Source organism: Medicago truncatula, chromosome 1 (genome assembly GCF_003473485.1).
Source record: "Medicago truncatula cultivar Jemalong A17 chromosome 1, MtrunA17r5.0-ANR, whole genome shotgun sequence".
NCBI lineage: Eukaryota > Viridiplantae > Streptophyta > Magnoliopsida > Fabales > Fabaceae > Medicago > Medicago truncatula.
Window position 1 is genome coordinate 41,245,542 of NC_053042.1, and position 287,163 is coordinate 41,532,704.

Consider the following 287,163-nt stretch of genomic DNA (forward strand, 5'->3'; position numbering starts at 1 on the left):
CACTTTTTTGCTGACATGGGATGGCTTTGGCCACGTGGCAGTCCACGTTAATTTTTTTAAAAATTTGAAAATAAATTAAAAAATCATAAAAAAATTCCAATTTTTTTTTTTTTTGAAATATGAAGAAAAAAATTGGAAATTAGTGTTTAAGAAAAATAAAATTGAAAATTATATAATCTCAAAATTTATAACTTTTGAAAATATAATTTAATTTTCAGAATTAAAAAAAAATGAATTTTCAGTAATTTGAAAAAAATATTTTTTTAATTAAAAATCGAAAATTCAATTTTCTGATTTTTTTTAATTTAAAAAAATGAATTTTCAGAATTTTGAAGAAAAAAAATTAATTAAAAATCAAAAAAATTTAATTTTCAGTTTTTTTTCCCGATTTTTTAATTTTTTATATTTATTTTCCGATTTTTCAATTTAAAAAATGAATTTTTAGAATTTTGAAAAAAAATAAACAAAAATTAATTATGTGGCATGCCACGTTAGCGCCACGTGCCATGTGGTGGTGCCCGTCCCTTATCGCCTTGCATAGACAGGGGCAGATGTACGAAATATTATCCGAAGGATTATAAAGGAACTACGACGATTGACGAGGGTTATCCGAGGTACAAACGTATAGCGGCTCTTCTATTACCAGGTGGAAGAATCGCGCACTCCACGCCGACAGTCCCTATTGAGATTAATGAGGTGTCATCGCTTACAATGGAAAAGGATAGTCCCAGGGCAGACCTGGTGCGTGCTGCAAAGTTGATAATTTGGGATGAGACTCCAATGATACAATGATGGTGTTTTGAGGCAGTTGACCAATCATTGCGTGATATCATGGCCAAGAATGATCCCTTAAACGCACTTAAACCTTTTGGTGGAATGACAATAGTTTTAGGTGGTGATTTTAGGCAGATATTGCCTGTTGTCCGAGGAGGAACGAGGCTGGATATTGTTGATGCCTCGGTCAATTCGTCAAAGATATGGGCTTATTGTAATGTGTTGAGGCTTACTATTAATATGAGATTGGGTGCATCTTCGGTACCTGCAGAGCAGGAAGAAATTGCTAATTTTTGCAAGTGGATATTCTCAATTGGAGACGGCAAAGATGCTTCGGGTGACAATGGTGAAATGAAGGTAGAAATTCCTGAAGATTTGCTGATATCAGACACAACAAATCCGTTGATGTCACTTATAGACTTTGTGTATCCCGATCTGAATGATAACCTTGGTGACCAACTATTTTTCCAAGAAAGGGGAATACTCGCACCAACGCTTGATTCAGTTGAGCATGTTAACGAATTTATGATGTCGCTGATTCCAGGTGAAGAGAAAGAGTATTTAACCTCTGATTCTATTTTTAGATCGGGTGAAAATTCTGATGTGAGTGGTTCACACCAGAATTTCTTAATGGTATTAAGAGCTCTGGAATTCCAAATCACAGGTTGAAACTAAAGGTGGGATGTCCAGTTATGCTGATGAGAAATATCGATCAGGCCAATGGACTGTGTAATGGTACTAGACTGACAGTCACACATCTAGGGAAGAGCACGATAGCTGCTACCGTAATTACAATAAAAAGGGCAGGTACTAGGGTATTCATTCCCAGGATGAATCTTATTCCGAGTGATCCAGGACTACCCTTCAAATTCAGGCACAGGCAATTTCCATTGACGCTTTGTTTTGCAATGACAATAAATAAAAGCCAGGGTCAATCTTTATCTCGAGTGGGGGTTTATCTTCCTAAGCCTGTGTTCACGCATGGACAACTTTATGTAGCTGTCTCTCGAGTAACTTCAAGAAAAGGTCTGAAGCTGCTCATCCTGGATGAAGATAATAATGTTTGTAAGAAGACCACAAATGTTTTGTATCGTGAAGTTTTTCAAAAAGTATGATCATTGGTTATGTTTTAGAATTGTTGTTGCTATAATTTATAAAACTAAAGTTGTCTATTGTTTGGAAGTCGTTTTATTTTTAATTTCTTTGTAAGGCGTACTGGTCATTATAGACATGCAATTTCTATATAAGCATATCTTCATGTCATTAACTATTAATTCATGCACTTTTCAGGTTTAACAATCCGTGAAACCTTTTTGTATTTTACATCGTTGTTACCCTAAAATACAATATTTACATTAGACTATTTGTTTTGTAAAAATTAAAAACAAATAACAATCGGCGTTTCTGTAGCCAAAACTATATTTATACACATCCGTAAAAAATTAAACGTTTGCATTTACCGACTACGTGTATGCATGTGACAATGACTATTATATAAAAAAAATACATATTTTTTAGTTTTTATGATTAATAAAATACATTTTGTCAACAAATATTATTACACAGTACGTCGGCGTATTTTTGCAAAAAAATTACATATGCTAAGTTTAACAATGAATGCATCTTATACTACAAATAATTAGTACAAGTATAATAATCCAAATATTTTTATCGTTATATGCAATGTTTAGATATTTCAAAATATATAAAAATTAAGATGATATTTTTTTCATATCGAATTTAAAATCTAAAAAGTTTTTTATTTTCCCGTGCTGGCACGGGTCACTATACTAGTTCAAAATAATTATAACACAAAGAGACAAGTTTTAGCCGATATGAATTTTAAGATAATTATTAACCATGTGACATGTCATCACTGATATATATATATATATATATATATTATAAAATATTTATTATACATGAAACAAGTTGTTATTGTTAACTTTAAAAAAAACTTTAATAATTATTATTATGGCGAAATTATCACTGATACAAATCTACTAACATCTACTTCTTCTAACAATATCTAAAAAACGAAGTCCAGTAAAATAAATAAATTAGTCTACAGTTATGAGTGGAAATTAGTTATACATGACCATTATCTGTAATTAATTTTTTTAAAAAAAATTAGAACATAATAAACAAGTTGTCGCTCATATAAATTTCAAAATAATTATTAACCATGTGACATGTCATCACTTATATATATTTTTTTTTTTTGAAGAAAATCACTTATATATATTATAAAATATTTTTTTGAGGGATTATATTGTAAAATATTTATTATACATGAAATAAGTTGTCATTGTTAACTTTAAAAATTATTATTATACATGGGCGAAGTCGTCACTAATATCTACTTTTTTTTAGGGGGACCGATACAAATTTACCAACATCTACTTCTACTAACAATATATATATAATCGAAGTCCTTCAAAATTTCATAACCGTCCTTATTAAAATTCACTATCTTCTTAATTTCATGTGTTAACTTCAAAAGATTTATTATACACGAAACAAGTTGTCACTGTTAACTTTAAAAATTATTATTATACACGGGCCAAGTCGTTACTGATACAAATCTACTAACATCTACTTCTACTAATAATTATTTTTATACACAGACGAAGTAATCAGTGATACAAATCTACTAACATCTACTTCTTCTAACAACAATAACAATATATAAAAATCAAAGTCTACCAAAATTTCATAATAATCCTTATTAAAACTCATTATCTTCTTAATTTAATGTGCATAATTGCATTTTTCAAAGTTTAATTTATTTATAAAAAAAAAACTAATTACGGACAACGATCATCACAAGTGTAACTAATTTCCGCTAATAACTGTGTAATTTATTTATTTATTTTTATGGTTTCAAATTTTTACACATTTTTCTCCAAATGACTTGACGAAATCTAATTGCCTTTCCCATTCCCATAGTTGCATTACTTTTAAAAATTTATCATTTTTCAATGAAAAAAATGTCATTCATGACTTACATCATGTCATATCACATATTTCAAATTTCAAAACTCCTCCCTAAATTTTAAAACATAAAGATTTTGAAACCATATATTCAAAGTCACTTTCCCTCATATTTGTCATTCTCAACTTCTTTCTCCCAAACTACAAATGTCAATACATTTTCTTCTTTTCAAACTTTATAATCTCCAACTACTATTTTAATTTTATTTTGCAGGAAACTCGAAAGCTGTTCATTTTACAACTAAACAAGTAGTTGAAAGTCCTGCAAAATAAAATAAATTATCAGAGATCCACAAGGGTATTTGATGTCTAAAATTTACTCTCTTCGTTATCTAATATGTACCTCTTTTTTGTTTATCTTATCTTCATTATTTGTCTTAATCTTCAACTATCTCTTCAGCAAACTACAAACAAAGAAATGAGACACAAGTGAGTAATTTACTCTTTTCATAATCTATCATGTACCTCTTTGTTTAAAAAAATAAAATAAAATATGTACTTCTTCTTTGTTCTTCTGATCTTCATTATTTATCTTTAACTACATATTTTGATCTAGATATGTTTTTGCAGAAAGTTTAATAGAGTTTTTGTCCTTCAGCAAACTACAAACAAAGTAAGGAGACAACAACGAGGAAATGAAAAGATAAATTAATTAATTTAGTACATATTGTATAAATTTTTGCTGAAAATGATGAATTAGTGTCTTGTATGTTGCTAATAAAATTGAAAACTATTATATTTTGCAGGAAAGTTGAATGGTGTTCTTATCACTTTAACAAACTACAAAGAAAGAGATGCTTAAATACAAGATAAAGGAAAACCGTGAAGAGTTTGATCAGTATATTTTTTGTGTGATTAAATATTGTTTTGAAGAAATGAAGATAAATACATAAGAAAAAAGTTTAGTTGTAATCCGTATACATAATTTTGTTTAAGGAAGTGGCGTCTATGACTGTAATTATCTACTAATTGTATTTATTGTACAAAAAACACTATTAGTTTTTTAGAACACTTCATAAAAAAAATTATGGTTAATGAGGAACACGGTGTTTAGTTTAGTTAGCATTATATATTAAATGTCTGGTTCATATGTTTATTCCACCGAAATGGCAACTTTTTGGCTTGAAAAAAGAAATATCGTATATTAATTTATTTTTAGATCCAAAAAAATTATTTATGTTATTTAAAGAAATTAATAAATTTTTATCATATCTGGAAACAAACAAATGATTTTTCAAACCATACAACTTAAAATAAATTGAGAAAGATGTATCTGTAAAAATACAAAACTATGTGGCTTGACGGATAAAAAATGGTTTAAATTATCAACAAAGTAATTTCATTATATATATAACAACACGAACAAATAGACAATTGAGAGAATATCTGAAATTGTAGATTAAAACTAAAATATTTGGAGAAATTTAAACATTTCAAAAATAAATGATTGATCTACAGTTTCAATACTTATGAAACTTATTTATTAAAAAAATCTCAAATCCAAACTAGATCTGATACATATAGTCACTTATGGTGTTGTTTTTGTTGTTGCATGCATAAAGTTGAGAAGAAATTACACAGATCTGATACTTATCTTTTAGTGTCTCTTATGTTGTTTTTGTTGTTGTTGTTGCATGTATGAAGTTTGAGAAAAAATTGCACTCCATTGATGTAGTAGATGCAGAAGAAGAAGTATTGTGCATATACTTAGGTGTTATAGTGACAATTTCAGTTAATAGGCAGTCAAAAACATGGTCTGAACTCTAAAGCATCCTGAAACATTTGATTTTTGTACTGAGTGATGGGGTCAAACATGGTAAAAATTTACAAAGAAACAACGAAAGTGTTAGACAACACAGATCTCAAAATTACTAATTTTCAAGATTCCTCATTTTGCAAATATAATTTGGTAGAAAGATAGAGGAGAAAGAGAGCTTCAATAGTATGCATTTCGTTTGGAAAAAGAAGGCTCGTCGGAGTGGTTAGTCGCCAGAAATAGGGTGGCAGCGGCTAGGGTTTCTAATGCGGTGGAGAACACTTGAATGAGAGAGAGAGAATGAGAGGCTGAAATGAATGTTTGGTTTATGATTTTCTTTGTTTTAGTGTTATAATTTGGGCTATTGGCTATTAATGGGCCGAAATTTAAAGAAGTCCGTCCTATTTTCTTTTAACTCATTTAAAAACAAAACTTTTTTATCTCAATATTTTTTTCGAAAGTTTCTTTTAAAATTTTGACAAAAAAATAAATAAAAATTCCCTTTCCAATATATGGTATACGGGAGAGAGAGAGAGAGAGAGAGAGAAGCCGTTATCTTCTCTTTCAAAATTAATACCACTCAATTAATTTTTATTATATATTTAACTATTTAAAAATATTAAAATTATAAAAATAATATATTTAACTATTTAAATTTCAAAATTATTTTTCTCAAAAAAAAAATAATATTAAAACTATGGTTATACATGTGACTATTCACCAATAATATAATTTTAAAATGATTATTATACATTGGACAAGTCGTCAGTCTCGCAAATTTTTAAAACAAATATTATACATAAAAGAAGTTGTCATTGTTGAAAATTTAAAATAATTATTATATAATGGACAAGTCGTCACAAATAAAAATATAGAAATAATTATCATCACCGTTAAACACATACACGGGATTGTATTGATTAAATGTCCAAAATAAATACTAAGCTACATATTATAAAATAATTATTATACATGAGTCAGGTTGTTTTTTATAAAATAAAATAAAATAGTTATAACACAAAAGACAAATCGACGTTGATATAAATTTTAAAATCTTTATTTCACACTTGATAAGTGTTCAATGTTCAAATTTAATAAGGCTAAAATATGTTTTTGGTCCCTGCAAATATAGCGTATTTGGGTTTTGGTCCCTGGTAAATTTTTTTTTTGAAAAACGTCCCTGCAAAATTTTTTGTTTTTTAAAATAATTCCTGGTCCCACTTTTTCGATGATTTGTCACATTTATGCATACCTGGCATTTTCTGATTGTGTTAAATTGTCCACTTGGCAATTAATTTTTTTTAACTAATTAAAAAATATTTAAAAAAATAAGAAAATATATTTATGAAATTAAAAAGACCAATTAATTTTAATTAATTTTAAAAAAAACAAAAAAGGGAGAAAATCTAAGACAATAAACAATCTTCATCACATTCATCATCATCATCAATCTTCATTATCATTTCCTTCTTTTTCTCCATCTTTCTGCAGCCTCAAACTATTTCCAAAACAAACAATATTGTCGCAAACTCCAAACAAACATTGTTGTCGCAAACAGTGTCGCGCAACAACACAGCAAGAACGGAAAATCCAGATTGCATTAAACAACAAGCAACACTAACCAGATTGAACAGAAAACCAAATCGTATATTGAAGAGGAAACAAGAAATAGATCGAACAAAAACACAATATGAACGAATATGAACAACGGCGATATAAAAGATGTCGACGGCGCCGAAAGAGGGGGATAGAACAACGGCATGTATAGACCCACGACAGATCTGAGTTCATTTTAATCATTGCAAGCAAGATGAATTTCGATTTGGATTTGGATGAAGGTTTGGATGAACTTCGATTTAGATTTGGATGAATTTCGGTCTGGATTTTGACACGCCGTTCCCTGGAATTTCGATTTGAAACAGATGAGTTTATGAAGGATTGAATGGAACGGCAAAGAAGAAGAGGAACGAAGAAGAGGATGTGTGAAGAAGAAGAAGTGAAACGAAGAAGAGAAGAAAATGATATGTGAAGAAGAAGAAGAAGTGGAAAATAGGATCTGTGAAGAAGAAGTGCAGTGTGTTTTCCAAAATAATTTATTCAATCCTTAAAATAAATTATTTTTTATATTTTAAAATGTTTTTTAATTAGTTAAAATAAAATAATCTCACCTGGATGCCACATGTACATGTTTGCACCGTCAGCATCTGCCAAGTATGCATAAATGTGACAAATCATCGAAAAAGTGGGACCAGGGACTATTTTAAAAAACAAAAAATTTTGCAGGGACGTTTTTCAAAAAATTTTTTTACCAAGGACCAAAACTCAAATTCGCTATATTTGCAGGGACCAAAAGCATATTTTAGCCATTTAATAATTATTTGACACAAGTCAAATCGACACTGATAAATTTTTTAGCATAATTGTTATTGACGATATAAGTTTTTTTTTAAGGATTATAGACAACGTCACTGTTGAAAATTTAAAAATATATTATTATACACATGAGATGTTGTCAATAACATAAAATTAAAATAATTATAACATACAATACAAGTCAACAATTATATAAATTTTAAACTAACTATTCTATATAGGACAAGTCGTCAGGGATACAAATTTTTAAATAAATATTATACATAGGTAGAATTGTCCATGGTAAAAATTAAAAATAATTATTATGCACAATACAAGTCGTAATATATATAGTCAAAATGTCATTGATATATGAGACGTGTGAGGATTTCGGAAAGTGAATAATAGAAAGAGAGTGATAATGTGTATAGAGTTGAAGTGTGGTAGTAGTGCGTGTGGTGTGGCGGAAATTTTAAAAACTATCATAAAAAGAAATTTACAATTAATTAATAAATGTACAGAATAAGTTGTCGTTGACTAACTAACTTTTATACACATAACCAATTGTTATTTATAAAAGACTAGTCTTGCTAAAACTTTCATGCTATTTATAATATCACCTCACTTCAAATCTATAATGATATTGAACCCTCATAAATTAATATGCACGGGATAAATGAACATTGACTAAACTTTCAGAAAATAAAATAAAATACACGGGATAAATTATCATTGACTAAACTAACCTTGATTTACACAATAAGTTGTCCTTTATAAAAATTGTTTATGCTAAAATATTTAAACTATTTATAACATCATCACCTCAATTCAATTCTACAACGATATTGAACACTTATCTACTAAAATGCACAGGATAAACAGAGATTGAATAAAATTTCGTAGAAAACTGAAATGCATCGGATAAGTGGTCATTGACTAAAATTTCAAAAGTAACATAAATGCACGAGAGAAGGTGTCGCTAACTAAACTAACTTTGATAAACAATATTTAGAAAAAATTGGTTTTGCTAAAATATTCCTGTTGTTTATGATGTCACCTCACTTCAATTCTATAATGATATTGAACCCTCATAAACTAAAATGCACGGGAGAAACGAACATTGACTAAACTTTCAGAAAAAAATAAAATACACGAGATAAATTATCATTGACTAAACTAACCTTTATTTACACGACAAGTTGTCCTGTATAAAAATTGTTCCTGTTAAAACGTTTAAACTATTTATAACATCATCACCTCAATTCAATTCTACAACGATATTGAACACTTATCAACTTAAATGCACAAGATAAACAGAGATTGAATTAAATTTCGTAGATAACTGAAATGCATCGGATAAGTGGTCATTGACTAAAATTTCAAAAGTAACATAAATGCACGAGATAAGCTGTCGCTAACTAAACAAACTGTGATAACCGATATTTATAAAAAATTGGTCTTGCTAAAATGTTCCTGTTGTTTATAATGTCACCTCACTTCGATTCTATAATGATATTGACCCCTCATAAACTAAAATGCACGGGATAAATGAACATTGACTAAACTTTGAGAAAAATAAAATAAAATACACGGGATAAATTATCAATGACTAAACTAACCTTGATTTACACAATAAGTTGTCCTTTATAAAAACAGTTCCTGCTAAAACATTTAAACTATTTATAACATCATCACCTCGATTCAATTCTACAACGATATTGAACACTTATCAACTAAAATGCTCAGGATAAACAGAGATTGAATAAAATTTCGTAGATAACTGAAATGCATCGGATAAGTGGTCATTGACTAAAATTTCAAAAGTAACATAAATGCACGAGACAAGTTGTCGCTAACTAAACTAACTTTGATAAACGATATTTATAAAAAAATTGGTTTTGCTAAAATGTTTCATGTCACCTCACTTCAATTCTATAATGATATTGAACCCTCATAAACTAAAATGCACGGGATAAATGAACATTGACTAATCTTCCAGAAAATAAAATAAAATACACAAGCTATATTATCATTGACTAAACTAACTTTGATTTACACAACAAGTTGTCCTTTATAAAAATTGTTCATGCTAAAACATTTAAACTATTTATAATATCATCACCTCAATTCAATTATAAAATGATGTTAAACTATTTATAATATTACATGACAAGTTGTAATTTTTTTTTTTAGCAAAAGTTGTAATATTATAATAAAGTGTTGGATATTATTTTTAATATCTATATAGATTTAAAATATACACACAATATCTCATTTTCCATTATATTCAAATATTATAACATTGTTTACGTTTCAAGTTTAACAAATTTAAATAAACTTATGTTATGTAAAAATTGTATTATATTTTAATGTGCATTATCATATTCTGCAAAATGTAACAATCATTATAGAGAAATAACTGCCCATCACATGTAAAGAAGTTATATTAACATTTTCAAAACCTAAAAAAAAATATTACAGCAAATTTTTAAATAACAATATATAACAACCATTAAAAAGAAAATCAGACTCTTTTAAACAACAAACGGTTACTGTACCCGTGCGTCAGCACGGATACGTTACTAGTTAAACTATAAGATAAAACCCTAATTGCGGTTCAAAACGGAATTGAATTATCGCAAGCGTTACAGGTTCGTAAAAGAATACTCGAAAGAAAAGGAATACCTGGAATTACTGGTTGTTTCCGGCGGCCGTTGACGAAGTTCGACGACGTTGAGATTGGTGCGTCTTCGTATGTAACGAGGAACCGCGATTCAATATAAGATGCTGAATTTCGTTGTTTTAGGGTTTGTAATCGTTGTTTTCAGAATGTTATTATTATATATTTTATTTTTTAATATAAAAAATAAATAAAATTGTGTATCTTTGATACCTTCGTGGAGGAGGAGGCAACTCAAAATTGATTTTATATCTGTAGATTTTTTTTAATATCCTATAGTAATATTTTTTTAGCATAATTATTCTTGTGTTAAATATATTTTCACCATCAAAAACAAAAATCATTTTCTAGTTCGGATAATTATCTCAGTTTATAATTTTTTTTGGGATTAATTTTCAGTTGTAATCTATATGAATATTTTTATCAAATTTCTACCAAAAAATAATAACTCCTCGAGTGATGCTCACTTATATCTTTTCATATCTAATTTTGATTCATGTTGTTAACTCTTCCAAACAAAATATGATGTTGCACTGTCATATGGGCAATTTTGAATGACCGAGATATGACTAAGCTTAACATTTTGGCATTATGAGTTATAACATTTTAAAATAGAAATATTCAAAAAATGGTATTTTATTATTAGTATTGCAATACTTCCACCTCAAATAGAAGCAAAAAAAGTGAAATAAGATAAGTGTAATTTGAACCAACTTGGGTTGGTCTGGTGGTATTGGCTTGAGACCTGAAAGTGTGCTCCTCCTTAAGGTCTCAAGTTCGATTCTATCCGGTGCCAATTTGGATGGACTAGTTTAGCTTGTTAAAAAAAAAAAAAGATAAGTGTAATTTGATCCATATATATGGATCAAATTACACTAATAATTACACTCGTTATTAACCATTAATTTTTGTTTTGATCCTGCGGCTATAATGAACTAAAATCGCAAGGCGAGATCTAAAAACATTAAAAGACACGGTGCATGCAGCTTTGAGGAACTCTACACGTGAAATGAATACTACCAATATAAGTTGTAGCGGTCTAATCTCCACACCTTTAGCAACCTAACCCGACACAAACATCAATGTCGAGAATTTTAGTTAGTTATTGTTGAACATGACCCGTGTAAACATGTAACAAAAGGCTAACCGAAGGAAAACCTAGTTCTCACAACCCAAAACTAACATGAGAAGCCAATGGAACAACTAAAAGTGGACTTAAAACTTGAGAGAAAGGAAATCAAACTTACATCATATGGAACATTTAGCTAATCCAAATATTTGAAAATAAATTTACTTAATACAAAAATTTTATGAATATCATGAACTAAATAAATATGCATTATACATAGAATAATACTCGTAAATCATAACCACATTCCGTATAACCATATTACAAGAAACAAATTTGTTTTCAAAAGTTACAAATATGCACAATTAGTTGGAAGGAATAGGTTATGTAAACGATCCCTGTAATTTAGCGCATTTTATGTTTTCGTCCCTGTTAGTTTTTTTGTTCTAAAACAACCTTTGTATTTTCGATTCCTTTTGGAAATCGTCTCTGCCGTCAAGTTCCATCAACAAAAACGCTTTGGTGGTACCAGAGGCACGCGTGGCAGGTTATGAGTTGGCAAAATTTGTTGAGATGATAAGTAATGTTAGTACAGGGACTAAAACCAAAAAACACAAATTTACATAGGGATGAAGTTAAAAAAGGTAAACATCAAATTTTGATTTTTAAAAACCAAACTTTTCATCTTCTTCCTGTCACTGTTCTTTGTTTCTTCCTCTCAAACTTTCCCCACTCCCATAACAATTACATCATTTTTCCCTTCGAACCAAATAAATCCATTCATCAAAAGTTGTTGCCTTACATAATGATTTTTGACCATTGACATTTTAATGGTTCAATAGAGATAAAATACTTAAACAAAAATCCTAATTTAAAGACTTAAACAACGAGAAGGTCATATCCATAACATAAACAAAATTAAAAAGGTAATAGCTCTGACATAACATAATAATTAAAAAGAAACATCATTTGACCTAAAAAAAGCCATCAAAATATCATACAAATTCCCCCCTTTGGAACATCAAACTCATAAGGAATCAAGCACCATCAGCAGAGGTTGGAAGTGCGTTGTAACCAAAAACAAAAGGAGGTGGATCAATACCAGTTTTGACACATAACTCTTCTACAATCCATTTTCACAAATTTACACTATCAAGCATGAGATAGTAGTTCATGGATTGAATTGTTTGCAAAGGTAAAATCTATTTTATGCATAATTATTATGTTTTATTTCTGTAATTTATATAATTTAACATGTACTAATTAAATGATTTGGATTTTCTTATGATATGTTGTTATTGTTTTAGAATCAAGCTCAACCATTACCTCAGCTATATACATTTTGTTGAGATTGATCACGCTGCTGCTGCATATTTATGGATAAGTTTAAGCTCATGATAAGAGTGGGTTATTTGTCTCTTGAAGGGAATGTGTTTCCCTTTACATCAATGGTGGGAGACTAGTGTTTTAAATCATGATCGAATTACTATAAAGAACACCATTCTGAAGCGTTTTCAACCCACTATATAAGCTTTGTTCTTAATATAAATCAATAACGAAGCTCATATGCAAAAAGTTGTTCAAGGTATTGGATGGAACATTGAATATCATGGATCAAGAGCACATAGATAATAATACCATAACATTCAGGTTAAATTTAAAATGGTAACATATTGAATATTTGTTGTTATTGTTATGGGAGATTGGGGAAAGTTTGAGAGGAAGAAGAAACAAAGAATAGTGAGAGGAAGAAGATGGACAGTTTGGTTTTTAAAATTCAAAATTTGATTTTTACGTTTTTTAATTTCATCCCTATGTAAATTTGCATTTTTGGTTTTACCCAAGCAAACATAAGCCTTCTCCAATGCTGCCCTTGCCCCTCAACCCGCCGATCTTATCTCCTCGCCTCTGCGACCGTAACACCGTTATCAACACATAAATAAAAAAGTCACCTAAATATATATCTTTAGGGCCCTCCATCTTGCCAATAATCACAAAAAAAAATGTGTTCTCGCTATCTCCAAAAATGCGACCCACCTATTATTTAAATCAACTCGCCTCACTGCCATCCACTCCCTCGCTAATAACACATAAACCCTTCCACCACTGTCTTCAACTAATATTTAGCAAACAAGATTTTAAACCACAACTCTTCCTAATCAACATACAACCTCCAACCCAATTTTTCCAATAATTCCGTATTAAATTTGATAAGCGAGCAGTGAATTATCAGAGTTTCTTATTGAAATATACTCAATAAGGACTAATAAATTTCCAATTTACATTTTTTTAATATACACAATTTTAACTTTATATATGTTAATTTTTATTATATAAAGAATTTTTTTCCTTCATAATATAATTGTACTTTTTTTGACAAAAAAATATTACAGATGTATTTATATATGCCTAAAAATTGTTTTATATAATTTTTTGGTCAAGTAGCATAGTTGATAGAGCTCACACAATTATATTGTGGAGAAGTGAAGTGTCCGGGGTTCAAACTCCAATCCCTGCATATATTATGCAATATCCCTACTAACTGAGCCAAGCTCACGATGATAGAAATTGTTTTATATTGATGTCAATTATCTCCTGAGTGTTCCAATATATATATATATATATATATATATATATATATATATATATGGGGGCATGTCATATGAGAATGACAGTTATATATGAGAATGGTGAGAATGAATTGTAGCCATTAGATTAAAAGCAAGGGATAAGATTAAAACACAATGTAAGTTAGTCATATGCTAAGCCAATCATGTGATCACTCTCTGACTACTTCTCATTTCACCACTGTCTCCTTCTATCCTTTCACCCCCACTCCCCACCATCTCTTCCGACGAACCACCACGTCTACCGGCGAACCACCACCATCTTTGAGAACCACCACCATGTCTTCGCTCAGTCAAGCATACTTCTTCCCTTCCACCACCAGTTCCGGTGACCGCAACCTTTCCACCACCAAGGGTCACCGTCGCTCTATTCCCCTCACGTTTCTTCAATTATCTCATATTTATAACCATTTTTTAATTCTCTCGATCCTGATCTTATGTTCCAAATTCAAATAAATCTTTTTAATTCAATTTAAACACCCTTATATAAAAAATCTTTTTCCAGTTTTCAATCAACAAAAAACCGTCGACAACCGTGTTGCACGCCCGGTGACGACCCTATCTGAGATGCTCGCATTGAGAGAGATGCAGAAGTGGTGGAAGGATGGGTCAAACAACCCATGATCACACCGGCGAACGAGAACAACAGGAGGGGGAGGATGATGAACGTGCAGCGGTTTCCACTGCAACCGCTGCCAACACCAATTGTTTTTTCTGGTTCTTATAGCTTATTGTTGGAACACTAGTGTATAATGAAAAAAAACTTGGAGTATACTAGTGAGTTTGTGGAGCCTTTGGAATGTAAACACAAGGATGGAGAAACTAGTGTAAAGTGTGAATTGAAAATTTTATGTCCCACATCGGGTAGATCACACACTCTAGTAGAAATCCTCCTTATAAATTGAGAGCCCGGGAATAGTATTCTTCACTCCAAAACTGAGAATCGAATACTCTTCTCTGGTTTTCTCTCCTCTCTTCTCCCTCCCGGTTTGTGTTGACGAACCGTTATTTCTTTCCTCCTTCTTTGGTTTATCGAGTGGTCTACGTACCATATTAGAGTGGTTTTTCGAAACTTTTCGAAAACCATATTGAGGTGTTATTCTCGAGCGATTTCTGGCAGTGCAGCCTTTAATCGTACAGTTAGAATCTGGGCTGTTTTATCCTGGAGACGGCGCGGTTGCTAGTCTACCTTGCACAACTTAGGTAGTGCCGCGAAACGTCTTAAAGAAAGCGACCTGGTCGTGACTCACCCCGGTAATAGTTTCAAAGCTCTGTCGTAATTTTCAAATTACAAAAACAACATTTTTAAGACGTTTCGAATACGATACGATGAGTTTTGAAAAAATTACCGCGGTTTCAGCTGATGACTTTAACAAACCGTTTCTGTTTACGGGTAGCCACTTCAAACGTTGGCAGCAAAAGATGCTGTTCTTCTTGACCACTAAAAAGGTTGCCTACGTTTTGAAGGAAGCTATGCCTGTAGCACCTACGAGTTCGACTCCTGCTGGAGCGAATAATAACGGTAAGGCAGCAGACCCTACTGCTGCTAAGAAAGCTGAACCTGAGAAAGCTGACCCAGATAAACAGCTAGCCATAGATATTGCTCTATGGAAGGAAAATGACTACCTCTGTAAGAATTATATTCTTAATAGACTCACAGACCCTCTGTATGATTATTATAGACTCTGTGATACTGCTAAACAATTATGGGAAGCACTTCAGAAGAAGTATGATACTGAAGAGGCTGGTGTTAAGAAATACGCCGTAAGCCGCTATCTGAATTTCAAAATGAGTGATGATAAGTCCGTTGAGGCACAATCACATGAGCTGCAACAAATTGCTCACGAGATCATAGCTGAAGGGATGACACTTCCCGAACAGTTCCAAATAGCTGTGATTATTGATAAGCTGCCTCCTGCCTGGAAGGACTTCAAGAGTCTTCTTAGACACAAAACTAAGGAGTTCTCTCTTAAAAGTCTGATTACTCGCCTTCGTATTGAAGAAGAAGCGAGAAAGCAGGACCAGAATGAAGAGGTGTTTGCTGTTTCTAACAACAACACTAAAAAGAAATTTGTAGGTGTTGTTCTGAAGCCTACTGGCAAACCATTTAAGAATCAAAACCGCCCTATGAATAAGAATTCCAACATGAATAAGACTGGGAACAATCCAAGACCCCAGATTCAACAGCCACCAAAGAATGATGTTGCTCCACCTTTCAACTGTTACAATTGTGGGCAAGCAGGTCATATGGCACGCAAGTGCAGAAACAGAACCAACCGACCAGCACAGGCTCACATGGCTACTGCTGCTGCACCTGATGAGCCCTACGTGGCTATGATTACTGAGATTAATATGATTGCAGGTTCTGATGGCTGGTGGGTAGACACTGGTGCTTCTCGCCATGTCTGCTATGATAGAGATATGTTCAAAACATATACTGCTTGTGATGATCAGAAGGTGTTGTTGGGAGACTCCCACTCCACTGATGTTGCTGGAATCGGAGATATAGAGCTGAAGTTCACCTCTGGAAAGACTCTGATACTGAAGGATGTGCTGCACACTCCTAAAATTAGGAAGAATTTAGTTTCAGGTTTTCTTTTGAATAAGGTTGGGTTTACTCAAAGCATAGGGGCTGATTTGTACACCATCACTAAGAATGATAATTTTGTTGGGAAAGGGTACGCCACTGATGGTATGTTTAAGTTGAACATTGATTTGAATAAAATTTCTTCTTCTGCTTATATATTGTGTGATTTTAATATTTGGCATTCTAGACTCTGTCACGTTAACAAAAGAATTATTTCAAATATGAGCGGTTTAGGATTAATTCCTAAAATATCTTTAAACGATTTTGAAAAATGTCAATTTTGTAGTCAAGCAAAAATAAATAAAGAATCACATAAATCGGTAACCAGGATAACTGAACCTTTCGAATTAATTCATTCTGATTTATGCGAATTAGATGGAAACTTGACTAGAAATGGAAAAAGATATTTCATCACTTTTATAGATGACTGCTCGGATTACACACATGTGTATTTAATGAGAAATAAAAATGAAGCGCTTGAAATATTTAAACAGTATGTAAAAGAAATTGAAAATCAATTCAATATTAGAATCAAGCGTTTTAGAAGTGACAGAGGTACTGAATATGGATCACATACATTCAATGAGTATTATAAAGAACTCGGAATTATTCATGAAACAACTGCTCCTTATTCTCCTGAAATGAACGGTAAAGCAGAAAGAAAAAATAGAACGTTTACCGAATTAGTAGTTGCAACAATGCTTAATTCCGAAGCAGCGCCTCATTGGTGGGGAGAAATTTTATTGACTGTTTGCTATGTGCTAAACAGAGTACCCAAAACAAAGAACAAAATTTCTCCATATGAAATTTTGAAGAAAAGACAACCAAACTTGTCTTATTTTAGAACATGGGGCTGCCCAGCCTATGTAAGAAAACCAGACCCCAAAAGAGTCAAACTAGCAAGTAGAGCCTATGAATGTGTATTCATTGGGTATGCCTTAAATAGTAAAGCCTATAGGTTTTACGACCTGAAATCTAAAACGATCATAGAATCAAATGATGTTGACTTCTATGAAAATAAATTTCCCTTTAAGTCAGGAGACAGTGGGGGTAATAGTGGGGGCACCGATAACTCAGTTCTTGATCAACCTTCTGAAATCATAACAAGCAATGAAAACATCGAAAGAGATGTTATAGAACCTCGTAGAGGTAAGAGAGCAAGAATTGCTAAAGAATATGGCCCCGAATATGTGGCGTATACTATAGAGGAGGATCCATCAAGCATCAAGGAAGCTCTGTCTTCAATTGACGCTGATTTATGGCAAGAAGCTATAAATGATGAAATGGATTCTCTAATGTCCAACGAAACCTGGCACCTAACTGACTTGTCTCCTGGATGCAAGACTATAGGTTGTAAATGGATCTTGAAAAAGAAACTAAAACCTGATGGGTCAATCGACAAATACAAGGCACGCCTTGTAGCCAAAGGTTTTAGACAAAGAGAAAATGTAGATTTCTTTGACACATATTCGCTTGTAACTAGAATCACGTCCATTAGGGTACTAATCTCTTTGGCGGCCATCCACAATTTGATAGTACACCAAATGGATGTAAAAACTGCTTTTTTAAACGGTGAATTAGAAGAAGAAATCTACATGGACCAACCTGAAGGTTTCGTAATCCATGGACAAGAGAACAAAGTTTGTAAGTTAGACAAATCTTTGTATGGTCTAAAACAAGCACCGAAACAATGGCATGAGAAATTCGACAATCTTATGATTGAGAATGAGTTTAAGGTGAATGAAAGTGACAAGTGTATTTATTCCACGTACGAAAATAACACTTGCACGATCATATGTCTATACGTAGACGACTTACTCATATTTGGTTCAAACCTTAATGCCACTAAAGATGTGAAATCATTGTTGTGCCACAACTTTGATATGAAAGACCTAGGAGAAGCAGATGTAATTCTTGGAATCAAGATTACTAGAACTGATAATGGAATTTCCTTGAATCAATCTCACTACGTTGAGAAGATCTTAAGGAAATATAATTACTTCAATTGTAAACCTGCGAGCACACCTTGTGACCCAAGTGTGAAGCTATTTAAGAACACTGGAGATAGTGTTAGACAAACTGAATATGCGAGCATCATTGACAGTCTCAGATATGCCACTGATTGTACTAGACCTGACATCGGCTACGCCGTGGGACTATTATGCAAGTTTACGAGCAGGCCAAGCATGGAGCATTGGCAAGCTATCGAAAGAGTCATGAGATACTTGAAGAAGACCATGACTCTAGGACTGCATTATTAGAGATATCCTGCAGTGCTTGAAGGATACAGTGACGCAGATTGGAACACCTTATCAGATGATTCCAAAGCGACCAGTGGCTATATATTTAGCATTGCCGGAGGAGCTGTTTCCTGGAAATCCAAGACACAGACCATTCTGGCTCAGTCCACAATGGAATCTGAGATGATAGCACTGGCTGCTGCTAGTGAAGAAGCAAGTTGGCTAAGATGCTTGCTATCTGAAATCCCTTTATGGGAGAGACCGTTACCAGCTGTGTTAATTCATTGTGATAGTACCGTGGCTATCGCAAAGGTTGATAATCGTTATTACAATGGTAAGAGACGATAAATAAGACGAAAACACAGCACGATAAGAGAATATCTTTCGAACGGAACAGTAAGAGTAGATTTCGTACGAACAAATGAAAACTTAGTTGATCCTTTGACGAAAGGACTAAACAGAGAGAAAGTCACAAATACATCCAGTAGGATGAGACTAATGCCTATTGATCATAAGTGATGGAAACCCGGCCTAAATGACTGGAGATTCCAAGAACTAGGTTCAATGGGTAATAACAAATCACAAGTGATAGAACATGCTATGAGAACGCATGATCCTACAGTGACCGAAGGTTGAGATAATAGAAACTCTTAATGAGATCTATACTTCTTATGGAGTGAAGTACATAGCTACAGGAGTACTTCTGATAGACTCACCTATACGTATGTAGAACTGAGGCCGGTTCTTATGGAATTTCGAGGCAGAATTCCTAGAGCATTCGTTAAAACTGGGATAGACGTGCAAGGCCATTAACGCACGGGCTTTTTAGAAAACACCTAAGAAAAGGTTGTGTGTGGGTCCTATGTCTGAGATAGAGTTCAATGTTGTAAGCAACTCTTGTTAATCAGAATACTACTCACTATGCAAAGGTTCAAGTTGTTGGCGACACCTTTGTTTACTAGCAATCTTTAAGAAACGTTTAAAACGTAACTTTCGAAACCAATTTTGAATTCAAGTGGGGGATTGTTGGAACACTAGTGTATAATGAAAAAAAACTTGGAGTATACTAGTGAGTTTGTGGAGCCTTTGGAATGTAAACACAAGGATGGAGAAACTAGTGTAAAGTGTGAATTGAAAATTTTATGTCCCACATCGGGTAGATCACACACTCTAGTATAAATCCTCCTTATAAATTGAGAGCTCGGGAATAGTATTCTTCACTCCAAAACTGAGAATCGAATACTCTTCTCTGGTTTTCTCTCCTCTCTTCTCCCTCCCGCGGTTTGTGTTGACGAACCGTTTTTTCTTTCCTCCTTCTTTGGTTTATCGAGTGGTCTATGTACCATATTAGAGTGGTTTTTCGAAACTTTTCGAAAACCATATTGAGGTGTTATTCTCGAGCGATTTCTGGCAGTGCAGCCTTTAATCGTACAGTTAGAATCTGGGCTGTTTTATCCTGGAAACGGCGCGGTTGCTAGTCTACCTTGCACAACTTAGGTAGTGCCGCGAAACGTCTTAAAGAAAGCGACCTGGTCGTGACTCACCCCGGTAATAGTTTCAAAGCTCTGTCGTAATTTTCAAATTACAAAAACAACACTTATGATGGAAAACAATTAAATTGATAATAGTAAATTAAAATTCATAAATCACCACAATGACAATAGTGGTTTTGGCTCAAGAAATTTTAGAAATAAGAATGTATACAGGGAGTGAGATGGAGAAGAAAGAGATTTCGTAACTCAGAAATAAGAAAACACAAGTCACGTGATACCTTTATTGCGACTTTCTAATCTCTGCCATCAATTACAAATCTAAAAGCCCACAATCATTCCTATCATTTTCATATATAATTGTTATTCTCATTCTCATATGATATGTCTATATATTATGAGAAGTGTGTTCCAATTTTAAACCATATATAGTAAATACTAAAACACTTTTAGTACTTACTTAGGATAGGATTCTGTGGACTTAGGATAGGATTCTGTGGGCTCGTTGGTAAATTTGAAAGTGGAAGAAACGTGGTGGCTGAAAATGGCAAGTCATATATAACCAGTTGTCAATCATAGAATTTCCCAGCACAGTTACCTTCAATTAATTAAATTAATTAATAATTTATCATTTATTTTTGAGGTGATCTAGTTATTTATTTATTCAAGGGTAAAGTTTGCATATTAAACTGTGTTGAAATACTGAAAACCAGAATGCCCAAACCCTGAAACCGCCAATAGATTCTATCAAAACAAATCATTATCCATTCATAAATACCAGGTGCTTGTCTTTTGTGCTTACCTCAAGTAACAAAACTTACTATAAATAAACTATATATTATATTCAGCTATTCGACCGATCATAATTTGAAGCACAATATATATAAAGTTTCTACCTCTACAAACTACTGAATATTTCTTTGCTCAATTATCAATCAACCAACCTTGTGATCTATCTCAAACCGAATTATCAAGCAGTGTGAAATGGCTGGCATAACAGAAAACGGAAGAAGAATCATGGTAGCTATTGATGAAGGAGAAGAGAGCATTTATGCTCTCACATGGTGCCTCAAGAATTTGGTTTTTCAAAATTCCAAAGATCACCTTATCCTCCTCTATGTTAAGCCTCCTCGTGTTGTTTATTCTGCCTTTGATGGCACAGGTAATTAAACAAAATTTCATGGTACGCAGCAAAGAATTTTCTATTAATTTTGTAAACTCATTTAATTAATTTTTGTATCATGTATATGTTTTAGGATACCTATTCTCTTCTGACATAACGGCAACCATGGAGAAGTATAGTCAACAAGTTGCTGATTGTGTTTTGGAGAAAGCCAAGATAGTCTGTAATGATGTCCAAAATGTAAGTATACGTATATGTATACATTAATCAATTGTTACTAGTTAATGTGTATATGTTCCTCCTCATTTTTATCAATAGTTAATTATTTAATAATTAATTTGTGATGTGGTTTAGGTGGAGACGAGGATAGAGAATGGTGACCCTAGGGATGTAATATGTCAGGCTGTTCAAAAAATGGGTGTTGATATCTTGGTTATGGGAAGCCACGGCTATGGTGTCATCAAGAGGTGAGTTTGTGATAATTCAAACAATACATTTAGTGCATATTTCATTTCACATTGAGTTAGACATGTGTCTTATGTGATTCAAATTGCTAGAGTCAATAATAGTCCACACATTTACACAAAGAATGTAAATCAAGATCAGATCGTCTAAATTTCATGCATATATTGATTTTCTTTAGAGAAATATTGTGCTTGAAATATCGACCATCTGATCTCGATTTAAGACCACCAATATGTGTCTTACCTAAGATGTGTCACCTCTATATTTGAATTGTAAAGTTATTTTTGTTAGAATGAGCTAAGGTACATGTGTTGTGAATTGTAAATTTAATTTGGTTCTGGATATTATTGTTGAATGGCAGGGCTTTCCTTGGAAGTGTGAGCAACCACTGTGCACAGAATGTGAAGTGCCCTGTTTTGATTGTGAAGAAGCCAAAATCAACCACTGGAGGAGATAATTAAGATCTAATAATCATATTTCCTTATTTTGTTTTTTTCTTCTTGTAAATAAATATACTACTTTCCTTATTGCTATTGCTATGAACATGTCCTTTGGGTTGTGCGTGTCTTGTTCCTTCATCTTAGAAGGAATATATCTTTTCAAATATTAAATGATAAAGGTTAAAGTGGCGTGTTTATTTATAATTATTAAAGTTGGCTCTTTGTTATTTTTTATTCTAAAGTGTTTTTTTTATAGGTTATCTCATTTGAAATTTATGCTTTTTTTTTGGGTTTGAGATTCGAATCCCAATCATACATATATTATACAAGTTCTTTGATAAATGAGTAAGCTCACGGAACTTTTTTTATATCCAATTATTTTTATTATTCTCATTGTGCTATTAGCTACTGTGGCTCATGAATTGTTGTCAAGTGAAAGTAGATAATTAGGGAACAAGGATATGACATGTCAATCCTCTATTTCTTTTTAATTACAAGTTTTTTAGAAGGAAAAAATGTCTTATTTGTTTGCAAATTGAAATGCTTCATCGATCATTGTTAATTTATACAAAAATAGAAGGCAAGAGAGTAAAATGGGTGTATCACACAATAAAAACTAATAGCAACTACTAATGATATATATATTTAAACAGTAATGCTATTTCCTACGAGGAAAAAATCCACGAAAGCCACGAACAGGTGTAATGCGCTGCACATATAGTATTTTTTTCATTTATAAAATAAAAACAAAAAACGGGTGTTTGGTGGAAAACAAGGGGATGCTAGCCTATTCTTGGTTTTCGTTGAAAAAACTTGCCGTGGTATTAGGTATTTTCCATATTCAAAAGATTGTTTTTTCCAGAAAAAAACTATATATTTTGAGTTCTTTAAAAAAAACAAACTATATTTTGAGTTGTGCGGTTAAAAGGACGTTATATAAAAATAGAGGGCGTACGTTCACTCCAAATCACATTTTACCTTATAGCTATTGATCGATTTTTCTACTTCATTCTGATTCAACGTGTTTACCTTCATGAATAATTGGTTGATTTATATATTTATACTCTGTATTTCAATTGAAACTAGTTGGACAATTCTCTTGAGATTTGACAACTCAAAAAAAAAATCGAGATGATTTATTTATGTTTCCCGACTCTATGCATTCCTTATATGAATTTTGTATTCATGTACTTGAGACTTATGACCCTTGCTATTGTATAAAACATGAATCTTTATTCTTAATGTGAAATTATGTATTGTGCATTGTGTCTTGATGAGTTATTGACTCTATCACTTGTATTTGAGATAAGATGCTTCAGAAATGATGATCCTAAATTAAATTTCTATATACTTGATGTAATTGCCCAAAATGCAATTGCTAGTATATATCCATAACATGTAATGTGGAAGTGTTCTTGAGACACCATGGCCCTTGTTGCAACCGCAATATGCAATATGATTTTTTGTTCATTGATGTGAAATAGGATGATGTGCATGTGCTTTGATGGGTTGGTGACTCTAATCACATATGAGATAGAATGCTTGAGAGTTGATGATTCCAAATTAAACCCTTTTATGAATCGAGAAATTATTTCTTGGTCACAAATACAAGAAAAAAAGTGTCGCACACACACATAATTGAACAAAAATTAAAGAAAAAATAATTAAATAATATGACTAAATTCTTTTTCATTTAATTTTCTCTACTTATGTGAGTGTGCCTAAACCTTTTTTATTTGTATTTGTGTTCAAGCAAGTCTTCCAATCATATAAAATCAGAATTCTATACTTGATGGTTAATGCCTCTAATGTTCACCAAAAAAAAAAAAAAAACCTCTAAATATTGTCACCATACGATCTTTGTATTCATAACATGAAGTTGGACAATGTTCTTGAGACTTAGATGTCCCTTGTTACGATAACAACATGGATCTTTATCTTTAATATAAAATAGGATAAGTTCATGATTGACTTTATCCCTTTTATAGAACAATTGATTGATGTGCATTGTGCATTGTAATGCACGGTCATAGGTTTTAGCCTCTTATTATAAAATTGTCTCAAGAGGATTTTCCTTTCCCATTTTATTTTAATGTTAAATTTTAGCCGAAATATGATCACGATTCGTGGAAAAAGATACTGATAAAGAGGAGAGCAAAAGGGAAATTCAAGTTATACTTCCTCCAGTCACTATTACAAGTAAAACTTCACTTTTTAAATAAGTTTTGCTTAGTAATCGACGGGAGTATGATATTGGAACAATAAGATGTACGCTCACTCTTTACCACTTTATCTTATTCATGATTGATATCATCATCGCTTCTTTACCCGTCTATCATTTTGTTTGAAGAACACTTTTAATCTCATGACTACCACTTTCATCCATCACTAGCCGGAAATATTCCTACGTTGTTTGGTTAAATCATAACATGGATTGTTTTAAAAATGATTGTGTTTTTTCAGCTTATCAATCAATTATTAACGCTATATATCATATGCATAATCGAATGACATAACTACTTTAAACTAATTCTTTGGGACTTAGAAGCTAGACGATTTACACAGATTCATAATCGGGAAACTCATTAAAACATCAAAAAGATAAATTCAAATGAGAACCAAAAAGACATCGTTGTCTGTTCTAATCAGCTGAAACAGTCTAATGGGATGAAGCAACAAGCTCAAGTTTTCGCTTGCAGTTTTCAACAGTTTGCTTATCTAGGGGAAAAACACTACACAACTAAAAAAAAGATATAACTGACTCCGGAATAAAACTTGTGCTCACTCCGCATATGACATATGCTTTGCAAACTCCCTAGAGCTCATCCTGCAAACAAACGGAGGGGAAAGAACTGTTAAGACATTGCTATTGAAATTGATTTAAGAACATATTTGACAGAATGAAAAAACCTACATGTACGTCATCTTTATTGGTTTCATCGCTGTCTTCGCCAGCTTCCGCCTTTGACTCATCATCAGAGTCGTGGCTAACTTCATTGGCATCTTCTTCATCCTCTTCCGCATCAGAATCAACTGGATCATCCTTTGTTTCCTGACAAAGAGTTATGGAAGTGTAAGAAGAGTCTATGTTCTTACAACAAAACTAGTAAAATTGGAACAACATGATATGTTTCAAATATGCTTTTCAGAATCAAAATGTACCTCCTCCTCTTTCTTCTTCTCAGCCTCTTCAAATGCTGCCTTCTCAGCCTGCAAGAACATATTTTCACCAAAGAGATCAATATCCATTAAGATTTATTCCTTAAGGCCAAAAGATTGAATGAATAGAAAACATCTTACATCTTTCTGCTTGCCCCATGTTTCTTCAGCAACTTGCTTAGCATACTCAGGATCATCGGTAATAACAACATTGTCAAACAATGTACCAGATTTCACCTGCAAAGTTAAGTAGCTTGCTGGTCAGAGTTTGGAACTAAAATGCTCATATCAAGTGGAAAAAGTAAACATAACAGAAACAGTACCTGCCACAATTCAATGCCAACATACTTCAACTTGGGGAAAACATAGATGTCAGGGTCGTCCTTGAAGTCTGGTAAATATATAAATTACGAATGTTAAAAATACTTCAAAACCTAAAAGCAATTACATAACATCAACTGTGAAAACAAGGATGAAAAGCAAACCTGGGTTGTCAATCAATGGTGCCTTCCACTTTCCACTGTAGTTGGGGTTCTTGATTTTCTGCCAAGACGTAACACCCATAGTATGTAAAAACAAATCAATTCCTAAACATATTGCAATATGCCATCAATTAATGCTTCCACACAAACAAACCTTTGGCTTCCATGGTCCCTTGTACTCTGGGTTGGCAATGGTAGGTGCGGTCCACTCACCATCTTCCTCGTCATCCCAGTCCTCAGGCTACACAACAATTATTCTAATCAGCAACGCCACAAGATAATGAGAGATGAATGAACACAGCAATGGGAAAAAACAAACCTTTTTGGCATCAGGATCTGCGACCTCTTTAGGGATGTCATCATATCCCTACAAATACAGACAGGATGTCAGAGTCAATATCTGATACACCACATAGTACATGGTAACCTCATAAAAAGTATAGAAAAAGGTATTACCTCTGGCTTCTTGTCTTCGGGATCAGGAATAAACTCCTTATCATCCCAATCCTCTGGCTGTAAGTATTTAAATTATGATTAGAAATTAGAAAGTAGGAATACATAAATCAAAAGGAATCTGGCAATTAAACTATAAACGTAGGTGAAAAGGGTACCTTTTTGGCCTCAGGGTCCTTGATTTTCTTTGGTGGGAGAAGACTCCAGTCAGAGTAGAGACTACCTGTTTGCTTCTCCACATTATCAATCAAAATGCTGTAGGTTGCATCAGGACGGATGATGAATGTGTAAACATGAGTAAGCTGGTCAGTCTCACAAGGAACATCCTTCTTGATTAAGTGGTTTGTGTCATTGTAGGTCAGAATAGCGTGTACTTTCTTGGTGCTGTAACCACAGATATCTGGACCAAACATGATACTGCAAAATAGTAACAAATGAAAGAAAATCAGTTATTGTCCCATATAATCTAAGACATTATAAGCCGTGGAAGAGAAATAAAACTAGAGGGGATATTATAAATCACCTGTAAGGAGTATCACCGCCAAAATTCTTCTGATCAACATCGCCGCTAAGCAACTTCATGTAACCACCACCACAGTCAAGTTTCTGTTCATGCTTGACAGAAAATTGGAAGACTAGTGTGTTATCCTTATTGCTGAATTCAGGGAACTCGGCAGAGATAGCATAAAATCTGTAATCTTCACTGGTTTGAATACCTGCGGAGATATCAAACATTTGAGAAAATCAACCTCAATATCATCTTTCAATTAAAATTAAACACCAGCAACAATAAAACAAGGTTGTTCAACACAACAATTTAGTTTACCTTTGTCATTAGCGTCTCCATTCCATTGACCAGAGGTGTAGTTCCACTCCCCAGCCAAGTTCTCGTCTTTCTTCCATTCGGATTTTACCCACCGGCTTTCCCATCCATCTTTAGCATTCAACATAATGTATCAACACACGAGTTAGAAATAAGGAAAATGATGATTATAAAATATGCACTATATACTAATTACCCATGAATATGGACTATCCTTACCAAAAAAGGAAAAACAGAACAGTTCTTACAGTAATAATATTATGGCCCTGTTTGATTAGCTCAAATTGATTTCGGAAATGCTATAAGCTGTGACTTATGGAAATAAACTGAAAACAGCTTATGAACATTTCATAAAGTGTTTTCATACGTTCTTCCGTAGAGTCTCACAGATGCTTATGCCACTAGATAAGCTCAAATAAGTTAATCTAAATAGTTCTTACACACAAAAACAGAGACAAATAATTCAAAGTAAAAAAAAAAAAAAACTACCATTACTTAATCCGGACACACAACTCAAATCAATTAACGTCTTCAGAAATGAGATTAAAAGGATTGTAAACAAAATGAAATGGAAATTCAAATACAGTTAATCGTCACTGCTGTTTATATATCACTAATCCATGATCAAAGATTAATTAACCAAAAAACGTGCCAAATAATTTTCAAATGAACATCATCACGTTCAGTACACACGTGTTCAGATCTACTCCAGACAACGACAGTTCAGATCAAATCAAAAATCTAATAATTCAGATCGAGATTCAAATCACATTATAAAAACACCGATCGTGAAAATTCGATCACATTATTGAAATCACGCAACAATGCAAAACGGAAAATTCAAATTCTATAAATTACAAAGACGAAGGTTAAATTCAAGATGATCTAGTAAAGGTGAAATGAAAAAAAGAGATATAGAAATGAATGATATACCTTGGAAGCGTTCTTCGAAGAAAACCTTCGCAGAAGCGATGGAGAGAAGGGAGAAAAGAACGAGAGAAAGAAGGTTAGGGTTTCGAACCCTAATCGCCATTGCAATGGAATCGTTCGCTGAGATCGAAAGAGAACGAAATGAGAGTGAGAGCTACTTTGGAAATTGACTGAGCTTCGTGTTCTATATAGCGGTTCGTTCTTACATTGATTCTTTCAGTGCTGTGGGTAAATTTGGTAATTTACGTGGATGTTGCTTACGTGGACAATATGTGGCAGATTGTAGCCATTTAGTGAGTGCCACGTAGGGGAAGATTGTCATTGGTGTTGTGTGGCGTAGTGTTATTGGGAGTTAGTGTAACTGTAGGAATTGTACACGTAAATGGGACTATGAGATATTTACGGAACTGCCATTGGACTGTTATCTTTGCATTTTTGGGAGGGAGGTCGTTGAGTTGTTTAACACTATGAAGATATATGCTAATGGTTGATTTCTCTCGGTGTGGGGACAAAATCAACTACTCCATCACTCTATTTTTGGGTTCAAATAATTAAGATCACTTTCCATTTTAAAAACCTTTTTAGTTTTTTTTTATTTTTTTATCTATTACTCTATTTCTATATCGCATTTGATCAATTCACATAAATTAAAAGAGATAATATTCCTTATATTTGTGACATGACACGGGATGTAATAGATATGATTTTGATTTTATAGAATATTATGGTATCATTATTTTGCAAATATACTAGTGTTTTATAGAACATTAAGTTATAAGATCTGATCTAGGTTCAAAATATGAAGAGAAAAAATTGAGTCTATATTTCTCCAAATGAAAGAGGTTGAGAGAGTATAAAATGGAGAGGATCTTGACTTAATTTACATTAATTGCAAATAATTAGAAATTGTTTTTTTTACATAACGTAGCTACGAACTTAATTTACATTGACGTTCAACGAAAATCATATATATAAAAGATAATTTGTTTTATAAAAATATTAGTGTTAGGAACACTCTCCTTTTATTAATTGTGATGATAGAATAAGTTTTCGTTGAATGTTGGTGCAAAATTAATTTACAACAACATTATATCACAATTGTCCATTAAACTCTTTTATTGCAAAACTCTTTTAAATTTTACATTCTTGCATACATTAATTTTTTCACAAATTCTTACATACGTTCATCTGAATCTATTATTATGCCATCTTTTTAGTCAATTTACAACGTATACGTTTATAACGTAATTGTCTGATAATTAGTGACGTATCAATATATTTCTTTTGAGCAATAGTGACACATCAATATTATTTTTTGAAAGAATATTTAATTACGAAAATAATGTAATGTTAATTGAAAGCATTAAAGTAAATTACACTCCACTTCCTTCAAAGATGCTTGAATTACATTCTTCTTCTCTCTTATGTGAAAATATACACCCTCCTCCCTTGAATTGTAAAATCTACACTCTCCTCTCCTATAAGATGCTTGAATTACAACTCTCTCCCTTTATAATTAAATATACACTACACTTTAATCTATTTTAACATAAATAAATATTTTTATGATATATAGTAATTTTGAACCACCATTTAAGAAAAATAAATTCATTTCTTTATAATTTAAATATTTTGTTATTAATTCTATAATTTATGGTATAAAATTAACTTTTAAATAACCATACTTTATTGTCTTTAGTAATTTTTCACATATTTTAATTTTATCTTTGGTTGTTTCATATTTTATAATAGGGTTTAAAACTATATGTTAATGAAATTGTGAATAAAAAATAGCATAAAAATATGTATTCAAATTTTGATTATATTAAAATAGACCCGCAATACTATTCTTTTACAAAGTGTCTTAGATTTCTTTTTACTAGATTATTAGAAATTAAAAAAAAATTGAGGTAGAAAATTATAGATTTTAACAAAGGAGGGGAGGGGAGGGGAATGTAATTCATGTTTCTCTTAGGGGGAGGATAGTGAAATATTTTCTAATATGTTTTGAATAAGAGGGAAGATAAATAAGATGAGATGAGAGTATAGACCACTTACAATGGTTTGTTTAATGGCACATTCAACACCAATATTGCTTCCAATGGTGTGTTTAATATGTGTTGAATGAGGGAATAGAAGAGAGAGAAGGTGAATGGATTCAACACCAATTAACCCTGCCACGCATGCCACGCGGCGCCTCGAAATTGGCTGAAAACTGGCGCGTGCAACACACGCGCCGACAGGGCGCGTGAGAGGTCAGACGGTCGGAGAGAGAAACGCATTTTGGAAAGATAAGGACACGTGGCGCGTTTTAATTGGTTGTCCGGATTCTTATCATTTTCATAATTTAACCTCAATTATTTCGTTGTAAATTAATTTAAAAAAAAAAAAAAATTATACCAAAATTCATGATTTTTTTTTCTCTATAAATAGAGACTTGGTTCATTTGATTTGGACACAGAAAAAAAAACCAAGTTTTTCACTATCTTCTTCTTATTATTATCTTTCTATTAGCAAACTAAGTGAAATTTTAATCTTATTTTTAGTGAAATGGATCCCAATAATAACCATTTCAACAACCAAAATTATTCTAATTACCCATTTAACTACGAAAATCCCAACAATTATCCAAATTGCATTTTAAGCTATTTGTGTGTTGCGTGCTTAGTTTGTTGTATTGCATTTTAAGTTAAGAAAATATAAATAAATTATTTAAATAAATTTTGTTTTTACAAAAAAAAATAAAAATTAAGTGTATCTTTATTTTAATTTAATTATAATCGATAATTTTAATTTTATGTAATTATAAAAACAAAAATATAAATTAAATAAAGAATAAGAAATAAAAGGTGGTGGGGTAGGGTGTTGAATGAAAAAACCATTGGAGATGTAAAAATTGAATGAGTGTTGAATTAAGAGAGATAAAATGATGTGGAGTGTTGGGAATTGAAAAAGTGGGTGTTGAATGGTATTATTGTGTTGAACCATTGTACATGGTCTAATTTAAGCATCTTTGAGAGAAGAGGAGTGTAATTTACTCTATTTATAATGAATGGGTGTCAGTACGAAAGCATTATTTATAATGAATGAGTGTGAGTACAATTGTACAAATAGTTAACGTGTTGGATGTGTCGGTGTTATAAACTCTTAGAATTTTTTTATTTTTTTTGAAGAAATAAACTCTTAGATATATCATATCTATCTATATAAATTTCAATGTCTAATAATAAAAAAAATAATTTAATAAAAAAATATATATAACATATATATTGCGTACATTTGATTCAAAATGTCTCACCATAATGCGAAAGAATAATTTGCAAAGTCAGCTCCGAACGACCAAACATATGCATTATCAGTTAGATTCGGATCGGCCGTCACTCGTCAGTGTGGTACTGGTGCTGCTCTATCTAGCCATGCCAAAACTAGACCATCACCATTTTTCTCATGAAATTCACAAACTTCTCAATTTTGGAAAATTATTTTTTGATGGACAAACAAACAAAACTAAGCTCTCAAAAAATTAACTCCCATTGCATCGAGCAAGAATATATATAGTTGAGAAAGTTCAATAAGAGAAGATTGAAGAATGACAACAGTTTGTATAGAAGAAACACCATGCTTAGCAAACCAATTTGTAGAAATATTTCTTTCATGAAGAGTGTGATTGAAACTAAGATCTCAATTGTAATATAAATCCTTTTAGGTTTAATTACACTTTTGGTCTTTGCATTTTGACCAATTCACGAAATTGGTCTTACCTCTTTTAAATCGAACAAAATCGTCCCTAAACTATATGTTTTTTTTGCAGTTTTAGTCATATTTCCCTATTTCCAACTCCAAAAACGCACAGAAATGACAGTTTTAGTCTAACCACCTATGCTCAACCATGAAATAAACAAGGAATAAATCATGTGGGTACAAGGAATCTACTGCAAAAATCATATAGTTTAAGGACGATTTTGTTCGATTTAAAAAAAGATAGGACCATTTTCGTGAGTTGGTCAAAATGGTATGACTAAAAGTGTAATTAAACCATCCTTTTAATATGGGAACCAATAGCGCATATGGGTGAGTCAAGGGGTGGTCATCCTCTAAGAGAAACAACACCGACAAGGGATAGTTATCCTTTAATTTAGGTCATGTTAACTAGTAACTCCAACACTAGTTATCATTATTTTTTTTTGTTAACGAAACAAAAAAAAAGAGTAAAATCTGTATTGATTTTTTTTTATCATCAATAGGGTGAGAATAGGTCAAACCAACTAGCTAACGTCGAGTCTAGACTAGAGTTTTTCTTAAGTAACGAAGACTAGGACTTTTATATGGTAAGCAACTGAATTTATATAATAAATAGCAGTTGAATGCAAAATAATTGAATATGAGATAACTGAATCTTTCTCGGATCCATATAGGCCGTGACTCGTGAGAGTGTTAGAATCAATCAAAGTTAAGTGGAGCTTAACAATTTAATATTTTACTTGTGTTCCATGTATATAGTGTCGTGAATTGAAGTGACTATTTATACGGAAGCACATTTCAAGGAAGAGATTCATGCGTGGATATAGAAATATAGAATACTGTGAATGAGGGGAAATTAGGCCAAACATGGGGCGTTGTGTACTGCCGGCAATTGGCCAGTTGGACTAATGTTCGTCTTTAAATACCATAGATATATATTTTATTGGATACACACAATCAATCAAACAAACCACTATATCTTTCTCGGCCTTTTGGCTAAGATCAAGTGTAGCATATGTTCTTATCAGTTTAATATCTGATATGTGGTCCAACGGATCAAAAAACAATGTTATAAAAGCCGTTTCAAAAAAAATAAAATCAAACAAACCACTTTTCAGAATTTATCCTTTTTTCTTTTTGCTTTATTTTTCATTTATGCACTGCATAGTTTAGTAGCTCACAACAACATTCAACTTCATGGTGGGGTTTATCATGGAAAAAGGAAGTTCTTTCCCATCATGGGAAAGTAAATATTTATCATTAGATTAAAGAGGATCACTGGTCTTATTATAGTCTGCAAACACTGTATCTTTCCAGACTTTATCTTCAACCTCACTACCATCTCTCTCATTTCACCACCACCACCACCACACTTAAGTCAACAACCACCTAACCAAAGTTTGACGTGAAAAAACTATATCAAATTGAATACTGATTTTCAATTTGTTTTGCAGTTTGACATGAAATTTTTCTGTCAATCCCTTTCACAAGTACCCTTATTGTTTCACAAATCTAGTATATTGATTCATGGCCTTTCTTGTAAGAACCCAAAAACACATACAAATAAAAATCGATGAGTCTGAGAATAAAAAAAGCTAGATTGTTAAAATATTGTTGAGTTGAAATGTTAAAGCTACAAGCATAAGGAATTTTTGATACCCATATGATATGAATAGAACCTCATAGGATTCAAAACCCATTGCAATTTGAAGCCACTTAAAAGTGTAGTGTTACCGAAACAAACATAAACAGTGGATTTGGCTTCCTTTGGTGGGTGAGAGAGATGAGAGAGAATGGTTAGGGAAGATAGGATAAAAAATTCAGTGTAGAGAGTGCATGATAAGAACATGTTCTTCGTTTAATCTAGTGGTAGAAATTCAACTTTCCCATGGTGGGAAAAAACTTTGCTTACCCATGCTAAATGCCACCCAACTTCATACTTAACACTCTTTAGGGGAGACAAGAAGATGATAGATAAAGTTCCTTACTCAATGTAATTGTTTGAAGCACAAAGGTAAATAAAGTTGAGAGCTATTAGCTGATACTTCATATAACTTTCAAGTTCGACAACAAATTTAGCATGCTCGATGGGACACTGCGTCAAATACTTTTGAAAAATTTAATTCGCTGGGTCAAGATTATGTTTGATGTATGCACTTGCATTATGGTAAAAGTCTCAACAACATAGACCAACCATCAGCTTCAACATAAAATAAGTAAGGCCAACATAGACCTAATGATCCATCACAAACATTGGGAGTGCCAACACATGTGTCTTCCCAAGTGATTTTGGAGATGCAACCGTTGATCCATTGAACGACCGTTAGTTATGACCATATTTTTTACTAGACAACATATTGACACGAATACATGACATCATGTATTAGATATCTTAACAAAATGTTGACATTCTTAAACTCCATGGTTCACAACAAGGGTCAACAATCTAAAGAGTTGGAGTCCATACGAGTCAATGTTGGTGACAGTTGTGTCACATCAACTATTCAAGGAATTCAAGAGAACCAATGTCAGGATGTCTTAACCAGTGTCAGGAAGGTTTTGTAAAAGTCAATCGATTGTTGCAACAACAAGACCTTGACATACTCGGTTAAATCCTTATACATCAGGCACCTTCATTTCTTTAAATTTTCAACCTGATACTTTTGAATGACTAACGATCAGGCACCTTCATCTTCTCGATCTAGACAAAGGTAGGAGGAAATATTTTGGAGTTTAATAGAGGATTTCACATGATCAAAATTTCCATTTTATTTGATGAAACAAAAAGGGGGGATTAAGCCTCAAAGCATGATGTTAAATTGGGCAAGGGTGCATGAAATTTTTATACCAAGAGTCATATTATTGGAAAACACAAGCTCTTTCATCGCCCACCAAATGCTATTATTTATGCATGACAATGTATTTCTTCACATTCCTCTCAAACAAAAAATCATATTTCACCGTATTGTCATATCATGCAATACCACATTTACTATTAAAAAAAATACATTATTCATTTTTAATTATAAATGTAAATTTTGCTTAAAAAAATTATAAATGCAAATATTACAAAAAAAATAGTATTTATTTTTTAAAAAGTATTTTCATTTTTTATACAATAAATAATAAATGTGATATGACCCATGTTAAAATTGAAATCGTAGCAAAATTTATTGGGTGGATTACCCATATGGTAAGCAAAAACTATGTGTTAATGCTTGATATCTGAAACAATAATGAAACAGAATAGACGACAAATTTTCATGGCTGAATTATCCAATGGATGCCGGCATTCATTTGATTATTATTGTTCAGAAATTTGGATGCTTAAATTCGAAGCCATTTGATGATGCCTCAGAAACTACAACCAATAAGAGCTGCTGCCACATTATTTATGATTCATTTTATTGCGTGGACCACATTATTTATTATGATTCTAGAGTATTCCATCAAGTAGAAGTACACAAGTGGCGTAGGTTCCAAGATCTAACTTTGGCTTGATTTGTATAGTCCCACATCCCCACCCCTTACATACGTAATCCGTAAGCAATTATCATTAGCCTCCAATTTAGTAATAATGCATCCTACACTCATGACAGCAGCCTATAGGCACCAATACAATTTACAACAGTCAATTCTAAATGCTATAACGGACTACAATAAGTACTTATAGAGTTACTAAATGGGGACATTGGGAGTTCAAGATCTGTAAACAAACAACTTACAGACTAAAACATCCTTTGTGCCATCAATGTTTGAAGCCGAAATTGCCACCAATGATGAAATAAAAATATCTTAAAAATTTGAATGTCAATAATAAGGCATACGGGAATAGAGTTGGGCATTTTTGGTTGAATCACGGTACCAATGACTTTGACAAAAACCACACTTTAGAGTTTCACAAAATCACGGTGCCACCGTGAATTTGCCGAACTCCGCGGCAATCCAAACATGAAACCTAAAGAATGTTGCAGCAATAAGAGGTGTAAGCATAACCAATATACCGGGCGTGATCGTTTTCTTAAGCAAGGCATCAATGGAAATCTTTATGCAGGTAGCATAATCTGGTTTTGCTCTTTTTTTTATAAGACTGCGAATAGAATTGAATTTTGAATGAACTTCTACAACCATTTTTGAGAGCTGCACTCCGACACTCTTCATCGTCATGCTGAAAATTGGTAGGGAAGCATTGCTTAAATAATCAAACCAGTAAAAACCTTTGGTGTTAAAACATTCACTGTTTATCAGCCTTTTCTGCTCATAAAAGCATTACACAATGCAAGAGAATGAGGAGACAAGCGTGCAGATCCAATAGCAAAACCTTGTTAAAAAAAGCACTTCAGGTTCAGTTTCAACTTTCAACTCAAGCCAGTGTATGACTTTAAATTTAGGTATTTTACTGGTTTCATAGTCGGATAATTTCTGCGACAAGGTCCTCGTGATTGATATGGGAATCAAAGATAGTACCAACATGCCATTTGCAGCAAGAAGAAAGCCCATCACTGCACCAAAGCAAAAAGCAACAACAGAAGCCTGAAGGGATAGAGGTTAGAGCACCAAGCCAGAAGGGAAACGGGAAACAGTACTAAAGATGGCATTAGCATGAGCACCAAGCCATTCATGAGCCCAGAAAGAGGAAAATTATTGCACCAAATACACCCATGAAGATAGTCATGTACTTATACGTACTTGGTAAACAGAAATGAAGCAGCTCCTAGAAACATATCGAAAGAGACCAAGTGTTAGTTTGCAGGTAGCCTGGGAAGGGAAGAGATTTCCAAAGCACGGTTAGAATGCTGGATTTCAGCACACTTCGTCAGCCGGAACACCATTCTCTGATTCTGAATCTCATATCAAGCTTTTTCAATATCTACTATTCACATCAGAATGATTAGCAACAAACATGCTGACCCTCGAAACTAAAACCGATTGAAGCAAAGCAAACACAATTCCAATTAAAGCAGCAACGTGCATCAGAATTTGTGTAAGAACCTCACTTAACATTTCCATTTTCATATGCCACGGTTGAACATGTGCAATAGAAAAGACAGAATAATAAGCGGAGAGCTTGCTTAAGGCGATCAGAATATATAAAGTCAAACTACTTGTTTTAAACGATGGATTTGAACTTATTAGATATACCCCAACGATAAATTAAATTGCTAGTTTTCATTAACAAGTAAAATATTTGCAGTGTGTGAATAAATGAATTCAGCTTCCCTAGTAGTTTTACAAATACAAGCACCACCTTCACTTAAACTGGTGGTATAAATACAAACTGTTGCAACAAAATTATTAAGTTTTAATACCATGCATGCTTCACTTCTATAATTGAAGAAATCCAGAAGCACGTAAGAATCTCCAGTAGCAATCGCTGTCAACTTTGATTACAATATGAAACATGTTTTATGGTGAAACAATATCAAAATTCAAACATAAATGACATTATTTGTACAAGCAGAGGAAGAGCTATTATGTACAATCAAATCCAAAATGAAATATAACAAATTCTTGACACAAAATCAGCTAATCAGAACCTCAAAACCATCTACAAACAACCGGCAACTAATTTCCCATGTGTCTATGTTCATATTTGACAACACCTGGTTCACCCATTGGGGAAGAGATGCACACAGCATAACACGAACACCAGTAACAAGATGATCAAACTACAACGCTTCCACATGAAGGCGATGCCCATCATAAACCCTACTTTGCCATTCATACACCCTCGTATTTTACATCCCCTATTATCGAAATCCCTAGATATTGACAATGAAACTGAATCTGATGTGTTCTTCCAATCCTAGGATAAGTTCACGACTATCTCATTCCCTTCATCAGCACCCTCCATTTTCACCGCTTTTTCTTCAACAACCACCCCATCACTCACTTCAAACCCTAACTCCGCCACCTCCCTGAAACCCCCTTTTCCGTTAACAGATAAAACCTCAAACGAAGTTTCCATTTTACGGACAACTGATCCACCCAGTAATCCACGACCGGCATCGCAAAAAGACGTAAACTCTCCGTGTGCCGAATTTCGACCTACCGTAACAAGATCTAACGGTTATCGTTTCCCAATTCGGTGTCTGACCGGTGCAGAGAGAGATGTATGTTTTCTGCACTTTGTGATCGGTGAAGGCTTTGACAAGCTTCGAAGCAACCTTGTGCGATTTTATTATAAGCATTACATATGTTTGACGAGGTATAGTTGATTGCAAGAATACCAATGGACCAGATACCAATGACTCAACTACCGCCAGCTTGATCAAAATGTTGGAGTGAAAGATCTGACGTGTCTCTGAGCTTCTGAACCCGTTGGACCCAATGATACGGCATGAATGGTAATAACAGCCTATAGGCTCCAAAACAGTGTATAAAAGTCAATTCTTAATGCAATAACGATCTAAAATGACAAATAAAATAAGTTTCTTTTAGAGTTTTCCTCAACGGGAGAGTTCAAGATCTGTAAAACACTTTCAGACTAACAATTGAATGGTACCATAAATATTTTAGATCTTAAAAATTTGAATATCAATAACTAAGGCATATGAGAATAGAGTAACTCAATGGCTAAAGAGATAGCATTACTGTTGTAAACTTAGCATTGAACAAAAAAACACAGTATACCTGCACATTGGAAACAAGAGAACCAGGAAAGAATCTTGCAGCACAGATATACTGGGTGGAATCATCCACTTAAGTGAGAAGTCAGTGCAAATCTTTTCACAGGTAGCCTCTTCCTTCTGTAAGACAGCGGATGGACTTGAATTGCCTATGAATTTCTACAATCATTTTTGAGAGCTGCCTTCTGAACACTCTTCATTTCCATGACTGAAAACCAGCTTCAACTATCAATTCAAGCCACTTTATGACTTAAAGTTTAGGTATTTTGCTGGTTTTATAGTCGGATAATATCTGTCATACAGTCCAGGTAATTGATATGGGAATCAAAGATAGCAATAACAGGCCATTTGCAGCAAGAAGAAAGCCCTTCACTGCACCAGAGCGAAAAGCAACAGCAGAAGACTTTCTTTTTCCTTTCCTGGCTTCAAGAGTTGTTCTAGCATTGACATAAGTGGTTATCTTCATGGAGAGTTTTATATCCGATGTTTGCTTCAGGGTGATTATCAGCAAACAACACCCCGACACTCGAAACATAAAGCCATTGAAGCAAAGCAAATAAAATTCCAATTAATGCAGCCACATGTATCAAAATTTGTGTAAGAAACTCGCTCAACATTTCCATATTCATATGCCACAGTTGAACATGTGTTACAAAAAAGCCAGAATAATAAGAGGGGAGCCTGCACACGGCTATCGGAATATACAAACCGGTTGTTTTCAACGACAGGTTGTGAACTTCATAGATATATCCCGACTATAACAATTTAAACTAGCAGTTTTGATTAACAAGATATTTGTAGTTTCAATTAGAAGGGAGCACGAATAAATGGATTGAGCTTACATAATTAAGCTATGGTCATTGATACAAATACAAGTATCGTCTTCACTTAAACTAGTATAAATACAAACTGTTGCCAAAAATATAGTACTATGCAGCTATACTAATTATCAATACCATAAGAATCCCCAATAGCAATCATTGCCAACTTTGTTTATTTATAATATTAAACGTTTCTTTGAATGAACAGTTTCAAACATAAATGACATTAATTGTGCAAACAGAGGCAAAGCTATTATGTACAATTCAAAGCCAAAATATAAGATAACAAATTCTTGAAACAAAATAAGCTAGCAAGAACCTCAAAAATCGCAGGCTATCATCATCTACCTAAAACACGGATTCTACACGCATTAAGGTTACAATTGCAGCGCCTGGTTCGCCCATTGCGGAAGAGTTGCATGAATCATAACACGAACACCAGTAACAGGAGATGATCAAACGACAATGTCTCTGCATGAAGATGATGACCATCATAAACCCTGCCTTTGCATTCATACACTCCCTCATATTTCACATCCCTGAATATCGAAATCCCTATAGATCAACTATTCCTGCTTACTACGAGCAGCCCTTGCACGATGTCTTAGTTCAGCTCTTTTACACTTCACAATCAAGTAACATAAGGAAAAGAGTGTGTTGATCTGCAGAAAGAGACAAGATACATTTAGTTAATATTCAATATGAAAAGATGACCGTCAGCATAATGGTTGCGTCATAGGGGAAAATACTAAAGATTATCATAGCGAATGCAAGAAGAGGTCCAGACCAAAGAACTGACATAAATACTCCACTTGGATCAAAATAGTTTTGAGTAGAGAAGCTTTTCCAGTTTTCCCCTAGAATACTATTAAGACTCTCAGCAAGATATACACCAGCCACTGCATCAAAACAATTTTGAAGACAAACTATATTATCAGTTTGATAAAGATAAAAGAACTTCAAAAATATCAGAGACATCAGAATTAAAAGATTTAAATACGCAAGCTGTGCATGGAAAATGATCATACATATCAGACCCGATACAAGTTTAGACTTGAGACTCAATAATGCATAATGGAAATGTGTATATCTTCTCTAAACCAGGCATTTGGAGTTCCACTCCAAAACCCAAAACCATCTATTCTTCCCTATTAATTACATTCTACAGATGTAAGCACAAAAAAAAAATGTGCATGGGAAATGATCAGACATATCAGTCTGATACAAGTTTAGACTTAAGACACAAGAAGACAACGGCAGCAACCAACCCTTATCCCATTAAATGGGGTCGGCTACATGGATCAAATTACACCACAATGTGCTATCATAAACCTATCTTTCTTAGTACTTGAGACACAATAATGCACAGCGACAAAGTGTATATCTTCTCTGCACCTTGGGTATTCAAATTTCAACTCAAAAATCCAAAACTATATATTCTTCCCTATTATTTATATGTGATCATCTCTCTCCTCTAACTAGCTATTGAACAAACTAATTATTTTGTATCTCCATTGCCTGATCAGTGACTAAGATCGTATCATGAAAAATCTCATTCTAAAGAAATATTGATGTAAATAAATTGGATAATTTTGCATACATCTAAATGTTTCACTATACAAAAAGTTGTAATTCCGATGTGTTAGCATGACCAGATATTCAATCTTTTGATAATTTTGGGTATATTTGCAAGTTGCAACCATCAAAGCATGACAGGATAAATGGATTTGTATACATATAAGCTAAAAACCAAAAAGAATAGACTACTACAACAACAACAACAACCAAGCCTTATCTCACTAAGTGGGATCGGCTATATGGATCAAACTACGCCATAATGTTACCAAACAGAATAGACTACATAATCTGTTTATTTTCAGATATCACATTGTCGCTGCTCAATGCAGAAAATTAAAGGCAGGGCGATAAGTTGATTATCATGGAGAAGGCAACAACTTCAAACAGATGTGAAGTGAGGTACATCAAAACTAATAGAACAGTTTAATTAAGCCTTTATAGTTTATTCAAAAATAACATTCCATAAAATTAAAAAAGAAATGCTACGTACACGTCAAAAGGAACAAGCACATCTGAAAGTTGGTATTCTTCCTAGAGATTATAGTTACAAGAAGCAATAGAACATAGAATGATAACAATCCCAGTAGCCAGGGTTCCTGAAACAAAACAAAAAAAGAAAATCAAGGCAATATTAGGAAGTTTGCAGGATTCAAATAACCAGAAATTTCTAAAACGATAAAATGGTAGAGATTGAATATGATAATTCAAAACACCAAAACTAATATGATCCATAAAACCATATTATTTTTCTACAAGTGATATCCAAATATAAAAAAACAAACATAAACTCTCCATGCTACAGCGCTTCAGTGCCGCCATTTGACATCACAGTGGTTGGTACACAAGTTTAGGCAGTGATTCATTCAAGATGAGATTCATGTCCAAAAAGATACACACCGCGGATTTGTATTAATTAGGGGCTCGTTTGGATTGGCTTATTTTTGAGCTTGTGCAAATAAATAAGCTTTGTGAGTAGTTTATGAAAAAACAGCTTATGTAAATACAGTGAAAACTTATGAATTAACAAAAAAGCTTATTTATTCGCATAAGTTATTTTTCATGAGCTCAAAAATAAGTCAATCCAAACAGACCATAAGTTCAAGATACAGCTCGCATGTATCTTACAATGCTGAGAAGTGATAATCAATGAATTACAAACAGTCCAAACAAGCACAAAACAAGACAGTAGCTGCACTTCAAGCTTAGTTCATTTAATTTCTCACACACCAAAATAAATAGAAAATCGAAAAAACCACATTCAATTAAACTCGATAATGGATAAAGCACTAAAAAAAAGGAAATAGATAGAAATAAAAGAGAAGGTTAGCGGCGAAATTGGAGGGAGAAGAGTACGTACCTTCCAATCAATGGCATGAAAGAACCCTAAAAAGTTATCCTTTGCAGGACGAAGGTTAGAACGAAGTTCAGAAGAGATTTTCTGAACAAGATCTGACATAAGATCAACGTGTTCCTCCACAGCTACAATGACATAATATTATGGCCCTGCTCGGATTAGCTCAAATTGTTTTCGGAAATGCTATAAGTTGTGACTTATGGAAATAAACTGAAAACGGCTTATGAACACGTCATAAGGTGTTTTCATATGTTCTTCCATACAACCTCAAATATGCCACTAGATAAGCTCAAATAAGTTAATCCAAACAGTTCTTACAATAATACAGATAAATTTAAACATTTACATTATGTAAAAAGCTGGTCATTGTTCACCAAAAATAAATAATTCAGCTCCTTACACAAAAACAGAGAGAAATAATTCAAAGTAAAATAAAAAAACTACCATTACTTAATCCAGACACACAATTCAAATCAATTAAAGTCGTCTTCAGAAATGAGATTAAAAAGATTGTAAACAAAATGAAAATGGAAATTCAAATACAGTTAATGAAATCTCGTTTCATCTCAAGATCCTACGGCATTAGTGATTTACTTCTCTGCATTGTGAGATTTCTCATCACCAAAAGCCAAATCAAAGATCTGCATATAGTCATCAACAAAGTGCACTTCGAGACCTTTTACAGGTGCTAGCTCATCAAAATCTCTCTTATTTGCCGAAGGAAATATTGTAGTCTTAACCTCACTCCTTCTTGCAGCCATAGTTTTCTCCTTAACCTGCAATTTTCACAGCATGGCATGACAAACAATTCCAGACACAATGTGCAAAAAGAAATCATGACAAATATGGGTATAGATGAATAATAATCAGTTTGTTGGGCCAAAGTTCCTACATTACTTAAATTTCTAATAAACAAATGGTATCTATTGGTGAGTGAGTAGATATAAAAGCATCATCCAACTCAAGAAGAAATAACTTTTAAAAAGAAATTCCACAACTTGGAAACCAGTGACTATTAAAGACGATGAGCACAAGTTTCTGTATCCATAAATTAAAAAAAAAAAAATGAAATAAAATTATTTCAACATACCCCGCCGATGGGAAGAATCTTCCCAGTAAGTGTCACTTCCCCAGTCATTGCTAGATCCTTCTTCACAGGCTTCTTCAAGGCAAGGGACAACATAGAAGTGGTCATCGTGCAACCAGCACTTGGTCCATCCTTTGGTGTAGCCCCTGCAGGAACATGGAGGTGAATCTTTGTATTGGCAAAGGAAGTGTTTTCTGGTTCTTTCTCCCGCAGTATATCTCTAGCAATTGTGTGAGCTAGTTGAGCATTTTCTTTCATTACATCTCCTAATTGACCAGTGATATGCAATGCTCCTTTTCCGTCCCCTTCTTCAACAAATTTAGTCTCTATATACAGTGTGGATCCGCCCATTGCAGTCCAGGCAAGTCCCATAACAACGCCAGCCGGTGTTTGATCATAGATGCGCTCTGCATGGAAGACAGGCTTGCCAACAAAATCATCTAAATTCGATTTATCAATCAATACCTTCTCAACAGTCTTTGATTCAGTTTCCTTATCTTCCTCTTCTTTTGTAACCTACCAATAACAGGCAATTTGCAGCAAGAAGAAAGCCCATCACTGCACCAGAGGGAAAAGCAACAGCGGAAGCCTTTTCTTTTTCCCTTCCTGGCTTCAAGAGTTGTTCTAGCATTGACATAGGTGGTTATCTTCACGGCTTTATATCCGATGTTTGCTTCAGTGTGATTGGCAGCAAACAACACCCTGACACTCGATACATAAAGCCATTGAAGCAAAGCAAACAAAATCCCAATTAATGCAGTTTCGTACTCAAATTCTGATACATGTGGCTGAGCCACATGTATCAGAATTTGAGTAAGAAACTGACTCAACATTTCCATTTTCGTATGCCACAGTTGAACATGTGTTACAGAAAAGCCAGAATAATAAGAGCGAAGCCTGCACATGGCTATCGGAATATACAAACCAGTTGTTTTCAACGACAGATTGTGAATTTCATGGATATATCCTGACAATAAATAATTAAACGAGCAGTTTTGATGAACAAGATAGTTGTAGTTTCAATTAGAATGGACCGCAAATAAATGAATAGAGCTTATGTAATTAAGCAATAGTCATTGATACAAATACAAGTACTGTCTTCACTTAAACTAGCATAAATACAAACTGTTGACAAAAATATAGTACTATACTAATTATCAATACCATGAGAATCCCCAATAGCAATCATTGCCAACTTTGTTTATAATATCAAACTTTTCTTTTACTGAACAATATCAAACATAAATGACATTAATTGTGCAAACAGATGCAAAGCTATCATGTACAATTCAAAACCAAAATGTAAGATAACAAATTCTTGAAACAAAATAAGCTAGCAAGAACCTCACAAAATTGCAGGCTATCATCATCTACCTAGAACACTGATTCTACACGCATTAAGGTTACAATTGCAGCGCCTGGTTCGCCCACTGCGGAAGAGGTGCACGAAACATAACACGAACACCCGTAACAGGATGATCAAACGACAATGTCTCCGCATGAAGATGATGACCATCATAAACCCTACCTTTCCATTCATACACCCCCTCATATTTTACATCCCCGATTATCGAAATCCCTAAATATTGACAATGCAATCGAATCTGATGTGTTCTTCCACTCCTAGGATAAGCTCTCACAACAATCTCATTCTCATCATCACCTTCCATTTTCACAGCTTTTTCTTCAACAACCACCACATTCCCTTCTTCGAACCCTAACTCCGTCACCTCCCTAAAACCCCCTTTTCCGTTAACTGATAAAAACTCAAACGAAGTTTCCATTTCACGAACAACCGATCCACCCGGTAACCCACGACCGGAATCAGAAAAACCATACACTCTCCACGCACCAAATTTCGATCTTCCGTGACCGGATTTAACAGTAATCGTTTTCCAATCAGGAACACGACCGGTGCAAAAAGCAATATACGTTTTCTTCACTTCACGATCAGTGAAAGCTTTAACAAGCTTTGAAGCTATCTTGTGCGACTTCGTTATAAGCATTACACCACTCGTATCCCGATCGAGTCGATTCGCGAGATGAAGCTCTGATCCAACGGTGCTTTGTGATTGAAGCGAGGTGAGGACATTGTCGCAGTAGATTCCTTGCGGTTTGTTAACTGCGAGAAGATATTCATCTTCGTAAATGATGTGGGTTTGTGCCAGAGAGAAGAGTTCGGAGTTTGAAGTAGCGATTGTGGCTCTGTTGAGTTCGATTTGCTTTGAGATTGCGGGAAGTTGAGGTGAGAGTGGTATTGGGTAATTTGATAAGACTGTAGGGGTGTTTTCGGAAAGATGGGGTGGTGACGACATTGCTACGACGGTGGGGATGGCGGGGGAGGGTGGTGGGGATGGCGGCTTGCACTGGTTTCTGAAATGGTGGTGGTGGTGGTGGTGCTTCAGCATGGTTTTGTTTTATGTTGAGAATGAAAAAATATTTCGAGTAGATTTTAAAGAAATAAATTATAATTTATGATTCTTTAAAAAAATTATAATTTATAAACATATCTAGGAAAAATAAATATTCAATTTTCCAACATCTTTTTTTCTTCTCCGTATCACTTAAGGAATGATGTATTGCAATTGTCAAGTTTTGGGTTGTTTATCTTTGATGATTTATATTATATTAATCTCTTTTAATTTAAATAATTTATTTCATAAAAGACACTAAATAGTGTCGCATTCAACGATGTATCATCAACATAATTATTAAAATCCTATACCATTTGCGCTTTCACTGTATCCTCCTTGAGAGGTTGGAACTTGGAAGAATTGTTAATGTTTTTAATTTACGAAAGAGTGATATTTGAACAATTTTTTTTGCTATAATTTTTGGGACAACTTTGTTGTGCTCTTTTTTTATTGGTCAAAAACAATGGAGAGAAAAAAAAAAAGAGAAAAAATAAGAAGATATTATAAGTATGAGAGAGAAAGTTGTACAAATATCATTTCTCTTTACGAAAACATCGGCATTAGACTTGCCTTATAGCGGAGTACAGTCCTAGAACTATAAATATTAGTCTTTATCAAACGATGCAAACAAGTTGTGGCAAATGCACAAGAATTGCTTTCCATGTATATATGTGAAGCTATAAAATTCATTTCTACAACTACGAGAGACAATTTTGTCACATATTTCTTAACTGTTAAGGAATCATATTAAGGGATTTGAAAACCTAAATCTGCAATTAATGTTTTTTCTTTCACCAACACTAAATTTAATACATTTAGCAAATTGTTCTTGTTTACTAGAGCTCTATAATCAAGTATTTGCTAAAAAGGAGTTTCTTAAAAAAAAGTTATATAATTAGTAGGATTGTTTTGATAACTCAATTGGGTTGAGTTATGAGATAAAAAATTCAAAGTTTGGGTTCAAATCCTACCAAACAGAAAACCAAACCAAACCAAAGGGAAAAAATATCAAACTAGATACCATATTGCTTACACTTTACAACTTTACCCAACATTCTCTACGGAGATTCAAACCCGCGACATTATGGTTCCATGTACACATTCTGACCACTAGGCCAATGGTTGTTTGTGTGATGTAATTTTGCTTCCACTACCTCATATCCAATACCAAACGCCCTTTTTAAAAAACCAATCAATCCATTTTTTTTTCTTTCCATAATTGAACATTGAACGGTTGTCAACCTAATTCCTTCAATCTCAACCCAGAAGGTAGCGGTTTTCATCTATTTCTTCCCCTTTTTCTTTCGATTTCTCCTAAAAAATGTGATTGTGATGCAAATTTCGTCCATAATAACATATTAATGGTATGATCACTAACCTAATTTTGATATTAATGCTATTTTTTAGAACAAAAAAAAGAAGAGAAATCAAGGTATGATATCTTAAACTGTATTAGTTACTATTGACACTTTCAACTCAAAATCTTCATACTGTATGGAGACACTTGAATGGTGTCATGCTACTTGGACTGATGTCTTAGTTAATGATGAATGTTTCATGTTATATTTGTTGATTCACGAGAATAAAATGATAGGAATGTATATGCATATGTTTGTTACAAGTTTACTAAATTTTATTTTCGGATATAAAATGTTACTGAGAATAGAAAATTTTCCCAAAGAAAAGGGTGAGAATAAAGTTCCCATGGAGATGAGAATAAATTCATAAATAGTTATCTATTATAATCCTTATTTTTATGGTTCCTAAGAATATTATAAAGTTAACCAAACATATTTTTCCTAAACACCTTGAAATAAAATTTCCATATTTATATTCCAAGGAATGTTATTCTTAAGAATAAATTTGGTAAACTTGAAACAAACACACCATTACTCTTTTAGATTATTCAATAATTTAAATTTAAATTATTCAATAATATCATTGTAGTATTTATTACTACCTCTGTTCCTTTTTAATTGTCATATTTTGACATTTTACACAAACCAAGACAATCAATAATTGATACCACTTTTGATGCAATAAGCTATACTTTTACTATAATGACCTTATTCATTTAATATCTCATTTAATATATTTTTATCTCCGCAATAAATAACTAAGAACAATATTGGTAAAACAACATTTAATGTTGCATTGAACTTTGAAAGTGACAGTTAAATAGGAACAAAAAATTTATCCTAACGTGACACTTAAAAAAGAAGGGAGAGAGTAAGATATATTCCATCCGTTTCAAATGAGTGTCGCTTTAGCCCATTGCACACATATTAAGGAATGAAATGAAATATTCATTAGACATAACACTTTTTACTAAATTGCCCTTACTTTATAAGAAAAAGACAAACTTAAAGTTGCATTGAAAATTGTGTGAGAGAAAAAATTAGAGAGGATAAAGTTGAAAGAAAATAATTAAAATTGTATTGAAAATGTAAAGCGATACTCATTTTGAAACAGAGAGAAATACAAAAATACATTTATACATATCGACAAATAAATATACTGTAAAAAAAAAAAAAAACGAAACAACAAAAAAAAAAAACGTGCATCGCCCGGGTCGAGGTCTTGTTATTTAATTAAAGAAAAAATAAAGTGAACATAGTTTATGAGCGTGGGGCACATCAGACTTACTGCCAGATGTGTGTTTGATAGATCTATTGATTTCGCGCTATAGTCTTCATCCTCCCTCCTTCCCTCATCAGAAAATTAGGGTTTTCCAAATTTCAATTTCCTCGAAACTCCCACTGCAACCATAATACGACCACCAATTATTGCGTTTTCATATCCAACATTTGTCTATATCCATCGATACAAACCAATATCCAAATTCTTCCATATTCTGGCTTCTCGCGAAATCGAATAGACTTCGACGGTGACTGCTATTGCTTATGGCTTCTTCTTCGGTGATCACTCCCGAAGATGTGTTAGAGTCGCTGATGAACGACGGAACAATTGATGCTCTTAGGTTGAAGATCATCAATCAGCTCAAAGCCAATGTAGTTTCTACCCTCCTTTTTTCCAATTTTATTGTTCTCTATTTTTCTGGTGCTAATTAGTTTGTGATTTTTGTAAATTATAATAGGTTTAAATATACTTTTAGTCTTGTGCAATTATAACGTTTTCTTTGGTGGTGTAAGTTTTTTTATTTTGATAAAATTAGTCTTGTATATTAAAAAATTGTTGGTTTTAGTCTGACATGTCCCAATAAAATCACGCCACATGTCCACATGTCGAAAAAGCATTTTTTTTTTCTTTCCAATTTGTGAATTTGAAAAAAAAAAAACATACAACACAATAACACTATAGTTGTAGGGACTAAAATTATATTTAAACCGTTATAATTAAGAGGGGTTTGGTGTTCGACACGTGGAAGCTACAGTTAAATTCAATTACTTTAGCTAAGTTGGCAAGGTCCGGGGTTTAAATCCCGGCCACCAAAAAAAAAAAAATTCAATTACATTCACTTTCTCAAATTATTATCAGAGTAGTGTTTGTTTCTTAGGCTTGACATGTCTACTAATTTTCTTCCATTTATTTTGAATTTTGGTATAATTGGTTTACAAGTTGTGAGATGTCTTAAAGTTTATTGTGATAAGTTTTGTGCTGTTTTTTTTTTTTTTTTTTGTAGGAGGAACTCAAGAGTACTACTATAAAGATGGCTGAACAGAGTAAGGTTCTGAACACCCCTGGTGCTGAGAAACAGACCAAAAGAGAGCTATTTGATGCGCTTCGCCAAGAGCTTGAGTAAGTCACAGATTTGCTTATATTTATTTTTGGACCTAATGTTGATCCCTTTGTTGGGAACTCAAAAAGTTTTTTTTTTTTTTTTTTTTTTGTGTCTGTTGCATGTTGGGCTAATGATATACTCTATTTCGCACCGTTTAGTTTGGCATTGTATAGGCTGCACAACCTATTCTTCAAAAGAAGAAAAAACTCTTTCCATTAAAAAAGAGAGACAAGTAAAATTCTATTCTGTAAGTGTTTGCTGTCTCAGCCATTCAATCCCTCATATGAAATATAGATGAAATCTGTGTACTTGAGATTAGTCTAATCACAACTTTCTAACTTGAGGCAAATGAAGCTAGTAGAATAACTAGATACAGTATAGACTAAATCTGCCACAGAGACAGTGCTACATTTGCATGAACAATACCCATGCTACGAACAGTTATAATTAGCCACCTTTGTTTTGCGTATGTTTTCCTTCACTAAAACAAAAAAGTCTTATTCTTGGGTTTGGCTTCAAATCTCTTGCCCCATATAAAAGTATAGTGTGAAGTGTGAATATTTGAAGATCTTGAAATTCTCCAACTCCCAACTTGCTTCCCAAAATGTGTAAATTATTTATCCATCCTGCCTGCACCATTATGTGGTTATAATTAATTTTTTAAAAAAATTTGAATGAAAGAGAGGGAAGATTTTGAAGAATCGAAGTTTATTCTCTATGAAGTTATCCGTAGTAGAAATGTTCTATATGTCCACTAATTTTCCATGCTTGATCCTGCATGACATATTCCTCTAACCAGAGGATTTCTTGGCTGATGGGATCAAGGATTGTTGTCTTGATTATGTTCTCTCAAAAGTAAAGCTAGGTCATGTTTAAAATCTATAGTTTTATCCTGTCCTATTGATTTTAGTTTGCCTATCTGCACTACGTCATAGAATGGAGTTGAGTTCTAAACCTCCCATCAATAATATTTTCATCCCCTTAATCATCTTGCTGAAAATCCGAAGAGCACATGTGGGGGCCAAAATAATATTTGTATTTGGTTCCTTGGATTGGTACCCTAATAATACATGTATACAATCTCAGAGCACCTACGCCTTTTGTATTGTATGGTTCCTTGGATAGGTACCCTAATAATATCGAGCGCCTATACCCTTTTATAAAGTCTGCAAAAAAAAGTTCACTAGAAAGCAATCCAGCAACATATTTTGCACATGAATTGGTTTAACCCCTACCCCAACGAAAACATTTATAATGTGAATGGTGTATATAATATTTATAAATATACACAACTGATGCGGCAATATGTTCCCGACATTAACTGCCGTACAATGAAAATGCAAAAAAATAGTTCACTAGGAACATGTTTTGCACATGAATTGGCTTAACCACTGTGCCAATGAAAACATTTGTAATGCGAATGTAAAACTTTATATTTATATAAAGTTGGAATCTCCCCGTAAGGTCCAACTTGATATCTACACTTGCATAAATTTCACTAACATAACTGCTAATGCTGACGTGGAGCAAGTTTGTTTCTGATTTCCAAATAGATGTAGGATAGCAGGGTCTAGGAATATACCGTGGCCCTCGGATTATTGGGTTGAAAAGACCTGTGCAAACAAATAATGGAAAAGCATTAGTGTCCGATATGTATCCAGTCCAATACTGATACACGTGTCAATGTGAATGTGTATCCAATAAGTTTGCTTGTTTTGGTTTTTCCCTAATACGTCTTAAATACAGCTTTGATACAGTTTAGCAACCAAAGACATGGCCACTGGCCAGTACCTGAATACGACACACCCAATTTTAACTTTCTTACAGTTTTGATGTAGTTTAGCAACCAAAGACATGGCCAGTACCCGAATACGACAAACCCAGTTTAACTTTTACTATTTTAACGTTTCCTTACTTGTACCCTCTCAACTTCTTCTCATTCCAAAATTCAAATCTACCTGGCACACCAAATAAAACCCCTCTTCTCCAGCCAGGGCTTGCTTGTAATTATGTGCAATTTTTTTGCTCCGTTCGCTCTTTTTTCCATTTGCGGAGTTGCTCTCTTTACTCTTTCTGTTGACATATCTAGGCTGGGATGTAGCTTGATTATACACTTCTTAAAGGCTAGCCAAAAGAATGGTTGAAGAGTTTTTTTTTTTTTTTTTGAAGGAAGAATGCTTGAAAAGTTGAAAACCCCTTTCTTTTATTTTGAATTTTTTGTATCTATTTTTTTACAGCCATTAAACCTCTTTGTATGAAATAGTCTTAGTAGAGATTCTAGTTAAATAATCAAATCCTGTGAAATAGGCTAAATCTTAATAAACATAGATAAATGAAAAAGAAGGACAAAATTTTACTTGCTGCTAGGGCTGGCAATGAACCGAATCAACTAGATTATAGTTCGACATTCAACTCGATATCTAATCCGTTGAACTTGGTTCATGAACCTAACGAGCTGGACTTGAGCTGAAAATTAAGTTCGTTAATTAAATGAGCTGAACTTGAGCTACATATAGTTCGACTCGTTAGGTTAATGAGATGTCTCGATTATCGATTATATATATAAATCAATTTGAGTTAGTTTTTAAAAAAATTTAATTCAAATGTGGCAAATGTGGCTGAATACAATTTTGTCTTGAAGGGAAGAGCAGTTGGAGTTTAAAAGTAAAAGAATATTATGAATTTTGTTCACAGCTAATTGAATTTTGTTGGATTTTTGTCTCTGTTACTTGTATCAGATATTTTTCTTCGTATTTATGCAACCTTTAACTTTATATAATTTATGTCTATTATATGCATGCTTGTGGGAACTTTTATTTTAATTTAATATTTAATTTATATATATATATATATATACATATATATATATATATATATATATATATATATATATATATATATATATAATATCAAAGATCTATAAATTAATTTTTTTTTTCTATAATTTTTTTGGACGAGTTGAGCAACCTAACGAGCCGAACCGAACTGTTCGTGAACTTTAAACGAGCCGAACTCGAGCTGAAAAAATAGTTCGTGTCGAACTCGAGCCGAGTTTCGAGCCGAACCAATTCTTATCGAGTCGAGCCGAGCCGAGCTCAGGCAGGTTCGGTTCGACTCGACTCATTTCCAGCCCTACTTGCTGCATATGATTATAATTAAGATGTAAAATTAAACTATATTCCAGTCCTCCGAAGATATACGGGTCGATATTTTGGTTCTCGGAAGAATTTTGCCGCCAATTTATTGCTATTTGCTATCATCATGAAAAGTGTCATGAAAGTCATTATTCCATGTACAAACCACGGGATTGAAGTATTAAATGTCAATTTTTGTAGGGGTGAATTTCATGTCATTTTCTTTGATCGAGGGCATTGATGTCCAAATTTTTAAGAAAATCTTGGCAATGACATTTATATCTTTATTATGGACTGAAATAGGAGTTTACTCTGTAGTTGCTTCCTTATATTAGTTTTGCATGTGGAAAGTAGACGCTACTTTTTTGGATCTGTTAGCAGGCTGTCTTGGTAATTATATAGATACGGTAGCGCCTCTTAGTTTTTTGGGCAGTGTGCAACTTTTGGAATGAATTATAATAAAATAGGCGTGCACGGTAAGGTTTCTCTGTTTAGTCTTGCTACATGTTTTTGGGTCATTATCTTATACTACTATACTAGACTTTATGCAATGCACATATTTCTGATACCCATGCCTATTTCATGCAGAGCTTCTGTTCTTGAGAAAGCATCAAAATCAGTTTGGGATTTAATTTTAGACAACAATGGCCTGGGAAAGGAGATAAGTGAGACTGTTGAAAGAGTGTTTTGCCGATTGAGTGGCCAGGAACCTCCTTTATTTCCACTTCTAAATGGAGAACCACAACCCGATAAGGAGGCTGACAGCAGAAAAGAAAAAGGTAAAGGAAAGCTGAAAGAAAATGAAAATACAAGTTTGATCACTCCATCAAAGAAGAGAAGCTTCAGTGAAACAAATTTGGACGGTGCAGATGAAACTGCCACCAGGTCTTCTGATCCCGCCACCAGGTCCTCTGATCCTGCAGCAATATCAGAAGGTTCTGGCAAATCACCTTTATCGATTTCAAAGACTTGACCAGGGAGTTCAACAAGTTTCTGTAAGGGAAGTGATCACATCTGGTAAATATACTGTAGAACTTGTAGGACTTCACTAGAGTTCAGAAGAATCGTTCCAGCCATCAAAGCTGTGTATTATGCCTCAGACACCTTGTATGCCTTTCATATAATTGAAGAGTTTGAATGATGAAACTTTACCAAAGTGTCGATCCCCCAATTTTTCATTGTTGAATTTGCGAAGGCTAGGAGGTGTGAGGATTATGAACTTAATGTCATGGTTCATGCTAGGGGAAATATTAGCAACACTTTTTTGAACATAATTATTGTTTGGGCAAAATCTAGAGTGTAGGTGGTGCACAATAGATTGCAAAAAAGTTACAATTTTATTTTAATCTTTAAATTTTCTCTTATTTCTCGTATTCCTTAAAACTGATGTCTCTTTAATTGCATTGATGACAATCTTTGGTTTGCTTCATGGTAAATATGCTTCCGGGTGAATAGAAAAATCTGCACATCTACTTGATGAGTAGGAAAGATGTGAACTAAAAAACATCCATCCTTGATTAGCTGGATAGCGACTAGAGTTGAATTCTACTACAACTTATTCTAAAACCTCTTTGCCATGCTATCTGAAGACCAAGCATAGAGGTAAGCTTTCACAAACAAACAGACCAATATTATTGGAGAGAGCAAAAATAAATGCTCCAAAGTGGTCTCTTCTAAAGATGCAAGTCGTCTGACATCCTTAGTTAGAGTTAGAGCTCCATTTGAATTCAACTTCACCTACTCTAAGTGCGTGTTTGGTAAATCGTGAATTCACGGTAACAAGCCACGGTGGGACAGAAGCTATGCTTTGTAGAGTTTGCCAACCTTGTGTTCAGCTCCACATCAATGTGGAAGCAAACATGCTATAAATGAGGGGACAACCAACAAATTCTTTGATAAGGGTCAAGAACGAAGCGTCTTCTTCGATGGCACACATTCAGGGTCTGGATTGAATAAAAGTGGACATGAAGACATGTATGTCACATGAATTTAAGGACAGGTATGAAACTTCACGCTCTCCTGTTTAACAGCTTACCACATATCACTTGCACCAAGATAGACTTCCATTTTCACAGCCCAAATGTAATAATAATGGTTAATTATTGACAATTTTGCAAAGTTGTTACACACTTATTATTTATTTACAGCTTCTCTTAATTTATGTGGAAAAAAAGACTTAATATGGCATGGAGTGAGTTTCATGAGAAATCAAGTGAACATAGACCAATCAAACTGTGTGCTTGTATTGGCGTGGTAAACAAGACTCGCATCAATTGATTGAGCAACATTTGGGCAAACTACACTGGCACTATCACTCATATGTGTTGTGTTGAATTCATTTTCTGGGATATGGTAGCCTCCTAGCAACATGTTATTAATGTGACTTGGCAGTTCATATTTTAACCAATCTGGTCCACTTGGTTGTGCTTGTATGCAACTTGCTCGTGGGACAGACTCCATTGAAAGTGAAGTGTCATAATGAAAGCCTTGACTCCAAGATGTGGACATCATCGGATCTTGAAGCATTTGATTGTTGATCGACTCATCTATAACATATGATGTTTTTTATGTTAGAAGTGCTAATGTTGTTGTGATGAGCACACATGTATTATTATGGAATACTATAACTAATGGAAATTTTTGCTACCTGAAGTTGGGTTGTTATAATTTGAAATTAGAGGCAATGTGCCAAATTGTTGAATTTGTTGGTCCATAACCAAGGAGGTTTCTGAATAATGACTAAAATTAAGTTGTGTTGTCCTCTGATCTAAATGTGAATCAAAATAAATAGCATGTGAACTAGGAAATGGTCTCTGACTCAATTCCATCAATCGATTATCACATTGCAAGAGCTTTGCGTAGTATTGGTCAAGAGCTCCCGGAGGGAATTGAAGATAGTGCCTCCTGAGTAGAAAGAAATATTTGCCATCAATGACAAAATGATATATTGTATGTACAATCAAGCTGAATATGATTGAATGAATCTATTTGTGTGTTTTCATCCAAAAGTAAAAAGATGAAAGTGTAATAATGTGGTTAAAAAGAAATACATACCGGTATTTGGAAGCTTGACCATGAGTGAAGTCTTGAGATAAGGTCCACACAGTATGCTTTCCAGGCTTTGGTTCTATCTCACGAAAGAAGGATGGAACTTTGTCTAGCTGTAAAAAACAAATCCAATGAAAATTAACATCTATACATAGTTTTCTTGATGTGAATGTGTCTGCATAGCTTATCACAGTGTAAAAAAAGACTATTTATTAAAGAAAGAAGTACCTCAATTTCAAGAATACCGGGTAAATTATCCTCAAGAACAGCTCGAATGGCTGAAATGTTTTGCCAATGTATTTCAATCTTTTCCTTTAAACCATCACGCAATATCTCCCACACCAATTTTCGTTTAGCATAATAAAACTTAGCTACCAAATCCGCAGGATATTTAGCCTCAATCTGCATGCGCAGCATGTAATATGAGACAAATATTTTATTATATAATAAAAAACCTCGAATATTTTGGGATTTTTAGAAACACTTAATTAATTTGACTATTATACAAGTCAAATATTATATACTAGTAGTAATAGTTAGTACAGTAATATATACCTTAAAAAACCCAATGATGAGCATATACATTGGAAAATGAACAGCCTTCAACTTCTCAACTTTCTTAATTTCTTCTAGTTGGAATGAAGTTGTGATTTTAGTATCATCGTTCATGTTTTGTTCTGTGAATGGAAGCATCTCAGGAGTCAATGTGAGTTTCAACCCGAGGGGTAGCGTATGCTGGGATATTTCTCTCAACTTCAGATAATTATCCTGACATTAATTAGAAGAGATAAAATACAAAATTAATGTTGTTCAGTAAATGCCTCCATATACAAAACATGCATGGTACGTGTGTGTGTGTGTAGTGGGAGATAATGAATGCCTTAATATAATGCACGTAATATTAATGAAGGAAATTAATTTAGAAGCACGAACTGAGAAAGAGAGTGATGAGAAAAAAAATCTAACAAACATAGGTTACATATCAAAAACAAATTAAAAAGTACCATATTATATGTAGTTTGAGCATCATCATTGTTGGATAGTAAGTGAGTCATGTTCCAGTCATACTCGTTAATGTGTTCCATATATAGGACCCGTTTCAAGTGTGGATACTAGAGAGGAATGAGTTTTATATGGTTCGCTTTGTAATGATGACTCAACTAAGATCGATAATGTATGTTATTGGTGTGTGACTCTGAATATGTGTGTTTATATTTCTCTTGATCGGGTTTGTTTATATAGTATATGAAATTATGAATGTTATCAATGATTTTTGTTTTATTTTGAAAAGGCGCACCCACTTGATTGTTATAAAGATAAAAGGCAATTTGAGATAAAAACTTCTAAAGTAGAAGCTTCTTATCCCCTTACACTGTACAATTTCCAACTCACTATATACTACATCAACAAAAGCGTAGACGTATCGTATTGTACACCAATCATTAAACACACCAAATTAATCTTATGTTTTAACTAGAACATAACATGAATCAAATCACTCTATTACTCCCTCATTCTAAAATTTTGGTACATATTCATTCTTTTTTAACTAACAAAATGAATATATTATTTATTGCATATAAAACAAATGTACATGTTGCTACTCTTGATAAAGTCGTTGAAAAGAGAATAATAGAAAAATGTAAAATGGAAATTATATTTGTAGGTATATAAGGTTTATAGTAATTTCCATTTTACATTTCATTGTCAAGAGTTAAGAAGTGAAGTGATAAGGAGGTCAAGAGCTTGATCCTCACTTTCAACATAAAAATTAACAATACTAATGCGCACTATATATATAGCTAGGTAATCTTTGGTTAACTGTGAAATTTGCTAAACCTAACCACATGATTTTGGACGAGTTCATTGGTAACATTAGAGTGTGTTTGGATGGGGTAATTAAGAAATTTTGAAGAATTTATAATTCTAGGTAATTCAAATGATTCAATTAAATTGCTTTCATTCCTAAATATTATTGTTTGGATGGAGTAATAAACAAAATATTGTCATATTTTTGGGTAACTTTTATAAATTTTAATTTTTTTTGGGCCAAATTTGAAAAATGAAATTAGGGGTCAATTTGCAAATTTCAAAAATTTTGAGGGGTCAAATTATAATTTTTGGAAAATTTAAGGGGTCAATTTGCAATTTTTTATAAATTTATTGGTTCAAATTGAAAATTTTGGAAAAATTGAGGACCAAAATGCAAAATTTGAAAAATTATAACAATGAAGAATTTTGAAATTCTTAACTTTTTGGTGTCATTTGAAATTCTCTAAATTTAACTTGAACCAAATACTTCATAAATTTCCATCATTTTGAAAATTCTTCAAATTATTATCCAAACAATGGAATTCACATCAAAGTATTTGAATTCTCTCAAAACATTCCCCTATCCAAACACGCTCTTAGAGTGTGTTAGAGTGTGTTTGGATGAAGTATTTGAGAAATTTTGAAGAATTTAGAATTCTAGGTAATTTAAATGATTCAATTAAATTGCTTTTATTCTTAAATATTATTATTTGGATGGAGTAATAAAAAATTTATTGGCATCATTTTTGGGCAACTTTTATAAATTTGCAAATTTTTTGGGCCAAATTTGAAAATGAAATTAGGGGTCAATTTGCAAATTTCAAAATTTTTTAGGGGCCAAATTATAATTTTTGGTAAATTTGAGGGGTCAATTTGCAATTTTTATAAATTTATTGGGGTCAAATTGAAAATTTTCGAAAGTTTGAAGACCAAAATGTAAAATTTGAAAAAATATGACAATGAAGAATTTTGAAATTCTTAACTTTTAGGTGTCATTTGAATTTCTCTACATTTAACTTGAACAAAATACTTCATAAATTTCCATCATTTTGAAAATTCTTCAAACTATTATCCAAACAATGGAATTCACCTCAAGGTATTTGAATTCCTTCAAAACATTACATTCCCTCCAAATATTCCCCTATCCAAACTTAGAGTGTGTTTGGATGGGGTAATTGAGAAATTTTGATGAATTTAGAATTCTAGGGAATTCAAATGATTTCATTCTTAAATATTATTGTTTGGATGAAGTAATAAAAAAAGTTATTGTCATCATTATTGGGCAATTTTTATAAATTTTAATTTTTTGGGCCAAATTTGAAAAATGAAATTAGGGGTCAATTTGAAAATTTAAAAAATTTGAGGGGTCAAAATATAATTTTTGGAAAAATTGAGGGGTCAAATTGAAAATTTTGGAAAATTTGAGGACCAAATTGAAAAATTTGAAAATTTATAACAATGAAGAATTTTGAAATTCTTCACTTTTAGATGTCATTTGAAATTCTTTAAATTTAACTTGAACAATATACTTCATAAATTTCCATCATTTTGAAAATTCTCCAAATTATATCCAAACAATGGAATTCACATCAAAGTATTTAAATTCCCTCAAAACATTACATTCTCTCAAAACATTCCCTCATCCAATTAGGAAGTAAAGAAACGAAAAGCAAATAAAGTAAATTGCGTCAAATTTTACAATAAGAAAATAATTAAACTAAATGTAAATTGATGGGAACGTAAATTGTCTTCAAATGTAGAGATGGTGCAACAAAATTTAAAATTTCTTGAAATTAAAAGCTTTGAAAAGTAAATGTTTGATAGTTAAAATGTCCGAAAGGAGAACAAATTAATGGTAAATAAACTAAGTTTCATATTATATACAAATAAATTAAAATTAGGTAATTGTCTACTGCGCGAAAAAACACGTTTACATGTACATTATTCTAACTAAATTAATGGTTTTCAGCGCTGATGTGCTAAAGGCCAGCAAACACATGCTGGTGTCGGCTAATCAACTTTACTAGCACGTTTTAGTGATCGATTCCCGCTTGTTATACTTAGATACCTTTATTCTTATCACTGAGTATTTTAAAAAATAAAATAATTCCATTTTCCAGTACAAAGAGTATAAATATAGTGCTATATAGATAATGTTATAAAAATAAATCATATAAATAATATGTACGTAAATTTAAAAAACAAGTCATATCTTTAAATTTCCTAAAAAAAAAGGTCATATCTTTAAATATCCATTGTTATATAAGAAAATATAGTATCATGGCTAAGAAAATTAGAGAGAGAACCACAAGAAATTAACTTCCCGCAATAGTATCATTTTTCCGTTATTAATTTCTGTCACATATTTTTTTTTAGCTGTGATTAAAAATGTAATAAAACAGTCAAATGTATAAAATGGAGGAAGTAGAATTTTGAAATTTAGGTTCAGAAATGAATTATCCTGAAAATTTTAGTGGTTAGATGAATGCCAACTTGGTCACTGGTTTTGTGCTTTTGTTACAACTACACTTGTGTTGTGGCCTTGTGGGTCAAACTACATTAGGAAATTGTGAGGATGATAATTACTATGGGTGGGCCCCACCTTTTTGTAACAAAAATATTTGCTTTAATTTTGAGAATTAGACGTCATGAATTATTTGCTAAGTTGGTGTGCACATCACGTATTGTATTGAGATGTTTTTATTTGATTACCAAGTTAGAGAGACGTTTTGAATTATAAATATCTGATCCTAATCTTAGCCGTCCCAAATATTTTGAAGTTTAAAATCTTATTGAAAGAGGAAATAAGGGGCAAGTCAAATAGATTAAGAAAAATATTTATATTTTATGATATCATTCAATTCTTTTAATATCTCTTTCTCATATTATAATAAAGGATAATTTTATAAAACTATTTATAATTTCTCCTGTCAATACAAAAGTAATAATATTTTTTAATATATGTGAAAAATAAAAAGGGAGTACTTGGGTCAGGTCGAATGACCTCAATGTCTTTATCTCTTTCCTTTTTATTTAATTTAATTTTCATTTTACCTAAAAAAATATATATTTCTTAATATATTTGAAAAATATACCTAAAAAAAAAATCAATATATGTGAAAAATAAAAAAGTGACTTATAATAAAATATAAAGGGAGTAGTACTTAATTATTTAGGGGAGTTTATTTCTACGATATTTTGACAAATTGAAATTTTTTGAAGCATCTTCTTTCCAAATAGCTATTTGTTGACTTCTTTAGTTTAGAAAAAAAATCATTCCATAAAAAAAACATCACAAGTAAAAAATATTATTCAATATTTACTATTATGAGTAATAAAAATATAGTTTCTTTTTGACAAAAAAAAATATAGTTTCTTTTTATTTTGCTGACACTTAGTTATAATAAGATTTTGAATGACAAAAAAATAACTTTTTTCAAAAGAAAAAAACTCATTTAACTATATTAGTTTAAAGACTAAATATATTTTTACATGTCGAATTGTTGAATCTGCTGCATAAATTCTTATTATTTAGACTATGACAGTACATATTTTTTGGATTTTGTTAGTTAGACAAAATATTTTTTTGGTCTTTATATATGTTCCTTTTTTTTTTTTGGGATTTAAAAGAAATAGAAACTACCATGAGTAACCATAATTCATAATAGCATTTCTCAAAAGTTGTAAAATTACACGTAACCATTCAGTCAAAAACCATACACCCTCAAATTAATTTCCATCTTCTAGAAGAGTAATCATAAGCTGCGGCCTTTGGTGATATTATTATTCTTTCATAAGGACAATGTGAAATAAACTACTCCAAATTAAAATATGATTCGACGTGCTCCAAATTAAACCTTATTCCTACTCGTTTTTCTTTGACTCAATTCCTACAATTTTATGTATACTTTTTTTTTAAATAGACATAGTAGTATATACTATATATAGGACAACGGCAATTTGAGAAAATGACGTTGGATTTTGTAGATGAAAAAGTCACGTGCATTTTCATTAAAAAACCAATTTAGGGAATGTACGAAAGTAAGGTGGGATCCAAGAGGGATTTAGGTAATCTCCAATCATGTGCTGTTTATTAATTAAATTCACACATGACCATGACACACCTAGCTAGCTCGTGGATGGCTTTATCTAAAGTTTGGTGAACATGAAAATTCACCAACATGATCTCATACTCACACATATATCATCTTTACAATAATATCCTATTCTAATCGGAACTAGATCGAGAATACGTCTCTAAGGACGATTGTTGAGTTGAACTTTGTGTCACTTCATCGCTCAAGTAAGTAAGAGAAGAGGAAATGAGAGATAATATTGGAATATCGTCAGTTTTCTCCCGTTTGAATGTTATTTATAGGCCAATACACAATTCTCTTAGTAGCATCGTCTTAATATCAACCCCGTCTCTCACTATATTTTTTAAAAGAAATTGTTTTTACTATAAAATATTCATGGTGAAGTCATAAAAATGACTTTTTTGGTAAAGTTAACACTATAACATCAAAAATGTAATAAGTAACACCCTACCGTTTGTACAATGACATCAAAAGTTCAGTCCTCTAGTATCATCAATTTATCATATTAACAAGACTACACTTAATCTAATTTTATCTGACCTTGTTATAAGTGTAACACCTCAAAAAGTGTAACACTTAAGACTATCACATAATATCATCAACTCTGTTTGCATGTTAAAGATTCCAACGATAAAATAGTATCTGTAAGTCCAAGATGTTGCAAACATTACTAGATGAATTACTATTGATCATTAATCAGTAATCAACAATTTAAAAATGAATCAAACATTAAAATAAAAATTAACTTTTTCAAAAAAGTCAATTTCTTCACTGCACCGTAGAATCTCCCTTCTTAAAATTGGAGACATTAATTAAATATTTATACACTAAAATTATAGTAATGGATTGAAGATTTCGTTCTTTCATGAAATTGAGAGAAACTCATTACTTTGATTTTTTTGTTTTTGTTAAGTAAACCAGTGGTTAGAAACTTACATTTTAAAATAAATAAATAAGGTATCTAGGATTTGAATTTTAATCCCCACACATATTATGCAATTTTCCTATAAGCTCACATAGACTCTATCACTCCGAACTTTACCGGTAAGTAATATGATTTCCTTTTTTTGGTTGAATATATGATTTCCTTTTAACTTCCTAATAATTGCAAGTTCATGCATTGAATTTGAAACCATGCTAGCAGCTATGGTAGGGTCTCCACTCTCTATATTGTGCATCGTGAGAGAATAATTTCATCCTCAGATGCAAAGTCAGTTTGTGTGTGCATCTTCAACTCAAACATTATACCATGCTATCACCTGTCATTATCGCCATTCATTACTATATCATGCTTGCACAAATTATTACATAATTTAAATATGTAGATAATATGTCACTCTCTAAATATAGATACTATAGCATAAAATAAAATCAACCTCAATAGATTGTTTGAACGAATTTTCATCCCCTCCTATAGGCTATCCTTAAGTGGGATCTCAATCATAGGTGAAAAGAAGAGAAATATTAAAATATAGAAAAAGAAGGAAGAAACATTTTCGTAATTTGAATACCATGTGATTAAAGGAAGAAAAGTTTTCATAATTTGAATACCATATGATTAATCTTGTTAGAATAGTAAACAATACGTTACGATTTAGTTTAGCAACCTAAATCTTAATTTGTTACATAAGTCAACAGTAATTGATTCAGTTAGATTTGACTCATTCAATTGTGAGGATATAAATTCGAACTCTTGCTCTAAGCAAAAGAACCTCGAGCTTATTAATGAATTATTTGTCAATTTTATACTTCTATTTGAATCTTGAGGTCCGCCATAACTCCAATGTTCTTACCCAACTCACATAAGCTTTCTTCTATCAAAAGAATTAGCTAAACAAAATTAATCCCTATATATAATAAAACTAATAAAATATTGGAAATGAATTTGGTTTCTATAAATTATTGAGAAAATAAAGTATTGAATCATAACCATGCATGCATGGAAAACCGAGGTGAATTTATCAACATTTGATTTTTCAACTAATGACCGTAATTTGGTAGAGTCTGTTTAACTCATCTTATAACAGCAAGGGGATTAGTATTAAGTGAATTGAGAGCAAAGTTAAACTGAAAAAACATATATGTATTATCATTGAGAGAAGAGTAACAATGATAATACATATATTACAATCAAGGATTGCTTATGGACAAAATTGAAACTAATTATAGGAATAAGGATCAGATATAAACAATTTATCTTATAAACTCTTAAAAATTAATATCAACAACTTAAAGAGTTTATGTGAGTGAAAAAAAACCTTAAGAGTTTATGCAATTTTTTTATCGAAGTTGATTTCTAGAAACATTTTTGAAACTGAGATGCAAATTTCTTACCGACCAAAATGATATATTTTTTATTGTGAAACAATTAATGCTACTATGTTAGTATTGTTAGTAACTTACTTGAGTTGGTTTGATGAGTTATCTTAAAGTGTTGTTTTTTTAAGGTTTAAAGTTCGATTATCTTTGACATAAATTTCAAATGATTATTTTATCTTCTTAAAAAGATTGTTAACTAGTCTTATTGGTATTATGAGATAGAAGTGACAATCAAATCATCCAACTCTTTATCACTTCACTTATCAACTCTGCCACCCTAGCCACCAAAACATATGCTTAATTAAATTGTTTATCTAAATACTTATCTTTTAATAACATATATATGTATATTATGCTCCAAAAGATTGAAATTCAGGCAAGATCTTAGCTTAGCATTAACTGATTAAATAAATTGAGATAACTATATTTAGATATTTTGGTAGTACCAACAAATTAGAAAAGTTTTGTACTCCAACCATAATCAATCAAGTGATTAACTGTCATTTTCAGGTTCACCTCACACTATCCCAGCAACCCACTTTCAAGATCTGATGGAATGTTAAATAAGTCATAAAGTCACTGTCAATAAAATGGATGACTAGGACTAACCCACGCGTCACGTCTTTGTATTTGGATATTATTCTTACCTTAAACTGTTTTTGAGTCAATAAAGAATTTTAAGTTGATAATTCAGTCATGACTATTACTAGACTTTTTTTTGAGAAATGATATTTATATAATTATTTTTTTATAATTTTTGGAATAACACTCTCTCTCATACATTTATTATGCTTTTGATTTCTTTCTATTGCTTTGATTTTCGTGTCAAAACATACATTTTTTTCTATATTTTTAGTTGTCCCATAAGTTGTACAAAAAGTAGTTGTTCAAATAACATACCTCCTTTTCTTTTCCTTGGTCAAAAATGAAATGGGAGACTTCTTATATAAACAACTTGTTTGGATAAAAAATATAAATTTACATCATATAGATAAACACTTATCATATATAAGTGTCCATTATAAGTTATTTTTCACACCAAGACATAAAATAAAGTCAATTTGTTTCCATATTAGTTATAAATTGCTTTGAAAAATAAACCAATATAAAATGAATGTAAGTATCATATTATTCATGTAGGACTAAATTTTTTTTTTTTTTTTTGAGAGAATGTAGGACTAAAATATAAGATGAATAAACTATTAAGATAATATAGGCGTGGGCATGAACAAATATTTGGCCCCTCATACGTCACAAAATCTAAAAAGAGCCATTCATTCATAAACTCATCAGTCGTCGGCAAAGTCATGATGTGGAATGGAGGGAAAGCACACTATATCTACAGTATCACTAATTCAATATAGCACGTGCATATTTTGAATGAAGTCAGAAAATTATTAAGAAATATGTGTTTAATGATTCCATTTAGAACCTTCATTAATCACTTATGATGATTTGATTAAAATCTTGTCATTCATCACTTTACTTTAGATTTTTTATCTATTTAGTCACAGTGCCCCAATGACATTTATTACAACCATTTTTTGCTAGTTCCAGCACATCCCTAACATTTTTAGTTATGCTCCTTAAATTCAAAGTATTTACCAATATCCAAAATTTCTACTTATTTGAATTGAGTGAACCAAGTTTATGAAAACATATTTGAACTAAGTTTGAGTAATATCTAGAAATTCGCAATCAATGTACCATGTGGTGCATGAATTGAGCCTACATACTTGAATTGAGTTTACTAGTAGAAGCTAAGACTTTGTGCAAGTTCTTTCAATGTCTGACCAATTTTTCTTTTACATTTGGACATGAGGTGAGACCGTGAGAGAGATAGTGGTGAAGAGGAAAAATTGAAAGATGAAAAATGATTTTTAAAAAATAAATGAGACCAAGGTCGATTTTTAGAATTTTGGTGCCTTCAGCCAACTAAAAAAATGGGTTTTATACTTGTATACTCTATACTAATAGAATAGATATATTCCTTAACTAAGCTCTGCAATAGGATGTTACCATAGTTGAAATTATCATGGCAATTTAAAATATTGATGAGAGGTTAATCATAACTGACCTAAAATGAATTTAAGAAAATACAAACAAAGAAGAAAGTATCATTGCAATGTGCAAATTATATTTTATTATTGCAAATATTATAATGTTCTCTCTTAGAGTATCATCACTACAGCCTTAGCAAAAATATAACATCAAATAAATAAACATGTTTGGCCAAATATAAATTTGAATAAATATTAAGATAAATTTTACAACTGGGATACACCAGGCTTAAAAGAGAAAAACATATTTCGCCCAAAACACGGGACAAGATGAATAAAAACTCTAAAAATCATCGATCATAATAAATTGATATAATACAAAACTCAGACCGGTTCCCAGCTCAATAGAAAATCTCGTTTCATCTCAAGATCCTACGGCATTAGTGATTTACTTCTCTGCATTGTGAGATTTCTCATCACCAAAAGCCAAATCAAAGATCTGCATATAGTCATCAACAAAGTGCACTTCGAGACCTTCTTTTACATTAGGTGCTAGCTCATCAAAATCTCTCTTATTTGCCGAAGGAAATATTATAGTCTTAACCTCACTCCTTCTTGCAGCAATAGTTTTCTCCTTAACCTGCAATTTTCACAGCATGGCATGACAAACAATTCCAGACACAATGTGCAAAAATAAATCATGACAAATATGGGTATAGATGAATAATAATCAGTTTGTTGGGCCAAAGTTCCTGCATGACTTAAATTTCTAATAAACAAATGGTATCTATTGGTGAGTGAGTAGGTATAAAAGCATCATCCAACTCAAGAAATAACTTTTAAAAAGAAATTCCACAACTTGGAAACCAGTGACTATTAAAGACGATGAGCACAAGTTTCTGTATCCATAAATTAAAAAAAAAATTAAATAAAATTATTTCAACATACCCCGCCGATGGGAAGAATCTTCCCAGTAAGTGTCACTTCCCCAGTCATTGCTAGATCCTTCTTCACAGGCTTCTTCAAGGCAAGGGACAACATAGAAGTGGTCATTGTGCAACCAGCACTTGGTCCATCCTTTGGTGTAGCCCCTGCAGGAACATGGAGGTGAATCTTTGTATTGGCAAAGAAAGTGTTTTCTGGTTCTTTCTCCCGTAGTATATCTCTAGCAATTGTGTGAGCTAGTTGAGCACTTTCTTTCATTACATCTCCTAATTGACCAGTGATATGCAATGCTCCTTTTCCGTCCCCTTCTTCAACAAATTTAGTCTCTATATACAGTGTGGATCCGCCCATTGCAGTCCAGGCAAGTCCCATAACAACGCCAGCCGGTGTTTGATCATAGATGCGCTCTGCATGGAAGACAGGCTTGCCAACAAAATCATCTAAATTCGATTTATCAATCAATACCTTCTCAACAGTCTTTGATTCAGTTTCCTTATCTTCCTCTTCCTTTGTAACCTACCAACATTAATATACATAAATATGAAATTTGTTAATCATTAGCGGTGGACCACATAAAAGTAAGGTTGCACAGAAGGAAAAAAAAATTGTGTAGTGGTTATTGAAACACAAGATCTTGGATGATTTAAGTCTTCATGCAGAAAACCTCATAACATTTTGCCGCTTAAAAAGCGTTGTACCAATTGTACGATTGTTGGTAAAAACACAAAAAAATGCAACTATATGGCACTAGCATATCATTGAAATATATATCAAGAAAAAAGACTGTAAGTTCTCCATGAACAAAATTTAGAAAATAACAACTTTGCAAGAGAGAATTATGATTGTGCTTTCAGAGTGTGTTATACTACCTCCATATCTGTAGATTTATTGTCAACACGTAGAGATTGATCTGCCGGTGGATTTGTTTCCATCTCATCAAGTTTAGCGTTTTCATTGGTATGTTCAGAATTGCCACTCTCTATCAACACGGGGTTCCCTTTTTGAATGGTAGTTGTACCCATTTCATCAAAAAATTCTTCAGCTTTCTTTGGTTCAATAGCATCATCATTGGTTTCCACTTGCCTCACAAGTTGTAGCGCTATCTATCATGCCATAAATTTAAATTCAGATGTAGTGATGAACGAATGCAGTCAATAGATTTAAAATGAATAAATCAAGAGTGGCTGTCTTTTCAACCATACAAATCATAGCAGATCTCACTGTCAGTAACTAAAAATTGACAGTATTGACAAAAAAATACTACAGACCTTCCGGTAAATTTTCTCTATGTGCTTTTGAAGGTTTCTGACTCCTGATTCTCGGCAGTAATTTTCTATCAGAGCAAGAAGAGCAGCATCAGTCACCTCCACCTGTAGCAAGTTAATCTGTGTAGTCAACTACCTTTTTAACCAATTAGAGCATCCACATCCACACCACCCATATAGGTGGTATAAATGGGTCCCACGTAATACAATATATTATTTCACACTTCTCAATTATTAAAACCACTCAACTATATTTTCTAAATATACATACCACTCTTCCAAAACTTTAAAATAGGTCCCACTTATCTTACAATATACTTTATATAATATTTTTTTAATCATTTTAATTCAAAAAGTAACATCAAAGGCACTTTTTATTATAAAAGAAAAATAAAATCAGACAAAGCTACCGTATCAATGCAGTGCTATGGGATCAACTATTTACCACCTAAAAAACTCAATTAGTGGTCTTTTTCCTGACAGGCTCTGTTCACATGTACATATACTACGACCGATAATCATGCTCTTAAAACAAATAAAAGATGGCACATTATGCTAGCAATTCATTGCAGGAAAAGGAACCCTGTAAACGGGTGGAAAAGATAAATACCTGTTCCGGCTTTATTCCACATGCTTCACGTGTAGTTTTCTCCAGATAATCTCTTGCAATGTGCATTTTCTCATCAGCAATATACCCAGCAATAGTAACAACCTCCATCCTATCCAATAGGGGATTTGGTATCATCTCCACTACATTTGCAGTGCAAACAAAAAGAACCTGCAGCATGATTCCAGTGCATCAGTTGTCATGGTCAAAACATTCACAATGTGACAATTTTAATTTCAAGGTACTCAATGAAAGACATCCATTCAAAAATTATTTGACTATCCAGACTAGCTATAGAAAGATAAAATAAGTGTCTTTAGATCAGCAATGAACATGTAATAAATAAACGGTGCACCAATGCCGACTCTTACATAACCACCCAGATTATCAAATACTAACCTTCGATAGATCAATGGGAACATCAAGATAGTGGTCCAGAAAATTAGCATTCTGCTCAGGGTCTAGGAGCTCTAGCAAAGCACTTGCTGGATCACCTGCATGTCCTTTGCCCAACTACCGATTGAATAAAAAGTGTCAATAATACTAATTGTCCTTTATGTGGAATATTTATGAGATTAGGAATTGCAAAAAAAATAAAGAAATTGGAATTCATGCATTATATTTAATAGGACCAGGAGAGGGTATACCAAAGGGAAATCAGAAAACAAAATTACTCAACCACAAATAAATTGAACTGTCTAGTGACGTCTTACTTTGTCAATTTCATCAATCAATACAAGAGGATTGGCTGTTCCCACGTTCTTAAGGCATTGTACCATCTTTCCTGGCATTGCACCTATATATGTTCGACGATGCCCCTGTAAAATTCAATATTAATGATACAAAACACCACCACACTATATAACTGGTATCAATTCAACCTAGTGAAGGAAACAGAGATTTTATCTACCTTGATTTCAGCCACATCAGCTAATCCTCCAACAGAGAATCGGAAGAACTTACGATTCAAGGCCCGTGCAATTGAACGGCCAATACTCGTTTTTCCCACGCCCGGTGGACCAGAAAGACAGATAATTTTTCCTGTATATAAGAAAGATCAGGAACAATGTTAGCCTTTTGGCAAAGACTGTAAGCAAGCACCAAAGGCTTGAATTTTAAAGAAATGAATTGGCTTATGAGGTCAATATCTTAGAGCATTGAGTTAGAATCAGCGCAAAACACATAAAATAAAATAAAGTTTATCATGACTGAATTTTGGACAAAATAACAGGCATCATATTTCAAAGCCCGACCAAGTCAAGCATGCCTGTAATATATTAAATTGTTATTCAAATTTTACATTAAATTTATACCAGTTAAAATAACCAATAGCAACAATCCAGAGCAGGCTTGTCTTGCCATTAAACATTTATATATAGAGAAACAAAAATTGGGCATCAAGATATATGGTGATTTAAGAATTCTTAGTCTTAATGAAAGCAACTAACCTGGTTCTAGAAACCATTTGGTAGACATTAAACACAGATCAACATTTAGCAGGGAAGTTTGTTAAAAAAAAACATTTAGCAGGGCAGTATCTATCACAAACTAAACACCCAGAAAAAACTGAGGTACATTACATAAGTGATTTGTAGTTACCTTGTGAAGTCCCTCTCAATTTCCCAACAGCTATGAATTCCAATATTCTTTCCTTCACATCAGTTAATCCATAATGGTCTTCATCAAGAATCTTTTGTGCCCGAGTAACATGAAAATTCTCATCACTGAATTATGAAATTAACAGGTTCAGACTCATGGTATTCATGACAGTAACTTACAAAATGCAAACTTAGTTCATCCAAGAGCCTATGAAAATTATGCTTACGCATTTTAGTGGTCAACTTCTAAGCGAAATCTCTCTAGCAATAGTAATAAGAATAAAATTTCATGTATACAAACCTGTATTCACCCCAAGGCAGTGCAGTCAACCAGTCCAAGTAGTTACGGGTAACACTGAATTCACTAGAACTAGCCTCCAACAGCTGTAGCTTTGTGAGTTCCTCATCTATAACTTGTAATACATGAGGTGGGCATTTTTCCCGCTTAGGTTCAATCCTTTCCCTGAATTTACCTGAAATAAAAATTAAATAAATATTATCATAGCAACAAGTTTCATTAGAAAGTATACTCCAGAAAAACCTATTGACTACAGCACAAAGAAAAATACAATATAAAGAGCACTCCTATACTATACAACAACAAAAAGTTTTGAAAGATATTCGTAGCGAAACAAAAAGAGGAGAAAAGGTAAAAGAAAAATAAAAATCAGTTAGGTGAACATATTTAGTAATTTGGCAGCCAAAAAAGATTTCAACCCCGAACTCTCGGTCATTCGAGAAACAATCACCTTGCCTATGTGTATAGGTGTGACACCAGTCATTTGGGCAGGAAACAAGTTATAAAAAGAAATCCACCATCCTGTTAAAAAAAAGATCATAACGAACCTGTAAGTGCCGTCTTGTCGTCAGTCTCCAGTCCCAATTCCTGCAAATAGAACAAAATTCAAATTAGAATAAAATGAATGAAACACCAACTTATATAGTAAGTATAGCATTCGGCAAAGCATATCTACATATTTATAAAAATCATAACTGCACTTGTGTTAGGATCAAAGGCCTAAATCACCGCAAAACTTTCTCGACCACAGGATAGACTATAATGTCTGCTGTAGCCGTGAACTGTCAATCATGAGTTCAGGTTCAACGCATAGAATTAGGGGTTCTGCAAAGCAATGGCGCATAAAGCACAGCTTATGCTAACTAGTTAAAGCCAAGATGTTGTTGATTTTCACAATTAAACAAGATTACAAGCCTTACCCACATATAGAAAGAATTCAAACAGTATCCTGCTAACATAAAGGACTCTACAGTGGAGGCATAAAAGATGCACTAAACCAACTTTTTGAATTTTAGAAGTTCATTGATTTCAGAGAAAAACAAGATTGTCTAGGATTTGAGGTACACTTTATCAAACCAAATCATGAAGGATATTTACCTTCTTTATGGCCTTAAGTTGCTCATTTAACAAATAACGGCGCTGCTCGCCACTTATCTTTTCTTCAATTGCTTTCGCAATTGTTTCCTGTAATAATTAACACAAACTTCAATAAATAAATGATGAATAATAATTAAGTGCAACACACAAGAAATCTAATGCATTACCTGAATCTTACTGATTTCCATCTCTTTCTTTACCAACTCGAGTGTAAGTTTCAATCGTTTATACACCTGTTCAACAACACAACAAATGCACCGCCAAATGTTAAAAATTCAGTGTTTTATTGTTCAAATCTTTATATGTTATTTTTATTGTAATACAGAAAAAAAAAAAAATTCCACAAAGTCGATGTCTCTTAGGTGTCAACTCTAAATTTACTCACATCTAGCTCTTCAAGAACTTGTTGGCATTGCAATTTGTTAGCCCCAGATATTGCGGCTCCAAAATCTGCTAGCCTTGGATATGTAAAATCACCTATATGCTGCACAGTTAACGAAGAAACAAAGTCAACATATTAAAATGATAAAAAGTAACGACTCAGTGCCAAAACATATACCGACCACATATTAGGTACTTCAGTTAGTTTTTGTTTTGAAGCAATAAAAGAGTACAAGAAAAGGCACTTATTACGGATTCATTCATGCTTATGTAGGAAAAATAACGATACATTATCCATTAGTTTCTGAGAAAATTAACAATCTCTTTTAGAGTGATACGACTATGAAAAAATATATAACAAAGACTACAAACAGAAGAGTTAAATATGTTTTTAGTCCCATATAATACTCCTATTAAATTCAGTTCCTACAAATAAATTCATTGATGTTTAGTCTTCTATTTGATGATATTCAAATACTTTCTTTTTTAAGAGACTAACAAGTTCACATCATCAATAAGCTATATATATTCAAATGGTCTAGCTTGAAATATGAATGTCTTGTGGAAAATGCCACATCCATGCGTTCGCAAAGTGTGAGAAACAAGAGGCCTGTGGCCTGTGAAGCGCCTTTACTTCATAAAAACCACTTCCTTGAAGGACAACAACAATGCAGCCGTGCACTTCAGAGTAAATTTCACTCTAGTATTAACATATATAATAGGCAAAATAACAAAACCGCAGGATTCAGTGTGTTATGCAGCAAGTTAAGTAGAAGAACTGAAAGACAACTGAGATTTAATATATGAGACAATTGAAAGAAACTTGTCTAAAGTGCAGCCAAAAACTTCACCAAACTTAGATTCCGGATGCAAATCGATGCACAACTTAGGGCCCATTTGTTTTTTTTGGGCCTGTAGACAAAGTGGCAAGCACCAACTGAAACTCACGCACAGAAATGCGAGGTCCCAGGTTCAAACCTAGGTGAAGGTGTCCACTCCAACCTAGTAATATCGGCATTTTTTAGGGCCCGTTTGTTTAAGAATAAAATAAGTGATTTTCAGATGAAACAAGCTAGAGATTATTTCCTAGAGATTTTTCTGCAAAGAAAAAGTAGAAGTGTGTTTGTTTTTAATAATGAAAATCGTTTGTTAATCTTCTCGGTCATCTACACTACACTCATCAAAATCAAATTATTTCTTAGAAACTGCTAAATAAGACAAATAGGCTCTTAATCAAGAGGTTGTTCAATAAGCTATTCTATAGAGACTAATTAAACACTTATTCATAAGCTAGCTGAAAAAGCTTGTAGAAAAGTTACAAGCTATTTTTATAAGTATATCTAAATACTAACATAAGAGCTCATGCTATGAAATAAACCCAAGTAAGCTCTAAATGTTAAATAAGCCCATCCGAACAATCCCTCATTGTTAATCTATCATCAAACAAACAAACAACAACCAAGCCTTATCCCACTAAGTGGGGTCGGCTACATGGATCAAATTACGCCATAATGTTCTATGATAAACCATATTTGATCAAACTCATTAACCTCTAAATCATTCCTGATCGTTTCTCTTATAGTTTTTCTAGGTAATCCTCTACCTCTTTTTGATCCGACTCTCCTCCATCTGATCTACTCTTCGTACTACGGCATCTACATGTCTACTCTATAGCCCAAACCACCTAAGCCTATTTTCTACTGTCTTTTCTACTATAGGTGCTACCCCAACTCTCTCTAATGGTGTCATTCCTAATCCTAACCTGTCTAGTCTTACCACTCATCCAATGAAACATCCTCATCTCCTCTACACTTGATTCTTGTGTTGGTTCTTAACCACCCAACACTCTGTACCATACAACATTGCTAGTCTGACTGTTGTCTGATAGAATTTTCCTTTCAACTTAATCAGTGCTTTCTTATCACCTAACACCTAAGGCTCTTCTCCATATCAACCACCTAGCTTAAATACAATGATATACATCTGCTTCTATTTCTCCGTCATTTTGTACTATGGACTCAAGATATTTAAACTGTGTAACTCGGAGTATGATATGATCTCCAACTTTCACCTCCAAGGTAGAACTCCGGCTTTTGCTGAAGTTACATTCCATATACTCTGTCTTGTTTCTACAAAAGCAGAAGCCATACACTTCTAAGGCTTGTCTCAAAGTCTCTAACCTCCCATTCATTTCCACCCTCGACTCTTCAAGCAGGACTACGTCATCTGCAAAAAGCATACATCTCGGTGCTAACTCTTGGATGTGTTCCGTAAGAACATCCAAAACTAAAGTAAAAAGGTAAGGGCTTAGGGTTGACCCTTGGTGCAATCCTATTGTTATAGGAAAATCATCGGTAGGCCCCTCCTGCATCCTCACACTAGTTGCAGCTCCCTCATACACATCCTTGATAGCTCTAGTATAAGCAATCCTAACCCCTTTCTTCTCTAGGGATCTCCATAAAATCTCTCTAGGCATCAAGATATCTTAATTTTTAAGGTTCATTATCAAATGTGGTCCGTTTGAAAAAAAGAAAGAAAAAAAAAGGTTCATTATCTCTAGGCACTCTGACATTAGGGCCGTTTGCATGGAAGAAGCCATATGAAGTCAACTCATTTGGGGGTTTGTTGCAAAATAGAAAATAATAATAATAATAATAATAATAATAAAGTTGTTTAAAATTCAGAAACTAAAAATTAAAGGTGGCATTTAGACTTCCAAAAATCCTAGCACAGCAATGAAAACAAACACAGCACATAAATAAACAAAGAACAACTCTAATCCCCTTTTCCATTCCCATGTTCCAATAAATGCAAGCGCAAAAGGGTCGAAAGTCTAAACCTTAGAGTAAGTTGCAACATGATCTCTCCAAAGAGAACTTGTTTTCAGAACATCCCTTAGTGTTGATATGACCTCGAAAGATGTGGCCTTTATGATGTCATCATCTTTGTTATAAGCTTTATCCTGCAACACGAAGTAAAAGTCAATAAAAGATAAAAGGTGCTTGTTTATTAAAAATGTAAACGAAACCTTCCACATCAATGAGAATACAAAATGAGGAAGCAATCAATAAAGACATGCCTTGAGGTGATCAACTTTTACAGTAAGCGGGTCCTCGCTAACCTGCAAATAAGGAAAGTGTTAAAACAGTCATCAGAATACTTAAGCAGTAGACAAATGATTATCAGAAAACGAATCCCTGTAAACAAACTCAAGCACAAATATGGAGAGAATGGCACCAAAAAATTATCAAACACCATTTATTCTTAATTTTAGCATGTTCAATACCAACCATCTCTGTTATGCGCAGACGTCGATGACCAATCAGGATCACTTGATCCCCGTGGATACTTGAAATCTGGTATTGGAAACAGGATTATTGACAAAGGTTAGGTAGTTTATCAAATCTAAAAAAATAATTTGTTGAAGGCAATAAAGCAACTATTAAGCCGCATACAAAATCACATACTTGGGCAAGAGTCCCAACTTCATGAAGACGGTTAAACAACTCTTTTCCTTTTAAATCATATACACTCTTTTCTGTGTCAGAGCTAGATACTACATTGGGATCAGAGTCTGGCTCATCTTTAAGGAGGAAGGCACCAGCATAAGGGGCTTGTCGATCTCGACTTTCCTGTAAAGCTGCCAACAGTTTGGGGTCCTAAATGCATGGAAAAATTATCAATAGAATTAAGACACAATACTTTCACGTTCCAAATCACATTTAACCAATCCACGAACACATACATGCACTGATCAGAGATTACAATTCTCATATGGTTATGCCAGAAGCCTGTAATGAGCAAAGATGGATATTTAAATCATCAATCTTCGTAACTCACCATACCTTAACAAAAATTGGCATGTAAAATCCTGGGAAAAGAGGTCTATGTTGCAACGGCAAAGCCAAAACCTGATCCAACAAAAAGGAGAAAAAATAATCATTAAGTAATCAAGCAAACTGTAAAGAAAAAAAAAACAAGAAATGACGAACCAAACTCTTCGATAAAATTATAATAAGGAGGTTGATGAAAGAGGTTAGTATAGGACATGACAAAGTTTAGGGCAGCAATAGGGAGGAGTCTATTGATAATATAATCAGAGGTCAAGAATGCCTGATCCCAAAACAAAGGCAAAACAGCACGATTTAAAAGTGTTATATCAAGTTCAACAATATGTCTATGCTTGAACTCAACTCCATTTAGATGGTGAGTATGTCGATGTAAGAGTTCGGAGAGAAAGACAAAAGGAGAAGTTTGTGAAAATGTGTAAGAATTATAATGCATCGTATATAATATAGTGAACCAACAAAACTAACCAACTATCCGGACAGAAAACTACGATAACATAGATTCTACTATTCTCATTGGATAAGAAACAAATTTAAAGGAAAATCATCCTCGAACAAGATTGCATCAAAGCAACGTCGAACAAAAAACCACAAGAATAATAAATACTTAGTTGTAGGATAAAAACCCCATCTGGCTCAAGCAATAAAATTGTCATTGCAGAAGCCTGCAACTTCATGAAAAATAAGAAACTAGCAGTTTCCACTACAATGTTAAATTCAGACTTGAGACAATGATCAACTAGCAGTTTTTGCTACATTTCACATATTACAATTTACAACCCAAACAACACTACAACACCTATATCTATAATAAGAAACACAAATTTCACTTGCAGTTGTAATTATTAAATTAAATTTCTTCATTGAATCAAAATTTCAGCGCCCCATTTTCCAATCAAATTAAAACGTGACATTCAGAATCGAGAAAGAAACAAACATTGAAAAATTCAGCAAATAAAGATAATAAAAACACATAATAAATTCGGAAACCAACAGTGAGGTAATCTTCGGGTCTGGGATAGGTGGAGACAATAGCAGAAGAAGCAGCCTTTGACGGAGTCTCCTCAGCCGCTTTAGCTTCAGCATCAACCACATGATCGGGTCCGTCGCCGGATTCCGACTCCGAACAGAAAAAAAGCCTCCCTCCCAAATAACGATTACTCCGACTCAATCCGCCGAGAGAATTCAACACTCTAAGAAGCGGAGATGCGGAGTCAGATGCCGGTCGGAGAACCGGAACCGCGGCGGGGTTCAGGCGGTGGATGCAAGAGGATGAAATGAGCTTCAACATTGGATTTGGGGATTAGGTGAACGTGTGAATTGAATTGTGAAAATTGAAATTGAAGATATTTAGAGAATTGAATGGGTTTTGACGGTGGCGGTAACCACCATTGATGGTGGAAGCGAAGCGGAGGAAGAAGAAGAGTGGTGTGTTCGATTCTGGTATGTAGATTTGTTAAAGCCCTTCATAAACCCTCGTTTATCTAAATGACCAAAATGTCCTTTCTTGCTTGTCAAAAAAACAAGGCTAAATTACATTTTTTATTCTCTAATCATTTAATTGGTATCGGATTACTGCTCTAACTAAAAATTGATTTATTTCCGTCCCAAGTTTTTCATTGTTACTACATTTAGTCTTTTCTGTTAAATTTAATTAAAAAAACGTTAAGTTTTATACAATCGACATCTTCATTCAACTTCTTCATCATCTTCCTCATTCACCTTCATAAAAAAAAAAGCAAAACAGAAATTTGAAAATAAAATAAAATTCTCCATACAACTTGAAATCACTACTCTATAAACACCTAATTTTTCTGCATCTTTTCCCCTTCTTCAACATCATCTTTATCACATCATTATCATCTTCATCAAATCACAGCAACCAAATCAACCAAAATCTCAAACCCCCAAACTCAGAATCAAATTCAAGAAGAAACCCCATATCAATTTTGAATTTAATTTTTCTTTCAACAAGGAATCATAATCGAAAAAAGGTTAGTAATTGAGTATATAATTCGTTTCATGTCATTCAAGCAAGACAGATTTATCAGATTCAATTTTATCCCTTTTTGTTTTCCCCCCTTTCAGAACCCTAATTTTATGTTTGTAGTGCTCGATTTTGTTGTTGTGGTTAATGGATTGTTGCGATTGTTTGTTGTAGGGTTTTGTTGTTGTTGTTTGTTCATGTTGTTGAGTTTTGTTCTTGCTGTTGTTGACGGCGTTCTTCCTATTTTTCAAAAATTGATGAACCCTAACGTCTTTTAATTAAATTTAACGAAAAGGACCGAATGTAGTAACAGTGAGAAACTTAAGGGACCTAAATAAATTAATTTTTAGTTAGAGGACCAATCCGATACCAATTAAATAGTTAGATGACCAAAAAGGTAATTTAGCCAAAAAAAAAACAAACTGTCCTTTCTTATCGGAGAACTGAATGAAGCATGATTTTTGTCTTTGATGCGTAACACTCTCACACTTTGTTTTGTTTTTTAGTGTGTTCGTCCAACACTGTTTTGTTTGGTTTAGTTTTTTTTTTTTGAAGCAATTTGTTTGGTTTAGTTAAAAAAGAAATCACCACCAAAAAAGGAAAGTTAGAAAAATAGAAATCATTTGGATCGTCTAAATAGAAAGTTTATCATGAACATGGTACACAAGTCTAATATTGAGAATGAATCATCATTTGACCACCTCGTCATATAGCATGGTGCAACACATGATCATATCTTATGCACCACCTTAGAAGATATCACATCCCAGACCTGACGCGCAACATAAGACAATACCTCTTGCATCGTCTCATAAGCTACATTGTTTATACATTTAGATAAGTCAGGCACCAACGTGCTCCAGCGTCTTAAGCGCCAACAAACTATCACATGATTACTTTCTTGATCCTACTAACATGAGCTCAATTGAATCAAATAGTCTACCCCTTCATAAACCAGATTGCATCTGTAATGGACTACATTAAATTGTAGGAGCAAGAATATCGACAGCATGAAGCATATAACAAGAATGCATCACTATAAATAGGGGTCCTCTTAGCATGATCACTTTGCTACCCAGTACCTCCTAGCTCTCGTATTTACTTAAACGTCAAGTGTCTTCTGCGTGCACGTCCCATCCTTAAAGAGGAAGCATACAAGCAACTGCGGCATATTAGATCACTGTCATGAATTGAACACTACACATCCTACTCAAGAGATAAACTCAACTTATTCATAAATGAACATTGGCGCACATTGTGGGGCCTTAGTAAAACAACAGAGTTTGGATGACCCAATTTTCTATGTCAATCCTCGTAAGAATTCAAAATATTTGTACACGTAAGAGATAAATGACTAGAAATAAATTGGATTGGAAACAATCGCTTCACTTTAGGCCCCTTCGAAATCATCTTTTTCAGGCACACCTGATCCCGCACTAGACAATCAACACTAGAAAAATTAACATCTCAAAAATCAAAGTTGATTTCACCAACATTAGAAATGACAACATCATGTGACATGATTCCTTGAGCAAGGATGTGTTGTTCCTCCCTAAGAAGTTTGCCAACACAGGTATCCAAATAAGGAACATGATTCTTATTCAACAAAAGCACCTCTGACAACCTCAAATTCAGTGCGAAGCTTCATGAGAAATTGGTCTAGCCTAATAGTATTGTAGACCTCTTGAGCAACTGCAAGAGAAGTCTTGGGAACAACATGTATAACGGTAGAGTGTTTTGTCCTCAACTTTAAAAAACCATAAGAATATTCCTCAACAAATAAATCACATTACTTGTAATTTGGCTACCTCTAACTTCAATTGAAAATGCTTGGCGGCATTGTTTGGATTGGAAATACGCTTCAAATAGTTCAACATTTCTTAAGCAGTCGAAAATAAGCGCAAATTACTGATCATCTGAGGATCAATAGTACCAAAGTTACCGAATCAAGGATCACAATGTGGAAATCGCTACCTAAAGAGACCACGAGAATTGCGGCCAAAATCCAAGGCTAGCAAAAAAAAACTAGAACTTGATTTAGTTGCGAGTAAACCAAAAACCATGAACGAAGGAACAAATGAAAGAAATTGGATCGGCCTAGGTTGATACCATGTCACGAAATAGGGCTTGATGCCTTTCTCTATTGCATTCCAAAATGCATATAATAGTAGCAGTAATTAGAGGTAATACAATTCATAACGACAAATGTTCTGTTGGCTAATTTATCTAACCTATTCTAGGAAAGTAAGTTATTTACAATAAAGGATGAGATCAATTCATAATTAACATCTTGCAATGTGCATTCTCTCCTCAGCAATAGGAACAACCTCCATCATATCCAATAGGGGATTTGGTATCATCTCCACTACATTTGCAGTGCAAACAAATACAACCTGCAGCATGGTTCCAATGCATCAGTTGTCGTGGTAAAACACTCACAATTCGCCAACTTTGATTCCAGGGTACTCAATGAAAATAATCCATTTAGAAATTATTTGACTATTCAGACTAGCTATAGAAAGATCAAATAAGTCCCTTTAGATATGTAACAAATAAACCGTTTGTGCTGACTCTTACATAACCTCCCAGATTATCAAAAATACTAACCTTTGATAGATCAATGGGAACATCAAGATAGTCGTCCAGAAAATTAGTATTCTGCTTGGGGTCCAGGAGCTCTACCAAAGCACTTGCTGGATCACTGGCATGTCCTCTTTGCAACTACCAATTGATTAAAATAGTATCAGTAATACTAATTGTCCTTTTTGTAGAAAATTTATGAGATTAGGAATCGTAAAAAATTTAATAAAACTGGAATTCATGCATTATACTTATCAGGAGAGCGTACACCAAAGGGAAATCAGAAACAAAATCACATAACCACAGATAAATTGAACTGTCAAGCGACATCTTACTTTGTCAATCTCATCAATCAAAACAAGAGGGTTGCCTGTTCCCACATTCTTTAGGCATTGTACCATCTTTCCTGGCATAGCACCTATAAATCTTCGATGATCCCCCTGAAAAATTCAATATTAATGATGCAAAACACCACCACGCATTACTATATAACTGGTAGTGGTATCAATTCAACCTAGTGATAGAAACAGATATTTTATTTACCTTGATTTCAGCCACATCAGCTAATCCTCCAACAGAGAATCGGAAGAACTTACGGTTCAAAGCCCGTGCAATTGAACGGCCGATACTTGTTTTTCCCACTCCTGGTGGCCCAGAAAGACAGATAATATTTCCTGCATATAAGAAAGATCAAGAACCATGTCAGCCTTTTTAGCAAAGACCGGAAGCAAGCACCATGGATTGAACTTTAAATAAATGAATTGGCTTTTAGAGGTCAATATCTTAAGAGCATTTTGAGTTAGAATCAGCGCAAAACACATAAAATTGAGTAAGTTTATCGTGATAGTATTTTGGACAAAAGAATTGGCATCACATCTCAAAGTCCAACCAAGTCAAGCATGCCCGTAATATTTAAATTGTTATTCAAATTTCAAATTAAATTTACATCAGTTAGAAGGGTTAAATATGTTTTTAGTCACTACAAAATTAATAAACTTTCAAGTTTAGTTCCTAAATTTTTGTTCGTTCACTTTAGTCGCTATTTGTATTTTATAGGGATATTTTATAGAGACTATTTTGGAGGACTAAAAGCATCCATTTTTTGTAAAAAGTTTTTCAAATAGGAACTATTCTTACAAACCATGATTTTTTTTTTACCCAACAAACTATAATATTATGGAGGACTAAAAGCACCATTAAATTTTTATAGGGACTAAACTTGAAAACTCTTGATTTGGTAGGGACTAAAAACCTATCTAACCCCAGTTAAAATGCCCGATGACACACTCCAAAGAAGGTTTGTCTTGCCATAAAATGTTTATCGAGAGAGGAGGAAAAATTGGACATCAAGATATTTGGTGATTAAAAAAATACTTAATGAAAGCAACTATCTTGTTTCAAGAATCCGTAGCAATATATTATATGGTAAACGTTAAAACATAGATCAACATTTAGCAGGGCAGTATCTTCCACAAAATAAATACCGAGAAATATCTTTGGGATACATTACATAAATGATTGTATTTACCATGTAATGTCCCTCTCAATTTCCCAACAGCTATGAATTCCAATATTCTTTCCCTCACATCATCAGTTAATCCATAATGGTCTTCATCAAGAATCTTTTGAGCCCGCATAATATTAAAGTTCTCATCACTGGATTGGAAAATTAACAAACTCAGACTCTGATATTCACGACAGTAACTTCCAAAATGCAAACTTAGTTCATCCAAAAGCCTATGAAAATTATGCTTATGTATTTTAGTTGTCAACTTCTAAAGACCTTCCTAAAACCTTGTTCAGTGAGTTATCCTAATTTTTTTTTTTTAAAGAAGTGAGTTATCCTAAATGTAAACTGTCAAATAGATCTGCTTCGCCAAAGGGATGATAGGGGGGGATGAATTCTCCATGAAGCACACATCAAAATCTTAAATAAATTTAAATTACTCTAGCAATAGTAATAAGAATGAAATTCATGTATACAAACCTGCATTCACCCCAAGGCAGTGCAGTCAACCAGTCCAAGTAGTTATGGGTAACACTGAATTCACTAGGACTAGCCTCCAACAACTGTAGCTTTGTGAGTTCATCATCTATAACTTGTAATACACAAGGTGGCCATTTTTCTCGCTTAGGTTCAATCCTTTCCATGAATTTACCTGAAATAAAAAGTAAAGTTTATATTATTACAGCAACAAGTTTCATTAGAAAGTATACTCCAGAAAACCTATTAACTAAATCACATACAAAAGTACAAGAAATATTAGCTAAAACACAAACAAAAATACAATATAAAGAGCACTCCTATACGCACTATACAACAAAAAGTTTTGAAAGATATTCATAGAGAGACAAAAAAGAGGAGAAAAGGTAAAAAAAAAGAATCAGTTAGGTGAACATATTTAGTAATTTGGCAGCCAAAAAGATTTCAATGACACAATCTAGGTCCTTCGAGAAACAAACACTGTGCCTACCTGTATACACACTACATCAGTCTTTTGGGCAGAAAAACAAATTATAAAAAGAAATCCACCATCTGGTTATAAAAATAAAAGAAAAATTATAACCAACCAGTAAGTGCATCAATCTCCAGTCTCAATTCCTGCAAATAGAATAAAATTCAAATTACGAGAAAATGAATCAAAGACTAACTTATACAGTAAGTAGAGCATTCAGCAAAGCATATTATACATATACATATAAATTATAACTGCACTTGCGTTGAGATCAAAGGCCTAGATCACACCAAAATCACTAGACCGCATGATAAACTATAAAGTCTGCTGTAGCCGTGACTTGTAAAAAAAAAGAGTTCAAGTTCTACACATAAAATTAGGGGTCCTGCAAAGCAATGGCGCATAAAGCACAGCTTAGCCAACTAGTTAAATCCGAGAGGTTGTCGACTGTCGCAATAAAACAAGATTATGAGCTTTACCCACATATAGAAAGAATTCAATAGTATCCTGCTGGCTAACATAAAGAGTTGTACAACAGAGGCATAAAAGATGCAATAAACCAACTTTCTGAATTGTAGAATTTTCATTGATATCAGAGAAAAACAAGCTTGTCTAGGATTTGAGCTATGCAATAATCAAACTAAATCACGAAGGTTTTGTACCTTCATGGCCTTAAGCCGCTCATTTAACAAATAACGGCGCTTCTCGGCAGTTATCATCTTCTCTTCAATTGCTTTTGCAGTTGATTCCTACAATAATCAACACAAACTTCAATAAAGAAATGATGAATAATAAAGGCCTCCAACAAGATCACATCAAGAAAAATCATCCTCCAACAAGATCACATCAAAGCAACGGGGAGCATAAAACCAAGGTAGTAATTAATAAATATTTAGGTGTAGGGTAATAACTCCATATGGCTCAGAAAATAAAGACCTTATTGCAGAAGCCTGAAACAAATGTTAAGGGCCTGTTTGGATAAACAACTTATTTGCAGCTTATTGCACAAGTTCTTATCATGACAAGCACTTATGTATAAGCTTACATAAGCTATTTTTATAGCAAATGATAAAACAAAGTTAAGTCGTTTATGTATATGCTATACGCTATAAGCCATTTTAAGTTATCTTGGAGAACTTATGAAAATAAGCTGGAAAAAGCTTATGAAAAATGTCATAAGTTGTTTTCAAAAGTTCTCCCAAACAAACATTCTCTCGAAACTTATGCCCGTAGATAATCTCAAATAAGCCAATCCAAACAGGCCCTAAGTTCGAACCTGAATGTGTCCATCCTAGCAATACGATCGAGTAGCATTTTTTGCTACACTTCACAGTATTACAACCCAAACAACACTACAACATCTCTTGAAACAATTCATCAAATAAAAAGTAATAAAAATAAATTCCGAAACCAACAATAGGGTAATCTTCGGGAATGGGATACCTTCTCCGGAGTCTCCTCAGCCACTTTATGTTGAGTATCAACCGCATGATCGGGTCCGTGACCAGACTCCGAACAGAAAAAAAACCTCCCTCCCAAAATGCGGTTGATCCGACTCAACCCCAACGGCAACGCGGAGGGGTTTAAGCGGTGGATGTAAGAGGATGAAATGAGCTTCAACATTGGATTTGGGGAACTGGAATTGAAGTATTGTGCGATGTTTAGAGAATGATGAAATGGGTTATGAAGAGGGCATTGATGGTGGAAGCGAAAACGAGGGAGGAGAGTGGTTTGTTCGATTCTGGTATGCAAATTTCTTAAACCCCTTAAACCCTTGGTCTCTCTTTTGTTTTTGTTTTTCTTTTTTTTCTTACATGAGATTATATTTTGGTTACAAAGTTAAAAATTAAATATTTTTTTTTGAAAGAAAAGTCAGAAATTAAATATTATTATTATGTAAAATAAAATAAAAATATAAAACATCAATTTCATCCCAAAAAAGCCGCATGCAATGCGTCTTTTTATCAATAAAATGGTTGTCTCAGTCTCTCACCACATACTTGCTAAAATTTCTTACAACACTATCCAAAATCTCACATATATAACGAGGAATTATTGAATTTTGCATGTTACAAAAGTGAAATGAAGTGGTTTACATTGAAGAAAAAAAAATGAAATGATGCGAAGTGAAGTGAGCATCACTTTAGAAGTGTGACTATGCCAAACTTATTTGAGAGTTTTACTTTTAAGGTTCAAGATTGGAAGTCGTTTTTATAGATTTTCAAGAATTCTTTCTTCTTTCGTTAGCCTATATCTTATATTGAACCCCGGATACTTTTCAAAGTGGTATGTGAACTTGATATGCATAAGCTCGTCAAGAGAATTTTTATCGACTATACAACAATAACTCCTTTAGAGGAAACTACTCGATTGATCAAGACTAACTTTGAAAAGTAAAAAAAAACAACAAATATTCAAGAAGAAGTTAGTGATTAGATTTTAGGAACAATAGAGCACATCACTTGCAAAGAAGAAAACCAATATTTTTGCCTTGCAATAAGGTTGTCAATTACCATCAAGAATGTACTTTGTAATTATGTCGCCAAGTCATTCTATGCAATGAACAAAAAGATAAGATGAGAGATAATCTTCTTGACTAAGACCACGAAGAGGATAAAAGTATTTATTTTATTCATATTCCATAACAAAGAGCCAGAGATTGCAAAAATGATGATATTCAAAGAAATCATGGAGGTAATGAAACTAATATTTTAAAGGCACTCCCAATCAACTATACCATAAGTTTTCTATAGGTCCAGCATGTAAAAACACCCCATTATTCTCCTTAAACCTGTGCATGAAATTGTATGGAACCAACAATATACATTCACATAATTTCGTGAAAAGATTAGATTATTCGCTACGGAAAAACGTGTTCCTAAGCTATTCATCCAATCAGGCCAGGGAAAAAAATAATATTTTACTCATGGTGGTGTGTGTATGAAAAACAATTGGTGCAAATAATAATACTCGGGCTTTAAAGCCCACGGGTTGTTAATTGCCTGGAACTTGGATGGGTTAGTTCCTTTACGGCGTCGGTGAATCCGTGTTTGAGCGGTCAACGGTCAATTTCGAAAGTTCGCCGAGAAAGCAAGGTTGTTGTTCAACATTATTAACATTCTTCCTTCTCTTGGAACCATTTGAACTATCTTCAAAACGATAATTGTTGTATAATACACTCATCAATCTAGAGAGAATTAGTTATGGCCATGGATTTCCAAAACAGAAAGGCTCGGTTATTCGTAATTGTCGCCGCCATCGTTGCTCTTAGTATCACAGGTATTTTATTCATTTCTGATTCAGGGGAGGTTTTACCACTTGAGTGATGATTTTTCTGATTTTCGTATTCAATTCCTCTTACGCTAATTAAGCTTATTAGTCATTTCATATTTCTGCTTGTGATCTGGAGCGGAGAAGATACTCCACAGTTTTAGATAGATCGTAAACATTGCTATATGTAGTGTAGCCTAATCTTATTAGTGATTTCATATTTCTGCATTTTTTTTAAGTTCTTTCTTTTATTGCTAAGCCATGCTTCAGTGTTGAATTCAATTTTGTCATTCAAGGTTTGCTTGGAAATTAACAGCCTGATGTTTGTACTAAAAGGTGTAGGGCTACTGCCGAACAATAATATGATTGTTCAAATTTCGCTGTGCCATAAGCCGCTATTTGACAGCACTGATTGAATTTAGAATTCTGTTGGTTTGACTTAGATCCGAACACTGTATTTTAAGAGTTTAATAACAATATGATATGATGACAACTTTTTAAATTTTTTATGTCCAGAGTCGTATGTGACTATTTTGTTCACTCCGAGCAAATGGAGAAATATAATTGGACATGCATAGAATTTGAATGAAATAAAATGAAATTGAATGGAGTTAAATGTAAATATATGTCTACATTGATGAAAGATATCATTATATCATTCATGTTTTTATTCTGGAATGCAGATTACAGATCTCATATTCCTCCCTTATTGGAATGAAATGAAAATGGCCGATTCCATCTTTTTTGTATTTTTATGTTTTCCTTATTGAGTGTTCCTCGGCAACAAAAGACTTTATGATTCTTACAAAATGTTCATGTTTAAATTCTAATTATGTTCATCTTTGACTGTTGAAGACCGTCAACTACACTGTCTGGTAGTGTTTGCTTGTGCTAACATAAGTTTCTGCTTTCAGCTGAAAAATGCAGGGAGCTTATTGGCGAGGAGGGGTCATCCCAGAGTGGAAAGTTCACATTATTAAACTGTTTTGACATGGGTTCTGGAACGTTGGCATGTGCTGTCAAAGAAGGCGTCAAACTCTATTTTTACAGTATTAGATCTACTCATGTTGAAAAAGCAAGGCAACGAGCAATCGAGTCTGCACTTGTTGACGCTGTTAGTCAAGGGATGCCCCCAACAGATGCAGCAAAACATGCGCAGAAAGAAAGTAAAAAGGCCGCGAAATTGGCTTCTCGTCAAGCCAAGCGGATTATTGGCCCCATCATCTCTTCTGGATGGGACTTTTTCGAAGCTATTTATTATGGTGGTACAATCACAGAAGGGTTCCTTAGAGGTACTGGCACTTTGTTTGGTGCATACGGGGGAGGGTTCTTTGGGGAGCAAAGCCTTGGCAGAATTGGCTATCTTGTTGGAAGTCACATGGGCAGTTGGGTTGGTGGCAGAATAGGATTAATGATTTATGATGTGATTAACGGAGTGCATTTGTTGTTGGAATTTGTTCAAACAGGTGAAATTGAAGTTCGTAAAACATTAGTTCATGAAAACTCTGACGCTCCATATACTTCTTTTGATGGCGAAGTTCCTACTTTTGACCGCTCTGAACGTTCCAGTTCGTATGAGTCATCTCCCACTGAAGAATCCAATGCGGATGAATCTATGGAATATCAGAGCTATGAAACAAATTCGGAACTGTGATGAAAATTTTGAAGTTCATATAATGATATATGTTCAAAATTTAGGTGGGCTTCAATTTCAATGTCTCTGCTTCAGCAGTGTGTATAAATTTCACCTCTATTTTTTTAAAGCATAAATGCACATTTTCCACTGCATATATATTTTGTCTTCCGATTATTGTACTTGCACAGTTGCACACACCTAGACACGACACTCACATCTCGATATCTATAATAATTTAAGAAAATAACATATTTGAATGCATCACAAGTGTTGGTGTTGAACAAGAACACACCTTTAATTAGAGGTGTCGCTGTTATAGAGGTGGATTCTATTCTTGGTCATCACATGGAGGTGTTGTCACGTGAGAAATATTTTTTGGACAACAAAATTTGATATTAAATACGTTGTTATTTGTTTTTTTTTTCCTTCATGAAAGTTGTAAAAGATTAATAGCAATAGAAATTGAGACAAAACATAGGGTATTAATTACGGCGTCCGAATTTTGATGTTCAAATAATACAGTTTAATTTAGTCTTGTAAAATCATAACCAACAAAACGAATGATGTGGAACTCTTTGAAGCTCTAAAGGAGTATTGATATATTGATAGCAATTTGGTAAAAAGTCTTGGGAGTATTATTGTGATGATGAGCCTCAACCGGTAGACTTTAAGGTCATGTTTGAGAGTTTTGTATGAGATGAGAGGACTTTGAAAAGACGGGAAGAGGAAAGGGAAAGATAATGAAAAATATTATATCATCTTTACTAAAAGGTTTATTTTTCTAAATAATACTAAATTCCTCTAATACGGGGAAACTTTAAAAAATATGTTCGAGGAGTATTTTAGAGGCTAGAAAAATTATTCAATACCTTTTTATCATTTAATAATACTCAAGAAAAAATACATAAATTATAAACATTTTCTTCTCTTTCCCTCCCTCAAAGTCCTCTCTTCCCTCTCCCCTTAAACTAAAAAAATAGTCTAAAATTGCTAAACCTTAAGTGATTGCTGAATGTTGAAGGGCCAAACTACTATAGATAAGCTATCTCCATATATGTTACACAACAAAATAAAATGATTGTAACTTTTAGTTTAGAGTAACAAATCTTAGAAGAGACCAAAAACATTCATCTAGTAGTAGAGTAGCAAAATTGTATATGATTGTGTGTTTTTGAATGAATTGATTGTGTTTGTTTAAAATATCAATCTACCTACAGTTACTAGTTACCAGCTTGCTAATTATCGTTTGAATATATATGTTTTGGAACGGTTCAATATAACTCTACTCTAATTGAGGCACCAGAGTGCATGAACTAAAAATATGCACAAGGCCATCAGTGATTAGGAGCATGCCTGTATGTGGCAGGCTCACGGCGTCGTGTGATTGCCACACATCACATTCGTGCAGTGATTAAGTGGATTTGACTTCATTCATAGCCATCAAACATGGTCACCATTCAACTTTGATAAATAATCCTCTTATTTTTAATTATGCAATCCTCATAGTTATGGAAATTGGAGCAATAAAAATGTAATGGTGCTAGATGAAGTCATGAAGACTATCTATTTAAATATAATATTTTGATACAAGATGAGTCCATTTTAGCAACATCCTCATGTAATTTCCATTTTCTTTTATGCCCAACCCTATGGCTACATTTGTTTTAGAAAAAAGTACATTTACAATTACACTATTTGCCTTTGGTTTCAGCGTCGGGTAGTCGCATTTGGTGCTGTTACACACTGTGAGTGATAGTGGAAGTAGCAATATTAATTAAATTAAAATTAAAATTAAAAAACAGAAGAAATGAGGGGCCTGAAATTTTGTCACATAGTTATGCGCATTACTCCTTTTATACCCAAAGCTCCTTATCTGATTGATATAGGCAACCACTCGTTCGTTCACTGAGTGAGTGACTCCTTATTTCAATCAAGAGTGGCAGAAAAATTTGTGCTATAAGAGTAAAAAATACAATAGGATGATGATGTATATAAGGCATAAATAAGCAGTGTAATACAATTGACAAGCGGTTAAAAGTTCAATCTTTGACAGCTTCGTATTAAAGAATATTTGTTGAAATAGATCAATCTCTTAAATGAATATCAATATATGATTATTTGTAGCTTTTAATTGGAGACACCTTAAGCAAAATAAAAATGTAAGACTTAACAAAAGAGAGAAGTCGCCTAACACAAGCCGCGAAGCCAATCCCTAACATTTGACGGTTATAATTGTTGGAATTAAGTTATTAGTTTTATATCATGTAAGAATGAATAAATGAATGATATATAAGATAAGCGTTGGAGCATAGAGCACATTTGAAAGAGTTCACACAATACTAGGACATATAAGGTGGAGGTAGGATACTTAGCGTGTTCTTCTATATGAATATCTGATTTTGTGATCAGGAAAGGACACACTCAACTTGACCACCACACGTGTTGCCGCTATTTGACAAGCTCGAGCTGTGTGGTATTTTTATTATTTTTTTGGAAACAACAACCTTAAAAATAATTATTTGAAAACTTTCCGTTGCAATACACGATCAAATTTTAATCGCGTTCAAATCATTTAAAGTGAACAGCTTCTTTGTCCTATCAAAAAATTATCAAAATACTTTCAGTTAAAATAATTATCAAATTTTCTCATTGTCCTTGAAGGATATTTAACATATTTAACATATCTATAAGAGTTATTTATTTGAAATATAAGAAACAAACTATATTGACTTAGTCTAATATTGATTTTGAGATGACATCACTGACCAAAACTAGTGATGAAGTTAATTGGTTAAGATGTTTGCCAGTAAATATCTCTTTTTGAAAATAATTGATACCAACCGTTTTGATCTACTACAATAATACCATGTTTATTGTAAAATTTAAGAATCATTGTTACAACGATAAAAGATGACATATGCTTCATAAGAACAACAATGTTAAGGATTTACTCTCAAAAAGGTCTTTTAAAGTGAATGGTGTAAGTTTTAAAGTGAATGGTGTAAGTGCTGATGAAAATTTAACCGATCCTTTGATGAAATTATTGGCGAGAGAGAATGTAATGAAAACATCAAAGAGAGTGGGACTATTGCCTTTAGAACGATGAATCATTCATGATGGTAATTCAACCTAAAAGACCGGAGATCCAAATAATTAGGTTCAATGGGTAAAAGTAAAACTAAGTTGTGAAATGATATGAGATGAACATGCTATTATAAATAAATAAATAAATAAAATGATTCCTAAAGCAATGAAAGGGTGAGGTAATAGAAACTCTTAACGAGTTCTAGAATTTATATAGAGTGAAGTACCTATCTACAACATCAGTCTATCGATAGACTGATCAATGTGATTGTGAAAGTTGGATCGTTTCCTACAAAATTTTACTCAAAGTTCATAGAGTGATCAATATAGTGAGATAGACTTGCAAGGTTGTTAAAGCACATGATTTTTATGAATACACGATATGAAACTTTTATTTGTGTTTTGATGTTAGAGTTAGAGTTCAAGCTATGAGTCACTCTAGTAAAATATGAATCTTACTCACTATGAAAGGTTTAAGTCGGAAGACACATTTGTTTATGTAAAATCTTATAGAAGCTTCTGACGCACTTTAGAAAGGAAAAAAAATAAGTTCAGTTGAGGGATTGTTGGAACACAGAATATACCAGTATGTGAGTTGAAAAAGTCATAGAATTCACACAATACTTGTGTAGATAAGGTGGATGTAGGATACTTATAGGGTGTGCCCAAAGGGGCACCCAATTTTGTGAACGGAAGAGAATACAATCAACTTTACCTCTACATATATGTCGTGTTTCTCTAGTTGGGCTTGGGCTATATAGTCTAATATTTTTTGGGAATTACAACCTTAATTTTTTTTATTTGAATTCATTTTCAGTTCACGTCAAATCTATGTTACACGTTTTGCTTACACCAACTTGTGTTCTTAACACACCATCGTGTGTCAGACACACGCCTGCATTCACCATCAACTTTTTAGCATCTGCCCTTTGAGATTTTTTAGGAGCTACAACCTTAAATTTTTTTATTTGAATTAATATTTTAGTTCACGTCAAATATATGTTACACATTTTGCTTACTCCAGCGTGTGATTGGCACACACATGCGTTAGTTGGACACACACATGTGTGTGCACTCAACGTTTCATCATCCACCCTCTCGAGCTCAATCAAGTTGTCCATTATTAACGTTCGTGCTATATGAGTTGTCCCTTTTTGACTGTTAAGATCTCCAACCCTATAAATAGAATGCTCAAGTCATTTCACAATTCATACCAAGTTGAACGTCATACTCATATTTCTCTTCTTCTCTTTTGCTCGACGTATTCCTGAGTCACTTCTCCTCTTTGCTTTTTGTCTCTTCGGAATTTGTCCCTTCATAAATATGTGTTCCTTTTAGAACCCGTCTCATCGAAAATTAGATTGATATCAATACCATATTTTTTGAGTGGCTTCTTCCATATTCGAGATTGTAATGTGTAATGTGTCCTACAATGTAGTGGAAATCTTATGCAGTTTTGACTGGACTATTTTATCCTTGAAACGATATATAATTGATACTTATAGAGAAAAACATAACACACAACTCAACCTATTGATATCCTCGGTAACAAAAATATTTTTAAAATTGATTATATTCTGAAAAGACCACATGACATGGACATGACCCATATACACATTGCTTTAAGTTTTTGACAACGATGATGTGTCAAAGTTTTTTTTTTTGGGTACTCCAGTACTCTTGTTCTTTCAGACTCCCTTACACTAATATTCCGTATTGATTTTAACAAATTTTTGTTGCAGTTTTTAAAACTTAAAATAAGTCTTATAAATATCTTTACACATTTATAATTATAATTTATATTTACAACAGCGCCACAAAAATAATCAAAATGGCGCTCTGGAGCTTGTTCACTCCTTTAAGCAGAAAATGCTAAGAAAAAAAAGGCATTAGAGGACTTTTATTTAAATTTATTGTGTCAGTGTGATATTTTTTTAAATCTTTTTTGTGTCAAGTTATTTTTCGTATATGCCAAATTAATCCTATATGGTTAAAAGTGTCAATAACATTGAGGACAGAACCTCCTATCCTAAAAAATCTTGCTTGATCATTGAAAAATATCAGTTATATCCTCAAATTACAATTGTTAATCTATGAAAATTAACATGCATATTTCTTAGATCTAAGATTGTAGTATCTTTGTTGTCAACTAAGGTCTAATTGTGGTATTAAGTATACTTTTGAGGAATATTGTAAGATAGTTACTGGTGTCATTTTATTCTAAAAAATTATAGGGTTAAGTTACACTCTTTGCAGTAGGTCATTTAATAGTCATGTATTCAAATCTTTAGCAAATGTCGGTCTAACAACGTATATTTTTATTTTTATTTGTGTGTTAATCTTTTGAAAAAGATTTTTCAATAATCTTAGTTTCACAAAGAAATCAAACTCAAATTGTTCTGAACGATTAGTCTTTTGGTGGAACTCAATAACCACTTAGATCAATCTCATATGTAAACTTATTGAGTTGGTCTATATTGTTGAAGTTTGTTGAAACGAGACATCTTAAAACAATTTTTACATTCAGATGGTAAATGAAGACCGGAGATCAATACTATATATAATTGTTCCACTTCTTCGTTACAAGATGCAGTATGAACTTTAAATTTTTATCTGATTTTCTTTTATTGTATACTCTTGTCTTAACGTGTTGTGAGACGTTACTTAAAAAGCGTTGGTATTCAAAAGGATGTGAGATTCCTTCCAAAAAAAAAAAAGGATGTGAGATTTAAGAAAAAAGTTTGTCTTTTGTCAAAATAAAAAAAAGGCTTAAATGCTCTTTTGGTCCCTTAACTATTTAATTGGTATCGCTTTGGTCCCTTAACTAAAAAAAAGATTGTTTGAGGATTTTAAGTTTTTTTTTAGTCTCGTTTTGGTCCCTTCTGTTAGGTTTCCGTTAGTTTTAATAAAAAACGTTAAGTGTGGACACGTGTTACCTTGTCATTGGCTCTGATTTTTTTTTTAATATATATATTTAATTTTTTTGTAAAAAATTCCCAGAACCAATGACAAGGTGACACATGTTAACTCTGGGGCACGTGTCACGTTGTCATTGGTTCTGGGATTTGTTTTTTAAATATATATATTTTTTTTAAAAATAATAATATTTTTTGTAAAAAAAAAACTCAGAGCCAATGACAAGGTGACACGTGTCCAGGAGTTAATTTTTTTTTAAAACCCTAACGGAAACCTAACAGAAGGGACCAAAACGAGACTAAAAAAAAACTTAAAATCCTCAAGCAATTTTTTTTTTTAGTTAAGGGACCAAAGCGATACCAATTAAATAGTTAAGGGACCAAAAGAGCATTTAAGCCTAAAAAAAAAAATTTGTCTAACATGTCTAATATTATACATGTTAAAATGCAATATCATGTCACAATTCACAAACGAATGTGGTTTTCCATCAAATTTTAGAGTTTTCTACGTTATATTATTGTTGTAATTGTTTACTTAATTTGTTTTTGGGTTAAATATATTTTTGGTCTCTATAAATATGTCAATTTTTCGTTTTAGTCCTTCCAAAACATTTCTTTAACTTTTAGTCCCTCAAATTTTCTGTCTTCACTTTTGATCTCTCCTTTAAAGTAAACTCATACGTAGAATTAATATATTTTAATAAAATTTTGCAGAAAAATACATAATATTATAAGAATCACTCCAAAAAAAAAATAGATTTTTTTAACAAAACATAAATTTAATATGAATTTTTATATATTTTACGGTTAAAATTTCATATTTAATTTGTATTTTGTTAAAAAACTCTAATTTTTTTTTGCAATATTCTACACATTTCTGCACAATTTCATTAAAAAAATAATACAAAAATTAACTTAAAAATAGGGACCAAAAACAATGGTTAAAAATTTTATAAGAACTAAAAATTGAAAGAAAATTTTAAAATAACTAAAACAAAAAATTAATATATTTATAAGGATCAAAATCTAAGCTCATTCTTTCCCTAAAAAAGAAGAGTCCCAAGGGGGATGTGGACCCTACAAGTGAGCATAAATACTGACTCCCAATGAGTGTTGAGTTGTGGCCTGTCTTCTGTTCTGTGTGCGTGTGTCTAAGTAACGTGCTTTCTTTGATCATTCTCGAGGAACAACCTCATAGTGTCGACATGGTTGGCAAGGAAGATCTATTGATCGAAGAAGTATGCAAACTCTATGATCAAATCTCAAGCTTAGACACACTCAAACCTTGCAAAAATGTCAACACACTTTTCACAAAACTTGTTCTCACATGCATGCCACCTAGTCCCATTGATGTTACCAAACTTAGCACAAAAGTTCAAGAAATTAGATCCAAACTCATAAGGCTATGTGGTGAAGCTGAAGGCCATTTAGAAAGTCACTACTCAACTATCATAGCTTCATACAATAATCCACTCAATCAACTCAACATTTTCCCTTATTATTCAAACTACCTCAAACTTAGTCTCCTTGAATTCAATATCTTAACCAAACACTCCACTAATGTTCCTAAAAAAATTGCCTTTATTGGCTCAGGTCCACTTCCACTTACTTCACTTGTGTTAGCCACTAATCACCTACAAAACACAATTTTTCACAACTATGACTTTGACCCTTTAGCCAATTCCAAAGCTTCTTGCTTGGTTTCCTCTGATCCTGAATTATCAAAGCGTATGTTTTTTTACACCAATGATATATTGGATGTTTCAAATGCTTTGAAAGAATATGAAGTTGTTTATTTGGCAGCACTTGTGGGAATGAGTGTTGAGGAAAAGAATAGGATCATTGAGCATTTGGCTAAGTACATGGCACCAGGAGCACTCCTGATGCTCAGGAGTGCTCACGGTGCGCGTGCTTTTTTGTATCCGGTTGTTGATACCAATGATCTTCGAGGCTTTGAGGTGCTCTCGGTGTTTCATCCAACGGACGAGGTTATCAATTCAGTTGTCATAGCGCGCAGGTATCCTATGGTTTTACTACCAAACAAGTGTTGTTCTGATGAGATTCAAGCTCTCAAACCACTTATCAACCATGGCAATAATATGATTGAGGAATTGGTCATTGAAGAAAATTAAGCTATTATTAATTAATTAATAAGTTGATCGTCCTTTTCAGATCACTACATGCATGTTTTCTATCTGGTACTCCCTAATGCTTGACATGGTTATTGTGTCTTTTGCAATCTACTTAGTATTTCCATTTTATGTCTAACTTGTTTGGACTATCTAGCATATGTTTTTGGTGCTGCTGTTGTTTTTATTAATCTAGTATTTATTAAATAAATGTGGAAATTGGTTGTGATTCAAATCAAGGCATATAGGAAAAAAAATTATGTTATGTACTTGAAGTCTGAAAAGGTAGCGGTAAAATTTAGCTTTGAGAAATTGTCATATCTTCTTAAAAATCAACATACACTATCAAATACAACTTGATGATGAAAATGATACGAAGATGGTGATAACACTCAATACTAGTTGGTCGCGGCTCATCCTCCCGATGTTACCCACCAAATAAAAGCTTACAAACGTGTTTTTTTACTCTCAAGAGTCAAGACCTACCAGAATCAATCTTCCGGTAGGTTTTTTCATGAAATTGAGCAGTGCAAGGGAAGAGCAATCTTCATACTAGTTTGCTGAAATTACATGCAAACAAAACTCACTGCTCGTCTCTTGTTGCAAATCAATTAGAAGAACTGTCAGTCATTCCTCCTCTCAAACTTGCATGACCCACATATTCCTTGATTAAAATGAGTCATTGTTAAACAACGATGAAAATTTCGCACGGATGACATGATAAATAGAAAGGAAAAAGAATTATCTTATTTTCCTCATAAAACCAATCAGTGTCTATATAAAATTTTCAACTAATTTTTGTTAGATAAATAAATGTTAGTATATCAGTTATTAACTTATTATATTAGTATTTTCTCTTTTATTACAGTTTAAACCACCATTTTTTATTTTCTTAACTCTTCTAAAATTTAGGACTACTGTTATATATATCAAATCCTCCTAGATTCCTCACCCACCAAAATTTAGGACTACTGTTATATATTTTTTAGACTTTGTCTTACAATGCACAAGAAAATGATCTTGCACTATGCACAAGTACATTTTTTTTCTTCCATTAGATCAATATAAGTCATATTATATTTCATTTAATTTAATAACGAGATTTATTGATCCAATAGAAAAACTAATTTATACATGGTGCAAGAGCTGTCTTACTTGTGCACTTTATAATCAACATATTGTTTAAGTAAAAAGCTAGTATTTTGTTAAAAAAAAAAAAAAAGTAAAAAGCTAGTATACATGTAATTGGCTGAAATGATGCATAGTCTACACGGTGATACAAGAGGTGGTAGTGCAACCGGTTGGGGTATGAGTTTATGATCGATCACTCACATTTATCGGAAGAAGATTATATGCACGAATTTTAGGGGTGTGTGTCTTCCTTGTTTAACTTGGAAACCTTTTTTTTCTTATTTTTTTGTTTTACTCATAGGTTTCTTCTACCATAAGTAATTTTATTTATAACACCGATTAATACCAAATGTAAATAACTCTTTCGGTCGAAATTCAAATATTGATTTTTTTTTCTTTGTTGAATATTTGCCCTTTTCTACTAAGCCCCACCCTCATTAGTAATTGTTCTTTTTATTTTATCAATTTGCTCTCATTTTACCTAATAAGTAAAATATGAAAAGATGTCGTTAAAATTAGATAAAACTATTATAGGTTGTATAAGAAACGTTATGAAAAACCTTAAAAATATCAATTAGTTTTTTTTTAATTCAGAAAATTAAATATTGTATGTAAAGTTCTATAAAGCTTATACTGCACTGGGCTTGGGCCCTGGTCTTCAGACTTGTAAAAGAAAATTGTTCTTCTCCCGTCAAGATTTACTCACTCTGACGAAAATACTCCACCGTGATTTAAGTTACGAAAGTGTTATACCCAGTGTGAGTTAAGTCACTCTGGGATACAACCTGAGTGAGTTAAGTCATTTTAGGATATAACATGTGTGAGTTAAGTCACTCTAGGTTACAACTTGAGTGAGTTAAGTCACTATGAGTTAACTCACGCTGAAAGTATCGAGCGTGACTTAACTCACGCAGGTTGTATCCCATAGCGACTTAACTCACTCAAGTTGTAATTTCATAATGACTTAACTCACGTTGGTATAACACCTGCGTAACTTAAGTCAAACTGTGATGTTTTCATCAATTTGTATGAGAGTGAGCAAATCCTGATGTGAGAAGAGCAATTTTTATTGTAAAAAACACCTTTACTTGAAGGTTATTTTTTGGTGCTTTATAATTATTATTTAAATATAAAATAGACTTCAAGTAAAGGTTGTTATAGAAAATGTTTATAATATTTATTTAGTTCTTAAATATAAAATAGACTTCCCCTAAAAAAAATATATAAAATTATTCCAAAAAAAATATATATATAAAATAGACTAAATTGCATTCTTGATCCACTATTTTCGTATGTTCACTTAATTGAGGCAAAATTTTAAAAGCACTTAGTTTTTTTTTTTATCCTTTCTTCGGAATTTTGTATTAAAAAATGGTGATGCCGTATGTTTAAAATTACGTAGCATATAATCTGGTGAATGACCAACATTCATGAAAGTGCAAAATTTGTTTTAAACTAGTATAAAATATGGGCATGCTACATTTTTCAACTTATATTTTTGAAATACATATAGTACACACCTTTAAAAAATCACGTTTTTTTTTGGTAAGAAAATGATAGTGGCAATAGAAAATAACATGATGGGAAATACTAGTATATCCACTAGATTTTAAAGACAGGATCTGGATACACTTTAATCATTTGGAAAATGCACTTTATTTAATTCTTTTCTCCCTCATTTTTGTGAGTGCATCTAAATCTTATGTTCAATATCTTGTGTCTAAATTATTCATGTAGTCATGTTCCCAGAGCTGGGCAATAGCCGAGAGAGGTGTATTAGAAAAGATGCAAATATCACATTTACAAGAGATAAAACATGAAAGAGAGGAAGAGAATAGTGAATAATTTTATTTTTTAAAATGTGATATTATGGAGTAATATTGAATAATTATTGAAAATACGAATTAAAGAGAATAAGTGAATAATATCCCACTTCAAAAAAAGTGAATAATATTGATTTGGGAGTAATTTACATAATATTAACAAAATCGTATAATTATAACCAAATAATAATAACTAGTGTTACATTGAAAAAAATAACAAATCTTATTTTACAACGACTTTTAATTTACAAATATCACAAGACTTTTTTAATTTACAAATATCACAGTTATTATAAGAAAAAATATATATTGCTTATATTTTGTTATATCATTACAATTCAAAAGTGATAACTTCTCACTTCTCAAAATAACTTCTCATTATTAGACTCTTTAGAACCAAAAAAATAATACTCTCCATCCAAATCCAAGGCTAATCATCATCTAAAAACCTGCACCTCAAGCAAGAAACTTCACCACCTATGGCTATGATGGTCAGGACGGTGGTACACGCTTCTAAAATCATGAATAGTTATTTTCAATGCATGCATTACATTCCCAGGTTTATCTTCAAATTAACATCAATTGCACATATCTATACAAATTTGTCATAAAATAATGAGATTCTGAAACATGAATCCATGATACAGATAACTAATAATATTTTAACTAGCATATCCTGAACACAAGTATGTGTATACAAGCTCAACAGACCTACTTAGTGAGTGACATAGGTGCCGGTTCAGAAAATTAACATAGGCGTAATGTTCTTGATTGGACTTTTGAGATGGCCGAAGCCTAGCTAATATCATTTCCATCACATTAATTCAAGCAAAAGGGTAAACTTCTTTCGGAGATTAAAACAAGACTCGACGATTCTACTCCACCTGCAGAATTAACTTACAGAGGTCCTGCTATGCCGGTGCTACTTACACCCTCCATAATGGAAAATCTCATATCTTCAGATGGTTTCCAGTGTCTTTTCCTCTGATTGATGAACCAATTATTTATCTGCTTTATATCAAGTCCAGTCATATCTGATAGCTGCAGTTTCTCCTCCTCCTGAAAAATTCATCAAATTATAATCTTTTAGGATTTTAGCAATTAGAATGTCAATATATTAAAGAAGTTTGACACAATGGAGTTGAAGTTGTTATCATGTGACTTGGAGTTCAAGTCAACCTTTTGATAAGTAAAATTTGATCAAGAATTGTTAGTCAAGATTTGAAGTCGGACAAAATATATGTATTGTTTTGGTTAACATTAATTGCACAATAAAATATATGATATACTATATACTAGTACACTTTCTTATATAAAAATTACATGTACTAGTATGCTTTGTATGATATGAATTTGAATTACCGTGGGATAAGGCCACCTATAGTGGACGTTCCACCAATCCATCAATGCTTTTCTTGCATCCTTTGGTAGTTTACCCTTTTTCCTTTTCTTGAGAAATTCCTGTCTTAAGTTGCTAAGGTAACCCCCATACTTACGAAGAAGCATTTCTTTAAGCTCTTTATCACCTGGACATGATGTGCCACAAAGTTCATCATGACCACCTTCTACTGCTTCAACCTTTCCACAACTCATTTCATCCTCTGATGTCCCTGCTGCCTCATGATCTGACCCCAAAAAAAGGACAAAATGGAATCATGAAATGCACAACATTAAAAAATAATAATAAGCATTCCACAACATAATTTTTTTTTAAATAATTTCAGTCTAATCAAGAAATGCAAACTCCATATCAACTTAATTAGTACAAGTATATACTTGATCAATTTTTGTTGAATGTGTGTACATGGTGTAGTGTAGTGCTATAATCATCAATTGAGAGTATACATGTATGCAATAATACACCAATTATTATATGCCGAATGAGTCAGCCCTATACTTTCTATAGCTTCAATTTTTCATGTCAATATATTAAAATGGTCCCCCCCTCCAACATTTTATTATTACTGAGAATATCCAACAATTCCTTCAAAGAAGAATATCCAACAATTAACTTTCGCTTTCACGTACGTGAAATAAAATGATTGGGACCATCTCTTTCATGGTATGTACGACTAGTACTACTCAATAAAGAAACAACACATAAAATTTACCTTCGAATTTCAAGTATATGCCAAAACATTCTCATCATGCATGCAACTATATAATACCCAAAACCTTCCTATTTCATTACTTGAGTAGGGACTCCAGAAACCACTGTTTTATAGAAATTCAATATTGAAATTGGAAAGATATAATGCAGCCTTGACATGGAAAGGAAGAAAAGAGTAATTCACTACCAGGTTCTTTGAAACAAAAAGATATTTGTACAAAATCCACACAAATTATTTTATTCGGTAGAAAGAAGAAACAACATTAGCCATCAGAAAACTCACACATATAAGTGGAATATTTTTGTCAGTTGAGATAAGACTCGTAGTAGTCAATCTTGGATATCAGTGCGTAGCGGCCGACCCCAAAAGGGGATAGCGGGATAGCGTATAGCGGTATGACAAATAACAGTCCCGTTACATGAATAATGCTATAAAATATAAACAAACTTATATATTTCTCAACAAAAAAAAAAACTTATAATCTCTTGTCCCGTGAGCATAACTCAGTTGGTAGGACAATGCATTATTATATGCAGGGGCCGGGGTACGAACCACGGACACCCCGCTTATTCATCTTATAAGGTGAATTCTAGCCACTAGGCTACCTGACAAAAAAAAAACATTTAAATCTCACGAGACATTCATAAATCAACATACCAAAAAACAAAAGAGAGAGGAACAAATAAAAAAAAATCATAAAACAAGAGAAACCATAAAACAAAAGAAAATAAAGCAAGAAAAAAAGAACACAGAAACCATACAACAGAGTCAATTTGGTTTTTAAAATCTCCATAATGCCCCAAAATCAATTTAGAAATTTGGAAACCATGCAAAATGTTTGAAAAATAGGGTCAATTTGAAAATATTCAACTAAAATCAAATAACGGCTGAAGCAGTCGCTATCTGATTCTGCACCGCTACGACGATTAGTGTAACGGTTCGTTGCCACTACGTGCGGTCGTTATTGACTACTATGTTAAGACTAATGGACAAAATCTACACCGACTCGAGAGAGATAGTGGTACATACACACAACACTAGGGCCAATATTTTTTGTCTGAACAATGTAGACTTTTTGACCCCAAGATCTACGATTAAAACTTGGTAAACTATATATATTTAATTGAAAGATTAAAAAATCAATACAAAAATAATATCCTCCCTAGGAGTACTTATGGAATGGGTTAGATAGATTTTGAGAGCAAAAATCATCTGACTTGATCCCTTTAGTTTTGTGATTTGATCTTCCAATCAATTTGATTTGAAAATCAATTCCCATGTATTTGAGATTGGATTTGCTTGACTATTGTATACAATATTTTACTTTTTATTATCATAGAAAAAAATAGTTACACAAAGCATTTTATAGACAATACATCATAGAAAGTGCATGTCTTGGTCAACCCTATCAAACCTCAAATAAATTTTAATAACTACATGTTTAATGTGTTAACATGTCAATTTAACTCCCACCTACCGGAATCCGGTCAAATCCGCCCCATTCAAGGAAAACTCCACTATGATGTGGTCAACTCATTCTTACATAAATATGTAAGGTATTCTTGCATAAATATGTAACGTGATGTGTATCTTCTTCGTAGATTTTATTAATCAAACCAAATGTTTATTTAATATAGGGCTCTTCAATTAAGATTAACTTAATTGATAAGGAGTTGACTCACCTACAAGATTGGTGGATGATATGTACATACTTTTTTAAATGTTCTATGTGTACAAGTCTGCCTTGAATTTGGTGAGCCCCGAAACCGAACTCACCTAAACTTTAATTTACCAAAGAAATTGAATGTGGGTCTCGGAATTTTCTTGATAGGAGCGGTACAAGGAAACCCGGCCCCAATTGGGGGCAGGAATGCGTGCTTATTTTCAAACCCGACAAAGTTTTGGACAAATGTGGGATTTTAGTGAAGATTCGGGTCGGGGGTATTTGAGGCCAAAACAACCCCTAACCCCGTTGCTTATATATTAGTGTGTGGCTGAGTGGAATAGGAGAGACACGGAGACACATGAATAATAGATGAATCACATTATGAAATTGTACATATTCATTTCCAATAATCTCTATTGAAAAACAAAGTATTGAATTAGTTGATCATCAATATTAGATGAATGTAAATATACAATGGTACTCATAGATTGTGTTTTTTTGGGTGGGGTTTGAATCCCGGACCTTACATATATATGCATTGTCTATACCAATTAAGCTAAGCTTACGCGGACAATAATCCTCATAGATTTTGATTTAATGTCATGTCATATTTTTACATTAATTTATTTTAAAATAAATTTAAATGTTAAACAAATTTTTACTATGTGGGGACAACCAAAATTCATTTTATATTGGAAATAAACTCCATATTATTGTCGGACAAAAAAAAGATAGCACAACATAAACAAAAACTATAACAATATACATGTATTTTTGTTAAAGCCAAAAGGAATTGATATATTAAAAAACCAAATCAAGTCATCTAAGCACGAAGTGTATTGAAAAAAGCTTTGATAAAGAAGGAAGTGCAGTTAAACTGAAAATAGGATTTAGCCTCCATAATTGATAGTCAAAGATCGAATAAAACATATTTCGACTTAAACCACCAATATGACTGAAGTTTTACCCTTTCACAAAGAGCATGTAAGTTATCCTCCTTCCTCTGAAAAATATGTTAAGTTCCTTTCAAATAACCCAAGTAACATAAAGCCAAAAAACATTTAGGGAACTTTGAACTTGCGAAAACCCCCCTAAACTAGTACTAGTGAGAAATATTTATATGATACAACACCAAATCAATATCATTTAGGCACACATTCATTAAAACATCTATCATTTAATAATTTCAAAAAGATATATTATTTCATTCCTTTCTCTTCCATACTTTTCCCTTTTATGTATGCGCTCCTAAACGACGATTTATATTTATGTTTGTGACTAAACAAGTATATCTCGTCCTCGTGAGCTTAACTTAGTTGGTTGGAACAATGCATAATGTATATATGTAAAGGTCGGGATTTGAATCCCGACAAAAAGAAAACAAGTATATCTCATTACTGGTGGTATTAACTTAAGAGGACAGATGGTCGTGACGCGGGCCTCAATGTAAAGATTTGCTACTTATATATTGTACTATACTGCTACTAGCAGTTAAATAGAACTATTAGAAAATAAATTCATCTCCATTATTATCGTACATAATTAGAGGGCCATTCGTGTTACATAAAAGAAGAGGGCCATTCGTGTCCAGGACTTTTTCAGCTAAAAACAAAATGTTTACCAGATTTATTCAAAAAAAAATGTTTACCAGATAAAGAAAAATATCCAGATATTTAAAGGTATTATGAAATCCAATTATATTATCTTTACCTGAACGGTTGTAATCGGATGACATTGTCTGTGTCCCCTTGCAAAGTTCGTTTAGTTGTGATTCAATATTACACAGAAATAATGTTGCTTCATTGAGGGGCTTGGATAACTCCTCTTTGTATCTATGAAGAACTTCACAGTATGATTCCTAATCAACAAGTGTAATAAATGTTAGCAACAAATCTTAATTCTATCCATTCCATTTGCAAATCTTAAAGGGTTTTGCTAATAACGGTTCTTAAGTGCCCTAAGGGCTTTTAAATTTTACCTAGAAAAAGTCACATTTTAAAGTTTTAATGCATTAAATGCACTATTTTTAAGACAAAATTTCTTAATAAGTGCCCCGTTAGATTTCCCAATCTTACATTACTTAAAGAATACTATCCAGTGCCCCAATGACAATGGTTAAGCATCTAAGATAAGTAAGTTTTCATGAAAATGTAATCATTACTTTATCAAAAATAACATCTTATATTTTCAAGATAAAATTTCCATCGCAGGTTAATAAGAGCCAAAGAAAATATACCATGAAGTGGTCAAGGTCAGGATCATCTCCTATCTCACGGAAAGCATTATTTGGGTGGCTTTCACGCCCTATTTCTTCAAGAAGAGACGCAAGTTCTGTTGGTGCCCCAACCTTCATACACAATATTATATAGTATTCATATGAATACAAAATTAGATTATTTAATTTTTTAATATATAAATAAACTAATCATATTATAAAAGAATAAAATATAAAGCATATGCTAGCTAAGAATTAATTAATATTGATAATATTAATATTAACCATATGATTGAGTAAAAAATATATCATATGATGAATTGAAGGAAGTAGAATAATAAATAACCTTTTGGCATTCTAAAAAAGCAGATAGTAGATTTGGATAAAGAGGGTGAGTTGCGATCTGGTTCTTGATAATTCGATCCGTCGTCATATCCAACCTTATTAGATCTGATCGGTTGTGTTCCATGTGAAGGTAGTTATTATTATTATTAGCAGCAGCAGCACACACGAGTCCTCCTAGATGCAATCCAGCAGCAGTGTAAGAATAAACGTTAATGTTGCCATCAATATGACCCACTGTAAAACATACAAAAGGGACATTCAACTTGTGGTAATTATCTTCCATATCTACTAAAGTTCTTCTAAAGTTATTAAATAATATCCAAGTATACGTATAAAATTATAGTACTACTAGTAAGCAGTCAAAAAAAAAGAGATTAGGATATAGTAATATATATGCAGCATAGCTAGAAGTTATCTTGAACCAATTATATAAGATCTAATTGAAACTAGACCATATATTTATGGTGGAAAACGAACAAAAAGAAATCTAATATAATACTTGAATACAGCACCAAGACCCGTACGTCTAGGTTTTATTTCAACTTGTGGAGAATATAATCCATATTCATATAATATATATTATAAATAAACAACTGAAGTTAGAGTAAAAACATTTTATTTCAACCTCAGCTAGGTAGGGGAAGAAACAAACATAAGAAGTGGGAAAGGAAAGAGTGGAAAGCTGGGTTGGCTACAGCACCTGGAAAAGACCAGACCTTATTTGCTTTTCTTTTCCAAGAAAACCTGGGGAAAAGGAAAGAGAGGAGGAAAAACACACTCTCACACACACAAGGGAGAGAGAATTTAGAGAGAGAAAGAGTAGTAAATTGTGAGCGTGTACATGTGAAGTGTTTAGATATGTGTCAATGTGCAAAGGAAGGAAACAGTAAGAAGGATTTGACAAGGTTAAGGTGATTAGCTAGCTATGTAGGCCGTACTCGTAGGTGTCACTCACTTCTTTTCAACAAGACACGACAATTACCCACGTCAGTATATCCAATCCAATTGGTCATACTTATCAAGGGCCCCAGGTGTAAATTCCTGCAAATTAATTACGATTTTTATACCCAAAATTATGTCACCATGTTTTAAATTTCACTATCTCTGTCCCATAATAACTGAGTCATTTGTAAAAAAAAAAATATCCTAAAATAATTGAGTCATTTTACTTTTCTATACAATATTAATTTTTTTTTCTTTATAACTTTAATTAATAGTAGTACTACTTTCACTACTCCCAATTCAATATATTCTACTTTACATTTATAATAAAGAAGAATGCACCAATACTTGATAAAGACATTCAAAATCATTTCTCTCTTTTTCATTTATACACTTTTCTTAATTTGTAAGAAATGAAAAAATAACTCAATTAAACTGGGACGGAGGGAGTATCATTTTCTTTTAATTTAACATCTGCAACACTAACAAATTGTTTACTTTTCTTGAAGAGTCCTTCATGATAAAAGAGATAACCTAGCAATGTATCTTCATCTCATAAGTTGGTATTAATATGTGCATTAAGTTCAATTATAATTTTTAAGACAGTGTTAGAACCTTTTCTATGATCTGTAGGGTCATCTGCTATCAAATTTTTCGTTATCAAGTCACTCACAATTTATATCCACGCTCCACATGTCCAGTTCTAGGCATGACAGAGTGTGTTAAAGAGTCTCATATCAAATAAAGGATGATCTAACAATGTTTTTATAAGTTGAGACAATTCACCTTACAAACCAATTTTGTGGGTAAGGATTAATTATATCTTTCGAAAGCATGACATGAGGTTCTGATTAATTATGTGCTCCAGTCTATTCCAATGGATACTTGTCTTTCGGAAGTAGGGCACGAGCTTATTTTCAAAGTAAGGCAAGTGTCCTTGTGCGCAAGGATACTTGTCTTTGTACGCGAGTGTCCATTGTCTTTATAAGCAAGAGTTATAATAGATACTTGTCTTTGTACGCAATGCAAGTGTCTATCGTCTTATTGAACATTTAATTATTAATGAAATGACTTTGACTTGTTTATCAACAAAAAAAAAAACTTGACTTTGACATGCACATTAATCATTTGTGTGACATCCGTGGTCAATCTTACATATTTATTGAAGGGATGAAAATTACACCAACAATTTGTTGATATAAGTGGTAAGAAATTTGAATCATTTACACAAGTGGTGACGAGTTCGACACTTGATTATTTCAATTAAAAGGTGAAAATTTATATCGAGTGTCTAATCAATTTTTTGATAGAGATTATTCACTATTAAGTGATAGTAAAAATTTTATATCTACTAGTGAAAAGACAACACTAATGTGTATGTCTATCTGCTTTTCTACTAACTTAATTGTATATAATAAGAGCTGCCAATTTTGATATACACTATGATTAAAATAAATTATTTTAAAAGCGTCAAATATTGTTCAATTTATGGGGCTGTTGTTTCTATTTTAACGAGATTTAATTATGTTTTTAATTAATAATATAAATTCATACCGTAGTTGTGTTGTTTCTATTTTTTTTTTTTTTTAGTTCCCATTTATTACAACAACAAAAAAAAAACAAATTGAAAGTAGAAAAATGACCATAAAATCATGTATCCACTTTATGTAGCATTGATAACAATATTACACAAATATCTTTAAATAAATGAATATATTTTCAGCAGGGAGCGCATTTTGCAAATAATTGGTGACTTTTTCCCATTATTAGGTCATTTTGCATAAAACCCATAATGTCTTTCAGCTTGAGAACCGCACGTATTGATTATCAAGTTACTATCTGCTTTGTAAATTCAGAAAAGCTCAGATACGAGCACAGCAACACTCATTGTTTTTCAGAATATAGAAGATGATGTGGTACATAGATTCTCAAGTGGTGTTCCCCACTTTTTGGGTGATAATATTAGTCATGCAAAGTTGAAGTAATTCTAGCCGTTCACACCATAACTTGCTCTTTCAAAATGCATTTAATTCGTTCGGGCCCGTTGTGTGAAGATAATTTTTGGAGTTTAGTTACACTCGAGTATTTTTACTTTTAATATTCGTTCAATAATTAACATGCATGGTTTATAATATAAATCACATATATCGTTTATTAAATGAATATAAAAAGTAAAAAATTATTTATAATTGAGATTGAAGAAAGTAGTTACTAGAGTGGTATGAAGGCATCTATAAAGAGACAAACACTTTTGAATACTTAAATTGGTATCATGTGTACGTATAATTTATTTATAATATTTAATAAACACTCAATTTTTTTAAACCAACACCCTAGAAAAAAGTTTTAAATAGATCTCACAAATAACTCTATGTTATTACATTTTAACAACGCTCATTTATTCATTAAAAAAAAACAACACTTATTTATTTTAATATTAAAAAATGTGTAAGATTAAGAAAAAATGTTGGTGCTTATTTGAGCATCTCAACTCAATAAGCACCTTACACTTTCTCTCCCTAATAGGGTACCTATGTGCAATCAATACTTATTGGATTGGATTAGGATCCCCCATTGGAGATGGCTAAGGGTAAGATTATCAAAGCTTTGTTTTAGTCTACCAATAAAAATTCATTTCTCATTAGCTTTTTTAAACAAAAAAAGTCTCATATGCAGAAAAAGATGCATTATATATTAAAATTTAGGAAAAATAATATTTGTCGTCTCTTAATTTAATTTTAAATAACCTTTTTTCACGCCATTTGGTCACTTTGGATCATTTACATGTGAGTTTTCAAGCATTGAATCTAAATTGTATATGAAAATATGAGTGAAGGAATGAACACTAAGAATTCATATCAAACATTTCAAAAAGAATTCATATAAAATAAAATCATAAATTTGAATCCTGAAAAATCTATATGCAAATTGATCAAAATGACATAAAAAAAAAAAGGATAAATGACAAAACGTTAATGAGCTTAAGTTAAAAAACCATAAGAGTAATTTTGCTTAAAATTTGCTTTAAGTTTTATCGAATATTAAAAATTATTGGACCGACCATGCTAGCTAGCCTTGACTAATGACTCACGGTCAACGAGTTTTGATAAATAACTACTAATTTAGTTTTAAGCATCAATATCTATTTAATTTATTTTTAAAGTAGGTAAATATGATGGCAAATTCTATGGTACATCCAACAATTTGAGTGTATTGGTACACCAAATTCTTAAATTAATAGTTAAATAAGTTATTTTTTGTAAGAAAAAATATTTTCTATCACCTATAATTATAATAACTAAATCTTATTTACCAAAAACGTCAACACAATAAAATTTGATTTTTCTGAATTCCTATTACTCATAATAGAGAATTTTGATTATTTTTTACAATAAAATGTAGAAAAATTAAGTATGATTTTTCTAAAAAATAAAATGATGTTTTTTCTTATAAAATAATATTTTCTAAAATATATATGTCAACAAACACCTATTTCTTTCATAAAAAATGATAGTTAATTTATAAAAATGTAAGCGAGAGTACCGGTACACCTTAATTTGCGGGTGTACCATAGAAGTTCCCAAATATGATAGGTAGATTTTGATTTTAGACTTAATTAATGATTTGGTCCCTTAAGTTATTTGTTGCTTACATTTTAATCTCATAACCAATGTTACAATTTAGTCCCTTTAAGTCATCTTCTGTTAACCAAATAAATTTTCACCGTCAAAACCGTTAAGTCAGTGTCTAAGGTGGATACACATTGCAAGTTGTCACGTCACCGTTCACATGTGCCTATTTAACGTTTTGGCAAAAGACTGACGGTAATGATTTATTTGGCTAACAGATACTAACTTAAGAGACGAAATTATAACATTAATAACTTATGAGACCAAAATGTAACCAACAAATAACTTAAGAGGTCAAATCATTAATTAAGCCTTGATTTTAACAATATATGATATGATCAGTAGTTTGTGAAATTTTATGGACTTTTTTTTACAATCACAAATTTTATGACTAAACCGACTATTTTATATACTTTTAGATCTACTTAATTTTCCTATAGATATTTTAGCAACTAAATTGATCGTTAATCCGTAAAAGTAAATGAACTAGGCTTGGTCAATTTTCATCGAATACGATGACTTGTTAAACAGAGATTTGTTGTGTCCGGCAAACTAACAAGATATGTACATCCACTGGTTACAATTATAAATAAAAAAAATAAAAAATTTAGGTTCATTTAATAAATGATGTATATGATATATATTATTGATCCTATACTTCAGTTATTGGATGAACTCAAAATGTTAATTTTTGCTTATAATTATGATAGGAGAGTATACATAGGTTAACACATAATCAGTCTTTAGATATTAATAATTAATTCAAGTAAAAATTCTCTCTAATTGTTTTTAGAGCTTTAGTTGTGGTTTGTCTCGACTGCATTAAATCTTGTATTCCATTAGGAGTCTTTGGACTCTTAGTCGTTGTTTGTGGCGTTCTCAAAGGGAATTATCATTTGAAGACATTGATCTTGCCTTGTATTTGGCATCTCCACGTCGTATCTTGTGCTTTGGGATGCACTTTTATGTAATAAACTAATTTTTTTTCCTTCTTAGAAAAAGATCTAATGTGAAGAAATAATGTCCAGAAAAATAATGTTAAAGAATACACCGTCTAATACACATATCTCAACATATTATCTTTTATTTGTTGAAGTTCACATAAACCCTACCAAATTAACTTATGCGGGTTCCATGTATATATAATGAGACTCATATTAGTTTTAGTCAATGAAATAGAATGGGTTGAGGTGTGTGTTAAAAAAGTGTGTTGGTAACACTTCTCATGCTAAAAATGGTTAAATGGTTCACATTCATCTAAAGGGTCAAAAACGTCTCTCTTATTCTTTGTTGATGATGTGCTTCTGTTTGCGAAAGCCAAACCTTCCCAAACACAATTTATTTTCAACCTCTTAAATAAAAAAATTTCTCTTTCGGTTTTAAAAAACTAGTTTGGAGAAATCAAGAGCTTATGCATCCAAAGGAGTTAGCAGATCCATCAAATAACCTCTTGAACATCTCGCTAATATTACATTCACTGACCGCTTAGAGAATTATTTGGGATTAAAGATGAGATATGGACGTACAAAGAAAGAAGATTTCCTAAAGATCTATGATAAAGTAGCCTCTAAGCTTGCTTCTTGGAATGGAAGGCTTTTGAAAAAGTTTGGAAGAGTCGCCCTTGCTAAGGTTGTGCTTACTTCACTTCCAGCATATACTATGCAAATTTGTTGGTATCCCTAATATGCTTGCGACAATCTAGATAAGACAATGCGGAATTTCATTTGGCATGGGAAAAATGACTAAGCCATGCACACGGTTGGTTGGAACAAGATCATGAAACCTAGGAAGCTTGGAGGTCTAGGAGTTCATCCAACTCGACTACAAAACACAACTTTGTTGGGAAAACTTGTTTGGAGTTTCGTGCAATCAGACAAGAAGTTATGGGTGTCTATCCTTGCTGATAAATACTTGAAAAGGGGAATATGTTTTTAGAAAAAGCAAAAACAGGTTCACCTATTTGGAATGCAATCCTCAAAACTCTTTATGTGTTAGAAGATGGTTTCTCCTACAAAACGGAGATGGAGATACAAATATGTGGATCCATCCTTGGATCGTCAAACATCCTCTTATTAGCGTGGTAACAAAATATATCTCCACGTCATTTATGCCTCAAAATTAAGGATCTACGGTATAATGGGGAAAACATCATTGCTGATCTAAATCTGCACTTATCTCCTAAATTTTGTGCCTCAGTACAAGAATTGAAACCAACCATAATTCCCTGATTTTCTGACACTTGGGTGTGGAACGATAATTTAAATGGAAAATACACAACAAAAAGTGTGTATCATTGGCTCTTATCTTGGAGGGATGATATTGTCTCATTGAAGAAATGAAATTGGATTTGGAAATTATCACTTTCAGCTAGTGTGCAGTCTTTTATCTGGCTGGTTTGTCGTAACTCTATTCCAACTAAATAAGTCTTACACCATCGAGGGGTGAATGTTTATCTGGCTGCTACATGTCCATGTTGTAACGAGGAAGATGAATATATTCTTCATTGCCCCATCCTTTGTCCACGAGTTGTTGCAGCGTGGTCTGGATGTGGCTTCCCCAATGTGTCTTCATTGTGCTGACAATCTCTCGAGTAATATGAGAGATATCATACAAATGTTATTAAATAAGATAGGGAGTGTCACCCCTATCATAATGTAGAACTTACGGCGCACTCGCAACAAGTTGGTGATTGATGTTATCCAATCAATAGTCTCAACTATAGTTTCAATTGTTTATGTGCAATTGCAAGTTTCACAACGGGCATTCAACAATATTATTTTAACCGCATTAGTTAGGCCCACTCATGAAGTATGTTAGTAGCATGGTGATAATGATACAATGGTTCTTAATGTAGATGACAACACTTTGACTAACCCAAGTAAAGTAGGATATAGTGGATTCGTTAGAAATTTTGAAGGAAAATTTCAATTTGCATTTTATGGTAGTGCGGGGTTGCCCAATATTTTGCATGTTGAAATTCATGCCCTTATGATTGAGATTAAGCTTTGATGGGAGGCTGATTATAAGAAATTGGTTTGTTTTTCTGACTCTCTTCATGTAGTGTATTTAGTGTCAAAGGAAGTGTCGAGGCTTCATCACTATGTGAACCTCTTGAAACTTATTCGGATGTATTTGGATAAGAAGTGAAATATTTTCATTCATCATATTTTTCGAGAAGAAAACCTTTGCTAGATATACTTGCAAAAGTATATGCTAATCATTCAGAATCTCTTATGATGGTACATCAACCATTACCACATTTATCTTTAACCTTACTAGTGATGCTATGAGAATGACATTTATTTAGACGTGGTTTTTCTTTTGTTCTTTTTCCTTCTCTCATGTAAAAAAAAAAAAAAAAAAACGAAGACTACTCAATCAAAATTACCTACATGAGTAAATTTGTAAGTGGAATAAACATGTTTTGTTATTAAAAATTACTTTTATGAATGTTTTTATCTAGCTTACCCACGATTCTTTTTTTATTATTACCGGAGAATTATCCACAACCTAGACATCATCTACGAAAAAGACATAATAGAATCCTAATCTTTTTTTTTAAATCTTATTCCTACACTTACCTAATATATGACATATCCCACCCAAATATATACCTCCAAAGAATTTACAAAACAACAATCATTATATATTACAAAATTATGTCCCTAATGTTAGGTTGAGATTTGATTTATGAGGAGGAAAAAAATCATTGGACTACCTTCAGACAAAATCATGTTAGATGTCTATCAAGTCGTGAATCTGCCAGAAAATGTTAATAGCATATTCCAACAAAATTTAAGTTTAAAAGCTAAATTAAAAACCTTTTAAAAAATATAATTGTTGAGTAAAAATAATCTAATTAATTTAAAAAAGAAAAATAATTGATTCATTGAATGAGGTTAATATAGATGGTTGGACTGTGTGTTCCATGTATTGTAATTTTGGATTTAAGCTCGGAATTCAATAGTTGGTAGATTATACGTGAATTCTAAATTCTAACGTAATAGTAGTTTTTTTCAAAGGAAATGCTAACCGGTGTCTCCGGTATTGGTTGAGTATGCTAGAAAGGAAATTATATAGTAGTTAATACATTGAAATTGTGTAATTAATTTATAAAAAATCAAAAATATTTTCCTTTTATGGTAACAATTGTCTTTTTTGGTATGTGTTGTGAATTCGGACTCAAAATCACACCAATACAAACTATGATGTGTGGAGTAAAGGAAAGTAGAATATCAAAGTGAACACAAGCAATAATCAACAATATCAACACCTAGATCTAATCTAGGAATTAAAGTGAAAAGCACAAAACCGCAAGCAAAAGATAAAGGGAGAGAAGAGAGGAACAAACACACCAAAGATTGTTGACCTAGTTCGATCCAACTTGACATAATCTGGGGGAGAGATTGATCTCTCCAATCCACTATCAATGAGTTCTTACAAAGAGATACAAGGTTACAAGAAATTAGCTTCAACAAGTTCACAAAGAACAACCCTAATTTTTACCCATTTTCCCAATCTCACCAATGAACAAGACACTCAATGATTTTCACTCACCCAAGGTGTTTACAATATTTTCCAACCCAATAGAACTCTAATCAAAGACCCTCAACCCTAAAGTCACCTCCTTTGATTTCCCAAGTTTCTCTCTCTTCAACCTCTCCTTCAAAATCTGCAAAGAACACTTATATATCAGTCTTCAGCTGTAAAAATCGTGTCACGTTTTCTCAAGTCGTGTCACGATTGAACATCCAGAAAACATGCTCTCGACACTACCAAAAATTGTGACACGCTTATGAAATCGTGTTACGATTTCTCTGTTCTTTCAAAACACAATTGAAGGCACTTTACAATAGTATGCTTAACCAGTGTCCGGGAACACCGGTTAGCTAGACCCTTTCTTGAATTACTAGATAATATGAAATGACTGTGTAAAACGGTTTTACACTGAATTTATTTTGCCACATTACCTGCTTATGTATGTTTATTTTAAATTGCTAGTGTGACAAGAAAAATACTCGACCTCTTATTAAATGTCAAAATAAAAAGTAGTTTTACATCTTAAAAAAGTAGTCTTACATCGACAGTGTAGAATCATCAACTCTTTCTCAATATATTAACTTATCAATTTTATTTAAATATCTTCTAAAAATCAACAACTATTTAATAACCGTGTAAAAATACATCATTTATAATTATTGATGTGACTATAAAAGAGATAAACAACTTAAAAATGAAATAATACATATATGGTGTTCGACGTCCAAAAAATTGTCTAACATAGTAACATTTTCATATTAACCCTAGGGAGATTTTAATTACCAGGCATAAGAACACAAAAGACATGATAGGAAGCCAAGTGAAGGTTAGGAACTGAAATAGTTTGAAAATTGCTTTTTTAATATTGAATACTTTCTATTGACACAAGTAAATGATTAAATTACCCCAGCGGTACCGTTGGTTAAAACGTTGGCAGTTAACTGCCGTTGAAATCAGCGGTAGTTAATTGCTTTGCTTTACTATCCCACTTGTTCCGCCACTTTTCCAGTTTTTTAATTAATTAATTAACAATAATAATAATAATAATTAATGTTTCTGTTCTCTCTCATCCTCCCATTAATTATTATTATTATCATTAATGGTTCTTTTCCACTATAAGCATTTGTTGAAAAAAAAAAAACCTCGTTGTACCAAAAAAGTGGCAGAAACAAGTGGGATAGTAAAGCAAAGCAATTTTCCAGCGGTAGTTAACTACCGCTAAGTTCAGTGGCAGTTAACTGCCGGCGCTTTAACCAACGGTAGTTAACTACCGCTGGAGTAATTTGGTCATTTACTTGTGTCAATAGGAAGTATTCAATATCAAAAAAGCAAGGCTTAATTACACTTTTGGTCCTACCATTTTGACCAACTCACGAAAATGGTTCTATCTTTTTTAAATCGAACAAAATCGTCCTTAAACTATATGTTTTTTTGCAGTTTTAGTCCTATTTCCCTATTTTCAACTCCAAAAATGAACAGAAATGACAGTTTTAGTCCAGCTATCTATGCTCAACCATGAAATAAACAAAGAATAAAACATGTGAGTACAAAAAATCTACTTTATTCAACACACTAACCTAATTTCCGAGACATGTTACGTACCTGAAACACGTCTTAGAAATTAGGGATTTTCTTGGTTTGTGTGCTGAACAAAGTAGATTCCTTGTACCCACATGATTTATTCCTTGTTTATTTCATGGTTGAGCATAGGTGGTTGGACTAAAACTGTCATTTTTGTGCGTTTTTGGAGTTGAAAATAGGGAGATAGGACTAAAACTGCAAAAACATATAGTTTATGGACGATTTTGTTTGTTTTAAAAGAGATATGATCAATTTCGTGAGTTGGTCAAAATAAAAGGACCAAAAATATAATTAAGCCAAAAAAACAATTGTCGAATAGTTTTTGGGAGTGGAACCCCATTCATGAAGATGGACCTGACAACTATTCAATCATTTTTCTTAAAGGTTGGCACCCCTCGTTAATGAGGTATGCTCAGTAGGACCCTCCCACATAAAGTCTGTTTAGTTTTTTAGTTATACTGCTTTATAATTTTTTTTTTTGGAAGTTTATGTGCATATTTAGTACCGTGCTTGCAAAATAGAATTTGATGAAAATCACGATAAAAAATTAAGTTAGTATTTGAATTTTTTTGAAAATCATAGCAAAAATGCATCAGAATGCGTGTAACGTGATTGTGTGTTGCAAACGGAAAACCACACACATGCTATATATAAAATGAAAGACACAATATTGCAAAGCACTACCAAAGTAGTTTTGTACTCCCTTCGTCTCACAATAAATTCTTTTTACCCATTTTTCTTTCTCAAAATAATTGTCACTTTAGAATATCAATGCAACATTTATTATTTTTTTCCATTATAATACCCTTATTTATTGAATTTCATTCAACTTAACTACTCCACTAACTACAATTAATAAAAGTGTTTTAGTAAATGATAGTACTAATTTTATCATCAAAATCAACACAATTAATCATTTCCTTAATAACCGTGCATCAACCTTAAACGATTATTATTTAGAGACGGAGGGAGTAATTAGATAGAGCTGTCAATTTGAGTCAATATGTTTCTGGGTTGGACCAAATCAGATCAATTTATCTGAGAGATGGCATCTGGACAAGGACAACCCTCCAATGGTAGGAGACTGCTCTATCAAGATTGGTTTTATTTGAACATCAATTAATTGACATCAAATCCAACATCACATAAAAAGACACCACTTATAATTGTTTTTGTTTTTTGAAGGATATAATTGTTTTTTTTAGAGAGCCACTTATAATTGTTGATGACACAAAAAAGTAATACAAAAACAATATCATATGCAATCCAAATCATATACAATAAGATAAAGCTCCTCTATGACTAATGCCAGCTATGAAAAGATAAAGCTCCTCTAGAATAAATGAACTCAACTTTTTTTTTTAACGACTAAACACATCTTATTAGATGTAGTGATTTTATTGGCTCAATTATAACTCATATCAATAAGAAATTGACATATACTTTATTTTGTGTCAGAAATTTGACAAGGTGCAACCAGTTATAAATTAAAAACCGACAGAGCTGAATATAGTACAGCAGAACAATACTACTAGCATAGCAGTATTGTATTATTGCACACGAGATTTACAGAAACAGAAGCCCTACCAAGTGTAACCAAACCCCATTGACTCCAAAACAGTTTAGTACTACTCAGACATGCAGTTCTCTGGCCCACCCAAAACAGATCAAGATTCCATATAGGCATATACCACAAACTGTTTAGTTAAGAAATTGTTAGTTATTATAATACAAAGATTACATGGCTTAAGTTCCAAGATTTACATAGTCCTTAGAAGAACTATAAATGATAATTAAAGGTTTGTCAAGCCTACCATTCCTAGAAATTCATTTCTACTAAAATAACTAGAATTAACATAGTAGATTTAAACATGAAACATGTTAACCTAGATAGCTAGTTAACAACCAGCAGCCTTGAGAAAATTATCAAATGGGCTAGCAGGAGGCAACTTCATGGGGTCCCTTGGCAATGCTGCTACTTGAGGATTCCCATCCTCATATGCTTCCTACAAGAATATAAAAGATTTTAGTATATATATAACGCCTAAAATATTTGGAATCATGACAAACATTTTGGATGTAAAGAAAAAATATCCCTACTAGATTTCACGGATGTAAAGAAAAAATAAAGAGTAAACGACCATTTTGGTCCTTGAATGTGTGTTATCCCTAGTCACTGAATTAATAAAAAATACAAAAATATTCTTGAGCATGTTTTTCATAACTCAATTTCGTCCATCAAATTACTAACAGAAGATACACTTGAGGATGTTTTTGTAATTTTGATGAATTTAAGAACTACAATGACACTATTGCACACATTTAGAGACCAAAATGACTATTCATGCAAAAATACAAACTGATTTTAAGAGCAAGAGATACCTTTTCGAGTGCTGCGTTACTGTTACGAGCAAAGGCCAGAAACGACTTATCAGGTGATTGAGTGTAATGGTTCTCGAAGGCCAACCAATTTGAAAGCTTCTTCCGTGAACATGTCCCAAGCGATTCACACTGACTAGCCATAGCGTTATATGGGAGAGGCGAAGTGGAGACGGATGTTCCTGCCACATGACTTGCTACCTCCAGTGCCTACAAGCAGTGGATGCACCGTTGAGCTTGTATGCTTTTTTAAGTTATACTAATTGTTCCTATTGAATTTTATACTCGTTTGTTTTACACGTAAACTATGTACTTGGTAATGATGGTATAATTTGAAAATTTGTATGCATCAACATCACAATAATATTATATGATTCAAACATTGGATAGACGAAGCATAATGCAGATTCAAAGTACCACGGCTTGCAATTTGCAATATGCACATATACAAAACACAAAATGTGTACCGATTCCATAAGTTGCCCAATGCTGATAACATGAGGCTGGGGAGGGGATACAGGCATCTTTGGAATGAATCGAGAAAGGTCGGAGACAGAAGCTTCACTGATATTGTCGTCTTCACCTCCTGAATTTGAAGGAAAATCCTGAAAAACAAAAAATGATCAACAAAAATTGAATTTGAAGGAAAATACCTAAAAATAACATAAACATCATGTCAACAGATATAACATACCTCATCAACCGACAACGACTCTTGAGAATAATAAGTCATTTGATTCTGATCAAGAATTGACTGTGGACCAAACACAAAGTCTTCATCAGGCTTGAATGTCTCTGACAGTAGCACAGTCAGGTTATCTGCATCCAGCTAAGAAAAAGAAAACCAAGAAAAACCAAGAAAGTCAGGGTGCTGAAAATTATGAAAAAAAGGTGGCCACTGAATAAAATGCAATACCTCAGTAAAGTTTGTCAAATTATGAATCAAAGCATTCATTATGGTCTGGTGATATTCAGATATTTTGTTCCTCAACTCAGATAATGTTGACATGGCTAATTGATTATCAGAAGCAGTACCATACTCTTTCAAATCCACATTGATCTTAGCATATACTTGATTGTCGTCGCTGATACCCAAGAACGGATCAACCTGATTATATGGAAGCAGAAAGTTGTTAAGATGTATTCTTTGAAGAAAGCATAAAACACAATTTTCATACAAAAGATCAGTCCCTCACTTCAGATTTTGCCAACAATGTGAGCACATCATTCAGATCATGAATCTGATATATTTTGCAGGCAAATACCAGCATCCCAACAGATAATACAAAGATAGACCTTTGACATGCGGGAGGCAAAGTTCCTGCCAGAGAAAGAGTATATCAATTTTGCATTCTTTTTTTAAACAATAAAAAGGAATAGTTTGGGCTTTTAGGTTATGTTAGTCTATATAGGTCATACCATTACTTGGGTCCAACAACATAGTCCAGAGAGACAGAGGAAGCTGGAAGAAGCGGATCACTAGGTTATCTCTGTCTTTTAGGTTCTGCAACATAGCATTTTAAAGATTAAAACAATCAAAATGATGATTACAGAAGTAAAGAACAAAAAGTGAAAATCACAATGACATTTGGTTTCTTATGAAAATGAGAATCCAATATTGCCCATGTACAAGCATCATACATGAGTTATAAGTTATGGCCATAGGTCAATGTGAATACAATTTAAGATGACAAAGATCGACAAATTTATATAGTTGCTTCCGTGAACATGATATATTTTTTTGACAAAACCGCACAAAATTCAATTAAAAAACATTAACTCCACTAAATTGCTTGTTTTCTATTTTGAAGAATCAATTTTAATAGGAACTCAAACATACAATATTACAAATATTCAATTTACCTTTCCATGATTAGTCTACAAGCATAAAAGTAGACTAAGCAGTAAAGGTGAAACCACTCGGATTCAAAAAGCAATTAAAGACAATGGGAATGTGCCTAGACAAAACTACCTTTATGCGTAAAACAATTAGCACTAATATGAATGAATGAGCTATAGCTTCAATATTTGAAGGTAAGTTATCAGGAAGATTGGCTTGAATCCAAAAGGCAGAAAGAAGCTGGCCCATTTGATCTTCACTTAGCTTCATAACATATGGTTCCTGAAACCCAATTCAATATCAAAAATCAAAATATAGTAAATCTTTATCAAGAAAAATTTCAATTAATAAAAATCTACTGACAGAGATCAATTCAGCTACTCACCACATCAGTCAAACTTTGGGATCCTGTAGCCCTATCAATGATTGAGCTGAGTTTGTAAAAGTTAGGGGAAGTCTTCAAGCCACAGCCCTGCTTCCATTCTTCTGTGACCGTATCCCTTTCTTTGTCATCGTGAACAACGTTCCCATGATCTGCAACATTGGTACCATCTCTGCCTCTGCGGAGCTTTTCAAGTAAAGCTGTGATTGAAGCAGATGCAGTTGCAGTCTGAGAATTCCTTTTATTGCGCTGATCCATATATCTAGACCGCAGAGAGGAAACTTCGTTTGTATGGAACGAACTTGGTAAAAGAAGTACAGAAAATATAAGGTGTGCTCCAATGCGAGCTTCTACGTCTGTATGCATCATTACTTTTAGAAGTTGCATGAGAAGAGATTCAGGAAACCCCTAGATGGAAACAACAAAAAAACTATCAATGGATATATTCTGAGATAAAACCAATAAATCGACAAAAATATTCAACCATTAACTGCAAAAGAAAAAAAAAATCACTAGAATGCTGCTCAAAATTATTTTTAAGAGAATGTATCTTCCTCGGTGGCGTATTAAAGTTCTAGAATATTTCCTCAGATATTATTGGCACGGTTACTAAAATGTTTAGCTTCAATTTGCAGTACAACGACTGTTACAAAATCTTCGATAACAACAAGCTTTTCACACCTGCTGCACACGTAAGTTGGCCAAAGCGGAAGTGAGTGCTCGAGCAAGGACTATGAGTGATCCAATGGTTGCTCTTCCAACAACACCAGATGGAATATTTTCTAAGGTTATTGCCATCAAGTCAAACAGTGGTTGAACGTCAATGACCTAGTCAACCAACAAAGAAAAAACAGTAGTTTAGTAGCTGAATAAAAAGCGGCATCTGAGTAAATCTCTGTTCTATTTTTGTATTACCCCATTAGCGATTTCTAGTAAGCAATTCTCAATGGAACTTTGGAGTGAGATATTCAAGTTGAACTCTTGTTCTCCAACAAATTCACTGGAGGCCTGGAAACTTTTCCTTAGATGTCTGCAAAGGTCGCCAACAAAACCAATCTCTGCTAATCGTCTACCTGATCTAATCTGCATGGCTAAAGATGTGGCAACTTGAACTACATATGATTTAAGTTGAGGATCATTCATAACATTTTTGTGGTCCAGATGATGTATCACAGAGGCTAGAATAAACCGTTGATTCCCTGCAGAAAAGGTAAAGATTAAGGGAAATGCCATGATACAGAAAAAATGGAAGGTTTTACAGAAAAAGCATATATGGTAATTAATATTCAAAGCTCATAGATGCTTCAAAGTCCTAAACTCCATACAGTTACGAAGGTAAAACATGGAATATGAATGATAACTGACAATACAACCGCTGCAAAGCAATTTATACAAAAGTAGTGGGAGAACAATACCCGTGTTCTCAATGAAGTAGGCCATCCTCGATAAAACCACCATTGCCAGACCATTCTGAGGAGCCCAGTGTTGCCTTGTATCAAAGTAGACAAACATTGGATCCAATACACGACGCATAGTTGTGCTTTCCTTGGCTAATTCAACCAATCTTTGAATGCATATTTGAGCCCATATTTCTGGTTTTTCAATTTCTTCTCTATAATGATAAATAAAGACAATAATAAGGGAATAGTGAATAAAATCTGTGTAACAAACAAATTGTCACAGCTATAACAGCTAAAAAAGGCCTATTAACGGGCTCTGGAATAAATACCTGGTTAAGAGGGAAGGATCCTTTACTTCTGGTCGTGGTTGGATGATCAAGCAACTAGAGCGATTGTCATTACCAACAACAGAACCAGCCCGGCTTTCACTACGGACAACCTCATTCACCCAATTATGATGAGCCTCTGTCCTGATGTCAGCATCGTCACTTTGTCTGCTCCAATCATAGTTATCTAAAGTGGCGTAAACAATCTGCATTTTGAATTAACCAAAAAATTAGAGATGATACATGAATAGAAAGAAATTCAGATTCACCATGATAATTTGGAAAAATCTATCATTCGAAGAAACCACAGTATAATGGCAGTTTCAAAATAGTTGGGAAGTTTCACTAAAGAGTCAGAATGGTTTAAATGGGGAGAAACTCAATAACTTACCTCATCAAAATCAGCAAAAATGTGTGAAAATTCAGTCATGAACCAAACCTGCCAAAAAAAAGGTAGTTAAATAAACAATGCACCTGAAACGATAATGAAGTCACAACAAACAACCACAAAATTTTACATGAAAATAAACATTGGAAAGTAAGTAAGCAATCAATGAACTGAAACATTATTGTACTTGCAGTGGGTACAATATCTAAAACTAGGGTTTAGAGCTGTTTAGGTCCTGCCATGAGAATGATCTCAAAGGGGTATTTATAGCCTTTCTTGGGCTTGCTTTTCTGTGACTTAGCCCCCAAGTAACTTGGACCCTAAGTCACGTTAGAGCGTTCCAGATGCTTCTAGAAGCTCTTAGAGGCGGCGCCCTTTGAGGGGTTCGCCCAGGGCTCTTTCGGCCCTTCTAGAGGGCGTTGTGCCCTTAATTACGTATTGACGGTCCAATTATGTTCCAGAAAACATGCAAATTTGGAAGTGAAACGCATAACAATTCAAATGGAGCACTAGTTACCATTGCTGAAAGGCATTGCAAGCTTGAGGCCCTCAAACAGCGGTTTTCATGTGTTTCACCTGGCTCCTGTGATAGCATGCATACTTTCCTCACCAATTTCTCAATGTTATGAGTGTAAGTAGAATCTACCTGCACATTCATTGTGTTAGTAGCATGAACATGTATGCAAAAATTATATCAGCTAATTCATTGCAGTGGTACACAGGGACTTGTTTCCAAATATACATCAGTCAAATAGAATTACATTCGTGAAGTAGCCAAAATAAGCAAAGAGCAATATTTTTTTATTGTATTATTCACCTGACAGTAGATGAACCTTGTTAGGGATTGGCAACCAAGTGCCTGAATAGCCTCGTCCTTGGAATAGTCCAAGAGCTCCGAAGTTACATTAAGCACATCAACAGCGAAATATGTGCTGCAATATCATAAGTGAGCTGATGAAAAGAATTCATAGCATATAAAATAACATCAACAGAAAATGGAAAGACAAGAGAATCAATCGTGAGAAACTTACATCTGCGCCTTACAAATGGAAAGCAACTTATTGAAAGATTCTGCTATGATCTTGACTAGTTTGATGTGCTCAGATCTCAGTTCTTTATAGCATCTTTCTTCAAGATATTTTGCTATCTAGCAGAAAGAGCAGAAATAGTGAACTTCAGAATTGGACTGAGCTAATTCAAGTACATCCTATTTTCCTCCTCTTCTTTGAAAAAAATTAAATAAATTGCCCATACATGACTGAAATAAATGAATAAATACCTTTGGAATGCGAAAAGGATTTTTGGCTGCATATTCACATAATTTGACAATTTTCCTTTCGTTTGGAAGCTCATCCTGAGAAGTATTGTATAACATGAATACCAGGGCTCAACCTCATGAACAAATCAACAGTAAAATGAAAAGATATGGCCATATATAATTTGGTAAAATGATTCACCAAAAAGCATGCTCAATTGATTAGAATGACAATACAGGTTAGGTTACTTTACAACATGTGATAATTGAAAATAACTTGTAATAATTGGTAAGAGGCGTGACTGCTTTTATTAAATTATTAGAGGTAGGGGGATAGAAAATAGTAAGAAAGCCATATCAGTGAAGAACAAGCTTCAAATTTCTATTTATTTTTTATCTTTGAGAATAGGAAAACAACTTTCACCTAGCAATTAGAATAAGACAGCATTATGAATACTACATTGCCTACTAACATTTTGCTTTTCTATTGGATCATAATGGTTTTGAAAAAGAGCATCAGCACAAACATTTCAAATCGAATGCATGTCCGATATCCGACACACAAGGTTACATTCAATTACTCCTATTTTCAAATTCAAATCATTCGCTAAGACTCATTTAAAAAAGGTATGATAACACACGAACCGGGGATTTTGGAAAGATATCAGCAAGAAGTTTTCTGTAACGTTTGACTGGTTGTCTTGATCTTGACCTCAAAGCAGGACAGCAAACACACATGCTCTCACAAGCTGGGAAGATCTTCCTTGAGATGACCCCCATTTTCTACACAATTCCCAAATGAGACAACAAAAAATGTAGCCAAATTAGTTCAAACCAACAAAAAATATTCAACTACAAATATCAAAACCAAAAAAAAAAAAACTATAAAATGCAACTAAAGATAGGATCCAAAGAACATACTCAAGAGTACTACATAAGTTACAAACATGGTTGGTTTAGATTTTTCAAAATTAATAAAAAAAAAGGAGAAAACCGTCGAACCAGAAAGGAATAAATAAAGCAAAAACAAGAATAAACTATAAAGAAAAAAACTTTTCAAAGTATAATCAACACTAGTATAAAAATTTGTAAAAGGGCCATGACCAAAACAGTGATAAATACATGTAAAGCAAAAACAAAAAAACAGAAAGAAAAAAAGGTGAAAGATGAGTGAAGTAGTACCAAGTTGGTTTGGAAGAAGATCTGGGAGTGAGAGAAGAAGGTTGTTCAGGAATGGAGAGAATGGGGGTGTGAAATGTAATAATTGATATTGTAGACAGTAAATATGAGTCAAAGGAAAATAATGGCGCGTGGGTTAAGAGTAAGAGAAGTGAGCAGGATCACGTGATGATGTCAGAGAGTTTGAACACAAATGAATTTTCGTTTTTGTTTTGTTTTGTTTGGCGCTGTTTCAAAGTTTTGTCAGAACTTGTTGGAAGACACAACTCAACGGAAATTTTGATGGGTTATTTATTCAAAAAATATTAACCTAACTCAATAGTTTTTTCTGTGCACGCTTATGAAACTGATGTTACAAAAACTTCCTTTTGCGTTGAATACGAAAGCACGGGACGACTTTATTTTGAAACTCTCCATTAGAGGCAGGACAGGTATCCATCCCCATTCTCGGAATAGTCTGGTGAACACTTGTATAGTACCAAAAAAAAACTTTTCTCTTTTCATTCCAATAAATTTTTATTTTTTATTGATTTTAAAGCAAGCTATGAGGGGTCTAATTTTTCTTTGATAGAGAAAATTTGATTTTTTTATGGTGTTCGAGTTCGAACTTCAGACTTAGTATATACTCTCTCCGATCTCATTTATAAAAAACATTTAACTTTTTTTATTTATTGCATAAATAATGTATTTAATCCATATTCCAGACAACATACATTAATTACTTAATGAATCTAAAAAGTTAAATTTTTCTTATAAATAGGACCGAAAGGAGTATTATGCATTGTTTTAGAATTATTCAATTTTTTTTTTTGGGAGTTAATCATTTTTTTAAGAGTTACTCAATTTTTGTTTATCATTTATAAAATAATTGACTAGATACATCACTTAAAGAAGACTATCTTTAAAGTATAGATTAAACGAAAATGCATATTTTTTATCTTTAATATCTTTAGTTATCTTTTAGAAAAAATTATGAAAATTTAATATTTTAAAAATATTCATCGAGACGAATCCAACGACATCTTATAAAATATTATTGATCTTTGTATATTAATAGAAAAACATGATCAAAGTTTACGAGGTCAACAAGATACATTATCAAACATGTCGTCTAATATGGAACGGAGGGAGTAATTAATTCTTAAATCATATTTCAAGAGTATATATTAGCATTTTTCTAATTAAGGTGAAAACCGCATATGTTCGTACGCTAAATCGACTTGTCCCTCATTGCTGGCTTAAAAAAAAAAAGAAAAAACATTTCATGATTAGAACATAGAATAAGAGAGTGAGAATGTTGATGACAGCCAATAGATCCATGATGGAAATATATGTAAATGAAATTGCTGCACATGTTCCTAGAGCTTGTTAAATTTTTGGGTCACATGGCAAAATTTGTTGGAATCAAACGGGCATGTTCATGGTACCTCAATATTCCAAATAAAGCAAGAGATATGATATTTTATACAACTATTTTATGATAATTTTTTGACAATTTTCTCTCTCATACTCACATTATTCTCTTGTTCTTTTTTTTTTCCTCTCTCCATTATATTTAACCAATGAAAAGAGAGAAAAAAAAGTTGTCACAGTAATTGTCTCAAGTGGTTGTTCAAATATCACTACTCATGAAGCAATGATATATTTGTATACTCTACACGCTTGAACCAAAAGCTCGAAATACTAATTCATTGTAACAACAATGTTGAACCTGATAAGTTGCACAACCGGAAACTGAAATGAAGGGTAGGGAATGAGAGAGGAGAGTACTGAAATTGAATTATGTTTATTGATATGTGAATAAGAGAGTAGTGTACATGAGGTGAGTGAGTAAGTATCTATAAACCATTACTTACTATTGCACCACTTACTTAACTCACAAGTAACTAATAATGTTCAACTAACTCTCGTTTAGTTACTAACCCCATTCAACTAACTAAGTAGCAGCAAATTAATAGTAAAATTACTCAACAACAACAGTTACCACTATCGCCAAAAGCCTAATTGAGAATAGGAACCCAACGTCAATTAATATAACAACTCACGTGTTTTTATTAAGAGAAATGATATTTTGACAATCATTTTGTAACAATTTATATGACAATTTTATCTCTCATACTCACATTATTTTGTTACTTTCTCTCTATTGCTTTGGTTTTCATGTCACTATCTACTTTCCTTTGTAAATTAATGGTTGTTACAAAAATGATCACTCAAATGGTTGTTCAAATAACACCTCTTTTATTAATTGACATGACAACTTATCATTGATGCATGTGTAAAATAATTGTACTTTCACAAAATATATCAATTAAATTCATATAATTATTATTTTGAATCGAAATTGATTTCCTCCAAAACTTAATTTGGCCAGAAATAATTAAAATAATAATTTTCCATAGAATTTTTTTTAGAGGAATTTGCCATAACTTTTTATTTATTTTTTAGAAAAGAATTTGCCATAACTTATATACTAAAGATAACACACAAAATTCAAACACGCTTTATAATAGATAATCAAAACATAAACCACTCGATTTCAAGTTCAATTTTAATATAATCAAAATAAAAAAATCACAATGACTTCGGACCGCAATAAAATATTCAAAAAACAAGGTAGATTAATGGCCTCTTGTTTGAGCTTATATACTTGCATAAGTTTTGTGAGACTGTATGAAAGAACTTACGAAAACAGCTTATGACAATTTTCAAAAGCTTTTTTCAATTTATTTTCATAAGTAAGCTTCTTTCGGTTTATTTTCAGGAGTTCTCTAATATAGCTTATTAAAATAACTTATAATATATACAAAAACAATTTAACTTTATTTTATATTTTGGTATAGAAATAACTTATGCGAGCTTATACATAAACGCTTATCGATAAGCGCTTGCACTATAAGGATAAGCTACAATTAAGTTGTTTATCGGAACAGACCCTAAGTAGCCACAATAAAAATGTTAGATAGACTAGTCCCCACCCTTAAATAGGGAATCTGCAAAAATGGTCCAACTTGTTAGTTGTTGGACAGAAAGTTTGAGAAGGACCCATCACTCATGACTGTAGGACGACCTCTTTCTATATTTCTAATCAGCACATTCCGTGCAACACAAGCATCCAAGTCATACGATTTCTTAAGTGAATCAATAATTACCAGGGACATGAGTTTTAGCAGCTTAAATTCACAAACGAAATAAAAAGTATTAAAACCAGGACATTCAGCCACATCCACTTCGCTTTAGGTTTACCGTTTTTCTTTTTCCTCCACATTTTGCTAATCGCTTTAAGATGGTTCAACTTGAGTGAGTCTGTAATGCTCAACATTTAATACCCTAATGATTTACATTTAAATATGACTGTCAAAAAGAGATGATCTACTAAGTTAAAAGGCATCAAAACATACAAGTGACACTATCCAAGGTAGAACTTTGATCGGAGGTTGTCCAGAATCTCAGCATACTCTATCGGGGTTGCCTCAGCGCAGAACACTTCATTCCAGATCTTGCGCAAATCTGCAAAAATATGTAAACAACTCAATCCAATTAGATGGACAACTCTGGCAAATATCAAACATTAGAACCAAATAACAATTTGACCAAAAAAAAAGAGCGCCAAATAACAACAGCATGAAAATAACTTCTCATTTTCTGTGTAAGCAAGTCAGTAACTAAGAGGTATGCTAATAAAAGAAAAAGTAAACTTATTTCGGCTTCACACAACACAATTCATTATGCAAAGTTAAACGTTATGTTCCACGTTGAGTGAGTACGGAAGATTGGTGTGGTAATTAAGTAATGAGGGTCCCCCACCTATCAGACCAATTTTGGTTGAGCTCTTCTCATAGGCTCGAGAGCCCTATTGATAAGGATGCACAATTATTGTTTCAGACAAGTATCAATAAGAAAAATGACACAAGTCAAACAATATATGGTGCAATTCGGTATCAGACAAAGATGACATGCCATGGAATGTGTTCATTTAACACCGAGCTCCCTATTGTCATGTTAAAAGACATCTTCCATAATCCCCAATTTATATTTTGTCCTCGATAAATCTTTTGTTTTAATTATATTTCGTAAAAGCACACCGTGCTTTTACTTTAAAATTTCGACAACCAAGAAATGTGTCATTCATTCACCCATATCCACAACCGGTTTGGCTTATTATAGTTATAGAAAGTTGTCTGACTGTGATTATAGAATTTCCTACAGCAAATATATATAAGGTGAAAACAACTTTGTAACTAGGTAGTCAGAGGTTATAATTGCAGAAACAATCTTTTTATTCACAGGGAAAATGTGGGTGCATTTAAACCTGCCCAAACTCCACAATGGAGATAGCCAGCCACCTATGCATTGCAGCTGACCTTTCCCTATTACTGCCAGGAAGATATTACACATTTTGTACTTTCATTCTTTCCCAGATTTGATTGGTTGGATAAACTATGGTGCTGAATGAGCAGAGCAACCACCAAAACTGAGTTTACTTGAGTTCTTAATTCAGGGACTTCTATAATGAAAGTCTTTTTTTTTTTTTGGTAGTGCTAATGAAAGTCTTTTAAACAAAAGAAAGAACTGATAAAACATTTAAATTCTGCAAAAAGATAGGAAACATAAAATGCATTATGTTGTTATACAATTACATTACATTACATTCTCTAAATTTTGTTCCTCTTTCTTATTCCTTTCTTCAGCCTAACCATGTTTCATGAAACCTTTAAACTTTCAAGAGATTTCAAAAAGTGTGGCAATCATAGAAACACTCAAGACTTTTACCCCTAATAAAAAATATACATACCATCCTTAGCAGCTGATGGAAGGCACATTACGATCACATCAAATCTCGGCACCTTGGTTAAATTATCCATATAACTAACAACTAGATCCATGTCTTCGCTGCCAAAAGAGAAAATTCGTTATCATGATGAAAGATCAAACAGAACTCAAAACAAAACAACAAACTAATTCTCTAATAAATACTTACGCAAAAAAGGATGGTACACACTTGATGATCTCAACTAGCAGGGTAGAAGATAAGGCATTTTTGAATATTTTCGGTAATTCATGGGGAGACATTGCCTAACATGAAAACAGAAATAGAAGAGCAGATCATTCAACAGCAGAAGTACGGCATATATGATGGAAAATATACTTAAAACTTAAAATATAATCAAATGCACAACAGATTTTAATACCTTTAATAGACAAGCCTGCAAAGCAAGATCACCAGAAAACCCTCTCCAAGAGACCTCAAACTGATAAGCTGTAGTTGGTGGCGTTATGTTCTTTGCAGCTTCAGCCATGGCTCGACAAGCAGCTTGAGAAGCAAGCTGTTCAACAGATGCTTTCATTTCCGGCTTAGTTTTATGATTTCTCTGTTAAAAATGTTACACCAAAAATATGTAAAACAGGACAATGAACGGGGATATGTAAAATTACTAGCGTCATAACTGAAAAAACTAATATCCTAAAATCACAGCAATATAATAAACCTGGCAAAAGTTTTAGGGTTAATTAAACACAAAATCCTAGATAAGTTTTGCTTCTAAACAGAACTACATTACTAGACGATAAGAGTGGAGAATTTGAAGATAAAGCTTAACCTGTTCCAAGCTGTGGCTTGCATTATAACCTTCCTTAGAACCATTTCCTACTAGTCCTTGAGTCCTGCTTGCAGATTTTGTATCCTTACTAGTGATCTCCTCCATCAAGAGTGGTTCTTTAGCAGGAATTTGCCGCTCATTACCCTGACAAGTATCAACATGATCAAACTTTAGGCCGGACACTATGCATGAGGAACACCAAACAAAGTAATCTTACATCTGTCTCATCCATGGAGATAACAATATATCTAAACATTTTGTTAAAAACTCAAGTTATTTGTACCTTTATTTGACAATGAGCTTCAGTTGGCCCTGACTTTTTAGTACCATGTGAAACAGAGTGGATGCTGCTGCTTCCATTAACTTTTGTCTCGGACTTTGCCACTTTTTCTACAGTGTTTCTTAGTGCTTTGGATGCTTTATGTAGAATTTCCTGGACGAAAGGAATTTTAAAAGTTTAATTTGTGCACTAGAGAGAAGTGAGGAAAAACATAGACATGAAACAAGAACATAGACACTAAGTATCCTAGTGTCTCGTCGTGAAGCCTGGTCATAAAGTAAGTGTCATGTCATGTTTTTGTGAAGTAGCCATTGCTGCCTGAATTGAGGGCATGAGACGGGTATATCAAAAGCCACTATGCCCAACAGACCATTAAATCCCCATTTATTTCCCTTTTTGTTTGACTGCCCCTCCAATTTTTAAGGTGATTTAAAGAATTTATACGGTTTCCACTCTGATTCTTTCCACCATTTTCTTGCAAACCCGTCCTTATCCAGCAGCAAATATGTTTTCTAGCATTCCCAAAATTATTCTGGCAGCCGCTTGAACTATGTTGAATTTGTTCATTCGAAACTTTGGTCATAGTGCAAGAAATAGATATAAGCTGCCTAAATAGATCCTAAACAATCCTTTCCTGGCATGAGCTATGTAACACCAGGTTTCACTAAAAAATTGCCCCATAAGGCCTGAATCTATGCTGACAAACAGAAGACTTCAAAATTAAGGAAAACACTTTTGACTAGTATATATCACTCGTTTTCATGGAGAAAAATCTCTATATATAACATTCATCATCTAAAATCGTATCATTTGCAGTTTGTAACTCTACATTACCCAAAATATTCCTCTAAACCAATGTTGCTAAACATCAGCGATGGCAACCTGACCAATTTGTGAAGGACGGTGGCGTCTTGACGGCATCAATAACACTGCTCTCAAGTATATTATCCCTCGTTCCGTTTCTAATGTTGTAATTCTCTATTCCATCCTAACTACTAAATCTAAGCCCCTTTAATCCCAAATCTTTCTTTAAGACATCAACTCGTTTGATTTGGGATTACATCTCAATGTATGCAATTATGTAATGATGGATGAACCTAAAATTTAAATTTTGTGCCAACTCTAACGGTCAACCCTTGTTTTCAATGCTCGTGGCCTATATGTACTGATGGATGAACCTAAAATTTAATTTTGCGCCAACTCGAACGGTCAACCCTTGTTTTCAATGCTCGTGGCCTATATAGCTATTAAAATAGAAAATATGAAGTATTAAAACCACGTTTCTTTCTAGTAGTCATGTAATAATACCGCAAAAACTTGTGTGCTTACCTTCTCATACAGTGACTTAGCATCGGCATACTGTTTCTTGACTTCTTGATTGTTAGGTTCCAACCTCATGGCAAACTCGGCATCTGTAATTTAGGGAAATAGATGGTTAATGAATTCAAATATCAGAATGCTTTTGTATTAAGAAAAAACATATGTATATGACTTGCATATTAAGTTCACACACCCTCCATGGATTCTTTATTTTTGCCAAGTTCTTTTCTAGCCGTTGCTCGCCGAGAGTATGCTTTTATGTACCGATCATCAAGATTTAAGGCCTCTGTACAGTCATCCTCAGCCTCTTGAAATCTGCTGACACATAGTTGAGGAATGAAACATAAAATCGTTAGCCAAAAAACTCTTTACGAGCATCAGTAAGGTGATATACCAATTAACACATGACAGTACGTGAAAAACTACTTTCTGATATTTAGGATCACACAATTGTAAAAGACCATAATTTAGTGAAAATTTTATGAATAAGCTATAATTCTTTCAAGACAAAATGCAATCTTGCCTTCTTAGCTTTATATGGGCCATTGCCCTATTTGCATAGGCTACAGCAGTGGGTGAGAAGGCAATGCTCCTTGAATAGCAATCAATAGCTTCCTTAAACTTCTTCTGTTTGAAAAACTCATTACCCTGTAATAGACGGATGGATTGCAGTATCTTCAGAATCACACAAGACGGCAACATAAAAATCAATCCATAATCTATTTATTATTGCTAAAATAATGATCTGTCGGGACACATGTCAGTTCATGACCATCTGATTTCCCACCCAATAACATTTATTTAGACCCATGTTATATAAAGGGTTTCAGTATTAGCAGTATCCAAACAAATTGATTTGCCCCACCCGCAAGACCAAAACAGTTAGAAGAGAGGGAAAAAAGCTCCTACCAGGTCTTTCTCAGAAGCAGCATCAGGAACATCTTCAGAAGCCAAACTGCTACTCACACGACTCAACACGTCATTATTTCTTGAGAAATCATACTGAGCTGAAGAACTTCTCACATGATCAACAGCAATAGTATCTCCTTTTGATCTATTCTCCACACCCATTGATCGATCACTCCGAGAAGATGAACCCTTTATGAATTTCTATGAAAATATAATACGTCACAAATGAATTAATACATCCATACATAAGCAAGCACATACATATATAGCATACCAATATATATGGAAAATAAAGAGGGTCCTTTTCCCATCAACACACCATTGAAACATAAAGTAAGCATGAAAGTTAAGAGAAGAACCAAGTAAATAAAAATCAATTCTAGGATAAAAAACTCCAACTTCTAGCTTCAAGTAGAATCAATTCGAGAGAAAAAATCAATTCTACTCCAGAGCAATCAAACATGTCATAATCAATTTTGGCCACCGCAAGAAGTGAAACCAAAGATACACTAATTCAAAACATTAATCTCACTTTTCATTACTCCTCACAAAGTTGCACATGTATAGTAATTGCAACAAGAAGGTTAAGATAAAATTACCAACATTTTCCTTATGTGACTTCGTTTTGGACGCTTTATCCTTTGTAGAAAGTTCCCAATCCTGCAAGTCGTTTAAGAAACCCTGAAAATCCTGAGAATACAAAAAATCAACGATTAGAAGTATAGGAAAAAGAAACGGTGAAGTATTAAAGTTGCTAAAATCAAATGGAACCGTGAAGAATTAATTAACTGTACCATTTTGTGATGTGATCGTAGCGGTGAAATGAAGTTCAGTTCTGCGTGCTTACAATGAAGTATGAACTATGGAAAAATTGCTTAGTTTGAGACGAAGGGGGTAAAGTAATGGAATGTTTAGAAAGAAGTTTCGCGAAGAAGTACCAATTATAATAAGCCCAAACATTATATTGGGCTAACTATGGTTTACGTGGCTCAAGGCCCAAAATATATTACTAACTTTCTAATATTTTTTTATCGCTATTACTTTTTCCATACTATCAGTTTCTCACGCACCCTATTTTTTTTCAAGAATACCTTTATTAGGATACATTATGTTGAGCTGAATGTTTTTTTTTTTTACTCATTAAGAAACAATTCTTAATCAAGTTTTTTTTATTTTACGATCGAACTCTAGATTGCTATGGTTTAATTCCCCTAAGAAATGCAGGGCTAACACCCAAAAAAAATTAAAAATTAGTTGAATCTCATTAAAATAAGATTAATACATAACAATAGCAACAATATTGAACATTATAAAAAAAAATATCTTATTTTGTCCTTGTATAAAAAAAGTATTTCGATGTAAAAAAAATCTTCCAATTTACCTTTCATTTAATTAGTTTATTTTTATCTTTTCATCAACTTTTACCAATAAAACGAAAAGATGAACACGTTAATATGCGTCTTGATCTCAATTACTATAAAATAGTATATCTTTAAGCAGTTTTACATATTTCAAACAAGAAAAACACTTGTCTTAAAATAAGTGTACAAAATCATCTACGCTGGAGACATCCATTTTTAAATACTTAAATAAGTCTTACGGGAATACATCATTCATTTATAATTTTTTAATAGTAGTACATACTTCATCCGTCTCATAATAACTGAGTCATTTTGTAACACCCAGTTTTCCCAACGTAAAAATTTCATTTATTTAATCAGAGTAATTTACATAAACGGAATGTCACATTTCTTTTCTTAAAATCATAAACGGAATAATTAATTAATTATCCTTCAAAATTCAATAACATAATATTTAATAATTCACAGCGGAATTTATTCGAACATCTAAAATAATTTTGGCACGAAGGCCTCATCAAAGTATCTCATAAAAATCCAATTAACAACTTAATCATGTAAATTCATAAGTAATACGTAAGGAATAGAAAAGCATGCAACAAAGTTTCCATCCCGTTACGTTAAGAAATCGATTGCAAGGTTCTCTTCTCGTTCCTCCTCTTCTCTAGGTTTTCTCCATCTTTCTCCAAAAACTGGTTGTACGTGAAAAACTATTCTGACTTCTCACTTTTCTCTTTTTATAACCTTAACCTACCTATTTTCTCTTAACTCCACTTATTCTCTTAAACTCTTATAAATTCCCAAATCAGCCCCCAAAATATCAATATTCTATTTTAATATATATATAAAATACTTCTACACCAAATAACAAATATATTTCTACACTAGATAATATAATATAATATACTACTAAAACACCAACCTATAACACAAAAATAACACACATCATCATAAATCAAATAAATTATTTAAAAAGACTCTAAACTCAATAAAATAATCAAATAAAACAAATAGTTCAAAGAGGGCGTTACACATTTCACTTTTTAATACAATATTATTAATGATTTTTTTTCCTTTATAACTCTAATTAATACTATTTCGTCATTTTCAATTCAATATATTCCACTTTTCATTCGAATGCATTAATACTTAACAAGTGCATTTAAAACTATTTTTCTCTCCTTCATTTATACATTTTTCTTAATACATGTGAAATGAGCTTTTGGCTCTGTTAATGCGGGACGGAAGGAGTATAATTACTCAATCCTTCAACCCAACATATCACACAAATCACTAATTAACTATAAAAAAATTATACTATTATTACACATCAAATTTTTAACATTCAAAGAGCGTGGATCCCACTTAAAAATAGGATCTTGAGTGAGATACTTGGTCCGATAAGACCCCAAAAAAATATCCTGTCAAAGGAGGTACGTAATAGGCATCCAGCCGATTAAGCCTCTCCCATTGGAATGGTTTACCATCCTAAAACAAAGCACACTTGAACTTTGAATTTGTTTTGATAAGTCCTCTTTTGATTTTGTAAAGTGAGGAATGTTAACAACACTCATTTTTGAGTATTCTCTAACATTCACTCTTTCATTGGATAAAACCCATGTATGTTCCACCATTTTATGTGGGTTCAATTTTCAAAGTCTAGATCTACAATGATTTAAACTAATAAGAGAGAGTGTTGCTACCGTTCCTCTCATAAAGTATAGCCAGGCTCTCGGCTATGTCTTGAGGGTGGGGAATGCATTTTCTCGGGAAATTAAAGTTTGGGTTAGGTTAGGGTGACGGTGGATGTAATTTCAGGTCCTAGAAATAAATAAGGTTGAACAACAATGGTTAGACCTCAAATAAGAAGAGACAGTGAAAACTGTCTACAGTCACGGCACAATGATAGAGTAGTAGGGTCGTGGATGACGGATGCAAGCTCTGTAGTCTGCATAAAAGAGGTGCAGTGGTCTTGTCAACATGATTGCCACCACTGTTATGTAGTATTTGTGTTATTATTTGCCTTTCATTTCAATTCAATTCAAGTAAATGAAAAAAGCATCTCCCTCTCTCCCTCACTCTTTCTTTTACGTACAACACCTCACTCTCAGGGCCCCTTTCTTTATCATCTTCATGTTCATTCAACCACTCAACTCAATCTTAAAAAACTAACAATAAATCAATCACTCACACATTCAATCAATCACACATCACTCCCCCCATTTTTCGAATTTCTCTTTCCCTTCACTCACTCATTGTCATTACTATACCACCACTACCATTTACCACCACTATTCAACAATACTTTCATATTTTTATTAATAAAAATACAATATTGCTCATCAATAATAAAAATAGCAATTAGAGTTCAAATTTAAATAAGTTCCCAATATTGCTGCTCTTTGAGAATTATTTGAGAAACTTAATCGTTTTCTAGTGAACACATAAACTTAAATTTTTTAATTTGGCAAAAAAAATAAAAAATCACAATAGATGCAATTATACAAAGGTAGACATGTGATTATAAATCTGATGCCAAAATAAAGCATGTATGATTAGTGTGTTTTTTTAGACAGGTGTCGTCGAAAACTAAGACAAACAATTTTAAGATTATGAGTTGATAAAGACATCTAACATAGCAGCAATGTCACTTAAGCAGAGCCGTTTCTAAAGTTTTGGTGGCAAGCCTATAATTCTAATCTTAAATAACAGGTAATAAAAAGAATTAATTTTGCAATTTTGGCCTCCTAAGTATCAAAACAACAATTTTTTTTATTTTTTTTATTTTTTTAATTTAAAAATTGATTTTTTGGTTTTTAAATTTTTTTAATTAATTAATTACACACGTGGCCTACCACGTAGGCGTTGAATAAGTCAAAATTGATCAAAAAGACCAAAGATGCAAAGGGGCTAAATCTTAGGGGCCAAAATTGTGGTTTCTATATTTAGGGAGCCAAAATTGCAAGTTTTTGAAAGTTAAGGGGGGAAAAGTACACTTTAACCTTAATTTTTTTTTAAAGTGTGAACATAATTTACTCTAACATGGTAGTTTAACTACATTACAAAATTATCTAATAAAAAAATCAAAATTCATAAAAAAAAAAAATCATTGAATTAATTATTTAATATTCAAATTTTCACAAAGGTGTTGATTTTTCAAAGAGTTGGAGAAGGGTCACTCTAACCGGGGATAATAAATGGATGGGTAAAACATAAATCATCATATTAATCAATTTAATGACAAAAACTTTTTCCTTTCTGACGAGGTCAATCAAATGGATCCAATAAATATCAAAATCTCCTTTCATAAAACATATCTAATGATAGACAACTCTCAATAAACTTCAGTTGCTATATAAATACATACTTTTATTTATAAATTTAAGTATTATATAAATAGTTGTTTAAATAACACACATTTATCTAACAGTCACGCATTTGTATGATATATGACCACCTTGCAAGATTATGAGCAATATGGGTCTTAACTTGGTGTGGTAACGCACTTATGAATGAATTAAAAGAGTCCAAAACGCCTTTAGAATCAAAAGAGAAAATGACTTCCTTCAAATCCAATTCCCACATTCATTCAATAATTGATAGCAAACCCAATGCATCTCCAAAAGTAACATCAGCAACTAATCTTATAATATGTGAGGATCCAGATCAATGTGATATTAGAGTCTCGTCTGAAAAAGTGGATGCATATCATATGAATGTAATAAAAAGAGTGAGCAAGGAAGAAAACCGCATAACCATAGAAACACTATAACTAAAAATCAACCTATTACTCTCACCTCCTCACCTTTCAATCCCAAACTTGTTGTATCTCTCCGAGAAATATGCATCAATATTTCACATTTTGAATCCACTCTAATAATTCGTCTTACACCATAGTAATTAGTCTCATAATTAATATTCGAACTTGTATACAGTAGGTACACTAGTAATTCCACAAATAAGCAGATTGGACTATTGACAACAACCTAGCGTGGCCCATTTGCATCCAACCAGGGCCCTCGTCTACTCCAGTCACATTCCAAATCTAAGTGTGATTTTAATTTCAGAATTAATTAAGTTTTTTTTTTTTTTTTTTAAAAAAAATGTCACTTTTCCAAAACTATTTTTATAACTATTAATATCATAAAAGGGAAAAAAATTATGTTTTTCAATGATTCTTTTTTTGACTCATAATAAATTAAATATGGATTTTTTTTTAATACCATCAATACATGAGGAATTTTAATATTTTTTTAAGGAAGGAATTTTGATATTTAATATATAGAGTGGGGATGTCTGTTATTATGATTTTTTTTTATCTATTCACATTTATGAAAACAAAAAAGTAAAATAAAAATGTGTTAATTGCTGCAAGACAATTTTTTTTTTTTTGTGTGTGGTGCAATGAAAGTTGGGTTTAACATAAGAAATTAATCTTTCACAATGTGTCAAATCTATGTATGCATCCATATTTATTGTCTAAGAGTGTTTTGAATATGATTTACCTATCTTGAATAAAACATACGAGGGTGTGGATTCATACCCTAGAAAAAAGGCGTTGATTATGATTGTTTATATTTAACGTTTTATTGTGGGGTAAAAAAAAGATAAAATAATATTTCAAAATAGAAAAAAATAATGTGAATTTATTTTAAAAAAGAAAAAAACATTAACCATTTTCTTAATTTATTTAAAAACAAATAGCAAACAAAATAACAGTAGAGAGAAGGTAAAATAAAAATTCAGAAAGAAGATCAAAGTAAGAAATAAAGGGAGAAATAATTTTCTTTTAGAATGACAGTAGAGTAAGAGTTTAGAAAGAAGATCGAAGTATGAAAAAATGAAAAGAATAAAGTGCAATATATTCAAAAGAAACATAATAGCAAAGCCAAGAAAAGGCAAAAATTCACATTATGAAAAGAAACTCAAATAAAAAACAAAATTATTTTATCAAATAAAAAATAATTGAAAAAGGTTATTTGACTGTATAATAGTACTATACTATAGTATTTTAGATTAGATTTAATTTTTTTGCATAAATAAAAGTTATATAGATTAGATTAGGATTAGATATATAGGAGTGCAGTATCCCGCGGGATACACGGGGGGAAATTTTCTGTTGTGTAAATCCTTAACTTTGAAGGCCCACTGACCCACCTCACTACACTACACTCCTCTTAAAATCCTTCGTACCACGTTTCTGTATCACACACCAGTTCTGTGCCTGTGCTTCATTTCAACGAGAATTTCAACAACTACCAATACTAATACTATATACTATATACTATATTATGTAATAATGTAGTAATAATAATATTTGCTAGTACTGTTTTTCTGCTCTCTCCGTATTTCTAGCTATCATCACCAGTAACACTTTTAAATTATCATTTTGATTGAGAAAGAGAGAAGAGAAATCAATCAAGAAAGCACATGGATGGGTAATATATTATGTGGTGTGCATGTATATGTTTTGTATTTATTTATTTATTTACCCTTTGGTTTGTGTCACTTACAACGTGGTTGTTACTGTTTAAGTTGACACTTGACACTTGATGCACTTTTATTTTATCTTATCTCACTTTAACCACTGTATACCCTAACCCTACTATTCCAAGCAAGAAAGCATTAGCATGTGACTATTTTCAACTGTTAGGCCTCCACATTGTACCTGTAGTAGGCTAAATCACATCAAATATATATACTATACTATACTATAGAGCTCAATTGAATGAATGAATATGATCATATAATAAGACAGAAAGCACCTAATTTGGATTAAAAGGAGCCTCACTACTCACTAGTGAAGAGAGATTCATTGTATTGAAGTTCCATTATCTTCCACCGTTCTTCAGTTAATTAAACACTTTTTAAGACTAGAGTTGGGTCTTAATTGCAAATCATTGATTATGTAATGATGTTAGGGAACATTGAGTTGTTGTTGTGGGCTACCACCAAAACAAACAAATTAAGGCAGGCTACTTATGTAGTACGAGACTATGTAAGAGATTTTTACTCACAAAAGAAACATGAAATGTGATATACTTTTTTCTAAGCACCTCAATAGAATTATATACGAAATAGGGCAGTCTCAAACGTATAAGGTGTGCCTTTTGCAACTACCTCAGAAACTAAGAGTTACAACGGTTACAAATAAGATACAACAGAAAAACATTAGCCAATATCCAAACAAACAAGAGGGCTTGACCACCACTGCTGAGTTCCAAAAACAAAGGTAGCTTTTTTAGCTTTCAGCCAACCTAAAGACATCAACTTAACCTTATCAAGTAAACAAGGGATGGGGGTAACAACATGATTAAACAGACGATTATTATGTTCATTCCAAACAACCCAGACACATAGAAGCCATATTAGTTGCATAAAAGAACGTCTAGCAGAACACCACCACCTGTCAAATGAGTGAACTGTAAAAAATGATCGAAAATATTATCTGCGTCCACCCCATAGCATCCAATCCAATCTCGCACCAAATGCCACAGCGAACCAAAGGTATCACACAATAAAAAAAGGTGTTGTGCCGATTCAGGATGACCACAACCAGCAACGCACGAGGACATGTCAGGCGATAGCACCCGTCTAGAAATCAAATTCGTCCTTGTCGATAAACGGTCACGAAGGAGCCTCCACGCAAAAACGGAAACCTTCAAGGGAACCTGTTTGTGCCACACCAAATCCAAAGCATAGTCTACGGCCTAAGGTACCTGAGAGACTAACAAACTATATGCACCTCGAACTATGTATCCACTAGATGGGTCTGGAAGCCACACCCAACTATCTACAACATTAGGATTCAAGGAAACATCAAGAAGTAAAGCCCTACACTCCTCTAGCAACCCCTCCTCCCACTGCCATAACCTACGTCTCCACCTCCACACTTCCCCCCACCGCTCCGAATCAACAGAGAGCAAGTCTGCCACATACATAGTCTTATTCTCTGTTAACTCAAACAACCGACTAAGTCTCACACAAAGAGGAACCTCCCCTAACCACCTATCAGACCAAAACGAAGTATCAGCCCCATCATCAACTCTCCTCACCTGATCCTCAAACCAGCCGCTACCACCATCTCCATCCCTCACCCTAAGACGACTCACCTCCGACCACCAACAATGAAACTCTCCGGCCCCCAACCTGCCACCTAACTCGCCATACCTGACAACTAAAACCCTATACCACAACCCACCTCTGTCTACCAACATCCGCCAACGCCATACTTTTGTTTTTGGACTGAATTTAATGAATATATGTATGTGTGTTGTGGAATGTACATGTCTTTATTAGAATCAATCGTTTATAAAGAGTCTTCAGACACCAAAAAATACATGATTTTCACTATAGAAATTTGTACTTTAGTTCACCAAGTCGAAAAAATAAACTGTTCTGTTAACCCTAGTAGTCTTTATGCTCGAGCTTCTAATGCATTTGACCAATTAGTATTAATATCAGATTAACTAGTTTTACTCTTAACAAAGTTTACATAAAAACCTATCCAAATAAAGATTCCCATCACATCATAATCAAATGTTCCAACCTAAGGACATTTTGAATATTTTGTAATTTTCTCCAAGCTCTTCATCATAAACATGGAATTGTCTTGTTGATACAAACATATAAATATCTATGTTACCGTTGTATTGTGGGCAGATACGACTTATTCCGAAAAGAGAGAAAAATAAACACAATACTACATAACTCATGGTTGATCCTACAAACACATCCATTCAAATACAGAGCAATTACATAAACCTTATTAACCTCCTCAATATTTCCCCCTAAGGTTCAAGCATTATTTCCACTTGCAGGACCTCCTAGTGTTAAAGCCAAGCCTTGTAAGTCACTCCTGATTTTATGTTCTCCGGGTAAGGACACCGTATTGGTTCCTTTTATGATTGGAGACGGTCGAGCATGTAGTGGTTGCTTTAGGGCATAGCACGGCTCTAAACATGAACTGATAGTTACTTTCTCTGAATTCCTCGAATTATCCACATGATTTGAGTTCATGAGAGGCTGACTTGATGGAAACAAACAATTTGGCTCAGCTACTCCTGCTCCCTGATAGATTATTCATTTGTTACATAAATCGTAGTACTATATAACTAAAAAATGTCGCAAGCGAATTTCAAAAGCTTACCGGTGCAAACAAAACTCCTCTGAAAAGTCTTCCATTCACTACTGCAGTCATTAGAAAACCTGAATCAAAGGCTCCATCAATTTTGCCAAGAACTTCAGTACCAATCTAGGATTCAAAATCAAGAGTTAAAAAATAAGTAACCGAGATTAAACAACAAAAAAGAAGAAAATTTCATCATGGTGAGAATTTGAATTTCGAAAGCAAAGGATCTACCAGGTGTTGACTGTGCCCGCGTCCAGCAGGCTTCGGTTCTAAAGCTTGGAGTCGAGCTCCTTTTTTATCTTCACCAACATGTAGATATTGTTCTTGCTTTGGTTGTTGATCCATTACATGAAGATCTTGTTGACTTATTTGTGTGCAATTCTTCAGAAATCTCTTGTTACTCGAGAAATTGTCAAGTTGACAAGTGCTTGGAGTTTTATTGACGAGTTTGACTCGGCGATATCGCTGAGAATCCATGGCAGAAGCATTTGGTTTTTGACCTGGAGTCTGTTCTTGATCAGATTGAGATGGAGATGAATGCTGAGACAGGGAAAGAGAATGTTCTTCTTGTTCTGAGTCAACATCCCACACCTTTGTAGCAGCAATTCTCCTCCTCTTCTGTTGTGAAGTTCCTGCATAACATTATAAATTTTAAGTCGAATTCTCGAGTCTCTTTTACGCGTGAAAGAGTCTTAAACCTACCTGAATCAAATTGATATGGTTGCACTTTTTCTAATGCAACTCCATAACCCAATTTTCCTAAGACTTCCACATTATTCCCGACACGCGAAATTTTCTGGTCCAAAACACATTGTTAGTTCTTTTTATCAAAGGCATGCTATAATAGTGAACAAGTACCAGTTGTTATTTGAAACAACATAAAGCATTTTAAGAGAGCTTTGTTAAGACAAAAGGTTAGCATATTAGTATTTTCTTTTACCGTGTTGGTGTCTACTCCGCCTCCCAGGTTGGTCTTCTTTTCTTGATTCCAATAACTTCCGAAGACTTTACAACTCGATAAGTTGTTATGCCCATTTGGATACTCTGCTGCAAGCTGCAATACTAACAATTCATTCAGAGGACGTTCATCTTCCCCACACCTGCTACATGTCAAAGGTGGTCTATTAGAATGAGACCCTGGAAACTAACATTACCACTAACTTACGAACATTTGTCTATACAAAAAAAAAAGGCTAAGGAATAGGATAAGGCTAATTTCTTGGGGAAACCTACCCGCCATATATAACAATATCGGTGTCTGCAACAACAGCGGTATGAGAAAACCGTCCTTGTGGCTGTTGACCATGTATATCAAGTTGAGACCATAAACAAGTGTGTATGTCAAACACCCAAATGTCGTTGCAATAACGTTTATCTCCGACCCCTCCAATGATGTATACCTGAGATTAATCATCACAAGAGTAAGTGGTAAGTGTAAAAAAAGTACCATAAATAGCATAAGTAAATAATGACTCTAATTGTTCGTGAAAAAAGGTTATCATCCTCTCATGCCTTTGTAGTTCCTCCAACCATAGGTTCGCATTTGGATTAATGAGTTGAGAGAAGCGAGCTAGGGAATTAATCCAACAACGAACTTTTGGCTAGACGGACCATGTAACTAGCTTCACAATTTTTTTTTACGCAATCGCACACTTATTACGAAATTTAGTTAAGTATTCGATTAACTTCTTGTTCATATAAAAATTAAACACATGTGCATTTCTCAAAAGTGTTATTTATAGGAATTTGTTCTAGGAACATTGGAAAATAAAAATATATACGAATTTAGGAGTATTTTAGGAACGACGTCATAAAATACAGTGAAAATAGTTAAATTTGCTTATATTTCATACTGAATGAGTAAATTCACTTGCCTTAGTTCCAACATTTACAGCTGCATGACCTGCCCTGACTCCTGGTGAAGAACCTTGATTTTTCAACTGTCAAAAGAAAAAAAATCAAACAAACTCATTATTTTTGTTTGAAAACTCAAACAAATTTTTTTAAAAATAAAATAAAATAAAACAAATTTATTATACTGAAAATACTGATTTTTGGTCACTAGGTTCCATTTCCATATGAACAAATTATAAGATTGAGAGAGAAATTAATCAATACCCTAGTCCAAGTCATTGTTTCCATATCAAGCAAACTAACATCACCATGATACTGATCACCACTATCTCCACCATACACAATAAGCTTATTCCCAATAGCTAGAGTACAATGACTATCTCTAGGAACAGGCAAATCACCTTTAACCTCAGGAAAAGAACTCCATCTCATAGTTCTAAGGTCTAAAATATGCAAATCATTTAAATAATTTGCATCACCTTCTCCACTACCACCAAAAATCACTAGTCTTTCACCACCAACAAGAGTAGCAGTGTGACTTTCCCTTGGTGAAGGTGGTATCCCTTCACATTTAGGCTTAATCCATTCTTTTGTGTAAAGATCAAGTATATGAGTTTCATTCACTTTCTTGAAACCATTTGTACCACCAAAAACTATCATTTTGTGTCCTACAAGAACAGCACTATGGCTATCTCTAGGACCTGGCTTTTCACCTGTTGTAGTAACCTTGCTCCATTCCATTTTGTCAAGGTCCAAACATAGTACATCACTAAAATGCAATCCTCCACAACATCCCTAAAATTAAATTAAATCAAATTAGTAACGTTTTGTTACTTTATCATAAAAAATAAATGAAATGAAAATGTGAGTATTTAATTATTTTTTTCTATATTAAGAAAGCAAAAATATGATTGGAAACAAAAAACATATTGTCGCACTAATTAGAGAAAGAAAAATGAATTGAGTTGATTTGTCTAGAAGTAATATGTGTGCTGAGAGAAATTAGGAAAAAACTAAAATTGAGAAAAGAAAGTGTTTTGGTTATTAACCAAAGATAGAAGTTGAAGACAACAAGTACTACTGTACTAAGAATTTATGAAAATATTAATCATATAACGAGAATGAAAATTCTGAAAATGACAGAACTCCAAAGAAGTAATAAACTTGTGAAAATTTCAGAAGACAACATTAAACACAGTGTGTATATATTCAGAAATAATATTTTTTTTGAATGATAATAATAATAATATTTCATACCCCAAAAATATACATAAGTCTTCCAGAGAAGCAAGCAGAGTGACCCCATCTTTGAGAAGGATTAAAACCTAAAACCTTAGGATAGAGCCACATTGCTTTCTTCTTAGGAGTTTCAGCAAGAAGAGACTCCATGTATAATATGTATTTGTTCTCTCTCTCTCTCTCTCTCTCTCTCTCTCTCTCTCTCTTTGTTTAAGAAGAGACTCTGCTGTGATTGTGAATGTGGTAAGAAGAGAGTTGAATGAGTTGAATATTTGAATACTCGAAGAGAGTGCTTGACAACGATGAAATAATAACAAGAGAGAAATTAAAGAGAGTCAAAAAAGAAAGAAGAGATGAAGAAAGGAAGTGATGTATGTATACTATCAACTATCAGTATCAATAGACATGAAAAGATGGGCGCTTTCAAGTCTAAATCACTGCCAACCAACAGCAACACAAGATGGTTGTTGTCAAAACCACATTATTATATTAATTGAAATTGTGCAAATTTATTTCTTAAACTTTCTATAATTACATTTTTTTACGATAAATACGTACTACTCGTAGAAGCCTTATCATGTGTCTTAAAGACACGAGTTAGCATGAACTTTAAGTTTTTTTTTTATATGTAGACAATGCTAACAAATAGGGTTGGGAATAGGCCAGGCTGGCCTACAGGGGCCTACGGCCTGGCCTGTTTTGGCCTGGCCTGGCCTGGCCTGTTTAGTAGATAGGCTAGGCTTAGGCTTTTTAAAAAGCCTGTTTAGTTAAATAGGCCAGGCTTAGGCTTTCAGAAAAGCCTGTTAAGTCTAATAGGCCGGCCTATTAATACTTATTTATTAAAAATTATTTTTTATATTAAAATAATTGCATACATTAAAAATATAAACATCTTTTTCCCTATCTATTAGTCCCTAAATAGGCTTTGTTGTTATAGGCTTTTAAGTAGGCTTTAATCCAGTTAAAATTTACTTGTAGTTAAATAGGCTTTTAAGTAGGCTTTAAGGCATGTTTAGCTTATTTAGTAGGCCAAATGAATTATTTGATGACCTTAATATGAAGTAGGCCTGTAAATAGGCTTTCAGGCCAGTCCAGGCTTTTAAATAGGTCAGGCCAGGCCAAGAAAAACGGCCTATAATAGGCCACAGGCCAGGCTCAGACTTGTAAATTTTTTCGTAGGCCAGGCTCAGGCCTATCAAAGCCTGGCCTGACCTGGCCTATTCCCACCCCTACTAACAAATGTCTTAAGATTAAAATGAAACTCTAGCCGTCACCCTTTTCTTCTTCTTTTTAGAGGGGTGATTTATGATCAATTTTGATGCAAAAATCATCCGTTCCAATTATTTTTCTTTCTATCCTAATTGAATAAGTGATTTCACATATTCTCTGTTTTCTTTCGTTTGTTTTTGTGATTTCGTCGTCTCTGAACGACTCTGTTTGTTTTGATTTCCTGTCTTTGTGCGGTGTGTTTTTTATTTTCTGTCTTAGTGCGGTGTTTATTTGATTCAGGTTGAAAGATTAGCTTTGAGCAAGTGCAGATCCGATCAATAACAATGACTTTGGCATCGTCAACGTTGCAGATCCGGAGACATGAGTATTCTGGATACATGAATATAGTCATATTTGTAGTCATATGTACTTTGCCGTTTTATGCTATTAACATGGATGTTGTGAGTTTGTTCACAGATTCATCCTTTTTATTTTTAGCGAATTTGAATTTGTATTGTATCAATGTACTCTGTCAATTTAAATGAATGAATATCGGTTATTTTTGTCAAAAAAAAATTAAAATGAAAAGTTTATAATAAGAATTGTGTTACCAACACATTGAAACATTAAAATTCATTTTTTTTTTTATAAAATTTATCAATTGTTTTTTTTTTTATATATATATATATATACCCCTTTGTTATTTTTATATATATATAAATTTTGCTGACGTGTGAGGAGATTAGTTAAAAAAATTATTAAAAGAAACTTTGTATTAAAAATAAAAGTTGGGTTTGTCTAACATGTGCAACATTGCACGTGTTAAAATAACTAATAGTTGTAATTTTTTCTTGGAAAACAATAATTATATATTCAAAAGTTTTAAATAGTATTTAATATTAAACGTGCAAGTTTCAATATAAAATTTATATTTTAAACTTCTTAATATATGCAAATTTGCACATGATAGAAAAATCCATAAAAGTTACTCCCTCCGTCCCTATATATAAGACCCTTTTGCCAAAATCACGAAAATTAAAATAGTGGATATTTGTATTAAAGTTGTTTGTAATCACTATTGTTTTTACAATTTTATCCTTTAAGAAAAATGTTAGTTTATGTTTTCAACATGTTATTTATTGTTGATTGAAGAAAAAGATGTATAATAAATCGGGGCATGTATGTAAAGAAATAATTAATGTAGTTGAAAATAACAAAGGGGTCTTATAAAAAGGGACAAAAAAAATTCTCAAAAGGGTCTTATAATTAGGGACGGAGGGAGTATTACTTTTGTCTTAACGATAAGTATTCACTTTTTGATAAAAACTTATTTATTTTAATTTTTTTATCAATGTTTTGTGAGTATTCATTAACATTTTTCAAAATATTCTTTTAAAAAAAAAATTCCAATATATAAATGGATATGGATCCTTTATATATAATACACGAGTCAATTACCCCCCTGAAATTTCACAACGTTAGTCAATTTACTTCCTCCGTCAAATTTTTCTGTTAGTGAACATGACGTTTTGCAAATAACTCCCTGAAGTTTTGCACTTATGTGCAAAATGCCCCCCAAACTTAAAAATTTATATTATTTTTTTCTTAAAAACAAACAATTAATAGTTAAATATTAAAGCTAACTATTAATTTTAGAGTTTGGAAAAACTACATACATATATACATCAAAATAGGGAAAAATGTGTATTTTTAAAGTGACAATAATGATTATTTTTAATAGTCAAATTATTATTTTTAGAGGTTTATAAACAAATTAATAATCAAATTTATATTTATATTTTCTCCTTCACCATCTTAGTCTTTTAACTCCTCCAATTCCTTCAACAATTTGCTCAAACCATTTAAACTACACAACCCCCAATATTAATTTACAAATCATCCCATTATTTTCACTTCAAAAAATACATATTTTTTCCTATTTTGGAGCCTATTTTGATGTATATATGCATGTAGTTTTTCCAAATTCCAAAATTAATAGTTAGTTTTAATATTTAACTATTAATTGTTTGTTTTTAAGAAAAAAATAATATAAATTTTTAAGTTTGGGGGGCATTTTGCACATAAGTGCAAAACTTTAGGGGGATATTTGCAAAACGTCATGTTCACTAACAGAAAAATTCAGAGGGGTAATTGAAGTTTTGTTAATTTCAGAGGGGTAATTGATGAAACTTACAATTTCAGGGGGGAAATTGACTATTTACTCTATAATACTCCCTCCATAACAAATTATAAATCGTCTAGAAAAAAATTGTCCTAAATTATAAGCCGTTTTAAAATATCAATAAAATATTAATGTTATTTTTTTATTATACTCTTAAGTCTTCTTAACTACTTCATCCGTCCCAAATTATAAGGAAAAAAACTTATTTTCTTTGTCCCAAATTATAAACAAAAAAGATCAACTTTTATCATATTTAATTATGTTGTTTCAAAAAATTATCTTTTACATAGGAAAATTAACTGCAAAGTGCATTCAATTTGCTCCCTCTTTCATTTTCTCGATAACCAACAACCAATGAAAATTGTCTTTACATCTTCCTATAAAACTTATTTCAAGGATAACACAAGAAACTATGTTGCAAACTACTATATTTTAATTTTCTTAATAAGTGTGATTTTTTTTTTTTTGCTTATAATATGGGACGGAGGGAGTACTTCCTTCGTCTTAAAATAATGGTCTCTTTAGAATTTTTTATCAGTTTTAAAATAATTGTTATTTTAGAATACCAATGTAATTTATAATTTTTTTCCACTATGATACCCTTATTTATTGAATTTCATCAAACTTAACTACTCTACTAACTACAATTAACAAGAGTGTTGTAGTAAATGAGTATTATTTTGAGACATAATTAATCATTTTTTTAAAAATCCTGCAAAAACCTTAAACGATTATTATTTTGGGACGGAGAGAGTCTTTATAATCGTCTCTTTTTTTAATTTTTTCATTTATCTAATTCATATCATTTACTAATAACAATTTTATAAAACAACTTATAATATATTTTTTCCCATACAAAATTAATTACGTTCTTTAATAAATATAAAATGTTCAAAACATCTTATAATTTAGAATGGAGGGAAAATTTAATGAAAATACAAGAAAATTGTTCCAAAAGTTATATTTTAAGCCTACAATTCCTTTAAAAAAAAAACTACAATTATCATTTCTTCAAACAGACTGAGACACTAGTAGTAGTGTTATACTAGTAGGACTAATTACTACACCCTCCGGTCACTAATATAAGTAAAAAACTATATTTTAGGTTCATTCATTTAATGATTGCTTATATTAGTGACCGGAGGGTGTAATTAGTAATATACACAGAAATTAGCACTATAGAATTAGAAATTAGATAGAAGTATAAACATTCGTGGGTTGCTTTGGTTGGATAAGCTTGAAGAACATTAAGTAGTGATGTAATATCATGGAACGTGACTATTGAAGGGAAAGAGAGAGAATGCCTATGTGTGTTTTAAATCAGTTTCGTTTTCAATGAGAGTTTGATTCATTTTTCTTAGTATTATGTCTAGGTTTCTTGGTTTTCATACTTTATTATCGAAATGAAAAAAATGGTGATGTGTGGGGGCAGAGGGTTGTTGGAAATGATGAGGAAGTTGTTTTGGGTTTGAGGTCCTTTGACGCATGATAATGTGGCTAAGTTTAGACAAGGAAAGTGTTCTTCATTCTGTTCCCAAAACAAACATGGTTCTGATGGTTATAGTATTTTTTTTTTTCTATAGATTCTTTCAATGAGAAATGATTTTATTTAAGTCAATCTTGAACGCTTAGCACGTGTTTGGCTGTATAGCATGGATAATTGATTTTAACAGAATTGATTTTGCTTAAAAATAATTGATTGATTGAAAATTATTTGTGTTTGAATATATTTATATAAAAGTGAGTTGAACAATGAATATATGAGATTTTTTAATGGAGAATGTTAACCAATGTCCCAAGGACATTGGTTAACCATTCAAAACAAAGATGTTTTTTATGAAAATATTGTGTAATCTTAACTTATTAAACGTAACATCTGATATTTCAAAGACAAAATTTATATTTATAGATTCCTCAACTATTGTCCTGAAGACACTGAATAACAAGACTGTTTCTTAAGATGTGTAGTAATACCAACAACTTTTTATAAATGAGGATTGTAATAAGGGATAGTAGGAGGGTGGGATTTAAGTTGAGAAAAAGTTGAGCAATATGATAAGATATGGGGATTGATGGAGGGTTAAGGGTTTAATATTGTTGGTATATGGTCTTCACCCAAGTCTCGAGTGGGATGTAGATCTAGAAATGTCTCTTTCCAAGGTACCTCGGGGCAGTGTGGTGCTTTGTTCCGTGGAAATTCTTTTTAGTTTGGGGAAATGAGTTCGTGTTTGTTTACCTTAAAAAGGCCAGGCCAACTGCAGTGTTCTTTTTTAATCTGGTTTTTATTCTATACTATACTATGAAACCAAACATATTTTATGTAACATGGCAATGGCACGATTATACACACATATAAAATTGTTAAAAGCATTGTTAATTTTAACAGTAATTGAAAAAAATTAAGTACTTTTGATGGAAAAGTTAAGTCTCAGTAAATTATTGGATTTATAACTTTGTATTTCAAGCTAAATAAAAATTAGGGTCGTTTTAACAAATACTTCTAAGATATTTCCCCCGTTCCATTTTAATTGAGTCATTGATTCATTTCACACTTATTAAGAAAAAGTGTATAAGTGAAAGAGAGAGAAAAATGGTTTTGAATGTCTTTATCAACTATTGGTGCATTCTTCTTTATTATAAATGTAAAGTAGAATATATTGAATTGGAAGTGGTGAAAGTAGTATATTAATTAATGTTATAATTGGAAAAAGTAGTAATTAATATTGTATTGAAAAGTGAAATAAATCAATCTTTCTGAGACAATATTTTTTTGCAAATGACTCAGTTATTATGGGACGAAGAGAATACTAGTTTAAAAAAACATAAAAAAAAAATTTGCATTGAAAATAATATTTTTTACACTTTTAAGGGTTTGATGACACACATTTCAATGTATTTGTTTCTTTAACTTGTACCTCCCGGATTTGAAAATAAGGAAACAATATCATTTAAAAGTGCTTGAATAAGATGATTTAAGTCTCTTCTAATTTAATTAGATGTTTTGAGTTCAAATCTAACAACGTTACTATTGAATGAGAGTTTTGACGTCCACTATGATCATATCAAACTTGACGTATTTTATTAAATGAAAAAGTGTAGTGACACATTGTATGACATACTTAGAGTACACTTCTTAATTGGTGTTGTAAAACTTGAAAGTGAGTTGAGGATATCGGCTTATTGTTCCATTCTCTTTCTTCAATCAACTACATTGAGAAGAGAAAAAAAACTATTTCCCTCAAGTGTAGGTTCCTTAACCTTTTCAAAGAGTGTTGAATTCGGTATTTTGAGTTCTAAACTAAGAAATGCATAAAGTAAATATAAATGCAGCAAGATAAATCAATAAAAATGTGTAAAATAATTTGTTTGATTAGTTATGTGTATTGGTGAATGAACAAGTTCATTATTTATATTTAGAGATTTTCCTCACTCAGATATTTACGTAAGTAATGCGTGATTTTTCCCCTCGATGAGGGGTTACATGGTGCCCATGTTTGACTTCAACTTTCCACTTCACATTTTGTTCAATTACAACATCCACATTTGCACAACTTTCCACAATATGTGCTCATCGCTTTCTTCGGTCAGTGGCACTACAAACTTGGAGCATGAAGTTTGATGTCTTTGGAACCTTTGTACTCTTTGGTATATTCGAGAAGAATTTGGCTGACCCTCAATTGGTAGGGATAGTTCTCTCCCAACCTGCCATCGACCAAGGAAAATTTACATATCAATTTCAACATGATAATTATTTTCAGGCTTAAACAAATACCTCCTTGGATTGCGTTATTGATTAGCTCTCAGTAATGAGATGATGTGAAGTAAAACTAAAATTACCACGCACATACATTGTCATCTCTTGCCGAATCAATCATTATTATGGTGACCTTGATTTTCAAACTAATCTTGATCTTTTTCAAGTTTCATTCTTCTTTGAAAATAGTTAACCCTATTTTCAGAACATGTCTTTCTCTTATTTGCAAAATCAAGACCACAACTATGGTGGTGTCTAAAGTTCTAGATATGGATCTCCTACTTTCTCTTCCAATATCTTTCTTATCAACCTCTATTTGATCATCCTTTGGCTTTGTTTCCTATTCATGACCACTTTTCTTTTTGCTCTTCGACTTCTATTGTAAGTGACGGGATAATGTTAAAATCATGTAATCATTCAGACTGGATGAAGAATGATTTTCCACTAAGGGAAAAACAATCAATTTTAAAACTCGTCCTCGTCCAACGCCAGTCTACTTATTTTGGTTAGCTCGGATGGAGACCGCTCATGCTCAAACCTGGAAACAAATGGAATCTATACGACATGATCATGCTCTCCAATGTTTGAAATGTGGTTCGATTTGTAAAACTTATGCTCTCCAAAAAGGTCTTATGGAAGCTTTAATTTTGGTTAAATGAAGAAGGTTGTTGACCAGCCATCGTTGAATCGGATTGCAAACCAGTGATCGATGAACCGTTTTTTTTTTTTTTTTTTTTTTTTTTTTTTTTTTTATGTTATTGAATTTGGATTTATTTTGCATATGTACGCACTTTTATTTTATTTTATGTTAATCAAAATTATATGATTCATTTTACCGAGATAAGCAAACCTTATCGCTCACATCTTGGTAAGTTAGTTCTCAAGACTTCAACTTTGGTTAAACCTATATTACAAACATCGTTTTATAAAAACAAAGAAAGTTTGTTCCTTTCAAAATAAATTCAAATAATGAATATAAGATCAACGTAATGTTATTTATTTTTTGTAAAAGAAAATGATTAAGGCAAGGAGATGATGCTCCACTTCAAAGCAACATATATCTTACGGCTCAAAGACTATTTAGAAAAGAATTCTTGGAGTTGATAAAACTGGCTTACAAGTATATGAAAACAAATAATCTAAACATAAACATTCATCAAGTTGACCATAGTTCGTACCATTGGTTTAATATACGATTCCGTTGTTTCATGGAAGAAATTGCTCAGCGTGACGGATACGTGCCGTTCATGGATGTCATTTCTTTGTTCACCAAATAGTCAAAACCAAGTCTACACGCAACGGCGTTAATACGGCATAATCCTCCCCTACTAATATAATGTTATTTTTAGTCTTAAATTTTTTTATTTTGTTCATCACAAGAAATTTAAAGCTCCAAAGCCTAAACAAGTTTGGGCCTATTGCCATCACCTAAAAAACACCCATTCAATTCGTCCATCAAGAGTTACTGAAAATTGATGTTTTTATATCAAAGGTTGCTATGAAACACCACAAAATCACCAACACAACCCCATCAACAGTTAACTGCCGATGGATTTAATCGGCAGTAGTTAACTACCAATAAAATTTAGGGTTAAATTTTTCATTTTATAGTGTTCCTTAGTATTGAGTGAAGTGTGAAAAACAATTTTAAGAGTTATTTTCAATACTTTTTATATTTGTGCATTTTTGTTAGGATGGATATGCACAAAACTAATCATCATAATTTTTCCATTGAAGATGTTTTATAAACTTTAATCAACTGCAGATTTGGATATTCAGAACTTATGCACATAATTTTCTTTAAAATCTGGGAAATTTATGGAGAATAAAAGTGAACAGTGAACCCTGGAAATGAACCATTTCCATCCTTAATAATTGTAAGCATGGACTATCAACTTTTCCAAGAAAGGCTAAAAGAAAGACACAGAAATATATAGTAAAAAATCTGATTGAGACAACTAATATCAAAGTGAAATTATAACCAAATGGAGTTCCCATATAGGTCCTCACTTTATGCATACATGTCTTCCATGGAGAATCTAGGCCATTAGGAAGTCACTGTTGTGTGTTAGCTTAGAAAAATAAGACACTGTAGATGATGGGGAAAAGTGGATCAAGTGTACAATGTTGGTCATTCACATTCTACTGTGCATGTCTTTTTTTTTCGGTGATAATTTATTTGATTTATTTTTCATTTGAAAAAATCCTTCCAATAACAGTAAGTTGCAAAAAGAAATCAATCTCAATAATTTAATCCAAAAACATCCATCACTGGTTATACCATAACTTCCAAATTATGATTCTTAGATTTTAAATAAAATACCAAAGGTATCCCTCTCCCCTCAACCTTTAATATGAAAAACAATAAGTAGAGAAGAAAGTTCTTTAAAATAGCAAGTGCATATTATTATATTCTTCAGTTTTAATAATAAATAAATACATATCACCACAACTTACCATACATATGTACATATAATATATATGATCACATTTTCAATTTTCCAACCCACCAATTTTTTCAATCAAAATCGTTCATAACTACTCCATTTGCTCAAAAATGAAGTAATGAACCCTTCACCCAAATCCAAATAATAGTGAGCAATTGAGATTTCCCTATGAATTACTAAACCCTATCAGAATCACCGCGATTCCGCAGCAAGGCTGTTACATTTCTAAAGAAAAGAATTTGAAAAACAATAACTGCTTTACAAAACGTTTATGCATGGTAGACCTAGACGCCTAACTAACTCAATTTATTATGTGCACTAATATAATATAAAAGGCATGTTATCCATTTACAGAAGAATTACAGGCAAAGCCATGGAAAAAAAATCTCAGGCTTCTGTTTCAGGTGGATAAATCATCCACCATGCTAATTGTTTCCAACATATTTGGTTCTTGTCCACATCCAACAACAGTCTTTGCAACAAGGCAGCTAATGGAACAGACCAACTGCACTAACAGAAGTTACTTGTCAGATAAAATATTGTTAGGAGAATAAAACACAATTAGAAATCCATAGACTGCATTTGGCGATTTCATCAACCAGTTGACTAAATTTTTTCAAGAATCAATATTTTCTCCTTTACTAAGGGTGTCATCTGCCAACAGAATTCTAAAATTTCCTAAGAAAGGAAACATATAACAAATGCCCTTCCCCCCTCCCCCTATATTGTCGTTAGAAAACAACCAGACAAGTGTAAGCAGTTCATGAACATTTTTTATACAATAAGACACATGAAAAATATGCTAGCAAACAATGAACTACCAATACAGTTATACAACCGATACTCACATAAATACCAGAATTGAGGATCCCAAGAAAAGGACATTTTTTGTTATATTTTTATGGCTAAAATATGGTTTTAGTCCATGCAAATATGCCTCGTTTTGGTTTTAGTCCCTGCAAAAAAAAAATTGTTTTTGGTCCCTGCAAAATTTTTTGTTTTTGAAAATAGTCCCTGGCTTTTTAAAAAACAAAATATTTTGCAGGGACCAAAAACTACAAAATGGGTTCAGTCATCATGTGGCACGTATGCAAATTATCACAAAAATGGGGTCGGGGACTATTTTAAAAAACAAAATTTTGCAGGGACCAAAAACAATTTTTTTTTTACAGGGACTAAAACCATATTTTAGCCTATTTTTATATCGAGACGTGTCATAGAAAAATATGGTAGTAAACAAGGAACAATAAATGCAAGGGATACTTACATAAATATCAAAACTGAGGATGATATGAAAAAAGGCTTTTTTGTTCGTCTGTTGGATTCGATAACCATCTACAGAACATCCATGCTGCACCAACAACTGATAAAAGAGACAACATTGCCAAACATCCAAAATGAGAAGGATCATTTGCGATTATTGCAACACCAAGCATTAGAGACTCTGCCAAACTTGCAACAGCAACTTCTGTAGTCCCGATGAGATTTGCTTTCGATGATGGGATCCCAGTTTGGATAATTTGCGCCCCTACAACATCATATGACATGTGTCCTAGCCGTGACAAAATCTGCAGAAACAAGCACAATAGTTTACACACAAAAATTTAATGTAAGTAAATTTGACAAGATCTGATTTGCCATTAACATCCAAGTTTGAACATTTCAGTAGAGATATCCAATTAGAAAAACAATGAACCTCCACAAAGTTTTCACCCAATACAAACTAAGTCTAGTTTGCTAAGAAATGCACATGGCATTTGAAAACAAAGAACTTATAAGGATCTAACCAGTATTCAAAAAGCACTATCTTGAACAATCCATATCATCATTTAGGTCACTAATTAATTTGGTAAAAGCTGATTTTGAATTTCTATTCATGAAGCCTGGATACTTGTATACAGCGCGTACGATGCAACGTGGCCTAATACATTCACACAATCTTGCAAAAAACTGAAAAAGGTATGTTTTGTATAAACATGTGGTATTTATAAAGAGAATTTGATTATTGTTCATTAATATACAATAACCATATTGGTAGGTGACGATCACTATTTACAAAAAGGCATATATATTATTTCCCCTGTAAACATTCTGCAATATTACGAAATTTTTTCAAACCCATGTTCGAATGTCAAAGGAAGCATCATTAGTCCTATTTGAAACTTGAAAGAAGTCTTGAGCTCTTGGCTCTACTGAATTGGTTACATTTACTATTTAACAATTAACACTAGTTATATCATTTTCATCTACATCACTCCCTATAGTATAAAAAGCATAGCTTTCTAGCATTGGTCATCAATGAGCAACCCAGCCAATTCAAGAAGTCCAACACCACCATCAAAATCAAATACACACACACACACACACACACACATATATATATAATGCATATCTCTACTAATGTCCCACAACCTTGTCTTTCCTTGTCCCATAAATTTGTATTTTCTCTATATTTCATGGACAAAATTCATCGGTTGCAATACACAACCAAATTCCCTGCCCTTTTGGATCACTTTTATTTTCTATTTAAACATTGACTAAAGGAGTATCTATTCTAATTGCTCTCGCTATATGATGGAGAATAAGGCTTAACAAGAAGCTTTAAGGTAAGTAGTTGCACCCCAAAAGTATCAAAGCTGTATCTAAATGTATTAGTCATCAATCTTTCAAAGGAAAAATAATTGGAGGATACCCCCTAGATATGATCTAGGAGTATTGTATGAGTGTCGGTATTATATACGGCTACAACACTGATATTTTAGCAATTTTGGAGTATCTAGGCTTCAATTATACCTATCTTTTCAATCCACTGGCCACTACCAACGCTGTTGTAATTATATGCTTAGATACCAAATAATCAAAGGGAAAAAACTTTTTTAGTGACTTACAATCAGAAACAAGAAAAGGAGAAGAGGACTCTGATGTGATATTGATCCACTCATATATACAGCAACAGCCATGCTGAGAAGTAAAGCTTGAAACACCAATCCAACTGCCCCAGCCTGGAAAAGAGAGAATATTTTCAATGAGATTGTTTATAATAAATTCTCATACTTTCTTATGTGCAATATATAAAAATAAAATGAAAAGCTAAAGATACCTTTAAAATGCCAAATTGCTCGACCAGAGTTGAAGACACGAATGTTGCTGCCACACCCATAAAAGCACACATTCCGCTAAATCCTCCAATGATAGATGGATGTAAGCCTGTAGAACAACAATTGAGGGGGGAAACTTGGACGTTTAATACAATAACCTAAAAAACCAATCCTCGGTCCCAGATAAAACAAGGAAAGGGAAAGATAAAAGAAGTTATAGAATGACATTGATTTTTAAGTTTAAATAATATAGAATCAATTAATGGGGCCAATCAGAATGCAGACCACAACATGCTGTCACATACCATGCTGTGTTAAAAATGCTGTCATCAAACTGCCTGGTGTAAGAACAATATTGAAGTAGAGGAGCACCCACGCAATACTAGCAGGAAGGACTGGCTGACCTAGATACTCCTTCCAGCCAAGCTTGATGGCTTCCAGACCTTTAACAACTGGTTTTCCACCAGATAGATGTAAGCGTATACTGTCGAATGAAATATTCAGGATCTAGGGAAAGATTGGTTTAAATAGTACCTATACTGTCATCATCTGATGTAGAATCTTCATTGAATGATCTGCAAGATGGTTTAGGCCGGTCAAGAACGCCAGTAGAAAGCTTGTTGGTTAAACATGTTAAAATAATCTGCAAATTAAGAATGATGAGTGAAAATTAGAATGAATTTATGTTTTGACTGAAGGAAGTTATAGAACAAGAAGCAGCAGAGAACTTACTGTAACAGGCAGTAATCCGATCATTAAGCCAGAAGCAACTTTTAAGCAGGTTACAGGATGAAATTTGGAAAGAAGGACTCCAAACAGCAATGCTCCAGCTATCTGAAATTGAAAATTTGTGAGTTTAAAAGTCAGAGCTACGATTGATACTTCATAAGAAAGTTCCTGAATATTTCATTTGACTGAATAGTATATTGGACAGAGAAATATACAAGTATGCTAATTAAAATGGTGCAAATATTACCTCAGATAAGAGATCAATTCGATTTAGAATGGCATTTGCTTGTGCAAGTGCGACAGGTCTATTCACTCCTGTCAGCTGTGGAAACAAACCACCAAGAATCATAAATAATTATTATAAATAACAAACTACATGTCAAGGGAACATGAGAAGCATTGAATGACAGTACCAGCACAACCCAGTCACGCTCATTTGCAACCCCCAAAGCCACACCACAAAGCTTCTCAATAGCCCCAGCTGAAACCAATATGACAAACCATGGACGCAGAAGCAATGTAGACACTGAAGTAGGAGGCACGGAATGAGCATGTATAATCATAGCTGCTGATAGTAACTGAGTGGCTGCCTGAAAATAGAATGATTGATTTTAGGAAAAAGAGCTATATCCTGCTTGATTTTATAAGGCTCATTAGATAACTTGCCTGAATGACAGTTAAGTAGTTATATGCAGGAACTCTCGGTAAATGGTCCATTAATTTGCCAACCAAGGGACCACCAACAATTATAGCCACTTTAGTGAAAAAACCGACCACAGCAACTGGCAAGAGGCTTGAATGAATCAAGGCAATGGCAGAAGGCCAAGCAAAAGTCCAAAGTTGCTCCACAAAATTTGCAACAATGCAACTAGAATAGAAAGCTGAAAACATATAAACTTCAAGTTAAGAACAGCTTAGATGATTCAGCCACACAAACATCAATAAGTGTACAAGGAAAAAGGCACGTAATAAGATGATTGGACAAGATAACGTCTATCAAACACTTTTGATAACAAAGAACAGACAACAAGATCACCAAGCTAGGCACATCTGAAGTTATAAACTACATTTATGAGTTTGTCACATCAAACAAATGAAAGCACTTTTGAATTTTAATAATAAAACAATCCAACAAGTCGTACCAACATGAAATTTTCAGTATTTTAATAGGTATGAAATCACAAAATAGCCATGCCGATATAAATTGATTCTGTATATACAGAGCAATGGATACGATTTTTAATGCTTAACATTCCACAAGTAAATAGGAGGATTTTGATTCAATTGAGCGCTTCATCTAGAGGACGAGAAAAAAGACCGAAGAAAGATAGTTTTAAACTAGAGCATATGCTAAAATATAAGAAAACTCTACTTTATTGAAGAAGTCAATACAAGAATCACATTAGAACCTACTGCTAAGACAACATTTATGCTATGGATGTAGTTATTAAGGTTGAAAATGAAAAACATCCCACCATATAACCCAGCAGGGTGTGCAGGAGTAGCTGCAAGAACATGTTGTTCCTCTTCAGACAAAACCTACACAACAAACCAAACAAATATGAGAAACAATGAAACAATTATTAACAAACCTAAACCTATGAAAAAACAACCTACAGGTAAGGATGTCAAGACAGTATCTACAAAGGCTGTTTCAGAGAGTAAATTCAAAGAATCATTCTCCACCAGAATATCGGTATTGATTTTAATCGGCACAGGACATTCTTGTTCAACAATTGAACACCCTCCACCTTCACTCTTATCCTCATTAACATGATCCAATTCCAATTGTAAATCAGTATTTGTTATCGAACATCTCGAACTTATACAAGCAAATCTGTAACAATAATAATCATAAACAAAAACAATTCAGTAACAGAAATTTGAACACTTAAAAATGGTGAAACACAAAACCTAACAAAAATAAATAAATTACCTGTGACTGTGAGATATAGAAGGGTAGTAATTGAGGTTTAATCGTTTACAGCGATAGCGTAATCTCGAAGAAGGTTGATGCGAGAAAGAAGAAGGAATGGTGAAATGGATGAGATTAAAGGTGGGCGAAGCAATAACCATAGCTGTCCTCGTTTTTTGTGAAACTTCAAGCTGTGAAACTTGAAGGAAAACCAGTTAGGTTTAGTCCAACTCATGCAGTCTTAGAAAACAGAGAAAAACCTTTCCCTTTGTTTTGAGTAATGTTCATTACAGAACACAAAGAAAAAACGAAGTGGTGTGTGTTTTGTGGCAATGTTGTCAAAAATCTTATCTATGAGATTATGGAAATGCTATGTTTGAATGGATATTATACGGCGGAGAGTGCAATTTCGTGTTTTTGTTTGTGTGGCCATTTTTTAGTTCCTTTCTCAAGTTGAACTTTAATCTTCAAAGGTTGTGACGTGGAGCCACGTGGATGAGATGTTCTACTTCTATCGTTATACGTACCCTTTTACGGTTGTCTTTGCTTTGAATATGAAGTTCTAAGGTGACCCACAATGTATTTTTGATTTCACGATAAAAATTGATTTTGAATAAGTTGATTTTATACTTTCTCTTTTTGTTAATAATAAATAAATTTTAATTTTTTAGGTTCATTCAATTAATGATATTGTGATTCATAATATGAAATATATATATTATTAATTGAACAAATCTAAAAAATTAAAATTTGTTTATAATCGACAACCGATAGAATATGTAAAAAAATATTGTAAAAGACAAAAGCTACAAATTATAATTAACATCAAATAAAATCAATTCTACAAACAACCAATTGAGTACTCAAATCAATTATACTTCTTAACATCCAAACATGCCAAAAGAAATGCAACAATTTTGGTGATTTTAAAATTGAAACCAAACATAGACTTAAGTGGTCTAATGTGGATCACTGTTTAAAATTATTATAAATTTTAATGACATTCGACAATATTATTCACAAATAACAACTCATGACCCATTCATCTTTACTTATAAGACGATTATTTGATTGATGTCGATTTAATACAAACTACGTATTTATTTTTAGTTAAACTGATATTTCAATCGAAAAATGAGAAGTACCAAGAGACAATGTTTATTGTCATTGGAATTTTAAACTGATCCACTCTTTGAGAGCCCTCTTTGGTACGTCGTGTGCTGAGGAGGTGTCTCTCACTCTCCGTTAGTGTGATTATATTATTTCATTTTTGTTTCTTAAAAAAAACCGATCCACTCTAGACAAACTTATTAGCATGGTCCATAATCAAATTTCTCTTGCTTTAAGTCTAAATGTTGGATATCTCATTCGTCACTGTAATATACTGTATGGAGAAAACATTATGGAGTATTTGAATTATCATTAATCCACAAAGTTAGTCATTCAATTGTTTTAAATATATGACAGAAACTGACATAATTGGACTAGTGGAAGATATTAGACTACCACGAGGGTGGCCTTGGCAGTGTGTAGAAGGAGCAATAACAAATGTTCCATTTTTTTCGAACATCAAATCTTTTACTTCATGGAGCAGCAAGATATTTTAAAATTTATAGGGATCAGTTTGCAAAATTTGAAAACTTTAGAGACCAATTTACATAATTTTTAAAGAACTACTCCCTCCGGTCCTATTTATAAGATAAAGTTGAGTCAACAACAGTTCATGTATCTGGACTGAATTTTTAACCAGATACATTCATTTTTGTTGACCCAAATTTCTCTTATAAATAGGACCGGGGGGAGTATAAGAATCAATTCAAGACTCACATTATCCAAAGTAAAAAAGAAGTTTCAAACTCTTATGGTATGTTTGTTTCCACTGATTGTCTAAGAAAGGATACTCCTTAGGAAAGAAAGGTTTTTGAAAACCTTGTTTCCATGGTTTGGTTCCAATAAAAAAGGGGAAGGAAAGATTGCTTTTTTATGGGCCCCACATCAAAATACCTTCCGCCCAAAATTGCAAAGAAAGTGGAAAGAAGCTTTTCATCATAGCAAAAGACTTCTACGCCCTTGCTTTGGATTGTGCACGTTATTGTTTACATCATAATTTAATTTAATTTTTTCAACATAATGTTTTTTACTTCTGAAAAAAAAAAAACAATGTTTTTATTGGTCTGTTGCGTATTGCATACATTATTTGTAATCCCTTGTATGTATATGATTTTTTTTCTTCATAATTTGCTCTTCTTTCTTATTCTATTTTCAATTTTAAAATATGAGGATAGTAATGTCATTTTTTAAACACATATCATTCTTTCCTCTCCCTTTCTTTTCACTTTCACTCCTACCAAATAACCATAAAATGATATCACTTTCCACAAACTTTCTACTCATTTTCATTCCTTTAACAATCTTTCCTCGTACCTTCTTTCCTTATCCTTTCTTTGGTCATCCAAACAAACCCTTAGTATTTAAAATTGAGAAGTGCTAGTATTACTCTCTTTTGAACACTCTTTAATACTCACTCTCTTATTGATTTAAATCATTGTGGATCTACACTTTGAAAATAAAACCCACTAAAAGTGATGGGACAAACATTAATTTCATCCAATAAGAAAGTAAGTGCTAGAGAGAGTGTTCAAAATTACACCCATCTAAAAACACTAAGGTGCAAGTTAGCAACCTACACCCACTTGATTATCTATACTCATTTTTATAAGTATTAATAAGGTGCAAGTTAGTAACATTCACTAATTTACACCCATTTTCATCGTTTCAAATATTGTTTCTTTAAAAGTTTGTCTTTATTACATGTTTTGTACCTTAAGCATGTCATTGTCGTTTTTGTTTCTTTTTTTAAGGATCTTTTTTAAGCTAGTTACAAAATTTCCCTTCTATTTAAAATTAATTAGAATATAAACAAAAGAGTGTTTTAGTAAATTATAAGTCGGTGCAGCTTGCTAACTTGCACCTTAGTATTTTTAGGTGGATGTAAGTTAGCAGCCCCCAATTTCCTAAATTTAACTTTCACATATTACTTCATCAAATCTGTTCATTATAAGAATTTCAAATTTATTATCAAACAATAAAATATACATTTAAAAATTTGAATTACCCTCTTAAATTACATTGTCTCCAAATATTCATTCATACAAATACACTTTTTTTGTTTTGATGGATAGATAAATGAAATGGTAAACCACTCAAATACACTTTAATAAGTAATCAAGTGTCTTAACATTTTTCTAAGTCTAGATTGATGTATTTTTTTAAAAAAAATTGTACATTCAATTAATTAAAAATTAAATTCAAAACACGAATTTAAACAAAAAAAATTTACGTTTGACTCATTTATTTGTGTTTTAAGGATACAAATTAGTATTCTTGTATCTCTTGCTATTTCAAATTCATATAAACCCGTCAAATTCATAGTAGACCCACAAAGTGTAATGAGACTCGTAAATTTTAATCAATAAAAATGAATGTGTTGAAAAATGTGTGTTAAATAGTGAGTTATTAACCCTCATTTAAGCATTATACCATCAGAAAAACAAAAGTTACTGGTTACTACTATCACACGATCACAAGTTCTTAAATTTATTGACTTGTTTTCTAACAGAACCTACTATCACACAATCACAAGTTCTTAAATTTATTGACTTGTTTTCTAACCTAACAATAGAAGAGATGTAAAAGAAGTGAAAGACACAAGACAACCACATATTTGGGAGTGAGTATAGGTGTCAAGAGTAATCAGCTGTTAACTGTCGATTTTCCATTGTATGAAGAGTGGTGTTATTTGAACATCTAATTGTTTGACAACCGAATGAATAACTATATATTTTTTGTTTATTAATTCCAGCCAAAAATAAAATTTTAAAAAATAATAAAAATAACATGTGGCACCTCACTTAAGTGATGTGGGTGTCACGTCAGCATTGAATTTGTCAAAATTGATCTAGGAAGCCAAAACTGTAAAAGGGGTAAAATTTAGGGAGTTGGGTTGTAATTTATTTTGTTACGAGGCCAAAACTCCAAAAGAGGTCATACTTAGGAGGCTGGTTTGTAGTTCATTTTGTTACGAGGCTAAATCGCAAGATCGTGATACTTAAAAGACTAAAACTGTAATTAAACCAATAATTACATTAAATTTTTTATATTACCCTCTTAAATTACATTGTCTCAAAAATTTCATTCCTTCAAAATACACTTTTTTTTTTATAGAAGCCACCCAAATGAAGTCTAATAAGTATGTAACGTTTCTTTTATGTCTAGATTGAAATTTTAACAATTCATGGGAGATTATGTATAGCAACAAATTATTTAAACACATATTTTTCAACGTATTATCTTTTATCAATTGTAATTCTTATAATCCCGTCAAATTTATATTGAACTCATGGTGAGACTCATAGATTTTAATCAATAAAATTGAGTGTATTGAAAAAATGTGTGTTAAAACTTAAAAGTCTATTGTTAACCTCATTTTAGTATAATGCCATTAGAGAAAAGTTGCTACTTCACAATCACAATTTCGTAAATTTATTGACTTACTTTTTTAACAGAACAATAGAACAGATGTAAAAGAAAGGAAAGACATAAGACTGCCACGTAAATGGTTGGAGTTGGTATAGGTGTCGAGAGTAGTCATGTGTTAGATGTTGATTTTCTATTGTATGTGAGAGATATACATAATTCTTTCCATTCCAACAAGTCACCCAAACAACTCAGAAATAGCATAGTGTGTTTTGGTAGTTTCCTAGCTCAAACAATGGAAGGCAACAAGACTATGGTTCCATCATCATCACCATCAGATACCAAACTCACCAATGGTACTGTTGTGTCCAATGATGACTTAGAGATAGAGACCTTCTATGTCAAACTAACTGAAGTTTTGGACTCCTCTGGGTTCAATCTCATGTCTGTTTCTTCAATCAGCTTCTTACTTTCTGTTTTGCTTTTATTTTTTTTCGTTTGCATTTGCATGAGTGTTGTTACTTGTTTGCATTATGCTATGTTTGGTTTCACAAAAATTGCATGCAGAAAAAGTCAAGCATTTTTTTTTTTAAATTGGCACTTCCTGCATGTTTGGATATTTGGATTCACGTTAAATTTGTCAAAATAACAGTGACATACTTGATTTTATTCTCCAATTTGTAGTTTTTGCCACAAATTCATCGACAATCTAAACATGCATTAAGTTGATCCAAACATGCACTAAAAGAAAAAGGAAAAAGTGTGTGTACTTGTGGACGTTGTTGTGTAAAAGTGTGAGTTATAAGTCCCACATCGGATAAAATAGTGAAGGTTGAATACATTATAAGTAAGAGGACCTTAAATCCTTAGCCTTAAGGTTTTGGGTAAGAGTGTGGTGTCTCTCTTGCTTGTGTGGTTGTTCAAGCCTCGATGTGGCGGTCGCTCGAGCTCCCCCAATGACCCAACAGTGGTATCAGAGCCCCATTCGGCGAAGGGTATGATCGAGGCAGCTGGTCCGATTGCGCAAAAAGCAGCAACGGCGGTACAAAGCAGTGTCGGTCCGTTTGCGGAGAAACCAGCAACGGCGATAGAAGCAAGTAAGAGCTTTAGCTTGAAGGGGGGGCAGGATAAAGTGATGGACTCACACTTGAGGGGGAGTGTTGTTGTGTACAAGTGTGAGTTATATGTCCCACATCGGATAAAAATAGTAAAGGTTGAACATCTTATAAGTAAGAGGACCATAAACCCATAGCCTTAAGGTTTTGGGTAAGAGTGTGGTGTCTCTCTTGCTTGTGTGGTTGTTCAAGCCTCGATGTGGCGGTCGCTCGAGCTCCCCAGTGACCCAACGGTGGATAAAAAAATGTAGTTGGAGGGGAGACCCCACTAAAGGTCACTTGCTAGTCGTTCTCGGAGATTAGTCATTGGCAAAGCCACCACAAAAGAAAAATCGAGACATGCATTTAGTCATATTGGTCCTTGAAGCTGAAATGTGTTGTAATTTGTTCCTCTTTAAATCTTTGGTATAAAGAAGGTCACTAGAATAGTAGAATGTGTTACAATTTAGAAAGAAGAATACTTGCAGTTAGGTTTTAGTCTTAAGAGAGTCTATTGACTTTTCATTTGTGTTGAGTTCAACATGCAGGGAAACATGAAGTGTTATTAACTTCATTTGTGTTTAGTCTTATGAGATTATTTAGATAAAAAAAATGATGGATAATAAAGGGCATATGACCATGCCCCTCTGTTTCAATTCTACTTGACAGTTTCAATGTCCGAGAGACAATCTTAGACTTGTACCTCTTTTACTTGGAAGTCACCAGAAGAGGAGGTTTTCACCAGGTATTTGTCCGGTTATTATATGTTCATTTCTCATTAATGCATGTGTATATATTTTATATAGCTTCTATTATTTGCATGCACACCAAGTCTATCCATCCAATATGTTGTGTCTATATAATATAAATTAGTCAAGAGAGGCTTTTAATTAAGTAATTTTCATATGTATTATTATCATATGAATGGTTCAAATTTAATATATTGTTATGGATTCTTTTGACTTTGTCCAGGTTGGTCTTCAAAACAAATGGACTGAAGTTGTCTCTGCACTGAAATTGGAAGGCAACAATGCAATGTTATCTGCTCAAGTCGAAAAGATCTATGCAACACTTCTATACAAATTTGAGAAATTGTACTTCTACAGGTTTCCTCCAACCGGCAGCTCCCAAGGTATCTGAGAGATCAATTTGTGGTTATTTTATGTTGATATCTTGTTTCATTCCAGCACTTCACTTATATGCTTGATATGTAGATGTTTGGTAGTTTATACATAATGTGATTTTAATTTACAACTAGTAATAGACAAATGCCTTGTAAAAACCATTGGTCTAGGAGAATGTATTGGATGTGAAATTAAATCACTCGGTGGTGACACAAGTTTTCATCGGATCATTGTATGATGTTTTTATTTTAAGATGAAAATGTGTTGTTTAACCTTAATGTCTCCTTTCTTTTCTCCTCACACTTACATTTTGTAAAGGTACGCTTAAAAGGAAGCAGAACTTGCAGAACTCGACTACTGGTTTATCTCAATTGATGGCTGATGAAGATACTCTGAAGGTGGCAAAACTGTCCAAGGACTACTCTAGCCAAATGACAGGTTATAACGATTTAAAATATTTATGCAATGAAAATTTGATTCACTGATTGAATGTAAAAATATTGCACTCAAGTACCAATGAATTAACTAGCTGAATCAAAACTAATATCACAACATAACACAACTTAGAAACTAATTATGATAATCTGAGATTACTAAATTTCCAAAACAGATTTGTTACTTTATGTACTTATTAGCTGCAATGTGGGCATTTGTTTTCTATAGTAACTCAAGTGATTTGTTAAATGAGTTTAAAGGTGTTTCTTGTGACTTTAGAGGTGCTTATGCTGCAATATTTGGATTCTTATTTAAAGCAGGAGCCGGCTGTCAAGAACCTCGGGTGCTTCTACAAGCACCCTCAAATGACAAAGAAAAAAAGAAACAAGACAAAGAAAAGAAGAAACGACGAGGTCCTCCTACCGGACAAAGTGGATATCAAATATTCCTCAAGCATGAGTGTGCTCGATTAAAAGCTCATGATCCTGACATTGATGGCAAAAAAGTCCTACGCATGGCTGTTGATGCTTGGCAGAAGATGTCTGCCACCGATAAAGAGGTATGATAAATAAAATTGACATAATATCGATAATTGATCAAATGTCGAACAATTTATATTTTTGCAATTAGCCTCTACTTTGTTTGTTTGAAACTTACCATTTCTAATTACTTTTTTATGTAGCCATATGTGGAGGAAAGCAGGAAGATAAAGGAAAAACAGAAGGAAGCAATGATCACTGACAATAAACAGAAGAGCACTGAAGATCTTAAGAAGGATGAACAGAAGAGCACTGAAGTTCTTAAGAAGGATGAAAAGAAGAGCACTCAAGGTCTTAATCTAAAGAAGGATGACAAGATGCCTGGTGTGGATGGTGACGACTATGGTGTAACTTCGCAACCTCTACCAAATTATTCTTTTGTCAACAATGCAGCTGTGGAGTTGGCTTTCAAAATGACTGAAAAATCACTCAAGGATCCCTTCTTCCCAGTTGATTTGGATACTTATTGTTCGTTAAATATGCTAAATGGGAAATCCAAATGACTATACTAGCTTTTGGGCAGGTCTCTTTTTTTGGTTTTTGAGGTAATGCTATTGCCTATGCATCCAAGGGTTATCCCTTTTTTGGACTCAATCAAACCAATTGAAGCAGCAGCAACCAGGTTTGATGCATAGACAGCAATGTTCCAAGCCTCTTGCAGTACTAGTGACCAGTGAAGTATGTATATAAACTATATAGTAAATTAGTAATGGTCCAAGCCTTTTGCACTAGTGACTAGTGAAGTATGTATACAAACTATATATAGCAATGTTCCAAGCCTCTTGCAGCAGTGACTAGTGAAGTATGTATATAAACTATATATATATAAACTATAAAAGTTTGTGTTATAATGCAAAAGCTTGTTGGCAATTTGGCATGGTTACCAAATTCCTTTTGAGAAAATCTACCTTTCTGTTGAACTACAAATAGCATCAATGATCAATGGGACTCCTTTAGGACCACTTTCTTAATTTTGAGAAGAAAAAGTAGTGTATGATTATTTATTTGAAAGACTTTTTGAAAGATTTTTAAGTTGTTGACAAGTTATTAAAACACTTTGAAATAAAGTCAACTCAATGCTATAAATCTTCCTGCCTTGATTTTACATGTACCCTTTTGCTACAAACTAGATAACTTTGTGATTGTGAAGATGAGCACCACATTCACAAATTTTCCTTCTGCCCTCAAACCAGTTTCTTAAAACAATTGGTATGTTGACACCGCTAACCACATGAAGTGTGATTCTTGTAGCATTTCTCTATTTAGCACCACTTTCTACAACACCCTTTCCCCTTTCTTCCCTCTTGAAAATGATAAACTTGGGCTCACCACAAGTAGTGCATACATAATAAAACAAAGCCAAGAATGTGACAAAATTACAATAGTTAACTTAATGATTGACCTGTATTGAAATTTAAGTCAACTGATCTTAGTATATTTGTATAACAGTATAGAACTTGGCTAGTTCTAAAAAAGAACAATATAAAATGCAATTTCAACATCAAATTGATATACTTGTTGTTACTAATTGTTGTGAATTCGGACTCAAAACTCACACCAATATAAACTATGATGTCTGGAGCAAAGGAAAGTAGTAACCAATATCAAAGTGAACACAAGCAATAATCAACAATAACAGCACCTAGATCTAAATCTAGGAATCAAAGTGAAAAGCACAAAACCACAAGCAAAAGATAAAGGGGAGAGAAGAGAGGAACAAACACACCAAAGATTGTTGACCAAGTTCGGTCCAACTTGACCTAATCTAGGGGGAGAGATTGATCTCTCCAATTCACTATCAACGAGTTCTTACAAAGAGATACAAATGGGTTACAAGAAATTAGCTTTCAACAAGTTCACAAAGAACAACTCTAATTTCTACCCATTTTCCTAATCTCACCAATGAACAAGACACTCAATGATTTTCACTCACCTAATGTGTTTACAATGTTTTCAAACCCAAGAGAACTCTAATCAAAGACCCTCAACCTTAAAGTTACCTCATTTGATTTCTCAAGTTTCTCTCTCTTCAAGCTTTACTTCAAAATCTGCAAAGAACACTTATACAGGAGTCTTCTGTTTTCAATTTTTTTTGAGCATGTATAATGATTTCTACCCTGATGATTAAGTGGATGATACGTGCATCAAGACAAACAAGGCTTCTGAGCAAGAAAAGACAAGTGAGCATATGCCTAATGAATCAAAAGAAAAGAAACCCATCAGAATTAGCAAAAAGCCCATTTGGATGAAAGACTATTATTAGATTTAATTTATTAAGTCAATATTTTATTTGCTAGTTTCCTTTGTAGTTATCTATAGTCAGTAACTACTACTTTCAGTTTAATTGCAGTTTAATTGTAGCAGTTATTGTAATTGTAACTTATCACTACTTAATTCACAGATGGTAGTGTATCAGTATGAAAAAGAATCAATTAACTCCTCTTCTCAAAATTCTGGGAGCACCCATTGCGGGACTGTGTTTTGGTGCAGAAATAATTTTCATAATTTTAAGATATCATGCTCCACCGTAGTTAACTACCGCTGGAGCAATTTTTTTTTTTTTTGTGCTGTATATTTGTTGGAACGGTAGTTAACTACCGCCGGATAAATTCAATGATAGTTAAGTACCGTCAAGGATAAAAATGTCATTTCAATATGTCAATATGACGTTTTGAATGTCAAAAAAGTAATTTTTATGCTACTATGCAAAGGCGGGCCAAAATATGTCTTGGACCAGGCTTTTTTTTTACCCAAAATAGCAAAAATGTATGGGCTTCACTTGAAAAGGATCCCTAGCTCTGTATGCTGTAGCCATTAGACAACAGTGAAATTATCATTCCATGTCTTGCTCATTTTTTTTTATCACGATTATGTTTGGAATTACGATAGGTATGTCAGAAACTCAAATTACAACGATCCATCTTGATTTTTTTAAAGCTACACTTTGTAGATTTTGCAAAATCATGGTGGGTCCCCGTGATTCTAGCATATCCACTATGATACCAAACATACGTTACATATTAGTAAATAATAATTTTGTCGAAATAACGATACTAATAATTTAATACTCAAGAGGTTCAAATAATCATATTTGGTCTGACTAGAGAGGGCAGTCTCACATTGAATTTATATTCAAGTCCCACATTGTCAAGATTCTTAGGTTGTGAGCTAGTTTTCAAGAGTGATACACAAACTCATTTAACAATATCATAACTGAGTTAAGGATAATAATATGAGAATTCGACCCAAAGCCTACACTAGATGCAAGGGTGAGTATTGAGGTTGTATTGAAATCTTACATTATCAATATTTGCGTCTTGTTTGACGTATATTTATGATTGGGGACCTTCATCCTTTGACTTAAAATTTGAAAGTGAAATAGAAGTCTATTTAGCATCGAAGGGAACATGTGAAAAACAAAATAAAAATTGGGAAATGTTTACCAGTGTCCCCGGGTACTGGTTAAGGAAGCAAATATAATAGCTTTTGTATTGGAAATTGTGTAATAAACTTTTCAAAAGTAAAAAAAAAAAAGATATTTTTAATTTTCCTTTTTTAAATTCTTTAACCAGTGTCCCGGGAGCACCGGTTTACAAGACCCATAAAAAATTTAGTTAAGGGTTGGCAATCTTTGTTTTGATATAACACGCCAAAATTTACAATTGATGTGGTATTTATTTGTCATGTCTTTTGGCATTATCGTTGCTGCTATTAAGCAGCCATGTCACTGTAGTGGTCATATTAAATATTATGCTTATTAGTATTATATTAGTATTATATTATTGAGATTATGATGGTTGTTTTGTGGATAAGCAAGGGATGGATTGGCTAACAAGGCAAAGACTAGAGCGCCGTAGTGTTTGATTAACATATTGATGGTAGGTGGATCAATAATTAGATATTCGTATGTTTCATTGATTGATTTATAGACAAACACATCACCCTCCACCCCCCCTTCCTCTATAAAACTACTAGTATTAGTATATTAGGGATTAGCTTCATTACAAAGGAATTTATATTAGTGCGTAGAAACAAATGGATTATAATATCTAAAATAAGACTAAGTAAAACAGGTTAGTTACACCAAATCTCAAAATTAAATACCAGCCTTATTACAAGTGTTTCATAATTGGTCCAAACTAACATGTTAGTACTTTATCATGAACATTTTGTTTTTGAATTGCAACATGTGATTATTATTCCTATGAACAAAATAATTGGTCGCTGCTTGAGAATTTTGGTGCCATGATCGTGTGATTTGGTTCACTTCATTTGAATTTTGACAACCGTGTTGCATCAAATTTGTGACGAGTCAGTTGTTGATTTGCTTGTTGATCAGGTCAACCATTCCATTGATACATACTATATGGTTAAATGAGAAATTTATTGACATGTTTATTTATTTATTGCAAGAAAACCATGTCGGGTGCATAGCAGCATCACTTCTAATGTTGTTTGTCTTAGTCGGTCATATGATTTAACTACTCATTTGTATTATTGTCAAGTGGTGTTGTAATTGTATCGAGTAAAAAATATTAACTGAATATACAATATTTAATATGAATGATTATAAGTAAACTAGTTAAGATATTGTGCTCTTGCACATGGGACATTAATGTAGAATTGTGTATCGTGTTATTTGGGGAAAATACCTTTCATAGATATTGTTCTTGGTTGGCATATTACTGGACCTTACCAACGATATGTCGTGATCAAGGTATGGATGTTTGTGTTATGTAAAATAAGTAACACTTTTTTGTCTGTAATAAGTAACATCTTTTTGTCTCCTCCTTGTATGCTAGGGAAGTGGTAACTCTCTCTGGTGGTTTTCCGCGGTTGTCCTCGGCTACGTGGTTTATCCCTTGCTCCGGAGGAGTTATGGGTAGGTCAATACTTCCGCTAATCTTCTTGTGTTGCAAGGTTCGTGAAGAGCAAAAGGAAGATGGCGGATTGTGCTCACATGGGACGAGTACTTAATGTATGATTGTATGATTCAAATTGGAATAAAATTAGGTGTAAGTATTTTTAGCCCAATCCAAGATGTAGCAAACAATTGTGATGGTGCACAACCCCAAATATTCGTGAAATATCACGAAGCCGTGTTTAAAGTTAAAAAAAAAAAAAAAATGTCAATTTAGTTTTAAATTTGGCGGTAATCACCCATACCATGATGCTATAAGCGATCAATCATACTTAATTGGGATGACTTCATGATAATTCTACTGCGATATTTAGCATTTTTCATTTTAGAGATATTTAATAGACTAAATTGAAAGTTTATCAATTATACTTTTGATTAGAAGCCGTTTTCAGCTCAACTTCCAATCAAATAATATACTAATATGGTCAGAAAGGAAGAGGTGGAATGCAAATTGGCTTCTATGGATCAAATTATTGGTGTATTAGAGAAGTCAAATTGATTGACCATTAACCAAAGGAAGATGAGCTATACATAAAAGTATACATCATATACTAAGTAAAAGACGTACACACCTTTCACATGGATTAATAACAAGATTAATTTTCAAATTGCAAATCCTGGAACCCACACAGAAAAACAAAATATTCTGAGCAAATCTATGAGAAAGGTAAAAATCTCCTCCTTGTTTTGACCAAGTAAAAGATCAAATTCTGACCAAGATAACTTTAAAAATGTTAAAGCCATGTACAGCAATCTAGGGCTAAAAAAACAAAACAATCATTAAAATACTAGCAAAACCATGTGTTCCTTGTTGGGACATAACACAATTAATTAACTGCTCTTATCCGGTGAAAATTCCCATATTGAAGTATTCAGTCTCACATGGTATTGAAGTATTCATATAGTATAATATGTAATTAAATAGATATTTTATGCAAAGTGATTTCGCACTGGACCAATTTCCATTGTTGTTTAATATATTAAGTTGGCTCTTGGAGAGTGGAGAGTGTATAAACAGCAAAGCATGTCTCTTTCAAGGAGGCAAAGTTTTTTGGCTTGTCATTACCATACTAGGCTAATAAGATTTTTCACAGATTTTTGTTTCTAATTTTCAATTCTCTCCACAACTTTATTTATTCGATCATGTAATTTTATTATGAGCACATGCTCTTCTCTAAAATTGGAGAGAGTGCATTTGCAGCAGACCAATAATGCACATAATAATATTCTCCATTCACATATAGAAATGAAAGTAGGCAATGTGGATGAAACCTGGCCACATTTTCTGAGAGAAAATTTGAATCTATAAAGTTTTATATACATTAAGAAAAAATCTGATAATAAATGAGGGCCAGGTGATAGAAAAGTGATGAAAACTACCACATGCATAGCCTTCTTTTTTTTTCTTTTTTCTATTTTGGCTTCCATTTTGGTGCATCACCCTCTAATCATTGCCAGGAATAAAAACAAACGAGTTTGGTCCCATTTCAGGAACCAATCAACAGAAGCCAACAACTTTTGTCTGTCCAATTGGCCCTTTTTCAATTAAAAGAATAAAGTCTTTATTTTTGGCTTTTCAAGATTATGTAATGTATGTAACATTTGTCTTTATTTTTGGTTTATTTACATATTTCATTTCACAAACTCAATGTCCTATGGATGGAGCAAGGTGATTTTTTTTGTTACACAAATTGTATATATTTTTTCTTCCAAAAAATTGTACGAAGGTATATCCAATTTTGGTAGGTAAAGGTAAGAAACATAGTGAAATTTAACATTATTATGATGATGATAAATAATACGGACGGATTATATGGCTTTTATCACATGCCACCCATTTTGTGCTATGATGTATTCATTTGGACTGTCATTCATGCATGCCCTGCCAAAAAGAGAGAGAACAAAAGAAATATACTTTATTACTCAGCGTGACCTGCTGCTGTTCATGAATACTCTGATCATCATTCTTGGCCGTTGGATTTGAGAGAGCAATGCTCAGGCACCGTTAGATTAATTGAAAAACTTTGTTGATTTTTTTTACAGAAGGTTAAAAATTGTACAATTCAATGTAATTGAGACACATTGAAAATGTTATTTTTGCTTTGCAAGTACGAGTTACAAGAGGCCGAAATACCTACAAGGCTACAAGGTGATGTGGTGTATAAGATACCAACCACCACATAGGTAAATTAACACTAGTAGATAGTAATAGACAATAGTATTCCATGTGTCCCTATATATATGTCCTTCATATTAATAATCTCATGAATTAAAAGTTGGTAGTATTAAATGTTTTAGTAATGGCTATTGTTTTTTATTACAAATTTACTTTTTAAAAAAGATAATTAACCAATGTTTACACTATATTTTTTTTTTTGAAGGACTATAATATTTATTGTCGATTACATAAAATTTAGTTAAAATATATTAGTAAATAAATAAGTAATGGATTTGAAAAACAAAAGATGATCTTATATAAGGTCAAAATAATTTCTCAAAAGAGTTTTATATCTATGGCGGAGGAAGTTATAGCTATTATATAGCAAATTAATGGAAATTGGACAAAAATTACATCAGTGTCTACTCATTTTTCCTGTCTATGAAATTTACTCAATTTAGAGGTGTGAAATCGACAATAACCCTTCAAAATAAATATAAGCAAAAATAATTTCTATTCTTTCTCATATTTAACTTAGCTTTTATATTTTCAATGACTAAATTTATAAGTCATTGTGGAGAGTAATATAGATGATAGACTTAATTTTTTTTTTATTAAAATTGCATAGATTAAATCTAATTCACTACATTTTTTTAATATGTTTAATTGACCTTGACCATATTTGCTTATAATTTTAATTTATTCAACATGGATTACTTAATTTTTCCCCTCACCTTTACTTTTGGGTTCTATATATCTTTGCAAGTAAGTTAAGATGCATGTGGATCTTATCCGTATTAGTACAAAATAATAGTGTTTAGTTGGATAGGCATGTTTTGATAAAGTGAACTCTATTGTTCAAAAAATGAGAAATAGTGTGTGCCTCCCGTGACTAAAAAAATAAAAATAAACATAATTAAGAGTTTTGTTTAACTTGATCGCAGGAGAAAGAATATTCTCCTTTTGTTTAATTTTTAAATTATATGTAAACTATGCTTATAAGAAAAACATTTTAAGCAAAAAAATATGTATATCAATCTAAAAATTTTTGACCAAATTAATCGCCAAAATTTAGAATTAGAGCCTAGAAATTATCAGGGGCTGACATAGAAAAAAATATTACAATTAACGAATTAGTTAGGACTGCACGAAAATACAATAAATTACTTAGAGCATATATCTTGTTTAAACAAATAAACCTAAACTTTCCTCTTGAGAATAGACCTTTGAAGTCTCTATCATTCTATATTTTAATTATGTCATGTTAAAAGAGCATTATCGTTTGTTAATCTTTCATTTCAATTTAATAGTCAAACTCTCATACCTTGAACCACTAATTATACCTAAACTCAAAGGCAACTTCCTTCCAACCCACCTCATCACGTTTTACTTTTTCATCTTTTTCTAGGATGGTAAGACAATTTAACCACAACATGTGTAATTTTGAAAATATGTTCAAAGTAAAATGAAATTGTTGATTCACTTTGACCTTGTATGAAACAATGTTTCACCTAGTCATTACCAAACAAAATTTATAAAACTTCCATTTGTGATTAAAACAAAACAATTAAACCAACAAAATATTTAGTTAAATCTAAGATATCAATATATTTCAATCCTGAATATTTAGTTAAATCTAGGATATGTTTTGTTTAAGTAGAAAATATTAATATATCAGTTATTTTATCTTTCCCTAGATAAAATATGAACCCTAGTCCGTTTAAAACACTCAACTCTTGATGATCTTGTAAGAAAAATCACACATGCAGTTACATTTAAATCTACTTGAATCTTAAGCCTATAATCTAGTTCATAATTTGAAGGTGTCCAACCACACATATATACATCTATGGACTCAATTTTTTTTTATTTTTTTATGAAAGATGTTAGTACTTAATTGTTAGATTAGTTTTTCTCATTTTCTCTGAGTTTGAACTAAAGTTCTTCAACTCTTTATCCATTAACTCAAATCAGTTAAGTTATCCAACCCCTACTCGAAAATATTGACGATGTGAAACTTGAATACAACTATCACATATACTCTCACATCTAATGTGGCGCTTGTGTCCAATTCTCATATTAACATCTTTAATCCGTCTCTAATATCATGTTATACGAATTTTAATACTAACCCTAAAAATTAGCTTATAAGATAAGTATACTCAAGTACTCAACCATATATATACATCAAACAACTCGAAAATTTGGACAATGTGAAACTTGAATTACAACTTCATAAAATTAAAGATATATTGTGACATATCAAAAATTGCTCAAGGAGATTGAGTCATGTAATTATTCTTAAAATTTAAATTTTGAAATTAATTTAAAATTTAAAAAAAAAAAAAAAAAAAAATTGGAAAATAGAAAGGGAAAAAAGGCAAATGAAATAAATGTGAGCAAGGTGGTTCCCCGTGACTCCAAACTGCTTATATACACTCTCTTCTCTTTCTTTCTCCTCATTTCGTACCATACACCAATTCATCCTCTTCTTCACCAATTCTTCATTCAATCTCTTCAATAAATTCATTCCTCTATTCAATCTTCAACCATTTCAAATGGATTCATTCGAACCAAACTCAGATTCAACTCATTCAAACACATCACAAGAATCCAATCACAAAAAACGCCGCAAAATCGATAACCTCACCACCGATCAAAACTCAATCAATCTCATGCCATGGAGATCCCAATCAGACCAAAACACCTACTCCAAAAAACTCATCCAAGCACTCCTCCGTATAAATTCCCCGGAAACAACCAAACCTGCCGCCGGTCAAGTCCGCCAAACCGCCGATCGAGTCCTCGCCGCAACCGCCAAAGGAAGAACACGCTGGAGCCGCGCGATTCTCGGAAAATGGAAGAAACTCCGAAGACATCACAAAAAAGTCAAGAAAGCTTCCACCAACGGATTGAAGAGAGAGAGGATTCAACGATTACCGGCTGTGCAGAAGAAAACACGCGTTCTCGGTCAGTTAGTTCCCGGTTGCCGGAAAGTTCCGTTACCGAATCTTCTAGAAGAAGCTACTGATTATATTTCTGCTTTGGAGATGCAAGTGCGTGCTATGACAGCTCTTGCTGAGCTTCTCGCCGGTGGAACACCAGCGGGAATCGCCGGTCAGGTGTTGAGTTGACCTGTGCGCATTGTTTACTGCCTAGGCTATATTGCGCCAGGTGTTACTTGATTTTTTTTTTCTTTTTATATTGTTTTTTTTTTTTATTATTATTGGTTTTTTTTTTCTTTTTCAGATTCATGTATCTTATTATCGTGTACACTGTACATGCCATTCGCTTAATCCTTCCTTTATGTTCCACTATCCTAACCCTTTTTTTTTTTTTTTATATATATTTAATTTAATTCAATATGAATATGCTACCTATTTTGATTATTTTGTTAACTACTTTTTGGAAGAAAAAACAAACTTTGTGATTTTTTCTTGATATTTTCAAAATTTGAGAAATTCTCCAAAAAAAAAATTGAGAAATCAATAAATTACATTCTAAGAACTTTATCTTTTCTTGTCAAAAAAAAAAAGAACTTTATCTTTTTTTTGCCAGAATAATAATAACAATCATAATGTAGAATTGTTCAAAAAAGACAATCATAATGTATAAATATTTAATTTTTTTCACTTGATCTTTTGATTCTCGTTAGAAAATACCTAATAAGTTAGAAATCAACCTATAAATTCATAAAATCAGATTAATAGTTAGTTTTGGCCAATAATCAAATAGGATACTCTCATTTAATTAGGCTTAAAATTGAACTTGCAATTTCTCTACACATTTGTATGATCGTATTCCACAAAAGTTGCAAATTGAAATAGTTTCAAGGCATAAGAAGGCATTTTAAGTAGTTAAAGTTCCTTAAAAAAAATGTAGTTTAGCTTCTTTGTTTGGTTGGTGCTTTCTTTGTGGCACCTTGATTCTGTAAATATTTGTTGATGTTTCCCCTTGCACACCTTGTGTGGGATGTAACTCAGCTATATTTTTTTAAAGTCTAAAAGGTATTCTTTTAAACGTAAATTCTAAGATAAATTTTTTGTATTTAGTCTTTTTAACATGTGTGCTAAGTATTTAAGATATGTTCATGCAATATAATTCAACTAACAAAACCAATATTGTTAGGTTGTACGTTTTTGTCCGGTTTAAATTTAAGACTCGTATTTGTGTGTTTACGTGGTTAATGACTCCATCCATAAAACCAACAAAAAACTAACATATGAATAAATTTTCGTGGAATGTAACTATTTATCGGAAAAAATAGTCATGGTATGTTTTAGCTTATATGGGTCTATTTGTGCCGACTAATTTTTTAGTTTGCGAAAAATATCTTACATAAATAAATAAGTTTTTATGTTAATTTATAAGTTTTTTACTAACGATAATTATATCTTCAATACTTATGTTCACATGCTTATCAATAATATTTAAAAGCTTATTTATTTGTATAAATTATTTTACATAAGTTAAAAAATAAGTCAATTCAAACGAGCATGATAACTTATATCTACAACCTCGTATTGAGCTTAGAATAACTTATACCTACAATCTCGTATTGAGCTTAGATTTTTTTGTAGAAGAGCTTATATTTGACAAGTTTTGTCACATAACTAGTGGTGAAAAGTTATACTTTTGTCCGAAAATATTAATCTATGCGAAAAAGAAATTATCTTTTATTTGTACTTTTAAATAATTTTGATGGTTTTTGTTGAAAAAAAAAAAGGTCATTTTGTTGTTGGGAGAACTCCCATAAATTATCATTGATGAAAATAAAATTAAGGCTTAAATGCATTTCTAATCCCTTTATTTTACCTTTGTTTAAATTTTGCGCCCCTTCATTTCTAAAAACCGGCTTTTTATCCTATTATACATTTCTTTGGTTTCTATAACCTCCCAACTATTCAAGTGATGTGTCACTCTTATTAGCAAGGTGACATTGATGTGGCATAGTTGTGTTGCCTTTCTAATTTTCCATGACAATTATAGTGATTATTTTATATAACTAATAAAAACTAATTGATTGCTTATTAAAACAGAAATGAACTAAAATATAAAAATGAATTGAATTAGATCGAGGAACCCTAATTAATAAGTTTTTATAAAGTATAGAAATATAAAAAATATTAATAAGAAACAAATTGTATATCCAATTTTCATCACCATCATCATCCTCCTCTTTCATCTTCATAAATCTTCACTGTCATCATTCTCATTCCTTCTTCTCATCGTAGAACTTCATAAACGAACACATAACTTTAAATTTATACAGAAAAAAATGCTTAAAATTTAAAATACATCGTCGATAAAATAAAAATCAAGAATATCAAGCCTCAGTCTAGAACTTCAAACTCATCATTTTTGACCCTCAAAAACTCCAAAACACACTTCGTTATAAATCCAATCCTTGACTCTGGCTCCCGCCTAAACTCTTCATCTTCCTCATTTGTTGGATTGAGTCAGGAAGAAACACAACGTCATCATGTACAAACTGAATCATCACAACCACCGCTACCTCCTCTTTACCTTTTTTTTTTTTCTAACGAAATATACACCTTCGTCAAATTAGAAGTGAAACGCACAGTTTTTCGGGTTCACAAAAATTGTAGGAGAAGATTATTGTAGTGGGAACGTGTTTTTGGGTTTACGAAAACGAATAAGAATGTGATTATTGTGAGATTATAAACGATTATGATGATAATGCAAATATGTAAGTTTTTGAGTCATCAATTTGAAAAAAAATAATCACATTTTATGGTTTAGGGATTTTTAATTTGGGGGAAACATGAAATTTAAAGAATTTGAGAGATGTAGTGTTTTGAGCGTTTGGATCTAAAATGAGCTTTGTTATTTAATAACAAGGTTGCAAATGAAAGCAAGATTAGGGTTGCTCGACAAGATTCACGAATGTAAATGAATGGTGGAAAACTAAGGATTAGCGAGGTCAAAATTGGAATCGTGAGGATGGAGGAAGAAGGAATGTGCTTAATCTGATTTGGGGGAAAATGAGATTAGGGCTTCCTTAAGAAGATTCATTTCCTTAAGCATATTTTAATTTTTTTTCTTTTATTAAAAAATAATCAATTACTTTTTATTAGTTGTATAAAATAATTTCTATTAATGACATGTAATGATTTAAATGACATGAAAAATAAAAAAGGCAATACAACTATGTCACGTCGGTGCCACTTAACTAATGAGAGGGATACATCACCAAAACAGACAGGAGGACTAAAAAATCCATTAAATATATAATAGAGGGACTAAAAAGTTGGTTTTAAAACTAGGGGGCTAAAACTTCTCAAAGTAAAATAGGAGGATCAAAACTACATTTAAGTTTAAAATAAATTTCGACAGTTCTACTCATAGGATCATCTTGATTTGCTAAAAAATGAGTTCAAGGCAAAACAATTTAAAATAATTAAACTTGTATAATATGAAATTTAATAGAATAATCTTCATGATACACACAAATATAGAAGGGAAAATAATCATTTTACAATATGGAGATCAAAATTACGATTTTATTTTATGTTAACCCTTCAAACCTTCAATTTTTAAAAATTGAAATCTTTGTATCTTGGAGTTCGACCATGAGATAAGTATAATCTGACCGACCACAAACAATTCCATCAAGAAATTGAACTCGATATATATATATATATATATATATATATATATATATATATATATATATATATATGGGTATCTTTCATTTTTTACAATGAAGTATATGAGTATTATCTTCACTAACAACTTAAAATTTGTGAATCTTGCGCTAACGGAAAACTTTCCACTATCTTTGATCAACGGGACCTAGTTTGACTAGATTGTCTATGCAAAGTTGGACTTTAGGTCGTAATTCAGAAACAGTCAAAATTTGCAATTGCAAAGAAATAGTCAAAGAAGGTGAAGTACTTATCGTTTGGTGTTTGTAATAATACTTGACCCATAACGGCCTCCTCACTTACCATATACATATAAATATTATGATTATCCCACCCATTCCCACTGTCATTTGCCTCTCCATTTTTGGTTAAAAGTATCGTTGTCGTTAACAGCACATTTGCTTAAACAAGAAAATGTGCAGATAGATCAAAATGATAAAACATCATTCCATAATTACTAATTTAAAGTATAATCCGTTGTTGGCATCCACTTACAAAACCATTTATGCTTGAACACGAAGTTTTCTTCCCAATGAACATGTGTGAGGTATAATTCAAAAGGAATAGAAATATATGACCATGGACGGAACTTGCCCGTGAATATAATTCTTAATTTAGTTTAAAGATTAAATGCAATTATAATATATTTCCTCCGTCCCAAAATGTAAATAAAAATTTAGTTTAAAGGTTAAATGCAATTATAATATATGGAATTATAAATGCAATTATAATTCCCAATGAACACGAAGTTTTCTTCCCAATGACCATGGACGGAACTTTTGTTAATCAATTTGTGTTTATATTTTAGGACAGAAAAAGTATATCGTTGTTGTGCACTTTTAGTTCTCCATTTTTTGAACTATTTTTATTCCATATATTTTTCTCGTCTTTGGTTTAGCAGTCCCTCCAATTTTCCCACAAATGTACAATAATGTGACATTATTTATTGACACAACATCAAATTGTCATAACCAGCATTACTTTTCTTTGAAATTAAAAATTAAAAACACAAAATCAAGTTTCTTGAATGAGGTCGAATGAATAAACCCTAATCACATTCTTAATCAAGCTCAAGTACAACATAATTTATGTGTTTCAATAATAAAGTTACATCGATGTAAACTTGGAGACAGACTACTAAATTATAAGTGGAGAAAACAAAATGGATCAAAACAGATAAAAAAAAAAGTTAGAGACATAAATCGTATAATTACAATACTTTAGAACCAAAAGGACGTTGAAGATTTGTTCTGAAGTCATGCTTAGAATATACAAAGAATGTAATGAAGTGTATTTATTATTTTTTATATTTCTCATAATTACTTTATAATTACCCATCTATCAAATTCTCTATTGTTTGTCAAATTGATAATTACTTCAAAATGGAATTACTTTGTCCAATATAAATTGAAATAAGAAAAAAAGGCAAGAAAATGCCCATGTATTCAAAAGAAAGTGATATGTCCTCGTGAGCTTAACTCAGTTGGTATAAATAATGTATAATTAGAGCTGTCAAAAATAGGCCGGACTAATGGACCGGGCCTAAAAACTAGCCCAAAAACACACTCGGGGTTTTTTTGGCCCAAACCCATTTGGCCATACAAAAAATGGGTTGGGCCGGGCTGTTCCATCGGGCTTTGGGCCGGTCCATTATTACTATTTAATTTGATTTTTTGTTATAAAAATGGTATATTTTTGAAAAAAAAATGATCAACTATTTTAAAATTTATCAATAAAAAAATATTTAAATAAATGAACTTAATAAAAATGAATGAATTTACCTTAAAGTTTTAAAATTTTAAAGTTTATAAACTATTAATTTGATTTAGTTGAATGAATAATATAGAGTTTCATTAATATTCAATATTAATGTAAAAATTACTTACACTTTTATGTTCATCCAATCATATTTTAGAAAAAAATAGTGGTGAGCAATTAATATATATAAAAAGTGAATATATTTTAAAGTAAAAAATAAACGGGTCGGGCTGGCCCATGACCCACACAGGCCGGGCTGGGCTCTAGAATATGCACCTCATTTATAATTGAGTAAGGCCGGGCTGCCCCATTTATGTAGTCGGACCTCTTGAGCCTGGATCGGACCAACCCATTTAACATTTTTATGCATAATAATATGTAAGGTCCAGGGCTTCCCTAAAAAAAGAAATATATAAGGTCTGGGGTTGAACTTCTAAAAAAAAAAAAAAAAAGTGACCAAGGTTGATACATGTGCTTGGGAGGACCTACAATCGAGTGCACCGAACCCTTTCACATTAGCTTGCATGTGACTGTGAGCAGGGAACGGAGTTTCACATGCTATTTTAAGAAAGATATAAACCCCCACTGACCTTTTGTATTTACATATTTGCATACACATTCTTCTTCTTGAAACAGACACTTGAGGGTCAGATAATGGATAAAAACTTAGTGTTTGAGACCCACCTCATCCAAGTGGGTGAATTAACGACTTTCAAGAAAAAACCTTTTTCCTAATTAATGGCTGACACGTGTGGAACCTTGCCTATATAACTGTCAAATACCAGATCACCAGATGGTGACATGTCTATGCTTAGGAGAGCTCTCAAATAATAAGTAGGATCGGTAGGATGGGCTAACACGGTCCATATTTCAATACTATTATTCTTAAAAAAATGATTTCAAATATACAACAAATTTACACTATGTATCATGTATGTTAAGAGTTAGCACTATGTATCATATTTCAATACTATGTCACACAAGGTAGAACTTGGGTGTTTGTCATATTAAATAGAGTGTTTGTCACAAACAAAATATAGACTATTTGTCATAATATATCTCATCAACACCTTAAGAATTAAAATGTGTTTTATCATAAAAAAAAAGACTTAAAAATGTATTATTGTCCCCCTATTTAAAAAATAAATAAAGTTTTGACCCTCTATTTTGAAATTGATTTTTCCCCCTTGATCACTTTTTTTTGTCCCCTGTATCATTTTTTATGACATGCCTTAATCGTTCATAACTTGACAACAGGGGCGGAGCCACCCCCACCTAGTCTGGACACTAGTCCAGACTCAACTTCTACTTTCTTTATAGCAAGTATAGCCATTACTAGAACCTCTCGTTTTTTCTGTGGATTTTGTTAAAGATTTAGATTTTCAGGTAAATATAATACCTTCGTGAGTAACTGTTTCCTTATGATTTTAGAATCCGCATGAAAGGTATATCCGCAGAAAATGTGCAATTATACGCATGAAGAAAGTAACATTATATGGGAATTGAGAAGTCTATAAAATTATACGCAGGAAATGTGCAATTTTTGTCCAAGCTCTATAAAATTCCTAGCTCCACCACTGCTTGACAACACTTATTAGATCACACACATGACCATGAAAATATGTATAATGAGTGTTGTTTCCATAATGAATAAATTACAATATCAAATTGGATTCAAAATGAGATGATTGACCAAAATTTCGAGAGAAAAAAATATGAAATAGGATGACCAAAAAATCAATTTTTAAAAGGACAAAACTAAGATATCTTTATTTAGGTTTCATGTGATTCTTTACATAAACTATTTATACCTGCCATGATTGTTCAAATCCATGGTACTCTCAATGTTTGTTTTGGCCACAAAAAATGAATTTTATATGAAGAATCACACGAAAACATAAAAGGAAATGCACATAAGTTTTGTTCTTTCTAAAATAAAGGCCAATTATTTATTTTTTTAAATGGGAGACAAGAAATGCATTTAAGCCAATCACTTAAAAGAAAAACATATAAATAGTATGATGTAATAGAAGATTGATTCTAGGATGAGGGTTAAATTAAAACCTTGTGGAACATTTAAAATCATCATTAAATTTAATCCAAGATTTAGATTTGTTGAACATGTACATATGTTCACACACAATCCTACCCATATTTCTTCCCTATTTGTGTCATAGTCAACTCACCAAAAAACTGTCGATGACCGGCTAGAAATAAATGAAACCGTGACAAAATCACAAAAATTTTATTAGCGTATGCATGATATTTGATGGTGGTTGGAATTTAGCAAAATAGAAGAAGAGGAACGGGACATTGTGTACATATTTCTTACAAAGTAACTTTTTTAAGAGAATAAAAATATAATTGTCATATTAAAAAATGTTAAAAATTTGTAAATTTAGCTTTTCAAAAGATAAAATATTGTTGAATTCAATATAAAAAAGTTACTTTTTAAGGCATTGCTCCATGTAACGAAAATATATTAACGAAAAATTCACGAAAGATATGAGTGCCTATTAAAAAGGACCCACAAACCATATATGTCCAGTTTGTGTTGAATAAAATAAATATGGCTAAATTACCTTTTTGGTCCTTTAACTATTAAATTGGTATCGGATTAGTCCTCTAACTAAAAATTGATTTATTTCGGTCCTCTCAATTTATCATCGTTACTACATTTAGTCCTTTCTGTTAGTTTTATTCAAATAAACGTTAGGGTTTGTGTTATGTGGGTCCTCTAACTTTATTTATTAGTATCATTTTGGTCCTATTCCTTGTTAAGGTATTAGGATTAAATAGTGACCGATATTATTGGTAACTGTTATGATTCATATGTATGTGTGAAACAGGGGGTCAGGTACCCACATAACACAAACCCTAATGTTTATTTGAATAAAACTAACAGAAAAGACTAAATGTAGTAACAGTGAGAAACTTAGAGAACCGAAATAAATCAATTTTTAGTTAGAGGACCAATCTGATACCAACTAAATAGTTAGAGGACCAAAAAGGTAATTAAGCCAATAAATATTGTTTAATTGTGTAATTTCATTGTCTTGATTACTCTTAATGCATTCTTTCATGATAATCGTGGAATTTTGAAAAAAAACTCGAGTTCAATCTTTAATTGAAATAACTAATAAATAGACTTTACATAATCTTTCACAAGGGAAAATACCGAAAGAACAAAATAATCTTGTCAAAAATTTATATATCTTCTAGGAGTTGAAAGTTATATAACAACAATTACTGTAATTACTAACGTTTTTAATTCAAAAAAAAAAAAAAAAACTCCATATATATATATATATGAGATAGAATCCGTTGATACCCGGTGTCAATGGATTCGTTGACACCAAATCCTAACCTTTAACTTCATTCGATCAAATGGCTCTTATTAAATCACTTAATCCCACACAAATGTCCTTCGTACTAGATTCATGGACGTTTCTTCGCCTATCTTGTTGAGATTCTCGAGAAAACAATTGTAGGATACATACAAATTTTGATTGCCGATTTCATTCATTCACGAGCTTTGTTTCTTTTGTTAGTTATTGGAGTGCAACGTTATTATATTTGGGAGAAAGAACAAATTGTTTTCCCCTCAAAATAAAACAAAAAGCAAATTGTTTCGGAATTTCTAAGGATAGATGGAATGATGGATTCCAGAGATTAGATTTGTAAAAAGACATTAGGTTAAACATATGTATTTCAATATATTTTTCAATTCAACTCCATCATTAATTTTTTTTTTGAAGGAAACTCCATCACTAATTGAATAGAGGACTTTTAATTTCTAAAAGCATCAAATTAGATTGATGAAACGTCTAAGCAAGTGTACCTAGTGGTGAAGGAGATGAATGAAAACCATAGATAGCGTAAGAACGAAAGAATGAAGACAGGAGAAGTGTCAGGTGTATGCTTAGGTTCGTTTAGGAAACAAGAGGATCTTTAGGAAAGGAGATATGAAATACTAAATGTTCACATTAAGATTTTGATGAATGATTATTGACTTTAGATAAAAAGAAATCAACGTCTAAAATTTGGTGTCAACGAATCCGTTGACACCTGGTATCAATGGATCCTATCTTTCTCTATATACATATATTCTAATCATTTTTTTCGTAAACAAAATTGATAGTTAACACGAGCCCTTAAATAAAAACGAACGACTCATAGCAATCCTTGGATCGTCTCTCAACATTAAAGAAACGTGACTCAACCATAGAACAATTTTGAATTTATTTGTTGATGATTGTTTGTGGATAACAGGTGTCCTTGCATTCAAGTAGATGAAATAAGCCTAGAAAACATGTTACAAGAGATTGTTTGATAAGAAAACTTGCCCTATTCGAACAATGAAGGTACACGGATCTTTTCCACATTCTAACATAGTGTGGTCCATTTTGTAACATAGTTTGGTTAGGTAGGTGTGGTTTGTAACTTTGTACATTACATAAAATTTAAGCTTGTTACATCAATGTCCTTGAATTGAGTTTATTTTATGTCTTATTATACACCGGAGTAATTTCATCAAGGTAAATGGACCCGGTTTTTTATATGAATGAATCTATTTTTTTTAGGTTTAAATATGTATTTCATCCTTGCAATTAGGGGTCGTTTAAAAATTGGTCCCTGTATTCGCTAATCCTTGCAAACTAGCCTTCCAATCATTAATCATTTAAAATTTCGTTCTTTGACCAACTTAATCACTGCTATGTCACTAATTTGATGACGTGGCAATCACTACCACACATGAAATTCCAATTTTGCCCTTAAGAAGAGGACAAAATATTGAAGAAAGAATTGGAAACCCAGGGGTAAAATTGGAATTTCATGTGTGACAGTGATTGCCACGTCATCAAATTAGTGACGTGGCAGTGATTAAGTGGGGAGAGTGACGAAATTTTAAATGATTAATCAATGTAAGGGTAAATTGCCAGGATTAGCGATTACAAAAACCAATTTTTAAACGACCCCCAATTGCAAGGATGAAATACATATTTAAGCCTTCTTTTTATTAAAAGAGCATACTTGCATGTGCTTAGACTTAGTGTTGAGAAATAACAAATTGCGCTTGAATTTGATTTCCAACATATCAAATGTTTCTGTATATATCATTTGAGGTATACTTAGGGAGTTAGGGGAGATTAATCTACTCTATATATATAAGCAGCTTACCTTAATGTAATCATTGTGTCTTGGTTTCAAAATTTTGAATTGTGTTCCAAGCGTTTCACTTTAATTTGGTACACATTATTTTCATTCAAGCGAGTAATCATATGCTAATAAGCATTTTATCCTAATTCTAAAACATAATAATTTGAGTATTGGCCCATGGTTTTTCTTTTGTCTCGTTAAGGAGGATCATCAAGTGACGTTGTTCTCCACCTCTTTGGTTATATAATTAAGTTAATTTTTGCTTGTGTGTGTTTTTCCCAATATCTTGCAGTCAATATTGAAGTTTTGACCAAGGAATAATTTACTATCGGTTTTTTTAATCTAAGCCTTTGAAATATCTTCGTATATAGCTATTACTATCATAGCGCCGTCTAATTAATTTGATTCTTAAAACAAGTTATTTAAGTTCATATATCAATCTACAACAACTGTATTTCCAAAATTTTCGGAATCATTGTCTCTATGTTCTCGGATTAAATATATTTTGTTGTATTTGTTTATTTGGAAAGACACTAGATTTTTTATTTTTTTTAGGTGATAAATTACAATGCATGTGTATGCAGAAAAGCCATGTTTTCTGGGGTGTCGTTTTCTGCTGAGATAATGTAACCTGAATCTGTAATTGAATAACTGGATGCATGTGATGCCAAATGACATGTCATATTTGGATCAAAAGTGTTCGCATATTCTTCAATACCGAGCCAACCATAGAAGCAATATGCAATATTCTAACTATTTATTAATGATTCTTTTGTTTTTTTTCCCAACTTCTTTGGTCTTATCAAAATCATAGCAATAGGCCAAAAGTGAAAACAAAAATACAACAATCACCCTTTCAATTCAACACCTTAATTATTGAACAACTACGTGTTTGCTAGTACAATTTAGAGATATATATCTTGAAGTTAGATTTAATTTTATTATTAAAAGGAATAACTTTTCAATTAGAAGAAGGTTAAGATAAACTATCAATATCGTTGTACCTAAACGTTGATAAATCAAATTAAAGCTATATTCGAATGTAGTAGTCACTGAAAAAAACAGCGCAACTTAAACACAAAACGCATGCATGATAAATCTAAATTTTTTATGGTAAATTAATTTAATATGTGATGCCTCAAGACTCAAGAGTCAATATTAATATTATTAATAGAGACTATACGTACAACTGCAACCACATATGACTTGTTTGGTTGGTTTGATTAGTGATAAGTGGCAGTTAAGCCAAGCTTTTTAATAAAGAGTAGAATTTAGATGGTGGAAATTAGGGCAACCACAAAACGACAATATAAGAGCTGTAGCTTTTGAGTTGTCAGGTCCAATGAAATGAATGACGGTACACTTAAGCAATGAGAGGTCACATTAAGTTGGGTCCAAACCCAGTATGCGACAAAATGCGTGTCAAACAAAGGAACTTCACCCATTTACACATTCAATGAACACGGCATCATAGTTTGTCCCAAAATAAATATGAGGATTGTGATGTTTTGAGAGGGTTCGTAACGTTTCTCTTCGCAAAAGCTCTTCAGTATTGTTCATTTGAAAAGTAACATTCAATTTTATTGAAAGAAAAAAACAAGTGTCTCATTGTTTGTTGATTTGAGAATTAGTTTCATAACATGTCTAATAACTTGAGATGCTTGTTGAGGATCAAAACCCTAGTTATGATGGTTAGGAAAAAATATATTGTGTTCTATTGTGGTGATGCCATGGCACACCCAACACTGCCTATTTATATATTTGTCTACTATAACATGAGATATGTATATACACTTTATAACTTTTTATCGGTTCTCGTCAAACAAAACTTTTCCTTTCTTTCTGTAATGACCTAAAAACCAACACATGATAAAATAAACACATACATGGAGACGAGAAATGTCATAATTTGGGTTCGAACCTAGAAATCTATATAAAATATTTTCAGAATCAAACCACTAAACTGTAACAATGAGAAACAAATGAATTAACAAAATCAACATGAAAATAAGTTATTGTACCCAAAAAACATGAAAAAATAAGTGTCAGTCTAACATATATATTATATAACAAAATTTTAGTTATTATATGGATTGATAGGAATTTATTTTTAAACAAAGCCAATTGTTAGTGTATATGCATGTAAATAGCATAAGTTTTGTGAGCATTTTGAAATTGTTAGTGTTAGTCTGGGATTGATAGGAATTTTGTAGTTTATTAATTTTTGAAGTTTTAGTATAAAAACAAAAACTTCTAAATATTGCAAAAAAAATATGTTAAAATAAGAGAAATTCTTGCATGCAAACGCACCTAACACATAAGATTTTACAAACAACCACTAATAACTTGACACCTCATTTTTTATTTATTTATGTTAAAAAAAATATTGTGTAGTCACTTTGCAACTGTTTTTCTTTTTTTGTTTTCTCTTCTGTATAACTATTGTAGCAAACTATTTCCATAATTTCTTCCTCCCTCATATCATCAACCCATCTTGTGTCGTCAGTTTGCAACTGTTTTTCTTCTTCTCTAAACAAAATTAACAGATCGCTAGAAAGGATTCACTCTTATGTGCATTTGACTTGTGAGGTTATTAAACCTTATTGCTCCATGATATTATTATGAGTGCTTCATGTTGTAAAACTTGTGTTGGTCGATTTAAGACCACCATTAAAAGTACCATGTATAGGATGCATCATAAGTAATGGTTATGTAAATTGGAAGCAAATAAAGAAAACAAAAAAAGAAAAAACAGTTTTCCACCACACGAGAGAGAAATGTTGCACGATATTTCCAACTTTTTTTATTTTATTTTTTTAACATAAATGAATAAAAAATGAGGTGTCAAGTTATTAGTGGTTGTTTGTAAAATCTTATGTGTTAGGTGTGTTTGCATGCAAGAATTTCTCTTAAAATAAAATAATTGAACTTGTTGATGGATGGTGTTGTTAATGGTAGTTTAGAAAAAAAAAAGAGGGAAGAGCTGTTGCTGTACAGATACAACAACTACTACTTTGCTGTACCACACGTGTCCTTTAATGGGAGAATGGACAAAAGTTCTCAAAGAAGAGGCGAAGGGTGCCATTTAAGTTTAACCATACATATACCCCTTGGCTGACCCCGCCACCTTTGTTGATGTACCTGTCCTAATTCCTGTCATTATATGGAAGGGATTTGGATTCATTGATGCTAAATGCTATGATGGGAAATTCACCATGACTTTTGTGTATTTTGGTTCATTTTCTGAATGAAAGAAAATTAATAGATAAATTGAGCAACGTAAAAGAGGTATCAACATAATTTAAATTACGGTAACAACTGAACGTGACTTTCTTGGTTTTGGATCACATTTGCTGCTAAGAAATAATAACAGTGTGAGTAGTTCGCTTCACATAAAAATAGATTACTCACATTTTTATATAATTATAAACCAGAAGATTATTAAGTCAATGACCAATCTTTAATACAAAGAAGAAAACAAAACAAAAAAATCAATATATTCTGTCTGAAATATGAAAAACTCAATCTTTAATACAAAGAAGCACTGGAGGAAGTACTTTACTAATCACAAATCCAAATTTCACAATAAAGGTTGCATTTGACGTGGTGAATAATTCATAAGCACTTGCATGCACTTGTCCTTATGGTTGTTGATCGTAAGGGTGTCTTTGTTGATGTTTATTTTCGGGTGTTCCGTCAATATACGTCGTCTTAGTTTGTACTTTCTATAACGTATGTCTCTGTTCGTCTTGTGCAGAGACTTGGTTTTTAATAAAATTTTGCTGATTCAAAAAAAATAAAAAATAAAAACTAGCTTCTTGATTTTGGGGGTGTACGATATCAGGATCTTTCATAGGGTCTGGCTATAACGGCCCAATTTTGCAATTAGGCCCTCTATATGCATCACGCTAGTCTCAACTTTCATGGCGGAGAATTATTATATGTACCCCCGCAAAAATATATTGACCCTGCATTTTCCACTTTCGATAAAAACAATATCCTTCTTTAATTTTTTAGCCAAACACCCTAACGCTTCTGTTCTGGCCCTTTCGGTCATTCGGTGTATGCTCTTCCATTTAGAATCCAAGAACCAACCTCTTTTAACATATTCAGAGCAAAATAAAACTATGTGATAGTTGGATTAATTGTGAGTTCAAAAATTGAAGCATTTCAATATACAATAATCGAAATTTAGTTTCTTTTTTTAACTAAAAGCAATGAAGACCTTTAATTTAGAGTTCTTGAACGGAGCTCTCGTGTATATATCAATCTTTTATAATTTTTTAATAACAATACCTAATAAGCACTTAGTCACTCCAATTGAGACCCTATGACAAAAAGTCTAAATCGGTTCCACCACTGACTCTTCATCATTTACATTTCAACGATACAATGATTATTTTAATAAAAAGTAGTGTGAGGTCCACTTAAAAATGGGGTCTTAAGTGAGACTTTGAGTTTTAGAAGACCTCAAAAAATATTTCCCTAGTGAGGGTACCTATTAGGTACCGGGTCTTAAATGGTTAAGACCTCTCGCCATTGAGGATGCTCATTCTTTCAGTATTGTGTGTTGTGGCAACCGGCAAGTATGAGTTAGAAATCTTACATTGAGTGAACAAATGAGTGGTTGACAATATATAAATGAGAGAACTCGTAAATCTAATTTCTCAAAGTTTTATATAAAGATCTGGTGTGTCTGCTCCACCAGCTCGTCGATGACCAAACATTATGAAATCATAAGGGTGTTAGGTGATTCAATTAACCTTGTAACTTTGGATATTCGGTTATATACATTATTTGTCTCATGTTGCATCAACACTTAAAATCACACTTTTATCTTTTAGCAATAAACTACATGGTTTTTGTCGTTGTAGGCGTCTCTAACATTTTGGAGGTTTTGTTCAAATTTTGAACCCTCAAAATTTTGGACTACAGGATTTGTATTTAAAGGAATTTAATCCCTTAAAAATTGATATATGCTTGTACCGAAAAAAAAAAATGATATATGCTAGAATTTGGACCTTTAAACAATTAAGGTTCAAATATTGACATGTTATAACGACAGTATTTTCAAAGAGAAAAAAAAAATAAAAATTGTTGTTGCTCATAAAAGAAAACTGGATCAGTCTCCGTGAGCATAACTCAGTTGACAGGGAGGGGTCGAGAAATCCCACTTATTCACTTTACAAAAAAGATGAATTCTAGCCACTAGACTACTTGTCAAAAAAAAAAAAAACCTCGATCAACAACAATTTTTTCTTTTTTGAACTTTAAAATGTTTGTTATAAGAGGTTCGACAAAAATTCAAAATCATACGAGAAATCAAACACTCAACCTAGGTATGTTGCGCACACTCAATATCGAGTTGAACCTCGTCACTCTTTTAAGTATCTACGTCCATCCAAAAAAACAAACATAGATTTTGTCAACATAGTTTTGTCCGAAGAATGAAATACCACAAACACAATCCAGATCCCCCTGCAATCCATGAATCTTGTAAGCAGATTATTACGCCACATCTGTACTTTAAATTACTTGATTTTTTAGGGTTGGGACAATTCAAAAATTGTTCTGTTCTTGACAACTTCTTTTCTTTCTATAAAAATATGTATGTACTCAAATAAAAACCAATGTCCAATTCACTTTGATACAAAATCATAGCAACAAACAAGTGCAAATCCTATTCTATTATCATCATCCAAAATTTTCAACTACAATCAACAACTGGATTACAAAAATAAAATTGAAGAAACTAATTCACCCAACACAACTTATAAAGGGGAAAAACTACTCAAGAGAAGAAAAAACGCCAGATTCACATGCATGAGGGAGGGACAATAGCTTCTTGGTGTTATGGATCAGATGGTGCAGCCATAGGACAGGAAGAAGAAGCAGAGCATAGAGACAAGAGCGACTGACTCGAAAGCCGTAACGATTCCCCACACAAATTCATCCACAATGGAGATGTTTATGAGCTCCGACCACCGCGTTGCTGATAATTTCAACATTACCCTACGGAATACTGATGCCATTGGCGAACACACTGTTTCAAATCAAAACGCCTCTCTTTTCTTTTCTTTTCTTTCTCTTTGTGTGCAAAATAATAATAGGGATGAGAGATTCGGGTATTTATTTGAAGATTTTAATCACCACCGTAATAATGGTTGTAAATGGTTAAATTATTAATACTTACGTCCCTAATTATAAGACTCTTTTGAGAATTTTTTTGTCCGTTTTTATAAGACCCCTTTGTAAATTCCAAATACATTAATTATTTCTTTACATACATGCCCCTATTTATTATACATCTTTTTCTTCAATCAATAATAAATAACATGTTGAAAACATAAACCAACTCTCTTTTAAAGGATAAAATTGTAAAAACAATAGTAATTACAAACATGTTTAATACAAATATCTATTATCTTAATTCCTGTTATTTTTTCAAAAGGACCCTATAATTAAGAACGGAGGTAGTAGTATGCTGAGTTGGCATTGGCATGTGATGCCTAGTAAGGAAAAGGAAATGGAGTGGGGTCTACTTCCATATAGGCGGTAAACACCATTTTTTGAACTGAAAGAAGGACTTTTGCAAAACGCGATTGTGATATTTCAACTTTTAACTAAAAAAAACATTCATATTTTTCTTCTATCAATCATTTAAGTGGTAAGAGATTTATACCTTTAAAAAAGTGACCATAAGTTCGAAATATAATTCTTGCGTACATAGAAAATCATGTTGCAAGTATTATTTGAGTTGATGTTTGTGGAGTTAAATTTTAATAACGGAAAGATGTACATTTATAAAATTGTAGTTAGGATTCTCATGAAATTGCAGTCGAAAGAAACACAATTTTAACTGCTAGCGACCAGAATCACATGAATTTGAGATGGTGATGCCAACTTTTATCTATTTTTTTAAGATTTAATTACTTTTTTGGTCCTCTAACTATTTAATTGGTATTAGATTGATCCTCTAACTAAAAATTGATTTATTTCGATCCTCTAAATTTCTCACCGTTATTATATTTAGTCATTTCTGTTAGTTTTATTCAAATAAACGTTAGAGTTTGTGTTATGTAGCTACCTGACCTCATGTTTCACACATACATATGAACCATAACAGTTACTAATAATATCAGTCACTATTTAATCATAATATCTTAACAAGACATATGACCAAAATAATACTAATAAATAAAGTTAGAGGACCCACATAATATAAACTCTAACGTTTATTTGAATAAAACTAACATAAATGACTAAATGTAGTAACGGTGAAAAACTTAGAAGACCGAAATAAATTAATTTTTAATTAGAGGATCAATCCGATACCAATTAAGTAGTTAGATGACAAAAAAGATAATTTAACCTTTTTTTTTTAATGTGGAACCCATTAGTTCTTGAAGAGATATGATTCTTGTATAATTGTCCGGAATTAATAGGTATTTATTATTTTCTTCCTCCAATAAAGATGTTTATAAGGACTCCCCATTGGAGTTAGAGATGCTCCAAGGGTACACTATTCAATATTCATCAAGAAAAATGTCCGATAAAAAATTAGTTAATAGATAGTAATAGTTAAGTTTCGACCTCTTTAAAAAATAGTTAAGTTTTGAGTTAATTTAAGAGCATCCACAATGACAGTAAACTAACAACAATTTCTTAAGTGGATCTCATGTGTAAACGTCATTTATTTATAATTTTTTAATAAAAATATATATTAAGGACTCCAATGAAAAATACTTAAATAATTCTCATTAACTTTACATCATTAAGTGAACCAACTTATACATATTTTATTAGTTTTTTTTAACACGAGACCCGTTAATTATTTAGGAGAGAGAGTCATAATATTATTGATGTTAACTAATAGATACCGGTTTTTTATTCCTTCAACATGGGTCATTAACATAAAGTGGTCCTTATTAAGTTAATGTACTCCGATTAAAGATGCTCTAATATAATAATAGTATATAAATTTTTAATTTTATCAATATATAGTTCTCCTTTTAAATCATGCTATTGCGAGGCTTCTTGAAAGAAAAAAAAATGCTATTGCTAGGCGTTAAACTGGACAGGAACTTTGTAACAACCGTCCTGCCAGAGTCCCTTTTTTTCAGCTTGCAATCACATCAAGTTGGTAATATAATAATGAGGCGAAGATATCAAAGGCCTAAAGTCTTTTCATTTTGGAGGGAATTTTAAATTTTAAACAAATTTATTTTGAGAAAATAGTCAATTTTCCCCTGAAATTGTAAGTTTCATCAATTACTCCCTTGAAATTAACAAAACTTCAATTATTCCTCTGAAATTTCACAACGTTAGTCAATTTACCCCCTCCGTCAAATTTTTCTGTTATTGAACATGACGTTTTGCAAATACCCCCCTGAAGTTTTGCACTTATGTGCAAAATGCCTCCCAAATTTAAAAATTTATATTATTTTTTTTCTTAAAAACAAACAATTAATAGTTAAATATTAAAGCTAACTATTAATTTTGGAGTTTGGAAAAACTACATACATATATACATCAAAATAGGAAAAAATGTGTATTTTTAAAGTGACAATAATGGTTATTTCTAATAGACAAATTATTATTTGTAGAGGTTTATAAACAAATTAATAATCAGATTTAAATTTATATTTTCTCCTTCACCATCTTAGTCTTTTAACTCCTCTAACTCCTTCAACAATTTGCTCAAACCATTTAAACTACACAACCCCCAATATTAATCCACAAATCATCACATTATTGTCACTTTAAAAAATACATATTTTTCCTCATTTTGGAGCCTATTTTGATGTATATATGCATGTAGTTTTCCCAAATTCAAAAATTAATAGTTAGTTTTAATATTTAACTATTAATTGTTTGTTTTTAAGAAAAAAATAATATAAATTTTTAAATTTGGGGGGCATTTTGCACATAAGTGCAAAACTTCAGGGGATATTTGCAAAACGTCATGTTCACTAACAGAAAAATTTGATGGAGGGGGTAAATTGACCAACGTTGTAAAATTTCAAAGGGGTAATTGAAGTTTTGTTAATTTCAGAAGAATAATTGATGAAATTTACAATTTCAAAAGGAAAATTGACTATTTACTCAATTTATTTTTGAAAGAAACAAATACCACCAACTATATTTTAGTGATTGATTTATGGTTCATGGAGTCAGAGTTTTCAAAAACATTCAACTGTGGCAACTGTACATATAAAATTATGTATTATTAATTTCATGCTTGATTTTAAAGTTGACATGATTAAAGACTTAAAGCTAATGAATTTTTTTTTTTTTTCCAATTAAAACTGATTAAATTGGTAATGAATTGACTCATACTATATGATAAGAGCGTGAATTCAGTTTATATTGTAGCTTTGTGAAGCTTGTTAATAAATAATTTGTAAGTGTTTATGTTGAATTCAAAACTTTGAGGCCAACTCAAATGACAAATGTAGTTGGATGGATAGGGTGTCAGTGTCCCTACTTAGGTGGTTTAGGGTTTGATGCTTATTGAAATTTTGAATAGTTACTAGATTCTAATCCCATATACGCATGTTTTGAATGTAAATGTTGTTTAGACTAGGTTATAGTTTAATATTGTAGTTTAAAAATTGAAATTAAAAAAAAAAACAATGTTATATATTTTACGTTCAAAGTAATTGATGAAATGTTCTGATAAATTTTTTATTAATTTTTTTATTGTTTTTTTGTTGTGTACATATGTCTAACTACTTACATATAGACATACTTTGAACGAGGGAGAGGCAGAAGGAGGAGGTATTAGTTTTAGAGGAGTGTTATTTGAACAACTTTTAATTGATAATTTATGGGGACAACCAAAATTTACAAAGAAAATATTGATATTGCACGAAAATCAAAGCAATAGAGAGATAAAGTAAAAAATTATGTGAGTATGAAAGAGAAAGTTGTAACAAAAGTTGTCACAAAATAAATGTTCAAATATCATTTCTCTTAGATTTATGTTTACTTGTTTTTTGATCATTTTAGTTGTAAATAAATTTTATTTATTTTTTACCACAAATCCCAAAAAGTTTTTAATGTCGTTTGAATTTTTCCTTTAATAACAAAATACTAGTAAATCTTACCCCCTCTCCCCTCTTTCTTTTCTTTTCTTTTCTTTTCTTTCCAATCTTAAACACTCACACATTCTATCTCCGTTCCTAATTATAAGATCTTTTTGAGATTTTTTTTTGTCCCTTTTTATTAGATCATTTTCTATTTCCAACTACATTAATTATTTCTTTACATACATGCCCTATTTATTATACATCTTTTTCTTCAATCAGCAATAAATGGAATGTTGAAAACATAAACCAACCCTCTTTCTTAAAAGATAAAATTGTAAAAACAATATTAATTACAAACATATTTAATATAAATATTCACTATCTTAATTCCCGTTATTTTTTCAAAAGGACCTTATAATAAGAGACAGATGTAGTACATACATACAAACGTAACCGATTCTTCACACTTCCTCTCAAAGTTATAGCTTATTCTAGTTTATAACAAATGATTTTAACCTTGTAAAAAAAATAATGATTTTAACCAATAAATTTTTCGGGAAACATTTTGGGCGTGACAGTCACCAAAATTAATTAATGTTTTAATTTTTTATTTATTTTTCATATGATGTCAAAAAAAAAAAAACCTGTCATCATTTTAAATAAATTACAATCCATGAAAATTAGCATTTTTCTTCTCTAATTTTTAATCATCAATTTTTTTTTGCAAAAACAAATTAATTTGAAATGCAACGTAAAATTATTAGCGGGACCCATTTAATGAATTTTTAAGGGTTGTTGGATTGAAGTGAATAAGCAAAAGTCTATATTTTAGATTCATTTAATTAATAATTTATATTGTCTTTGTTATAGACCATATACATCATCTAATAAAGGAATTTAAAATGTTGATTTTTATTTATAATAATGAACAAATTTAAAATTGATTGAACAAGTAACGTGTATGTGTGTCGGGCACTTGAACCGTTTAAGTACATCTTAATAAAAGAACAAACAATTGAAGATGTTTTTAAAAGTTAAATTTCTTTTGTATCTTTATTTATCATGAGAGAAAATGTCAAAAAGTTAGTGAAATCTATAGCAAGTAAGTTAATTGCAGCTGGTGAAGTGAAATTCAACAAATAAAAGTATATTAGTTGCAAAAAATAATAAATAAATAAATATTATATTGATATTTCAAAATAACAGTTATTTATATAAAAAAATATTAAAATGAAACATATATTGTATTTTCAACTTGTTTCTTGGTCTTATTTATGTTTTTTTATTTTTTTTCATCTGTAAAAAACGAGCGGAGGGAGTATTATCGAATTTTCTAAAATGGGCATTCAATCTTTTTATTTTGTAAAAATCAGAGTTGAAGTATTATACTACTCAGTTAATTATACACGACGACACCGCCTCACCCTCCTTAGCCGTAGAACTGAGCGATCCATAAACCCTGAACTCCAAAATCCACCGGAAACCATGTCCGACGACAAAACCACCGACCAATACGGCGTTCTCCTCTACTACAAGTACGTCGATATTCCAAACCTCAATGACCTCCTCACTTTCTACCGCTCCAACTGCTCTTCCCTCTCTCTCCTCGGCCGCGTTCGTCTCTCTTCCAACGGCGTCAATGTCACCGTAAACCCAAACCCCCACTCCCTTCTCCTTCTCCTTAATCATCTTCATTAATTTCAAATTCAATCTCACTCCCTTTCATTTCTACAGGTTGGTGGCAATTTATCCTCTTTGGAACGGCACATTGAAGACCTCAAAGCCAATAGTAACTTATTTGATGGGACTGATTTCAAGCTTGCAACTTGTCATCAGCCATTAAACGACGATGTTGCGAAGGAGTGTGGATTCACTTCACTCTCGATTCGAATTGTTAAGGTTGTTATTATTTTATTGATTTTTGCTCTATTCCATGCTTAATTGTGTACGTATATACTTACTATTGATGTGTTTGTAGGAACTGGTTACTTTGAGTTCTCATCCATTATTGAAGTCACCAGAAATATCAAATGCAGGAAGACATTTATCTGCACTTGAGTTCCATTCTACCATTCACAATGCTAGTAAGTTGTTGTAACTTGACATAAATACAATTGATTTATGTATTTTAACGAGGATGTTGTGATGCGTGGCAAGACTAAACATATATGATTAGAAATTTCGAAATTACAACATTAGAGAGAAAGTTGGGGCGGCGCCTATTATAGAAAAGATGGTGGAAACTCGACCTAAGTGGTTTGGATATGGAAAGAGAATGCCTTTAGATTCTATAGTAAGAAGAGTAGATGAGGGTAGTCAAATTATTAGTGGCAGAGGAAGACCTGGAAAAACTATTAAGAAAAAATCTAGAGATTAATGAGTTGGATAGAGATATATAAGATAGAACATTATGATGTCGTTTGATCCATGTAAATAACCCCACTTAGTGGAATACAACTTAGTTGTTGTTGTTGCAATTTATTATATTGGTTTTTTTTTTTTACTTGGGCCGTGTTTGGATAAACAACTTAATTAAGCTTAGGCTGTAAGCAATTATCATATTGGTGCTTATGTATAAACTATTTCTATAATAAAAGATAAAATAAAAGGAAACTGTTTTATGTAAGCTTTACACTATTTTCATAAGCCATTCAAGAGAGTTCAAGGAAATAAGCTGAAAAGAGCTTATGAGCCTGTCATAAGCTGTTTCTACAAGCTCTCCAATTAGTCTCACAAGTGCTTATATCTGTAGATAAGCTCAAATGAGCCAATTCAAACAGGGTCCTTTGTTTTGTCACTTTTACTGTTTTGCCATGTTTATTCCATTCCTCCCATTTGTTATCACTGTCTAGACTCTAGACACTACAGCATTTGGTTGTATTACCTGAACTGGAGAGTTGGTTTTGAAATCTAAACATTATTTTTTATGATTACGCCCTTTTTGTAGATAAGGAGAGTCCAGAAAACAGCCTTGTTTTACTCGATGCAAGGAATTTGTATGAAACAAGAATTGGGAAATTTCATGCACCAAATGTTGAAACCTTGGATCCTCAAGTTCGGCAGTACAGCGATTTTTCGTCATGGATAGATGATAGGGGTGAGCAGTTGAAAGGCAAAAAAATTCTCATGTGAGTTAGTTCTTCCTTTTAAACATTTTGGTTCAGAAGGACAAAACTTAGAAAACTGACAGTACCCTAGATATTGTTCATCCTGTTCTCCAATAGTAATATAACACCTGGATTATATAATCCACGTCAAATCCTGCCCTACCTAGTCCATTAATCCTCGCTTTAGCTCCGTTCACCCTCGTTGGATATTCAATAGCTTCTTAAGGTCGACCGTCAAATTCAGTAGCTTCTTACATGAGAATGGCAGGATATATTTTGTTTATGGAACCATCTATTGTGAAGAATTAACAATTTATCATGAAAAAACCTTGGATTATTGTTCAAAGAACTATAATCTTCCCACTAAAGATTTATCGCCTCACCGTTAATTATTATTGAAATGGGTAGAAATTAATTCTTGAATAATGGGTAGAGATTTATTCCTCTGTTCCAGTAACCACACCTTCATGAGGAAAAAAAAGATTGGATTTTCCCTCACAAGCAATTACAGCTTGCACCAACAGAAACCAATTGGAGATTGCACCGACCAAAACCAATTTTAGAGATTAGGTTGGAAGGTATTGCCGTGGTGGAAAACAATACGAGTGGTTGTCTTGTCTATTGCAACACATGTGCAGATTTCCAATAATGGAGTGGATAGTTGATAGGGGCAATTTGTTTTTCTATCTGTCTGAGTGTTGGTGTGATTATGTATGTCGAAGGTTAACTGAGTTTTGTTTTGACGGGAGGATAACTGGGTTAAAACGGTGTTTGTGAAATATAGAACGGTTAGGTTTGACGTGGATTACATAATCCAGGTGTTATATTACTATTGGAGAACAGGATGAACAGTACCTAGGGTACTGTTTCTAAATTTTGTCTGGTTCAAAGGTAGTTTTCTTATTTTTAATATGATTTATATGTGATTGAGGAGTATTACTTTCCATGGCACTATTCATTTTAATACTTGAGTAACCTATAATTGCTTACGGTGTGTCGGTGTGCAATTTCTCTTGTTGGTTACAGGTATTGTACTGGTGGAATCAGGTGTGAAATGGCATCAGCATATATAAGGTCAAAAGGTGCTGGGTTTGAGAATGTGTTTCAGGTTAACTCCCTTTCCGCCCCTTGTTTGAAAGCAAGGAGAAGTTTTGATTAATTGCCATTGGTTAGTTTATGTTCATACTTTATAGTGAAACTGCATTTAGGAACAAATGAATGATAACAAACATACTGTCGAGTAACGAACTAGATAGCAGTTTGCAATTCAATGTGATATAACAGTTGAGTGTTGAAATCTTGTGCTAGTGTATTCTTCTGTATAAAAACTTGTTGGTAAACAAGGTCAAGAGTGTCTTCCTGCAGATGGCAAGTATTTTTTGTAATTTTTTTCATTAATTGCAGTTATTTGGTGGTATACAACGGTATTTGGAGCAATTCCCAGATGGTGGTTATTTCAAAGGAAAGAATTTTGTTTTTGATCACCGGTATGTCTTTAATTCTCTAATTTCTTTTAGCTATGAATCTGTATGTATATTTTGTAATTCTGTCAGGATTGGAATATTGATATTGATATTACATTAAGGCAAAGGTCTGCAATTGAAATTATTTAAGCTATGGGTCTCCGAGGCTCCATAACCACAACAATTGTTTTTGGACTGATGTTGCGGTTAACCTTATATGACCAGGGGTCTGTTTGATTTGACTTATTTGAGCTTATATACTGGCATAAACACTTGTTAGACTGTTTGGGAAAACTAATGAACACAACTTATGACATGTTCATAAGCTGTTTTCAGCTTATTTTCATAAGCTCTTCAAAATAGCTTATGAAATACGAAAACAATCTAACATTATTTTATCTTGTGTTATAGAAATACCTTATACATAAACACTTATCGTGATAAGCGCTTTTGCTTTAAGCTGCAAATTAAGTTGTTTATCCAAGCAGGCCTAAATTGAATTCATGAGTTGGTTGTTCAACTTGGTCCTATATATTACATATCATTCAAATTACCAAACTGTAGAAAGAAAATATTGTATTAGTCTATTAGGTCGCTTGTTCTTGTCTTCTGGTAATATAACATGTGCAATGATGGATTTTTTATCTATGCACACTACTGAGATTATCTAGTAGTGAATAATTTTGAAAGCTGGTCAACACTGTACGGGTAGTTTTACAACAATTGGATAAAATTAATCCTTATTTCATTTCTTCTATGGCTGTAGGATATCAGTTGGAGGTTCAGACGCCAGTACAGTTGGTAGCTGTCTTATTTGTCAATGTTCCTTTGACGATTACTCTTCACGTTGTCGATGTACTTATTGCAGAATGCTTGTCTTGGTTTGTCATAGTTGTCAGGTATGATCTGATATGTTTTCTGTGCCACCACTTTTGTTTGTGTACCTCTCCAGCTCGTACCATTCTGAAGGAGTCAGTAGGAGGGGGAAAATGTACAAGGAAATAGAAGCAAATTGTTGATACATTTGTTAATATTTTATGAAAATATATACCAAATCTAGACATCTAGTGGTCTCAAACATACTGTTGTTTTGTAGAACTAAACTAAGAATTGTTTTGGGCTGTTAAATATGTCACTTTATGAAGTTCCCATGAAGTTCTAGCTAAGAGCTTGGTTCTGATGTTTTTTGTTGCCAACCGGCCTTACTCAAGTGTTGCTTTTGAACTGGTTTGCTAGTAATTGGTTTTAGATACTATTAATAATACTCAATTTTTGAGAAAAAAGATAAAAATCATCATCATCGTCGTCAAGAGTTTAAGTTTTCTATCAGGAAAAAGTTGAATTTTTCTCAACAAGAGGTTTGCATATGCCCCAAGCAAAATTGAGCATCAATCATGCTTGCATTTGAACAACATTTATGTGGAAACTTGGCACCTGAATACTTGGTTTAACTTTGTTCCTAATCCTGAAGTACTAATCTATTAAATACATCCCTTCTTACCTCTAATATTTTTTTTTACTTAGATCTTTTGCTTTTCTGTTTTCTGCGCTTTTTTTTGTTGATTTCTTGCTTCTGATGTTTTTTGGTCTACCAGAATGAATCTGCACTGTACGTTTGTGAGCTATGCCAAAAACAGGGCAAGGCTGTTGGGTCAAAGCAGTTAATTGAAAATGATGATTCAAAAAAATCACTGGAAGGTGACGAGTTCCCGAATTTTTCGTCAGATACTATGTTCTTGCCTCAAATGCTTAGGGGAGATGGTAAGGTATGTGATCCATATTTCTTTTTAAAATCCTGCTTACATATGCCTTTTTCTTTAATCAAATTTTAAGTTACTGATTGTGAATTTTACAATTGTCGCAGTGTACTCTGAAAATTTCCAAGTCTCCTAAAATCTGAAATGTTGGAAATTGAAAACCCATCTATAATTTACCAGAAGTGTGCGATTCCTAACATCCTGATGAATAATGTTTCAGACGTAAGAACCACAAGAAAACTGAGAATCTTATGCTTGCACGGGTTTCGGCAGAATGCTTCCAGTTTTAAGGGAAGAACAGCATCGTTAGCCAAAAAACTCAAGAAAATTGCTGAATTTGTTTTTGTAGACGCACCTCATGAGGTGCCCTTCATTTATCAAACACCTGTGCCAGTGCACCATGTCAATGGTGCATCATTCTCTTTACCAGCTAGTCCTCCTCCACCTATGGAGAAATGCAAGAAGAAGTTCGCATGGTTTTTGGCACCCAATTTTGATGGAAGTAATGGTGTTGATTGGAAGTTAGCAGATGGTCCATTTGATCCACTTCAATACCAGCAGCAAACGGCTGGATATGACATTTCACTATCACACTTAGAGAATGTGTTCTCCCAAGAAGGGCCATTCGATGGAGTCTTGGGATTTTCACAGGGAGCAGCAATGACTGCTGTAATCTCTGCACAACAAGAGAAGCTAAAAGGTAAAATAGACTTCAAATTTGTAGTTTTATGTTCAGGCTTTGCTCTCCATATGAAGGAGATGGAGTGTAGCCCTATCAAGTGTCCTTCTCTTCATATTTTTGGTAATGAACATGGTCAGGACAGACAGATAGCCAACCAAGTAAGCAAGGAACTTGCCTCTCTATATGATGGCAGTTGTTCTGTCATTGTTGAACATGACTGTGGTCATATAATTCCTACTCGATCCCCATATATTGACGAGATCAAAGCTTTCCTTGGGCAATTTCTGCAAGAGCTCTAACAAAAAACTCAAGTTTTTGATACTATTCAAAATTTACTTGTTGCTTCATAAGTTTCATATGTACTTTGTCCGAAATTTGTGCAATGCCCTATGGTGATGCAATTGCGTAATTTAAATCTAGTTGAGCACACAAATCTTGATTATATCTCACAAGTGTGCGAGCTGTACGATCAAACAGATGATTGTTAAGAATGTTGTGATTTATAGAATGGCAGAGGATGCACACACAGCCGCTCATCACTTCATCTAGGGGCTGGGTTGTGGTTTGCAAGTTTGCTACTTTGCCTTGAATCTATTTATCATGTTTATTCCTGTGTCTTTTCTTGCTTGGAAAATCAACGCCTTTGTGACACTAAAGCACGTCAAGAATGCTGTCAAATTTATCGCATTTTATATTAAAAATATAATTTTTGCAATTTTTAAGATATTGAATGTACAAGTTTCAATAAAAATCTTTTACCTTAGGTTTGTTAACTTATGCCCCAAAAGTATAAGTTAACATTTTCCAAATATTTTTACTATACACATTTTCTAAATTTTTTTTGCTATATCATAAAAAAAAGGCTTAAATGCAATTTTACCCCCTCTATTTTGATTGAATTTGAATTTCACCCCCTATTTTAAAACTTGGAATTTTACCCCCTCTATTTTGATTGAATCGGGATTTTGCCCCTCTTATTTTAAAACTCGGAATTTTACCCCCTCTATTTTACGTTTTTTAGAATTTTACCCCTATTTTAAAATAAAGAACCAAAAAATACTAGAAAAATAAAGAAACGCAAATATTATGATCTCTAAAAAATAGGGGGTAAAATTCTAAAAAACGTAAAATAGAGGGGGTAAAATTCCGAGTTTTAAAATAAGGGGGCAAAATTCCGATTCAGTCAAAATAGAGGGGGTAAAATTCCAAGTTTTAAAATAGGGGGGGTAAAATTCAGATTCAATTAAAATAGGGGGGGGGGGGGGGGGGGTAAAATTGCATTTAAGCCTAAAAAAAAATAAGAGTCTTGCTAAATAGTGCGTCCTCGGATCATTGATTAAAGATTCTACAAATAAAAATATTGTCTGTAACCAAAAAAAATAAAAATATTGTCTTGGAAATGTAAGATTTTATTTTTGATCAAGTAATGATTACGCAATTCTTTCAAGAAAATTTGTTTGTTTTGGATGCTTAACCAATATTTTTGAGACACTAGTTAACATTCTCTAAAAAAAAAATTGTGAGGGCCGAAATTATTTAAAACAATTTAACTTACCAAAATCAAAATTAAAATAAATAGACAAAATTTCAATTAAATCTTCCATAATAAACTCAAAATTTTGTTTGTTAAACAAGAACTTGCAAATGGATCTTAAACACACGGTGAAGAAATTTTATACAAAAAATGATTTGTTTAAAATTTGTCACCTTATGCTTAAAGAACCATTAACATTCTCCTTATAAATAATGTTTACAGCTCCCTGAATTGATAATAAAAAGAGAAGTCCTTGTAATTTATATCCTGAGCGGTCTACTTTAATTTAAGACTACCCGATGTGGGCTTTATTTGAAAGGCTCAAAAACAAACAAGCAGCCAAGCACGAGACACAACAAATCGAGCGAGATTGCAAAAGTGCAAAAAACGGTTTAAGCCCTCCTACTCTCTTAAACCCTCTCTAATTCCATTAGAGTTAAAACCTCTGGTTTAGTTTAATTTAGCGAGTTGAATTGAACACAAAAGAGAGATGCAGGGTATTGTAAGAAAACTAACCAAAACATTTTCACACAGACAGGTATGTATGTATGAGCATATCTTCATTTCTTCAAATTCACCTAATTACTTGTTTCAATTAATCAAGGAAATAATCATTTTAGTTAATCTGAATAATTAGCATTTGCAGGTTCTAGGTTTTCGTTCTTATTCCAATCATAAGGTTTCTGTTGATGTTGGACAACCAACCCCTGCATCTCACCCGCAGGTACTATTTCACAACATCCACCTTCAAAATTAAATTATTATTATGTTCTTATTTCGCATTTCCTTATAAATTAGTTTTACGCTAACGTCCAATAAGACATTTCTACTTTTCTATTTCATACTATTAATCAATTTTAAAATACACTCAAGAGTAGGATGACATGCCAAAACAATGAGTTCTTAGTTCTTACTGAATGTGAGTGTAAAACGGGTTTACACTAATGATACATGTCTTTTAAGTTCTTAGTTAATAAGCACAAGTCTTTTAAGAATTTAAACTACTATGCATTGATAATAGTATAATTTTTTTTTGTACTGGTGTTAACAATATAGAGAATCAAAGAGAAGAGAGCAAAACAACAAAGGCGGCTAGAGTTTCATTAGAATGACAATAACATGACTTATCAAAATAAATATTACAAACGAATATATAGTAAAACCGAAAATGGATAGACTACTAACTAACTTATAAATCTAAAAGGTCCAACAACGTAGTGTATAAATGTGTTTCGACCCCTTGCCCTTTGAGCTAGTTTTTGGGATGAGATCCAAGCCCTGTTAACATGTATGTCCATCAAATTATATTTCATGATGTAGATATTTGTTCTGATATTTAGGAAACATTATAGTAAAACATAATTGGGAGTCTATATATTTTAATCTATCGGTACAATAAGCATAATCTTTAAATTTAGTTGAAAGAGATAATTTTTAGAAGCTAACATTAGTTGTGTCAAAAAAAAGAAGTTAACATTAGTTGGTAAAATCTATGACGCACGGACACAGACACCGGACACTGACACGCCGACACAACTAATAATTTGAAAAAATCACAAATTCAGTGTAATTATAAGTGTCGGTGTCGGACACGACACGTGTCCGACAATGGGACACGCCTAATCCGAGGAGTGTCCGTGCTTCATAGGGTAAAATACTACCATTGTTTAGGACTTTTGGAGTGTCTGAAGTATTCACCAAGTGTTTGACATGCTTACTATGATTTATTTTCAAGCATTTAACCGAAATACTTATTTGTTAAAATTCATTAGCATTTTAAAAAAAAAATTATGATGCATTGTAGCTTCTAAAAGATGGGGAGATCACACCAGGCATATCTAGCGAGGAATACATCTTAAGAAGAGAAAAATTGTTGGAGCTTCTCCCAGAGAAGAGTTTGGCTATCATTGCTGCTGCCCCAGTAAAGATGATGACAGATGTTGTGCCTTATACATTTCGACAAGATGCCGATTACTCATATATTACAGGCTGCCAACAGCCTGGTGGTGTGGCCATTTTAGGGCATGACATTGGTTTATGTATGTTCATGCCAGAAGCCAAACCTTATGTGAGTCTTTTAAAATAGAACATCTTTATTCTTTCTCCCAGTATATATTTTGCAATGCTTACCTATGCCATAAGTTGTCCTGGTATTATCATCATCATTATTATTATCGTCGTCATCATGATCATGATCATGATCATCTTTGGTTAACAAAACTGTATATTATATATTAGAAAAATTCTGTGTTCATTGAAAAAATATCACCTTAAATGTTTTTGGTCCATTAATTTTTGGGTCGTGCTAACAAGTTAAGGGCACTTGTTAAAGATTTAAAACTAGAAATGATTGATGAAATTTAGGTAGAAAAAGTTACTTTTTGCTGTTTCAATGTGTTGAATGCACAATTTCCATTAATTCTTTGTTTTGAATCAGCCCTTAACTTTTGTCAGTCCTTAAAAGATCCAAAAATCGTGTGCGTATAATGCCTAAAGAACCTCTGCGAGGGACTTATTAAAACACATTATTTTTGTAAACTAGCAGTATATAGAGACCAGGAATTCCTTTATGAAAAAAACTGATTCCAAAAATCATCTTATATTTGGGGATCAAGAACAGATTTAAGCCACATAAATACTTGAACTTTCATCTGATTATGAATGAATATATTTTCTTTTGAAATCCATGTAGTATTTCAATTGTTTTCATGTTAGAGTGAACCATCCATGAATTTGTACATCATGTGTGTGATTTTTCTTGCCATATCTTCTAGGGTTATAAGATATGAAGTAACTAATTTTGATGCTAACATGACATTGAAATCTTTAATTTGTCTAGGATGTGATTTGGCAAGGGCATGTAGCAGGAGTCGATGCAGCATTGAATACATTCAAGGCCAACGAGGCGTATCCAATGAGAAAGTTGAACGAGGTGAATCACTATTATTGAGTATTAAAAACTTTTTTTACTTATGTAGCAATTATCTAGTCATCTATTTTGTCCTCTACACTTGAACTATTTTCATCGATACGCCTGCTGGTGGCTTGCAGCCAATGATGCCAACTTTTCTGTCTAAAATGTGCATTTAAGTCTCCTCAATCGAACGGTTACTTCTGTTTAAAATATTTCAATTTTAACATTTTTAGTTACTTATTCAGATTCTTCCAGATATGATAAGGGGTTCCCCGAAATTGTATCACAATGTTCAGACTGCTACATCAGCATATACGGAACTGGAGGCCTTCAAGAAACTAGCTTACTGTAACAATGTAAAGGATCTATCTGTTTATACCCATCAGCTGCGATGGATAAAATCTCCTTCAGAGCTCAAGCTGATGAAGGAATCTGCATCAATTGCTTGTCAGGTACTTTCAAGTTTCAACTCTATTTGATGGCTAACTATTTGAGGATTGAAAACCTAGAACTCTTAGTGAGGCTGTAACATGCAGATTTGTTTAGGAGGTCATAGATGCCAAATGGTAAGTGTTGGAAATTCCGCCTTAATTGCGGTCCGCCCCTAGCCTTCATTGCCAGCCTCCAACACCTTCATTGCGCTGGCTTTAAGGGGGTGGATTTAGTCCCTCATTGGATAGATAACACTCTTGAGAAGAGTTTATAAAGAGGCGGCACTCCTCACCTTATAAGCCGGTTTTGTAAGGATGAGTTAAGCCCCAAATTTCAACAGTAAGAACTTAATAATTTGAACATTTTCTGGTTTTGAATAGGCTCTTTTGTCAACAATGATGCATTCAAAAACATACCCTTTTGAAGGTATGCTAGCTGCAAAGGTCGAATACGAATGCAAAATGAGAGGTGCGCAGCGAATGGGGTGAGCATTTCTTTATATTCAGTGACTGTCCCTCTTATGCAATTTGTTCACGCCAGACTGCTTTGTCTCTTGTTATTGATAACTTAAAAAGCTTCTGCAAGAGTAACAGAGAAATTCATTAGTATAGAAAACTAAATGGAAGTTCAACAATCACCCACATTCACAATTAATGAGATAATTTTTATCTTTATTTCCTCTCTGTATCAGATTCAATCCCGTGGTTGGTGGTGGGCCTAATGGAAGTGTTATACATTATTCTAGGAACGATCAGAAGGTAAATTCATTTACTAACTTCCATCTAGTATGTGTAATTTTTTGTTTTCTTATCTTTATCATGTTTGGCAGATTCAAGATGGAGATCTTGTTTTGATGGACATTGGATGTGAGTTACATGGGTATCTCAGCGATCTCACGCGTACCTGGCCACCTTGTGGTAGCTTCTCTTCTGCCCAGGTTAGCATGGTTTGGTTCCTTTTAGAAATCCTATCTAGGTATTTGGGAAATCTTACGGCCCGTTTACTTTGAGAAAATATTTTGTTTTCATTTCTTGTTTTCACTTCTAATTACAAAGTTGATACATCGTTTTCAATATGTTTTCTGTTTTCAACGATTTTTACAGAAAACACTGAAAACAATCTGTTGTTGTTTTTCCTTGGTAGACTATTTACTGATGATTTAATAGCAATCCAAGACAAGCAGACTGTATAGTCCTAGTTTTCCATTGTAGTCCTCATTCAATGATAGGCTTAATTGCATCGATTTTCATTTATGGATATGCATATGCTCTCATATGTATTGCACTTCTTTTGGATCGGGTTTCTGTGATATTGACCCATTTTTAATCTAATTCCATTTTTTATTCTAGTAGTATGATTTTCTAAGCTATGGTATCCAATATCCATACCTTGAGTAAAAAATAAAAGATATTATTCTTCTATAAACATCCTAGTTGTTTCTTGTTCCCTGTCAAAATGCAGATGGTGGTATGCTAACAAGTCATTATAGCCCAAATGAACATTTTTGGACATACAAATTGTTTGAACGTGTAAAATATACTCTAAATATTTTGTTCATGCATGAACGTCAATTTGTGATAAATTCTGCCTCTTCATGCCCCCTTTGTTTTGGGGATCTGATGTGCCTAAAGCTTGCACATGCCCGACATATGGCATGTGGGGCAGAATCTTTCTTTCCTTCTGCTATCCCAATGTCTTATGAATATTTGAAACTTGGTTTCTGTTCCATATTCATGCGAAAAGAATCTGGTATAAAATAGACTGCTCATTCAACTCGTTGCTTTGCCCTTATAGTCTTGTCACTTTTAATATGAATTTCTCGATTTTTCTATATTTCAGGAAGAGCTTTATGAGCTTATACTAGAAACTAACAAGCATTGTGTGGAACTTTGTAAGCCTGGTGCTAGTATCCGACAAATACACAACCATTCGGTATCTCCTTTTTCTTATCATTTTTTCAATTTATAAAGATGCAATAAGGTCACTGTCCTTATCCTTAAATAAAAGTCATCGTCCTTCATGACAGTTATTCTAATAACTTAAACTTTTTGAAGTTGATGATTGACATGGTATTGGAGTCTCTTTGATTAAGTGTGTCTGGTTCCACATTGGGAAACCCAAAATCAAGTTTGATGAATAGATTTGTCTTGAATGTTGTGCCTAATGTGTGCGGTAATTTTGAGTCAAGGTTAACAATGGACTCCAAACTTAATTTGAACCCCTAAGCATAATGCTTTCGTGGTTAGTAAAGTTATGACTATTTTAATAAAATTAATTATGAATTGGTAATTATCATCTAAAATATGGTTTTATTACTATTATTCAAACATTTACTGTGTCAAACATCGATTTGCAAATAATTATTTACAACTATAAATCAATCTACTTAACTCATTTTCAACCAAAATTAGTTTTGCAAAATTAAGTTTCTCTAAAATTAATTTTTGAAACTTCAATTAAAACATGCTATAAGTTGTTAGGAGTTTAATCCTTGTTGTTCTCATATTTATAAATAAATATTGAATTTTAATGTAAGGAAGGTTAGGCCTGTGAACGCCCATGTTTCAACATGAGGGGTGTGTTAGAGATATATAATAAAACCACAAGCCTAATTGCATATTATTTCTCAAGATTTTTAGTAAAACTGAATCAATATTATTCCAAGATTTTTAATTTAGCTTATTTGATGTGCATTTGTTTTGCATTAATCCTAGTCTATGCATGATGAGCACTATCTCATAACCAGTAAACAACCATAGTGTGCCATTTGCCTGAGTATCTTCTTATAGACCCTTCTGTGCTTAGTGTCTGCCGTACTAGCTTCTCGCGTGCTAGCTTCTCGAAGCTTATTTCACAATAAAATAGTGAACCGTGTGAAATGGTCTGGTTGCACAGGTTGAAATGCTGCAGAAAGGACTCAAGGAGGTTGGAATTTTGAAAGATGTTGGAAGCAGTTCCTACCATAAGCTGAACCCAACTTCTATAGGTAGCCTGGTCTTACCCATGTTTTAGCTGACAAAGCATGCCATATTTTTTTTGTTATAGATATTCATAAGCTGGTTTGACATTTGAAATAAAAATACGGTGATGCATTTAGTCATGTTTTATTGATCCAGGTCACTATCTAGGAATGGATATTCATGATTGTTCAGCGATTAGCTTTGACTGTCCTCTGAAGCCAGGTGTTGTAAGTGCTTTCCCTGACTGAACAACAGTTCAATAATTAATATCAATTACTTGTCAGATGTGGGTGAGGATTATGTTCCCATAAAATCATTATATGGTAATGGTTTTTAGTCAACTGTGTCAGCGTCACTTCATAGTGTTTTCAAACTAAATAAACATGGTTTGAAATGCACATTTTTCAGTATTTCCAAACATTGGTTTCATCTAAGGTCCTTGTAATTTGTGTCTATCCAAGTTTGAAGCAATCGTTCAGTAGTCTGCACTTTCTTTTCTTTTAAGTGATTTATTAAATGATACCTTCATTCCAAAATTTCCCCTTGTAGACCTAGCAAATTATATTTCTCTATTTTCAATTTTTGTATGGTAAAGGGTAAAAAAGACTCTCAGCCAATCAGCTTAAAAATATTCTGCTGCATTTAAATATCATACAAAAATCATACAAATAGGGAAGTTTTAGAGTTTACACCCAGGGACACTTTTCCAGTGATCATCACCACATTTTATGTATGAAAATAGGATTTGCTTCTCTAAAGTAAGGGCTGCACTTAAGAGGATAAATTGTGTAAGGATAGTGTTGATTGGAGAATCAATGGTTGAGAACTTAATAACTTCATATTTAGTGTGTTATATACATGCACATCTTTTATCACATTCTTAATGTTAATATCCAGCAATTATATTTGCATTTAATCCTCTAAAGTGAATCTCACACTTCCGATGAGGCAAATCCATGAAAATATAATAAAGTTTCTGGCCAAATTAATATAGTTTGTTATTTTTTAGCGGGCTAGGGTGGGATGGGAAGGAAGTAGTGTTGGATTGATGTGAATGAGCATTGCCACCAAGTTTTATATTTCTTTCAGTTATCTAATTGGATTTTTTACCGGAACTTGTCATTCAAATATGCTTTACCAAATTCATATGGACATAATGTATACTCGCATTAACTGACAGTCTGTTCTTTTTTAATTTGTGAGCAGGTAATAACTATTGAACCAGGAGTGTACATCCCATCTTCTTTTAATTGTCCAGAGAGGTACTTACTAAAGTTGATTGAAGAACTTGTTTTAACAAATTGATTATTACAAATTACTGGTTTACCAGCTATTTTTACAACATTCAAATTCATGGGAAGTTTCCTTCCATTAACCACTTCAGAAATTTTACATCTCATTTTCGCCAGAATCTGATTATGTACATCAGTATGTTAAAACCTGGGTTGGATAACCCTGGTTGCTTCTTATTTTCAAGGATATTTAGTATTGATTTCCCTGCTTATTCATTATCTTCTGAATTCTGTAAGTTCTTGTTTGATTCAATAAAATGGGGGTGAAAGGAATGAAAATGATTAGGGTTTGTTTAATAGGAATTTTAGGAGGTCAATCATTTCCAAGGGGGATTTCTTATTCTATCTTATGAGGGAAGATTCATTCCCTCTAAAGTTGAATGGAAATGTACTATCTATGTCCCTTATTACAAGCAGCATTGGATAATTTCATGCATTAAGAAAATTAGATAATGGATTAAATTTGTATATTTTGTAAATTGATGTTCCAAAATTGCTTTTTAATGAAGTTTAGTTAAGCAATGAAACCACAAGGTAGTAAATTAATTTAGGGGTATTTTTTGTAAGAGTAATTTATGCATCTAATAATTTGGAGAAGGGATTATTTTTAAGCATATTTTTTTAAAGTGGGTTTTATATTTAAGGACAGATGTAGTATTTCTTTCCAAACATTAAATTGTTACCCTGTATATTTTCTAAAAAAGGTAAAAATATCATGTCCTACTCCTACATGTGCCGCATCGTCGTGGCCCTACCTTTACCAACCTGTAGTTTCCACTAAACTAGCTCCACCCCAAGGGTAGGTCTGTCATAAAATATTGTAATATTCTACTCCTGTTTGCTTTGGCAGACCATGTAAAGTATAATGGAATAGTCATTTGATCATATCAAACATGCTAATGGAAATGACTATTCTATTCTATTCCATTCTCATTCTTATTAAAATCATTCCATTGATTTGAACCTGCTCGGGACCTGAATTTCTACAGAAGTATTACTCATAAGTTATTTAATCCATCAAGAGACATGGATGCAGTTTTGGATCTTGAATTTTTTTTAATTTTATTTGGGAGTTATGAATGTTTTTTAAGTTGATTGGTTTCGGTTGCAGAACAAGTTGTACAATTGAGCTTAACATAGTATGAAGTTCATTTTTTTCCGCATCTGTATTGTACTTGTTTTACCCTTTTAGTCATTCCCTTTCCTTAACTTCAGTTACATCCTTGATTGATCTCAATCTCACATTATTTGGTCACCATGTATCCCATGTGAGCATTTAAGTTGGTTTTCAATCTTGGCATTCAATGTTTCAGTTTCGTACGTGATGTCTAATGCAGGTACCAAGGCATTGGGATCAGGATTGAGGATGAGATTCTCATTACAGAAACAGGTTATGAGGTAGTAATTTCTTTCTCTAGAAGTAGTGCAATTGAAACTGTTTATTTGTGACAGATAGAGATCTGCTCATTACTCTTCTTATAAATTTTGAAATAATGAATGAAGGTAGTAGGTCCTTTCATTTAAAAATTGTGTTGATTTACCTCTTTATAAACATTCCTTTTTTCTATAGGGTCCCATCTATTTAATATTTATAAAGACAGACAAAAAATTTCAATTGACAGTCATATATCATATAAAATTTTAAAAGAGAGGATTATTCAAACAACAAATCAAGTTTCAAGTAAATAATTATCCTCTTTAAAAAATAAAAATAAAACTAAGCACTTGCTAATGAAATTTTTGCAAGCTGTAAAAGAAGAGGATGACGCTTCACTCAGCAAGTCATCATCAACTATACTTTTTGGTTTAATCTTGATTTTAGCTTTTAACATACTAGTAAGGTTGAATCTTTCATTTGAAAAATTGAAAATATTCATTGGAAACAGCAGCTTTTCAAGTCATCCATTAATTGGAAAGTGCTACTTTTTATTTTTTGTTTTCTTAACCAATGTCTTAAGGGCATTTGTTTCATGAGTGCATGATCCTAATATCAAATCCTTAGCAGAATTTTAAAGCCAGTGCATGATTAAGTGATGGAAGTAACTGTGATGACCTTTTTCTCAAGGATAGCAACCCCTTGATAAGTTGTTATCTGTGATTGGTTCTGGTATTCATATGGTTCTGTACAGTACCATTAAATGCGTTCCATCTTCCATATAAGGTGAAACCAAATGTACCGTAACGCTAGAAGCAAAAAACACTATACAGTGACTTTTTCTTGGTGTGTGGTTGTATGTGGACAAAATTTGGGCGAAATTTCTTAGGTTCCTGCAGTGATGTTCTCTAAATATAAACGAAAGATGAGTATTACTTTTAATTCCCCAACTATGATAACTTTAGAAAAGAAAATGAAGTGGCTAAACAAAATTAATATATTATATACTTTTCTATTCAAAACGGTTCTATAAGAACCTACAGAACTTAACCAAGTTTAATAACACGCACATGCGCGCACTCCTGAAGTTAATAACTAATATTACACAATACAGGTCCTAACAGCATCAATTCCTAAAGAAGTGAAGCAAATTCAGTCCTTACTAAACAACTTCAGCCATGGAATAGGGGTGGATAGCCAGAATAACCTGAGAGCTACATCCAGCTGATACTGTCCATGTGCATTAAAGAACCGGGGACAGTGAATATGTGCATTGCATTGTCAAAACTGTTGGTAAATTATTTCCATCCCTTATTTTTTGCCTCCTTCATTTGAGCAACATTCCAACTTGTATTCTACAATCTTGGTCGGAAGGGGGGACAAAAGAATAAGAGAGAAAGGTGGGGCAAGGTTTCATTGCTTATTTTAGGTTCTTCTCTTTTTGTGAACTGATAAAGTAGTAGGTTTCTTGCACCTAATTGCTGCGTAATCCCTGCCTGGTTTTATTGGTGTAGATTATTGATGATCTGATAAAATGGCCAGCTCCATATGATTTTTTCACAGCAGTTGGAAATTGTACTGTAATCTTTTACACTGGCTTTACGACAAAGGAAAGAGTTTAATTTCTATATATTTTCACTGTAAAATTTTAGTCATTTTATAATATATCCTTGTTGAATGAGTTCTAAAAATGGGAGATTAGTAACTTAGTCCCTGAATAGGAAATGAATTGTCATTTTAGTCCCTGAATGCATATAAATTGCAAAATAGTCCTTGAATGTAGACTCTGTTAGTCAATTTAGTCCTTGAATGCAGACTCTGTTAGTCAATTTAGTCCTTGAATGTAGACTCCGTTAGTCACTTTGGTCCCTGAAATTGACCAACAGTTTTACATTCAGGGACTGTTTTGCAATTTCTCTGCATTCAGGGACTAAAATGACTACTCCTTTCCCATTCAAGGACTAAAGTGACTAACTCCCTCATACTTGTTTATTTATTTTTACATATTTCATTACTCACCTCCTGTATTCTCTCTAATGACCAATTAAAAGGCGGACAACAAATAAGGAAAAATATAAGCAATTAATGAGACTTCGTCATGTTTAATCACATGTTAAAAATCTTGTTATCTTTTGGCACTTCATGCTTTTTTTAGCACTAAATAGTTGTGCTGTTATGACAAAGATAGTAATACTCTGCTAATAAAATAATCAGTTTGGACGTCACTAAATTCAAGAGTCTAAATTGTTGATATGACATTAGATACGACAGATACACTGACATATAAAACATCGATAATAATTTTGAGAAAAATGACATATTTTAGTGGTAATCACATGTGTATTTGTTAGACATTGAAACGTGTCAGACACCAGATATATCTTTGATTAGAAGTGTTAGTGTTTACAAAGATCATGTATCTCAATCATTTAGTCAACAATATGTATGGTATTAAAAAGTGTAATGGTTTCACATAGTAAACTAGGGAATCGATAACTCCTGAAAGCATCTCTAATAACAAGTTTGTAACGAATTTGAAATTGGCTCCGTAATCAATATTAGGTGGTCCACAATGATCCAAATATTTTTACATTGATAACTCCTGAAAGCATCTCTAATAACAAACACCTTGTGTAAATAAATAACTAAAACATATGAACAGATTGTTTTACAATGAAATATATATATATATATATATATATATATATATATATATATATATATATAAATCCATGTCATAAATTCTCATTGGAGTATATATATTTTTCTTCTACACATTCTATGTACTTAAAATAGTTATATTTGAAACATTCGAGAGGTGTCTCCCAACAAAGGCTTGTTGGTTCGAATTATGGTAAATGATATTTGTATAACTATATTTAAAAATTACTGTGACAAACTTCTTTTCTCTTTTTTTATTAAACAAAAACAGTAGAAAAAGAGAATGCAAAAAGAGTATAAACGATAAAGTTGTCCTAAAAAATCTTCAAAAATACTTGTAAAAATACTACTATCTCCGTTCCTTTTTAATTGTCACATTTTGACATTTTACATAAATCAAGACAATCAACAATTGATACTTTTGATGCAATAAGCTATACTTTTACTATAATGACCTTATTCATTTAATATCTCATTTCATATATTTCTCTCTCCGCAATAAATAACTAAGGATAATATTGGTAAAACAACATTTAACGTTGCATTGAACTTTGAAAATGACAGTTAAATAAGAACAAAAATTTTCTCCAAAAGTGACACTTAAAAAGGAACGGAGAGAGTATTTCTTTTCGGAGTTATCGGTTGCTTACCCTATAAGCAAAGGACAAACAACAAAATAAAAGCTGAGTCCAACATTTATTGCCCTTCCCTTATTTACATTGTATGCTTATATAAATTTCATTTCTAAAGATACTATATTGTCGGTCACTCGTTTTCAATATTGCTATAAGTCAATAATTTTGCTTTTCTCTCTCAAAAAATAATTTTGCTTTTCTAAAAAAAAATATAGGACGAGTTTCATTTTGAAATTTATCTTAATAAATATCATTTTACATGTATTAGTTAGTTTAAAAACTATTTTAATCATATAATTAAAATTCAATCTACAAAGTTTTCGATAACATATCTCAATTGATAAGTATACCATATAAAATATGCAAGAGTGATAGTTCAAACTTTAAACTCCCTCTTATTCATCTTAACGATAAATTTATAGTCATTAAATTACTTGTAAAACAAAAATCAATCTACACACTTAAATACATTCAACTATCAATTTATCTGCTATCTAGAGCTATTAATGAAAGAATGGCAATTATTTAAAAATGACGATTATTTCTAAACAATATTAATATTTAATTAAATATGATGTGATGTTGTGGTGATACATGTAGTAGATGATGGTTTGTGGTTAACTTACCACCGTGTCCCTAAATAAATAGGCCACACCTTCCAACTACATTTTGCGTCAGGTATTCTTATTGGCTTTGCTCTCCAACTCAACTTCTCCCATTATTGTTATGCATTAATTTTTCAGCTGCATCATAAAGGCAAGGAAAGATGGGATTAATTTCAATAAAATAAGTGGAAAAATTATTTTAATAAATTGAATACCCTTCCATGAAAATCGATCAAATCGGATTTAAGATTTTTATTTTTCAAAATCGACTCAAATCTAACCAAACCATATAGAGAGATTAAAACATACAAAAAGTTAAATGATAAAAAATCTCTTTTCAATATTGATGCGTCCTTTCCACTTTCCTCTCCTCAGCAAAGTGGTTTTGGAACTTGTATACGAGATGCAAAAGGAATTTTTGTCATAGCAAAAACTGCGTGGATTACTTCTTTACTCGGTGTAGATATAGGTGAAGCCATATGTCTCTTATTTGTAAGAGTTGTGTTATTTGAATAACAATTTATATGACAATTTATGAGCCAACCATAAATTTACAAAAATAAGACATTAGTATAAAAACCAAAACAATAGAGAGAAAAAGTAAAAGCGTAATGCAAGTATGAGAGAGAAAATTGTTATAAAAAAAAATAATTGTAGAAATATCATTTCTCTATTTGCAATGCAACGGGCAAGAGAGTTCAATCCAATGAATATGAATTTCGAAATAGACTCCAAAGCTATAGCGGATAGCATATATCGAAATTTTTTCAATTTAATTGGTTCCATTTAAACGTGTTAGTCTCCACAACTTACGAATCAATAGTTAAATCTCTATCAAAAAAGTTACTTCATATTTCTTGTTAGCCATCGTCTTGTACAAAATTATCTTCAATGAAATAAAAATATCTAAAGAAAAGAAGCTCATTTCGCATTTCTTCACATATTAAAGGTTTCCCTAAAAAAAAAAATCTTCAATTATTAAACGTGAATTTTAATTGTGTGGTAAATAGTTTTTTTTTTTTTTTTTAAAAGAGTTGTGTGGTAAATAGTTATTTGTCTAAAGTTCTGACTGCTCAAGACAACACTTATTGAGTTGTGAATTGACTCTTTCACTGACAACCAGAATGTTTTTGATCCTAATAAAATTTGAGGATGCTTTCAAACACTCGTCTATACTTCATCGTTAATACAGCGTTTGGCCATTTGGAATGAGATTTTATTTTCCATTTGACTGTCACTCAATCTAAGTGTTTCTTAGATTGTTAAAACGAAAAAAAAATATTATGTATCAGAATAGACTCCAAACTAATTAGGCTAGAAATTTTTTTATTCCAAGTTGCAAGGTGGCTATCATGAGAATAAAATCGATGTATGCATACTGATTAGTTATAATTGTGTTAGTTACAAAGTTGGTTAGTCAGATTATTAAATACAGCTATATTGGCAGTGTTACGTATTTCTGTCGATCATATTTATAAGTAATTTTTTTTCATGATCATTGAATAACTGATGTATTTATATAAATCATAGAGAATAATTATATAAGGACCACTTGTATTCATATTTCTTCATATATCATTTCTTCAACTTGGGGTAAAACTTTTTTTTTCCTCTCTCTTTCTCACATGTGGTTTGAGATGACGATGACATATATATTGAAGAATCCTAAACTAGCTTATTTCGTTTAATTTTTTTACATTCCACCAATCTAAACGTACTCCAACTCCAAGTGATTATGGACCATTAAAAAACTTTTAATCTTAATGATTCATTCATGGTTGTCTGACCAAAATTTAGCACTATATTCTCGATAAAAAAAAAGGCTTATATCACTACATACATCCTCCCCTAAAAAAAATCACTACATACTTTACATATATTATAAAATATTTCTATTAGTAGTAATCATATAATATTAAAATATTTATTAAATACTAGTAAATTTTAATCTTTAAAAATGGTTTAATAAAATGTTTAGAAATATTACCAACAATAAATTGATCCAAGTGATATGAGATTTTGACGCCTTAAGCAAATGATCGGTGGTTTGATATCTGAGTTTTGTGCAAAGAGAAAATTTAGTTGAAATGAGAAAATTCACTTTGTTTGTCCAAAATGTTTCTCAACATAATTGGTATTTGGTCATCGTTAGAAAACAATCAAAACTTAGTATTTATATAACATGGGAATCCGAAAATTAAAATTTTATAAATACAAAATAAGAAAATCAATTAAAAATTGTCTAAATTAGTCGGTCAAGTCAAAGCTTTACTCTTTTTTGGATAAGCAGCTTCACTCTTTTAATTGCTAAAGTAGTTTAGATAAACGAATAAGTTTGAGCAACAAGATTTTTTAACAAGTCAAAATTCGGCTCATAAACACCTGTAACTCCAAGTGACAATTATGTTAAGAAAAGTTTAACTTACATTCTCTATATTGTGTGAAAGACTATCCTCTTGTACTATAGTGTGTTTATTTTGAATATTCTTCGTTCAATAGTAATTTCAATATTGCAGAAAAGAAAAGACCAGAAAGAAATGATGAAGAAAAAAAAAAAACAATGTCATATAAATGGAAAATAGCAATAACTATGTACTACTAGCAATGCAAATTTGCCCAAACATTCAATCATATCTTATCTTGCTTTTTTTTTTGAGTAAATAGTCAATTTTCCCCCTGAAATTGTAAGTTTCATCAATTACCCCCCTGAAATTAACAAAACTTCAATTACCCCCCTGAAATTTCACAACGTTAGTCAATTTACCCCCTCCGTCAAATTTTTCTGTTAGTGAACATGACGTTTTGCAAATACCCCCATGAAGTTTTGCACTTATGTGCAAAATGCCCCTCAAACTTAAAAATTTATATATTTTTTTCTTAAAAACAAACAATTAATAGTTAAATATTAAAACTAACTATTAATTTTGGAATTTGGGAAAACTATATGCATATATACATCAAAATAGGCTCCAAAATGGGGAAAAATGTGTATTTTTTAAAGTGACAATAATGGGATGATTTGTGGATTAATATTGGGGGTTGTGTAGTTTAAATGGTTTGAGCAAATTGTTGAAGGAGTTGGAGGAGTTAAAAGACTAAGATGGTGAAGGAGAAAATATAAATTTAAATCTAATTATTAATTTGTTTATAAACCTCTAGAAATAATAATTTGTCTATTAGAAATAACCATTATTGTCACTTTAAAAATGCATATTTTTCCCTATTTTGATGTATTTATGTATGTAGTTTTTCCAAACTCCAAAATTAATAGTTAACTTTAATATTTAACTATTAATTGTTTGTTTTTAAGAAAAAAATAATATAAATTTTTAAGTTTGGGGGGCATTTTGCACATAAGTGCAAAACTTCAGGGGGGTATTTGCAAAACGTCATGTTCACTAACAGAAAAATTTGACGGAGGGGATAAATTGACTAACGTTATGAAATTTCAGGGGGGTAATTGAAGTTTTGTTAATTTCAAGGGGATAATTGATGAAACTTACAATTTCAGGGGGGAAATTGACTATTTACTCCTTTTTTTTTTAGTACAATATGTCATCTTGCTTTATGTAATATTATTTCTTGAAATACCTAAATATATAAATCATGATATACACTAATTAAAGACACACATAAAACTTATTTACACACTCATGCAACGGAATCAAATTAGAAAAAGACATCTACTTGATTAAAAGTGAAAACAATAACTTCACCGATAAAAGTGGAAAGAATAAATAAAAACAATGAGCCTAATATCTTTCATTCTTATGAAAATATTATATATAAATATTTAAATAAATGAATGAATGTACCAAAAAAATAAAATAAATGAATGAATAATAAAATTGAAAGAGAAAATTATTTTCTTGCAATTTGTACTATTTTGTTCCTCACGTAGATATTTTGTTTGTTTTTTCCTACCATTTAATGAGAGAAGATGTTGATATAATGATATGGATCACATTTCTTCCCATCATCTCCACAACTAAATGAAAATGTATTTATTTATTTTAAAGGACAATGGCATATGTTGAAATTAATGGGAAATAGAAGGGTACTGTCATATGTTAACAACTATATATGACACCACTCTTCATCCTTCAAATATCATTCACAATCAAGTAAGTAACTCATCATTTGATACAAAAAAAGAAAAAATGAATCTTCTTACCGATGAGATCAGAGGCAAATCAGAGGTATACAATGGAGATGAAATCTGCCAAGCAAAGTCCAAGGAACTTCTCTTGGAAATAAACCTACCAAATGGTCTTTTACCTTTGAAGGACATTGAAGAATGTGGTTATCATAGGGAGAGTGGTTTTGTTTGGCTTAAGCAGAAAGCAAGCTATACTCACAAGTTTGAGAAAGTTGATAGGCTTGTGACCTATGGTACTGAAGTCACTGCCACTGTTGAGGTTGGTAAGATCAAGAAGCTAACTGGTGTGAAGGTGAAGGAACTCTTGGTTTGGCTTCCACTGCATGAAATCCAGTTGGATGATCCACCAACTGGTAAAATCACTTTCAGGGCCATTACTGGACTTTTCAGAACTTTCCCTGCCTCAGCTTTTGAGATAGAAGAAGAACAAGTTAAGGATGTGAAGGAAGAGAACAAAGATCAAGTCAAAGAAGCAGAAGCACCTGCTGCTACTGCTGCTGCTGTTGAAGTCAAAGAGGTCTAAATCTGATTCTGATTCTGAATTATTATGCTTATTCCTTAAATAAGTTTATCCAAAAGCTACTTATGTTATGTTTCAGTACATTGTAATCTTTTCTATTTCTTGCTCCACAGCAATGCTTGTTTGTTATGTTTCAGGGTCTTTGATTATTCTGCTCTTATATATGGAGCAGTTTACTTGAAGACTAAGAATATATGAAATTATAATCATTTATCATGATATAATGTGATCAAAGATAATTATTAAAGTTTATTCTCTTCAAAGATAATCCAGCTATAATTTATCATTACCATGCTATGATATCTCCTAACGAAATAAATAAAAGCACACATTCAACAAATATAAACAAGGACACATTCCTTAAAACCTTACATTCATTAGAAGAATGAAAGGAATAATATGAAGTCACAAAATAAAATAAAACACAACAAACCAGAATCTGAAAGTATATGAAATGCAAGTTTTGAGAAGGTAGGTCCACCTTCAAATCCATTCCAAGATACTTAATCCGGAATCTAAAATGCAAGTTAACTTATCAAGTTGAGTTGAAGTTTTGATACATGAAAACTACAAGTTCAAAGTTTTGATACATGAGAACTACAAGTTCAAAGTTGACTAGTAAGAACTGAGTCCAAAACATACATAAAGTTTACGGCTGGTTTTTCCCATCAATATCTCTTGCTGCTTTCGGCATTCAAAACTTCAAAGCCTGAAGTAGTTTAAACCAAAAACTTGAGGTTAGGACCATCAAATCAAAATATGTATTTGAATGTTGAAGAGACAATACTACATCATAGTTTAGTAAATTTGAAAGGCAAGGATATATCAATTTACTCGATCTGTACTTTTACAGTAACAAAAGTAGTTGTTAAGGCCTCGTAAGCCTTAACATTCTAGCCACAAATGTGAAGCAAAATACTATTCAAAACATTGCTTGACGTCATCATGTCAACATTAAGTATTGCTCAACAATATCATTAATAAAATGTCCCTAACATGAGTAAATGCTAGAAAACTAGTAGTTGTGTGTGGTATGGCAATTTCATTGACAGACTCATTTTCAAATATTGTGCATCACGTTGACAAGATAGACAAAGATACTTTCGAACTACTCTTTTGATCAATCTATAAGATAAACTTGATTGGAGAGTCAAGAGGAGATAAATAAAAAGTTAGAGATATGGTAACAAGCCTAGGAAATACATGATTTCCACCATGTTATAGAAGTAAGACAAATTATTATGCAAGCCAGGTCTACCGATCCACAAAAAACAAAATTAAAAAAATAATGTAAATGGAGAACATGTGATTCAACAAATCTTAACTTTTGAGTCTATCATAGAAAGTTATAGGGAGATAAAAGCAGATATTCACAGGATCCAAATAGTATGGATGAAATAAAGGAATGCTATGTTATGTGATATCAAAATCACCTTGATTTTCCAAAAGCTACATTTTTTAGCTTTTGCAAAATTACGATGGATCGCGGTGATTCTGATATACTCACCGTGATATTAAACGTACATTAAATATTAAGTAGTATATAGTTAACAAATAGGATTGAACAGGTGCTTAAAAAAAGGTAGAATTAAAAATATAACTACTGAATAGTTATTTGGAATAATAACTCTCATAATAAAGAAGATGGTAGAATGTCATCTTAGGTGGCGTGAATTTGTACTCTTAGAACAACAACCAGTAATAGAAGAAACGAAAAATTCTAAGACAATGTGACATAATCTTTGTTCACGTAGTTAGTTCAACCATTAATAATGCCTACCACTTGCGACAATAGAGTAGCTATAGTTCTGTATAGTTCTTTGATGAATTAAGGATTACAGTGATACAAACAACATATACAGCACTTCAGTTAAAATTATAGCAATACCCATGAAGTGAACTCAACATGGACGTAGAAAGGAAAGGCTGTAAGTATCGATACTATAGTTTTAGAGACAAACAAAAAACTATAACTCAAAACATTAAGAGCCATTTAGTGGTAAATAGTAATATATCTTTCAACCTAACACATGGTATATACAACATGATCTTTTATGGTTTGGATTAGTTCATATTGTTGATTTTCCTGGTTGTAGTTGTTTACTCAAAGAATGCACAATTTAAAGCCAACAATAAAAGATGCAGAGCAAGTTTGGTTAAATACTGAAGAAAAAACTTTGATAGTTCAAATTCTAGAAATCTAGACCATAAAAGCGTGACAAAACAGGAAAATCAAACCCACTTATAATCGTTGGCATGAATTAACAATAACTATCTTAATGTGTTATTAAATGTAAATTATTTTTCTGAGCAACAATAAATTTAAAAACATCAACCGTATACCCTGGATTCCAGCACGGATGAAATCCAACATACTCCAAAAGATTAAGTCCCTTTAAATAAGATTTATTTTTGCCATAAACTCATGCTTCAATTAATCCAAAGGAAGACTAGATTTCCTTTTAGAAATGATTATGTGACCGGACGTCGATAATTCAATACAAATCATTTTCACAAAACTAAGGTCATGTTTGGATTGACTTATTTGAGTTTATCTATTGCCGTAAGTTTTGTGAGACTGTTTGCGAGAATTTATGAAAACAGCTTTTGACAAATTTCATAAGCTTTGTCAACTTATTTTCACAAGTTCTGGATATAGCTTAAAAAAACAATTTAATGGTATCTTACGCAAGCTCATACATAAGGGCTTGTGCTATAAGCTGCAAATAAATTGTTTATACAAACATGCCCTAATTAAGTGTCAATTTGCATAATCAAAAGATCAAACATTGCAATCATATATAATACCTTAGAAGCCATGACCCATCTGCGATCCATCCAATCCTGATGCAGCCTCAACTGAGAATGATGAAACTCCATCTCTTCCTTGAAGCTCCTGAAAAACACAACATACTTGGAGTCCCCAACAACTTTTGTAACAATACCAACCCACCAGCCATCATTGTGAAAAGCATCAACTTCGTCGAAAAATTTGAACTCAGCAACATCATCAGTCTTTGGTGGACGAGGCCTAATATGCCGGATATTCAACTCCTCTCTCAAAGGCTTAGAATCATCATCGATCAGGGCCTCATACTCGACGACAAACCTAAAATGTCGCTTTAATTCAACGATGGTGCCAAGAAACCAAGCCCCTTTGAGACCCTTTTCATCACTACAGACCTCAACCAATGCTCCTACCACAAAATGAAAACCATCCTTCTCCAAGGTTACTGTTTCATTGGCTTTCACCAACACCTTTTTCTTGATTTCATCATTATAATTATCAACCTATAACATGCAAATCAAGTTAATATAACTATTCACAATAACAACATTTAACATGCAAATAAATAACAATTCATTATAAACAATGGAATTGAAGCTTACCTGCTGTTGAAGTGGATTGGTAGTGTTAGCGGAGGCGACAGAGGCGGAGGAAGAAGCACGGGTTGTGGATCTGGTTGCCATGGAGTGGTTGGATTAGGGTTTTTGATTTCACCAGCTGTGATTGCAGAAATGGAAAAGAACAAGACAGTGAATGAACGAGAGCGTTTTTATTTAGCTACTTTGTTTTTTTATTACGTGAAAAGTGTGTATGGACTTTAGGCGGGAATTATTAGAATGAGTTTATAATCGGCTAATTTCATTTTCAAATCCGCCGTTACAAATAAGTTCTTGGAAATTGGGACTTTTGTATGAATTTTAGCATGACTAGCTTGAGATACATGAGTTAGCATGACTAACTTAGTCAAAAAAAAAAAAATTAGCACGACTAATGTGAGATATACAACGTGTATTTCTTTCTTTCAGCCGATTTTTTTTTTTGAGTTTCTATCGCCAGAAATTTAATTTTGATTTTAATGTTTGAATTTTAAATTGTTGATTATTGATTAATGGTCAATACTAATTCATCTAGTAATGCTTGCAACATCTTGGACTTACATGTATTATTTTATCGTTGGAATCTTTAACATGCAAACAGAGTTGATGATATTATATGAGTGTTACACTTTATGGGATGTTATGCTTATAACAAGGTAGGATAAAATTAGATTAAGTGTAGTATTGTTAATCTGATGAATTGATGATATACTATGAGAACTGAACTTTTGATGTCATTTTACAAACAGTGGGGTGTTTTACTCATTAAATTTTTGATGTTATAGTGTTAACTTCACCAAAAAAGTCATTCTTATAACTTCACCATAGAATTTTCCTTTTTTTATATGCAAAAGTAAAAGATCGAATTTCTGATCACCTATATAAAAGTTCACGCCTCTTACCATTTAAGTATAATTTTAAATCAACAACTCCGTAACATATTAAGCCACCTCAAAAAATTTATTTATAAAAAATAAGTATTATCAACATTTTTTTTTTACAAAAGTATAAATTATCAATTGATTGACAAACTTATTCATCTTGTTTGATGATATTATAAGTTGTAAGACAACACTCGTAAAAGATATAATCGAAGAATTTCTTTCAAACAACTTAATTGTTTATATTAAAAAAGACACGGTGTCCGGTTAGTTGGGGTGTCTATTGTTCTCTTCATTTTTAGCTGTTTTTCCGTTGATGTCCCGTCTATGTATGATATCTTTGTAAGGTTTTCCGTTTTGTACAGTCTGGTGTGTCGTGCACAGGTTAACCTCTAATAATATATGTCGTTTCAAAAATAAAAGAGAAATGATATTTGGACAACCATTTTTGATAACTTTTGTGACAACTTTCTCTCTCATACTCACATTATCTTTTTAATTTCTCTCTCTATTGCGTTGATTTTTGTGCCAATACCTCATTTCCTTTGTAAAATTTTGGTTGTAATAAAAGTTGTCACATATATGGATGTTCAAATAACATAACTCAAAATAAAATTGTGTCTTATTGATACAAAATCTATTATGAAATTTTCTTTTTTGAAAAAATTCTATTATGAATAAGTTTAACTATTTAAAGCATTGTAGAGTTCGACTTTGTTAAGGATTATTATCAAATATTATTATTTTGGGGTGCTTTATTTATGTTTAAGGTAAATAAAAATTAATGTTATTTTTTTCTTACCGATTAAGTTTAATATATTATATATTATTTTATTGCTTTCTTGTCCCCTTATAAAAAAAATAATGATATTTACACAATCATTTTATGATAACTTTTGGGACAACCTTTTTATTCTCACTTTTTATTGATCAAAAAGAACAGAGAGGAAAAAAAAATAAAATAATAAGAGTACAAATTGTCTAAAAATTATACTAAAATAGTTGTATAAATATCATTTTTCGGTGAAAAAGCCAATATCATTTCTCGGTAAAAAAAGCCAATATTATTGGGTGACAACTAGGGTACACATGGAAGAATGGTGGGTAATTTACCCCAACCAATACACATTAGCCACATAAGGACATTTTTAAGTGGTATCCATGAACTATCTTGACCCCACCAACAAATTGTTCATTTTCATTGGTTGGTGGATAAATTACCCACCATTCTTCAAAGGTAATCTAAAAAAAACCATATTATTGAGCGATTGTGTTGACCGAGTATTTGATATCCAAGTAACTCCGACTGTGTTTTTTTTTAAAGACCGTGCATCAAGTCCACATATAATTTCTGTCATAAAAGAAAATCCACACATAATCGAATCAACGATGATTCAAAACATTGAACCATGAACAAGCATGTACGGTCTATATAGTTTGGTTATAGAGTAGTTTTGCCTCACTTTTTGAATAGTTTGAAGTAATTGAGCATACATAAATTCTTCGTGTCAATGTTAATTATACTTGTAGCTGCATGAGCCAAAAAAAGTGGAAAAATCATAGTGTGTTTGGTTGAATTGTGGCCAATAGTCACCGTGAATTTAGAGCTCTTTTAATGTAGTCTTCAGTTCTTTTAAAGCTAATATAGTGTACGGTTTAATGTGATTTATCTTTTTTATGTCTAAGTGAACACAACATTTGATGCACATGTTCTAGCAATAAACCAATTATTAAGACCAAATATTAATCAAATCCATACAAAAAAGTTACAACCATTAATGATCATACTACTTCTCATCTACCATTTGTCGCACAAAATGCATATCTATTGATACCAGCTTGTGAGATCCATGAACCTTGCCAGTAATGTTAGATAAAGTTTGTCAGCATATTTAACAAAGGATTTATGTAACATGTGCAATATTGCATATGTGAGTTTGCCGTGAATGAGCATAAAGTTTATAGGAGATGCAACATCTGTTTCAACTTTTTTCCTTCTTTTTAGGTATATGTACAAACGCTGACGTCGGAATTGACTCCTCTAAAATGATATATTTTCACCAACATGTGTGATAGATGGTAGATGTTTAGATTTCTTAACTATTTTTCATTGAAGGGTATTTCTTAACCGTTTGTTTTAGGGTTCAATTTTTTGTCGGTGCGAATAGAAAAATGTATGTTAGAAAATGTCAACCCCTCAAATTAATCTCATTTATCTTAATAGATCAGTCTCCACAAATGGGATATATTGGTTTACCGAAAAAAATGAAATACTCTTTCGAAGAGTAGATGATAACATACGCTTTGTTGGGAAAGTGAAGGTGAATGATGATTACATATCAAGTGAGATTTGAATGAGGCTCCTTCGTGAGTCATCTCTTTTTGATAAAAACTAGAAAGACATTTGCGATTTGAATTTTGGCTTAGGCGAGTCATCTCTGAACTGGAATATATAGGTTGTATATGTAAAGAAAGATAAGAAATAATTCAGAAATGAAATTCTAGTCTTCCTCTAATTTCTTAGGAGAGATATTCCTTCTCGAATTGGAATAATTATGGCTATTGTTCATAATAATCTATCATAATGCTAAACATAGCGAAAGATTGTCTCACAATTGCTTCACGACTATATATGCCTTTTTTCCAATAATTATATATCATTTTTTTCATTAACCCTCATGTTTCTAGGAAAAAGGGCTTGGGTAATCCAGAGTTTGATCACGAGGTAAGTATAAATTAAATCATCAAGATTAATTGTTTCACTTAAAAATCGAACACAATTCTTTCAAATGATTCGTTATTTGATAAAGCTTATTAATCACTCATGCATAATTATATATCATTTGATTCAATATCCTATCTATTTATATTTTTATTACAAGTTTGATGACAGACTCTCTCAATTGGAGATGATGTTTTGATCCGGCATTTGTTAGCGTTCTCCGTGAATAAAATTGGACAACAGCAACGATTTTTTTTTTTTGTGTGTGTGAAGACAAACAGTGATTTATGAAACGTAATAAACTAATTAATGTAGATAAAATACATATAAACTAATTAATTATATGACGAGCGGACACATATTAAAAAAATAATATTGTGCTTGACCAAAAAAATAAAAAATAATATTGTTCTTAATTTATTTAAAGCTAAAGCTAAGGGAAATAAAAGCTCCCATGCAATTGAGAAATAAGAGAGATTGATTTAATTAAGAAAAGAAACCTAAGCATATACTATATTCAATATTGAATCAAGATGCCAAGCATGCTTCCCAGAACCTCCTATTCTTTTCCATCTCATCCATCGATTCATGCCCTAAATCAAAAGACACGTACCATTTCTTCTTCTTCTGTTGATTATGTATCTCATTTTTCTCATCATCATCATCATCATCATCTTCACTACAATATGATGTTCCATAAACAACATCTTTCTCCTCCTCATCATCTTCTAATCTCTTCTCATCATCATCATCACACCATGAATGATCATGCTCATTGACAGCAGATCCATCATTGCTGCAAGACATAGCATCGTCATTATCATCATCATACACTGATCTTGCTATGTCACAATCCATATTGATATAAGGATCACAAATATCAGCTTCAGAATCACCAGTGGCTTCATAAAGACCACAAGAGAAAAAATCACCACTGTTTTTCTTCCTATCCATCGATCTAGTAGTTATCAATATGTAGCTACTTTTTTGTTTTAGTATGATATGTTAGAATCCAAGAATATAATAAGTGATCTATAATATTGTTTGAAAAAAGGAAAGAGAAGAAAAATAGAAACAAAATAAACGTGGGGGTCTATTGTTTGACCCTTTTTGTTGACAAGAACCGACCAATGTCCCCGTGCTTTGATTTATACTAGTATGAGTAAGTTGGTGAAGATTTTCTAGAAGCATGGTAACAAATGCATGCACACATGCTCTCTTCTAGAAGACTATAAATGGTAACGACTAGAATATATGGGTAATGATTTAACGTGAATGGATTCTCCATCCTTATCATAACTTATCCATATTTATTCTTTCAAAAAACTAGAAGTTGTTGGTTACGTGGTTTAACTTGATTTGGGTGGGGTGAGGAACCTTATTTCAAAATATATTAATATGGGCTTAATATATGCTTTGGTTCCTTAACTTATTTTTGGATTTTGTTTTCGTCCCCTAATTAAAAAACGTCTTAAATTGGTCCCTTATATATTTTACCGTTATCTATTTTGGTCATCGCAGTTAGTTTTTTGATTCTTAATATTTGTAATATGATTATAACCATTCGATTGCAGATCCATAGTATGTTACAGTGGACCACCTTTATCCAATTTGTTCTTCCTATTCTTCTTCTCCTTCCAAGTTCTTCCTCTGGTTATCAAACTTCAAACTCATTTCAATTTCTTCCTCCTTACAACAACTAACAACACACAATTAATACAAATAAATCACCATAAACACCTAATTTTTCTTCTTTTTCTTCATCTTCTTCCCCTTCAACATCATTCTCAAGAACAAAAATCCAACACCCCATAAACTGAACACAAACGAAAGCATATACAACCTAATCATAAACCGAAGATAAATCAGACCTGAAATTCGAAATAAAAAACTGAACAGAAGCAGAAAATCGAAGACGAAACTTGTATCAACGTCCATTCTGCTGTTAACCGTGTGGTTGTTCACACTTCAAAAAATTGGACTTCCATTATATATTAATGTATCTTATAAAGAGAAACTCTCAACCTGATATTTATGTTTTGGTCTAATTTAAGCATATCTAATTGAATTTCTTGATCCATTCAATAATGTTGATGTCATGCATTTCATCCACATGAAATTTAGAAACAGTTTTCAAAAATTGTTAGTTGAAAAGAAGAAAAAAGAAAATCATGACAATAATATGACAAATAATGGAATGAACCTCACACACAGAAAAATGAGGAACTTAAAAAGGGTTGAAATTCATTTTATTTTTAATTCATGATGTGTTGATGATGATGAGAATTTGGAGATTTTATTTTTAATTCATGATAAGGAATTTAAAAAGGGGTTGAATCTGGATTCTTGAAGAATGAATGAATAAGAATGAGAATTAAGATGATGATTTTAGGTTGTTGTTGTTGGTGTTGAGGAACAAACAATGAGTTTTGATGATGAAGAATGAATGAATAAGAACAAAGATGATGATGATTTTGGGTGTCCAAGTTTATTTCTTTCTTTCTTTTTGAATTAATGGAAGATTGATGAAGATGAGAGAAGAAGAGGAAGAAAAATCTGAAAAATATTAGGTGTTAGTGGTTCACACTAAAATACAATAGACCCTACATGATTCAACAATCCTCTTTTAAAGAAAAAATCAAAAGGTTAAAATTAAAAAATTTACTAAGGTCCATGGTGCACAACCTTTTAATATGGTTCACTTTAGACATTTGATGTTAAAAACTAACGGAGAGGACCAAAAGATGTAACGACAGAAAACATAACGGACCAAATTGAAACGTTTTTTAGTTAAGGGACCATTTTGAAAAAAATAATTAAATTAAGGGACTAAATGATGTATTAAGCCATTAATATGTGACGGTTTGAATGGTGAACTTAAAAGGTTGGATGTTAAAAATAAGGCTAAAATATGGTTCTAGTCCCTGCAAATATGCCTCGTTTTGGTTTTGGTCCATAACCCTACTTTTGTGATGATTTGCACACGTGGCACATCATGAATGAATCCATTTTGTAGAGAAATAGTCCCTGCAAAATATTTTAATTTTTAAAAAGGTCTCTGCAAAATATTTGGTTTTTGAAAATAGTCCCTCAATTGTAGCGACCAAAAACTACAAAAAAAAAAATTACAGAGACTACAACCAAAACGATACATATTTACAGGGACTAAAACCATATTTTAGCTTAAAAATAATCGTTCATCTAATAATAAAAAAAATTAATAGTCAAGATTTACTATTGTTTTTGTCATTATATTAATTAATAGATCGCTTTTATCATATTAAAAAAATAATAATAAAAAATTTAGATGAGTAGAGTTTCGAAGTCTATCAAATTGTGATCATTCATTAAAAATGTTTTCTCATCGACATTAAATATTGAACACATAATATTGCAGACTGACTTAACCAATCTTCATTAACTTCGTTTCATATCATGTTGAATCGTTGATCATTATACTTGTTTATTATTAAATTATCAACTACGTACTTTTTAATTTCACCGTGATGTGATGGATCGATGTTTTTCATTTGTGCTAATCGTAATATATATTAAAAATATATGTTAGAAAATGTCAACCCCTCAAATTAATTTCAGTTACCTTGATAGATCAGTCTCCACAATTAGGATATCTTGGTTTACCGGAAAAATGAGATACTCTTTCGAAGAGTAGACGATAACATACGCTTTGTTGGGAAAGTGAAGGTGGATGATGATTACATATCAAAGTGAGCTTTGGATGAGGGTCCTTCGTAAGTCATCTTTTTTTGGTGGAAACTGAAAAGACATTTGCGATTTGAATTTAGACTTAAGTAAGTCGTCTTTAAAGTGGTTGTCTAGTGGCTTAAGACAATCTTCAAAGGTGAAAACAGGATCATAATTTCATGGTAATATTATTAACATAGAAGGGTTTGATTTCTTCGTTTTTTTTTTTTTTTTTTTATCTGATTTCTTCGTTATATTAACATAGAAAGGTAAAACAGCATGATAATTTCATGGCAATATTATTAAATTCTAAAGTTTATGAACTCTAAAATTCTCCTAAAAAAACTTTATGAACTCTAAAGTTCAAGATTATTTATCAAAGTCAATATTGTGTCTAGCGTCTTGTGTTAATTAACAAACCAGAAAGCAAAATAAATATATGCTACCGGAACACCGTAAATTTAGATGTACTAATACTCTTGCTTTATAAATATAGTAATCACTTCATTCTTTAAAGGGAATAAGGGGAGAATGTTGAAATTTATTTATTTTTTTGTCAAGTAGCCTAGTAGTTAAAGCTCACACAATTTAATTGTGAAGAATTGGAGTATCCAGGATTCAAACCCTGACCCCTGCATATAAAATATAATATCCCTACCAACTGAGGTAAGCTCACGGGGATAATGTTCAAATTCTTTATAGATGATTTTTGTGACATTTAAAAGAGATATTATATATTGTGATAGATTCCTAATGTAATTAATGCTTGGAACATTTACATATGAGTATTCCTAAGAAATTTGATAAGTATATGTTTGTTGGATGAATTCTAACTTATAAGATGAGCTCTCTCCAGCCGTACAACAAAAAAAATTGTTAAATATTTTATTTCTAATAATATATTTTAAGTTTTTTTTTTTATGTAAATTCAAATGTTAAACTTTAAAATAGTAAAATTTATTCTAAATGTTATAATTTTCATGAAATAAGATGTCATTTAAGTGTCTTTGTGAACTTCACTTAATTGATAGGATATTGCATAATATATGTAGGGTCAAGATTCGAACTTGGATACTCATTTATTCACTTTAAGATATGTATTAATACCACTAGACTAATTAGCCAAAAAAAATGTCATTTAACTCTTAAGTATATATTTTTTAGGAATTTAAAAAAGTAATATCTAATGACTTGTTGATCAAACACAACCCGCTCATCTTTAGCAACGGAAAGAGTTGAATGATGTTGTCATTCATCATGCAATGGTTGGACGATTGAGTTGATCGATGAGAGGGCACTAGGACAACAACAATTTATATCTTGCAGTGGGAGAGATGATTGTTAGGTTTGGGGATGTATGGTTCATTGATAAGTCGTAATTTAGAGTGTTTATAGCATTTGAATTCAATATTTTTTGTGTTATTTTAGTTCAATTCTAGATTTATTTTACTACAAAGCATTAGTTTTTGTTTTCAAAATCAAATTTATGAAGAACAATGTAGTTGAATCACGAAGATTAAGAGCCAAGAAAAGGGAGCAAAATCAATGAAAATGTCATAAAACTGAAGTTCAATCGTGCTCTTTAGCCCCTAGGTCGTGCACAAAATGGCAGAAACAACACGCGCGACTGTGCGCCTCTCAAGCACGATCATGCGTCCTGTGCAAAGCAAAAATAGATGTTACAAACTCTTGAAATTCTTTGATTTATGGCTTGTAGCTCGTTTTTAATGTATTGTCTGAGTTTCTAGTCTATAAAAAAGACTTCATTTCTAAGGCAAAGAAGCATCTTGGACACTTGTAATCTTGTTCCATGAAAGAATTCAGAGTTCTTACAATTCTCTTAAATTTTGTTCTTTATTTTTCAATTTTTTACATTTTCAGTCATTTACTTTCATGTCTTTATCTTTTAATCTCTTGTCTACTATGATCATGTGTGAGTAGACATTTCTAGTCTTAAGATTGTTGGAATAATCTAAGGATTGAATTCTAATCAAACCAAAGTCTAGATTTTTATGAACTTGCGTTCTAATCTAATCTCATCGTTATTAAATTTTATATCAAATATCAAACGAAGTACTGAGAGGTGAAATTTGATATTGGATCAAATGAGATTAGACAAAGTAATCATAACATGCTAATAGTTTTGAGGGACAATAAGATTGCACTCAAAGGATCTCAGTGATAATCAACCATGAGAATAAGTTTCATGTATTCTAAAAGGAAACATGAAGTACCAAATGAAAACCTTGTCCTTAGGAATGAATTCAATATAGAATAGTGAAATAGATAGGAAATGCCAAGGATTTAAGACTACGTTGAAAACCTCAATCCCGTAACACTTTTTAATAGTTGAACTTTAAATCAAACAATCATTCCTCTAATCCAAATTATTACTTTTGAGTTAATCAAAACTAAAAATTAGATTGGTAAATTACTTTAACTTTATATGGATCGATACTTTTTTACCAACCGTGCACTTGCAGACCTATCATCCGTGTCAAATATACCCATCATGGAGGCATTCTTCATAATCACTGGCTTTGACAAGGAACAGACTACAACGTATTAGCATATATATTGGGAGTTTCCTTACATTTTGCTTAGGCTGAGTTTGGTGAAACAAACTTGGTACTCTTGGCTACCAGAGGAGTCAGCGTTGTAGCGAGCAACATTGGGGAGGAGCCGAGGAGGTTTAGGGATAACTTTTTTTTATTTTTTATTTTCTGGTTTGGTCCACACTCTTCAATGATAAGAGGGCATTCACGCTAAACGATGCATGTTTAGAGTGTTTGAGTAAAGATATGCATAGGGTGTTGGTGCCCTAACACACTTGTATAAAAAAAATTGGACTTTTATTTTTCCCACCCTAAGCCATACTCACACGTCCTGCAAAAATGACCAACATGTCATTCGGATTACGTAATCCAAACAAATTTGATATACATAAGGAAGTTCACCCCTCCCATTACAGAGTTTCACAATTTCACTTTTAACTTTCTCTCCCTTATCCCAAAATTCAAATTGCAAAAATCGATCTAAAATTGAAGTTTTTTTTGCTCAAAATCACCACATTTCAAGCCTTATCAAACATCAAATTCAAGGTTACCTAATCCTTCATCACATCAGTACGCTTTTGGGTTACCTAACCCTTTTGTAGGCATCAATGTTGTTACTTCTTTTTCTTTTGTTGTTTTTTGTTTGGATAGGTAATAAAATTAAGTGTAAACGCGTGTATTTTTTGACTTCCATATATTTTGCTCAATTGATTTCAACTAGGAGATAAGGAGTTAGAGTTCCTACTTCATAGGTTTAAACCCAGAAGAAGAAGTAAATATCAATCTAACGATTAATAAGTAAATATCAATCATCAGTCTACCAACACTTCCCTACTTATACTATACCCTGACTGTTGTAGACTATAACTGAGATATGTTGAGCTATTACTCTGATCCATTAAATGGGAGTAAAAGAAGGACAATGGTCTAGTGATTTCTTTTAGACAGATTCTTGACAATGGTCTGGTAATTTCTTTTAGACAGACTATTGATAATTTGACCGATGATACAAACAGAATTTTATTTTCATGATTCCAGGGGGACTGGTTTTTCTTCAATCTCTTGCTGCTTTCAGCATTCAAAACCTCAACACCAACGCCTGAAATAGTTAAAAAAAAAAAAAAAAAAAAAAAGGCTTGAGGTTACAACAGTGAAGTCAAAATACATTTTTGCAAGCTGAAGAGTCAAGACTACATGGTTTAGTACATTTGGAAGGCAGTGATATTATATCATTTGCTCTTTTTTTTTTTTACAGTCACAAAGGGGCTACTAAGACATCATAAACCTTGACATTCTAGCCACCATAGCGACAACATGTCACAATTCAAGTATCGATCAACAATATCAATAATTTCTCGCTAACATGAGCAAATGCTACAGAACTAGTAGTTGTGTGTAATTTTCAAATATTGTACACAACATTGACAAGCAAGCCAGAGATGTTTTTAAACTACTCTTTCTATCAATGTATAATACACAACTACCAGGAGAGTCAAGAGAAGAGATAAAAAAAAAAAGCCTAGGAAACACGATTTTCGCATATCACAATCCTAGGAAATACATGATTTTCATTAAGGTAGAAGTAAAACAAATTATTGTGCAAGGCTAGTCTAGCAACCTACAAACAAAAGATAATGTAACTTGCAAAGGTAAAAATTGGAGAACATATGCTTCAACAAATTTTACCTTGAGTCGGTCATACAAAGTTAAAAGGAGATAAATGCATGTGTCAATCATACGATCCAAATAGTATGGATGAAATAAAAGAATGTTTTGAGTGTGTTATGTGATATCAAAACTCTTCTTAAGCTTAAAGCAAAATTTTATTACAGTCACAACCTCATAATAGAGAAGATGATGGAATATCGTCTTAGCTGGTGTGGTAATGTATGGAGAAAAGAAAGACTGTCAAGTATGGATAATGAGACCAAGACTAGATAAGGGATAATACAGTAGTTTTTAAAGACAGTTAAAGATACTACAGAGTACAGATAAAATATCTTTAAACCATATACATGGTCATATATAACATGATTTTATGGTGACGATTAATTCATATTGTTGATCCTATCCAATAAGAAAAGACTTGATAATAGGAAAAGACTTTGTTATAGCTGTTTATTCAAATTTCTACTTAGCTCTACTAGTATCTTTATGCTTACCCCCACGTATTACACAAACTCCCCCCAAAACAATTATCTCAACCTACACATCATTCTCTGCAGAGAATGCGCAAGCCAACAATAAAAAATGCAGAGCAAGTAGGGTAAGTACTGAAAAAAACATCGATAGTCAAGAATCCAGAAATCTAGACTGTAAAAGCAAGTGACAAAGCAGGCAAATCCAACTCCGTAGTAATCACTTACTTGAATTTGAGTCAATAATTATATTAATGTGTTCATAATATATGAACTATTATCCTGGAAAGCAATCAATTTAAAAACATTGACCAGGTACATCACCCTCGTATATGAGAAAGCACAAGTTTCTAAACATCAATCCTTTACCCCGTATTTCAGTAGGGATGAAATTTAACACACTCAAAAAGATTGAGTCTGCTTATATAAGATTGTCTGCCAGTTTGTGCTTTAGTTCATCCAAACTCCAAAGGAAGACTAATTTCTATTTAGAATTTGTCCCAAGACGTGGCGAGGGTAATTCAATAAAAACATTCCACGAGGAGAGTATTGAAGCCAATCCTCACAAGCCAACAGATTATTTTGACAATATGCTATAATACAAATGAACTCAAGTCTAGTTTTAAAAGTAAGTGTCAATGTTGACAATCAAAAGAACAAACATTGCAATCATACCTTCGAAACCATGACCCATTTGCCATTCATCCAGTCCTGATGCAGCCTCAACTGGGAATCTTGAAACTCAATTTCCTCATTGGAGTTCCTGAAAAAAACAATATACTTGGAGTCCCCAAGAACTTTCGAAACAACACCAACCCACCACCCATCGTTATAATAAGCATCAACTTCATCAAGAACTTCAAACTGAGCAACTTCAGCAGTTTTTGGTGGACGAGGCCTCATTTGCAGGATATCAACATCCTCTCTCAGGAGACTTGAATCCTCATCCAGCAGGCTATCGTACTCGACAACTAACTTACCTTCTCCCTTCACCTCAACAAGTGTGGCAGAAAACCAAGCTCCTTTAAAACCCTCTTCATCACTGCAAACCTCAACCAATGTCCCTGGCTTAACCTCAAAATCCACATTCTCTTCCGTCACAGTTTCATCAACCTTCACCGTCACCTTTTTCTTGATGTCACTATCATCCTATAACATTAATAATTAACAAAGAATATCACCACTCACAACATTTAACTGCAAGCAAATAAAGTTAAATAACAATAACATATGGCCTGTTTGGATTGGCTTATTTGAGCTCATCTATTAGCATAAGTTTAGTGAAACCGTCATGGAAAACTTATGAAAACAGCTTCTGACAATTTTCACAAGCTTTTTTCAGCTTATTTTCATAAGTTCTCCAATATAGCTTACAAAAACAGCTAATATCATACACAAAAACAATTTAGCTTCATTTTATCTTTCTCTATAAAGATAGCTTATGTAAGCTTATGTATAAGCGCTTATCATAATAAGCTGTTCACCAAACAAGCCCATACTGAGACACGCAAATAACAATGCAACCCTAAAATTCAATCTAAACACGATAAACAACATAAATTGATCCTAGAATTCAAACCCTAGCATACCTGTTGTTGAAAAGGTGGGACCCATTTTTCATGCATCCATTCACGGTGAAGTCTGAGCTCCTCCTTGTTGAACACGATCTGCTCCTTCGAAACTCTGAAATACACCGCGAACCTTCCATCCTCCAATTCCTCAGTAATGTGACCCTCCCACCATCCATCATTGTGATAGGCATCAACTTCATCGCCGAATTTGAACACCCGGTTAGCCTCCGTCGGAAGAACTGGTCGGAGCTGGTGAAGCTTGAGTGATTCTTTGAGATGCTTTGTACCTGCTTCATCTTCCATCAAGTTGTCGTACTCCACCATGAACTTGTTGTTGGCGAGACGGCGGACGATCTTGCCGGTGAACCATGAGCCGCGGAAACCGTCGTCGTCGGAGCTGATTTCGACTAAGGTGCCGGGTTTGAAGAATTCAGAGGCGGCGGAGGAAGAGCGGGTTTGGGATTTGGGTGCCATTGGATTGTGGGATTAGGGTTTGTTTCACAATTGCAGAAATGGAAAAGAAGAAGAGTGAAGTGTGAATGGGTAGGAGTGTGTGTGTGTGTGTGTGTGTGTCTTTGTATAGTGTTGTTTAGCGGGAATTAAGAATGTGTTCATGGCTTTATTATGCTATCTTAATTTCATTTTCAAATCTACTGTTACTAATCTACCCTTGTTTTCATTTTCTGGAGAACGACTACCACAAAAAAAAAAATCCAAATTTCATTATATATCTTTTTCATTGGTTAAAATTTATGCAGGCCTTGTAACAAAAAATATTATAAGGGCCCTACCCTACCAAAATGTGCAAGTCTCAAAAAATTTACATGACTCATAAACTTTAATTAATGAAGGAGAATATGATGAATAATGTGTGTTAAAATAGATATTGTTATCGTTATTTTTTATTTAATTTGCGTTTGTTTGATATTGCGAAGAGTTTGAACATCGTGACCAGGATCACTTCAAACTATGATTTTAGGTCTCAAAGTTTTGAGAGAAAATAAACGTACAAAAGTTCAATTCAATTATAAATATATAAGTGATTTTGGACTCAACAAGTATGTGCATGGATGTGTTTTAAAAAAATGTCGACGGAAGCTGAAGTTAGTCAAGGTTGACTAAGTTTCTTCAACTGTGATTTCCTTGCGGAGAGAGATACTATGTCCCTCAGACATGAATTCCCTAACTACTCTCTTAGAGTGTTAAGTACGACTGTGTTTCTTGGGTTAAAGTTACACTAAGAAATATATAAATAAAATAAGAAAGATAAAGAGATAAAATTGTGTAATAAGTTTGTTTGATTGTTTACTAGCCAAACAACATTGTCTATAGTGCATAACCTATATCTAGCTAATTTTCATGAGTGTTGCGCGATAGCTTCCCTGGTAGTGGAATTGTGGTGTCCTACGTTAGACTTCAACTTTTTCTCATCGGTATGATCTGTTGACAACGTCACTTTGTGGGCAACTCCACTACATATTGTGTCTCTGCTCTCCTTCATATATGCATGCATGGAATAGAGAGTGGAGACCCAAGACTCTAAAAGTCAACCCATTGTATATGTATGCTTTAAATGAATTGTGGTTTTCAATGTGATTTGTTTTTCCAAGTGTTACAGATATAATGAATCAATTTTGGGGCCATAAGTGTAAATAGATTATAGTTTTAGTGCAATCACGATTAAGAGAACTAAGAATCATTAAATATAAAATGATATACATGTTCGAATTGACTCATCTAAAGTAAGATACTCTATTAAAAAAAATAGTACTCTCCCGGCTCATATATGAGAGAGAAAAAAAGTCATGTTAACTTGTGCCTTTATGGCATAAGTTAAGTAGATTAAAATGGAAATTAAAAATAAATTTTATGTTGAAAATATAACTTTTGAAACTTTTAAGACATTGAATGCACAATTTTTAAGAATAAACTTCTACAATTAGCTTCGTAACTTATGTCTCAAAGGCACAAGTTAACATTTCCTGAAGAAAAAAAAATTAGTAGTAAACTAATGAAATTTTTTATTTATCATTCACTTTTCTTAATATAGTAATAAATATAGGTGTATTCCCCAAATTACTCATTTATCTACATTTACTTTTTTTCTTGAAATTGTTTTAGAGAACATCGGTCAAGATATCCGCAGTCAAACGACAAGATGTGTGTCGTTATGTGACGAGGCATGCACGATGACGTATATAGTATTGAGCGATCTTATAAAATTATCATACTATAATTATTTTTCATTTTTATCATTTGTGACTAATTTTAATTGATTATATAGTGAAAAAATTAGTATATTATAATAGGTCGATAATTTTAACTTTTAAAAATCTATTAAACTATTGGTACTACAATGTCATTTGTCCAGAAATTTTCACTCTCTTTTGCTTTCCTTCTATTTGTTGGGTACAACCTTTTGTTTCCCTTGCTTTCCTTCACTTGTTTTCCTTCCTTTTCAACAACAACAACAACAAAATCAAACAACTAAGCTAGTAAGTGGATTTTTTTGGAGAGAAATAAAAAATAAACAAAAATTATAAGCACGTAATAAAAAAAACAAAACAAAAAGAATTGGTTGTTGTTGGGCAAAAACAATGAAGGTGGATGAACACGGTTGCTTTTTCTCTTGTGATTTTTTGGAATTCTCACGTGAATATTTTAGAATCGGATTTTGAGAGTGAGAAGAAATGGAAGAGAATGAGAGAAATGGAAAGCAAGGAAGAAAAGAAAGAGACATAACAGAGATTCAAAATTTAAAATTGGATGAAGACGTAGTGTTAGACATAGAGTTGAAAAAATGGGATAAAAGTGGGAAAAGTTTCACTTGTATAATATGATGATTCAACTCTTAAGTATAGAAGCTGAAATGATATTAGATTAGGGGTAGTGTAAGTCCATGTAAAAAAATTGGCATTGCATCTTGGCACTTGAATATCCAATTTTACCCTTTGTGAAAAGTGAAAACAGACTTGTAAAAATCATGGGGCAAGGACACTTAAATAACTTTGGTAGTTACTTATTTTTTAGATATATATTTGATATTTGATTGATTAAAGACTAACTTTTGAAAGATAACCTTGTTGAAATTAGTGAAAATTTGCATATATTTGAGTCCACCAAATATGACTAGAATTTTTTTCATTAGTTAATATTGCTTACTTATATTATAAAGTGAATTGTCTACTTTAAAAGAATTTGATATAAAATTACTGCGCAAACACCTCCAAAATAGTTATATATCACATGTATTACCAATATAAAGTCTACAATGCATTTTATAAATATAAAGTCTACAACTTCTAAAAAAAAAATATAAAGTCTGCAAACCAAGACTTTTTAAAGTATAACTTGTGGTGAGAATTTATAAACAAGGATGGGAAGGTTAAAAAAGTGAAGATGATGGGAAGGTTAAAAAAGTGAAGATGTAGGCCAAGACAGTGGAGATGTTTTATACGGGTAGCATTCGGGAGACATTGCGATGTCAATTGTCATGTGATATTGGCCAACCATAATATCATAAGTGTAAAAAAACAAAAAATTCATGTGAGAATTGGATATTAATGTGATCCTATTATATTGATGTGATCCTTAATTTAAGCATTTGTGTCATATACACTATTGTTGCTTCTTTAATGGAGATTATATAGTTAATATGAGGTGAAACCTCATATTATAAGCAATAGATTGATCTTTAAGTCACACGATAATATATCAACTATCATCATAATCCTTGAGTTAGGTATAAAACCACACAAATAGAAAGTTCTCTTTTAAAAGTTTTAACGTTGATATATGTACAAAGACTTGTGTTGTCTTATTTAAGCGCGCTTAACACGCATCCCTCACAAACATGATTTTTTATTTTGTATAAAGAACGAATAAATTCATTTCCTCCTCATTCCAACTTATCCACAAATTCTTTATTGTTTTCTATCACTGAATTAATCATGTTCACAAAAACAGAGTAGACTTCAAACAAATTTTTCAGAGACTAAACTATACTAGGTGAGCCTAAACCTAGGCATGAAGGCTAGTCACTCATCCAATTAATTGTTAGCAAATGCATATTGTTGAAGTGCTAGAGAATGGTGTTAAAGCAGTGACATAAAACACATAGCAGAGAACATATAGAACAAGACACTCTAAAAACGATGGTGGTCGAGGCAGTGTTAGAAATGAGTTGTGGCGCCATCAACAGGACATTTGTGAATCGATACACCATTGTTTTGGTTGTGTACCTTTAATGAAACCAGAGTGAATCTCCTTGCCTTGCTCATGTTGTAGGCCCTTGAACTTTGTTTGTTTGAAGAGAAAGAGTCATAAATAAATAAATAAATGAGAAATAAAGAGGGGGAGAAAGAGACAGGTTAAATAAATAATGAATTTTTGTATTATTTTGTACAAGAAAAATAAAAGTAAAAAAATGACAAAATATTTTATATTCTCTTCATTTATTAAAAATACAATTATACATAAATATATCAAAAACTTTTTACCAAGCATGACATTACGAGACAACTTACTTGCTCCATCTCGCCTCACCCTGCCAGCAAACTGTTGAAAAAGGGGCGAGACAGGGTGGGTTGAACATCTCATCCCGTCCAGCCACAGGTTGGTGTGTTGAATTTGTATTGATGGAACAATCCTCCCTGTGCCATCTTTCAAGTCATATGTATATATGAGTGCATGTATTGGTATGTGAATAGAGGCTTTTAAAGGTTCACAAGGTCATGTTATATATGAATGCTTGTATTGGTTTATGAATCTGCAACAAGCATTTATAAATCAAGTACATATCCTGCATCTTTCATATATTCAAGTCTCATCTTCCAAGTCATGTGCAGAGCAATCTAAATCAAGTACATATCCTGCATCTTTCATATGTCTAATCAACAATTCTAGAACTTCACACACCTCCTTATTTGAAGAATCAAATATATCTCCAACAATAAAACTGCAAACCTGATTTTTCAATTCAATCCAGCTCCTCCCCACCTCTTTCTTACTTTTAGTACTTCTCATCAGTTTCCTCAAGCTGGCAAAATCAGCCCAGTTACCTTCAGCAGCAGAAAAATTTGATAAGAGCACGTAAGTTCCCGCCTTATTTGGCTTCATTTCCAAAACCTTCAAAGCTGCTAATTTCTGTATACTTGGTTGTTTATATTTTTTACAAGCTCCGAGAAGGGCTACCCATATAGACTCATCAGGCTTAAATGGCATATTCTCTATTAGTTCATAAGCTTCTTTTACCCTTCCTGCACGACTGAGTAAATCCACCACACATGCATATATATCTCGATCCGGTGCAACATTATAATAACTGGTCATTAACCTAAAATATCTCAGACCTTCGTCCACTAGTCCGGCGTGACTGCAAGCACTGAGAACTGCCATAAACACTATCTTATCAGGTTTAATACCTGATCCAACCATCTCATTGAACAAATCAACAGCCTCTTTTCCATGTCCATGAGCACCGTACCCAATCATCATGGAAGTCCATGAGACCAAATTTGTGTGCCGCATTCCGCTAAATATTTTATGTGAATCAGCTACATTTCCACACTTCGCATACATATCTATAAGGGCATTGGATAATTCCAAGTTGTTATCCAGGCCTCTATGAATGATTCCACCATGAAGCTGTTGCCCACAATACAGAATTGCTAAGTTTGCACATGCAGCTATAACACTAGTAAATGTGAAGCAATTCGGACTAAAACCTTCTGACACCATTTGTGAAAATATGCAGAGAGACTCATAAGAATCCAGTGTTTCAAATCCAGCTATCAAAGTATTCCATGTAATCGTATCTTTCTGAGTCATTTCACCGAATAATTGTTTTGCCTCAGATGCGCAACGACACCTGCAATACATGTCCAGTATGGCGTTCATCACAGGAAGATTGGACTCAAATCCATGATTAATTACTGCAGCATGTACCTGCTTACCCAAGTTACTTGACCCAATTGAGGCACAAGCACTAACAGCAATTGAGAAGCTGAAGGGACTCAACTCTCCTTCCTCCTGTTCTCCATCAAAAAAGAAAACTATGTTAAACATATTTCATCTCGTGCTCGTATCAATGATTTTTTTTTTCATTCTTTCATCAATGACTCAAACAATAAAGTATTTACAATTTAAAACAGAATCTTACCATAAACATTTGGCGAAAAACACGAAGACCACCAAACGCATCACGTCGATGAGTATACCCAGTAATCAAAGTAGTCCAAGAAACAGCATTTTTAGTTCCAATATCCTCAAAAACCAATCTTGCATTATCCATACTATCACAACAAGTAGCATACATATCCATAAGTGCATTATCAACATATATTGATGAACCTTGCGTACCAATCTTAATCGCCAACCCATGAACCAATTTCCCACACAAAAGAGCTTTCAAACTTTTACAAGCCTTCAAAACCGCAGAAACAGTGAAAGCATTCGGCTTCACCCCATCTCTAAGCATATTAGTAAACACATTCCAAGCACGGCTGTGATGATTGCAGGAGGTGTAGCCGGTGATCATGGACGTCCAGGCAATAACGTCTCTGTGAGGCATTTCGTCGAACAGTGTGTGCGCTTCTTCGAACGAGCCTTTGTCAAAATAGGACTTTATGAGATCCGTTGTTAAACCCGTTAAGTCTTTGGGATTAAAGGGTGTGTCATTTTGGATGCAGCGAAGAGAGTTTTGGACTGAAAATGGAATGGGTCGGAAATTCGTTGAGGATAGTAACTTTCTGCTACATGCCATTGGCATTAACCTTGTTAACAAATGCTCAGAGCAATATTCACCAAACAAAAATGCTCCGAGCAATAACTATGATTCCCTCGTGTCCTTAATCCTATACGATAATTTTTAGAGAAAGTTTTTGTTGGAAAATTCATATTTCCATCATCTCATTTTAATCGTTTGTTAGTTGTGCCTGGTTTCAAATAGGTCATACCATGCCGGACTTTGATAGACTTGAGGCTGACTCTAGCATAGGAAAACATTTGCAAGTATGAGTCTCGCCTAATGGCTTTTCGTAAACCTAATTTTTTGATCCGAGCTATTTAAAAGTCGACTTGATTTGAAAGCTTATTTACAAGCTTACTTCATATTATTTTTTATTTTATTTTTTTGAAAGATTCATATTAAATTTATTAAATAGTCTATTTTATCTACTTTTAAATAATTTAAATCGGCCTTAAAAATATTTTACGGTAAGGTTAGTCTATCATCATAAGACATTAAAAGCCTATTTCATTATAAAACTTAAAGCCTATTTAAAAAGTTCATTATTTGAGTTGTTCTTACTTTTTATAATATAAATTATATTTTCATATAAATAAAAAATAAGTTTTAATAATATGCATAAACAAGTCGGTCTATTAGGTTTTGTAGTCTTTTATTGATAGCATAAGTCTGACCTATTTACTTAAATAGGTTTTTTCAAAAGCTTAAACCTAACATTTTTAACAAACAGGTCAGGTCATGCCTAAACAAGTCAGGTCGTAGGCTATGATAGACCGACATGGCAAAAGTTATTATGCATAAGACATTTCCTTATGCACCCTGCATAAACACTTCACAACCATCAGATCTAGTGTACACGTGTAATAATTATAGACTTCTCAAACTACACCAAATCAAGGAATAAAGGAAAGAGGTATAAGTGCAATGCTCTTATAAGGAAGCATGAGCTTTATCTTCTCCGACCAAACCTCTACTCCGGCGCGGCGGTGACCGGCCCAAACAGGCGGCACCACCGTGTCGGAATTTTTAAAATCCAAACATAGATCTAGACATCCTTTTTCACGTACAGTTCAAAAATCCACTTAGTTTTCCAAAAAAAAACACACAAGTCCAGATCTACAAATCAAAATACGAAATAAATGAAAACAAAACTACATCTTCTTCGTTTCACGAATCCGATTCGGTCCGTTCCTTTCTTTGCTTCAGACTATGCTTCTTTCCTTTTGCTTCGATTCAGATTTGGGGATTTGTGAACGATTTGTGCATGTACTTGCTTCTTCTTCTCTCTTTCTTTTAGATCTGTGTTGCTTGCTGTTCCGAAACAGATGTGAAAAATGGAAGTTGATGACTTAATTGATTTGCACTTTGATTGTTGTTATTAGGTGTTGAGTTCGGAAGCCAAAAAATTGATAGAAGAGAAGAATTTGAAATTTGTAGTGTGTTGTGATTCTGATGATTGTTTGCTGGAAAAGTGTTTGATGGATTTGTAGTGAAAGCTTAAAAAATGAATTGCTGGAAAATATTGTTGATGTTGTTCTTGATGAACTTCAAGAATTTTTTTATAATTTTTTATGTTTGATCTAAAAATAATGTTTGATAATTTTTTGCCAATTGTCAGTGTTTTGGAGCACAACTCACAGAAACCATTGAAGGTGAGAAAAACATAAGAAGGGGGGGTTGAATTGTGTTATCTTTTTCTTTTTCTTCTAACTGAAACAAGCAATTTAGAAGCAGATAGAGTTCTACTTCTGAATAGATGTTCAGAACTAGATGCAGCGGATAAGAACAGAGAGAAAGAGAGAAGCAAGACACAGACAATTTATACAGGTTCCTTCCACAAACCGGAAGTCAGCCCTGTCCCCCTTGCACTTCCAAGAGGAGTTCACTATGTAATATCTGATTACAACTGCTCAATACTATACTTAGTATGAGACTTCAAATTGCTCAAGCACAACTGCAAGAGACTTTCTATGCTCCTGAACAAGATCAAGAGACTTCTATTGCTCAAGCACAACTGCAAGAGACTTCCTAAATTCAAACAGAATTACAATGAAAAATGTTTGAGATTGAACACTTGATATACAATCAGTGGTGTTCACAATACAAATCAGATAAAGACTCTAAAGATTCTAGAATTCCTAAGATGTAAGCTTTGTTAAGAAATTCTAAGTGAACTTTTGGAGTGAAGAGCAATTTCAACAGAGTTTATGCTTAGCTGATGCGTATATTGTTCTTAAGATACTCTGTGTCTTCAGTCCCTTATATAGAGGTCTGTGAGAGACGTTGAATTGTCAGCACATCCAAAATAGAGTCGTTTGAAGCTTTGATAATTCACCATTGATCCTTTGCCTGATATGGTTATTTTCCTATGAAGGATCAATTTCAAATGCGTTCCCAAAGTGTATAAACATTGTTTGCAGGTGATGACAGTCCGTCATATCACATTTTTAGAGTCTTTTTAATTAAGTTTTAATTCTATTTTTATTAGTTTAGTACTTAATTTAGAGTCTTTTTAAATAAATTGTCATGTTTGAATCAAGTATTGAAATGATTAAAATTGGTGTTTATTATCATGATTATTGGTAACATGATCAAAGAAGAGTAAATCAGGAGGTGTCAAAAAAAGAAATGCTTTAAGAATTCATTAACAGACTTATTTTGATCTAAGAGAAAGAAAGAAAAAACGTGACATGCAACATCAATTAAGAAGGCAGCTAGGTCACAAGGATTATAAGAAGAGGACTCACGGACAGAATTAAGAATTGACGTTGGGGAAAGTGAGCCGTACCAGGAGATCACAATTTTGGCCACATGGTTTTGGGAAGATAGAGCCGCACAGTAGGAATCAAGCCAGGAAGCACATGATAATTGGAGGACAACAACAGCACCGTGAGATATAAACTGTGGAGCAAAGCCGGCAACGACAGAACTCTATCGGTTTATTTTCTTTATTATGTTGTTTATTCGTTTGATCATGTCTAGCTAATTTCCTTGTTGATTAAGCCATGATAAACCTATTGTAATATATGAATCAGTAGTTGATACTCTCTTTATTATTAATGTTATTCAGTCTTTATTCAGAATTACTTGTGTTCATTGCTTTTCAGATAATTGCTTTGTATGACTATTAACCCTAGCTTCGTGCAATTACATGAATTGATATTAGGAATTGAATGACTATTAACCCTAACTTTTAATCCTGAAATAGTAATCCTGTTTGATTCAACATAGGAACCTAGAGATAGGAAATTGAGGATCATGACTCATGAATTAACGTTCTTTTATCGCTTCCGCGGTTATTCAATCGGTTTAAGAGATTACAAGGTTATAACCTAGGAAAGGGTTTTGAGTCAAGAGATTGATCAAATCTACTTAGTTAATTTGTCGTAAAGACTAAATAATAATTAGTAAATAAGGGAGGTAACTACTCATATAGAACAATAGGGGATTCATCGGCTTAATCATTCTTCTCAAATCATCTTTCAAATAACTTTTACTTACTTCTGTTACACTCAAATCATCTGCCTAGGGCAATCAAAATAACTTTTACATATCCTAAAATAATAACGTGTTTGCTATAATTGGAATTAATACAGTGGAACGATATTTATTACTACTTCGATAGTTATTGGTACACTTGTCAAATATCTATCAGCAGGCATAGCTGTTTTTCTTGTCTTGTAGCAGAGACAAAAACAGAGTAGTGGAAGTAGTGGTTGTACACTTCGTATAAACGTACTATGTCAACGCTCTTTGAAGAATTAGCATCCAATGCATTTCAAACTAGCTGTTGCCACACTCTTCCAGTCTTCTGTAATTTCTAGGCGAGTTAGAGTCCTTGAAACAGCTTTTGAAACTTTGAGTTCAATTTCCTGATGAACTGCAGCTTCTGGTGATATATAGCTTCTGATGAACTTTGCTTCTAATGACGTCATCACTTCAGAAGCACTTTGTCTTCAGGAGCACTTCAAACTTCAGACGCAGTTTTCTTCAGATGCTTTAAGCTTCTCTTTTTGTTGATACTCTTGCTCTTTATTTGTTCTTTCAGGATCACTTTAAGATGTCAAATTTTGTCTATAGTCCTGTACAATTGAACAAATATTAGCGTATCCAATTTACAATTTTTTAATACTTTGTTATCTTCAAAACTCTTAAGGGTTAATATTGCTAAACACATTTTGTTCCAACAACCATTTCCACGACAAAATGGTTTTGGAGTACAACTCACAGAAACCATTTCTTTACTCCTCCTCCAATTGTGTCAGTCCAAACTGAATGATGGCAATGACTCTAGGTCCTTAGTTTTTTTCACCTGCTGGAAATCATTAAGTACATCTAATGGTTTTGGAGTACAACTCACAGAAACCATTTCCACAGCAAAATGGTTTTGACATAATTTTATACAAAACATACTATAATAAGGACATTTGTGACTGTCATTGAACCAAACCAACACTCTGAAATCATCATTAAACTAAAATGATGATTTCCGCGGTTTTAGTGTTGTTTCGTTTGGTTTCGCTTGGGAGGGTAAGGAAGCAATTATGTTGGGCTATCAGTTAATGAGCTGGGATGTATGCACGGTGCATAAAGATTCCTTATGCATGATAACCGCACCCGACCGACATGGCCTATTCTCAACCCTAACCGTAGTCGGTGGAGTATTTAAGTGAAGTGAAATTCAATAAATGAAGTTATATTAGTGGAAAAAATGTTACATTAATATTTTAAACTGACAATTAATTTGAGACAGAAAAAAAATGTTAAAGTAACAATTAAAATGAGAAGGATTAAATAAATTCAGCCATTTGCAAAAAAAAAAAAAAATCTTAAAATAACTGACTTATTTCACTTTTTAATAAAATATTAATTACTTTTTTCTAATTATAAGCTAAAAAAAGAGTGAAAATCACTAAGGTTAGTTAAGTAAAAAACCACTCGGTGTCAATGAAGAGAAAGATTAAAATACTAAAGAAAAGGAAAGGGGTTAGTTAACAAATTATATCACTAAAAACAAATTAGATTAAAATTGAACTTTGAAACATTAAAAGACAAGTTGTGATACAAAAGTAGAAGGAATTTGGGGAAGGTCATAGAGCGGACGGCAAAGGGCGCAGCGTTGAAGACGGAGGGCAGAGGTGTGGTTGCGGAACCTCGGGCAACGAAGGGTTGTAAGATGAAGAAGTAATATTTTCTTTTTGTTTTTTAATAAATCCTTTTTAATTGATGTGTAATAAATAAACGTGAACCATCGATTTATTAAGTTGCCACGTGCTTCTATCAAAGGAAATTGAGATTGTCATTTTCTCCCTAAATGGAGAGGATATGCACCCTTTTAAATTGACAGTTTAACATGTCCTGATCATTCGTAATTTTGTTTTGTGTGATTGCACGATTCCGATATGTGGCGATCTACCTTATACCTATACCTAATATATTATACCTAATATACTGACTGTCGGTTAATACTCAATCCACGACCGTTTTCAAACTAAAGAATACAACACAGGTCGTAAATTTGATCTTTCGCATCGTTTGTCTCCATACTATTCATAAATTTGTATTTTAACCGTTTGTAAATTTACATTACTAATTTTTTTTCCCTATTTTAAGAAATATATATTTCTATACCTTTTATACATGTATATAATGATTTTGGGTGGCTTTTTCATGGAAATTTTACCCTATACTCATGCATCTATACTTTCACACTTACAAATTAACCAAAATCCCAATTTTACCCTTTTTTATTGATCTTTTTAACATTTTTTCCACCCTCAATTTTAATATTTTCGTCCAGCATGTACATGTTTCCTCAAAAAACAATTTTATGTAGTTCTCCAGATAGCACTGTTCATACAACAACCCATGTGAATAAACTATTAAATTTGTTGAAAAGGTTTTAAAAAAATTGTTCTTTTGCTGGGATATTTCTCGTTGCTCATCATCATATAGTCATTGTTCCTACAACAACTAATGCGAATAACCTATTAAATTAAATCAAACTAGTATGCGGACCCGTGCGGTCTGATAGGCTTTATGATTCTATTTTGCTTGTGTATGATAGCTAAATTGAGGGTGAACATAAAGTAAGCAATTTAAAAGAGTGGTGATACATACACACCCTTATGTGGCAAACCACCTTCTACACCCCTGTGTGGCATAGGGCAATTTTTTCCATTTGTAAAAAATAAGGGATAATTTTGTCCAAAACAAATCCTATCTCTCTTCCTTCACCCTCACTTTTCCTGTCCTCTTTCTCTTCTCACAGACCCTCCACCATCTCCACAACCTCCACCAGCCCTTTTCTGTTTCCGGTGACGGCGGCGGCGACAATCACCACCACCACCATCGCCGCTTCAGATCTGACACTACCATCATTCTTGCAATTGTGTCCCATCGTCCTCCCATCAGAACCCAGAAAACACATCATTTAAAATCAGTCAAACAAAACATAGATCTGAAAGAAACAAAATCATCAACAAGGTTTCAATTTTCAGATGTATTGCTCCAATCTTAGCAAAAAAGAAGAAGAGAGTTTGTTTGGATTTTGTTATCCCACTTTGTTTGGATTTTCTTCTTCCCATATGGGTTATGTGAAGATAAAACTTAAATGAATGAGGAAAATGAAAATGCATGAAGTGAAATGAAGAAAGAACCGGTTGATGATGAAGAGGGAGAGATAAAGTGTAGAGAAAGAAAAATATGCAGAAAGAGAGAGAGGTGCGCGGTTTGACTTGAGAGAGAGAATGGTTTGGTTAGAAATTTTTTAAATTGAAATGCTACATAAGCTGCCACATGGGGGTGTATAATAAGGTGTGGGTAAAAGTGTGTCTTCGAAACATTGCTCATTCAAATTAGAACTCTTCATGACTACTGAATTAGGTAGGAAATACCGATGCTCTAATTTCTTAAGCAAATTAAAATGATTTGCTGCTTACTTCTGATGTTTTGGATGCTGCTGGTCTGTCAAATAGAATCAAACATGAGATTTTAAGAGGAGCATACTTCAAAGTCTCAAGTCTATGCGATAGGTCAACCCAAATAGATTATTTGTTAAACATTCATTTTTTTTTTTTGTTGAAGGAATTTGTTAAACATTCATATATGTCAGAGAAAAATTAAAAGAAAAAGATGTTTTTCTAGTATATATATTTTTTTAAGACCATTTACAATGGTGTGTTTAATGTGCCATTCAACAGGCATTTTCATTGCAATGGTGTGTTTAATGGTAGTTGAATGGTGTGTTGGATGAGAGAGAGGTTGAACCAATTCAACACAATTGAATGCAGACCGGATTGCCACGTGGCGCGCTGCCATTCGCTGAAAACGGGCGCGTGAGCAACACGCGCCGACAGGGCGCGTGAGCGTGCAGAGAGAGAAAATGATTTTTGGATAGATAAGGACACGTGACACGTTTTAATTGGTTGTCCGGATTCTTATCATTTTCATAATTTAACCTCAATTATTTCGTTGTAAATTAATTTTTTTTTAAAAAAAAATTATACCAAAATTCATGATTTTTTTTCTCTATAAATAGAGACTTGGTTCATTTGATTTGGACATAGAAAAAAAACCAAGTTTTTCACTATCTTCTTCTTATTATTATCTTTCTATTAGCAAACTAAGTGAAGTTTTAATCTTATTTTTAGTGAAATGGATCCCAATAATAACCATTTCAACAACCAAAATTATTCTAATTACCCATTTATTATTGTGTGTTGTGTGCTTGTTGTTGTCTTGCATTTTAAGTTATTTGTGTGTTGCGTGCTTAGTTTGTTGTATTGCATTTTAAGTTAAGAAAATATAAATAAATTATTTAAATAAATTTTGTTTTTACAAAAAAAAAAAAAAAAATTAAGTGTATCTTTATTTTAATTTAATTATAATCGATAATTTTAATTTTATGTAATTATAAAAACAAAAATATAAAATTAAATAAAGAATAAGAAATAAAAGGTGGTGGGGTAGGGTGTTGAATGAAAAAATCATTGGAGAGGTAAAAATTGAATGGGTGTTGAATTAAGAGAGAGAAAATGATGTGGAGTGTTGGGAATTAAAAAAGTAGGTGTTAAATGGTATTATTATGTTGAACCATTGTACATGGTCTAAGAGATGACTTCTAGTACTTTCTTAAACATTCATATATTTGTTAAATAAAGGATAATATTAAAAAGTAAAGGCTTAAATATTGCATTCGTCCCTGCAAATATGCTTCGTTTTGATTTTAGTCCCTGTAAAAAAAAAATGTTTTTTGTCCCTGCAAAATATTTTGCAGGGACCAAAACTACAAAATGAGTTCAATCAGCGTGCGCCACGTAGGCATTTTGGTGACTTGTCATGACTTAAATGGGCCCAGGGGTATTTTTAAAAGACAGATTTTTTTGCACGGACTGATTTTTGAATTTTTATTTTACAAGGACCAAAACTTAAACGAGCCATATTTGCAGAAACGAATGCAATATTTAAGCCAAAAGTAAAACATAAATATATAAATTAAAAAGATCAAATGAATATATATGTCTATATGTACATAATTGCACTTACATTAACTAAGTATTCGCAGAGTATAAAGAGTATTATTATATATTATATAAAAAAACTAACAAGTATTTATTCCAAGTTCACAAATCTTCATTAAACATTTAAACTAGTGGCAGCAACTACTTGTTAATATGTAGGGAATAATAAACAACTAAGCCAAAAAAACGGAAAGAAACATTGATAAACATAAATTTTGCTATTGCTGACTTGACAAATGAAACTACTCAAAATCTCCATTCTTCTTATCTGCCACAATAGCATAGTAAAATAAAATCAAAATATACTAAATTATAAATCATTTAAAGGTGCTTGGATCAGTTTGCTACAAACATGTCCCAAATCAATTTAGAAGTTAGATGACAGAGGAAAACAAATGATATTGGTTGGCTATCATACAAGAGGAGGTTACAAACTATATGATCCAACCAACAAACAAGTAGTGATCAACAAAGATGTGATGGTTGATGAAATTAAAGAATGGAACTGGAACACTAAAGAGAAGAAGAATTCAACAAAAATATTGTTGGATTATGAGACTACGGATAGAGAGAAGGCACAAATCGAACGAACCATGACAATGATCGAAACAATCGGCCAAGAAGAAACTAGCAAGCCAAAACATCTCAAAGGCATGAAAAACACGAGGTGGATTGCTGCTATGAAGGAAAAGCTGAATGATCAATTGAGAAAAATCAAACATGAGAGTCCATTGATTTACCAACTAAAAAGAAAACAATAAGTGTTAAGTAAGGTGCATAAAGTGGAGCAGAATCCAAGTAGAGAAGTGAAAGTCCATACTTGTGGCTAGAAGATTTTTGTAAAAAGTTGGAATAGGTTTTGATGAAGTTTTTGCAAGAATCGAAACTATAAGGATGGCAATTGCTATTACAAGTTTGAAACAGTGGCACGTATATCAAATTGAAGTGAAATCAACATTCTTGAATGGAACTATTGATCGACTCGATCAATTGAGGCCTAAAGCAAACTTGAGAATGAGGTCTTTCAAAAATTAATATTTTTTTCCAAGGAAAAACTAATATCTTTTTATAAAATATCAACCTTATTAAATTTTATTTTTCAACCTTTTTGAGATACATAACCGTTTATTAAATTATCATAATCCCATTTAACATTTATTTTTCAATAGATGATAAAGCTAACCAACTTAATCTTTGTTGAGACATTGTCGATCTTAAATTAAATTTTATAATTTTAATTTTAAAAAACTATGTTTCACATAAGCAACATTTACAAGAATTGTTAACATTATTTATATGCAATATAAGCATTTGGAGAAGAATCGATCATTTTTACCCTTGTCAAGTTGAAATGGGCAATTGTAACCCAACTCTAACTCAAGTTGTAACAAGCTTAAGTTTGATAAATGAACAAAGAAAAGAAAATGTGGACTTCACTCAATTCCGAATGTTGATAGGATGCTTGAGGTACTTGTGCAATACAAGACCTGATTTGGCATTAAGTATTGGTCTATTGAGCCAGTTTATGCAAAATCTTGGAGTGTCTCACATGATAGCTGTAAAACGAATGTTAATATACATAAAAGGAAAAGTGGAGCATGCAATTTTGTTTTCAAACAATGATGAGAGTAATGAAGTGAGTGTGCTTAGTTGTACTAATTTTGAGTGTGTGTTTGTTACCACGTTTAATTTGCCTCCCACCGTGCTTTTATCTAACTCATAATTTCAAGTTTCACAATTATCACGATAACAGGACATTGGGACGCAAGAAAAGTGTCTCAAACGTGTAACCAAACAATGCATGAATAGTGCGGTGATAAGGAAGGTGTGCGTGCATTCAATTCAAAACAAATTTCTTCATTTTAATTTTCTCTAAGATTTTCCCTATCTTTATATTCTAAATTGATCCCATTGAGTGAGTGTGAGATCAATACAATTACTAAATGAATAGTGGGTTCTAACAAACTCTTGGTTTTGCATTGTAGATTTTTTTTATCCCCTCTTGTGAATAAGATTACTAGTTTGGAACTCGTGCTGATGCACACACAAAGTTATTTGTTATCGATTGTTATAATATATCAATTATATCATTAAAAAATAATGTCTGAAATAAATGAGTAATGATACATAGACATCTTTAGGTGGCAATACACTCTTTGACACCCACACAAAAATCTGACACGTGGTCACGTGAATTCCGCACAAGCACACTTTCCCTTTTCTCTCCTCTTCTCTCTTCCTAATGCATGGGGTGTACAAGGGTGTATGGGAATAAAGGGTGTCTATGTATCATTACTTGAAATAAATATATAAACAAACATAGTTGTTTGAAGGTGTTAGAGTTGAAGCTTAGGCTTTGTTTGGGAGTTTGGAGGGGAAGGAAAGGAAAGGCTTTGAGGGGTGCAAAATATGAGGAAAAATAGAGAAATCTTTCAAAAAAATTAAAAGAGTAGTTTTTTAGAGAATGATAAATTAATGCATATGATTACTTTATTTTTAATTTTAAAAATATTATAACAACATAAATTAAATTTGAAGAATTCTTATTAACCCTCCAAAACTCCCAAAAACCCTCCTCCAATACAATTTTTTAGTTCCTCCAAATGAGGAGGGTTTTGTATTATAAAGAAAAGTTAACACCCCAAAGCCCTCCTCTCCCATTTTCCTCTATTTCTTCCACTTACTTATTCATTTTTTCCCAAGCCTTCTCCTCCATTCCCCTCCAAACTCGCAAACAAAGCCTTAAGGTTTTTCCGGGGGTATTGATTGGGTGCTTATGGAAAAACACATGTCCTTCAATCAATGTCATATCATCTTCACAATATTGCAATCATATGCATATTAACCAACACACCCCTAATGCTGGGTTTTTGTCTGTTGTCTATGCAAGTCCTCATACATATCTATCAGCGTGAAGCAGCTTGGGAAGAGACAGGGTTGTCTAGTACTACCATTTTTGGACCCTGGTGTGTTGCGGGAGACTTTCAACAAAATTTATTTGATCATGAGAAACGAGAAGGTGGACCTGTTAATTCCAATGGTAAGGCAACTTTCTCAACTTGTATTGATTCATGTCAGCTTATTGATCTTGGTTTCCAAGGTCAACCGCATCGTGTTCCCTTGAAAGAACGATTAGATAGAGTTTTGAGCAATACAGTTTGGCAAACTCTTTTCCCTAAACCCAATATTATCCATCTTCCAATCAATTCCTTTGACCATTCGGGACTTTGGTTACAACTAGGGAGTAAAAGTAATATTTCTAGAAGAAATTATTTCAAATTTCTTTGTTCTTGGTTGGAGCATCCAGAGTTTTAAAACTAAATGATTCATTCTTGGAGCAACTCAGACAACTGCAAAGGTGAAGTTTATAAACTTACCCATTTGAAGAGTTGGAACCAATATATTTTTGGAAATACTTATAAGAGGAAGCACGGAATTATTAAAATATTATAAGGCATCAATAATAAAATATTATAGATTACTCATCCTAAAGTACCAACTTTTGAATGATCATAACACTATTATTAACCAAGAGGAAGGGCATTGGTGCCAACAGATGAAGTCCAAGTGGTGCATCTCAGTGATAAAAATACCAGATTTTTTTCTTTCCAGCAAGGCACCTTATCGCGTTGCCACCACAATCAGACTCCCACCTCTCCACTCTCTCCCTCGTTGGATTTCCATCTTCTTCTTTTTTTGATAAAAGTTGGATTCCATATTCTTCTAATATAAATATTTCAAAACGCAAATAATAAGATATGTGAAGATGAAATCACTATGATTATTAGTATATTCTTCTAATATAATAATCTGGTTTTTACTTATCAAGTTTATCAGAACTGTGAAGCATGTTTTATCTGCAAAAATACTTTCTGTAAGGCGACCTTGACCATATGACTAATAATGTCAGTGAAAATAAAGTCAGAGAGAAGGCGAATAACGAAGCAAAGTAATTTAGGAGCGTGACAAAGAAACAAGTTTATGATAAAACGCTACAAAGGAGCAATTGCATAATGAGAAAAATCAATATGAACATCATTAGTATTAGTATACAAAGATGTAAGTGGAAATCCAAAGTAGTGAACATTGGTAATTTACCTATGAGTAAGTGAAAATCTTAAGCAATGAACTATGCTAAGGTATTCAGTAATTTTAGGAGGTTCTAAGTTTCAACCTCTAATTGAAATTATTTTTAAGAAAAAGAATTACCCTCTCAATACATTGGTTAAGCCATCTTAACCAATATAAACTATAATTACAACATGGAACATAATGTTATTTTCCAATTTAACTTCTATTCTGTTGTACAAAACAAAAGCCATACCCTGAACTTGTGAACTGAAATTCTGCTTCCAAATAATGCACACTTGCATCATACAAGAATTTGAGACTTGGCAGCACCACGGGAGCATTTTTTCCTTCCCCTCTTGCTAAGTCCACAAACACATATATCAAGAAGATCATAATCTTCCTCAGAAAATAACATGGACGCCATTTTTGGATTTTTTAAAAGCAACTTGGATGTAAGGAACCCAGCTATGGTCCATGTTTGATACAGCCTGGATTGTTTTCCGATAAATTTTCCAGAACGAGTATCATAATATTCAGGCCAAGAATCAACTGGCAGCCTTTTCTCGGCTAAATCAACTGCTTTCTGGGCTAGTTCAATTCTCCCCATTTTGATGCATGCCAGTGTGAACTGAAGATGATGTATAAAAAAATACATTAGAAATTAAAGTAATATTACTTCATGACTTGATAGTTGATATGCAAGGTCTCACCAATAAATTCGTGATCTCTCCATTAATTATGAGCCTTCGACCATATTACTACCTCTGTTCCTTTTTATTTCTTTTTTTTTTTATCAAACTTTTGTTCCTTCATGTAAGTCCCTTTAACGCTTTTCACATATCTTAAAAAAAGTTTGCAGTGTAATTAATGTGTACATTTTATGCATGAATATTTTCTAAATTGCCTTTTGTGTATAGATGTATTGAATTCTGACTTTTCATCTCCCAACACAAATTACTACTATAGATTTTCACTTACTCATAGATATATTACCTATGAGTAAGTGGAGGGTAATCGTATGCTAAGGATTAATAAGGGGTATATTTGGAAAATTAAATAAATGTACCTAGTAATTTGAAATAGGGCTTATAAGGGACAATTTTCCAAATGGAGCTTATATATTTAGGGACAAAGATAGCATAATATGATTCAATCAAATCCAACAATCAGAGCCTTGAGATCTAAGGGTACAATAGTATTTAGACAAGGCAAAGTGCATAACCAACAATATCCGAACTTTCCTTAATAAATCAATTGCCATCATAAAAAAATTTACCTGCCACAGAAGGGTTGGCCACGATCCGCCATTGTGATATGACCAAGGGCTGGAAAGGTTAAGCAAGTTGTTTCAGTTAATACACCCTATAAACAATTCTGACTATAAAGACAATAATATGATATAAATTCATGAAACGTACTCAAAGATATGCCAACAAACAGGAAATGTTACACCCAGAGAACTTACGTATTCTTTGGGTCGCTGCCAGTAATTATCCGCCACTCTTCATTATCCAAGGCAGGATAACATATCTTAAGAGGCATATGCCCCACAAGTTCGTCCCATTTTGCTTCTATCAGATTCAAAATAGCCTCGTTCTGTCTTGGAGTGCTCAGAGATGAAATAATGGACCAAAGATTTCCAAGTGTGAAAAACCGGAAATCCATGTGAGCTGGTTGTAGATTTCCAATTAGATATCCACCTTTTTCAGGAATCCAATCCATTACCCAGAAAGGAATTTGTTCAGGATAGATGTTGAATTTGTTGATGGCATCCATGGAGTACTCTTCTGTGTTGTATCTATATATTTCATTAATCTTTTTCATATCCACCCAATAATATTGTCTAATGTGGAACGATAGTGCACTCAGTCTGTTGTTAATGGCTCTAACAAGATCATTGGTTCCATCAGTTACAACAAGCATTTCACGCGAGCATCGAAGAGCTGAGTAAAATAATGCCTGTCAAGTGAAAGTTACCACATGTAAGGAAAACCAGCATGAAAGATAACGAGTGAAACAATTGTTATTGGGTGGATAAACTGACGAGCTGGGGTAGAATAAACCAAAGACTTATTTGATTACAATTTTTTAGAACTATTCTTTAAAAACAAAAATAAACAGAAAACTTTGTTAGAGAAGGTGTTTTGTGTTTGCTTGTCCACAAAACTTGTTCATGTTTTCTATTTTGAGAAATAAAAAAAGAATAACCTAGCTATATTTTTGTTCTCATTTTTGTCTTAATCTATTGTTGTTTGACACTGTCCACTGTATCTGTTTGCTCATGAGTGTCCTCTACCACTATTGTCACCATCAGGCACCAGCCACTAAAGTGTAGCACTCTCCACTTTCAAAATATGTTCACAAACCCAATCACCGAGTTTTTGTTTTCTAATGTACAAAACTATAACATAAAAGTAGGAGCATGTACCTATAAACTAGGGCAATTGTTATCATTATACCAATTAAAATAAAGCATCCTTCAATTACAAATAGAACAGATCACAGAAACAGAATTATTTCCAAATGCATAAAAGTACTTAATACAGAACACAGAAGAATGAGAAAACATAGGGTAGTTAAGCTCACTTGGATTTCAAGGGGATGACCATGAATGCCCATACGCCTGTCTATCATACAAGACCCATCAGTGACTAGCAGAGATGGAAACATATCAAAACCATCTGTTAGACACAATTTAAGAATCATTTTCAAGCCTGTTTGAACATCAACCCTTTCTTGCAAACTGTAGTCACCGGTGATCTTCCCATAAGCCCGTAATAGGATGATCCACCACAATCCTATCAAAGAAACAAAAGGCAAAACTCATTTTGTTAAGTTACTCATTTTTTAGAATGCTCTTGGTTTATAACTTACAAACAGTTACAACAGCATTATTTTTAACTATAGACATGTTATAAACAACGCCTGAAAAACAAACCTGAATCTACAGGTGCAACTCGACCAATAGCTGATTCCCCAAAATCAGGATCTAAAACTTCTTCACGTGTATCTCCGTCAAGAGCTACGGTTCTAACTTTGAAACTAGCAGGCATCAAACCCTGTCCTGGACTGTAGCAGTCCACAGTTTTCTCCCAACTCTTTCACAATTAAATAAGGGAAAAAGGTGAGAATATAAAATATCAATATACAACAAAGCTTTGAGCAATTGTAACTTTTCTAAGCATAACAACTCCTTTTGGATGAATTATCACTCAATCATCATAGTACATACACTTTCTTCTAGCATTTAGCCATCGGATTTGCCATCTATCCCCAGTATCCCCACCTAACTTAACTATTGCTTAAAAAGCTGGGATTAATAAATAACGGTGAAGAACATAAATCGAAGAAAAAGTTTAAGGACCATACACTGACACTGTAAAAAATATTTACACAAGCATTCAATTCAATTAAAGACCAGCCAACCATTTTAAACATAGATTCTATTTGCATAAACAACTTAATTAAACAGATATAGCATAAGCTTTTATCATATGAGTGTGTTTATATACATAAAATAAATTCAAACCGCTTTCATATAAGCTACAAGTTGTTTTTACAAGTTATCGTGGAGAGTTTAAAATAATAAGCTAAAAATAGCATACAGACATGTCATAAGTTGTTTGGTCACAAATGCTTATTTTAGTATATAAACTCAAACCGACCCTTATAAAGCAATGATTGAATTGAAGGATTAGGTAACTTTGAAGGGGCTATATAAATTACCTGCAATTGCAAGGTATGAAGAAGAAAGTACTTAACAATCTCAGTATCCCCTTTAAGCAAAAAAGCAAGAGCCGACGGAACAAAATCCCGAATAAACACTTGATCATAATTCAACGGCAACTTATCACCAGGATCATTAGCAGCCACTGTCCCCACAGGATTCCCGCAATAAGTCACAACAGCATCCTTCAACAATTTCCAAGCTTGTTTCTCCACATGAGATTCTTCTTCTTCTTTTACAACAACACTTTCCACCACTAATGGTTTCACATTCACACCACCTTGAATGTAAATCCTCTCAAAATTATTCTCATTCACACGCGTTTCAACAGAAGTTGAGAAACATTGAACATTGAATCCCTGAAACCCTAGTATTCGAAAAGGGTTGTGATTGTTGGTGTGGTTAAGATTGAGACGAGGTTGAAGAAAATCATTAGCATGGGGAAGTAACGGGGGCCGAAAAATCGATGAATTTGAAGAACTAGTGAGGATTCTACGCGCGGAATTTATAGCGCGGTTGCGAATTAGGATTATTGTGTTCATCACGGAAGAATGGGGTATTGTAATTGTAGCGTAGCAGAAATTGTTGAAATGTGTATGAAGGTGTAATTCGAGGTTTTGTATGAAGAAGGAGTCAGAAGTTGTTTGAAGGAGTGGAAAAATCTAAATATCTAACTTATTATTCTTTTCATAAAATTTGGACAATGGTTTCATTCTTTACCTCTAATTTTGGAAATAGAAGAAAGAGAAGTGGACAAATGGTTATGTGAATTGGACAAATAATAATCATATCTTCCATTTTTTAATAAATTAAATTATATTCTTAAGTTTTTTAAATTTTGCTTTAAAAAGTGTTTTGTCAAAATTTAATTTTTTTTTGTTTTTAATCTCAATATTTATTTATATTATTTACGAATAATAAAAGTTAACTCCCTATGACTAAATTTTAAATAAATTAAAACCCAAAGACAAGAGCACATACAAACATGTGAAACACACGTGAAAAATTAGATTAAAAGATTAGAAGTTCCCTTATTATATAGCTTGCTACTGCCACAAACAACTGTATGTTTTGGGTTCACTGCTAGTGTTCGACCAAGTGGCAATGGCAAATGCCCAAAACACACAATAATAATACATACTCAATACTTTGTTTTGAAATTAAACTGTAAATTAAATGTAAAGATAAGGTGGTTAGAATCAAATGGTAATTTACGAGTATAGAAGTTCTAATTTCATAACTAGGTGAAGATCATGGATTTTTTTTATTTATATAACAGTACATTTTAGGTAAATTGAAATGTCACAGAATCAACCCAACTTAGAGCAAATATACTATATGACGTTGGACAAAAGAATGAGTTTAGAAGCCTCCAATTCTTTCACTTGGCAAGCAAGAAACAGCGCAAGGCGTTGCTTGACGGACGGGGTGAAAAGAATGATTCTGAATTCTGAATATGTCACCCATTAATCACTATGAGAAGAAGCTCGTTTGATTCTTACAAAAGGAGCATCTCTTCGTGTTTAGGTGTGTCTCTAATTTCCGGCTTATACTATCAAATAAACCTGTTTATAAATTATAACTGCATCCATTTTTCGACAAAACTACATAATCTTCATTGGTTGAGTGCTCTGTCAGTCCAACTCTGTTGTTGTCTAAGGAAAAATAAATGATGTAGCTAAAGAAAGGGATGACATTTGTGGTTCATCACGTTCGAATTTCCAATCAATGTTAAAGGGTTTGCTGACAATTTTTGGGCGGAAAAAAGTTCTTGTGGGATATCAGGTTCCGTAGTTAGGGGGAAACTACTGTCTGTTTGTCTATCATCACATCCACCAGCTACAAAACAAAATAAACTGATCACTCATCTAACCAACAAAGTGTAACTTGGAAATGCAAGTTAACACAGAGGGGAAATTTTGTTGAATGCAAGCAATCCACTAAAAGAAGTTTTGACAAATATAAATTTTAATTAAGTTTCAAAAGGAGTTTAGCTATTGGAGTGTTGATCGATTAAACCTGGTTGGTAACTTAGTATTGATCAATTAAACCTGGTTGGTAACTTAATAATCTTGAGAATAAATTAAACCTAAGATACTTGTGGCATTGATTGAAGATGTCAATACCTAAAATATACAGCTAACCTGAAGCATGTTTCCTTTAGCAGCCAGTTTCATAACAAAACATTTTTGTGAATGAATAAAAGACATACGGCATAAAATACACTACACATTTAGTAAAACAAAAATCTGGTAACTAGCGATTCCAAGTAATTGAGATGAATACAATGACAAGTTATGACGTCTTCGTTCAAGCTCCACACGATAACAATACCCCACTCAACTACTAGTACTGTTAAAACATGCTGTTGCTGCTGAATAGTAGTAGTTGTGGTAGTATATAACTAAATTCATATACTAATTCCTTCACCAAAAAAAAAAATTCATATACTAATTCAAATAAACTCTTCAAAATAATTTCATAAAATATTTTCCAAGAATAAATATAGCAGTTTCTTGTTGAATGGAGACTAACTAAGTTCGTTTTCTTTTGTCGGTATAAATGTTTTGACTTCTAAATGAATGTATGTGCTTCACCTAGATTTCTATAATCAGTACAAACATTTTTCATAAAGAAATCGATGCTACTTTATGAAGGGATTACGAGTTTTTGGAAAGTCAAAAAGTTTGCAACAGATGAACTTATCATGCACCAATATGACAGGAAGGTCAACAGACCCGACCAATGAAGATATACTGGAAAATATTTCATCCATGATTTGGCAATATTTCCCTCTATTTTAAACTAACTTCTTCTAATTACCAGATCTGGTTAAACCTTTCTGCTTCTGATATAAACCTTTCCACTTACCAGATCTGGTTATAAACCTTTCCACTACGCATACTTCGTTCAGTCATTTAATCATACCCACGAGGATAGAACATCATCAATTTCATCGACCACCAATTTTGCATGAAAATAAGCAGGCAACCAACTCGTGGAACATAGATCTTTGACAAATTATGCAAAATAATACAAGGAAAACACAATGTACACCTGAAAATAAACAATTATTTAACTACGTAATCTGAATATCAGTCTCATTCAAGCCATTTCTCATAAAAGGTACAAAATTTTGCATTTTCTGTATCAGTAACTATGCAAGTTTGATAGATAGTCAGGATCCAGTCTGATGTCGGCCAAAATAATCATCATGTACAAACCTCCACCGCATCTCAATATTTCTAATAATGCAGTAATGCATGGTTCAACTTGCATTATAATCAGACAACACTAAATGCTGACTGTAAGGTAGATGAAAACCGAGAGGCAATTGTCTGAGAGGCAAATTGTTGAATCTGCTTCTTAGCATCTGAAAGAAAACCAGCAATTTGTTAAATTAATTACAAGTTACTAAATTGAACAGCATGCAAAGATGAAACAATAAACCAATGTGAGGGGACAGAAATCCTTCATATTGGGAGGGAAGGAGAGACAGGGAGCTTGAGCAGAATCACTAATTTGAAAATGTGATGTGAAACTAGGCTTAGAGAAACTCCTACGGCATGAATGTTTTCATACATATTGATGTCATTTGAATGAAACACAAATGAAAACAAGAGGACCCAAAGTTCCCAATCCCATTAACAGGGTACTATAAATTGAATGCCTACTTAAGCCTTTCAAGAGATAATCGCCCAACTAAAACAATGGCCGTAACAATAACATCTGTCAATTTCCTGGGAATATAAAATGAATGCCTACTAATGCCTTTCAAGAGATAATCACCAAACTAAATGGTTGTGGTTCCCGCCACAGATACAAGAATGCAGCTAACAAAGCATCAATAGCATAGAACTGTATAAAGACATACAATGTATATGCATTCAAAGCATCTTTAAACCAAATATATCAAGCCCATCCTTAGGAAATTACAAATCAGTGATCAAATTAATCATGTTAAGGTATAATTGGAAAGTACAATCATAAATTTCCATTTGGTACATGAATTTAGTAGTCAGGTATCCCTATATGTCAGCAACTTCACAAGAAGTGGGCAGAATGCACCAAACTATAGTTAAAATTTTCAATATTTCAAAATGAAAAAAAGAAACAGGTGAAACAAGATAAGATTTCAAGACTTTGAGATGACATGTTATGTTGCACGTCATAAATCAAAATAAATTTTGCACTGAAAAGTTAAATATCTTAATATTCAAGACAATTCCATCAACCTAAACCAATTCTGCAATATAAAAGAAGAAAAACATTTTAAGAACATTATCAATAAATTTGCACACCTTTTTTGCATTTGGTAAAACCAACGATATTGGCAATGCTGAGGGTCAAACAAACTCCTACAACAAGGAGATAATCAGCCTGAAGCCTTATGAGGGAGAATATTGCCAACATAATCCACAGTACTGCCTGTAGAACCATACAAATAAAAAATCATTTATTGTGCCAATTACCAGATAGCACAATTTTGCTCTTTTTATGGCAGGATGTGAGCAATCAAAATTACAAGAAGATAAAACCCCGCCGTGATAATTGACAGAGCTATTCTACATCCAGATACAAAGCATAAAGAAAATTTATCACTTTGGTTGGTACACAACAATACATACACTTCCTGAATAAGTCTTGTCGGGTTATAACATCATATTAATTGAACTCCCGAAACAACCACATTTTAACTATAACACCATAAGCACCTAAGCAAAACTGAACTATCACTGCATGCTGTAAGTAATCTATATAATCTCTTACCGCAAGGTAAAGGGTCCACCAGAAAAGCCATGAATCTTTCTTGTTCATCCTAGCCAATGACTGCAGTGAAAGGAAAAAAAAAAAAACATACACAAGATTCAGGCATGTATGAACAACTTGAAACCCATTCTCATGCTAATCAGGTTCAGCAGAGTCGAAAAGTGACGGAGATATAACGAGCCGGTTTGGATTAGCTTATTCCAACTTGTCTACTACAAAAGCACTTGTGATACTGCTTGGGAGTGTTTACGGAAAGAGTTTATGACATGTCCATTAGTTGTTTTCAGCTAACTATCATAAACTCTCCACCATGGCTTATGCAAAAAAGGTTTGACAATGTTTTTTCTGTTGTTATAAAAATAGCCTATACGTAAGCACTTATATGATAAGCTCATATTCAATAAGCGTTTAATTAAGTAGTATATCCAAACAGGCCCTATTTCAAAAAACATATTACACCCCTGAAACTTAATCAAAACAAAGAACACTTACATCTTGATCAAGGCATTCAAATTTCCAAACACTCTCACCAAGATCATCAATTTCATTCCACCATCTCATCCCAACTAAAATTCTTCCACTGACATTCTTAACCACCCAAAAATCAAGAGCAGCAAGAAGAACAGTCACCACAAAAATGATAACAAAGTTATCAACAAAGAGCGCCGATAGAATGTAAAATGCCAACGCCGCAGCCTGTCAAATACAAAACACAACAAATTTTACATCACAAAACAAAAAATTATGAAAAGAATGAGCATAATTGATTAAACAAAACCTTGAAGAGAACGTGAAAGAAACAAGTCCTTGGGTTGGAGTAGTTTTCAACTATAGACTGCACACAAAGAAAAATCACACAAATCTTAATTAATTATACTAATCAAAGAAATTGTTAGAGAAAATGAAATCATTGAAACCGGATCTGAGAATGGTTGAAGAAAACGTTGAATTTACCTGATTAGGATCCATGTGTGAGCTTCGGAGAGAGAAGAAACGAAGCTTGTGAGGAATCAAGGACAATGGAGCATGCCAGATCTCACACCTTGCCGAGATTTTTCGATCCAAAAGTTTGTTAGATTAGCGAGGAAGATTGGTTACTTTCTATGTTGCTTGAATAGACTAAAGGGTCCTTTTTTTCATTTTTTTAATTGTTAGAAGAAATGTGTAGCAATACCCTTGACCTTAGCTCAATAACTAAGGATGTTTGCATATTAAATTTAGTGGCTGGTCCCCATTTCTTTAGAATTAAACTGTGTGAGCTTTAGACATTAGGTTTTTTAGCAAAAAAAAAAACTGGAATAAGCTAGGTTTTACAAGAGTTAAATATTTTTTGATCAAAAGTTTTCAAGGTTTAGAATGTATAGACTTATATTTAGTTTTGAGCTTTACATTTTTGAAAGTTTAGTATAGTCGGTTAGCCTACTTAAAAATATGGTTCATATGTATAAATAATCTGAACTATGTTTAAATATAGACTAATGAGCTAATAGAGTGATAAAATTAAACTTTTTTTTTATACTTAACATTACATTTTAGAAAGTTAGACTATATATGTTATTATATTTTGTAGTTTATAACATTACATTTAGGGTCCGTTTGGTTCGGAGGTTTTGATGGGGAGGGGAGGAAAAATTTTGAATTTCTTGTCTTTGGTTCAATTTTTAGAAGGGGAGTGGAGGGAGAGGAAGGGGAGCAAAATCCCTTATAAGTTCATTTATTGCTCCCCCTCAAATTTGAGTTTTTTGGAGGGGAGGAAGGGAAAGATAAATGATTTAATGCAATTTTAATTATATTGACATAATTATCCTCATATTCATTTTTAAATGACAAAATCGTCCTTATTAAAAATTTAAGTGTTTCAATATATTGCTTATTACCCTTTTTTCTTAACATGCCTATATCATCCTTTTTTTTTTTTTTAAGTAGAACCACATATTATTTTCTTCTAATATTTCTTTTACGAGAATTCTTTTTTTTTTGTACTAACGTTGTTCTCATTTTTTTATTTAATATTTTTTAATTGTATTATATATTAAAACATTATCAACAAATTTTGTGCGGCATTTTTTATAAATCAGTTCTAACAATAATTTTTTTATAAATATTTTTATATTTTCGTAGATTATTTTATAAGTATATTTTATAAATCAATGCTCTAATATTTATGAATATCCAATATCTTGTCAGAAGTTTTGTGTATGATTATTTATGGCGTTCACGGTTACTAAGTTTTCATGTTTAATTTTTTATGAAGTGAATAATTTAAAAATCGTGATACTATTTTAATATTAGAGGGATAAAAAAAGTAATTTAGTTTTAAAATCCCTCCCCTCCCCTTCTCTCCCATCATTTGAACTCCCCTTCCCTTCCCTCCCTTTCCCTCCCCTCCATTAAACCACCCCCCCCCCCCCCTCCCCTCCCCTTCGTTGAACCAAACGGACCCTTAGATTCTCTCAAATAAAAAAACATTATGTGTGAAAAATTAAAGTAGTTTAGAAAGTTTGAATTATTGAAAACGGTTCACAAAATTCATAGTTTATCAATCCTTGAGTTTTAGTAGAGATCTTCAGTTTGACCCCAAACCACCCTTTTACATCGTTTTTCTTTCCCTTTTATTTTAATAAGTGATTTTCACATCGAATTAGGTTGTTTTTTTGTGATTTTATTGTCTTAGTGCGACGTTGTTTTGTTTGTCGTCTTTGTGAGGTGTTGTTTGTCTTTTTCCATTTGTTCAGACGTTTGTTCAATTGAGATTGTTAGATCAGCTTCGATCTAGTGCAGATCCAACCAATGACTTTGGTGTCAATAACGTTGCAGATCCGAATGCATGGCTATTCCAGAGTTTTTTTTTGTCAAGTAGTCTAGTGGTTGGAGCTCACACAATTTAACTGTAGAGAAGTGGGGTGTCCGGGGTTCGTACCCCGACCCCTGCATATAATATGCAATATCCCTACCAACTGAGCTAAGCTCACGAGGATTATTCCAGAGATTTTATTATAGTCATATTTGTAGGCTTACGTACTTTGTCATTTTATGCTATTAACATGAATGTTGTGAGTTTGTTCACAGATTCAGTTTTTTTTTAGCGAATTTGTATTGCATCGATGTACTCTATCAATTTGAATGGATGAATGTCGTTTGTTTTGGGTAAAAAAAATGTTCCGTGAATGTTCAAAAAGAAGAAAGAGTTGAAGACTCATTTGAACAAAAAGAAGGAGAATAGAGAGAAATAATTGACAAATGTTTGCTATGGAAGAGATATAGAGTGTGTGAAAAAATAGGAATTTGTTGAAGAAAGGGATTATTATTAAAAAAAAAACGAGAGAGAAAAATAACACATTAGATTTATTGGAAAAGAAAAATGTATGCAAATAAATATGATTTTATTGGTGGGTATAATAGGTAATAAAATCCAAATAAAAAATATGCAAATAAAAAGTGACACTTGAAAAGAAATGGTATCTAATTGGTCAAATATAATTTTTGGTTCTTTTGGTTTGACAGAATTATCAAATTAGTCATTTTAGTTTATAAACTATTTCACTCTTACCCCTGCTGTCAGTCTCCGTTTAACTGATGTTGGTGTAGCCGATAAGTTGTTGTCTTGGATCAAAATGTTGTCTTTTAAAAGCTCGAAGGTGACAAAATGCTACGTTTAATGGTCACAAATGATCATTTATAGTGCTAGAAAGATAACTATTTACAACAAAAATGCATTTCTAGCACTATTAAACAACATTTATAGTGCTAGACTGACAACATAACTGCCATAAAAAAGCGATGTTTATACCTTAGAGCACAAGTTATTAAAGCTGATGGAGCCCTAATGGGTCTTGGGTCCAATGAAGTCAATGCCCAAATTCAAGACAAAGGAAGTGAAAGAAGTATCCAAGAAAAAGATTATTGCACTCAAATCCAACCATGAAGAATTACACTCCAAATGAATCTAAATCCTTCTGGTGGTTGGAGAGCCTACTGTGAAGGCATGAACTGTTTTTTTTTTTTTTTTTTTTAACATTAATCGTATTTGCTTAAGACTTCTATCTTATTTTATTTTTTGAATTTCCAGTTTGGTTAATTTAGTAATAAGAGTCAATTTACTTGCTATTAAGTGCAAATTACACTAGAATGGGTGCAGCTTGGACAAGATTAACACACAAACGCAATCTCTCTTTGTTTTTTATATCAATTTCTTTTGTTGGTATTTGTTTGTGTATCATTAAATTTTATATTAGTTTGATTATCTTTTAAATAATAATAATTCGGTGAGGAGTTGAGGGCACAGAGGGAGGAAGCAAGATTGATTCACCACACTTGCACTTAACAACAAACAACTAACGCTTACTAAAAAAAAAAACTAACGTTGTTCGTATATAAAAAACAAGGATATTGTGTTGGATAATATTATCGAGTCGTGGAGCGTTGTTTGCGAAATTGGTTGAGATTTAAGTCAAAGGACATGGATTACGATATGAATCATTGCTACGTGAATCCTAGAGCTTGTCTTGGATGTGTGGATTTGTAAGGGTGATGTTGAGGATAATGCGTTCTTAGAACTGGGAGCATTTTGGCTGCTGAAGCACTTTTTGTGAGATTTTGGAGTTGTCTGCAGTGTCCGAATAGTTTTGGCTTCTTTAAAGTATTTTCAATTTCAGCATTGTTTTTGTTAAAATTCGTGGTGTATTGGTGACAGGCATTTTTTTCTTCCAGAAATCCAGGCAGCAGGAGAGTAGGGGTTTTGGTTGTTTCTTGTTTGCGCGCGGTTAAGCATTGGCCATTGACATATTTTATTCCATTGTGGTTTGTATCCTTATTTGTGAGTCAGGTTTCAGAGGTTTGAAGGCGTCGATAAGGCATTATCTTGGTTGTATCTCAAAATTCCTTGCCTTTAGCAACCGGTCAATTTGGAGTTGTGTCTTGCACTCTTTCTTTTGTTGACTGGTAGCACGTGGGAGGCATGGAGCGAGTTCTTATAAGATGCAATTCGTAATTGTGGTTTTTATTCTTTCTGTCAGTGTTGTGTTCAAAGAGTGCATTTTTCATTTATATATAGAGATTAGTTTGAATAACTAACTCTAACTAACTTCTAACCAAGCTACTAACTCTAGTTTACCTATCAACTAACTATAGTTGATTATTCATACTCTAATAGAGGACTTAATAGGGTTGGCCAGAGATGCATTGAAAGGGTAGATTCTCTGCATTAGAATTCTGCATTTAAGTATCTGGTCTTGGTTGTCAGTGCTTTGGGTTTGTCAGGTCAAGTGTGGTCGGATCAATTGTGATGTGGTTCTCAACCCTTTGGTGTGTAGCTTTGTTAGGTGCTTTCATATCTACAGAATGGTGCAGCCCACAGTTGGAGAGGTTATCATGAAGTGGTGGCTGTTGAGGTTTGCCGAGCTTTCTGTGTTGTCAATATGGGACTGCTATGGTAGATTGCAAAGTCTGTTGAATTACAATATAGTTGATTGCCTTTATCATATGCATTGTGTGTGTGATTTCTTTTGTGAATTAGAACAAATTTGATGCAGTTCTATGTAATCTTAAACTTGTTATGTTGGTGCCTTGTGCTATAATTTATTGAAATTTGATGCATTTCTGTGTTGTCAATATGGGACTGCTATGGTAGATTGCAAAGTCTGTTGAATTACAATATAGTTGATTGCCTCTATCATATGCATTGTGTGTGTGATTTCTTTTGTGAATTAGAACAAATTTGATGCAGTTCTATGTAATCTTAAACTTGTTATGTTGGTGCCTTATGCTATAATTTAATGAAATTTTCTTTGCTATTTTTTTTTTTATTAAAGAAAACTAACTTTTTTCTCCCTTAAAGACTCCCAACAAAACTCATTTATTTATTGAATTTCTAACCATTAATCTATTAGACGAGAACAGTTCTTGGATGGACATAAGGATTTAGACCTTTCATTTGATTACACATATATAAAAAGAAAAAAAGAATACTAATTAAAATAGTCATTAATTTTTAAATAATTATAACATATGTACATTTTTGTATGTGTGATTAAATAAAGTGTCTAAATTTTTGTGTCCACCATCCCTGTGAGCTTAACTCATTTGGTAAAGGATAATACATTATGTATGCCGGGGTCGGGATTCGAACCAAAAAAAAAATCTTATATCCACCGAAAAATTATTCATTAGACAAAACAAATTTAACATAAAGACCGAAAAATTTAACTATGTGAGGCAGTGAATGTGAATGGGTGTAAAATATTCTTTTTTTTTTTTTAAGAAACTAAGCAAAATACATTAAAGAAACAAACAGTCCCTCAAGCACGAGGTGTGCCTAAGAGAACTGAAAAATGTTAGTTACACAACAGTAAGGCGAGTAACAGCCAAAGAAACAGAACCAGACATTACAAAGCAGTCTGTAAACAAAGTAAAGGATTTTTCCTCCAATAGGGATAGTCAAAATCGAACATAATGTAATTCGTTTTCAACCACCAAAATGTTTGGAGTTTGACCCTTTCAAGTAGAGCTTCAAGATGATCAAATTGATGCTGAAAAATTCTCCTGTTTCTATCTTTCCAAATGATGAATAAAACCGAAATCCAAATAATAGTAAAACTTGTCCTAGAGTTTTTTGAAAAACCCCCGAGAGCACAAAATTGAGAAGCATTTGAATGTAAAATACCATTTGTAACGCCCCGGATTTTGATCCAAGACATTACGCCTAAATCATTTTTCTTTTCTGAAAACACTACTATTTATTTATTTCATTAATAATATATTCTAGCAAAACCTATACAAAACTCTTAACATAATGTAATTAAAACTAATATCCTTCAAAAATTTCTACTAAAGTTACAATTCAATCAAAAACCCAATTTCGTCCCCCGTACGCACTTCAAGCAAAACTACAAAGCATAGATCATCTCTTCTTTGGTACCTAAAATGTTAGTGTAAGGGTCAATTTCCTTATCCAAATTGGTTCATACTCAAAGCACAAGAACAATGCCACAAAATAGATAGTATCAAAACTTCTCAATCAAAAGAATTAAGAAAAATACATTTAAGTCTTTAAGGTAAAGTTCATACACATTTCTTTTGTATATATAAAAGTTTAATCACTTATCAACACACATATGTATAACAGACCCAATGCAGTGCAATGATGTGTAAAATGCATGCTCTTAGATACTACATGATCCGGATATATCCCGCCACACAGGCACCACACAGAAATATAATTGCAATTCCCGCCACTAAGGCATCCACAGAGAATATAATTGCAATTCCCGCCACTAAGGCACCACACAGATGCATATGACATGCATGATCATGAAAATGCAGACTAAAATCCGCCACTAAGGCACAATAATGCAATATGATGTTATCCCGCCACTAAGGCACCACAAAGAAATATATTATTAACCCGTCACTAAGGCAAACTCATAGACAAATACAGTCAGATTTTAACACATCATCATCCACATGGACCAAACTGAAATATTTTCATAAAACTCATATTTTCATTTATTTAGTTTATCAGCAAAGTCTAACACTTCTTTACAATACCACAAAAACATATATGAATAGAAAAATAAAATAAAAGTCATTCCACATAACATTATCATACAGACATCATATAAAAGGTTAAATTTTATCATATGAATTCATATTTTAGTTGTTTTGTTCTTTTCAACAGACAAGAATCTCTACCTCTAATTCATAACATAATCCTATTACTTAGTAAGAACGTATGGGGAAAAAGCCTTACCTCATAAGCTTTCCTCCCAATCAAACAACTACAAGGTCCTCTAAATTTGCAGGTTCAAAGCATGCACGATTTCTCTCGCTCTGGACTCCGTTGAAACGAATAACCACATGTTGGGAAATATTTTCTAAAATTTAACCCAATCGAACGGTGAATGAATGCTCAGTCACAATTCCACAACAACATGTTCAGGGAAAACGAAAGTAAGTTCCACGAAACAATAATTTCATGATTAGAGATTGGAGAATAAAATTAAACTAGAAAATAGAACATGGAGTACCTTAGGACATACACGAATTTTGTGAGGAATAAACTCTAGGAATTGATTGATGAGCTTGGAAAATATTTTTCTACAACATGTGAACCAATGGAATGATGAAGATGTATGCTCGAAGACTATAGAAAATAATAGGAGAACATTGTGATAAGGGATATGATGGTTTGCGTGAGGTCATATGGATAGGAGGGAGTTTGTTTTCTTGATTTGGATAATTGTATTGATGTAAGAGAGTGATTTTAATGTGTAACTGACCAAACTAATGAATTCAAGGAACTAGAATACCTTGATGCTCATAATATACTCCCTGTTCTACGTGTGAGAGGAAGGAAATATGCATGGTACCAGCAATGACAATGGGAATATATTCAAACTAATTATTGATGGAAGGACATCATTGTCTTCTAAAAGAACGTAAAAGCAATTGCAATCTATGAAGACTCCATGATAAGAGTGTTGTTACAGTAGGCTGGGTATTAGAACTAGTAACCGTCTAACCTTCACTCCCTATATTGGTCTAATCCCTTTTCACGTGCAAATGGATTGGTTTCACATTGCTATTATTTCTCTCAAGTAATGCCACTACATCCAAGTAATTAGGAGATATTTTGAAGCATTTTGATTAGGCAATTAGACCAAGAAAAACGTGTGGTATTAATAAGACAATGTCAAAACTGAAAACTGGTTTATACAATAATTAATATATAAAAATTAACTTTAAAATAAGTTACAAATAAAGATGCAACAGCAAGGAATTTTATTAGAATAAATATAAATAATTTAAGAAATAATTATCCTACTTTTTCCACAACAAATTGATTAATAAAAAGAACTATATGATAGAAAACCTAATTAATAAACCAAAGTAAGGAATACCAAGATTTTGTGAAGTTTCTCGCACGTAAAATAAATTGTTGAGCAATTAGGTGGCAAGTCAAGAAAGTTATTTATAAAAATACATGTATAAAAGATCAAGATGTTACATTATTACCCCTTAAAATAGTTTCGTCCTCGAAACTAGAAATTCAGAAAACTAATTAAGGTAGAGTTTCTTCATAAAAACAAGATCAAAGGATGCTAGAATAAACTTATCACAAATAGAGACAAAATAATTGTAAATAAAATTTTGGGGTCTTACACCATTCAAAGTTGTAACAAAACCAAGCCACTGAGAAATCAAGAGTCAAAGTCGACCATAATGATCACAACGAAAAAACAGATTGTCCCTTTCCTATTCCTTACCACACGAAGTCGCGCACGCCATAAGAGTGGAATCAATGACATTTCTTTTACGCAAATTATCTTTTGTATCAAGTCTATTCAGAAAGAGACGCCAAACAAAAATGTTAACCTTCAACGGAACCATTTTCAACCATAAGAAATGATTGAATTCTTCAGAAATGTTAGTATCCACCGCTCTTAAGTACGAATAAGCCGATTGCACCGAATATGTTTTTGTCGGAAGGAGTTTCCACACCCACCTATCTGAGACATCAACCTGCAAAACAGAGTTAGCCAACCGCCCCACACACTCCCCCAACAACCCTTCCTCCCACGCAAATAATCTCCGCTATTAAAATATTCTTATTATTATGGTATCCACAATTTACACGATTTCTTTTAAAATTGTTGTCGGAAGTGAAACTGGTTTAGAATAAGCTTAAAGTGTGACCTGGTCAATTTGAATGACAGTATCGATCAATGTTGTGTGATCCCTTATCCATATGAGAAATGATATTTGTACAATCATTTTGATACAACTTTTTAACAAATTTCTCTCTCATATTCACATGATGTTATTATCCTCTCTCTTCCTTTTTGACTCTCTATTGTTTTTGACCAATCAAAAAAGAGGAGAACAAAGTTGTCACCGAAATTATCATTAAATGAATGTACAAATATCATTGCTCTATCCTTTATTTCATGCTAATAATATAATATTGTTATGTGCCGGATGGACCACGCAACTCGTACAACCATAGCCACACTGTATATTTGTCATAAAGCCTTGTGGAGGGCTTTAATTTGATGAGGGTATATAAAATTAAAACCATGTATAGGAATGAGACCATTAACTGAAACTTGGACTAGCATATTCAAACCAAATCTAAAAGAATTTGGATAAACAAAATTATCCCAAAGAGAAGGGCGGTGGTAATTTTTTATTGGAGTTAAAATTATTTTGTGAATATCATTTGTTTTTTGTTTGTTATTTGTCATTTGTAAATTTATTCATGCATAGTTTTAAAAACTGTATCGATCATTGACTCAGTGAGATCATGGGTTACTGAATCGTTGGTCGAACTATTAGGTCATTGGTTGAACCGCACGACTGAATCAGATTAAATCGGATGACTCGGTTGTATAACTTGGTCTTTATAAAAAATTATATGTATATTAAACTAGATTAAATTGGATGGATGACTTAGTCAATTTAAAATTCTAAAATACTCATGTAATATATACAAATATCAAAAAATCATCACACAAATTAACTAGTTTCACAAACTCATTTTTCAAATATACACCAATTTTTAATAACACGTAAATATTTTCTATTTTTTTCTATTTCTATTTAATATATGTTATGCATGATGAATAAAGTAATATTGTATGAAATATCTTCAACCTTCACATACCGACTTTTAGAAAAAAAATAAAAAAATAAAGAATTTTACTAGGTTTTAAATGGGCTCTTAAATGCAAATTAAGTTAGAGACATAACCCTACTTTTGCATATGCACTGCCGCCACCTCTCTTAGACTCTTACCCCTCATCTTCTTCTGTTATCTCTGAACCAACATCTAACAAGTAGATCTCAAATAAAAAAACACATATCATATCTGATTTTCAATCCTTGTTCTTGCCTTCTCAGATCATCCTCCTTCCATCGCGAGATCTTCTCTGTACCATAATCTTTCTCACTTTTCTCATTTTCTGGTTTTTTTTTATCAATTGAAATCAACATGTGTATTGGCTCCGGCCGGGTCACAGATTTATACCAAGTTTTAGCGAGTCGAGCCGGTTAGACCGGTTCAACTGAACAACCGATCCAAAAGTTAGACCGAACCGGACACACCACCGGTTCACGGTTCGACCGGTCCGATCGGCCGGTTTGAGCTGGTTTTTAAAACTAATTACTATATATTTTAAAATAAATTACCGAAAATTTATTCAATTCTTCAAAAGTAATATAGAAGGAGAAGAGGGAGAAATAAGTGACAAATGTTTGTTATGGAAAAGATATAGTGTGTGATAAAAAAATATGAATTTGTTGAATAAAGGGATTATTTTTAAAATTTGTTTATTATAAGAGAAAAATAACCTGTTAAATTTATTGGAAAATAAAAATGTGTGCAAATAAATATAATTTATTGATAGATTAAAGTGAAGGTATAATAGGTAAAATATTTCCAAATGAAAAATATGCAACCGATAGCTATGAGTTAACGAAACCAATTTCAAATAGGACATATTTTTTTTAGGGATCCAAATAGGACATTTAAAAATCCAAATAAAAAACGACAGTTAAAAAGAAGAGCAATGATAAGTTGATAACGAAGCAAGTAGTATATAATTTGATAATATTCAACATTTTCCTAAATAGCATAATAAGCAGAGAATAAAATACCATCAGAATATGTAACCAAAAAAAAAAAAAAGATATCATCAGAATTTGCAAAAAAAAGATAATATTTTTGGTTAAAATATTTTCTAAGATTTGATTTAGAAATATGTTTTTATATTATAATTTGTAAAGATATGATTTAAAAATATGTTTTTATATTATAATTTATCTCTATATATAGGTTTTGTTTGGTAAAAATAGCGGATGACTGATAAGCTAGCTGATAGCTTATAGCTTATAGCTGATGACTAACAGCTGATAAGCTACTTGAAGTGTTTGGTAAAATTAGTGGTTCAATTAACTATAGATGTAAAATTACATAAAAGGACATTTTTAATTCATAATAAAGTCTATATCAATTAAGGTTTAAAGTATTTAAAAATTAAAAATTGTTAATTTAATATTATTATTAAATTAATTTTTAATTCCAAAATGTTAATTTATATTTATTTTCATTTGCCTAAAAAAAATTAGATATAAAGTATAAAAAAATTTAAACGTAACAATAAATAAAAACAGCCGCTTCTATGCTTTGGTGTAACCAGCCGCTTCTATGCTTTGGTGTTAGGGTGTAATCTTTATCATTTTTGATTGGTGCTCCTTTTGCAGCATTTTGACTCTGTAAATATTTAGCGGTGATTGTCCTATTGCAGCACTTTGACTCCATAACAATATATAGTGAAGATAAACGTAACGTTCTTATTTTTTTTTGTTGGAGAAAATTATTGTCCTTGTTCTTATTCTCTACAATTCTTATATATCACACAAAAATAACGTGTCATTTCGCAAAAAAAAAAAGGTGACATTAAATATTGAAATAGTCCCACAAAAAAAAACTTAAATGTAACGGTAAAAAAAATATATTTTTCTATTGAGAAAAAAAAAGATCTTTCATTCATAAAAAAAAAAAAAAAAAATTGCATTCATATGTAAAACATATGTATTTTAATTTATAATATAATAAATGATTAAAGGTAAAAAATGGAATTTAGTTAGAATAATAAGGGTAAAACTGGAATTAAAAGTGAGAAGCTATAAGTTATAAGCTCAAACGTTACTTGGAATAGCTTCTGAAAAATAGCTTATAAACTCGTGAAATAAGCTATAAGCTCATGGTGAAAAAGTGTTACCAAACAGAGTTTTTTTTTTTTGTCAAACCAGCTTATAAGCTATAAGTTAAGAGCTAAAAGTAACCATAAAAAGAATCACACTTCTCCACATAGCATATATGTAGACAAACGCAAACTCACACGCACAAAAACTCCATCAGGAAGACCAAAAGAAACAACCACATGCAATGTCGGGTTTTACAACCAAAACACCCTCAAATTTTTGGGTTGTTGACAGTGGTTGCACAGCCCATTCTACCTATGATCGAAACCTTTTCAAAGAGCTCAAAAAAACTACTAATACTAAAGCTACAATTGCGAATGGAGCGTACATTCCCATAGAAGGTATTGGAACAGTTGAAATTGAAAGTCGCTCAGGTGTGAAATTGATTTTGAATAATGTTAATTACATTCCCGAAAATTGTTATAGTCTTTTAAGTGTTGCTGGGTTGTTGGAGGAAGGCTACCAAGTTTTATTTAAACGTAACAAGTGTTTGATTAAAGATCAAAACAACAAATTTATCGAAATTCGGATGAAATGCAGGAAATTATTTGTTTTAGACTCAATGAACATTAAATATATTCCTTATGAATATGAGAAAAAGAAAGGATCAGAGTCCAAAGAAGACCACACAGATATAGATGTATCGAAGAAATTTCCTGTTGAGAGAAAGAATGAAGATGTAAGTGAAGAACGACCTTCTTTTATTACCAAGCTAAAGAACAACATAACCGCCATAAAAAAGCGATGTTTATACCTTGGAGCACAAGTTATTAAAGCTAATGGAGCCCTAATGGGTCTTGGGTCCAATGAAGTCAATGCCCAAATTCAAGACAAAGGAAGTGAAAGAAGTATCCAAGAAAAAGATTATTGCACTCAAATCCAACCATGAAGAATTACACTCCAAATGAATCTAAATCCTTCTGGTGGTTGGAGAGCCTACTGTGAAGGCATGAACTGTTTTATTTTTATTTTTAACATTAATCGTATTTGCTTAAGACTTCTATCTTATTTTATTTTTTGAATTTCCAGTTTGGTTAATTTAGTAATAAGAGTCAATTTACTTGCTATTAAGTGCAAATTACACTAGAATGGGTGCAGCTTGGACAAGATTAACACACAAACGCAATCTCTCTTTGTTTTTTATATCAATTTCTTTTGTTGGTATTTGTTTGTGTATCATTAGATTTTATATTAGTTTGATTATCTTTTAAATAATAATAATTCGGTGAGGAGTTGAGGGCACAGAGGGAGGAAGCAAGATTGATTCACAACACTTGCACTTAACAACAAACAACTAACGCTTACTAAAAAAAAATTAACGTTTTTCGTATATAAAAAACAAGGATATTGTGTTGGATAATATTATTGAGTCGTGGAGCGTTGTTTGCGAAATTGGTTGAGATTTAAGTCAAAGAACATGGATTACGATATGAATCATTGCTACGTGAATCCTAGAGCTTGTCTTGGATGTGTGGATTTGTAAGGGTGATGTTGAGGATAATGCGTTCTTAGAACTGGGAGCATTTTGGCTGCTGAAGCACTTTTTGTGAGATTTTGGAGTTGTCTGCAGTGTCCGAATAGTTTTGGCTTCTTTAAAGTATTTTCAATTTCAGCATTGTTTTTGTTAAAATCCGTGGTGTACTGGTGACAGGCATTTTTTTCTTCCAGAAATCCAGGCAGCAGGAGAGTAGGGGTTTTGGTTGTTTCTTGTTTGCGCGCGGTTAAGCATTGGCCATTGACATATTTTATTCCATTGTGGTTTGTATCCTTATTTGTGAGTCAGGTTTCAGAGGTTTGAAGGCGTCGATAAGGCATTATCTTGGTTGTATCTCAAAATTCCTTGCCTTTAGCAACCGGTCAATTTGGAGTTGTGTCTTGCACTCTTTCTTTTGTTGACTAGTAGCACGTGGGAGGCATGGAGCGAGTTCTTATAAGATGCAATTCGTAATTGTGGTTTTTATTCTTTCTGTCAGTGTTGTGTTCAATGAGTGCATTTTTCATTTATATATAGAGATTAGTTTGAATAACTAACTCTAACTAACTTCTAACCAAGCTACTAACTCTAGTTTACCTATCAACTAACTATAGTTGATTATTCATACTCTAATAGAGGTCTTAATAGGGTTGGCCAGAGATGCATTGGAAGGGTAGATTCTCTGCATTAGAATTCTGCATTTAAGTATCTGGTCTTGGTTGTCAGTGCTTTGGGTTTGTCAGGTCAAGTGTGGTCTGTAACACCCCGTTACCCAAAAGTAATTAAATAACAATTATTCATCAGAGTTAAGCACCAACGGGCATGCTACATTGCATATTCCAAAATTCCTTAAATAGAAAATAAAACTATTTAAATCGACATCATTCATAACCTCAAAAATTATGCAGCGGAAAGTTTGCATTTCAAATAACCACAACAACGGTTAAAAACCTCCAACATAATATCTTGGCATAAGTCTAACAACAATATCAACCATCAAAGGGCCACATCATCAAGTTCCAAAAATTGATACATAGGAAGGAAAAACAACAATAATATAAATATTAATTCCCATCCCACGTATCAGAGCCCTAGACACGACATTGAGCCACCACCTACTACTCAGGATCACCTGCAAGTTACCCATAGGAAGGGCAACGTTTTCAAGCAGAAGGGGTGAGATTCACAACAATAAATATAGATATTAAAATCATCAAATGAATCTAACACCCTATTACTTCAAACATATTAATCTTGCAAATATCAATATTTAATTCACAAGCCACAACAACATCACCATAATAATCTATTTAGCAAATATGTATACAATGTACATATTACCAATAACATCAACAACACATCAAGATCACAATGAATATATATAAATAAATGTATATTCAATATCAACATCAACATCAGATAAAACCGAACAACAACCAAGACTCATGCAAATGACATGACCACTGCTAAGACACCATCTTAGACTTCTTAATGAAATGCATTATGCATGTGGTACCAATCAGGACCGAAGCCCTCACCGCTTTTGAATGGTTAAAGCATTCATCAGGACCGAAGCCCTCACCGCTGTTGAGCAACTAGTACTCCAGGACCGAAGCCTTCACCGCTGTTTTTATGCATATGCAATGGACCTACTTGTGTATATCTACATACAACTGACCATGCAATGCAACTCCATGTGACTCCACTTAAACGACATGTATGATTAATAATTAAAACATACAATGCATTCCTCATCATCAATCAACAACCAACAGAGATACAACCATTCAGAATGATGCACAATTAAATATAATTATGCTTAAACAACAACACTCAAACCTTATCATCCAAGCAAGCAAAACTGCACAGCTCGCCTCGCGAGCACATCTGCTCGCCACAGCGAGTTCACCAAAAACACTAGCTCGCCATGGCGAGTTCAAGGCGAACTCGAGGCGAGTGGAAATCAGGTACTCTCGGGAAAAAGTGACATTTTCTCACTCAAACTCCAATTCTAAGCTCCCTATTCATCTTTTTAACCTAAAACTTCCATCATTCATCATTAATATCATCTAGGTACCTTAAACCGTTCCCAAAACATCTTATAACAACTTTTCAAAAATCAAGTTTTAATCTGGGCTACTCGCCATGGCGAGTTGGACTGCTCGCGAGGCGAGTGATGAAGTTGCTCACTCGCGAGGCG

The 287,163-nt window shown here is 32.5% G+C and overlaps 26 protein-coding genes, 1 long non-coding RNA gene and 2 pseudogenes across 43 annotated transcripts; 11 read left to right on the top strand and 18 right to left on the bottom strand.

Moving 5' to 3' along the window:
* Nucleotides 1–21,306: 21,306 nt before the first annotated feature.
* Nucleotides 21,307–22,831, top strand: LOC11415678 (universal stress protein A-like protein). Its single transcript, XM_003591163.3, has 4 exons — nucleotides 21,307–21,731; nucleotides 21,826–21,932; nucleotides 22,047–22,159; nucleotides 22,519–22,831. Exons 1-4 carry the CDS (start codon nucleotides 21,554–21,556, stop codon nucleotides 22,616–22,618), a joined length of 498 nt encoding a protein of 165 aa, XP_003591211.1. The 5' UTR covers nucleotides 21,307–21,553; the 3' UTR covers nucleotides 22,619–22,831.
* Nucleotides 22,832–25,153: 2,322 nt separating this feature from the next.
* LOC11416675 (calreticulin) lies at nucleotides 25,154–28,618 on the bottom strand. Of its 2 annotated transcripts, XM_003591164.3 has the most exons (13): nucleotides 28,448–28,618; nucleotides 27,518–27,625; nucleotides 27,215–27,407; nucleotides 26,850–27,108; nucleotides 26,695–26,751; nucleotides 26,558–26,605; nucleotides 26,393–26,479; nucleotides 26,242–26,299; nucleotides 26,080–26,147; nucleotides 25,898–25,993; nucleotides 25,760–25,807; nucleotides 25,512–25,649; nucleotides 25,154–25,424 (listed from the first exon to the last, which is right to left on the bottom strand). In XM_003591164.3, exons 1-13 carry the CDS (start codon nucleotides 28,545–28,547, stop codon nucleotides 25,413–25,415), a joined length of 1,272 nt encoding a protein of 423 aa, XP_003591212.1. In that variant the 5' UTR covers nucleotides 28,548–28,618; the 3' UTR covers nucleotides 25,154–25,412. The 2 variants fall into 2 exon arrangements, with proteins under 2 accessions (XP_003591212.1, XP_024638651.1); XM_024782883.1 differs by lacking the exons at nucleotides 26,558–26,605; nucleotides 26,695–26,751.
* A 4,542-nt stretch (nucleotides 28,619–33,160) lies between these two features.
* Nucleotides 33,161–33,268, top strand: LOC112418837 (uncharacterized; annotated as a pseudogene).
* Nucleotides 33,269–37,332: 4,064 nt separating this feature from the next.
* LOC112421365 (RNA pseudouridine synthase 1-like) lies at nucleotides 37,333–38,668 on the bottom strand (annotated as a pseudogene).
* A 1,110-nt stretch (nucleotides 38,669–39,778) lies between these two features.
* Nucleotides 39,779–42,840, bottom strand: LOC11412323 (transmembrane protein 18). Of its 3 annotated transcripts, none has more exons than XM_024782909.2 (4): nucleotides 42,571–42,840; nucleotides 41,704–41,809; nucleotides 40,435–40,534; nucleotides 39,779–40,297 (listed from the first exon to the last, which is right to left on the bottom strand). In XM_024782909.2, the coding sequence occupies exons 1-4, from the start codon at nucleotides 42,667–42,669 to the stop codon at nucleotides 40,267–40,269; spliced, it is 336 nt and encodes a 111-aa protein (XP_024638677.1). In that variant the 5' UTR covers nucleotides 42,670–42,840; the 3' UTR covers nucleotides 39,779–40,266. The 3 variants fall into 3 exon arrangements, with proteins under 3 accessions (XP_024638677.1, XP_039685521.1, XP_039685519.1); XM_039829587.1 differs by having other exon boundaries at nucleotides 40,423–40,534; XM_039829585.1 differs by having other exon boundaries at nucleotides 39,779–40,298; nucleotides 40,387–40,534.
* Nucleotides 42,841–42,987: 147 nt separating this feature from the next.
* LOC11410058 (lon protease homolog 1, mitochondrial) lies at nucleotides 42,988–77,727 on the bottom strand. 2 transcript variants are annotated; one of them, XM_024782894.2, is made up of 20 exons: nucleotides 77,255–77,727; nucleotides 76,258–76,323; nucleotides 75,880–76,071; nucleotides 75,703–75,768; nucleotides 75,492–75,533; nucleotides 75,252–75,374; nucleotides 72,417–72,515; nucleotides 72,199–72,264; nucleotides 72,032–72,118; nucleotides 71,482–71,521; nucleotides 70,937–71,108; nucleotides 70,637–70,761; nucleotides 69,948–70,078; nucleotides 69,751–69,855; nucleotides 69,437–69,550; nucleotides 69,041–69,208; nucleotides 68,434–68,535; nucleotides 68,035–68,268; nucleotides 43,658–44,170; nucleotides 42,988–43,343 (listed from the first exon to the last, which is right to left on the bottom strand). In XM_024782894.2, the coding sequence occupies exons 1-20, from the start codon at nucleotides 77,549–77,551 to the stop codon at nucleotides 43,158–43,160; spliced, it is 2,928 nt and encodes a 975-aa protein (XP_024638662.1). In that variant the 5' UTR covers nucleotides 77,552–77,727; the 3' UTR covers nucleotides 42,988–43,157. The 2 variants fall into 2 exon arrangements, with proteins under 2 accessions (XP_024638662.1, NP_001409852.1); NM_001422923.1 differs by lacking the exons at nucleotides 42,988–43,343; nucleotides 43,658–44,170 and adding exons at nucleotides 66,414–66,860; nucleotides 67,169–67,681 and having other exon boundaries at nucleotides 77,255–77,722.
* LOC25484691 (RNA pseudouridine synthase 1) lies at nucleotides 44,825–46,071 on the bottom strand. The gene has a single exon (XM_013613610.3). The coding sequence runs from the start codon at nucleotides 46,060–46,062 to the stop codon at nucleotides 45,058–45,060; it is 1,005 nt and encodes a 334-aa protein (XP_013469064.3). The 5' UTR covers nucleotides 46,063–46,071; the 3' UTR covers nucleotides 44,825–45,057.
* Nucleotides 48,716–54,555, top strand: LOC11407199 (uncharacterized). The gene is made up of 3 exons (XM_003591167.4): nucleotides 48,716–49,079; nucleotides 49,712–49,827; nucleotides 53,533–54,555. Exons 1-3 carry the CDS (start codon nucleotides 48,972–48,974, stop codon nucleotides 53,915–53,917), a joined length of 609 nt encoding a protein of 202 aa, XP_003591215.1. The 5' UTR covers nucleotides 48,716–48,971; the 3' UTR covers nucleotides 53,918–54,555.
* LOC11412324 (uncharacterized) lies at nucleotides 55,153–57,178 on the bottom strand. The gene is made up of 6 exons (XM_003591168.4): nucleotides 56,997–57,178; nucleotides 56,548–56,760; nucleotides 56,221–56,394; nucleotides 55,999–56,105; nucleotides 55,592–55,848; nucleotides 55,153–55,490 (listed from the first exon to the last, which is right to left on the bottom strand). The coding sequence occupies exons 1-6, from the start codon at nucleotides 57,075–57,077 to the stop codon at nucleotides 55,153–55,155; spliced, it is 1,170 nt and encodes a 389-aa protein (XP_003591216.3). The 5' UTR covers nucleotides 57,078–57,178.
* Nucleotides 77,728–80,358: 2,631 nt separating the features above from the next.
* On the bottom strand, nucleotides 80,359–85,068 carry LOC11405946 (lon protease homolog, mitochondrial). The gene is made up of 9 exons (XM_024775416.2): nucleotides 84,727–85,068; nucleotides 83,946–84,032; nucleotides 83,399–83,429; nucleotides 82,815–82,986; nucleotides 82,356–82,483; nucleotides 81,371–81,501; nucleotides 81,163–81,267; nucleotides 80,855–80,968; nucleotides 80,359–80,640 (listed from the first exon to the last, which is right to left on the bottom strand). The coding sequence occupies exons 1-9, from the start codon at nucleotides 84,904–84,906 to the stop codon at nucleotides 80,530–80,532; spliced, it is 1,059 nt and encodes a 352-aa protein (XP_024631184.1). The 5' UTR covers nucleotides 84,907–85,068; the 3' UTR covers nucleotides 80,359–80,529.
* A 1,158-nt stretch (nucleotides 85,069–86,226) lies between these two features.
* LOC11407507 (uncharacterized) lies at nucleotides 86,227–88,345 on the top strand. The gene is made up of 2 exons (XM_003591171.4): nucleotides 86,227–86,562; nucleotides 87,468–88,345. The coding sequence occupies exons 1-2, from the start codon at nucleotides 86,487–86,489 to the stop codon at nucleotides 88,205–88,207; spliced, it is 816 nt and encodes a 271-aa protein (XP_003591219.1). The 5' UTR covers nucleotides 86,227–86,486; the 3' UTR covers nucleotides 88,208–88,345.
* A 6,945-nt stretch (nucleotides 88,346–95,290) lies between these two features.
* Nucleotides 95,291–96,552, top strand: LOC11405947 (nicotianamine synthase). Its single transcript, XM_003591172.4, has one exon. It carries the CDS (start codon nucleotides 95,295–95,297, stop codon nucleotides 96,318–96,320), a length of 1,026 nt encoding a protein of 341 aa, XP_003591220.1. The 5' UTR covers nucleotides 95,291–95,294; the 3' UTR covers nucleotides 96,321–96,552.
* A 3,223-nt stretch (nucleotides 96,553–99,775) lies between these two features.
* On the bottom strand, nucleotides 99,776–106,209 carry LOC11406488 (homeobox protein knotted-1-like 1). Its single transcript, XM_024782919.2, has 5 exons — nucleotides 105,610–106,209; nucleotides 105,285–105,395; nucleotides 104,759–104,906; nucleotides 100,634–100,896; nucleotides 99,776–100,330 (listed from the first exon to the last, which is right to left on the bottom strand). Exons 1-5 carry the CDS (start codon nucleotides 105,889–105,891, stop codon nucleotides 100,169–100,171), a joined length of 966 nt encoding a protein of 321 aa, XP_024638687.2. The 5' UTR covers nucleotides 105,892–106,209; the 3' UTR covers nucleotides 99,776–100,168.
* Nucleotides 106,210–117,948: 11,739 nt separating this feature from the next.
* Nucleotides 117,949–125,830, bottom strand: LOC25484694 (protein SEMI-ROLLED LEAF 2). Its single transcript, XM_013613614.3, has 20 exons — nucleotides 125,452–125,830; nucleotides 124,915–125,052; nucleotides 124,294–124,368; nucleotides 124,046–124,161; nucleotides 123,832–123,946; nucleotides 123,532–123,660; nucleotides 123,018–123,065; nucleotides 122,630–122,832; nucleotides 122,316–122,512; nucleotides 121,816–122,099; nucleotides 121,582–121,728; nucleotides 120,904–121,308; nucleotides 120,651–120,800; nucleotides 120,098–120,182; nucleotides 119,875–119,999; nucleotides 119,595–119,786; nucleotides 119,373–119,507; nucleotides 119,146–119,283; nucleotides 118,682–118,888; nucleotides 117,949–118,305 (listed from the first exon to the last, which is right to left on the bottom strand). The coding sequence occupies exons 2-20, from the start codon at nucleotides 125,047–125,049 to the stop codon at nucleotides 118,198–118,200; spliced, it is 2,994 nt and encodes a 997-aa protein (XP_013469068.1). The 5' UTR covers nucleotides 125,050–125,052; nucleotides 125,452–125,830; the 3' UTR covers nucleotides 117,949–118,197.
* Nucleotides 125,831–128,536: 2,706 nt separating this feature from the next.
* On the bottom strand, nucleotides 128,537–134,483 carry LOC25484695 (RNA polymerase II-associated protein 3). 3 transcript variants are annotated; one of them, XM_013613615.3, is made up of 12 exons: nucleotides 134,352–134,483; nucleotides 134,161–134,247; nucleotides 133,558–133,758; nucleotides 133,172–133,296; nucleotides 132,842–132,963; nucleotides 132,658–132,740; nucleotides 131,332–131,481; nucleotides 131,049–131,192; nucleotides 130,641–130,820; nucleotides 130,430–130,524; nucleotides 130,244–130,341; nucleotides 128,537–128,958 (listed from the first exon to the last, which is right to left on the bottom strand). In XM_013613615.3, the coding sequence occupies exons 1-12, from the start codon at nucleotides 134,352–134,354 to the stop codon at nucleotides 128,858–128,860; spliced, it is 1,389 nt and encodes a 462-aa protein (XP_013469069.1). In that variant the 5' UTR covers nucleotides 134,355–134,483; the 3' UTR covers nucleotides 128,537–128,857. The 3 variants fall into 3 exon arrangements, with proteins under 3 accessions (XP_013469069.1, XP_039685528.1, XP_039685533.1); XM_039829594.1 differs by having other exon boundaries at nucleotides 132,842–132,966; XM_039829599.1 differs by having other exon boundaries at nucleotides 132,842–132,966; nucleotides 134,157–134,247; nucleotides 134,352–134,448.
* Nucleotides 134,484–141,283: 6,800 nt separating this feature from the next.
* On the bottom strand, nucleotides 141,284–142,132 carry LOC112418628 (uncharacterized). The gene is made up of 2 exons (XM_024775064.1): nucleotides 141,635–142,132; nucleotides 141,284–141,586 (listed from the first exon to the last, which is right to left on the bottom strand). The coding sequence occupies exons 1-2, from the start codon at nucleotides 142,130–142,132 to the stop codon at nucleotides 141,284–141,286; spliced, it is 801 nt and encodes a 266-aa protein (XP_024630832.1).
* A 315-nt stretch (nucleotides 142,133–142,447) lies between these two features.
* LOC25484696 (protein GLUTELIN PRECURSOR ACCUMULATION 3) lies at nucleotides 142,448–146,573 on the bottom strand. 2 transcript variants are annotated; one of them, XM_013613616.3, is made up of 9 exons: nucleotides 146,158–146,573; nucleotides 145,165–145,695; nucleotides 144,921–144,986; nucleotides 144,280–144,446; nucleotides 143,987–144,146; nucleotides 143,749–143,842; nucleotides 143,278–143,678; nucleotides 143,065–143,169; nucleotides 142,448–142,985 (listed from the first exon to the last, which is right to left on the bottom strand). In XM_013613616.3, the coding sequence occupies exons 1-9, from the start codon at nucleotides 146,287–146,289 to the stop codon at nucleotides 142,713–142,715; spliced, it is 1,929 nt and encodes a 642-aa protein (XP_013469070.2). In that variant the 5' UTR covers nucleotides 146,290–146,573; the 3' UTR covers nucleotides 142,448–142,712. The 2 variants fall into 2 exon arrangements, with proteins under 2 accessions (XP_013469070.2, XP_024638726.2); XM_024782958.2 differs by having other exon boundaries at nucleotides 143,987–144,149.
* Nucleotides 146,574–155,696: 9,123 nt separating this feature from the next.
* On the bottom strand, nucleotides 155,697–161,904 carry LOC25484697 (solute carrier family 40 member 3, chloroplastic). 2 transcript variants are annotated; one of them, XM_024782966.2, is made up of 13 exons: nucleotides 161,495–161,904; nucleotides 161,176–161,395; nucleotides 161,034–161,097; nucleotides 160,225–160,439; nucleotides 159,972–160,148; nucleotides 159,806–159,880; nucleotides 159,562–159,663; nucleotides 159,364–159,472; nucleotides 159,135–159,281; nucleotides 158,832–158,938; nucleotides 158,620–158,733; nucleotides 156,999–157,299; nucleotides 155,697–156,241 (listed from the first exon to the last, which is right to left on the bottom strand). In XM_024782966.2, the coding sequence occupies exons 1-12, from the start codon at nucleotides 161,632–161,634 to the stop codon at nucleotides 157,006–157,008; spliced, it is 1,764 nt and encodes a 587-aa protein (XP_024638734.1). In that variant the 5' UTR covers nucleotides 161,635–161,904; the 3' UTR covers nucleotides 155,697–156,241; nucleotides 156,999–157,005. The 2 variants fall into 2 exon arrangements, with proteins under 2 accessions (XP_024638734.1, XP_013469071.1); XM_013613617.3 differs by having other exon boundaries at nucleotides 155,760–156,236.
* A 4,203-nt stretch (nucleotides 161,905–166,107) lies between these two features.
* Nucleotides 166,108–170,015, top strand: LOC120577736 (high mobility group B protein 10). Of its 2 annotated transcripts, none has more exons than XM_039829607.1 (6): nucleotides 166,108–166,393; nucleotides 167,713–167,788; nucleotides 168,016–168,175; nucleotides 168,486–168,605; nucleotides 168,920–169,161; nucleotides 169,285–170,015. In XM_039829607.1, the coding sequence occupies exons 1-6, from the start codon at nucleotides 166,245–166,247 to the stop codon at nucleotides 169,642–169,644; spliced, it is 1,107 nt and encodes a 368-aa protein (XP_039685541.1). In that variant the 5' UTR covers nucleotides 166,108–166,244; the 3' UTR covers nucleotides 169,645–170,015. The 2 variants fall into 2 exon arrangements, with proteins under 2 accessions (XP_039685541.1, XP_039685543.1); XM_039829609.1 differs by having other exon boundaries at nucleotides 166,111–166,393; nucleotides 168,923–169,161.
* A 3,058-nt stretch (nucleotides 170,016–173,073) lies between these two features.
* LOC112422694 (uncharacterized) lies at nucleotides 173,074–174,358 on the top strand. 2 transcript variants are annotated; one of them, XR_005643705.1, is made up of 2 exons: nucleotides 173,074–173,214; nucleotides 173,944–174,358. It is a non-coding gene; the product is annotated as an uncharacterized lncRNA (long non-coding RNA). The 2 variants fall into 2 exon arrangements; XR_003013209.2 differs by lacking the exon at nucleotides 173,074–173,214 and adding an exon at nucleotides 173,294–173,858.
* A 4,288-nt stretch (nucleotides 174,359–178,646) lies between these two features.
* LOC25484699 (transcription factor bHLH149) lies at nucleotides 178,647–179,537 on the top strand. Its single transcript, XM_013613619.3, has one exon. It carries the CDS (start codon nucleotides 178,779–178,781, stop codon nucleotides 179,352–179,354), a length of 576 nt encoding a protein of 191 aa, XP_013469073.1. The 5' UTR covers nucleotides 178,647–178,778; the 3' UTR covers nucleotides 179,355–179,537.
* A 21,592-nt stretch (nucleotides 179,538–201,129) lies between these two features.
* On the top strand, nucleotides 201,130–207,497 carry LOC25484701 (rhodanese-like domain-containing protein 6). Of its 3 annotated transcripts, none has more exons than XM_024782976.2 (9): nucleotides 201,130–201,484; nucleotides 201,572–201,736; nucleotides 201,816–201,921; nucleotides 202,785–202,965; nucleotides 203,971–204,052; nucleotides 204,349–204,431; nucleotides 205,174–205,306; nucleotides 206,003–206,173; nucleotides 206,272–206,448. In XM_024782976.2, exons 1-9 carry the CDS (start codon nucleotides 201,176–201,178, stop codon nucleotides 206,305–206,307), a joined length of 1,266 nt encoding a protein of 421 aa, XP_024638744.2. In that variant the 5' UTR covers nucleotides 201,130–201,175; the 3' UTR covers nucleotides 206,308–206,448. The 3 variants fall into 3 exon arrangements, with proteins under 3 accessions (XP_024638744.2, XP_024638737.2, XP_039685558.1); XM_024782969.2 differs by having other exon boundaries at nucleotides 201,131–201,484; nucleotides 206,003–206,168; nucleotides 206,385–207,497; XM_039829624.1 differs by having other exon boundaries at nucleotides 201,131–201,484; nucleotides 206,385–206,527.
* Nucleotides 207,498–208,643: 1,146 nt separating this feature from the next.
* LOC25484702 (intermediate cleaving peptidase 55, mitochondrial) lies at nucleotides 208,644–219,044 on the top strand. Of its 4 annotated transcripts, XR_003011687.2 has the most exons (15): nucleotides 208,646–208,918; nucleotides 209,018–209,104; nucleotides 210,185–210,448; nucleotides 211,220–211,312; nucleotides 211,540–211,746; nucleotides 212,107–212,210; nucleotides 212,418–212,484; nucleotides 212,556–212,663; nucleotides 213,566–213,658; nucleotides 214,622–214,712; nucleotides 214,843–214,913; nucleotides 215,893–215,948; nucleotides 217,316–217,376; nucleotides 218,468–218,646; nucleotides 218,868–219,044. XR_003011687.2 is itself a non-coding variant. In XM_024782987.2 (14 exons), the coding sequence occupies exons 1-14, from the start codon at nucleotides 208,871–208,873 to the stop codon at nucleotides 218,579–218,581; spliced, it is 1,464 nt and encodes a 487-aa protein (XP_024638755.1). In that variant the 5' UTR covers nucleotides 208,647–208,870; the 3' UTR covers nucleotides 218,582–219,044. The 4 variants fall into 4 exon arrangements, 2 of the variants coding, with proteins under 2 accessions (XP_024638755.1, XP_013469076.1); XR_003011690.2 differs by lacking the exon at nucleotides 218,868–219,044 and having other exon boundaries at nucleotides 208,644–208,918; nucleotides 214,843–214,908; nucleotides 218,468–218,549; XM_024782987.2 differs by having other exon boundaries at nucleotides 208,647–208,918; nucleotides 218,468–219,044.
* Nucleotides 219,045–225,353: 6,309 nt separating this feature from the next.
* LOC25484703 (uncharacterized) lies at nucleotides 225,354–226,196 on the top strand. The gene has a single exon (XM_013613623.3). It carries the CDS (start codon nucleotides 225,415–225,417, stop codon nucleotides 225,934–225,936), a length of 522 nt encoding a protein of 173 aa, XP_013469077.1. The 5' UTR covers nucleotides 225,354–225,414; the 3' UTR covers nucleotides 225,937–226,196.
* A 77-nt stretch (nucleotides 226,197–226,273) lies between these two features.
* Nucleotides 226,274–229,598, bottom strand: LOC25484704 (protein AGENET DOMAIN (AGD)-CONTAINING P1). The gene is made up of 3 exons (XM_024783005.2): nucleotides 229,324–229,598; nucleotides 228,742–229,224; nucleotides 226,274–226,642 (listed from the first exon to the last, which is right to left on the bottom strand). The coding sequence occupies exons 1-3, from the start codon at nucleotides 229,402–229,404 to the stop codon at nucleotides 226,628–226,630; spliced, it is 579 nt and encodes a 192-aa protein (XP_024638773.1). The 5' UTR covers nucleotides 229,405–229,598; the 3' UTR covers nucleotides 226,274–226,627.
* A 10,314-nt stretch (nucleotides 229,599–239,912) lies between these two features.
* Nucleotides 239,913–243,337, bottom strand: LOC25484707 (protein AGENET DOMAIN (AGD)-CONTAINING P1). The gene is given in 4 exon segments (XM_039829646.1): nucleotides 239,913–240,279; nucleotides 241,994–242,467; nucleotides 242,908–243,065; nucleotides 243,068–243,337. Coding segments are annotated over 4 exon segments (771 nt in total). The 5' UTR covers nucleotides 243,186–243,337; the 3' UTR covers nucleotides 239,913–240,258.
* A 3,401-nt stretch (nucleotides 243,338–246,738) lies between these two features.
* LOC11413612 (putative pentatricopeptide repeat-containing protein At1g56570) lies at nucleotides 246,739–249,889 on the bottom strand. 2 transcript variants are annotated; one of them, XR_003012148.2, is made up of 3 exons: nucleotides 249,050–249,889; nucleotides 247,416–248,919; nucleotides 246,739–247,185 (listed from the first exon to the last, which is right to left on the bottom strand). XR_003012148.2 is itself a non-coding variant. In XM_003591175.4 (2 exons), the coding sequence occupies exons 1-2, from the start codon at nucleotides 249,656–249,658 to the stop codon at nucleotides 247,708–247,710; spliced, it is 1,821 nt and encodes a 606-aa protein (XP_003591223.1). In that variant the 5' UTR covers nucleotides 249,659–249,889; the 3' UTR covers nucleotides 247,327–247,707. The 2 variants fall into 2 exon arrangements, 1 of the variants encoding a protein (XP_003591223.1); XM_003591175.4 differs by lacking the exon at nucleotides 246,739–247,185 and having other exon boundaries at nucleotides 247,327–248,919.
* Nucleotides 249,890–262,159: 12,270 nt separating this feature from the next.
* On the bottom strand, nucleotides 262,160–266,687 carry LOC11410060 (alkaline/neutral invertase A, mitochondrial). The gene is made up of 6 exons (XM_003591178.4): nucleotides 265,957–266,687; nucleotides 265,169–265,328; nucleotides 264,817–265,028; nucleotides 263,696–264,189; nucleotides 263,507–263,555; nucleotides 262,160–262,858 (listed from the first exon to the last, which is right to left on the bottom strand). The coding sequence occupies exons 1-6, from the start codon at nucleotides 266,497–266,499 to the stop codon at nucleotides 262,532–262,534; spliced, it is 1,785 nt and encodes a 594-aa protein (XP_003591226.1). The 5' UTR covers nucleotides 266,500–266,687; the 3' UTR covers nucleotides 262,160–262,531.
* A 2,250-nt stretch (nucleotides 266,688–268,937) lies between these two features.
* Nucleotides 268,938–271,888, bottom strand: LOC11415679 (Golgi apparatus membrane protein-like protein ECHIDNA). Its single transcript, XM_003591179.4, has 6 exons — nucleotides 271,682–271,888; nucleotides 271,506–271,562; nucleotides 271,220–271,423; nucleotides 270,728–270,787; nucleotides 270,259–270,385; nucleotides 268,938–269,330 (listed from the first exon to the last, which is right to left on the bottom strand). The coding sequence occupies exons 1-6, from the start codon at nucleotides 271,694–271,696 to the stop codon at nucleotides 269,242–269,244; spliced, it is 552 nt and encodes a 183-aa protein (XP_003591227.1). The 5' UTR covers nucleotides 271,697–271,888; the 3' UTR covers nucleotides 268,938–269,241.
* Between the last annotated feature and the right edge of the window lie 15,275 nt (nucleotides 271,889–287,163).

Coding starts and splice junctions, on each gene's coding strand:
- LOC11415678 (XM_003591163.3), top strand. CDS start 21,554: ATGGCTGGCATAACAGAAAACGGAAGAAGAATCATGGTAGCTATTGAT. Junction 21,933..22,046: donor TCTGTAATGATGTCCAAAAT/GTAAGTATACGT, acceptor GATGTGGTTTAG/GTGGAGACGAGGATAGAGAA. Junction 22,160..22,518: donor GGCTATGGTGTCATCAAGAG/GTGAGTTTGTGA, acceptor GTTGAATGGCAG/GGCTTTCCTTGGAAGTGTGA.
- LOC11416675 (XM_003591164.3), bottom strand. CDS start 28,547: ATGGCGATTAGGGTTCGAAACCCTAACCTTCTTTCTCTCGTTCTTTTC. Junction 27,626..28,447: donor CTTCGAAGAACGCTTCCAAG/GTATATCATTCA, acceptor TGAATGCTAAAG/ATGGATGGGAAAGCCGGTGG. Junction 26,752..26,849: donor AGGACCCTGAGGCCAAAAAG/GTACCCTTTTCA, acceptor AAATACTTACAG/CCAGAGGATTGGGATGATAA.
- LOC11412323 (XM_039829585.1), bottom strand. CDS start 42,669: ATGTCAGATCTTGTTCAGAAAATCTCTTCTGAACTTCGTTCTAACCTT. Junction 41,810..42,570: donor TTCATGCCATTGATTGGAAG/GTACGTACTCTT, acceptor GTTTTGTTTCAG/GAACCCTGGCTACTGGGATT. Junction 40,299..40,386: donor GCATTCGCTATGATAATCTT/TAGTATTTTCCC, acceptor TCTCTTTCTGCA/GATCAACACACTCTTTTCCT.
- LOC25484691 (XM_013613610.3), bottom strand. CDS start 46,062: ATGCTGAAGCACCACCACCACCACCACCATTTCAGAAACCAGTGCAAG.
- LOC11407199 (XM_003591167.4), top strand. CDS start 48,972: ATGGCTTCTTCTTCGGTGATCACTCCCGAAGATGTGTTAGAGTCGCTG. Junction 49,080..49,711: donor TCAATCAGCTCAAAGCCAAT/GTAGTTTCTACC, acceptor TTTTTTTTGTAG/GAGGAACTCAAGAGTACTAC. Junction 49,828..53,532: donor GCGCTTCGCCAAGAGCTTGA/GTAAGTCACAGA, acceptor TATTTCATGCAG/AGCTTCTGTTCTTGAGAAAG.
- LOC11412324 (XM_003591168.4), bottom strand. CDS start 57,077: ATGGAACACATTAACGAGTATGACTGGAACATGACTCACTTACTATCC. Junction 56,395..56,547: donor TCATCATTGGGTTTTTTAAG/GTATATATTACT, acceptor CTGCGCATGCAG/ATTGAGGCTAAATATCCTGC. Junction 55,849..55,998: donor GGTCAAGCTTCCAAATACCG/GTATGTATTTCT, acceptor CTTTCTACTCAG/GAGGCACTATCTTCAATTCC.
- LOC11410058 (NM_001422923.1), bottom strand. CDS start 77,551: ATGTTGAAGCTCATTTCATCCTCTTGCATCCACCGCCTGAACCCCGCC. Junction 70,079..70,636: donor ATTGAGAGGGACTTCACAAG/GTAACTACAAAT, acceptor TCTTATATACAG/GAAAAATTATCTGTCTTTCT. Junction 66,861..67,168: donor AGATTCTTCCCATCGGCGGG/GTATGTTGAAAT, acceptor TGAAAATTGCAG/GTTAAGGAGAAAACTATTGC.
- LOC11405946 (XM_024775416.2), bottom strand. CDS start 84,906: ATGTTGAAGCTCATTTCATCCTCTTACATCCACCGCTTAAACCCCTCC. Junction 84,033..84,726: donor CTGAGGAGACTCCGGAGAAG/GTATCCCATTCC, acceptor TGATTATTGTAG/GAATCAACTGCAAAAGCAAT. Junction 80,969..81,162: donor TGATTGATGAGATTGACAAA/GTAAGATGTCGC, acceptor ATCAATTGGTAG/TTGCAAAGAGGACATGCCAG.
- LOC11407507 (XM_003591171.4), top strand. CDS start 86,487: ATGGCCATGGATTTCCAAAACAGAAAGGCTCGGTTATTCGTAATTGTC. Junction 86,563..87,467: donor CGTTGCTCTTAGTATCACAG/GTATTTTATTCA, acceptor TTCTGCTTTCAG/CTGAAAAATGCAGGGAGCTT.
- LOC11405947 (XM_003591172.4), top strand. CDS start 95,295: ATGAGTGTTGAGTTGTGGCCTGTCTTCTGTTCTGTGTGCGTGTGTCTA.
- LOC11406488 (XM_024782919.2), bottom strand. CDS start 105,891: ATGGAAGATAATTACCACAAGTTGAATGTCCCTTTTGTATGTTTTACA. Junction 105,396..105,609: donor CTTTTTTAGAATGCCAAAAG/GTTATTTATTAT, acceptor TTGTGTATGAAG/GTTGGGGCACCAACAGAACT. Junction 104,907..105,284: donor CTGACCTTGACCACTTCATG/GTATATTTTCTT, acceptor CTTGTTGATTAG/GAATCATACTGTGAAGTTCT.
- LOC25484694 (XM_013613614.3), bottom strand. CDS start 125,049: ATGGGGGTCATCTCAAGGAAGATCTTCCCAGCTTGTGAGAGCATGTGT. Junction 120,183..120,650: donor TAATTGTTTTACGCATAAAG/GTAGTTTTGTCT, acceptor GCTATGTTGCAG/AACCTAAAAGACAGAGATAA. Junction 119,508..119,594: donor ATTTGACAAACTTTACTGAG/GTATTGCATTTT, acceptor TCTTTTTCTTAG/CTGGATGCAGATAACCTGAC.
- LOC25484695 (XM_039829594.1), bottom strand. Junction 133,759..134,160: donor CGAAGTCACATAAGGAAAAT/GTTGGTAATTTT, acceptor ATATTTTCATAG/AAATTCATAAAGGGTTCATC. Junction 131,193..131,331: donor AAGCTCATTGTCAAATAAAG/GTACAAATAACT, acceptor GATACTTGTCAG/GGTAATGAGCGGCAAATTCC.
- LOC112418628 (XM_024775064.1), bottom strand. CDS start 142,132: ATGTTGGTAGACAGAGGTGGGTTGTGGTATAGGGTTTTAGTTGTCAGG. Junction 141,587..141,634: donor ATAGTTTGTTAGTCTCTCAG/GTACCTTAGGCC, acceptor TGGCACAAACAG/GTTCCCTTGAAGGTTTCCGT.
- LOC25484696 (XM_024782958.2), bottom strand. CDS start 146,289: ATGGAGTCTCTTCTTGCTGAAACTCCTAAGAAGAAAGCAATGTGGCTC. Junction 143,843..143,986: donor GCGGAGTAGACACCAACACG/GTAAAAGAAAAT, acceptor GTTTTGGACCAG/AAAATTTCGCGTGTCGGGAA. Junction 142,986..143,064: donor GAGGAGTTTTGTTTGCACCG/GTAAGCTTTTGA, acceptor ATAATCTATCAG/GGAGCAGGAGTAGCTGAGCC.
- LOC25484697 (XM_024782966.2), bottom strand. CDS start 161,634: ATGGTTATTGCTTCGCCCACCTTTAATCTCATCCATTTCACCATTCCT. Junction 159,282..159,363: donor ATCAGATGATGACAGTATAG/GTACTATTTAAA, acceptor GTGGAAAACCAG/TTGTTAAAGGTCTGGAAGCC. Junction 157,300..158,619: donor TCCTTTTCTTGTTTCTGATT/GTAAGTCACTAA, acceptor TTGTTTCTGCAG/ATTTTGTCACGGCTAGGACA.
- LOC120577736 (XM_039829607.1), top strand. CDS start 166,245: ATGGAAGGCAACAAGACTATGGTTCCATCATCATCACCATCAGATACC. Junction 168,176..168,485: donor TCCAACCGGCAGCTCCCAAG/GTATCTGAGAGA, acceptor CATTTTGTAAAG/GTACGCTTAAAAGGAAGCAG. Junction 169,162..169,284: donor TGTCTGCCACCGATAAAGAG/GTATGATAAATA, acceptor TTTTTTATGTAG/CCATATGTGGAGGAAAGCAG.
- LOC25484699 (XM_013613619.3), top strand. CDS start 178,779: ATGGATTCATTCGAACCAAACTCAGATTCAACTCATTCAAACACATCA.
- LOC25484701 (XM_024782969.2), top strand. CDS start 201,176: ATGGGCATTCAATCTTTTTATTTTGTAAAAATCAGAGTTGAAGTATTA. Junction 201,737..201,815: donor TCTCGATTCGAATTGTTAAG/GTTGTTATTATT, acceptor ATGTGTTTGTAG/GAACTGGTTACTTTGAGTTC. Junction 206,169..206,384: donor TCAAATGCTTAGGGGAGATG/GTAAGGTATGTG, acceptor ATAATGTTTCAG/ACGTAAGAACCACAAGAAAA.
- LOC25484702 (XM_024782987.2), top strand. CDS start 208,871: ATGCAGGGTATTGTAAGAAAACTAACCAAAACATTTTCACACAGACAG. Junction 208,919..209,017: donor AAACATTTTCACACAGACAG/GTATGTATGTAT, acceptor CTGAATAATTAG/CATTTGCAGGTTCTAGGTTT. Junction 214,713..214,842: donor GCTGAACCCAACTTCTATAG/GTAGCCTGGTCT, acceptor TTATTGATCCAG/GTCACTATCTAGGAATGGAT.
- LOC25484703 (XM_013613623.3), top strand. CDS start 225,415: ATGAATCTTCTTACCGATGAGATCAGAGGCAAATCAGAGGTATACAAT.
- LOC25484704 (XM_024783005.2), bottom strand. CDS start 229,404: ATGGCAACCAGATCCACAACCCGTGCTTCTTCCTCCGCCTCTGTCGCC. Junction 229,225..229,323: donor CCAATCCACTTCAACAGCAG/GTAAGCTTCAAT, acceptor TGCATGTTATAG/GTTGATAATTATAATGATGA.
- LOC11413612 (XM_003591175.4), bottom strand. CDS start 249,658: ATGCCAATGGCATGTAGCAGAAAGTTACTATCCTCAACGAATTTCCGA. Junction 248,920..249,049: donor TTTTTCGCCAAATGTTTATG/GTAAGATTCTGT, acceptor GATGGAGAACAG/GAGGAAGGAGAGTTGAGTCC.
- LOC11410060 (XM_003591178.4), bottom strand. CDS start 266,499: ATGAACACAATAATCCTAATTCGCAACCGCGCTATAAATTCCGCGCGT. Junction 265,329..265,956: donor TTCATACCTTGCAATTGCAG/GTAATTTATATA, acceptor TAATTGTGAAAG/AGTTGGGAGAAAACTGTGGA. Junction 265,029..265,168: donor AGTTGCACCTGTAGATTCAG/GTTTGTTTTTCA, acceptor TTTCTTTGATAG/GATTGTGGTGGATCATCCTA.
- LOC11415679 (XM_003591179.4), bottom strand. Junction 270,788..271,219: donor TTGAATGCCTTGATCAAGAT/GTAAGTGTTCTT, acceptor CTTTCACTGCAG/TCATTGGCTAGGATGAACAA. Junction 270,386..270,727: donor GGTGGACCCTTTACCTTGCG/GTAAGAGATTAT, acceptor ATGGTTCTACAG/GCAGTACTGTGGATTATGTT.